This window comes from Plectrocnemia conspersa, unplaced genomic scaffold (genome assembly GCF_051122295.1).
Source record: "Plectrocnemia conspersa isolate PC_06_02 unplaced genomic scaffold, ASM5112229v1 ptg000004l, whole genome shotgun sequence".
NCBI classification, from domain to species: Eukaryota; Metazoa; Arthropoda; class Insecta; order Trichoptera; family Polycentropodidae; genus Plectrocnemia; species Plectrocnemia conspersa.
Genome location: NW_028277168.1, coordinates 1,392,562 through 1,606,403, shown reverse-complemented (window position 1 = coordinate 1,606,403; position 213,842 = coordinate 1,392,562). Strand labels below are relative to the sequence as shown.

Here is a 213,842-nt window from a genome sequence, read left to right as displayed (position 1 = left end):
AATACATACCTAATACAAGTGGTTCATTCACGATCTTCTTCGATATATTTGTGATTTATGCAACAAAATCTTGTTACATGGTAAATGATTAAAAGGTTACGCATCAAAATGACCGATATTATATTATGAAAATGTATATTATGATTACTGACATACATGACATTGACTGTTCATATTATGTTTATTATATAGACACAAATGAAATATGCTCGAAATGAAAAACACATAGTAATTAGATATATAATAGGTGCGGTGGAATAACAACGCATCGTTACAATTATAAATATTATTTATTTAATGTTACACGAGCTTTTTTTCATATTTTATTATAATGTTGCTAGTAGACAATGAATCCCTTATTAAAATTCCAATTACGTTACAATATCACACTCATTCCACCTACTATGTAAAAATGCGACAATGAAAATTTTTTCATCCAGCTAAATTGTGATCAATAATAATAATAATAATAATAATAAATAGCACAGAGTACAAATTTTGAATTTGCAAACTGTTTTTATATAATTCATACAATCAATAATCCAACATAGAATTATTACGCAGTTTTCTTTGTTGTATTAACCATTTTTTTATTTCATTCAAATTTTATATACTTAGACCTTAACGTTAATTCATAATGTAGTTTTTTTAATATTTTTAATAATAATTAGTATATTTACACAATGCCATTATACATTGCTATTATTATCAGATAAACTGTAATGTTTTTACAAGTTACACATATGAAAATTCATCATGTCGTTCTCGTCGAGGATAGATCGGTAGTATAAAGCTAACGGACACGTGTTTTTTGCAAGTGAACATAAATATATATATAAAAAGGTTTAAAATCGTTCGCACGCCAGCACCATACATTTTTAGATACTCTCCAATATGTGCTGATACAATATCTAGATAAAATAAAATATTCAGACAACATGTAGTACAATATCTATCGTGAGACGTAGCGTCCCATCGCATACATACACAATATCAAGATATATATTCGTTATATATATATATGTATTAAGACGCCCGTTTATTATTACTTTCGACAATTCAAAGGCCGGTGCTAAAGCGAGAGCTTTGCGACAATGAAAACACGGGAGCACGTCATGACGCTGATAAAATGAAACGATAAAAAAGTGACTTTTCTGCTATATCATATCGTTTAACGTTATTTTTTTTTAATTACTTATATTCCAATTATTAATCGTACACATCCTAACATTTTGTAATAAACAGTATAAAACATGATATTAAATTTAATTCATATTTTTACTTTATAATGCAAACACACATACGCATACACTCACTAAACCATCGGAGCAGTTAAATATATTAATAATAATAATCGCGAGCGTTCGATATCGTCGCGATGAAATCAAACGCGATACAAAGAACACCCTCGATGTATTTTTTTAGAATTGAATTAAAACTTTCCTTCTCATCTTAAATACATATTATATATATATATAATAATAAAATAGATTGCGTTCCGAGATTAGAAGGTCTCGTCGTGGAAATTAAATCAATCAAAACCAACGATAAAAAAGAGTACAAATTTGGTCCGACTGTGAGGGGTATATATAAAAAATGTATACAAAAGATTCGTCAAAGAACACGCTTGGCCCGACGTGCGCATCGCACACTGGTTAATTTTTTTAAATATTTAATTTAATTTAAGTTATACACATCATATCTACCGTATATAAGTTAGCAGCGTAATATAAAATAAAAATGTGCCGAGAACGAAAAACATCAGATATGTAAAGAAGAGTAACACTACAGCGCCTTTGCCGTGTATATAAATACATATACGTATATATATTAAACTAACACGGTCAAGAGTGATGCTTTCGTTCAACATTTAAACTAGCTCAAAAGTGTATATATATATATATATATATATATATGTATATTCATTAAAAACATTGAATCTACCTGCATATATATATTTTACAATCACGCGCCGTCCTACATTGCAAATAAAATAGAATAAAAAAGGATACAACGACAAATAAATAAAACAAAACTTAAAATACAGTTATAGTTTTATTTTTGAAAATAACTGTTGCGTACATGATAATTTAAAAGAGACTGATACACGGAAGCGATTCGAGTGACTTTTTTTGGGAATCGTTTTTAAAAAACACTTTTTTTAATTAAAAATAAAACAATCCGTCTTAAATCATCACATACCATCCATTAACGCTACTATGCAACTTAAAATATACAAATTAAAATAAAATAATAAATTTCATATATATAATATACAGTGCTATTTCATAATAATAATAATAATAATAATACCTCACCTCTTGAAATATAGAGAATGAGACTAACTTAATAAAAAGTAAAAATTATAAACTATATTTTTATGCATGTTGTGTGCGCATATTTACGATGGCGAACAATGACTATTTTTTATATATAAATATACATGTACATACGATTGTGCGAAATGAAAATAAAAAAAGATATAGACACACACAGACATACATACATACGCACGCACACATACACAGAAAGCCCAAGTAAGTAAATGCACGGTGGATGCGACTCAACGCGACCCGTTGAATGTTTCATATAAAACGAATAAATTATTAAATAAATAGTGACGGACAAAGATACAGACACACGACGACAAATAATTGCAGTGTATATACACGTTATAATGTAGCGTCAATAAATTCAGAGGCGATCCGTAACGTGCTCAAGATGAAAAGTATATAGATATGAAGTTATCCCCACATAAACTTATATAAACCTAATTATATATATATAATTTACACAAAAAGACTAGTCAAAAAGAAAATAAATTACACTTTTGCTCTATTTAATTATATACCCACCGTTGTTACATTGTCGACGTTATAAATTTCAATAACGAAGCTAAGCCGCTCAAAATTGATCATTCACAAAAACGACAGTCGACGCATAATCATATCTAGTCAGATTCGGTAGTGAAGGCCGGTTTTGTGCAGTCAAATCATATCGAGTAGGTATTCAGACGAAAATATTTATCGATCTATCCGGCCAGTTTTATTGAATCCGACTTTAAATGCATTGAATTTTTAATTTAATAACATCACAAATCTATTGTAAATTTTAATAAGAATAAATAACAAAATTTAATACAACAAAACAAAAAAAAGCATACATTCATGGCCGCTAGAAAAAAGTACAAAGGCTCAAGTCAAACTCGACACATCTTCGATCCGTTTGGTCTCACAATTTTAAACATCGTAAAAAGTAAAATTATTTACCCTTAACGCTTTATATATTTAATATAATAATGAAAACTAATGACCTCTAACAATTTGGCATTATCTTCCGTTTTTTGTATCGATCGCGATTGAGTGTATGTTTTACATATACATATAATTAATACGTATCATACATATAAATAACCAAGCGAATATATATTTAACCACGTCTGAACTCCGCCTGAGAAACCTTAATTAATAATATTCATAAGAAAAGATCAAAGTTTTCGAACCAGACAAACGCGTTTCAGTCAGACGTGTCCGTCACCGGTTTTAATGTGTAACATATTTTCCTCGATACGCTTCAAAAAAAAAAAAAAGGAATGCAAGTTGCTCTCATGAAAGCGATAAGTAACAAATGTTCGAATAGAAATATGTATAAAATAAAAAAATACAACAGTTGTGACTGTATTAATTAATAATAATAACCTACGTCCAAGCAGACTCGCGTGACTTCACACGTTCACGCGTCCAGACACACACAAGGATAAGCGAATACCATACAAATTTGAAATTTTTACTCTCAACACGATACAATGATCAAAGCCGGTACTAAAGTCATGAAATCGTTCAATTCGGTGTTGTTTTTTTTATATATTAATGACGACGATGACACGGCGGATGAAACCGGAGAAACACAAAATCGGAAACGGCTTACACACACACACGCGCGCGCGCAGCTAAAGAAGATTTTTTCGGGCAGACGTTCCGCATTTACACTGTTACGATCCCGATTACGTTGCGGCGTAGCGACTTGCGAGGAATGCGAGACGAACCCCCATAGTCGTTTAAATATTAAACAGTGTTGACTTTTTTTAATCATCATGTAAATAGTTGTATCCTTCCTTGCACGTTTTTTACTTATAAAAACACTCGCCGCCTCGCGATGACGGACCCACTTTTTACTAAACGTTACATGATATGATAAAGTTAACTACCGCTTTCTCTGTGAATATAACATTATCGAGATCCGTGCATTTTTTTTTTGAAACACTTATGAACAATTCGGGATAGATAGATTTATATATATATATTATATAGACATACAGCGAGACATCGTAATCCGGGTGTGTGTGGGTCAAAATTTTGGGGGCAACGAGTGGCAACAGAAATTGTAAAGACTTAATTCCAAATACGAAGGAAGGAATCCCAGGATCCCGTCGCGACAGCCATACCGTTCTCCGTGACGCCGAGACATGACACTCGATTATCGTGGCCGGCCAGAATGCCTGTAAATAACAATGATATTATTACAAAAGATCATAATCAATTCGACGAGATTGAAACGACGATACGTACCGGCTCTTTCAGTTTTCATTGAATCCCATACATTGCAATTAAAGTCATCATAACCCGCAAGCAACAATCTGCCGCTTCGAGAGAACGCTACGGATGTAATTCCGCAAATGATGTTATCGTGAGAATACATAGCCAACTCCTACAATTTGACATTATACGATTAGTACAAATATATAAATCGCAATCGAGTACATAAAGACCGATATGATTTACCTGATCAGATCGAATGTCGAACACACGACATGTGGCATCATCGGAGCCCGTTGCAAATGCAAATCCAGATGGGAAGAACTGAAAATATACATTAAGTGTTTAACCGTCCCGTCGCTATAACAATGCAAATAAATGGGATAGAATATTACCGTAACAGCGTTGATGTCGCTCTCGTGTCCCGGGAACGTTTGACGACACATACCATCGCGGACGTCCCACAGTTTAGCGGAAGCGTCACATGCACCAGATACAAAAGTGCGCATGTCCGGAGCCAAAGACAGTGACATGACGTCGCCGGTGTGTCCGACGAAAGATCCGCATTGTTGTCCGGTTTCAATGTCCCACAAAGCGCTGAAAAGCATTATTACGATTATTGATAAGCGTATATAACACCATAATTTTGCCTATTTATTTAAATATTAAAGAAAAACAATAATCTTCATAAACAGAACTATCAATGACTTTTATTAAATGATATGCGTATTTAATCTAATAATTCCAATAGGGCAAAGAGAACCAAAAAAGCAGTGAGTCACTGAAACAAAGTAAGAGGTCCAATGCGAATTTGCAATGCAAATTATATTGCAAGCCAAAATGAGAAGCTCTGTACAAAGTACAATAGAATAAAATATGGCAATGGCTACATTTAAACATACAAAAATGGTTTAAAAAACTCTTAAAACTGATGAGAGTCCAACTTCGGTAAAAAAAATATATATAAGAAAAGCAGCTAGTGCTATTATACCATTTATACGTATAAATCCTAATCATTGTGAGTCACTCATATTGTGTCCGATTGGAATGTGTAACAATAAATGGATCGCTCAAATCACACAAGACAATGAGTCGTGTGGTACTGTTACACTTTTATGAGTTCAAATAATCAATCAATGCAACTTTAAACCAAGCTTATCTGAACATGACTAAAACAACATTAGTTCACTCGAGTACGATTTGAATTGATATGGCCTAAGTTCAATTGGCAATGCCATTTATTTGAGTTGAACCGTTTATTACTCACCAAGACATATCTCCAGAGCTAGTCAAGATCTGGTTATCGTCCAAAAACCGGCAACAAGATAGATAACCGGTATGGCCAGGTAACTCGCGGCTAACTCGCACGTTTCCTTCTCGGGTTTTCAAGCTGAAATTAAACACATAATGAGTAATTTGATTGTTTACACATTATATAACAAACAAACAAACAAACAAGAATGATACCTATAAATGGAGCAGATGTTATCGAGGCCGCCGCATGCCACGTAAGATCCGGATGGAGCGTAAGCGCAAGTCATCACCCAAGACGAACGCAGGGGAATCGCATGAACTTTGTTGGTAGTGTGGCTATCCCACACTATCAACTTACCGTCCTGACTGGCGGATACTAAATTCCTGCATAATTAAAACGCATTTAATAAATCACAATTAAAAAATATATATAGCACATCGATTGCTGATTACACACCTGGAGTCACTGCCCCAGTGCATGGCATAGATTTTAGCGAGATGGCCGCGCAGAGTGCGCCGCGTACGCATTTGTATACGTCCGATCGGTTCCAGGGTGACCGTGGCCTGGACCAAAGACGTATCGCATGCTGACTTACGAGCGTCCTGTAGTAGATAAAAACATAAATTAAACACTCGAATGCATTATATATATATAGAAATAGATATCGAAGTATACTAACCCGGATGGCATTTTTGAGGGTTTCGGCTTCTTGCCGAAGGCTATCTAGCTCGCTCATCTCGGCGTCGTTTCAATTGAACCGATAGCCTGAATCGAATGAGCGCCCCGCAAATTTATTTGATTTTGATTAACAATATCTAATTTTCACTTATTCCAAATGAACACTGATATTTAGGAAATAAATTGTCTCCGAAACACTAAAGTCACACTCTCTCTCACAGTATTGAACGTTCAAGCTTTCTTGCCTCTCGACACTAAACCCTATTAGTATCTGAAACAAACAAAAAAGTACAATATTAGTATGGTCATGTAAGAGTAATTTTCAATTGCAGATTACATTAACATACAATACACGTTTGTACGACGATTGTAAAAACACAAATATTCAGTTTTAACGTCATAACATAACAACTGACCCTCATCGTGTTCAACATAAACAATTTTATCAATTCTATAAATCACACGTGATTCATTGTAAACGTATTTCTAAGTAAAATTGTATGCAATCAGATAACAGGTATTCACACTACTGCTGTGATACAGGTCATAAAATGAACTAGCGCTAAAATGTTATGTCAACAGACAAATTAAAAACACTGCTAACAATATTTACAAGGCCTGGCGATGAAAGTGTGCAAGTCAATTACTTTCACGAAACTTTCACTGAAAGATACAAGTTGTGATTTTTTTCTTTCATTACTATAAAAATAGATTGAAAGACATAAGTGTAATTATTTTGTGATCATTGTAACATTTTTATTGCACGAGTGTTTCCAAAAGCAACGTTTTCTAAACATTAGCAACATTTTACGCTAACGTCAAAACAAAAGATTAAAATGTCACACTTCATCGTTTAAATCAGCATAATTTTACGTACAAACGTATTAAATATGTGTTAGCATAACGGTGGGAAAAAAAATTGACAACCTTAAAAAACAAGGACATTCTAGTTATCTCTATACATATTGTAAACAATATATTGGATTATTTCAAACCGTGCATAATGCATAATGTGAGTCAATATTATATCAATAAATTTCAGTTGGTAATGGAGAGGATAGCCAAGAAATTAAGTCAAAGGTGTCTATTTATCACTGCTTAAAAATTAGATCAAAATCGCTCTCGTATATATCTGAAAGAAATAGGATCTGCCACAATTTTAATGTCTCACAAACCAAATCAAAAATGCTCTTCATTTAATACTGGACATATAATAGTATATTCAGAACAATGCTAATGAATACATAAACAGTCAAGTCTGAAGAATTCAACAAGTCTACTATATTACAAAACCTCAGAACAATAGGCACAATCATTTAGAGGAAAATAGAGCTGCCGATTAAGCCAACAGAATTACAAGCAAGAAACTGATGACTGCTAATAGGCTGGCTGAGCTAGTAGAACCAATCTAGGTTATTAAAGCCATAGATGATTCCGGACACGGTGCATTTAAACAAAGGACAAATCGTCAATAATCATTCTGAATAAATACCAATATACGAACAATTAGATGAATATGGCATTAATACAATTTAATTAACATAAAATATGTTTCATGTGACAGCAGCGTTATCTTATATCTTTTCTTACTTTCTTTCAATCAAAAACTATTAATGAAAAATATATTTGTGGCGTAAAAACTCAACAGGTCACAGCCAGGCACAGGATTATGTTAAAACTGATACCATAGGATGGAACATTTCTTATAAATATATATATATACAAAAAAAATGCATTATAGACAGTTCACTATTTTGGTATATAATAAGAAATATATGTAGATAAAATTAAGCAGCTTGTGAAGCTAAAAATATTTGTATTAGTATTACTATTATACAAGTTACATTACACAATGCAACTGATATCAAAAACCAGCACAAAATCAATGGTTTATTGAGATCCCTAAGCTTTCGCTATAAAAAAGGTTGGCACTCACACCCTACAATTTGCATGATATTGAGATTTGTACGTATATAATAAATATATATTATTATTTACTTACTTTCATCTTCAAGATCACTTTGACAGAAACATATTGGTTGTATTTAAAGGCAAGAAAATCCGATTTTATATAACATGTAGTGACGTTTTAGAAACATTATCTATAAATCTTGGGATTTCGCTATGGTAAATTAGAAGTGGTGTAAGTAATAAACTTTAAAACATAACATGGATTAATCCAGTTTGATTAAATTTCTAGTAAAATCGATGAAAGCCAAAGCTAGTTACTTGATGCTGTGTCAGAAATTACTGTATAACTAATAAATTACCATAAGGGACATTCAGTTTTTCGGTACCGATTCCTGTTTCGGGACACCAAAATGTGCCGTTTTCAGTTTTCGCTCAAATGATTAATTAAGCCAGTCATGTTTTGAATAAAAATTAATATATCCAAAGGCAAACTGAGTGCGTTATTTTTTATCATCCAAAGACAAAGCTATAATATTATGATATATGACAGGTTAATGTTATACTTTATAGAGAGCCCAACAATTATACACGAGTTGTTTTAAAGATGCAGCAATCAATTTACACAAGGTACTAAAAAATACTCGAGGCCATAAATATCAGAATTTATAAAATTGTATGATAGATGTCTTTGATAAATTAGTCTCGCAGTGGGGCAGAAAAATTTTCGTAGATAAGTAACGATAGTACATGCCCTGCAATCGAAACAGCTGTTACAAATACCAATGAAGCACTTTGAAATGTTATCAACACGTATGAATTGGTGATTGCTAAGGAGTACCAATCAAACTATTTTTAAGCTCAGAAAACAATTCCTAGTTAATATTTAAGTATTGACTGTAACGATCCAGATGTTGAATAACTACCTGAGAAAATCCACTCCAAATAAAACTTCAGATTTCTCAAAGCACTAATGGTGTTAAAAACAATTTCAATATGTAAAATAAAAATATAATTAATAGTTATACCATTTTCCATGAAGTTTGAAGCGAAATCATGTTTAAATGAAATATCATACATCGTAGAAAGTGAAAAAATAGATATATTTTTACAGTAAGAGGTAAATAGTCGAGGCCACAATGGCAATCTTGTCATTAGCGTCTAATGATCCATTGTAAATGCTAATTTATCAGATTTCATCCAACATGCTGATATTTCTGTCTTGTTAACTAAATATATTGAACAAATACAGTAGTATGCAGTAAAGAAATATGTGTTACAACCTATTAGACGTTTCTTATAATATAATTCAACATTTTATTTTATTTAAGATAAAATGGTGAAAAAATATATTTAGTAACATATGCACACATTAGTGGTAATAATTTTTCTTTCCATATTCTAAATGGAATATTGATGTTTTTATTTTTGTAATATCCAGTTATATCTATTCCCAATCTATAGAAATAGAATTGGTGCTTCATCATCTTTTAAAAAAGGAAACATTCCTGAAATTGTTTTTATCGAGATAAATTCAGAGTATTTTCAAAAATATACAGTATCAGAACGTTGTCTCAGTTAAAAATCTCGCAAAAAAAATTGTTTAACATGAGGCACCCGCTTGAAAATTTCTATATACTCAATATAGCAAATTTATAATTGTTCAACTTGAAAGTATTGAAAGTAATAAAAAGTACTCGAATCATACGCACATTTAATTATCACATAATTTTTCATGAAAGCCGAACATTTTTAGTTATGTTACTGGTATTAGGCCATAAATGCATACCTAGAATGCAAACAATGGAAATTCTTTTTCGTGTTAACAGGGAATTATTTTGAAAAATATGTGCATTTAAATAAATACTTTGTTCCATAAAACGAATTGTTTGTGCATTTATGTAAGGTATCTCGTCAATTTTTTTCTACGGAAAAGGATTCATTGCAGTTATTTATAAGGTGTTCACTGTTCTGACCAATGCTCGCTCGCTACCGATTGCTCGCATCTAATCTGTCCAACATTAATGCACAATTTGTTTTATGGAACAATTATTTTATATATTGCTCATTTAAATTGACCTCAATTTTTTGTACTAATTTATTATAAAAAGCTAAATATTTCAAATGTCCATGACAGGGATATGTTTTCAATGTGGTGACCAAGTTTTGTACCGATTGGTAACGTGAGACGTATTTTATTACATAAGTCTCGGAACGATATATCAATTATATATTAAATTATTGTTAAAATTATATTTTTCGTGTTACAGTGGGGCACAATCAATCTATCGGTTTTGATATATTTTTTATGGCTTTAAATTCGCATGTGTGTGATTCACGTATGTTTTGAAGGCTTGACAAGGTTAAAATGTAATTTATTATCCAATGTAAAAAATAAATCCTTTTGGTCAAAAATGTTTGAAACGAGCTCATGAAATAGGACTCGTGACGAGTTTTATAACTTGACGACGCAATACAATATACAGTTGTGAATCGGTCGTGATTTGCCACCGAAATACTTGTCAACCCTTTCACCCCAGATGGCATTCATGTATGCTAATATGCAGTGGACAGTTATAAGTGTTATCAACTTCTGAGTCTTATATTATAAGAGGCTTGAAGTTTGTGACACCTATGGTTGCCCACTGCGCACTGGCGATTTTTGATAACCCTTAGAAGTCTAAAGGCAAGTCTTTTAATTACAACTGACTGTGCTAATAATTTTTTTTATAAAATCAATATTAGTGATGATGAAAAGTTATTTTTTTACAATTATTATATGGCTGGTAATGATCTTATTACATTTGCGTTATTATGAAAATAATATTTTTATGTTATTGAATATAATCAATAAACTATGGCAAATATTTCCGATAGTGAAAGTGAATGAATTTTAATCGTAAACATTTATTTATTGATAATGACGATAATTATTGATTATTTTAATGCTATTGGGTAAATGTAAATAGTAACAATGACATTGTGAGATAACTACTATTTTTTTTAAGCAATGAGTCAGACCAAAATTTTTAGAAGGTTTTCAGGAGCATATAGACTTCTTTCAATTTTTTTAAGGATAAATTAATTAACAATACATGTAGAAAAACAAAGAACTACTTAATTGCTTTTTTACTTATACAAAAATTATATTTAACTAGTATAATAATGAAGGCTTTCATGAGCAATAAAAAAATAAGCTAGAATTTTGTAACATATAGATGAACGAACACTAATATTATATTTGCATGGAAGGGTAAAAATAATGTCACAATGTGCACTAAGCGTGGCTTATTGAATAGGTATTATTCCTATTATGTAAATAAAAACAAGGAGATATTTTTAAAATGTGATTGAAAAACATATAATCATACGGAAGATTGCTTCGAAAAATATCATACGATGGACAAATTATACCAAACATCAAGTATGTAAATATGTGAGTAATTGATAGGTAAATACATAAATATATTTAGTGGTTTATATATTAAAGTAATAATAAAAACAAAAAAATTCGTGCAATTAAAAATATGTTGAGAATCATTGGCGTTGTGTGAATTACATTAGTGAACAATTAACTTAATACTATTTACAAGGATAGAGCGAAACATTCTTTGTCATTGCATTCTTGGGTGTTTTTTTTTTTTCAGGTAGTGGTCCCAACATCTGGAACGGGTGCAGGTTATATCCTAATTAAGTGATATATAAATAATAGGTAAGAAGCTTAATTCTCGTGATTAAATAAATTTGACTGCAGTGGATTAATTAAGAAGAAAATATTGGACTGCAGAAGGTTCAATTATATATTTTTATGTTACAGGAGTAATCAATCCATGGGTTTTGGTATTATATCTTTTTTTATAGCTTTAAAATCGCATATATGATTCTAGTATGTTATGAATAAAAACTTGACAAGGTTAAATATAATTTATAATCCAATGTAAAAAATAAATGCTTTTATATTTAGGAAACTAAGTCATCAAGGATGTCATTTCAGCTTTTTCAGCGTGAGTACAAAAGTTGGCTAGTCAGTGGTCGCTTTTTAATTTTATTTCATTAAATGACATGCATTTTTCTGGCTAGATTCAAGGGGTATCAGTTTAGAATCCATATCAAAGGTAATAAAACTGTGCCGTCGCTGTTGCAGTGGAAACGCTCTAATGTTCATATTAATACTTGAATGGAGCCTGTCTAAACCAAATTTTGACCAATAGGAGAGCGCAAAAAACAAATATATCTTCTCAGAAGTAAAAAATCTACGTCAAAAGCAATAAAATCATGCGTTCCCACTGCGCAATAATTGTTTTTGCGCCCTCCTATTGACCAAAATTAGGTTTGAATATACTTTGACCTACGCTTATATATCAGAAGTCCAAGGATAGCTATCATATTTTTAAAACATAGCATTATATCAAAGTGCAGAAAAACTACTTGTCTGTACTTCTTTAGCTTATTTTCTCCTCAGAGACGAGTTGGCTTAGTTTGCATTTTGGACTTCTAAAACTATAAACTAGGTTTGGTTTTGAAATGAAATGAACGCTTCGTAACTATTAAACTGAGCTTCATAGACATTTTAGAGCAATATATAATTTCACTAGAGTCTATCAGTTGAATTATAAGTTCACTAGTAGAAATATATATGAATGTAACATTTATACATCACATGTAAATAAATATAAAGTATGTAAATTTATATATTAATAGGAAATGGCAGATAAATTATATTTTCACTGGTAAAAATATATATCTACCGGTGAAAATGTATTTCGATATGATTTCTTTGAGGGACAACCTGAGAATTTCTGGTTTAGAATCAAGAATCTCATTTCAGCTTTTTCTAGTGGGGGCAAAAGTTGGCCAGTCAGTAATTATTTTTTTAAATATTTTATTTATAGACTTTTTATATTTAATGACACCCGTTGAATCGACAGGTTTATGCCCGTAAACCTGGTGTTAAATGACATGCATTTTTCTGTATAATTCAAGGAGGCAATTCCCTAAATGACGTCCCTGTAAGCCACAAGTTTTAACAAGCTAATGAAACAACATAATATAAGCGATCATGATCAGCCACTTAAACACTCATTAACCCTTTTACCCCAGATGGCATTTAGGTATGGTAATATGCATTATGTTTTATAGTTGGACAATTTCAAACGAATTAACCATACTATGCGCCACAGTAGTGTCATTTGTTAGTTGTTGAAAATTTTTGGCGCTAGCTTTTCTGGTTCGCTTAGAATACCCAGCTCAAGACAATTGGTCACTGTTGCATGATAATAATTGTTGAACAATAACGGTTTGTAGTAATTAGCTAAATTGGCATTGAAGAGAAAGCAAAAAGGTCGGACTGGACAAACTCGCGGATTTGGGACAAGACAGTGTATAAAAGGCACTACACAAGGGGTTTTTATAAATATGAATCTTCAGAACTGGAAACAATATTCAACGATGAGAAAAGTGTGACTACAATTTGTAATAATGTTAAATCGATCGCCAAGGGACCGAACGATTAATTATTAAATTTGACGACCGGCGAGCCCCCCCACCGTAGGCGTATCTAGCAGGTGCGTTCGAATCGTTCGAATCGTTCGAATCGTCCGGGGCCTAAAGCGACAGCCGTCGCTCGACGGGAAGCAGGAGTTCGAAAGACGGGGGCGCGGCGGCCGGTCGGCGGCGGAAGAGGGAAGAGCCGGCGGGTCGGTCGGTCGGTCGGTCGGTCGGTCGGTCGGTCGGTCGGTCGGTCGGTCGATCGATGCGCGGCCGGCGCGCAGGGACAGGCGGAAGGGACAACTCGGAAGGTAGACAAGGACGCGGCAGCGAGAAGGACCGAGGGCGGGTCCCCCGGGCGCGTCGGCCTTCGGAGGTCGCGGGCGAGGCCGCCGATCGATAGCGGCAGCTCGCGGGGCGGCGGCTCACCTGGGCGACTCCTCGGCGGCATGTCTCGGGCTGTCTCGGCGGGGGGCGGAGGCCGGAGCGGGCGCGGGGCGCGGGGCGCGGGCTCTGCTCACCGGGATCGGCTCGCCGCGGCCATTTGCACTCGAGTGCGCCCGCACGGACTGCGATTGGTCGGCGCCGCGAGTCGGCACACCCTGTTCGCAAACGCTCTGACGCGCGCCTGAGGACGAACGCTTCGTTAAATAATCCATAAACGGACGAGCGCCCGGCCACGCGCGCCGGCCCGCGATTTCAACATTTTCAGATGATAATAATTATTACACAATGTATGATACTTTCCTCTTTATTCTACAAAAATATTTTATACCTTCAAATTTTCAAATTTAAACTCTAAAATTTATTATTCTACAGCAAATCAGACAGCTGTCAATACTCACGCATGTTCAAAGTGTTAAATGTTAGTTTAAATTATTCAATTGTTCTACAGAAATAACAACTATGTACGAACTGAGTATCGAAAATTACGGTAAGATTAAAATAAACTTCATTGTCCTATTGAGCACCCGTTTTACACCCGTATAAAATTCAGATAATACAACAACTGAAACTCGGAGACCGTGGACATTATAAATAATTTACGCAGATTGGACGTTAGAGCAGTAGAAAGTTGATGCTGATTTTTTAAAGAAAATATTCTTCTCTGATGAGGCACATTTATACATTTCTGGATATGTTAAGTAAAATTGCCGCATAGAATCTTGCCTTCAGCGATTATCAACTTTTCACTAAGCTTAAGGAGTTTTTAGCTGGAAAACATTTTTCTGACGATGAAGAGATAAAAGTGGCTAAAGGAGGTGAAGCGTGAGTTCTTCGATATTGGTATACAACAGCTAATGCCACGCCTACAAAAATGCATCAATCTGAATGGCGATTATGTTAAAAAAATCACTATATAACTGTATTACAATTTCATGAAAATATATGCACTTTTCGATTTTTAGGAAATGTTGTAGCCTATTTTCTGAACGACTCTCGTATTATTAGCATTTATTCACTATACGTTAGCTCAAACATGTATATATTATACATAACCAAACCTTATCACACTTATTTTGATTAAAAATACAAAATGTCTAGTAAAATATCATCTTTACAGCGATTTATGCAATTTCTTTCAGGTCATCAGCATATAATTAATATTCTCAATTGCCGTATGAACATAATTAGAAAGAAAATAATGTGCAGATGAATCAAAATCCCTGCACTACTTTAAAACGAGAGAAATACTTTTACTTTTAACAAATTATTTAAAATTAAAATGTATATAAAGGTATAAGGATTTATGTGTCACATTAAATTCTAAAGTTTCGTGAAATTTCATATAGATAATTCAAAGAATTAAAGCTTCTATTGCTAATTTATTCTCTTTAGCCGTAAAAAATGATTTGTTATAAATCCACAATAACACTTGAAATTTTGTATTGTTTAGGAATTCTCGTAAGTACAGAATATTTCATTTAAAATCGCGTTAAATACGTCATGGTTTGTCCACAATTTCATGTTTTATTGTAATTTACTAGCTCTACCGAGCATTTTGAATTATTAAATAATATAAAATATGTTGTTATTAAATTTCTATATCGAGAATAAAATTAAATAAATAAACATTTAATTTATTATACAAGTAATTTACACCGAAACTATTTAAGCAAGTAAGATACCATTGGGTTAAAAAAGCGAAAAACATTACTATTCTACAAATTGAATTTAATTCAATAATAATCATCTCATCATGATTAACTTAATTTGTATATAACCTCAAATATATTTTACAATTTTGCTATTAATTATGATCGGAATTTCGCTGAAGCCTTTGATATAATATAAACGACACACAATAAAAAAACATGATTCGCAATAATTAAAAATGCTCTGTCTATGATTAAACTTTGTTTATACCATATTTGGTTTCTTTTGATTTTTATTACAAAAAATGTTTTTTCTTAATTTAGACACCACCTTTAGTTTGTAATAGAAGAAAAATAAAATATTTATAATAATTAATTAGGAAAGAAAATGAGTTTTAAATGTAAATTATATATTTAAAGACTTAAACGTAATTAAAAGAAAAACTTCGCATACGTGAAAACGATATTTAAATTTATTTTTCTGTATAAAGCAAACGATAGCAATTTTCGCGCGAATGATGGCGTTCGCGTCGCGTCAAATACTCCGAGAACACCCGGTAGCGCAACTTCGAAAAGGGCGTAAGCGCCGCGCGCATGTCTAGGAAAACGGCTCGTATCGTAGATGGGCGTAGGGAGAGCGGGCGGCGACGACCTCGGCGCCGGAAAGTGGAGCGAACGAAGCCGCCAGGGTGCGGTGGCTTCCGGCGGGGCCGCGCGTGACGTCAGCCGAGGAGGGGGACCTCTTCCCGCATCTCCCAGAGCGCCAACTTCGAATCGACACGTAATCGCTTTTATCGTTCTGCATCTGTGGATATTTTATCCAAATGACGCATCACGATTCTCGCCGACTCAAAATGGTCGTCGATCTGAAATTGTGAAAGATTATTTCTCTACATCAGTCTTCCAAGCTTTTCATTTTGTTTGAGTGTAGGTATACGTATTATGCGTATTATTTTAGTAACATTAAACTTTTAGTGCTGAAGAAAAAACACGTTTTCATAAGAATTATAGTATGCCAACGATAGACTGAATATTTTAATGCCATTACAAAGATAGCAGATTTTTTTTAAATTATCGTGCTAATTTATCACCATATTATTTTAATATCATTACAGAGATGGAAATAATATTTATAGGTTTTATTATATTTTTTATAGTAAACTGTAAAATCAATATCGAATTTAACGCCAAATGTTTATAAACATTTTCATTTAAAAACTAATCCGTCTAAATTAATGATAATTTTCAAACTTTGCAATTATTTGTAATTTTAAAACAAGATGGTGCAAGTAGTATCTAAACAAGTTTGTTTTTGAAAAGTACCATTTGTCAATAGACTGCTGTCAAATTGTCAGCCATTTCCATTCCTTTCATTTTTATAATCGATTGAAGCAAACGATCTTTGTTATTTTTGAATAATGAAGAAAAAACGAGTTTCTTATACTTTCATTTGAAAAACAAAACACCGAAAGTAATCAAAGCCGAGTTGGATGAAGTTTATGCCACATCTGCACCAGCGTTTAAAACTCTTTACAATTGGCTAAATGAGTTTAAACGTTGTTGAACATACGTACACAAGTAATTAACATCATTTGGGACGTCCACTTGAGGTGACTACGCCAAAAATGATCGACAAAATCCACGATATGGTCTTGAGTGACCGACGAGTCAAAGTACGTGAATTTTTTGAGGCCATAGCAAGTAATTTGAAGAAATGTATAACTTTTTACAAGAACACAGCGAATTGTAACACAAAGCTCATAATATAAATAAGCTGGGATACAGAAAATACTATGTTGTGTATCGCGGGATACATATACTGTTTAGTACTGAGATATGAATTCAAAATACTTGTACTTATGTTCAAGTATTTATTGCGCTCAACGCTTTTCGACCGTTTCGTCGGTTAAGTCGGCTCCGACGAAACGGTCGAAAAGCGTTGAGCGCAATAAATACTTGAACATCCGACTTACTGTCAAACGTTGAAATTTACGAACGCTATAAGATGGCGTTTGTGAACGCATACATTACATGAAACGGGCGCTAACAAAATAATAACCAAATTCTCTCATATCTTATGGATCTCACATTTTTTCTCAATTATACAAGAATATGGTATCGCAAGGATTCCATATTAAGAAACCTGTCTCAAAACTGCTACGGACTCAAGTGTTATAAAAAAATTGAAGCACTGATAGATTATATAGTGCAATACGTTTCGTATAACAAAGTCGAGCATTCTATAAGGCTTGGCATAAATATGATTGCAATGTAGAAAGAATTTAGCTTTTTCTCGAACTTAATCTTTATATTCAGCTCATTTTCACACAGGTAATGAGAAAACTCCACTGGAAAAATTAAAATCTAGAAGACGATACCACATAGCATTTTCCAATTTTTTAAAATACATATAAGATATTCTCAATGAGCTGAAATAGCGCATTATTGGAGAATTTTAAATACCTAATATATACGACCTAGCTCGATTATAATTAATCATCAGGATATTCATCCGAGAAATTATGAAAACCTAGGTAAGCATAATCTCTAATGACTGATTGGAATTATAATAATTCTGATCTCACGATAGAAATTTGTCCTCCTTCAGCAAAAAAAATTTGGTTAAAAACTTCTGACACGCAATGCACAATTATATCCAATTTTAAAGCATTTAAAAATGTATTATAAAAATATATTTGACTACGTTACTCTCTAAAGCAGTGGTTCTTAACCGGTGCACCAGTGCACCGCTAAAAATTGGTAAAAACGAAAAAATCCGTAAAATAGTAAAAACCGAAAAAGTCTTTGGCGAAATTATGAAAGTCGATGAAAGAGCTAATGTGATTTCGATTTAGCCAAATCGAAACTCTTAATTCTGGTGCACCGCCACTTTTTCTCATGATCAAAAGTACACCGTGACTTCGAAAAGGTTAAGAACCACTGCTCTAAATTGTAAGGGGCATATTAGATCTATTCCTAATATGATCCATTGCGCTACTAAATAATAAAATCTTATATGGTATGGGGAATTTAGTTAACATTCGCTATATTGAAAATTAGATTGCCCGTTACTAAACATAGTGCGAGTTTTAGAAATACTTTTATATTTAAATCTAACGATTCTCGAATAAATATATACAATATATACATATATTTGCTCGTTAATTTGCTTTACGAGTCTAGTTTTAAATTACAAATATTAGCTTAGGTCAGTTTTAAAAAAGTAATAAATTATTCATACATATTCCAATTATCTGTAATTAATATACAAATTACAAAGAGTAGCTTAGTTTTTTTACAAGGTGTTTAATTTAAAAGTCTTAAGCGGGCGGACGTTGATAGATGGCAATTACACACAGATTTAGCCGCTGCAGTATTATTTATTGAAATTTAGTTGAGTTTCATGTTGGAATATTAAATATATGCGCGTGAACGGTGGAAGAGGCACTATATTCCTATCGAGGTCCACCAAAATAATATGGCGTCCTCCACTGCCGTCACGTCAGTGTTACCAGAGTGCCGTCAAGTTTTGCCCATAATGAATAAATAAATAAATATATAAACAGGCCCCTACAAGTCTACATATATTTATCGTTAAATTTAATTTAGGAGTTGAAACGGAACATTTTTAATATTTGAAATGATTGAAAAATATTGCCTTTTTCCTAGTATATTATTGAAATAAATAAGTGATGCATTATTTATAAATTTAATGTTTGAGTATTTTTTATAAGTCAAAATTACGAATATTTAACTCTAAATGTTATTATTTATATAATTTACTATTCCTGCAAAATAGGGAAAGGGGGGTGGACTTATGATAATATAAATTATAGCTTATATCATATTTTTAAATAAAAATGAGTTGAACGTTCATGTATGGTTCTTCGACCAAATAAAAAAACAACGCTTTTGACACTTGACAGCGAAAATATCAATAAATAAATATAATGGAATTTCCACATTTTATGAAAATAGGTATAATGTGAAAAATCACTATAATAATTTAAATATTTGCTTTGTCAATATAATATTAGTTATGTATATTTTGTAGAACCTGGGATTGTTAACAACGAGCGAACATTTGTATCAATCAACACAGATCAATGTATTATTAAGGTAAATTAATAAACTGCGTTGGTTTGTTAAAACAATATTTACGTACAACTTAATCTTACGTTTTTTTAAGAACGAATCTAACACAAGATCCACTAGATGACAGGATTGAAATAGGTTAGAAAGATATTTGTGTATTATTCCATATGAACAGTGGTGATATGCAAAAACATATATAGGAATGGCAGATTTATTGAAAATATATAAATATTTTATTTAACTCTTTATATTAAATAGTTGAAATCTCACCATTCACTTTAATTTTTTTTTAACTTGGGTCAGTTTTTCACTTTATGACATTAAAAAGATTCTTGAAGTAAATATCGGTATCGTAGATCATACATTTGAAGAGCTAATATACTTTTTTCTATGATTTTCAGGTCATGGAAAGGCAATTATAAAAAAGGAGTTTTCAGCTTCAATTGAAATCGAAGATCCTCCTTCAATCGTTACATTTAATGGCAATAATTATCATAAATTGTTCACTCAAAATTCTAATGACCTTAAATGTGGCAGATGTGATATGATATTCAAAACAAAAATATACCTTATGCGACATTTGATTAATCATATCGACTCTGATTTTGAATGTAGAAAATGTGGTAAAACATTCAAAACTAGATTTTTATTATCAAGACATATAAAAACTCATATTAGCTCTATCGACTATCCATGTTATAAATGTGATAAAATATTTAAAACTAGAAGCAGACTTTTACAACATATTAGTGTTCATAGCGATTCCTGTGAACAAAAATGTATCGAATGTTACAAATCATTTAAAACTAGTTGTAATCTAATAAATCATATGAAAACTCATACTAATTCTTGTGAGTTTAAATGTGATAAATGTGGCAGGCAGTTCAAAACTAAATGTTACCTCACAGGACATATGATTACTCACAATGAGTCTTACGACTTTGAATGTAACAAATGCGGTAGAAAGTTTAAAAATAAACACTACCTATCGAGGCATGTGAAAAAAAATCATAGTGATTACTTTGAACACAAATGCGATAGATCATTTAAATCTAAAAGTAGTCTTTCGTATCATCAAATCCATAAACATAATGATTTTAAATTCGAATGCGATAAATGCGGTAGAGTATTTAACGCAAAATCTAACCTCACTAAGCATTTGGACATTCATACTGATACGTATGATTTTGTTTGTGATAGATGCGGTAGAGCCTTTAAAACTAAACATTACCTTTTCCAGCATAAGATTATTCATAGCGATTCTTATGACTTTAAATGTAACATTTGCAGTAAATCATTTAAAACTGAAAATATGTGTATATTTCATATTAATAAACATAACGCTGCGTTGAATACTATATTTGAATGTAATAAATGTGGTAATGTTTTCAAAGGGAAAAAAAATCTTTTCAATCATATGAAAATTCATATAGATTCTTTCGATCATAAATGTGCTAAATGTGGTAAAGCATTCAAAAATAAAACTAATCTCATACAGCATATGACAATCCATAGCGACTCTTTTGCTCACAAGTGTAATGAATGTGGTAAGTCATATAAATCTGAAAAGTCTCGAAATTCATATGAAAAATCATATTGATGCGAACTTAACTTGTGACAAATGCGGTAAAGTATACAAACATAAAAAAAGCTTTCTCCGACATATGGAGATTCATAGTGATGCTTGTTTCAAGTGTGATAAATGCAACAGGGAGTTCAAAAGGAAAGTTTTTATTATAAGGCATATGGTGATTCATAATGATTCTTATGACTTAGAATGTGACGCATGCGGTAAAGTGTTTAAAGCAAAAGGAAATCTATGGCAACATAAGAAATTTCATTGTACTTTTTCCAATTTTGAATATAATAAAGGAGTTAAAACTTCATAAAATATATTATAACTTTTTCCTAAAAAAATCAAGTTTAATCTATTTGGCATAAAGAAAATGTATTTTCAGATAAGTTATTGTATGTAGTTGTTTGCCTTATAATTCACAAATGAGATAATAATCCTTATGTTTATATCGTATCATAAAGATACATAAAAAAACAATATATTGTTATTTTGAAAGTATATATGTATAATATATACAAGAATTATGGGCCAATTTATTGTGATAAATATTTGATCAAAATTTAGTGCTTTAAAAAAATGTTTAACCAAATAATACGTGCAATTATTCAAATTATTAATCTTATATATAATTGTTCTAAGCTTATAAATAAATAGTTTAAATCATTTTACAATCTTTCATTAACCGAGTTAGAGAAAAAAACATTTTATTAGTCAGACCTAACACTTACACCCGTTATTATTAAAAAAATAAAGAATACAAGCACTTGATACAAAAACCTTTTAATTAGTATCGATTTATTAAAAAATAAGTACACTTTACTTATACACAAAAATTATGTGGTATACATAAAACACATTAGCTGAATTAATTTTAGGTCAACATTTGAAAATGAATGTTACTTTTTCTAGTCTCGACCTGATGAATTTCATCCTCACGAGTCTAGTTTGGAAAGAGTTGACGCAAATTGTCAAAATCTGACAACTATTTTCTGTAGTTCTTAAAAAAACCAACTTACATCTGTACATGGGTTTAAAGTTATATACAACATCTTTTTTATGGAAATTAGTACTTAAGAGGTTGAGTCAAATGAAAATCTTAAATGTACCATACAAATTTCAAACATTACTGTTACATATGTACATAGTTTGAAAAACGGCAAGTGATAGTTCAAATCAGATATGCACAAAAGTAGCTCAGCTTAATAAAATGGTCGCCGCACTAGTAACATGGATTGTTTTATCATTAGAATTTTTAATAGTAAAGGTGTAAATTCTATTGAAATTCATAAGACAGATTTAAGTTTATAATAATACGTCTGTCACCAGATGGTTACCATCCAGGGCCGGCCCGGGGGGCAGGCAGTACAGGCGATCGCCTGGGGCGCTAGATCTTGTGGGGCGCCGTGATACCAAATAAAGGCGCAATATTCACTTAAAATTGTCAAACAATATTGTTAAAGAATATAATCTGATATTATTTTTTTGTATACACTACTGTGCACTCTTTAGATTATTTCACATGTAAAAAATCGCGACGAAAATAAAACTACAAATTCGTAAATACCCACAATCGCAAAAAAGAGTATGTTGTCAAATATAATATTAAATTAGTTTAATTTGAATTATATTTTTGCGCTCATGTAATGAGTTATTAAATTATTAATAGGTGGGGGAAGTCGCAAATTTAGTTTTTGCCTGGGGCGCCAAATAACCTAGGGCCGGCCCTGTTACCATCGATATTTTTAATTGACTCACCCTCGTATTACAAAATGAAAATGAGATCACATTTACAATATAATCCTAGTACATTTTAGAATTGCTTAGTAATAATGAAGTAATAAACATAACTAAATATTTTGATATCACATATCAATTTTTTAGCTAAAAAATAGTTATTTTTTCTTTGGTGTGCTGAACCAGGTCATTGATCTAAAAACAAAAGGTTTTTTAGTACAATGACAGTAAAGATAAAGATATTATTACATACCGATTAGAATTGTCATGGGTTTTAAGATGCTCTTTATAAATAATGCTGTAAACTTTGCCGCTGCAGAAATCGCACTGTGTCTTTTTGGTGGTTTCACTGACGTGCTGCTGCAAGATATGCCTTTCTAAAAATTTTTCAACTGAAAATGTGACATTGCAAATATCACAATTGAAAACATTTTTTTCGGATGCATTTTCAACTCTGTCGATTAAATTAATTTATCATGAATATTCAAGTGTTTATTAAAATATTAAAATAGAGAAAAAACATACATAATAACTTCATCATCTGAAGACAGCAAATTATTTGTACTTCCTTGTCGATTTTTTTCAGTTAAGTCTATTTTTTCAATAGATGTACTTCTTTTGTTCTGTAATATTATTTAATATATGCATATGAATCATGGAAATGTAGAAATAAAACTAATATCGGAGACAAACACAACTTAAAAAATAACTATGAATAATAACTGACAGCGTTGCAAGAGTAAAACAAGATAATAAAATAGTAAGTAGTCTATGAAAAATGTGTCACAAATTCAAATTAATCAAAGATCACTCAGCATATTACAGCAAAGGTTTTAGTTTTGCACGTTGGATGAAAAGAAAGCTAAAACGTTTAATACAGGTACTCATTTAACGACTTCTCAGACTTTCGACCAGCTCTCCAGCGTGGCGATGCACGGAATTGATAAAATTTTCTGTAGCTATCTCTTCATAAGCCGTCCACGTTTAAGAATAAAACGAAAGTTTAAAAAATAATATTTAATAAATAAGGAGAAAGAAAAAAACTAAATAAATGCATACCATTGGGGCTTCCGTGTTTAATTTATGTTGAAAAAGCTTCGCATTGTCAGTGTTGTTAATATGGTTAAGAAGTCCGTGGCTTAACATATTTTCGGCATATAGAAAGCGTTCAGCTGAAAGTATATTATACATTTATTAGGAGCCTAATTTATATGTCATCATTCAGTTAATTACTAACGGCAAAGGCTACACCCCAACTTCATTAAATCCTCGTGTGCAGTCATTAAGTGCGACTGCGGTATTTCCGATAGGAAAATTTTGTAGCAGCTGCGACACTGAAAAGCTAGATTAAAAATTATACATCGAGAATTATTTTGAAACTGACACAATAGAAAAATCCTACCTAATGGCTCTGCAGTTCCTAAATTGTAAAACTGACGATTTTTAATTTTGGTTACGTGTTCTTTGTACTGAAAAAGAAGAGATTACATAAATGTATATATATCAGTGGGCGTGCGGTAACTTTGAAACAGGGCATGCAGTTAGGGGGGGGGGGGGGGATAAAAACTATATTTAAAAAAAAATATTTTTATTTTATAAACATATGTATTTATTTTTTGAAAATTAATTTTATTTGACGCTCCTTACAAAAGTCAGCAATAACCGCATCATATTGTCTTTCTTTAATTTGTCTAAAAGTTTTTTTCGATTGATGCAAAAGCCGACAATCTATTCTCACATTGACTATTTCTATTGGATGTTTTAATTCTTTTCACTGTCGAAAATTACCTTACTGCAGAAGCACTTGTCGCCAGTATGGTGAAAATTAATTTTATTAATATAAATACTTACACTTTTCAACCTCATAAAATTAAAAAAAGTTTCATACGAGCGTTGATATGAAAAGTGTTTCTGGAATTTTTTTTTCGTATTCCTTAAATTTAGTCACGTTCAAAAGTGCCATTAATTTTAAATTATCAATATCTTTAAAACGATCGGTAGTATTCGTAGAAATTGTTTCAAGTATTTCGGAATATCGAGCTTTATACCTCAATTTCAGACCTTCTATATTATCATTGTGATTATTTTCTCTATGTAACTCTTCAATCCTGACTTTGTCTCATAATGAGTCAAAATCTTCTTTTTTGTTATTCAATATTTCCACAATTTTTTTTATTTCACTTGAACAATAAGATATGTCGAACGTTTTTTTTTTGTTAAATTTCAAACAAAATATCGGCAGAATTAAATATGGGTGAAAATAGATTGAGATAGAAATTAAATTCTAAATCATGTAGACAGCGTCTAAGCAGTGGCGTAGCTATGGTGGGGCGGAAAGGGCGGGCCGCCCCGGGCGGCACTTGCTTGGGGGCGGCATATTCGCGATGGGATCGACTAGTGTGGTTCTTAACCCTGATTGCACTAAAACATATATAAATTCATGAATAAGAAGATCTTAATAATAACCAATTTATTATTTTAAGAAATGCTGATTTTATGACCCTGCAAAAAATGTATTGGGGGGGGGGGGCAATTTTAAAGATCGCCCTGGGCGACACATACCCTAGCTACGCCTCTGCGTCTAAGTGCTTCTGCATTAATCACAGCATTAGAATCCCATTGATCTTCATCATCGATTATTTGGTCAAATATTATTATTAATTCGTTTCTGAATTCATAAACCATCTTTAAAATTCTACTATTGTAATTCCATTGTGTAGGAGCAGCCGCAGGAAAACGTTTCTTTCTTTCACAATCGAGTAGAGATACTCTTCTTGAAGATTTACAAAAAATGATGAAAATGATATATATTTGAAAAAACGCTTGCACCCCATTATATCCTTATATATGTACATTAAAATAAATTACAGAAAAAGTTTGTCGATAACATTTCGTATCACGGTTAGATGTGTACCCATATTTTAATCAAGTTAGTAGCGATAAAAATATATTTGCACTGATGGAAGTAAATTAGATTTATTACTATAAGACCATTACTTCTTAATCTGAAGAAAAATTAGCTAATGATTCTACCTGATCTATGAAAACATAAAAATAGGGTCTATTCATTGAAACAAAGTATATCTTCTTTCAAATAGTACTTACTACTGACAAATGCTAGTTAAAGAGATAATATTTTTGTAAAAAAGGACGTTGATTTAGATAAGATGACAAACGAAAACTCCTCTAAATTATGTGTTCAAATATACATTAAAAAAACTTACGTGTTTTTCGTAGTGTAACAGTAAATGTTGTTTTGATGTTTTCGATTCAAAGCATATAACGCACCGCCAAATATCTTTGATAGGTTCAATTTTAATTTGTAATGTGTCTCTCGGTCCTGTGCAAATTTTTTTGGTATTATTGTTAACAGCTTCATTAAGGTCTTCGTTCTTCCTCTTGAATTTTCCATCTTCTCTCCTATTTGCAGTTTTTATTTGTTTGCTTTTACTTGTATTGAGTAAGGTAGTAGATTTATAACTTTTTGGTTCACTTATAAATTCTTCAATTTCAGTAGTAACGCTTTTACTTTTAGAATCATCAATTCCGGGGATTATGTTTTTACTCTTAAGATTTGAAGTTTCTATTATGTTTTCATTATTATTTTCTGCAACTTTACGTAAGCCTTCATTTCTACTATTCAATTCTTCGACATCTTTCGAATTTCTAATTTTCATTGGGCTTTTTATTTCTTTGCTTTTACTTGTATTGGGTAAGATAGTAGCAATGTCACTAGTAACGCTATTACTCTTCGGGTCTTCATTTCTGTGGATTATGTTTTTACTTTTGGATTCTGAAGTTTTCAATATATTTTCAGCAACTTTAGGTAAGTCATCATTTTTGCTCAACTCTCCAACTTCTTTCATATTTCTAATTTTCGACTTGGTTTTTATTTGTTTTTGAATTGTAAATAATAAAGAAAAAATATCCATTTTAGCTTTATCAAGTTTTTCGTTATTCCTTGAGTTTGATTCAATATTACTCTTAGGATATTCAATTTCTTGGTCTTTATCTTTAGTTTTGAGATTTAAGGTTTCAGATATGTCTTCAATATTATTTTCTGCATCTTTACATTCGTCTTCATTTTTTTTACTGCATTCTCCAACTTTTGTATTCCCATTTTTAATATGTTTTAATTTTTTACTTGTATTTAGTGATACGGCAGCAGTATTACATTTTGGGTTACTCCTTATAGGCTCTTCAACATTACTAATACAGTCTTTATAGTTCCCAATTTGTTTGCTGTTACTCATATTAAGTAAGGGAGTATCGACATTAATTTTTTCGTTACCTTTTAGATTTGATTCAATATCACTCTTAGGATATTCAATTTCTTGATTCTTGCTTTTAGTTATGAGATTTGAGGTTTCAGATATGCCTTCAATATTGTTTTCTGCAACTTTACGTTCTTTACTTTTTCTAGTGTATTCTCTAACTTTTGTATTCTCATTTTTCATCAATTTGATTTTACTTGTATTTAGTGATAATGCAGCACCGTTACATTTTTGGTTACTCCTTATAGGCTCTTCAACATTACTGATACAATCTTTATAGTTCCCAATTTGTATCGGATTCTTTATTTGTTTGCTGTTACTTGTATTAAGTAAGGGAGTATCGACATTAGTTTTTTCGTTACCTTTTAGATTTGATTCAATATCACTCTTAGGATATTCAATTTCTTGATCCTTGCTTTTAGTTGTGAGATTTGAGGTTTCAGATATGCCTTCAATATTGTTTTCTGCAACTTTACGTTCTTTACTTTTTCTAGTGTATTCTCTAACTTTTGTATTCTCATTTTTCATCAATTTGATTTTACTTGTATTTAGTGATAATGCCACACCGTTACATTTTTGGTTACTCCTTATAGGCTCTTCAACATTACTGATACAATCTTTATAGTTCCCAATTTGTATCGGATTCTTTATTTGTTTGCTGTTACTTGTATTAAGTAAGGGAGTATCGACATTAATTTTTTCGTTACCTTTTAGATTTGATTCAATATCACTCTTAGGATATTCAATTTCTTGATCCTTGCTTTTAGTTGTGAGATTTGAGGTTTCAGATATGCCTTCAATATTATTTCCTGGAACTTCACGTTTGTCTTCATTTTTTCTACTGGATTCTCCAACATTTACAATTTCCATTTGTTTATTAATAAGTAATGAAGCAGACATATCTATTTTAGTTTTTTCAATTCTACAAGTGACGTTTTTACTATTAGGGTCTTCAATTTCGTAGATTTCACTTTTACTCTTAGATTGTAAAGCAATAATATTTTTTATAACTTGGTTGCTTTCTTCAACTTTTTTTGGATTTTTGATTTTCAATGGGTTTTTGGCCATGGTGATTTTAACCGGGCGATAATTTTTTGTCTTAGGGACTGAATCGATAAAAAACATTCTATTTATATCGATGCTTTTATTGGGTGTTCTGATTTCACAAGCAGTGATTTTCTTATTAGGATCTTCAATTTCTAGGATTTTCTTTTTACTCTCGAGAGTTGAAGTTTCAAATATTTTATCAATATTATCTTCATTCTTCTCATTTAATTCTCCAACCTTTGTATTTCCATTTTTCGCTTGATCACTTTTACTCATATTGAGTAAGAGAGTAGAAGTATTACTCCTTTGGTTACAACTTATGGGTTCTTTAACAACACAAGCAACGTTTTTACTCTTGAGATTGGAAATTTCAAATATATTTTCTGGATGTTTGTCTTTATTCTTCTCGTTGTATTCTCCAATCGTTGTATCTACATTTTCCGTTTGATTACCATTACTTGTATCGAGTAAGAGAATAGAAGTACCACTTTTTTGGCTACTCTTTATTGGTTCTTCAATTACACAAGCATCGTTTTTACTCTTGGGATTGAAAGTTTCAAATATGTTTTTAATGTTATTTTCTGCTACATTATTTTTATTTAATTGTTCAACTTCTTTCGTATTTTCCATCTTTGATGAGACTTTTAGTTTATTATTTATATTGAGTAAAAAATTAAACACATCCTTTTTAGATTCTTCGATTCTGCGAATAGCTTTGTTACTTTTGGAATGTAAATATGTATTATTGTCTGTAACTTTTTTTATATTTCCAATTTTGATTGGATTTTGAATCAAGGTGTTTTCAATTGGGTGACAAGTTTTTGATTTAGTGACCGAATCAATTTGGTTACTCATTTTGGGTGTTTCAATTTCACAAGCAAAGCTTTGATTATTAAGATCTTCGATTTCGCAGATTTTCTTGGGAGTCGAAGTTGAAATGCCACGGTTCTTTTCGATGTCTTGTCCAACTTCTTTGATAACTTCAATTGTCTTTGTGTTTTCAATTATTGCGTCTTTTGATGTAGTAATATTATTTAGTATGTCTTCCTTTTGGGTTATGTTTATACCTTGGTTGTTGGCGGTTTGAATTACTTCTTGGCAAATGCGTTCGTTCTTCTTACTGCCTTCTTTGATATTTATAATATCCGTTGTGTTTTGTAATTTTGGGACAGAATCATTATTAGTGTTTTCAATCGTTTGATCGGTTGCACTTTGTAGTAATTTATTATTTGACCTTTTTTTGACAATTTTTTTTTTTTTAGCTTTCATATTAACAATTGTTTTACTTTTAGTCATTTTACACACATTGTCGCTATTTTTGCAGTTTTTAATTCCAAGCGCATTGATAATTATATTTTTAGCTTTCGCTTTACTTTTAGTAATTTTACATAAATTGTCATTGTCGCTCTGTTTGCAGTTTTCAATTCCGTGCGTATTATTACAATCGGTCTCTTGGATAATCTTATCGTTCACAATTTTCGGTGTAACTTTGATTTTAATATTTAACGAACTGGTGCCCGTATCATTGGCTGCGATTTCATACATATTGCCATCTTTACTAGATTCTTCGTTTTGGTAGGTGTATAAATTTTGACTGTCAGATATGTCAATATCGTTTTCTTCGACTTGATTACCGTAATCTGCAACTTGGCACAATGAATAATTATTAGTCAGTTCTTCAGCTTCATATTTAACGATTGCTATGCAATTATTGGCCTGGTCAATATTTATTTTCATTTTTGTAGAAGGAATTTTAGCGTTCTCGGCGACATTTTCTTCCAACTCGTTCTTGATTACGCCATGACTATAAATTTAATAAATAATCATTATTATACACCAGTTTGCCTAGATTCAAATCATACCAAAAATGAAATTTACTTTTCAAAGAACATTTCTTCTTGAGAGCTTTTAACATGCTCGACCGTCGAGTCATTTTCTATTTTACAATCCTGACTGTGAATTAATAAGTTTACAATAAAAGTTTAGAATAATTAACCCTATATTAATATAATTTGAAATATATCAAGGTCACCTTTTAGTCTCTTCTTCTATACAACAAAGTTCCTTCCATTCATCTCTACAGTTTTCGATGGTTTGAAAAAAGTGATAGATCATGTGCACCTTTTCATAACAAAACTGACACAAATGCTTCGGTAATTGGTCCTCTTCGTAAATCTGTAGATTGAATGTACACTTTAGTGAAATGAACGCAACATTACTTCTCGAGCGATATAACTTACGTTGAATGGAATTGCGGATTTAATTTTCTGTAAAAGCACTTCATCTTCGAAAATAGAGTGGTCGACCAAACGAGTCGTAAGGCAAAATCGACAAATTCTGACACTCGTGGACATCGTGGGAAACAACTACCGCTTCTGCGTAAAATAAAAGCAGTGTTGCCAGTGGAAATGCTATTTTATTCATCAACGGGGAAAGCAACAAAACATATTGGTTAAATGACGGTTGAACACAAACCGTAAAAATAGTTTCAAATTTTGAAAACTTTTAATTTTAAAATTGGATTGCAGGTCTTATTGTTCAGTCTCGCCAATGCGATTGTTATGTTCAGTTGCGTGATTTCGGCCATTATTTGTCATTATATTTTTTATTATTTAATAATTTATTTTAAATAATATATAAACATTTAAAAAATGTTAAAAAACGCGATTTAAGTGAAGCTAAATGAGCGAATATAATTTTATTGCATATTATTGACTGAATATATCGGAAATTAATTGTTGCTTTGATACTACTGCGGACTTATTATTGATATTACTACGGACTTCTGTATGAGGGTATTGGTAAAAGTATATTCAAACAGACTTTTGGTCAATGAGAGGGCGCAAAAACAATTATTTCTTCTTAAAAGACAAAAATTCACGTCAAAATCAATAAAATCGTGTCAACGCCGTTGCAGTGGGAATACTCGGTAACGAGCGTTAACAATGGCACAATTTTATTGTTTTTGACGTGGATTTTGGCCTTCTAAAAAGGGATAATTGTTTTTTGTGCTTTCCTATTGGTCATAATTCGGTTTAAATATGCTTCATCCGATGCTCAGTTATTGTAAGTTGTAATATTGTTATAAAAAGTTTTAAAATTAAGTGTTAGCTAACCAAGCAATTTTATTGCTTTTGTCGTGGATTTTAAGCAGAGACCTTTAAATTTGGCCAGCAAATACATGTCATTTAATGAAACACTATGAATCATAATGAAAACGAAACATTAAAAGGACTGTAAGGAGTCTATATATATATTTATATTTAGATTTTATTATGGATAAAATTTGGCAACACACTGGTAACACTGGCGTGACGGATTTATTTTCTTGGCAACTCTGGCGGGCTTGCACACTGGTGCGGGCCTCGCGCACCGCTCACTGTATATAAATAATAAGTAACATGTAACTTCAAATCAATAATAAAACACTACGGCAGCGGCTCAATTTGTGTCTAATTGCCACCCGTCATCTTACGTCCCTGTAAAGATGAAAGAGAAATATTCGTATTAAAGCATGGTTTTGAATGAAGATTATTACCACCAACGTCATTAAGACGTCGGTAATGTAATATTTCTGCTGAAAAATAAGTCAAAACTAATTAAAAATAATTTATATTAAGTTTTTTCTATTTATTATGTAATTTTGCTGTGTTGATTTATAGAATTTGTTGAATAAATATAATTTTAATTATATTTTTTGCATAAACATACTTTTCTTTTCGTAATTAATGTTAAAAAATATGATATGTTTTGTAATGACATAATGGCAATGACAGCGATTATACACGTCACGCGTGCGGGAGACGCCGCTCTTATCTCTCACTCGCTCCCGTCACTTAACACGCGAGTGAGTGAATCACCGACCGGGCCTGGTGCGGTTGTAGACCAGTAGCTTTCGGACCTCACTTTAAAGTTGTCTATTTGGCTATTTGTGCCGTTTAGCCGTTGATTTTTTCTATTTTCAACAATTAAATTTAAATTACTATTACATGTTGCCCTTTACTGTGACTATTAAAGTGAAATTTATGAATATTATAATTTGAAATCACTCAATTTTGCATGTGTATAAACTACACAGCACAGTAACAGTAAAGGAAATATAAGTTTTGTACTTTTGCTTTTTTAATACGAGTGCCAGTGAAGATAAGTATAATAGCATATTCAAATATTAGTTAGCTCCTAAATGCTATCATTAGCTGTTATTTTAGCGTTTTTTTTTAAATTTGAATTTGGCAACTTTCGATGACAACTGTGAATCGGTCCTAAGCATTGCGGTGTTTTGGCGAATTTTTGACAGAAATGTCGGCGAAACACATCTGGTCGTGTCTGTTCGGGCCGCGGCTCTTCAAGGTGTACCTGGACGGGGCGCACGATAAGCTGTACTCCCCTCACACGATGGAGCTGTTGGGAGAAAGGATAATCAGCTCCCTGAATTTCATCCTGAACGTCGGCGTTTACGCCACGCCCCTCGTGGGGATGTACCTCTACAAGAGGGACTACTCCAACCTGGCCTCCCTCGCTCCCCTGATCAAGTTCGTTACCAGCGTCGGTCTCGTCACGGTCGTGTCTCTCTGCATGAGAGGCTACGGACGGGTGACTAATCCACAGTACAACCAATTCATTGAGACGTTCACCGAGGCCGTCAGAGAACCGCGGGCCGGCAGCGTGGCGCTCAGGAAATACGACTTCGATTTTACGTTTTGGCCCGTCGACTTCGACGGTGCTAAAGTGAAGCGGACCGACAAACCCAAGTTTATGCCTTCTCCCAGCATGGAGTGGAACAGTTTGCACAGTATCATCATGAACATCGTCGGATTGGTGTCCGTTAACACTTTCGGTTTGAAACTGATATATCCCGGATCGACCACCATACTCAACATGTTCGTCGATGGCGCGCTCTTGGAAGGTCGAATCAAACTAGTAGAGGGTCATAACGGAAAGAGATATAAATTGAACACTAACAACATGGACAACATCGATTGTATGTTCGTAGACAGGCGGGGTATATCACCCAACGGCGACGTTCTCGTGGTAACATCGGAAGGTAATATTATCTAATCTAAATTTGACAATTATAAATTACATTTTTTAATTAGATTCGTTGTAGAGTTATTCATGGGGTGTTCATTATTCCGACCATAAATATATGAATATAAATTTAAGCGGACGAGCGTTGGTCAGAACAGTGAACACCCCATGAACACAACAAAACAGGTACTTGCAGGAATTGTACGGCACATTCATTTTCGATCAAAATATAATTGTACATACATATATAAAATGAATAAATATTTTTGTAGAATAAATTTGACCCCCAATAACAGGAAAGTACCAAATATTCATTATGATACATAATACTATTGGGTTTTAGGGAACGATTGTGTTCTGTCTTGGATATATTTTTATTACACAATTAATGAAAGAGTTCTTGCGAACTTTTTTTATATGCACCGTACGAAGGGTTATGATATACTCAAATAGGGAAATGCTTTTGTTAATTATCTGAGCGATTTTTTCGTTATTCTAATGTATTATGTCTACAAGTTTGTTGTTGTAATATCAAACGAAACAAATAAAATTACAAGATTTGCATAACTAAAGTCCCTGAAGTATCAAACAATTACTTTACAATTTCATTGCTCGGTATCAGTAAAAGTATTTGCTCACAAGCAGGTGATTCACATGATCACATAATTATGACGTCATAATTGTAATTTGCTTAGCATTGTGTTGTGCATATTTTATATAATTCACAAAGTTTAACGATTATAAAAATAATTAAAATAATTATTATTACTCAATAGTTATTTTTTAATTAAATATTATTTTACAGGTAATTAATTGTTTTTTTGCACTAATTGGTTAACTAAATTAATATTGGTAAAACTGAGATATATATTACAAATACATTAAAATACTTTTTTTATTCAATATTTGAATAGTTGAAAACTATGAATAATTGAGAACTCTAGTTTAGACCCAATATACAGGACACAGATGAACTGATTTTGTAAGATAATGAATGTTAAACAATTTTAAATTTAGTATATTTACGAACATCATCATAAAACCCATATTTTTTTTAAGTTACCACTTTTCTGGCTTTCATTATAGAAAAATCTGTAATTAGCCCTTCTATGTCCAATTCTTTTAAAACATTTCTTCCGATTGATAACTGAGTCCGCCTAATCTTTCCTGACTCATAGAAGATCTTAAATTAGTTTTTAACAACTTTTATTTGGAAATAAATTCGGGGCATCAGATGCAAACTTTAAAAAATGCTGATAGCAATAAACAAATTTGGTAATGAAGTCGATAATTTATTTTCGATTAAAAATTCTATTAAAAAAAATATATACATTTTTATCAATACAATACATTTGAATAAAGTTATTTTATCTTAATGGCAAAAATTTTGTAGTGTAATTTAACTTATATTTATTAACTGAATTATATTTACTAATTGTAGGTAATGCCGGTTTTTACGAAATCGGCATAATGACCACTCCGATCGATGCAGGCTATTCGGTATTGGGCTGGAATCACCCCGGCTTCGGCTGCAGCACTGGATATCCCCTTCCGCTTCGAGAACAACACGCGATGGACGCCGTCATGCAGTTCGCCATAAACGAATTAAACTTCAAGCCTAAATCTATCTTGCTCTTCGGTTGGAGCATAGGATGTTATACTACAGCTTGGGCTTCCATTCAATACCCGGACGTCAAAGGGATCATTTTGGACGCTACCTTCGACGATATACTACCTTTAGCGGAATCGAGAATGCCCACTTCATGTAAGTCGCTAGTCAGAGAAGTAATCAGAGGACATGTCAATTTGAACATTGCCGATATATTGAAGGAGTACTCCGGACCGGTTAAACTTATCCGTCGCACTCTAGACGAAATAATTTGCCTCGAAGAATCTAAATTGTCCACTAATCGCGGTAACGATTTATTGATAAAGATCTTGTCAGATCGTTATCCAAATCTGTTCGGAACCGATCAATACAATTTGATCAGGAAGTATCTGAGTCTGCAGGGCCCGGCTCTTACGGTCTTCATTCTGTCCGAACATCCGGGAGACATGGACAAGAATAAGAAAGTCCTCTTTCTGCTGAAGGAGTATCTCGTCGATTACCAATCGACGCATTGTACTCCGTTGCCCACCACCTGCTTTCAAGTCCCGCGAGAGATTGTTTTGGAGGAAGACTTTGTATATACATGATACTATAAACACCCGTTTATCGATGGTGTAATTGATTTACCTATGCATTTGTTGCTGTAATTTATTTATGATAATTTTGCTACGACTGTGAACAAAGCTAAAGAAAATATACAATGGATTGAGTCATACTAAATATTTACATACACACTACTTGGAATTAATATATTTTTTCACAACTATATAATGGAACTCGTCACGTTGCCTTATATTTTGTAAACGTATTATAAAGTATAGTATTTTATTGATTTAAGTTTATCAAAATATGGGTTTTGGAAATGGATTTTGTATTATATTAATATAACTGACAGTTCATTACAGGCACTTGCAAGATGGTATATTATTTAAATCTACATATATTTAGTATGCTCTTTAGTCATAGTTATAATCAGTTGTTTCTCTATTCTATACAAAAATTTAATATTTATTCTCGATCATACAATTCTTTATACTCGACTTATTACAAAGTGCTATTTTTATTAAAATTACATCTTCACTTATTATACTAAAGTTAATTCAGAACGAGCCAACCTGGTGAATGTTGATATTTTTTTACGAATTTTGGTAAAGGGTTACCATAAAAAAATGTGATTGTTGCGTTCCTTTCTTGTTTTATAGCAAAAAAATTTTTTTAATAGGTAATTTATAATAAAATATTTAAAATGTTTAATAAAACGAATATTTCATTATTAAATTGGAATTATCTATGTATTTATTCTGGGAAATAGTGAATTAATTAAGGAATAAAATATGCGTGTGGTAGGAAAAATAGCTAAATAGGTGTTAGGGTCCACTTGATTGAATTTGTTGCTGCTACAAATTTAATTAATTAAACAAATACTTAATCGTTGTAAAATGTTTGTGAAAGTTTATTGTCTGTAAATAAGCTAAGCAAAAGATAAAGAAAATAAATCGATATGTTTTGTTGGAATTTGTTTTTTTATTCTTTCGCATGCATAGAAAATAGTCGAACATTTTTCGATTTTGATTTTAAAATACATATTAATTTTGACTTGTAGTAGAAATACAGTTAATATATAAAGAAATATTGCCAATTTTTTTATGTTTTTAAAATCTTGGAATATGAATGCCGAGTTCAGGTTGAGAAATTCAAAAGTTTTACTAAGAAGATACGGGGGTCTTTTTATTTATTTAGAAGGTATAATATTTATTCTTGGATAAAATAAAATATATTAAATTAATTGGTATAGCGAAAGATTTATATTTCTTGGGTTCTATTTAATATATGACCACAGTGTAAATAAAATTGAAAATCTAACCAAGAATGGAAAAAATCGGATTAATTGGATAAGTCTCGTTGATTGAAGAATGGAATCCTGGTATTATCTGAGGGCAGAGTTGATAGGTTTATATAAAATAATGCAGGAGACATACAATAAAGGTAATCTGAAGAACATATGGGAGCCTATTTATTTATTTACTATGGCAAAAACAAGTAACACTGATGAGCCGGCAGTGGAGGACAGCACATTCTTTGGCGGACCGCAACGGGAGTTTCACAACCGGCAGTGCCTCGTTATAATGTAACTAAATTGTAAGCTTTCAATAAATAATACTGCAGCGGCCCAATTGCTGTGTAATTGGGATCCGTCGCCACCTATCCGCCAAAAACATAAAAAAAATAGTTCAGCGATTAATTATATGTAATAAATTAAAACATTGAACTAACGACCAAATATAAAAGAAAGAGTAAATTTGTAAAAATACCATAAATGTCGTCATCTGAGTAACTACATATAAACGTTGGCAACGGGAGGTGATGGGTGGTAATTAGACACAGATTGAGCAGCTGCAGTAGTGATATATTTAAATTTTAGAAGTTACGTGTTATTTATATAAATATGCAGTGAACGTAGTGCGGGTCCGCATCGGAGTGCGAGCCCGCCAAAGTTGACAAGAGAAGAGAGTTCGTCACGCCAGTGCTACCAGAGTGCCGCCAAGTTTTTCCCATAATAAACCTAAATAAATACATCTATAAATAGGCCCTTTGTAAACGTAATTAAATAATCTAAATACCTTGAATTTGATGAACAAATCCGCAAAACCTTATTTTCATAATATAAACTTCGTAACTGCAGCTGATTGGTTTTGCCAAGTTTTCAATAATCCTTCGAAACCTATTATACACTTAATTAATTCCGATAGGTTGAAAATAACCGCAAATGGTTACATCCTATTATCAAAACCATCACTCTGATGGGTTGCCAAAATGTAGCTTTTCGCGTGATGATGGTAGAATTTATATAGCAGATGACGGAAATCCATTGCAGAACGAAGGAAATTGCCGAAAGTATTTTTAAGTACAAATAGAAATTTAGATAGAAAGTTGATCAAATCTCTACTAATTTTGCTAGTAATGAAAAAAAAGAAAATATAAATTTAAGATATCAACTTAATTGTGAAATCTTGTAACTGAAACAGTATCCAATCTTAATTTTGTCAACTATCCACAACGTTGGAAAAAACATTTAGGAATCGACGAGGATATATATCCAACTATTTGTATGTTACTATCCATTTATTTTACATTACCAGTTAGTGTAGCTTCAGCGGAAAGAAGTTTCTCAAGTTAGGGCAGGTCCGAGGGTGGGCTATAAGGCAGTCGCCCGGGGCGCAAATTTAGACTGGCATATGCCTAAAGCCGATGCAGCTGTTTGCGTGAGAATACCGAATACTTTTTTTAATGATATTGTATTGATTTATTCTTAATTTCATATTTTTTAATATCATTAAAAAAAGGTTAGGTTTTTTGGTTGTACAGTAAAAGTCAGCACGAGTGGCAGCGAGGCGCCTCCAACACGCGCTAGAATGAAACAAGTGAATTCTAGAAAGAGACACTACACTCGGTTTTCGGTCGGTATTCGCACGCATTCAGTTGCATCGGCTTTAGGTATATGCCAGTCTAAATTTGCGCCCGGGGCGGCAATTACTCCAAATAGGGGTGCAATTTACTCCGAACGAGAGCGCTATGTAATTATATTTAACACTGTATCGATATCTCCCCGATTCCTCGAATATTTTTTTGGATATGGTTTTTAAACAAAATTTTTCGTGACGATTTTTCATCATCTCTCAGGAAAACTTACCAAATGACCTTTGTTTTTTTACTGGCACTGAGCACTGAGCACTTTTGGGCCGGCCCTGTCTCAAGTTTAAAAAGGCCGAAGACTTCATTAATAAATATCCATAGGAACACTAATGTAAATATTGACAAAGCGATGAATATATTTACAAATATTGGAAATAGAAGATTAGATGTTCTACTAAAGTAAGAATTAATTTAATTTTAGCTAAGTAGAATTCGTATTATCTTGGTTTTATTAGTACGTAAGCAATTTTATTATTTATTTGCGTAGCGTTTTTTAAAAATTGGCACGATTGCTCGACAAGATCATTTAGTTGAAAACATTTGCTTGAATTTTGATTGAACAAAAAAAAAACAATACATTTGCTCATTTTCAGCATTTATATTACAATAATTGTAACGTTTCAATGATGACTATTAAGGTAATGAACATTTAGTAGGTATTAGTGTTAATCCAATTGTATAAATATTATTTTTTTATAAATTAAGTTTTTAGTGGCAAGTTAAACATATCGTTAAATGGGCTCTTTCTATGTTCAAATGTAAGTGTGCTATAAAAAAAGGGCAAAAATAAAAAAAGTCGTAAAATAAAAATGGCCGTCTCGGCTCGCGTTTGGACCAAAAGCGTCGGTTTGTTGACGGAATGGATGTGGCCGTGCGGGTGGCGGCTCGTTTGGCCGCCGGCGACCCCGGCCTGCGCGCCGAGGGTCTCGGCGTTCGGTGTCCCGATGGCCGCCTGTTTCCGGTTGAGGCGGCTGTCTCGGCGTTCAGGGGAGACGAAGCCGCGGCTGCCAGGGACCTCTACATGGCGGTGGCGGCGCCACAGCTCGCCTGCTTCCTCGACGGCTGTGACACCTCGATAGTGCTCTTCGGACAGGCGGCCACGGGCAAGACGTACACTCTTTTGGGACCTGGTGAGTTTTTTCTGTTTCATTTCTTTCATTTCACTCCCTCGACTATTACCAAATGTATTATATAGTTGAGGAATATACAACTACCATAATGCACTCCAACTGATATCTTTCTTAGGAATGAAAATTACATTTGTTGCTGGACTCGAAAGTGTCTGTTAAATCAAATTATATGGTTAAGATAGAAATTTTGTCTTTTAAAATTGCACTTATTTCACTTTTGAAGCTGTAAAAACTGGTTTGGCGTGAACAAAACGAATTGTTTGTGCATTACTGTTGGACAGATTAGGTCAGAACAGTGAACACCCCATGAATAACTAGCTCTGCAGCGAATCCTTTTCCAAGGAAAAATATTTACCTTTATTAAACAAAGTATATATTTAAATGCACAGATCTCTTAAAATAATTCCGTGTTAAATAGTACCCGTTTTTTATTATATAAAAATAACTACTCGACATCTGAATTTGTTTCAATTTGTTCTTACGCTTGCAAGAGTCACTGGTAATTAATCAATAAGTAATCAATGTCTTGTTTTGAGTTTGTGCTTTGGAGGGCAGTACTTATTTATTTTAGTGTTTTTCTATGCGTTTCAGCAACTTCTATGGTTGTTGCTTGTATATGTTTGTGTATTATGCAATTCGTAGTGCTTGATTGATTTTTTATTTTTACTGCAGTTCCTCGGTGAGCAGTGTCGTATATGTAATCAGGCATCTTAAAGAAACTTTTATTTGTAAAATGAGTTTCACTTATAATAATAATAATGTATATTTTATTATTTTTTATAAAAAAATTTACTTCCAAAATGCTATTCACAAAAGTTGAGCAGATATTTCTTTAAGCTTAGATATGACCAGTCTTCAAGTTTATTCATCAGAGAAATGCATTACAACATTACAAATTCATAAAAACATGTGACACGCTTCATTTATATCATACTAAAGTTGAATTTTACTTTAGTTTATATTCAATGCGGATAATATAACTAATTTTTTCTTTTATTTTATTTTGAGTTTCAAGATATATAGTTTCTTTGTCAGCGTTTTGTAAACTAGAAATAAAACAAATTTCATGATTTTAATTTGGATCTTATGCGACCCACAGATTGAAAGCCACTGGTAACATAATTTTAACGTATGTACCAATACAATTCAGAACATTTGATATATTATTATATATTTTGTTAAAAACTGCCCGTTTTGTGTGTTAATACATCATTTTTACTGGATTGTCTTAAATTCTGAGAAATAAAACAAAGTATGCGTACTTATTCTTTCAACTTATTGTAAATTTTTTAATTTTTTTCAGGTCCAGACTCAATATACGACGACCAAAACTTTGGAATAATACCGAGATTCTTGCGTGACGCATTCGACACATTAGATAGAATGCCCGAAAGAAATCGTGTTGTGCATCTCACATGGATGAGATTGCTCAACGGTGGTGTTACTGATCTTTTAGGATGCGGGTTAGCTAAATGCAATAGTTTAATCGAAGCGTTACACTACCTGGCCAAAGGTTCAGCCGATGCGTGTTATGAACCTTGTCACACTGTTTTTACAATTAGCATCGAGCAAAAATGGATCGGTCCTGGAGGAATATTATTTCATAGATTATCTACTGCTAGTTTCTGCGAATTGTCTTCATATCCAGAACCTAGTCTTTTATCTTTAGAAGAACTTATAAGAGAGCTACTTCAAAATGCCAATCAAAAACCAGTCGATTATGAAAAATCGCTCTTGACGGCTATGCTGAGGGATTCGTTCGGAGGAAGAGCTTTCACTTGGATCGTGTGCTGTTTAGATTCAGATCCGATTAGAACGAGCGAGATGATTAAAGTATTAGAATTATGCTGGTGTTGTAGAGGTATTCGAAATTATGTTACGGTTAACGGATTCGCCGATAATAACACTCCATTGAACGTTGAAAAGAATACGAATAAAACCGAACAGTATTTCGGTCTACAGTTTGCTGCACAGCAATGGATCAAATTGGTTTCGAACGCCGAGGGTCTATTTCATAAGATTCTGCAATCTAATATGTTATCTAAGGCTGAAATAGCACAAATCAACGAATGGATGTTTTTAAAAGCAGAGTGCGACGAGTGTCTGAATCCGTCGGCGATTGGAAATGCGGAAGTGGAAGATTCCGATGTCTCAAAAACAAAGAACGCTCTTCCGAGAATTACGGAAGATACGGAGCCGAGCGAACCCAGCGATTCGGATGTCGATTCCGATGCTAGTCTTCAACATGACGATTTCTTGTTCTCGGATAAGCTGTGTAAATACATGGAGTACTTTAGAGAGAAGACTGACGAGTTAACGTACGATAGATGCGAAGAGTTCTTGCATTGCGGCGGTACTGGAGACTTAGAAACGACTGACACTTGCGTTTCCGAGTCGTCCGTGCAAATGGGACGACGAAAGACGATTCAGCCGGGTGAGAGTTTGACCGGCGACGAACTGGAATTGTTAAGAAAGGCGGCGGCAAACGCCGTGTCTCCGGAGTCGCAAAAAATTATAGTCGAATCGCATAAAGCTTCGGAAGATCCCGAGCCAAAGTTGGTTCAGAGAGAATTGATGAAGATGATCGATTCTCCTGTTCCGAGCGAGGCTTGCAAGAAATATAGATCGCTTCTTGAAAAATATACTATAAAGCAGAATCTTATATCGAAATTAATTAAAAATATACAGGATTCGGAAGTTCAATTGAAAGAATTGGTGAGCTTGTGTGTTGCCAAAGAGCAGCTGATTCAAGATTTGGCTAAGATCGTAAAGAGGCAGAATAACGTGAAACTGTGCATCGAGAAAGAATCAAATTTGAACGAAGAATTAAAGAAAGCTCGATTGGATTTAATTAATGCTCAGGCTAAGCTCAAGAGCGATAATAAAAATTCTAAATTGAATCAGCACGTACTTAGATGCAAGTCTTTGGTGGAGTATTATGAAAAGTGTTCGATGGATCGAGAGTTGGGCAAGCGATTGGATTGCGATAATAATAAAGAGATCAAGAAGCACGAGAATAAATTGAAGGCTTACAGGAAACAGATTGAGCAAGCTAAGAAGCAAATCAAACGAGACGAAAAAAGAAAGAATACTTTGGAATTGGAAATTATTAAGGATAAGAGTAAGTTGGACGATATACAAAAGCAAGAGTCTAGTTTGGTAGTTGTGCCGAAAGGCAAAGATAAGAAGCAGCATAGTTTGAAGCAAGTCAGCGTGAGGATATCTCATTTAGATCATATCTTGAAAGAGAAGACGTCAGATTTGCAAAAATGTGGTTTGTCTGAAGATAAAGAATCAATGTTGCGTAGAGAGATCAGGAATTTGAGAAAGACTAGGGAGTGTTTGGTCGATCAGCGGTGTATATTGGGACAGAAGAGGAAGATTCAGAGATCTCTGTCGGATACTGAGGTATAAATATTATCTATTTTTTAGTGTTATTATTTTTTTTAATGCTTTTGATTGTTGTAGGAAAGAAAATTATTAGAGTACGAAGAAGCGATTGAGGCTATTGATACTGCGATTGAATATAAGAATGAATTGATTTGCGGCAGAGGACAATTGTTGGTGAATTCTGGAGGGCAAAGAGGAGAGCGCGGTGAAGAGTTGCTGATGGCTCGTTTGAGCAAACTTTCGAACAACGAAATGAGGACTTTGTTGTATAAATATTTTCAGAAGGTGCGAGCTCTTTTTGTCAAGTTTTAATTTTTTAAATAAATATTTTCATTTGAAACAATTTTAAGGTTATTGATTTGCGGACGACTTGCGTCGCTTTGGAAGCGGCTACTGGGGCAGCTCAACAAGAAGCCGGCGGCTGGCGAAGGCGGTGCGGAGATGCTTGGGCTGCCCTACAGCATGCTCGTTTAGCGCACGCTCGCAGAACTACCACTCTAACCGCTAGGCATTACCATACATTGAATCAACTGATGAACGAGATCGCCGGAGACGTAGACAGCGATAGCTCGTCGATGCCCAACGGTTCGAATAATAGAATGCCACTGCAGTTGGAATATCCTCGGCAGTTGAACAATCGCATAGTTGAATCGGACATTGAAAACATTATGACTCACCACAGTCGCATTGCGTCCACGACTGCAAAGATTAAAGTCAGAGATAACGTAGTGCAAGGCGATGCAAGGATTCTAAATAAGATACAAGAAGTAGCGAGATATCATCAGGTATTGATCGTCACTTTTATGCATATTTATTACTGTTATTGAAATGTATTTAAATATTTTTTATTTTACAGAGCGGTATACCTAGTCAAAATTTGAAACAATTGCAAAACATAAACAGCGATCCCATGACCAAGGTTACGAGACAGAAGAACAAATTAGTCATACAAGTTAATCCTAATAAATAATTTTGGATGTGTATTCTCTTCGAATGTTGGCTGTGAATATTTGATTATTCAAAAAAAAAAAATTGAATTGTTCGTTGAAGTGCCAACTTTTTTCTAGCAATTATTGCATTAACAATTGACGAATCTATAGACTTTTAACGTATCTTTTTTATAGATATATTTGGTGCTGTGTCTAATGTTTGTTGTAAAAAATATTCGACTCGTATTTTGAGGGTCCACTTGTTCAATTTAACTCATATTTGAAGATCTCTATCTATTAGATAATAAGTAATTGTAGTTATGTTATTTACGGTGGATAAAATCTGATTGATCACAGCGGTTGCTGAAATAATTTTAATTCGTAGGGCCTGTCCTTATCTACTGGTACAAACCGACATTTTTTGTAGCAGCATATCGCTGTGAAGGATTTGAATGTATTGTAAAAACATATTCAAACCTATGCTCAAAAGCTTTGGCACGGTAGAGTGGGGTAAGAATATTTAGATAATTTATTTTTAACAGTTAATGCGTCAAAAACATCGTTCAATGCGTGATCTTCTGCACATGCGATTGGTCGGTAGCCCTGAGGAACGGTACCGGTATATGTAACTATACAGGGCAATATTGTTTTTTATCGTTGAGTCCTTTCACTATTGTTATTTATAATGTTTTATTAATTAAAATATATTTTTTTTAATTCAGCCATGTTCTCAGCGATCACGTAAATTCTGTGTGTATTTGTTTTTATGTACTGACTCTTGAGAAAAAATAGTGTAGATACAAACTTAAGTAAATCATTATGAGATGTTTTGATAAATATGTTTCTAATATGTGACTTTTTGACCATGAATTGAAGGTGAAATCCTGTTTAGATATATTTAAAAAATATATCTTGTTTCAACTATGATTTAATGTGTAACCTAGTGTAAAAAGTATATTTTTATACTTTGTATCTCTGGTTTATAATTAGTTAACGGAAACAATGTACTTTATTATGTTTAAGTCTTTTCACCTTCAAATTCATGCTGATTTACAATTATCATTTGACAAAGTTTCAGGATTTAATAATATTTTCATCATCGAATATCATTTAGAATAAAATTGGGACTTCGTTATAGGGGGGACTAGGCACCCATTCAATGTTTGAGGTTAGGTTCTTTCAACTGTATTTTGTGAATTTAACGGAATCAGCGAATTAAACTTTTCCCATTTTTATGTATTAAATGACTATTTAGTTTGCAAACAAGAGCACGTGCCCTATGTTCTTATGACATGCACGTGAAGAATGTCTTTGATTTTGCGAGTGCCAGGGGAGTCAAACGCAATAGTTTTTTAAGTTATTTTTTTAAAATGCGTAAGCCTACAATGAATGAATACTAAAAAGTGGGTGCCTAGTCCCCTATAGTGTAGTATTCCTATAACAAAGTCCCAATCTCTACGCTATAGGGGGTCAACTGTATTGTTTTTCTCGGTCACAGTACATGCCCACCCTTTTCTATGCAGTCATTGCAAAACATTTAAAAATATTCGTACAAATTAAATTTTTAACTTGCTAAAAATTTGGGTTTATTAGAGATGAGAATTTACAAAATACAAATTTCTGAGTTAACTCGGGCATGACCGGGAAGGGGTATATTTGCTCTAGAAGAATATATTTTTACTGGTCTTATATCTCAATATCTGAATATATCTCGCACTCATTTAATATTTTTTTAGTAATTCTATGATTCTTAAAAGTTAAGAAGTCAATCAATAATTATATATCATAATTCTATGTATTTATCTTTAAAGGAAATTTTTATCGTATATTATTATAAATATTATTAGCTTATAATAACCCTTTGGTTGCCGAGGTTCTTAGGACTACTATTTAAATCAGGGGTGGCCAAGCCAAATGATCTTGCGGGCCACTTTGGAAATGCATCATAACTCCGTGGGCCACATGTAAAATTATATATCCTCATATTAGATTTAGATACACTAGACATTTTTTGGAGTCAAAAATTGACACATAATGAGTTATTATTATTGTGTTAACAATTATTCTTACATGTAAACAGATAATATAATAATAATGATACTAAACGTACATTGTAAAGAATCTTGTGGGCCGGAAAAATATTCAAGGCGGGGCCGCATGCGGCCACCCCTGATAAATGTTAAAAAATGCTATTTGCTCCTTAAATTTATTAAAAATGTATTTGACTCTTTCTTCAATGCGAACTTCAGATTTGGCAATTCATGTCTAAAAAGCAAAAGCCGATGTATCAGATTTCGGCAACCAAAGAGTTAAATTTAAGATGTTATTTGAAGGCGGTTGTGATAAAATTTATTATACATAATTATTTTTAATGTGATTTTTGTAATTATTTATTTATATTTTGTAATTCAATTTGTATATTGGTGTATTATTTAAAAATATATAAATTTCTCTACAGGTTGTGTATTATACGAATTTAAAACAAAATATTTTAGATTCAATTGAAAAATATATTTTGCATTATTGACAGAAATTATGGAAAATTAAAATATCATATAAAAAATAATAAAATTTCATTTGCACTCGCACTTAAAAATTGAAGTCCCTTTCCAGCAAAAAGCAAAAAAATATCCATCTAATATTTATTCTATCGGTTAACTATCACAGCTTGAGTTTACCATTTCCAATCCCACGGAATGCACATAACGCCATCTGACAAAACTGAATAGTAGCTCGTAATCCATAAGCTTATACCTTTGAAATCCTATAAATTAATAAAAAGAAAAACAGTTATCATTACATTTTATATAATGTATGAAATACATACATTTTGCAATTCTGTAGTATGCTGTAACAGTTTCTGGCAACATTGTATCATCCGATCCGGAGTCACGCAATCGTCCTTCATGAGTTCTAAGAATCCAAGTCGTGCTAAGCATTCCTTGTGAAGCGATCGTTCCGTGTGTTTATTTCTGAAATTTTGATGATATATTTTTATCATGTTAAAATAAAATATATAATATAATTATTACATTTTATATCTAGTGAGGCCTTCCATTGCTTCGTCGAGGTTTTCGGTTATAAAGCCGACCAGTTGATCCCCGGGACAAGAAGACGGAGTGATGATCTGACCGGTAGGCGATACCATAAGTGGGCCGGCTTCTCTATTTAAAATTTATATTTATATTTGTGTTTTAGATTATAAATGCAACAATGATAACGTACGGTTCTACTACAATTTCATAAGCCGATAATGATTTTGGAACTGATATCGGAAAACCTCCACCTTTTGCATGGATATCTCCCAGGGATGTCATCAAATGTTTGAGTTGATTGCAATATTCAGCAGCTTGAATCTTCGGCATGAATTTCCTAAATTAACAATCGTTTATTTACACTTAGTACAGTCGAAATGTTTGAGAGAAATAGTAAATAGTAAATTTTTAAGTAGTTTCGTAGTAGCAAGCGATAATTGAACAAAGGTGATCTATCAAACAAAAATACGAGAGAAATTGTATCTCTGGAACATACAAGAATTTGGGTCATTATTAGCTATATCAATACAAATTTTAAGGAGAAACTAGCTAAATTAAATATGCGATTTTAATTGAAGAAAATGTGGATCGTTTGGCTGCATAGTAACATATTTAGGTCCCTAATTTGTTTTACCTACAAAATTACTATTTAATTTGAAGAAAATATCAGATTGTTTCAGTGCAATAATAATTTAATTTGTAAAATAAATATTTTATTTGTGGAAAACATGCAGTGGGTGTTTATAGTTATAATATATACCTGCGTTTGATGCGTATGTTCCTCAAGACGGTCGATAAAGTTTTTTCAAATGTCGGTATAGATTTTACTGCTTCGTCATGTTGGTGTACTTTTTTGATTAACTATAAAAGTATAGAATTATAATTTATTTATTAAAATAAGGTTACTATGATGCGGCACAATAGTTAAAATCTAAAGAACATGAAACATAAAATGTTAAATAAAACAAAATGAATCAGACCAACAGAAAGTTGCCTTGAGCACATTGCTTTAGGATTTCCGGAACTTAATGCTGGAAATCTTGAGAATAAAAGGATTTAACACAACATCTATTAGTAATTTGAAGAAATACTTGACAATATATAATTCTACGAGAAGACCGCGAATCATAACCCAAACCTTCTAATAAAAAACGCTGGAATAGAGGAAACCTAATAGGAAATGCTGGAATAGCTGGAATAGGATAATAACCGAACTTCCTCACATATAAATATCTCAGAAATTTTCTCAAACATGATAGAATATTTGGGTTCGCACGGGAATCAAATTAAGGGTCTTGTTTCAAGTTTGCTGTAGCAAATCTATGGCAAAATATATGCAAATCACTGATGGATCATCAAAGTAAAACGCGTTCTTTATAATAAAACCGAGCAGCATAGAAGACTTAGTACAAATATTATTGATATGCAGAGAAAATATAATAAATATAAAACTTTTGTGGAAATCTCTTTAGCTAATTAATTTTCATTTAGTAATAAGAAAACTACACTGGTAATAAGAGATCTGGAAAACGACACGACATTGCACTTTCCAACGCTGAAAGGTAAACGGTTGTCAACAGTCCTTTGACTCAGAAGTCGTCCGCCTTTGAACATTTTTAAGTCATTGGCATAAAACAAAAATTTAGAATCTCTAATGGCCAATTATATTTCGTTTATTAATAATAGAAACAGCAATGATCCCAGGTTGGAACCTTGCAGAACACCAAGGGTGTGAAATATACCTTCGACAAGTAGCCATTATGACTAACGAAATAACTTCCGAATAATCAAATAAGGTTATCAGAAAATCCAAAAATTATTTTTTCAGTTAGTTTTCACAGCGGAATGGCATAAAAAACCCTGTCAAAGACGTTTTCAAAATCCATGAGGATAGTATCCAAGGATATCAAAGGATTTAATTTCAAGTTGATGACCATGAATTGTGTAGGTCGAAAAATATCCTGTTGGTACACCAAGATTTAGCTAGTAGTTATCGTAAATATAATATATGTATCTGTGGAGAATTATTTAAAATAATTTAGCTGGCGCAGAGAGCACTGCAATCTATAATTTTTAATGTCTGAAATATCACTTTCTTATGAACCGGGATTAGATTAATATTAATACTTACGTCGAGCCAATTGTGTCTGACTTCTGTGCTGCCTAAATATACATCACCATCCAGACTGACTCCCGTAAACTGGCCAAGTACGAGTGTGCGACCTGTTATTTATTAAAGTTGATAATAAATTTTTTAGCTTACTTAAACAAACTCATTTGTGTATAAACTTTGACATAGAGGATCATTTTATATCCAGAAAACTAACAAATCAAATTAAATCAAAGCTAGAAACATTTTAGTTAAAATGATCACCTTTGAGATTCTTCATTTTATCTGAGTGTTGCGTAGCCAAACTGCTTAAGCTTTGTAAGCCGCCTCTTATATGACTTACGTTCCAGCCAATGTCCCATTTGATCTAAAACTCAAAACTTTTAATATAAAATTATATTAAAAACTACTTTAACATTAAAATTGTACCTCTTTCAATTGATACATTCCTGTGAGATTTTTTTTCAGTTCATTTATGTGGTCTCTAGTGGCCGTTGTTAAATTATGTTTTTCTCTAGCGCTAGAATGATTCTTTCTAACCCAAGATCTAAAATAAATTAATTAGCAATAAAAAAGTAATTTAATTAAAATAAATATATCATTATTATCACATACTTTAAAGAACTCATTTCTCTAACGGAACTGACTTGCTCTTTCATAACAAAGCTGGTGTAAAACGGGTCGTTTTCATCAAAGGGATTATTACTACCGCCAAACATTCTAAAAAGCAATATAATTAGTATAAATTACATTTTTTTATTTTAACATATCACATATTAGATATGATCTATGTAACAATTATGATTATAAGCTACGTAAAAAATATAAATAAAGTAACTAGAAAAAAATAAGTTCCTAAAATAATGCACATATGTGCTACATTCTAGTTTTTTGAGATTACATCTAAATATAAAAAAATGTTATTTACTCCTGAAGCAAATTTCATACAGCTCATTAAAAATGTATCTGATTATTTATTCAATGATAAAGTCGAGTTTAACAATTCTCGGCAAAGTAGTAAAAGTCAATATATCAGTTTAAAGCAAAAATCTGTTTGCTTGAGTAGTAAGCTCTGGTGTCATGAAATTTTCATGACTCATAACGTCTAGAAATTATGGTTCAATACAACTATTTTCAGTTTGCAATGTCATTTTAAATAGACAAATGTAAGATTATACTGAAATATAATATAATCAACATGGAAAATCATAGAGCCTCACAGTTGTGATGCTGTGACTAAGTATCAAGTCCTTTATACTGATCCTTTGATGAAGCTTGGAAAAATAAGAGAAAATATTAATTTAGGTCCAGTCCTATTATTGTTTAATTCCGCCTCCGTACATCCCCAAGTGAAAGTTTAACTTCCAGGTGGCTGTTTATGAGCGACCGTCCGATAATTACAAAGGTAAGCACAACAATAACAATATATTGTTTCTAGGCATGAAAAAAGTACATCGTAATTCCAAGTAGTAGTGGCAATTAATTTAATTAAAATATCTCAAAAGATGCACTTAATATATATTTTTAGTTAATATTATATTTAAATTACTATTTATTATCACAGAAAGTCACATGGATCATATGTAATACGCAGCGATAATATAAGAAATAATTGATACCTGTAAGTTTTATTTTCTTTCTCTGGCGGCTTAGATATTTTGTCAACGTATTCCGTTGACATATTGCAAGATTTTAAAATGTTTAAAACTGAATGTCGTACATTGTTACCAGCTAATGTTATTTTAACTAATTTAAAGTTGCCTGAAAGCAATATAACAATATTAAATTATTAAAATACATTGTAATAATATGTTATTTACCTTTAACTTCGGTCTTTTCTCTAAGGTAAAATAACAAGGAAACAGATGGCGATTGTCTTTTGGATTGTTGGACTTGTAATATGGCACTGAGTTGCTTTAGAGAGTTTTCGTTGACAGCCTAAATTGTTAGAACATTAAAGTATACTATGAATAAAATAAGTATGTGCAAATTTGGTTTACTCTTTGTTCTGGATATCGTCCGAATAAATCTGGATGAACGGAAAAATAGAAGGGTCTCAGAGCTGTTGATACTTCGGCGGTACTCAAATACCTTCTAATAACACTACCAAACCTCCAACAATATAAATATATTTTAATATTTATAAAAAAAGTTTTAATAATAAAAATATTTTTAGGTTATCTTTCCAAAATACTCACCAATAAGTTTTAAGGATAAACGTCATGACTAATTTGATTGTATATTGGATTTATTTACATTAAATTAATTTGCAGAACTGTCACCGCAACTCCATTTTTGACAGATGACATAACAATATAACTTTTAATTTTGGCCATAAGACGTCAGATTTTGATCATTGTACTTTTTTGTAATAAAACATGTTTCGAGAAATAAACAATTATTAACAGCATTTTAAATATAATTAATAATTTTTATATGTTTTAAATTATTTTTACAATAATCCATATCAATAAATAGGGGGATTTAAATTTATTATTGAACATATACATGATTAGTAAATTTTATAATTTTTAATAAAAACACAAATATTATTAAATTTTAGCCACACATTTTGTAAAATATAGCGTTTGGCCTGACGGTTTTGTAATCAATTACCGATACATATAGTATTATAAATCATGTTTGGTGTTAGCAAATCAACGGCGCAATCTATTTTTCATTGTTTGCCGAGGCCGAGTGTTCCAAGAAGCGTTTGTTTATGAGTTAAGAGTCCGTTCAGACGCCGGCAGGCAATTTTGGCAGATTTACAACTGTTTGTCTATCGCGTGTGTAATTTTCGATTATTGATCGTCTCTCGCCGCCAAACGTGTGATTATCGTTCAAAAACAGCGTCGTTATTAACGGCGAACTGACGAAGGATCAAAGTGGCTATTGACGGTTAGCTCTCTCCGATGGCTCACTTGTGTACACAGGCCATAAATAAAGGCCACTACCGGGAATCTGATGCGATTGAGTAACCATGTGTTTTGTTGCAATCGATAGATACATAATAAGGTGTGTTGTTATGAAAAAAGTTATTTCTCTTATACAACAGTGAGAGGGAAATTAAACTAATTAAAATTTGTAATGTGATATGTGAAAATATTTATTATTAGAATTGATTGCTTTAGTTCTTTGAGTAACTGTGTTAATGCATAGTAAACGTGTTAAGGATTATCTTCCTGTTTTTTTTACGTAAAGATTAATAGAATTATAGATTGGAGTAAATATATTACGAATTTTATAGATAAGGCGAAAGATTTATTCGTTTTGAAGGGAAACCAGAGTGATTTCATAGATAGTAACTGTCGCTATCTCTTGGTTCGCATGCTATTTTAGGGAACATATCTTAATCACTTCGGCTTCAGACTCCCCGGACTGCTCCTGCGACTATCAGAACTCCAAGATCGTATTGTGGGAGTGTGGAGCGAATTACTCTATTCGCACCACTTGAGATGGAAAATAAGAGGTCATATGCTGATCTTAAGGCAATTCATATCTAGATTTTTTTACAACTCTTTGCAGAGCTCCAATGCTATCTTTTCAGAGAAAGCTTACATTTGATGATAAATAAATAAAAAGCTACTTGTTTCAAGTTAGGTTTTAATCATTTCTCTCATATGAAGAAATCCGAGACAAAGTTAGTGCAACCGATCGCTGCTCTCCCATCCCATCCAATTCCCTTTTCAATCTCCGGCAAAAATAGTTTACAAAATAAATAATAAAAAAAATAAATACACATGTTAATTTATGTTTAATCCTTTGAGCGGTATTACCGTACACGTACGGCGGTCGATCTTTCACTGTTTTGAGGTAGCCCAGATAGTTATATATTTACATATATAACTGAAGAAATAATAAATAAAAAACATTATACTTATATAATATTTTTTTAAATTTTCAAAATACAAAAACTTATGGCCCACCCGTAGTTTAAGAATAAATGTTTTAACCAAAAATACTCGGGAGTGACGTTCGAATAAATATAGAAATTCAGTATGCATAATTGTAAAGTTTACGATAAAGCGTTGAAAATGCTCTGATTCGTTATGCGGAGCGCATCTCACTTCAATAATCTATTGGTGATTTGCGTTGTGTTACGTTAGTTAGTTTGTTAGTAGCGGTCTAAAATATAACTTTATGATCTTGAATCACAGCGAAGTATTTTTTATTGTTAGAGAGAATCATGAAGCGAAGTATTTTTTATTGTTAGAGAGAATTCTGAACAATTTTCGTAGATATCTTTACAAAAGTATTTGTATTTTCAAATCTTTTTTTCTAGGAGCGTTGGGATACAGTTCATTGTATTCTCGATGTAGCGTGTATTCCATAAAGCACTTCTTGAAATTGTTAAGGGATTTTGTATACAATCTGTTGATGATTATCGATTTTCAGCTGTGTACTGTAAAATGCCCCTAAGTGAGGTTACTAGATTTTGAAAATATCAAAGGAGAACCTCTGGACCGTGTGCAGCAGCCGATATTTTCGATGACTTTTTCGTTAATTTTGCGCAACTCAGCGGATGTTGGTTTTTAGGTGCTTCAACGTTTCGGGTTTGTTGGCGTAGACATGATTCTTAGCGTAGCCCCCACAAAAACACCCAGCGGCGTTAAATCGCATGGTTTTGGCGGCCAGTTGACGTTACCAAAAACGTGAAATAATGCGACCTGGGAACTTTTCACGTAAAACATCCAATGTTGCATCCGGTGTGTGCTAAGTTGCGCCGTCTTGTGAGAATCGCGTGTCTTCTATATCAATATCTTGGATTTTGTACCAATAATAATTGGTTATCATGCTCCTATAGCGCTCACCGATGACTGTTACAGCCCGACCTTCATCGTTTTCAAAAAAGTAAGGCGCAATGACGCCGCCTGATCACAATGCGCACCAAACAGTTAATTTGCAACAACACAAATGTGTTGTTGCAAATTAACATTTGATACTTTGAACATGCGTGATTATTAATAGTAGTCTGATTTACATTTTTCGCAAAATGCGCATTTAAAAACGCATTTTTACACAAAATAATAATAATAAAAACAATTTAATAGTCGCATACTTCTTGATGTAATGAATGATTTACTTGTAAATCAACAGTTAAAGACACAATAGTATTATTAATCTGTATTGTATAGTATGTCTTATATAAAAGGGGAATATGTTTAAAACAGGTAGTTGAGTTAAAAATACATATTTTTATTTGGAGTTAAAACATAAAATACTTTAACAAGAAAATAATGATGATAATTAATTCGTTAAATTTTTAATATATTTTTTTAATAAGAGTTTTCCGTATTACTGGGTTTTAGGTTTATATTATATTAAAGCCAGAAATTAGAAACTTGTCAATCAGACTTTAGCTTTGTGGCGGAATGATAGCGTAAATATAAATTTGAGGGTAATTCTACATTGATCTGTGGTTACTCAGATGATGAAATTTGGCCATAGATACTAAAAACATAAAAAGCAGTTAAGGTTGTTCGACAAGAATCAGAAAAACACTATGAAGATTAATATTATTTTTTTACAAATTTTATAATTAATTATAGTGTACATTTAAAATATTTAAATTTATTAATGTATTTAAAAAAAAACTTTAGTAGTCTTTTTAAACGCTATTTTTTTAATGTTTTTGGCAGACGGGGCGCAATTAAACACAGATTAGGCCGCTGCAGTATTATTTATTGAAAGTTTATAATTTACTTACACGTTATATCAATGTAAGTGATCGGTAGACGAGGCGCCGCCGGTTGTCAAAAACCGCCAAAGAATGTACTGCTACGTCATTGTTACCAGAGCGCCGCCTAGTTTTGGCCATAGTAAATAAATAAATAGCCTCCCACATGTTCTTCAGATAACCTTTATTGTATTTCCTCTACATTATTTTATATATTATAGTCTATTAACTGTGCCCTCAGCCGATCCCTAACACCTATTCATCTATTTTTCCTACCACATGCATATTTTATTCCTTAATTAATTCACTAATATTTCCCATAATATATACATTGACAACTTTAGTTTAATATTGAAATTATCGTTTTATTAACCAGAAATTATAAATATTTTATTAAAAATTATCTATTTAAAAAATATTTTTTTATAAAACAAGGAAGGAACAACAATCACATTTGTTTATGGTAACCGTTTACCAAAGTTCGTTAAAAATTTCAACACTCACCAGGTTGGCTCGTTCTGAATTATCTTTATTATAATAAGTGAAACTGTAATTTTAATAAAAATAGCACTTTTCAATAAGTCGTGCATAAAGAATTGTATGATCGATAATATATAATACATCTTTGTATAAAATATGGAAACAACTGAATATAATTATGACTAAAGTGCATACTAAATATGTGTATATTTTGAATAATATACCATCGAGCAAGTGCCTGTGATGAACTGTCATATTTTTATAAATTTAAATCAGTAAAATACTTTACTTTATAATATGTTTACAGTCTACGTGGTGGGTGATCATCGGAAAGATCAGCGAAGAGGTCATAGTTTATTCTATAAAAAGCAAGGAGAGCCTCAGTGCAATGCTAACGGAAAAGAACGCCGAGATGATCGCCGCTTTGGAATACTTTCAGGGTGGCTCTTTGTGCTTGAAGAATGAAAACTCTGAAGATGCTTCCGGGGGATGCATATCAGGTATTGTATTTATTTATTTTATATACATAAGGTCCGTAAATTACTTTGGCATTTTAAAATTAAACATAAAAATGTTTCGTTTGCTGCACCTTTGCATCGGACCTGAACCTCTTTCTTTCCAGCGCTACTTGAACTCAACGTGTGCTAAAGCATTTTTTTCTCTTTCGCTCGCACTAACGAACTATGTGCAATTTGCAATTATTTTTAAACAAAGTATCATAGGAAAGTCTTAAAAAATTATTTTCCTAATACTTTTACATTCTAAAGCGACTTATGAACCACCATGTATGTTTTCACATGTACATATTGTTTTGTATATATGTATATTTAAGTATATTATAATTTTTAACACCTTATACTTACATTTATTCAATTACACAGAAGACGTTGGAGAGAGAATATCCTGATATATCAATCTTACCATCCACGGCATCGTCAACTGGAGCTTCTCCGTCACCAGCACAAAGTCAAAACGCTAAGATGAATAAAAACTGTGGATCAAAGCAGTGCACAGTTTATTGCTTCAACAATATTTGGCGCAGGCTTCCGGAAAGCATTCAGTTCTGCAAGATCCGTTAAAATATCAACAACTTGGACTTTCTGGAATTCCAGGTATCACTCCTTCCCAATTGGCACAAATGGCGTTTCTGAGTCAAAGGTATATTGTAATTTTGTAACTGTCTTTAAGAAGCAGAAGGAGCTCAACAATAATATCTATATTTATTTGCAGATGGACTTTCACGCTGTATCCTGGAATGATGTATCCACCCGAATTGCTGATGGAGCAATCTGGAATGTTAGGAGCATCCTTCGTCGCTCTCTAAAAGAGATAAGGATGCGGATATCATAACTAAAATAAGTCACTATGTTAGAGGAGGACCAAGTATGAGTATGTTAAAAGACGAACCCAAACGAAAAGAAAATTTTTGTCTTTTGAGAAGTGATAATTGTTTTTGTGCTCTCCTATTGACCAAAATTCGGTTTGAATATACTTTGATAAGCCCTTTTATATTAGAAGTCTATAGTAATATTGGTGAGGATAGCTTTCATATTTTTAAAACAAAGCGTTATATCGAAATGCAGACAAACTATGGAGCAATATGTGAGATGTGATGTCTGTCTGTAGTTATTCTTCCGCTTATTTTCCCCTGAGAGATGAGTTGGCTTAGTTTGTATTTTGGACTTTACCTAATAAAAATTCTCAAACTATAATTAGTCTTAAAACTTTTCTTAGAACACATTCACTGTAACATTTATAAATCAGATGTAAATAAGTAATGATAAATATGTAAATATATATATTACTACATATATAAAAGTTGAGATAATTGATACTTTCACTGGTAAAAATATATATCTACTGATGAAAATGTATTCCGATATAATTTTACTGAAATTACATATTTTAAAAAATATTTTTAAGATAGGTTCGACAGTTTTTTATAGATTTTCTTTTAGGAATAACCACATGAAACTGAATGTATTATTTATTTATTTTGCTGCAGTTGTCAAATTATTGATGATACAATCTATAAAAACATTAAATTTATATAATTCAGTTGATGCTGTTATTGATTTTTTGGTATTTCTTTGCTTCTTCCTTAGGTATTTGATCTGAAAATTCAGATCGAACACCCAAATTTACTGCTATTAATTTACATTCGTTGAATATTTCCTCTCATGTCTAATATTTCTTAAACGTTCAAAAAGAAATAGAGTCAACAATAATTTGCAAACAAATTTTGACACAAATGGAGCCGCGTCAAAAACTACAATTTGTCGCTTTGAATAATATTGTTTATTGTGAATGTACTGTGAATATACCTAGATAGTGGGTGCTTTTGAAGGCAATGTTCCGCTCCTTATAAAAAGGACTGAAGGAACATATACTTGAAATACATCAGTACATAGGTTTTAACTTTTTTTGTACATATATTCTTGCTATGATTTTTTCAGAGTTGGGCCCCCGAAGGAGAACGGGCCCTGGGAATTTTTTCCCTCTCCCTCTCCACTCGGCAGATTCAACAAAGACTATACCTATCGGCAGTTTGGTTATAGGTATTTATAATATTTATTTAATAATAATTTATTATATGGCATTATCTGAATATTATATATATTTTTATAGAGAACATCAAGCATATTTTCATTGTACGAGATGCGGCTGTGGATATTTCTTCTGTGATAAGAAGAGATTCGTTTCATATACTGCCAGACACAAAATGTATGTTTTAATCATATATTAAAATCGTATACCATGACGCTTGGTTACATTCGGATTTTACTTCTAATTACAATGAGACACAGTGTTCATTGATAACATAGATTATTATCAATCAAAATATTTAGTTTGGTTGATATGGAATACGGATTTAGAAATCTGAAGTCCGGTTTTTCTTCAGAACCAGCTTTTACCCCAACTATATTTTGAAAGGATGCAAGTCTAATATTTTGGACCTTCTTCGGGTTATATTTAATTTAATTTTGAGGTCCTCCCGTTTTCCAAAGTTGTGGAAATGCTCACCCCGATTTATAAATGGGTGATAAGCTGCAAAGCTTTCTGACAAAGCACAACCATCCAGCCAATTGTTGCACTCGTTTCTTCAAACGACGAAATATGTATACCTCTCTAGAAAGAGACATTAGCTTTGTAGGTTTTTTATTAGCTACTTAATAGTACAAAGTTTCGTTATAAATTTACTATTAAGTTCGGCTTGCGTTCCAAAAGGGTCGGTATTGGCTCGTCTTCTGCTATGCTGGATGGTTCTCTTGGACGTGGACGCTTCTCGTGTACAGTGGAGTTCTGTAAAGTTGCTTGCTCCTATCTCGATGGCGAGAATGATGTGTTTTTGTATGGAAACTCTAACCCCTTATATAGTTTCTGACAAGCTTTCTGACAAAGCACAACCATCCAGCCAATTGTTGCACTCGTTTCTTCAAACGACGAAATATGTATACCTCTCTAGAAAGAGACATTAGCTTTGTAGGTTTTTTATTAGCTACTTAATAGTACAAAGTTTCGTTATAAATTTACTATTAAGTTCGGCTTGCGTTCCAAAAGGGTCGGTATTGGCTCGTCTTCTGCTATGCTGGATGGTTCTCTTGGACGTGGACGCTTCTCGTGTACAGTGGAGTTCTGTAAAGTTGCTTGCTCCTATCTCGATGGCGAGAATGATGTGTTTTTGTATGGAAACTCTAACCCCTTATATAGTGGACTTCCGTAAATATTATTGTGCAATATCGTCCTGCTTCCCGCGGTTTTTGGTTCTCATGCAGGTGTCATATTTATTTTACAAAACTTATGTTTTTTCACGATAACGTCTCCCTTGCAACGTGCAATATTCATCATCCCGGATTTTATTATGAAATAATCCGAGATATAATATTAAAAGTAAGATGTCGTTTACCTTTTTGCGTGGGATTATCGGTTTGAGACTAGTTTATTTATTTTCAATCCAGATAGACGTAAAATGTTATTGCTCTGTGTGTATACTCCCCTAAATCTTGATCGCGCTTGATTAGTACAACCGCGCGTTGGTGAGGGCTTGATTAGATATGATCTAAACGTGATTGTCAATCGGTGGTCTCGATCCTTTCCGAGGTCGAATTGTGCAACGGGAATATTGTGGCTGTACGGTGTTTTTTGTTTTCCGGTGATATATTCTTTCAATGGATCGGAAAATAATTGCGTGCTATTTATGTGGAACTCTTTTTTTCTATACGTAACGAGGGTTTTCGTGTGGTCTTATCTTTTACATTATGTTGTCTACTTTCTCCCTATTGATGAATGATCGTCCTTTGTAATTAAACGGTAATTAAAGCGCGAGTTTTAAAAATGAACCTCCACAAAATCCACGTCAAAAGCAATAAAATCGTGCCGTTGCCGTCACAGATATCCTTATCGATATTACTACGGATTTATGATGTAAGAGTATTGGTCAAAGGATATTCAAACCAAATTTTGGTCAACAGGAGAGCGTAAAAAACAACTATCACTTCTCAGAAGGCAAAAATTCACGTCAAAAGCAATAAAATCGTGTCGGCGCCGTCGCAGTGGGAACGCTCGGTAACGAGCGTTCCCACTGCGACGGCGACGGCACGATTTTATTGCTTTTGAAGTGGATTTTTAACTTCTGAGAAGGGATAGTTGTTTTTTGCGCTCTCCTATTGATCAAAATTCGGTTTAGATATGCTTCATTTGATTCTCACTAATTGTAATAAAAAGTCTTAATATGAACGCTAAATAACCGAGCCAATTTTGACGTGGATGATATTTAAAGGGAGAGGGTAATTTAGCCTGAAAAATGCATGTCATTTAATGAAATACTATGATTCTTAATGAAATGCTAATATTAAAAAAAAGCCAACTTTCACCCCCCCCCCGGAAAAATCTGAAATGACATCCCCGGTTAACAAGGCCTGAAACTGAAACGAAAAATGTCGGTCCTCCGACGTAACAAGTGCGAGCGCAACAAGTACCGTGCGCGGTGTGTATGTGTGTGCGAAAGCAGGGCCGGCTCGGTGGGGTGGGCAGGTGTGGTGGGGCAGGTGAGCGCGCGCCCAGTACAGGTCCGCCGCCCGCGCAGGCGGTCGCCAGCGCAGCCCTGGGTCGCGACCTGCGACCCCTCAGTAGCCAGTGCTATGGCCGGACACAGTTTCGATTAGGCCGACTAGTGAAAAAGTTTTTTTTTTGATTCTTCGACGATCGACAAAAATTGTGCTACCCCCGGATCGGCGGCGCCCGGGATCGTCGCACCGTAGGTACGTTCGATTCGGACGGCGAAACGACTAGAATGCTTTCACTGATCGCTTCTTTTTTAGAAAGCTCTCGCTCGTACGTAATTTATGGAGCCGAGTCCCGACCCGGAAATTGGGAACTTTTAACCCTTTGCGCTCGGTCGAGATCCGACTGCGCTCGTTCCATCAATTCGATGCAGTAATTACAATATGACTATGTAATTTCAACTAAATCGTAGAAATGGCACATTATTGTGATCAAACGATTCGGAAAAGGTTACACCAGAAGTAATAGTATACAAGTTTAAGCAATGTTAGTTTGACAGTAAATATAAAAAGTTACATTTTAAGGGTTAAACTTAAAAAACAAAATTGATTTTATTGAACTTAGCGATATTTTCGTAGCTAAGTGTATATCTGTGATGTGAAATTCAATTGTTCAAGACTTTCGTATTAAAAACATAATGAATCATATTGCATTTTTGTAATTATATTTTAGAGAACATGAAGCATAGTAAATTTGACTAATTAAGTATTATGCCATACCTTATATATTTTTTTTTAATAGAAAACATACTTTTTTGATGTTGTTTTGATATAATAATGTAATTATTTTTTGCAAGCAAATGCATTTTTTAAAGCTGTTTTTTTCAGCTAAGTGTGACACGTATTGTACTATATGTATCATTTCTCTAGGATTAATATATAATACAATTTTTTGCCACAAAGATTTATTTATAAAATTATGGTCTAAATCTGGCATTATTATTATTTGTATAGCTAAAATAATTGTTAATACAAAACTAAAATAATTAATTTTAAATTCGACCTCAATCGTTATAATTTCAGCATCTGATATATTTTTGGCAAAAATGTGATGATGTCAAAATACTACGAATCCAAATCTCATATTATCTGTAATCGAGAGGCAAAGATGCAATTATTGTATTTTAAAACTTAAAAAAGTATGTTACTGCCGAAAGAATGCGATCAAACAGGTTATAATTCGTGAACGCTTCTCTATGGAAAAGTTTTTCAAAAAACATCAATTACGCGTCGTTCTCAAATAAAATCAAAAGTTGATCTATTGAATATGCTAAAGATGAGATTAAGTTTTCGGCACGTGTTGCGCTAAATTATATTGAGAGTATTTCGATAGAAATTAAGTAACAGCATATTTTAGATTAGAGCGAATGTCAAGTTGTTTTTTATTATTATTGTTATTGAAGAAGATATCATTATTGCACAAGATAATATTTATGTCTACAAAAAATATTAATATTATAGAACAATAAATTGTAGCAATTGCACTCCTTGATTTATTTTTGGGCAAATCTTAAATTATTTTAAAACATTTTTTTATACAAAACTATTTAGTTGTCAAAACATTTTTTTTAAGCAATGTTATTTTAATACGAATGGATTTTTTTTTTCAAATAGTTAATAGTCCTCTACATATTATGGATCAGGATAATTTTTAATTTCTTATTTATTTGACATTATTTAGCTAATTTTAATTAAAATATGATTTAATTGATTGAATATTCATTACACAGTTTCGGTAAATTAAATAATACCTGAAACTGGAAATTTATAGGAAAAAATATGTTTATTTTATAAAGAGATGTAACAACAGTAAAGTTATATAAAATCAATTTACATATTTCGACAAAACTCTGTGATCACCCAAATTAACCCAAGGGCCAATACAATAATCTTGACAGTATTATTTGTATATAAAAATGTGTCAATTTGTTTTTTATATTTTTTTAATCTCCAAATTTTTCCATCGCCATTTATTCTCACCCAAAAACCTCGTTTTTCCCGGGGAATAAATATGTTTTTTTTTCTGTCGGCACATCCCTAAATTCAAGAGTTTAAAAAATATCTTATTAACACGTGGCTTCTTTTTGGTCCAGTATTTGGTCAATACATTTAACAATTGTCTGTGAAATTAGTTTATTGAAAATTTAGAATCCAATATAATAGATTTTAGAAGAAGTACATTCTCGCCTTTAGATGTGTCAGTCAAGATCGTTGCCTCAATCGCATGATTCACTTTTTTGTCCACTTGCGAGCAGGTAGCGCGAGATTATGAGCGCGAAGCGCGATAAAGACTGTAATGACCCACAGAGCCCTAAAGATTGAAAAATTGATTATGCAAATGCATGAGTGCGATAACGTGAATGCAACCCTTACCGCTCTCAATGATGAAATTTACGGTGTGTTCGATCAATGTTTCCATAGGAAACGAGACCGCACGAATGGTAGTTAATACATTATTGTAACACTCGAATTAAACATGTTTTACATAATTAAAGAAAGTATTCTGAATCTCACTTGCTTTATTAAGGCTCTTCCCGGTTATGCGCGAGATATCTCGAAAATACGTATTTTGTGAATTCTCATCTCAAAAATCAATTTTTTTGTTAAAAATTTGTACATATTGTATATTAGACTTTCAATATCCATAAATTTTATGTTGTACAAAAATATATCTTTTAAATAAGTTTTTTAGCTTAACATATTATAGACAAACCGAACTTTATTTAGATAATTAATTGCATATGCTACATTTTTTTTGTTATCGTCTCACACGAAAGACATACATATGAACACTGAAATTTTGCCCATAAGTATTCTACCAAAATATGAACTAATAATGGTAACCAAGAAATGCTAGAGAGAAAATCGATTATAAATACTTAAAACAGCTAGATAATTATGAAATTAGATCTGCCGATGATTTGCACATACTTCAAGCATTTCCTGTGTAGCATAGCACAAATTCCTTAATAAATTTATTGCATTTAAAACCTTTAATGATTTATCAAAATCAATTAGAAATAATTGCACAGAAATTAAAAAACATTTTTTACTAATTCATGCAATTTTAATTTTATAAGATAAAGGCAATAAATAATACATATATTGTATCATTATCTTTGTTTTCCTTTCACTATGCTTCAGATTTTTTTTATTTGTTATTTTAAAATTTAATCATACATAATTTTTAGTGTACTTATTATGTATACATTAATATTTGTAATTTTAATGTAGCAAATTGTAACCGCAGGAGTTATTTCTTACTCATGCGGAATCACGTGAATAAAATTATATAAAAAAATATTTTAGGAAATAGAGATTATTTAATTATATATATTTTTTTAGTTTATTTATTCCGTTACTAATCGAAGTTCTTCTTCATAATAAATTTATGTAAATTTTGTGTACAAAATATACAATTAACACAATTTTCTGAATGTGTTTTAAAATTTTGCTTTGTATGGTTTAACAATATATATATTTTGAGCTGTGAAGTACGCTAGAAAAAATAAAATAAGAACTCCGCCTCTTATTATAAACCGATTTTTTCAATACTTACTTGCTAGAGAGGGAGTACTGTGGAGGCTTATACGGTTGGCAAACTTGAAGCGTAGCGGTAGTGGGCAAGCGTCTTTTGACGACATGTATATAAAATATATGCAGCGACTAACATCTAATTCATTACCTTCCGGTACCATACATTTACCAAATAAAAATTTCGTTCAAATTAGGATGAAATCAAAAGTGAAATAAAAAATATAATATAATGAGTATTTTTTGCATCGGAGAAATACAGTTTTTTACCTGTGTAATGGATCATCTATGTATGTTAAAATAACTGAAAAATTTTGTCATTGTTCAAAAAATCCGTTTAAATGCTTCTCAAACTATGATCCCCAAAATTTAGCTGCATATAGATAGATATAACCCACAACGTAACAAATAAATGCTCATTATGACACTTGTACTAAAGTAATATTTTAACACTTACTTATAAGTGTTTCAGGATCCGATCGCAATCGGCTGTGCACTAGTTTCAAGTGTTTATTTTAATACGCTTCCTAACAAAACCTGTCACCAGAACGGTACAAAAAATTGTGTTTTTTCAGACAATTTTATTGCGTTGTCAAAATTTTCAGATGAAAAACTAACAAATTTTCAAAAATAATTAAAAAAAATAACAATGGTGTGTTATGTGTTAAAATTGTATTTACCTTTTGGTTACTGAGATTTTTGGGATCAGGATATAAATAATACATATTAAAACATTTTTTTCCTGAAACAGATACCCATTAAAAATTATCCGATTTTTTATTTAATAATGACGTTTGATCAGTCAATTCTAGCCGAAGTATCAGAAACCGATATATTAGATTTTGGCAAGCAAAGAGTTAAATATATTCAATTTATTGAAACATCGATGTATGGAATATGAAAGATATATATTTCTGTAGTTAGATTGATCTCGATAAAGGTAGTTCCAAAACAGTGAACGAGATGTAAACGCACAAGCGTTTACGTTTCGATAACGTTATTAAATTACATACACATATGTTAATGAAATCTAGTGATACTAAGAAATGCTTGTTAGAAAAATATCCATTTCCACATAAGTGCGAATATGCTTTATACTTTGATACTTTATCAGGACCAAAACTCATCCAGAGCATGTCGAAAATTGCGAATCATAAACAATATATTGTTGACGATTATCCATGTAGTAGTTATCGATAATACCGTAATTGATTTATTTGATAAAGATTAAATTAAAATCATTTTTTAAATCTGTAAATAACACCAATTTTTGAGTATTAATTTCGAAGGATAAAATTTGTTACAGTATCCGGTGATGGTGATGTGGGAGGAAGGGAGGGGGATGTATTTAGAATGTACCACTAGCCAACGCAACATAGATAGGTGTTAAAGTAAGGTTCATATTCATTAAAATTTCTCTCTGGTTTAACGGCTCCCCGGTATCTGTTTTAACGCATTTTTTTTATGGGACATGTGGATTTTGATTCGCAGTCTTTGAAAATGCTAACTAAATTGAATATTGTTATCGCTCAAGGTTTCTTTGAGTGCCGTGTCCCTTGTCCTTTCGGCGGAAAATCCGCCCTTCGGATCCGTCGGAGGGTTAAGCCGCCCACCGGTCGGATTTCGCTCGTCCGCTTTGACATTTTTCCACCGCAGCTCGAATCGGCCGAAGAATCCGACCAAACAGGTTGGCCGCAGCAGCTCACTCGGCACACACAGCAGAGCGGCCGCGTTTAGCCGGTGCGTGTGTCGCTCTGTTAACCCTTTCGCGTCTAGAAGTGTGACACGCCGCGCGCGCGTGCTCCTCGACGGTCTCGTCTCTCTCCGCACGTTCAAATACCCGCGACGAGTACGTACGAATTTACGTAAGATCGACCAGGTGGTTGGGCACTCAAACGGGTTCCGCGGGGGCAGGAGGGGTGCGGGGAGGGGCCCCCCAGGTGCGGAGCCTCTGCCTCAGGTGAGGTTCGTGCGCTACCAGACGATACGGCGTCGATGCGGAGACCGAACGTCTCGGAATGACGTCGCTCGTAAGAGTTGTCGTTGCGGGTAGATAGGGACAGATGTCATCAGTGGTGACAGTGGTGCGATATATACAGATTACGCCCTCACACTAGTTATAAAAAAACAATTATATTTACTAGATTGATACTTTGTGAGATTATTTACAATTATTAGATAGACAACAGAAGCATAACTAGAACGAGATTTCGCGTTTTTTTTTAATTTGAGAATTATTATACCATTGGCCAATAATGATTTTCCAGTTTAATTTGGAAAAAGTTTGTCATTCGCAATTATTTATACCAAAACAGTTCTAAGACATTTAAGTTTTAAGCCAAAAATCGTAATGTTTAAAGGCAAAAACTCATTTGCAGATATATTCGTTAATATAATATATGTAGTGAAATATTTTTTTTTAGTTTTAAAAACACAAAAACTATTTTTTATATTCAATATAACGCTGCATTATATGCAGCCCTTTTTGTTTTGTAAAATTTATGTTCTTAACTCCAATTAATAAGCAGTAAACCAAAAAAATTAAAATAAAACCACTTTGTATTTGCCGAAATTACCAAAATTACTCATATTTCAGAGTTTATATTGTGCATCTGCAGACTTTCCAAATAAATTGTTCATCTCTTTAGAGCAATATTAATAATATTTATTTTAAGTCTGTCTGCAAATATACATTTATTTTTTTCATCTTACTTTTTTTTTTTGTATTATTAATAATTTATATTGCTTCTTTTGACCATCGTAACGCATTAGGGTAGTCTAATATATCATTTTATTAATATTAAAAAAATGATATAATATTTCACTTAATATATAGATAGTTTTTTTTACAAATTAAAAACCAGTAAACCGGTTTTAACTATCCTCGGTAAATTAAATATTTGTATATTTTTTTTATTTTAAAATGTGATAAGTAAGATGTGAAAAATTAATACCATATCATATTTTGGAAGTAAAACTCTTCAAATTGAATCTTTTAAGTCAGTATGAATTCTGATTATATTTCTTTATAGTTGCTATGAGAAACTCAACCAAGTATAAAATTGTAGCTTCTTCTTAAAATATTATAAAATAGTATAGCCTATAGCAGATAGTATGTGCTATAAAATATCTTAAAGTCAAAGCTTGTTTTAATTTGATAAAGATTGCTAATTTTACTATTAGATATTGATTAGATAAAGAGGGATTCTATAATTAAAAATTAGGGATTGATTAAAAATTAGGGATTGAATAATTAAAAATTAGGTGAAAATAAATTGCAGCTTTTGATTGATGTTGAACATATTGAGTAATTTCGAGTTGTATCATAATTTGATTACATAGCCTTTATTATGATTTTAAGGAATATCTTACGTAACATTTTTAAATATTTGGGAGTATATAAAAAAAACAATAGTTTATATAAGAAGAAAGATTAAAGAACAAGTAATGATTCATATAAAAATAATATATAATGTAGCAATTTTAATAATTAGGATATTCCGATGATTGTTAATACAATAAATATGCTTTTTTATAAAAAAAAATATTAACCACAATTTTCCATAGGTCACAATTTTCTGAAAATAATGAATGAAATGACCGCAAATGATAAATAAATAAAGGTACTGACGTAAACAGAATATGTTATTAATTATATTTAGTATGATTTGTGTCCATTAATCAACTAGTAATCGTTTTATTATTATTTATAAGTAATTAAACAATTTATTAAATAATTAATTATTCATAAAATATGCAATAACATGATTCACTACATGATAATAATTCATTACGTGATTATGTAACTATAAATAGTACATACATGGAATGTTTGTGCAATGGAGTATATAATGATTGTTTTTGGTTTGTTAGAAATTAAAACTATTAGTATTTATTATATATTACTTTGCTAAAGTCACGTAATGATATTGGAAGTTCATGCAAGACATAGTTGCATTAAATTAATAGCATTAAATTTGCGACGCAGAACACATTCTGCGATGAAGGTCAATAAGCTTCTCTTTTTTTTTGTTTACTTCCATTTGATTCTAAAAAAATACGTGCGAGAAATATTAAGACAATACAACAAAGAATAAAATAAAATAAGTCGAATGCATTTTTCGTCGTTGATGAATTTTTACTCCTTTTAAATGCCAAAAGCGCAGATTCTTCTGAAGGTCGGAATTCACACTTGTCGTAATGTCAATTTTGCAATTTAACTCTTGCCGCATTCTATTTTTGTATTCTTGAGTCTTTTTTTATCGTTTTATCCAAGAGCATCAATAAAAGCTTATTTTAAAAGACAGATAAAATATTATTATAATATATGTATAGTAATATACCAATAGAAAGTACATAGAAGTCTTCTTTATTATCCATTTAAATATATTGGTATACATTGCTATACATAAAGCTATATTTAATTAATGAAAAAATCTAAAAAATATTCATAGTATCATTTTATAAGAACAGATAATAGATGATAATAATAATGACATATTTAACCCTTTGATTGCCGAAATTTCTTACGGTACTTTGAATTAATAAAATTAATAAAAAAATCAGATACATTTTTATGGGCCGTAGAGCATTTGCTTCAAAGGAAAACAACATTTTTTCGTACATATATTTATTATCATTATGTAGTACAGCGATATTTAGATTATATAATTCCAAAAAGCTTGTGCAAAATAGGGTTAATAAAATAAAATATAATATTTTATTTATATATATTTTTGTATACATACATATGTATGTACTAACACGATGTTCGAATCCCATAAGCGCCCCAGTGTTTTTATTTTTGCAACGTGTCTGGGAGAGCAAAATTATTGATTGTTATACAGTGAAATCTCTATGTAACAAATACCGAAATAATGAAATTCCCGGTATAACGAATTTTGCCGTTTGTTAATAAAAAAAAATTAAATGTCTTGAAATTTTTATTAATTTGTATATATTATTTCAATTCAATTTAAGGTTCTTATATGTATGTACAATAATATTATTTTATTCATAAATATTTTAAAGAATATTCTTCTTTGAATGACATTGTTTTAATGATAAGTAATGTTTCTTTTTTCTATAGCATAAACAATATCTGAAATATGCATGTTTAAAACGGCTATTGTGCCCATTAACTGCATTAAAATATTTTTCTTTGAGATCCACAAGAAGAAGTACGGGTCGTTTCCATGTTTCTATCCTAGTGATTTTTCTAGGAGCGTTGAGATACAATTCATTGCATTACCAAAACAATTTTTAAATTTGCTAAGGAGTGGTGTCAGAAACCCGTCAAGGCTCGTACCTGTAAATTTCGGCTGTGAGCTATAGAGTGCCATAGAGAGTCGCGATCGCGTCCCTTCTTCTTGTCCGTTAGCGCTTGAAAGCGCTTCTCTTGCATGAGCAATCCAATTTTTAACGAGCTTGCTAAATACAAGCTATAATTATTGTTTGTGTAATAGCCATCATGGCGTCTTATAAAAACCTGTCAAGATGTATAATAATTATAATAAAAATATTACTTTTGTGGGCTATGGTTTGGCATATTTTAAGAGAAGTTTTTGTATTAATATTAAGGATTTGTCGTGTTTTTACCATATTAAAATAAATTAATTTCAGATCATTTTTATAGGTTTTTAGCATAGCTTTAGTTAATCAATCCTTAAAAATGTTCAGATCGGAATTATGGTTAAAAAATAATTATTTTACGTTTAACCACAATAAAGTACTGAAATTTATTTGCAATTGCTTATATCATCGCTATATCATGCTGGTTACTTAACTTTACATTAATGCGAAGCCCATAAACAATCATAAAATAATGGGATTAATTTTCTTGGAATTGTTTTTCAACGTAAAACATGTCCAATCGATTTATATGGTAAGTGAGCTTTAAAATAGTTCACATAACTCACTCGGTGCACTATACATAAATAACCAATTTGATTAACATTAAAATCAAAAGGCATCGTTCTCTTTGATACCTTTGTGTCAGGATCAGCCTTGTAAACATACATGCCCTTGATTGACTCTCATCTGTATTATACCAGGATATTGTTTTATTCAAATGAGCACATTTAGTCGCCTTTTGTCATCTTCGGTGAGGCGGAAATTCCGCGTTGTCATCTTGAAAACGCGTAGTTACTGTTACGATGAGGTCGTGGGCGTTGGGCATTTTGCATCAGGATCCGGCTTTCACTTTTGGAAGTTTGGAAAAGTTTAGGTCCAAACGCGAGACGGGTTTGAGGCGAGGCACGTGAAGATCCACATTCTTTGATTAAAATAAATGGCTATTAAATATTTTTAATAACGTGACATACACGTAGACATACTTAATCACTTGAATGATAAATATCTAATACTCATGACGAGAGTAAAAACACATCAAAAATCATACTAAAATATTTTAAAAGTACTCATATATTATCGTTGATATTCATTGCCTTTCTTTTTTAGTTGCTATATACTTTATAGAAAGCTTAAAATGTATCTTGGCTAGTTTTTGTATAGGCTCTAAGTGTTATTTTGGCATTTATGTGATGGTATAAGTGTTAAAGTTGCAGTAAAACGTTGTTTGTCCGGACCTTCAGGTCAGAAGGCTTCTTGTAAGCACAAAGTTTATTATTATTTGATGGACAATGTATTCCGTGGGCGCTTCTGTAGGCTTTAGGCGTTTCTGCTTTGGATTTAAGACATTGAGTCGGACCAAGGGATACGAAGAGAGAAGCGGCAGCGTTGCGATATTCGATGGCAGGCCTTCTCTTGATTAAAGTTCAAGTTGGAGAGCTCTCAAAGTATGAATGCCTTAAGTATGAATGTCAATAGAAGAAGACTCTTGGAATATTTATTTGAGGAAGTGTTTGAGGGAGATGTGAAGCGAGAGTAAAGCGAGTTTGAGGCGATTCATGGTTGCACGCGCTCCCATATTTATATTAATGCGAGATGCATTTTTAATGGGACGACAAATTACAGAAGCTAGGGTAGCAACGGCCGTTTTGAAGGCAAATCCGAATGCACGCGTTGTATTTTCTCAAGGCGATGGATATTTTTGATACTTTCTGGGTTATTTCACGTACTTTATAACTAAAGCTGTTGAAAGGTTTATCACGGTAGTGTCCCATTTTAACGAAAAAGAAAAATTTAGATATCTTAGACAGTTAAAACGCTGTACTACGTATCGAATTAGCATTTTTATTATTATTAAATAGCATAATCTAAGCCCTTTAATGGTAAATATAAAAATGGTTCAAATGATGAACCTGAAGCGTTTAAAATTAATTTGTCCATTAAATTCGCGATCAACCGTTTATATTGGATGAAAACTTGAGCATTTCGCACTTGAACCTTTTAAAAAAGCTTATTTTTATTACTAAACATACATATATGTTTAATTACATCCTTAGATTTATTTTTCTCTATAAGTTCTCATATTTTATCTTGTATTATATGTATTTATAAAAAAGGTGAAATATTAAAAAATATTTTTTTTATTATTAATAATTTATTTAGCTAATATAACTAATTATTTAAAAATGCTACATTTTATATTTTTGATTAATTAGAGCTTTATTTTAGGGTCTTGATTATAATTTGCGATTTTTTTAATCATTTTTTTATCTTAGTGATTTGGTGCAATTAGCAAATATATAATTTGTGCAATATTTTATATAAATACTTGCTTATTTTTTCCGTACTTTCCGAATGTTATCGTTTAATTCATAGGTTATCAAAATGAGCAATAAAGACAAATGTCGCTGGGCAATGCCGGAGAATTTAATGGGCGATAGATGAGCCATGATGGTCGACGGAGAAGTGAGCAAAAAACTTTTTGTTCAAAAAAATATATTGTGCGGAAATGTTTTAGGCATTTTATATTTATAATATAGTATATATATATTTTGCATAAAATATGAACCATATGGGTAGTTAATTACTTACAAATTTTTTTTTTAATTACGAATAGTATAATTAAAATAGCAATTCTTATTTTTATAAGTAGCATTTATTATTTTATAAATAGCATTTTTAATATTATAAGTAGCAATGTAAAAATAGCAAAAAATAATCATTTAAATAAAAAAAAATATTCTCATTCTTTGATATTAGTCAATAATATTGGTTAAAATCTTATGTATTTTCTTAAATAATTTTGCACAAGCTACATTAATATTTTGGTGAAACTTAAAACATATATGCACTTTGCTTCTTTACAAATTATATTGGAAATAGTTTTCCATAAAAAAAGTGGGTGATGAAAATCTGTTTTTTTTTTATTTTCGGTCGATTCAGCTTAACTCCGCTTGGTGCGAGTTCAATTAAACTTTTGTTCATTATAAATCAGAAGTGATTTAGTGAAGTAGTTTTCTAGTCTATAATTTTTTTATTTCTTGAAAATTGCGGGAAGTCCAACATTCATTATAGTCATTAATCCTCTAATCAATATCAATGATTCGGGGCGGAAACAGAATTTTTGATATTTTCTTATACAGATTTTATTTAACTTTTTGGCAAATATAGGTGATAAATAAAATCTGTAATATTCATGATGTCATCCTTCTATGACATGCGTAATTCTGGGCTTATTTGATCACAAACCCTTGTCTTTGCTTTATGTTACATAAATTAATTAGTTTTATCGAGTGTTTAACGAATGATTTTGTCGAAACGATTATGGGTGATCGCGAAAAATATACTGCTGTCATTATATCATATAATTTATTTTCAAAATCAATTTTATAATACTCATCGTTGGTATTACACCTCATAATATTTTTATGCTACATTATCTGATTAAATTTATGTTATAATTAATGTATAAATTAAATTAATTTGCTTAGCTATTTTTTTCTCGCAAAAATGAGACAAAAACTAAGATAAACATAAATAAAATATTAATAAATGATCATTCGTTTGATTTTGAATATACAATAAATATCTTTGTGGCAAACATATTTCATATCCTTACTTAATAAAAGTATATGGTTCTTATTTTATTTCCAGTGCTATTTAAAAAAATTACAAAATGGCCGTTATATGATTAAATTAATTATAATTTTTAATTAATATTTTATAATCCAATATTTTTGTAGTTGTATAATGCAATATTTAAATCACATAACAATACAATCATTTATTATTTAATGTTTTTCCTATTGTATAATATCTTCATCTTCTTCAAAGATTAAACAGCGGTAAGAGAGCAAATTGCGCAAAGCGTAATTGAATACAGACCCGGAATATGTTTTTAACAAACGCGATTATTGTGATGTTGCAAAATATACGCTAGAAAACCAGGGATAGTTAACGTTTTTCAATAAGATATGTAAACATATTTTTCACGCTAATTAAATTTGTAACGAGTATACATCACAGCAGGTGCCTTTTATATATATTTTTAGTCCCAAATAGTATATGATACGTTGATTAAAATTGCTTTTTTCTTCATCAGCGCCGTTAAAATATTTTTATTCGTCTATTTATTTCTTTTCGACACATTGCTACGTAACACCGGTCGCAAAGCTGCTCGGATACGACATAATAAATATTTTATGTCTTTTTAAATAAGAATTTATATAAATTTCATTTACATTTAAATAGGAATTTGTGTTTAAATAGGAATGTATTAAGAAGAAAAAAATACGACAGCGGATTTTTTTCGTCGGAGAGAATTTATAATGCGCGCACGAATCACACCTATTTTTACATCTTTTAATATAGCTTTATATTATGTTGTGATTATTATAAAATATATAATTTTCAACCCCTGATATTCTTACACTAAAGAAAATTATTTAGCAATAGTTTTTCTAACATGATTTGTATTAGGAAAAACATATTTTTTAATTTTATAATTGAAAAAAAATGGAATTGCATGGACTGAATTTTATCTATTGATTACTGACCGTGATTTCTGAATATAGTTTAGCGTAAATGAACATATTATATAAATATTAAAAAAATCTTTAGTGGCAAACCTTACAAATATATCTTGTTTGTAAAAATCAGTAGTAGCTCATTTATATAAAAAATAAATTATTGATTTAATTTTTTTATTACTAAATAATTAATCTCCTGGATTTACATAAATTGCCTGCGATTTATAAATCTTTCCTAGACACACATATCCAGGGCCGCCGAGAGCGAATTTGAACCCTGGGAAATCAACGATTCGGCGCTGTCGCAGTGTGAACGCTCGTTACCGAGCGTTCACACTGCGACACTGCGTAATATCGAAATGCAGATAAATTATCGAGCAATATGTGAGATGCGATGTCTGTTTGTACATATTCTTGCTCTTTTTTCCCCTGAGAGATGAGTTGGCTTAGTTTGTATTTTGAACTGGACTTAACGAAAGTTCTAAACTACAATAGAATTAGTTTTGTTTTGGATGTCAAGAGATGCAAATGCTTTTAAAATAAAATAAAATAGACTGACGAGTTATTTCACTAATTAAAAACCATACAGGAATTAAATAGAAAATTGCTATAAATAAAAAAACGAATAGATTAAAGTTTTATTATGAATTGCTATAATTGATTTTTCATACTAATCAAAAGTGTATTATATTATTCTTAAAATAAATATGTTATATAACAATCTAAAAAATGTAGTATGTTTAAAAAAACTATAAGCATTTTTTAAATTAATAATAATTAATTATAACATAATTACAAAAATATAAATAATTATAAATAATCTACAGCATGTTATTTTCGAGCTTATAATGTCTGTTGAAAGTCACTTAAGGTAGTTGAAAATCATTTACATAAACATATAGTATTCATTAGATGGTTACTAAGATTATAATAACTACGATATTGAGAAATTATTCAGCGTAGATAAATTAATAAGACGATTAAATTAACACTGTAGTCTCGAAATCGAAAGCAAATCAATTAATCCGAAGAAGCAGTTTTATTTTTTGTTAGGAATGTGAGCGAAAATATTTATTAATTAGCTTAAAAATTGGAAAATATGGTAATAACTTTATCCAAATGTTTAAATAAATTTTTATACTATTTATCAAAATATTTTGTTAAGCCTTCTTATCATCTTTTAAATAAATTATTACTCTCATTTCAGTAAAATTATTTTATTTTTATTCAGACCCAGTTTTTCTTTCTTTTATGAATTGATTATTTTATTCTATAAAAAATATTGTTTCGATCGAAAAAATGGTAGTCGTAAATCTAGCGAATAAAGAGGGCGAATCAAAACTTTTTTTGAATTAATCTCGCGGGTGTTGTCGTGTTGCAAAATCATCTTGGATCATTTTACTATTAGATGTAGATGCTTCTCGATTAATACTCTGCGTAGCTTTACTATCTATTTGTACACTTTATACACTGTCAATTTTGTTACATTTTAATAACTCAAAATGTACAACCCTTTAAGAATCTAACTAATTTTTTGTGAATTCGTATGGATTTTGTTGCAGGAACTTCCTTTTAATCGATAATAGATAGACTTCCTTTTAATCGATAATAGATTGGTTTTGTCTTCTTACATTCGAATAAAGAAACATATTTTTCATATATAATTATTAAATGGTAGAACTTTAGTTCTTGTTTTTATTAAAGCAATCCGCATGTGTTGATGACCGTCCAATAAATCATGCAGAATCCATATATTTTCTGTAAAGTAAAGTATCTGTGGATATTAGAATTGAAAATTATTAGGCTTTAAAAAAATATAATAATTATAAGCTCTTTATTTTCTCTAATTCAGCCATGTTTCAGCGATAATGCGAATTTTGCGTGTATTTGTTTTAAAAGAATTAATAAGCTGTAGGGTTTTGAGCTATCACCCTTTCAGTATAAAAATACATATGTACTTAGATATATTTTACAATTTATTATGTATATAAATAATTCTAATATTTGATTGATTTTTTAGCATTAAGTAGATATATGTATAGTAGAAATACAATTTCTCTAACTAGTTCAGAGAAAATGTAGCAATTTATTGATTAATAATTTCACTGAACAATATCTGTGAAATTATTATTGCGCAAATTAATTTTCTTAAGTGAAATTATATTATAAATTATTGCGTACGATTGGAACATTTTGGCCTTAACAAATAATATGTCGCCCAAATGCAACTCTATTTTATAGTTGCGAAACGTTTATTTTCTGTTCAAACCCAAACCTAACCTAATGAAAGGTAAAAAAATATAGTTAGTTTCTAGTAACTTTCATTATGTCAAGATAAGTTTGGTTTAGGTCTGATAAGAGGTGATATTTTTCTTTAGGCTGTATTTATTTATTATTTCATATTTATTTGGAAAAATAAAAATATATTTTTATCGAAATCAAGCACTATTCTGATAATAAATTGACTTCAATAATTTGGACTAGGTACTTTAATTTATTACATAAAAGCACGCATATGGACGTTTTTAGCTTTTCAAATAAAAGTATATAATTTCACTAGCATCTGTCAGTGAAATTATATTTTCAGTAGTAGAAATATATATCTATCGGTGAAAATGTATTCCAGTATGATTTTATAGTAATGTCAGTAAAAATGTGTTTTTTTTTAATAATACATATTTACTGTAACATACACTCATTCCTCCAGATACGTCCAAGAAAATATCGCGTAAATAAAGACATAGAACGGAATTTACTCTCGTGAACTTTTTAACGTATTTTTAAAGTATGAAGTAAACGGGAAAATATCAAGACGAAAATGTCAGGACCCACTGCATGGGCAGTGGGAGAGGTATTAAAATAAATATGTTATATAACAATCTAAAAAAGAAGTATTTAAAAAAAATGTTTTTTCTTAACTCAATTCAATTATTTATGAGTATCGGGACTAAAATTTATTGCTTAAAAGCATTGTAAAATTACTTAGTATTATAACTATTTGCAACTTTAACACATTTATTATACAAGTGCATGTGCCAATTGTATCTTTAGATGGATTAGGACCATTTGAATTTTTATCTCTTAAATCGACCTAACAAAAGACAGTAGTTGTCTATACATCATTACAAATAAAATTGCTGACGGTCAGATTACTTGGTTTATAGCATTGCCAAATCTTCAGCTGTTTAAATTATGACAGCAATTTTTTTATTTATTTTTAAGTAACAATCAACATATAGTAGCATTTCTGTTTCCGCCCCAAGTCATGCCAAGTGCTGGGATGGTCAAAGTAGGTATGAGCGTATCGAAAAAATGTATATATGCAGAATACGCTTCTATCAAGGAAGTTGTTAAAATTGAACTTAAAAAACGACAAGTATACAGAATTTTAACGGGTTGTAAATGTTATTGTCCACTGTTTTCTAAAAATAAACAGACTATAAATATATGAGTATGTAGTGAACATAATGTGTGTTTATTTAACTATGCCTTTCACACGATATTGATCATTAAAAATATTTTATTTTGCAAATCTATTTTAATTAAAAAATGTCATTATTAATGTTTTTTTATTCACTTTTAATTAAATTAATATTATATATATACAGGTATTTTAAAAAATTATATTTTCACTCGATATTTTTTCCAGGCGTAAAATAAAAATGTTTACAACCACTGAATTAAATGGGAGGCGACCTTGCTGGGATACGCCCCTACGGGGGAAGCAGCTTTCCTATTGGGTTGTGTCGAGGGATTTTCTGTACTGTACGCATCGAATTTACACACGACCCATTGTCTGTGGGTATTCCATTATCATAAATTTAAATTGGACGCCATTTTATCCGCAAGGCACGTTCGCATATATACGAGCCAAGTTTGATAGCAATAAAAATATAAAGGACATAACTCTTCTTTAACCACCCTATACTTGTGTGGAGATGCAATATGATGCCGAGTTAATTCAAGAAGCTGCGAGAATTCCAGTCGGTTGGTACTGTCGAAACCACCGACACTAGTACTCTATACCAGCTTTTACCGCAAAACTGTACATATCAAGTACGTTAATGTCAGTGATTCTCAATTTTTTTGTACTGATGTTATTTAAAACTTAAATACATATGCTAATCCTATTACAACAATCCAATATTTCGTTATAATATGACATGCGTTATTCCATTAGCTACAACCATGTAAACACAGTCAACAACTATGTGTAGTGAGACGTTAGACTGTAATTTATTCGTTTCGTAATATAATATATGTAAGTTATTCGCATCATAAAAAGTATTTATAAAATTAGGATATATGTACATTAGTGTAGTTTTAATATATTTAGATTTTTAGGCAGGTATTATTTTTTTGTTCTGTTTGTCTGATCAATAGCAATAAATACTGTTAGATTTCATTAAGTAAAATATAAACTAACCCCAATTAAACAGTTTAAATTTATTTATGTTCGATGGACATTAACATGAATTTTAGATTAGGTTAGACTGAAACTAATAACACATTTCATTAGGTTTAATTTGAACTAACCTCACCTAAATACTGTAAATAGTACTCTATTTGTATAGTAGAAATTATGCATAGATAGATAAATATATATATTTTAATCTTAAATAAACAAAAGATAATTATAAAAATCTTCTCTGGACAAAGACCGCAAGAATCAGATAGATTTGTCTGTGAAAAAGGTGATGATATTTACATTTTTAAATTAATAAATATGTTTCAAAAGATTTTTTTTAATGAAATTACGATTATATTTATTTTTGAAATATCCGCCATTTTTAACCAAAATGGTGAATCATATAAAATGTAATTTATTAGCATATAAAAGTACAGATATCATTTTATTTTTTATTTTATACAAATATTATATTTTCTATGAGCTGAATTAACTCATTATTAAATATTTTTTATACATTATATGTACGATCTATATAGATTTTAATTATACATCACGATATTCATCCGTGAGATTAGGAAAATCTAAAAAAACATAATTTGTGATTTTCGATCAGAATTATACAATAATATTATAATTATCACTAATTTACATATCCTAGATACGATACAAATTTAAAAATACAATGGATCGTATTGGATTAAAACTGAATAGTTGTTGATACTGTGATTATTGCAATTGCGCAAAGCGAAAATTTTAAGCAACAAAAATTCTGATCATAGATAATCAATATAAACATATGTATGTATGTGTTAAAAATACGTTAATATATATAAAAAATATTGTCTATATATAACTTAAGATAGATCAAATTTAGAAAGCGAAAAAAATATGGCTTAGCTTTGTTTAAAATACCCCGCCACTAAATAGCTAACACTTTTAAAGCTAAAAGTTTTATTTTATGTCTCACAGGAGAAATACAAGCAATTAAAAATTAAATTAATTATATATAAATTAATAATGTATTATTGGGGGCATATCAGCGAAACATAATTTTATGCAATTCTTATTTTCCCAGTAAAATAAAAATTTGACAAAAAACAATTCTTACAATTATTTTAACCTATATGTCAGGGGTTTTCTTTTAATTTTTTTTAAATTGTCACGTACAGTTTGTATCATATACGATATGAAAGTTTCGGGCATCTACGAAACGGGTTTCCGAAAACTCTAAATTCTGGATGTCGAACTGTGATGCAAAGAGAGAAGCGGCGGCTTCCATGACTTGAATAGTCTGAAGCTCGGGTCGGCCTCCTCTTGTCAGATAGAGTCTATGAGAAAGTGTCTGGCGACTGGGACGTCATATGCGAGGGGCAGGTGATAGCATTTGCCAGATCTTGAATTTGGCTAGAAAACTGCATGTCATTTAATTAAATACTACGAATCATTACGAAATATAAACCAGAAACTCTTAGATTATCCTCCAAATAATATCTAAAAAAAAACAGTTTCGAATCTATCCCGAAAATATTTTTTAAATATTTTATTTCAGTGAAATTATATCAGAATACATGTTCACCGGTAAATATATTTTTTATCAGTGAAAATGTAGATTATAAATAATATATAATATATAAAATTGTTTAATATATATATTTACATACTTACATGCGATGCATAAATATTACAGTGAAGTTATATTTACACTGGTGAAGTTCAAATATATCTTCACCAGTTATTGTTTTTTGCGCTCTCCTATTGGTCAAAATTTGGTTTAGATGTTCTTCATTCAATTCTCATAATATGAGCGTTTCCCTTGCGATGGCATGATTTTATTGCTTTTGACGTGAACCTCATTGAATTTCTGCCAGAAAATGCATGTTATTTAATAACTTTGAATCTTAATAAAATGGAAATATTAAAAAAACGACTTTTATCTGGCCACCTTGTTTTTTGAAACAGATTTCAGTTGGTGGTTAGAGCAGATTACAAACGGGTGTTTAAGACGGATAACGAATGTGTATGTTATCCTTTCTTAAAGTTCTCAGATACTATTAAGCTTAATGATTTATGTCGGGTGCTTTGACTTAATTTAAAAAATGATTTCTCACGGTGGTGTCCCATTTTAACATAAAAAGTCACTTTTATTGTATTTGGTGTTTTAAGCTCGTCTTTCGAATCGGATTTTTCACCGATTTTTATGATTTAAGTTTCTATAGAAATCGTCAAAAAAATCGCCAGTACTCATTGGGCACCTAAAGGTGTCAAGCCTTTGCGCCTAATAATATGGTTATTTAGTATAGATTAAGGCTGTAAATCAATTGAATTTATTGAACCATAATATTTAAAAAAATATGGCACACATATTAACAAATTTCGAAACATCGCGCAAAAATATCAGCCGCGGTGATAGTGTTAATAGCATAAATATGTTCTTATCTACAGATTAAGGTAGTTCAGTTGTTAAATGAAAGGGTGGCTTACTTAATGAACCTGATTAATTAATATTTATTATCTATCGATAAAGCATACAGATACAGCGCTATTTTCATATTTAACGAAAGGGTTTTTTTACTGTATTCATCACTAAATATTAATAATAAATAGCATTTGCAAAAAAATAAAAATATATAAAAATCATAGATTTTTAAAATTTTCAGTTTTAATCAAACTTTAACCCTTTAAACGCCAGTGGATTATTAGTGAGTCGTCAGTTATTTTCTTCACGCGTCAATATATCTTTCAGAAAATAAATATAAAATACTTGGTTTACTGATAAACTATGCTAGTACAATTTTTTTACGAATTAAATTATAAAAACCATTTATTATTATTTAAATAATTTATTTTAAAAAAATAATTAGCAAGCGACTCACCGGTGAGTCACTGCTGTTTAAGTGGTTGAACGTTCAGCTTTATTTTTTATGATAAGTCAGAGTTTTTATTTGGTCTTCGACAGTTCAAGTAATTTTCTGCTAAGCGCCTCAATTGCTGACAACCCGAACTTTTAAAAAGTGTTACCAATTGACTGTTGCGGTACTGTACGCACATTCTCAGATCTATAAGACATTCCCATATTGATGAAAATAATCAGTAACATAATTAGTAAACGGGCACAATAAAATTAAACGGCGTCTATAAATATAGTTAATTATTTTAGTTTGGTGCTTTCACTTTTAATCTCGTTAAACAAGTTGCAGTTTTAACCGAGAAACACTACTGTAACGAGTTTACAAATATTGATACGTTTCTAAAATGCAAATTGTATAATGCAAAATTAATTTCGAATCAATTTGATTTATTTATTCGCATGACAACACCGAGCGTTTATTGAGCGCCGTTTAATAATAACCGTCGAGAATTAATAACAACGGAGCGCAGCATATAAATTAGACAAATTATTATGCAATTAAACATGATTGATTTTGGATTCGACGATCAATCTGCATCGGTTTTTAATTTTTTCTGATCTTATTTAGCTTCGGTTGTTATGAAACGCTGCGTCCGAAATGTTATTATTGTGAGGAGCGTGTGTGTGCAATTGCGCAAAAGGTCGCGGGCCCGCGTGCCACGCTTGAGGACGTCTGCATTACAGTACGGCCTGAGGAATGCCGTCTTGCAACTAGCACTATCTGCATACGGACAGCTTTTTATATATGCGCGTTGTATTTGACGCTATTTCTTTTCGAGACGTTCTCGATTTGCCAGCGCGTCGCCATCGCGACACAACTCTGTATTGTGCATCTCAGAATGCATTAAACTTCATCAAACTTAATCGGCTGTTATGATTGAGCAAACCATCGACGGATCTCTCGAAACTCCACTCATGTAAACAAGAAATCACTACATGTATCGATTCCTGGTAAAAATTAAATCGGGACTGGAGGCTTTCAAGGATGCATCTTATCACCTTTGCTGTTTTCAAGAAGCTCTAGATTAGTGGGTGATCTGGGGATACTATTAACGGCAAACTAATACATAACATTAGATTTTCGGATGATACAGTAATACTTGCAGAAAATGCTAGCGACCTTCAAACACTGATAAAAAAGATGAACGAGGCATGCATAATATACTGTATTAAGATGAACGTAAAACCAAATTATTAATCAACAGTAAATCAACAGAAACAGTCTCATATGAATCTCAAATGAGACTCATTTCAAAAAGTGAGAGCTCGAATAAAAATGGCAAGAAGTACATTTACATTATACTTTCGCTATTTTTCTATAAGGAATAGAGGTATAGACTTTAAATTAAGAATTAAGCAGAAAAGTAGAGACCTTTGGGATGTAACGAATGCTTGATAGAATTACGAACATTGAAGTATTTCAACGTATGGAAAAAAAACGAGAAGTGCCTTAGAATATTAAGATAAAAAAGCTTAAATGTCTTGGCCATATAATGAGAGGAGCAAAATACAAATTAAAGCAACTCATAATTAAAGGAAAAATAAGCAGATGAAGAAGTATATAAATAGTCAACTTATGTTAGAAGATAATACAAAATAGGAGTCTTTCTGAAGATTATTGTATACATTTCAATTCGTCATGAAATTTATGTCAGAAATGTTTATTTTTTACATAAGACAAAATTTATTTTTATTAACAATTAATATCGTGCATCAATTTAAATATTGAAGTTATGATATACGTGTCAGCTGGATCATTCCGGAACGAATTGACGTGAAGAGGGAAGCAGTTGTTTTTTTTCAATCTATTCCATCTGTCGTTAGTCGACGGCTCTTCTTGGTTTCGAGTTAAAGAGCTTTGATTGAAGTTCTTAATGATGTTTCAGACTAGTGTTTTAAGCAGAAGTTATTATTTGGGCTCTGTGTATTCACTTTTTATACACGCGGATTTTGTTCTTTTGCTACAACTTTTATTTTAATTGTATGTATGTTGTTTACATAAAATAATGGGACACAGTGAATTTTATGTATTTTAACTCATATACGATTTTTTAAAGTGTCATTATTTCAACAAATAATACACACGTTTATGAAAAAAATTAGGGTAAGCATATGCACCCCACAAATTACGTCCCTGTGTCGCAAAATTAATAAATAGGGAAATTCGTCATGTATTTATACAGTAACAAAATTTGAGAAAATATGATTCATACTGATAAAGAATGAACCGAAAATATCTATATAAAAATAATAGTCATATTGAATTTTCATAGTTTTTATTTCATAATATGAAAAAAAACATTTATTTTGCAAATAAATAAAATTAGTTAAATACATAATTTTATTAAATTTAAAAATAACTGTTATAGATGTAGGACGTTTCCACTAGCCGATTCGCTAATGACTGTCGCTATCCAGCTCCTTAATATTCTGGCAATGCACATTGATTTATTTAACGTTAGCTACTAGGAGCTAGTTTTTCCCTTTATTTATTTTATTATTTTTATTTCCTTGTATTATTTTTGTGTAATAATATTAGTATGTATTATTTATTTTTAATTTAAATGTGAATTAATAAATTTTATATAATACAACAGAGCTTGTCAATTAAAAGTAAGACGATTAGCTCTTGTGATGCATCCGTCTATTGTCACGTTCGGACTGCACCGATCGCTAATCCCTCGTTTTATAGTAGGCACTTTTGAACTAAATTTTTATGACTTAATCAATTACACTAAAAGCTTTTATAATTGCATTGTTTTGGATTTACCGATGTACAATGTGGATTTGCAGGTGGTCTAATTTATGAACCTAACAAACTTTTCATCTTTCTAGACAATGGTGATTAAATCCTTTGATATGGGAGTTTATGGATTTTTAAATAGTCTTTGACTAAATTTATTTTGCTTAGAAAGTCAACCAAAATAGTATACATGTCTTATTCTATATATATATGCCATTCAAAATATATAATTAGGTAGCACAAATCACAATACAAAACTTTCTTTAACACAATTAAAAACTCAATGTGTATGTTACGAAATAAAACGAGGCGGCTCGTTATGCTTACTTGCAATAAATAAATAAAAATAAGATGAGCTAAAAACTATAAAAAAACATCTGATTTGCAAATTAGAAAAAAACTTAGTATCTCTACAAAGCTGATTTTTAAGTTTGTAAAATATTATTCATTTAATATTTATAATATATACATAATTTTGCAAATGAAAATTCAGTCAAATCGTTTCACATCTAACCTCACTATACATATGAGTAACTCTATGTATTATGTTCACATTACCTCTATTTGTTTAACGTTTGTGGTTATTTCATTCATTTAAAAAAATACTTTGACGTATATAGGAAGTTGTGGTCAATAGTAGATTTTATAAAAAACATTTATTTTATTAACAATAATGATAGATGTTTTATAAAATGAAATTCAATATAGATCGGAAAATATTTTATCTTGATTATTGTTAAAATATTTTTTTTTAATTATTGCTGAATATAAAATAAGGTACTAATTATTTTGTCATTGAAAGATGCAACAACCTGATCACATTTGCAGCATCAATCAGATGCTTTAATTATTTTTTTCTTAATTTTAAATTTCTTCCGTTATGTTAACTTAAAATTACTAATATATATTAGCGATCTTTCCTTTATAAAAATAAGACTAGATATAAGATGTAAATAATTTTACATATTTATGATCTAATTTCTCTTTTAAAATATGGTTTAAGTTTATCATTGCAATTAGAAAAAAATATATATTATATACAAAAAGCGATAAATCAATATAAAATATACAATCTTTAAAATAGTAAGTTTCTTACAAAATATAAATTCTAAAAAAATCTATATAGATCTTTGTGGCAAAAATTGTATTTGGGTTTATAATTAGCGAAATTTTGTTTATATTTAACTATGTTTCTTGCTCAAAGTATTATTATAAAAACAACTCATATAATGACAAAAATGTTACTGCGAAAGTATACTGTATTTTTAGATTTAGGAATTTTCTTATTAAGCATCATTTTTAATAAAAAGTTTATTTTTATTTATGTTACATAATAAGTTAATTTTTAAATATAATCTAATAATAATATCGTAAAATGTACTGTCTGTCTGTACTTATTCTTCCGCTTATTTCCCCCTGATAGATTAGTTGGGTTAGTTTGTATTTTGGACTTGATCTATTGAAAGTTCATAAATATAATTTATTTTATAACTTTCATTAGGTTAGGTTTGGGTTTAAACAGCAAATGAACGTTTCACAACTGCCAAATTTCATAGACAGTTTTAGAGCAGCATATAATTTAACTGGCGCCGATCAGTTAAATTATATTTTCGCTAATAGAAAAATATATCTATTGATGAAAATATATTTGGACTTCACTATTGAAAATATAACTTTACCGAAAAATACACATTCACGTGTAACATTTATACATCACATATAAATAAATAATGATAAGTATGTAAATGTATATATTACTACCGGTAAAAATATATATCTATCGGCGAAAATGTATTCCAATAGGATTATTGAAATTACATGTTTTAAAAATAAGTATTCGGGATAGATTCGAGACTGTTTTTTATATTTTCTCTGAAGGGTAGTTCAAAAATTTCAGGTATAAAATTAGGGACGGCGTTTCAACGTTTTATAGAGGGGGGGGGGGGTATAATAACATAATATTTTAATTATATTAAGATTTAAATAATCACGATTCGAGAATCACGATTGCGTCCTTTATTGATAGCCGTTGGGGCTAGGAAGTCCGCACTTGTCGACTCGCATATGACTGTGGCTATCCGGCTTCTTAATACGCTGGAATTACACATTGATATTTTATGATTTTTTGTGTATTATTCTAATTATCTATATATTATATATACATTTTTTTGTATTAGATAATACAATTATTGTTTACGACTATCGTGACGCATTGGGGTAATCTGTTAGGTCACGATGGTCTTAATTTAATCTAAATAAATAAATATATATTATTAAGTATAGAAAAGTTGAGACGACATGATTTTACTAGCACCTGCCAGATAAATTATATTTTTATTGGTAAAATATATATCTAGCGGTGAAAATGTATTCTTATTATTATTTCACTAAAATGACTTATTCATTTTTTTTAAATACTATCTACAAACACAACATTTCGAGAATTTTTGTCTTAGTATCTGGGATGTGATTAGAGATTTTTAAGGCGGGAGGGGTGGTCATTTTATTAAATGATATGCATTTATCTGGCAAAAACTAAGGGGAGGGTTCAAATTTTCCTATTTATCTGCCGAAATAATGTCCCTGGTTCATAACAATGTGACACAAAAAGTACATATGCAACCAAACAATTACAGCCAATCGTATATGTATGGTTTTAAAAAAGTTAGACCTTAATTGATAATCATAAAGTGGGTAGTTTTTTTAATATGGCAATTCACAACCTCAACCTCAACAAGCTAAAATATTGAATTTGGATGTTATTGGGCATCCACCATACTCTTAAGACCTTGCTCCTTCTGATTATCATTTATCAAAAATGTTTAGATAATAAAAAAATGAAACAAGATCAAGTAAAAAAGCTTTCATTTTATTTTTTTAAATCAAAGTCACATAAATTAATATTTAATTGCCTAAATAAGCTTTAAAAAACAATTTAAAAGTGCTATAATCAGCAATAAGTATTATGTAATTGTTTAAATTAATAAAAAAAATATGATTTTAGTTAGTATCAAACTTTTGCATCAACCCTATAGTTCTTTATCATAATAATTTTATCGTGTTTAAATAGTGAAAACGTGTATTTTAATTATAATGAGTATTTTAAAAAAATGTTAGATTGCAAATACGTAGAAATAGTTTTCGCCTATGCGAAACATAGGGCAAAATTGAGTGCCGCGTGGAATGGGTTAAGGCTATGCTTGTCATTTCTCACGTTTGCTAAATTATAGATTATATTATAAAATAAAATACGTTGTTCTTACAAAAATTAATTGTGTTCAATTTCTCGCTTCTAATTTGAACTGACGTGTCTCTTAGTTATACAGTGAAAAATTAACTTTAGTAATGCATACTCATATCATTGATAAATTTAGTACAATTCACGACATTTACGACTCACTTTGTTTGCTTCACTTAACCGTCAATGAAAACTAATTAAAATACACTGGACATCGCTCTTAAATACGCTGTCTCGTAAAATCCAAGAGTGACAGTTTCTCCGGCTTATTTTAAACATACCGTTCATTACAAATGATTGCGCTTACAAATTGAAGGGGAGTCGAGCATAATATGTTTGTGTATGTAAAGTAGATACTTTCATCAAAGAAAATATTTTATGCGCATGGTAACCGACACTTGCCAATATGATATATTGCGGAAATGACGAATGCGAATGCATAAATTCGGGGTTCCGAGATGACCCAGATTCGGTCGGCCTTGGTGCGCACTCTGATTTGTTTCGTGAATACTTTCACGTCACTCGAACCGGAACAGTTATGCTCTGAGCGAGTCACACATACATATACTCAAGTATACACATACTCACGTGATAGTTACACGAGATGACTTGCCCACATGACCTAGGATTCTTTCCCGAGCAGGAAAACAAGAAGAAAAAGCTCGGAATGTCTGTGACGCGGTGTGCCAAATTATTCTTGACGCCTCGACAACCTGAAGAAGAAAAGAAATACATAAATGATAATAATAATAATAAAAAATGTTGGACAACAACAACTCGACCTACTGAAAGAGTTGTTTACATCGAAACTTTACATTATATTTCGAATGTGTAAATATGTCATTATCACAGTGTTAATACGTCGTTACCGCAGTGTGGACATGTCATTACCGCAATGTAAACACATTACACCACAGAGTAAATACGGTTTCGTTCGTAGTCCATTTTTACTTAAAAAAAGTTTAAAAAAAACAACAATATTTTAAATTTACAATTCGATTTTGAATGCGTCAGGGTTGTGTCTTATCTCCTTTGTTGTTTAATCATTTTTGTACCCGTTAAAAAACAATGAAGAGTACATAAAATTAGAACAAATAAATCAAGTGCTTTCTATATTTTTTTATCAGGATATTTAAAGAGATATTAAGTCCAGATTATATACATATTATAATATTTTCTTATACTTTCAGAACAGAGATTGGCAAACTACGACACACTGCCTAGTTTAATCTGGCCCGTGAGCTAAGATTTATGTATTAATATAGATTCATTTTCTTTAAAATAAAAAAAAAATTAAATGCGCTATAATAAAACGAGATATATCGTATGTGGTGCTCCTATTGCTTTGCATACAAATATGCGATTATTTTAATTATTTGCCAGATTTTTATTTATATTCGAATAATTGATCGAATACTCGTAAAATATACGTTTATTCTATCTCAAATAAAATTTGAAAATATTCTTAGAATAAAAAAATTTGTATATTTTTTCTCAACAATAAAAACATTGTATGTAAACAAGTGAGTGAATATTTATTCGCGGTATCTACTATGACCGAAATTCGCAGAATTCATTACTCGAACAAAATAAAATATCGAAAGGACTTATCCTTTATTATCGTTTAACGCTTATCTCAAAAACAGGTGTGCGTCTCAATTTTTTGTGAAGTTCGTGCTACGTTTTGTATTTATTGTTTCAAGACGCAAAGATTCATTTCAATCAGTTTGATAATTTGTTTCTTTTATCTATCTTTCCAAAGGCTTTATCAAAATCTGTACATACGATGTCTACTTGTATTCCCGCATTAAGAGATTTGTCACTGTTTTTGGTGAAAGACAGGTTAGTGATAATAGAACGGGCGCGACAAAGCCAAATCTTGTTTGAAATATTTTTCAACCTAGTTTTCAACACAACGTTCAGACTAGGGGTATCAATAAAATATTCTAATATTCGATTATTCAAAATAATCGCCCGATTTTCTACCACACGAATAATTGACCGAATAATTGTTTAATCCATTTGGAATGAAATTTGATTTTTTTTTAGAATGAAACAATTTGTATACTTGAGTAACACAGGTAGTCGTTTTGTCTCTCAATGTACCTAAGTAGCTAGTGCCGCTTTAAAATCCACGATCCTTTATTTTATTTCGAAATGCAAGAGAATGAGACAAAAATTAAATTCTTAACAAAATTAAAATTCTTTTAGTGTCTACTATGACCGAATTCTGCGAATTCTGCGAATTCGGTCATAGTAGACACTAAAATAAGACGAATAAAACTTTATAGCTTGTATATAAATAAATTCCAGCCGAGTTACTGTAAAATTTAAAGTTAAGAAATTTGAACAGCTTTCGAATTTGATTTAGAAGTTATCTCATAGCAAGTTTATGAAGGTGTCAAGACTTCTCAAAAAGAAAATGCCTATCTCCGCGTCAAATCGGACCTTAGAACATATCGGTCGCGTGTCGCAAACCAGCATCGGTTACTGCGGCTTCGTTGATGCGGAATCGCCTATTTTTCCCGTGAAACCGCACAAGTCAGACAGACATATTTATTTATATCCATTTATTGTGGATATCGTATTTCCGCGACCTTCGTGTCTTATCTCCGCCGCTTATACTCGTTCGAACCGTTCACCGTATCGAACATGCGTTCACACATTAGCATAAATAGCAGCTTGGTCTTAATCGCATTTCAATACGAATCTTTGTGACGGCTTTCACCGAAATACATTAGAGGGTTGTTGTTATGCAAAATAGTTTATATTTTATATAATTAACTATTGGATAGATTATTTAGAGTTATGTTTAAGCAACTCCAATTCGGTATGCGGAGCGCGTGTTACTTTAAAAAATATTTACGATTTGCGTTCAGTACGATACGTTAGCTTGTAGCGTCAGCAAGATGACGCCAATATCTGAAATCATAGTAAAGTGAAGTAGTTATTTTAATTGAAGATGATTCAGAGGAAATTCTTCAGACATCTCTACAATATAAAATACTGACCTTATCCATATTTGCTAGGAACGTTTGAATACAATTCATTGCATTCTCGACGTAGTGTGTATTTAATTAACCAATTTTAAAAGTCGATAAGAGGCGGTGTCAGCAATCCATCTATGATCAGCGATTTTCAGCTTCAAGCTGTAGCCAATCTTTTGGACCTCACGGATCACTGAACTCAAAATTTTGTATCCCGCAGACCACTACCATGATTTTTTTATATGTACATCATTCTAATTATGAAATGTTACTTGTTATTGCACCTTATGAAATGATACTTGTTTTTGAAAACATTAATGGATATATAGATAATGATAAAATGACTCTATTTTATTTAAAAAAATAAAATAAATAATTACAGATATATTTTTTTTAAGCGGTTGCTCTTTTGATCTCGTATGTTGATGATCGGTGGTTTGTTTCGTATTCATACTAACCCTCGTGTCTCAATTGGGAGCTTAAGTGAATGTTATTGATGTGTTGTCGAGAGGATAGATATTTGTTGATTTTGGTGCTGTGTATCCGATTTTATACACATGGCCAGTCTAAGAAAGGTGTAATGCGCATTCACTTTTTGTTGTTACGAGCAATAACGACGAGCTAGGAGTAAATTTAGATTAGCTTGATTTTTCTGGAATTTTGTGAACTTAAACATATTACTACTTGTCACCTAAGCCAGGTACGTCATTTATGATTTTTAAGGATGGGGATAAAGGGGGAGGGGAAAGTTGGTCAGTCAGTGGTAGTTTTTTAATATTTCCATTTCATTAAGGTTCATAGTATTTCATTATCTGATATAAATTTGTCTAGCCAAATTTCCTGTTTAGAATCCACGTCAAAAGCAATAAAATCATGCCGTCGACTTTAGAGTGACAACGCTCAGTTATCTAGCGTTAATATTAAGATATTTTATAATAATATTACGACTTGAGAGAATTAAATGAAGCATATCTAAACCGAATTTTACCCAATAGGAGGGCGCAAAAAGCAATCATCTATTCTCAGAAGTCAAAAGTTTACGTCAAAAGCAATAAAATCGTGCCGTCGCCGTTGCAGTGGGAACGCTCGTTACCGAGCGTTTTCTGCCTTTTTGACCTCTGAGAAGTGATAATTATTTTTGCGCCCTCCTATTGACAAAAATTCGGTTTGAATATACTTTGACCTATACTCTCATATCAGTAGTCCGTAGTAATATCAGTAAGGATAGCTATCATATTTTTAAAACATAGTGTAATATCCAAACGCAGATAAACTATGGAGCAATATATGAGCAGCATATAATTTCACTAGTGCTTATCAGTTAAATTATATTTTCGCTAGTAGAAATATATAAAAAAAATTGCAATCATATAATTTTACTAGCGCCTGCCAGATATTATTTTATATAATTTCACTGGTAAAAATATATAGTATATACATATATCTATCGGTGAAAATGTATTCCAATATTATTTCACTGATATGCTGCATTTAAAAAAATATTTTTTGCATAGATTCGAGAATGTTTCTTCAGATTTTCTTTGAACGATAACCCGAAAAATTTCAGCTTTTTTAATATTTATATTTCATTTAGATTCATTGTATTGAATTAAATGACATGTATTTTTAACCAAATTTAAAAGAGCTGTCAGGCTCTCAAAAGTCGTTCCTAGCCTGAACAGGGTTGGAATAGCCGTTAAATATTTTAGAAATAAAAAGCCATGAAATATGAACAACTTTGCCACCAATTGTTTTGTATCTCAAATTTGTTATATTATAATAACGTTTCGAATGGCTATTGTGATGCTTTTAGTTTACTCTGTCTATTGTCACGTACGGTCCGCACTGGCCAGCATGAAAAAATGAAGTTTTGGTCGTATAGCCACTGCGTCAATTTCAATAAAAGTTTTGCACTTACAGGTAGTCACTGTGGACCCTAAAATTTTATTTAAGAAATAAATAATAAAAAATATTTTAGAAACTTAAATTATTTTGCAGCTAAAATAATAAAATAGTCTGAGCCATCAATAATATGCTATTTATTATAGCGAAATTAAAAAAAAATTGAACAGGAATATAATTAAATATATTTTTATGCACAAAAATTGTATATATATATATATTGAAAAAATTCTCTCGTGGAATATCGGTGGTTCACGGATCACCGGTTGTTGACTACTATTCTAGGGAGTTGCGATTGCGTCCCTTATTCTTGCTGTGGCATTCAGGACTTCAGTGCTCAAGAACGCTATACCTACACGAGTATTCAAGGGGTTTGATATTTACTAAAATATTTTCGGCGATTGTTACGAGAAGCTGAAACAATTTATGTGGGATGTTACACATCTATTTTTAGTGAAAAATATTATTATTTAAATCTTTATTAGTATATAAATAAACAGTTTTTTATTTATAAAAATATACAATTAATACAGTATATGTATCGTATATGAATGATTTTATAAATTATATATTTTAAATTGGTTACTTACGAGTAACATGACTAACGAGCATTTTTATTATAATTTGACTCAATATACGAGTAAAAAAATATTAAGTGATTTAAAAATTAATTTTATCGTTAAATCAATTTATTTAAATTTTTCCCATTAAAATTAATTAATGGCATTTTAATTCATTCAATCGGGAAAATTGATTTGATATACGAGTAATTTGAGTTACGAGCCCCGTCAAGGAACAAATTTAACTGGTAATTCAAGGCACCACTGTATATATACTATACGTTTAGGAACATATTATTTAGTTATTTTCTGATAATATTACAAAAGCAATTGTTCTTTTTATTTCATGTCAGCATTGACATACAACAATATTTAATTAGGATTTTTCAATATATTTGATTAGGAATTTCTGGATAAATTTAATCAAGTAGATTCTCATAAATAGTATTATAGGATTAGGAAAAAAATGTTATAGATGTCAAGTAAATGGCTTTTATATAAAAAAAATTATAAGTGAAAAAGGTTCACATGTCATCTTGATTCTGTTAATTCCGTTTTGTATGTATAGGTGGTGTTAGTTGAATGAAATCATTTGTAATAAAATAATAAGTACCTTATACTCTCATTTCGATAAATATAATATTATTGTATCGCCACAGAAATTATCACATTAATTCAATTAACATTCACTGATTGATTAATCATGATATTGTAACTAAATAAGTGGTTAGAAGTATTTCCATGAATATTTAATTAATTTAAACATTACACTAAGTCTGAGATTGTGTAAGAATTTATATAGTTGTATTTATATAGTTGTTACACATTTTTGTTAATTTGCATCTTCCGGGTCGTTATTAATAGCTCGTACGTAGCCTTGTAGCTAAATGCAAAATGCAGAATCGTATATGGATGCAACGTGTTATTTAGGCATTTTTTTCTTTAGAAAAAAGTTAAATGACATTTGATTACGTAATAAGCATGCTGGTTGTAATTGTATAGTTTTGCTCAAATCGTGTTTCGGCTTAGATTGCGGGTTCAACGAAACGGTATATTGGCATTGCAAAATATTTGTTTATAATTCTGATTGTTTTTTTTGTATACTATTAACGTTTATTAAAAAAGGAACAGTTTTGTCGTTAATTTGTCATTAAAAGTATTCTAAATTTATTAAAAATATGGATGTGAAGCATAGAGCTGATGAGAATAAAATTTGAGACGGTTTCAAATACGAGTTTGGGTTCATAAGCATTAATATTATAGTTTTAGTTATATACAATTTGCATAATTGAGATACTAACGGTACAGATTGGGTCAAACACAGATCAATCTAAAACTTGTTAGGTTAGGTTATGCAGTCAAATATTTAATTATTTATTTACCATTTATATTAAATATTATATTTATAGAATACATAAAAGGTTTTAACTATATTTTAAGCAATAAACAGTACTTTACTTAGTAACCATAAAGCATGAAGAGTTGTATGAACAGTGTATAATATGACGGATAATAACAAAATATTTTCATATAAAGGTTTCTTATGAACCTTTTCTAACTTTTTTCGATTAAGAGTATTCAGGGATTCTAAATATTATATCCCGATTCAAATATAGTAATATTATATTGATGCATAAAAAAATGTAGTTCTTCTCTATGAGTTGTAATTTATATATAAAATCCTTAACCAATATTAGGTAGTATATTTAAGTCTTTATAAATGGGGTAATAGTAAAAGATACTATATGTATATTATCACTTTAACTTTTATTACTAGTTTAACACATTTTTGTTAATTATTTTTTCAGTAATCTAACATTACGCAATTGATCATAAAATAAAAAAAAACATAGATGACTTAAATATTATCATGGCGAAGACAAGGTGAATTAAGATTTTAAGCAACTTGAAGCAAAAAGTTAAATTGCTGGGGACCTCATATTTCAAAAGCAAATTTCCCAAAATTAAAGATTCATTAAAAATTTCTTCGTCTTTAATGTTTTTTAACTGAGTAAAATAAACGGGCTACAACTGATATCATTCATTTAATCAGGATTTTTTTTATTAATATTGTACCCTTTTTAGAAAATTAAAAAAAATATTCTAGGCACTTTTTGTAAATCTAGAAATCACGTGCTTAAGTCAGTATCTTTAACTTTTACTTTTAATTTTCGGCCGGCCAAAAATATTTTTATTACTATTTTATAACATCAGCAACTATTGTTTATTATTTTCAATTATTTAACTTAGCTCTCAGCTATTCGTGGATATATATTTTTAGCGCATTAAGTTTAAGAAGCACAATACACGAACGGTCCTTACATTGCGAAAATGCCGCCCCTAAGCAAGTTCCGCCCGGAGTGGTCCGCTCTTCTCTAGCTACGCCATTGACAGCAACATTTATATCGTCTTCGTCAGTGCAATTTTAAAAGCATTTGCATCTCTAGACATCCAAAACAAAACTAATTCTATTGTAGTTTTAAAAATGTCGTTGGGTCCAGTCTAAAATACAAACTAAGCCAACTCATCTATCAGGGGAAATAGAAGAAAAAATAAGTACAGCATCTCATATATTGCTCCATAGTTTGTCAGCATTTCGATAACACACTATGTTTTAAAAATATGATAGCTATTCTTGCCGATATTACTATAGTATTATTATATAAGAAGGCTGATCAAAGTATTTTCAAACCAAATTTTGGTCAATAGGAGAGCACAAAAACAATTATTTCTTCTCAGAAGGCAAAAATTCGCGTCAAAAGCAATAAAATCGTGACGGTGACGGAACAATTTTATTGCTTTTGACGTGGATTTTTTTGCGCTTTCCTATTGGGTAAAATTCGCTTTAGATGTGCTATATTCAATTCTCACTCGTAGTGTTGTTATAAAACGTCTTAATAAAAACGCTTGATAATCGAACGTTTTCATCGCGATAGCACGATTTTATTTCTTTTGACCTGAACTGGAAATTCACTATATGGCAACACTAAGCAGTATAAAAACACGACTAATTATCAAGTAAATATTATGAGAAAATATTTTTAATAATTTTTAACGCCTTATTAAAATATTTCGCATAAAATATGATTTCAGAAAATATATCGCAACGGTGGATAATTTTTATATTTATCTGTAGCATTAAAAGGGTTAACTCGTACTTATTACTATTTATTCGAAAAATTATATTATGATGTTAAAAAATATAACAAATATCATTTTTGTCATGAGGCCCGGAATCTTTGTTTTTACATGGTTACTGTTCGCTCCATTTTCTGTGTACGATGGTGAATTAAATTCAAGTCCTCCGCAATATTACGCCCCACAGCAGAAATAAATTCTTCGGTGCCACTGTACGACGTCTCTGCGGATGCGTATTATCATTTAGATTATACGTGTTGCAAAAACGATCCATGGTTATTCGAATTACTTGATCAGATGGACGTTTATGTTAACCGTAAAATGGACGTAGCGCACGGTAAGCTATGTGAACTTACAATGATTTTCGAAATTAATCTGCACAATTTGCAAGCGTTGTTTTGGCGTAAGTCTATTCATGGAAAAATGACAAACCAAACTGAGCAAAAATCAGCTATCAGCTGTTAAATTGGCTGTCGCTGAAAAAGTGTTGCCAATTCGAAAAACAAACCTCTTAAAAATTACCTTTTATATTCTAATTCCTTTGTATTTTATGTTTTGATGGACTATAAATAGATGTGATAGTTATGGATCTAGTGGTTTCGATGTGTTCACTATCACATTTATCTAGTTCGTAATGTTTTATTGTATTTTTAACTATGATACCGAACCTCCATGAGCAGTACCGTATGGATGATTAGTATGATATATAAACTAATTTGATATTCTTAAATAGTGGGTTTCAGAGATCAGTATAGTTTTTTATAAATATTTTTATTTCTTGCTTATTAGTAAGTAAGCCATTGGCGTTCCATATTTAAAGAAAAAAATCATGACAGTGTAAAACTTAAAATTTGTCTAGGCACGTAGCCTATGAAGAAACATTTCAGTATGAAAGCAAATCGACAGTTACAAGTTGCACTCTTATGGTTGTCATTGTTATTGTTATTGAAATGATTGAGGCGGCTTATAAAAATATTATTGACTGATAGATGGTATATTCTACGACACATACAGCAGATTAGAAGGTCCATTCAAAATATGCTTCAATCCAAATTTCCCATTGATCTATGGCTCTTCTTTCAACATTTCCTTTTTGGGTGCCCACCACAGCACAAGACCGACCCCTCGCCAATTTGTCACTCCTCGAGGGCCCGCGAAAGGGCCGCATCGATGAAAACATTAAATGGAAATCTGATACGGTCATTAGTGAGCACCTCGCCACGAGTGATCCACTCGGAGAGCTTTTTTGCTACGGTGTTACCGGCTGAATTGGTCGGAATGTGGCTGGGCCAGTTTTTATCCAATATTCGCCACACGCTGCCATGTGTGTGTACGTATCACACGCACACACATACAAACACGTGTGGGCATTCGACACACACACATCTCTGACTCTTCGCGAGCCTTAATTAATCAACCCGGCGAGCTCGACAGCCTTCGAGGCAGTACCGATACGCACCGTTTGAGGTGACACCACCACCGGCTTATCTCTCTTTCTCTCTCTCTCGGCAATGGAAATTTATGCTCACCTGCGACAACCTGTCTGCGCTGACTGACCTCGTGAGTGGTTTCCCGCCAATTTTGACGGCAGCAGCTCTAATCTGACATTGCTATGAAAATATCCTTAACGTAGATGAAGGTGCTAAAAAATATTTTAGAAGATCCACTTTATTGCAACCAAAATTCTTGTTATATTTACATACATACAAACATCTAACAGTTGTATTTTTTATCTATCTGTATTCTTTTCATGGTCCTTGAGTGCAACTGAGCAAAATTTGTAACGGATAAGCGTAGATCTATGTCATATATTCCCATGTATATTTCATGAAAATTGGTAGTAAAATTTTTTTTTAATATATATTAAATATATAAAGTAATACGGTTTACAATCGCAAAAATCAGAAAACATAGTAATCGCCTAATATCAACAACAATGAATCCATAAAACAGCCGCAAATGCATATACCCCCAATAAAACTAGATAATGGAAAATGAGCAAGAAATAATAAGGAAAAAGTTGCAGCTTTTGCTGCAACATTTAGGACTGAAATATCCAATGAAGCATGTCAAACCGAATTTTGACCAATAGTGCGCAAAAAACATCCCTTCTTAGAAGTCAAAAATCCACGCCAAAAGCAATGAAATCGTGTTGGCGCCGATGCAGTGGGAACGCTCGGTAACGAGCGTTCCCATTGCAATGTTATAAGCCGTATCTACTATGACCGAAATTCGTAGAATTCATACGTTGAACGAAACAAAATATTGGAAAGGCCCACCTTTTATTTACATTAAACGTTCATCTCAAAAAATCAATTTAAGAAGTTTGTTTTAGGTTTTTGTATGTGTTGCTTTAGATGCAAAGATTATAGTGGTTAATTTATTTTTTGCTATTTAATCTATATGCAAATCCACACAATATGGATCTGATCTTTATGTATATATATCAAATTTGTTCTAAAAATATTATCTATTGTATACAATAAATATTTTAAAATTATTTTCACAGCTGATCTTAATTTTGATGATTTAAAAATGCTAGAATACATCTTTGGTCAAAAGTATGCAAAATAATAAATTAAGGATTTTCCTTTTGACGTTCTCACTGATCAGTAATTCGTACATCATTGTGTTATGTATATTTTACATAATTTAAAAAAAATACTGATTATAAAAATAACGAATGATTTAATAAAATAATTATTACTAAGCAATAATTATTTATTAATTAAATAATATTTATAGGCAATTAATTGCTTTTTTGCACTAATTGGTTAAATAAATAAACGACGACCACAAATAATGTTTCTGCTTCTGACTTAAGATACCCAAATGGAGCTTTGCTAAATCAACAGATACGAACCTCAGATGCCAAGGAAAAACCGCTGTTTTTATTTTGACCATCACTCTGAATATCTAAGAGTTTAATTTGATTTTTGATACGACTTGGACACTACAACGAGAATAAATAGATACATGTAATTACCATGACGCTTCACAGTAACTTTTCAAGAAAAGACTCGATGCACATTTTCATGAAAAATAAATATATTATGGTATTTATATATTAAATCTCAGAAGGTTACCGTGATGGATAAGAATATGAAGAGCAAATTATTTCAAGGAAACCTGTACGGAACTTCTCGAACTCCAAGAATTCATAACTACAACACATTTCCAATAGCAGTTCACGCTAAAAACACTCGATTTATATCCCCGTTTTGTATTTGTAACGAGCTGGAGTCCACAATTGGAATACTGGAAACGCGCCAGATGTTGTCCAGCGTTGATTTAATTACTGGGAATTTTTCCAGTAAAAAAAGAGACGAGCCGCGACCGGATGTCGTCCCCCCACGTTCCTGCCACAATACTCGTATTGAGGTAAATGGCACTTAAACGACACACGAGCGTGCACTCAGTTTCTTCTGCAGAGAATCGCTCCAATTCGACGACGTTTGAGTTTTCACACATTGGCGCGATAATAATTCAGTCAATTCCCGGGAATTAATCGGACCAATGAGAGCGGTGAGTCATCCGCTCGTGCATATTCAGAAATTTGGTTTCGTTAAAATTTGAATACGCTAATTGGTCGCTTAATGGGTTCAGCGCGAACGGCGGACCTCGGCTGTGACCCTAACGATAGGTTCCTTGACCCAAAATAATTACAATCGTTACTGTCGTTAGACTCGGTTGTGGAGTTTTTTAGTTAATGGGAAACTTCGAGGATGGAATCGTTACTTGAGGGTCACCAATTTGAATTGACGTTACGTGGATAAATTATGTTCATAATCAAAATTAATAGAGCAAACGATAATGAAGGTTACTCATTCATTAGATATTGTATGATTGCATATATTCTTAAAAAACTGTATTTTGGCTTAAGGGTTTTGAAGTAAAAATATATACTGAATAATCTATTCCTTTTATATATATATGAAAATAAAATTATTTATGGAACTCGGTAACCAGGCAATTTCAAAAAAATATATACGATATGGGCCGGTTTTTTTAAATAAAAATTTGCGTGCCGCTGCCGAGACTCGAACCCGCAACCTCAGAGTTATTAGTCTGAGACGTTACGGACTACGCTGTTCCGTCATTCTGTTTTTGTTTATCACACCGTCGCAATACTTCGATTATTAGGATAATCTGTATTAAAAAAATTGTGTTAAAGTATGGTCCAACGGTTTTAATCGAATTGCTTTAGCAAACCATTTTCCGGTCATAGTACTATTTTAAAAATGACTCAATAACTTCTTGAACGGACTCACCCTTTCCTATGCAGTGGTATAAAAATTAACAACCGTTGTAAAATATTTAAAATTATTCGTACAAATAAGTTTATACCAAAAAAGCTTTGATAATTTTCTCGAAAAATTTGCTAATTTTTGAGATGAGAATTCACAAATTATAAATTTCCAAGTTACTTCGGTGATGACCAGGAAGGGGTTAATGGATATCGTTATTGGATGTTACGTCAACGAAGATAAGCTCTGTTTGCTTTAATAATACCATAGCAACTAATTTTAACGTAACATTTATATGTGGTCCTGATAGATTTACAACTATAAAAATATTAATAGTGCTAATGTTAAATGAACAAAAATAATATATATTTTAAATCTCAATTTTTTTAAATTCATATTGTTTCAATGTTTTAATAAAATATTTTGTTTGTTATATCAACAATGATTTTTGTTACTAAGAGAGATTATTAATACCATAGCAACTAATTTTAACGTAACGTTTATATTTGCTCTTGATAGATTAATAATTATTAAAATAAGAATAGTGCTAATGTTAAATAAACAAAATATTTTTAATCTCATTTTTTAAGTGTTCTGAAAAATACATATTGTTTCAATGGTTTGACAAAATATTTTTTTATAAAATATTGCTGAGTAATACGTTTGAAAAAAAATCACAGTTCAGTTTTGAGTTATATTAAAATTCTCTAAAAATGTTCTAAAAACGAAATATATTTTCAGAAAGAAAAATAAAATTCAGTTGCATCGATTTTATGGTGAAGAGACATACAAAATAATTACTAACAAAAGCAACAACAAATGACATAAGCAAGACTGAATGAAAAACCGTTATCCAGGAAAAAAGCTCATATGGTATATATTTTTTAATACTTAAAAATATTATCCATCAGCTGAAGTAGCTTATTAATAAATATTTTTAATTATCTAATATGTATGACATAGCTCCATATCAATTAATGATTCGATTTTCCTAACCTCACTCGTGATATTAGGAAAATCTATGAAAACCTAATCTGTGATGACCCGATCTCTGTGACACGTTAAAAATAAAAAATAAATATTGAATTGGAGGAATTAAGGGCATAACTTTTAGAGTTCTTGTTAGATTGTACATATAGGAAATTTCTTAACCAGTTAAGAACCTCAATAGTGTGTCATTCAGTTTTATAGTCTTATGGTAAAGTACAATATCATTTATTAATCTCAAATACTATAATATACATTTAGGCTCCAATATGTTGTGCAAATTTTGTCTGAAGGGCTTGTCGCTATTGCGAGTCTAAGACATATATTATACAGGAGAATATCATTCAAAAGTTTGCAAATGTAAAGTAAAACTTTAAGATACACAAACTAATATTTAATCCACTTTTTAATACAAATCTTCATAGTCGTTTTTTAAAACCATTTTTGCGACTTCTATTCTTGTTTGTTTAGCTGTTTATTGCATTTACCTATATAACTTAAGTTAAGTGAGTGTCAAATAAGATATTTACATTTTCTGTTTAAATTCTTTAAGGTTCATATTTAACTCATATCATGATATAAAGTTTAATCTGTCGAGAAATGCTACAAAATATTAACGTTCTATATACTGTCGATTTTTCAATTGAATTTTCCAAATTTTCCAGAGGTTTTTACAAATAAATCGATACTATTTCAAAAACAGTGCAGCTGAAATAATCGTCAAATAATTAATGTACATCTTTGTGGCAAAAAGTGCAAAATTATTGTACAATATAATGTCTTTGAAAATGATAATGGCCCATTTATATTCAACGTTGAGGCCAGCTCGACCGATGTTTACAATCCCACGTATAATCATCCATAGACAAACACGCGCATGCGCAGTCGGTAGCTCGCGTGCCGCCGCTTGGCCTCCGCTGGTCGTCGGCTTGCGCCGGGCTCGTCCGCCGCCAAGCAGTCTGCCCCCGGTGCACTTGCGCCACAACCACTCGATTACGCCGCGCCAAATAAAGGCACGACAATTCCAGCCGGACTAAACTGCGTTTTCACATCGCACGACAAGTTGACAAGATGGCATCGGTTAAGGAAAACGGCTCTAGCGCTCGCTGCGCCACCAATGCGCGCGACGAGCGGTCGCATTGGTGGTTTTTCACCACGCGCGCGTGAAAGGCGTCTCTATAGCGAGAGACGGGATATATTTCGTCCTTACCAATATAAATATATGCGAACATTCGGCAACAACATATGAAAAAAGTTGTTTGCGAACATTTTTTCACTATTACAATTCAATATTATTATTGGACTCACTGTCACGAAGTACCGCAGCTAGTCGGCGTACGAGTACTGGACACTCATTTTTTATATTTAAATTTTTTTTTTCAATAGTAAGTAATGCTGTGTTATAATATTAAACAACCTATTTTACTATCCAATAGATTAACTAAAACAACCTTAAAATATATACAATGGGTTGACTGTCACTAGGGTTCTCAATCGAATTTTCGAATTATCCGCTCGATTTTCAACTATATGAATATTCGAAAAAACAATAAAATATTCGTTTATACTCTCTCGAATGAAATTTGATTTCTATACTTGAGTAACACAGATATTATCAGTGTCCTGAATAGGCTTCTCAATAAAATATTTGTTTGATATCAATAAAATATTCATACGAAATTCATTTTTTCTCTCAATCCTGAGCGACTAGCGTTGCTCTAAATTCCATGGTCCTTTTTGCGCTTTTGTTTTGTTTAGAAATGCGAGATAATGAGACGTTACTTTTGAACAAAAAATGCTTTTACACCTTCGTAAAACATTTGTGAATAGAATGTTTATCGGCCGTACCTACTATGACCGAAATTCGCAGAATTCGTTCGTTAAACAAATCAAAATATTGGGAAGAGCTACCCGCTAATATCGTTTAACGCTTATCTCAAAAAAGGCGTGCGTCGCAAATTTTTCGTGAAGTTCGTGTTACGTTTTTGTATTTGTTGTTTTTAGACGCACAGATTTATTTCTAATTATTTCATTTATATGCAAATCCGCACAAAACAATCGCCAATACGGATACGATCTTTATGTACTGCAAATTTGTTCCAAACAATATTGCCTATTGTATATATACAATAAATTCGATAAAATTATATATTTAAAAATTTTCATAAACTTTGTTGAATTAATTTAATCAATAATATTCTGACTGTAGTCAACTAATTGATTTTTTGCACTAATTGATTTAGAGTCTTGACTGACCGTTTGGTACAAAATGTTATATTAATACGCTCGGAGAATAAAGTAAATTACAATTAGATATAACATTATGTTATATAAAATGTGTTATATTTATTTATTTATTTTATATAACATTATGTTATGTAAAATAAATAACAACCGTTTTGATCGCTATCTAAACTATGAGAAAACGAGTGACATTTGTTTTTATCTAAACTACGGTCGGTGAGCTGGGTATAGATTTTACATGTTCAAACTCTTTAAAATTTCAAAGTATGTGGTGCTCCTATTGCTTTACATTCCGCTGTGATGTTACGCAGTCATAATTTGACAGCGTTTTTTGTGACACCTGCAGCCTTTTTTGTGACACCTGTTGTCAAAGCCAGAAAATACTTTGATTATCGTTGTTTTAAAGCAGATTTTAATGTATTTTTTTTTAACAAATATGACGTTTATTGTATGTCACTTGACACGATATTTATTTATTTCATAATTTCTTTATTGTCGAAAAAATATTAAAGGTTAATTATTACTGATATATTAAAAAAATAATATATGTTAAAATTTATCTCAAACTATTACAATATGTTGCAGGTTAGGGTAATGTTTAAAACGGATTTTTAAATTAGGCTGTAATTATAGTCAGTTCGCGAGTAGCTCATTTATTAACTAATAAAAGAATGCCAATCACTGAAGATGAATTAAGAAAGTCGTGTATGTTTATTGCAGCTTTATTTCAATCTTTCAAGCATTTGATGGGAATAATTATTTCAATTGTTGAGGACATTGTGAGTAACATCAATAGGCAATTTAATAGCAAAGCAAATAATTTCAGAAGATTTTATTTGGCTTTACTCAGGGGTTTTTAAGCATTTTAAAACAACAGTAGAAGTATAGATAGATATATAAAAAAAGTCACTGCATCTTTCTGTTTGTTTATTCAACAAACATGGTGATCATTAGATTTTTTTTTGTAATTTTCAGTGAGATTAGATTGCGCAATGATTCCATTCGATTTCATCTCATTGAAAAAACCACACACACATAGATGACATCTCTAATTACAGGGCGTCCTTGACAGATGTCAGACATCAATTTGGCTATAACACGCTCGCTCTCGCGCCGTGTAAAAAATAATTAATTACACGTTTGACTATAAATAAACTAAAATATTCAAACAACTTTTAATTGCGCCACCATAAATGACGATGTGTGAAATACGCGTATAAAAAAATTAAACGTACAAAAAGGGGGGATTCGCTCGATTATCAAGTGCCATAAAAACACAGGCATTTTAAACTCGCGGGTTGAAAGATAATCAACGTATCATCAATATTCCCTCGTTCCAAATGGCCCGAGGACGTCGACGAGTTTAACAAGCCTGCTGTTAGCTATCAATTATTGATTTTATGAATACACGATTTCGATTTTAATGCTCGGCCGCATAGGCAATAAATCACCGCAACCATTATATACATATATATATATATTTGTGTGTATAAAAAATAATCGCTAATGTGTCCGCGTGTCAGCCATCGGCATGAGTGTACCAAATGGCCGTGTAGGATTTTCCTGTCTTCACGAAACAGTCGCCAGACAGTCTACTCGAGTTACCTTGATTACAATTTCAAAATGGAAGACTCGCACAACGCCTTCGCCTTTTGTAGAGAGACGAGACGTAATTGCCATTTTAACGACAACAAAAAAATTATAAAATTACACTCAACAAAAATAGCACGTTTTTCTACAAATAAGTCCATAATCTCAATCGCAACTAATTCCATATGCTATTTTTTAAAATTTAGTGTGGTCTTAATTCAAGTTTAGATTCAACTCTATTTGACTGCCATCTGTAATTAGCGATTGTTTTATACCATAAGATTCGATTAACTATCATATCTGGCAGTTTAATATCACCTGTAAAGTTGATAGTGATGTAACTATTCTTTTGAGAGCATCACTTTAAAACCCTTCTTTTTTTGTAAATTTCCTTATCAACAATGTTTTAGTCCTGGACGGATAATCTGCAAACCGGATAATCGAGAGTACACTCTAAATTTATTTTATAAGAAGATACGCTCAGGTAAAAGAGCAGGTAGAGTTTTTTTCGTCATTATATATAAATATAGATTTTGATACCGATTGTTTCAAAAGGTAAAAATAACAAAATCATGACGTCATCTGAGAGTTTAACGTCTTTGTTAGTCACTGTTTGATTCGCAGATTTGGTGAATCGTCGGTCATATGTAATGGCGATCGTGGAATTATTCCGTGTACATTAATGGCTTCCTCGTTTCTTCGACGTGCCTACAGCAACAGCTTAATTATGTCTTATTGGGAGATTTTATTGTTCCCTCTCTACCTCTGGACCCTCCTCATCATCATCATCATCTCCCGGGGGCTTTATTAATATAGTTCCTTATTAACACGAGAATGCCGAGGCAATAGAACGTAGGCAGAGAACAGTGGCTCTCAAGAGCGACGCCAGTAATTTACAATTTAAAGTGATTGAGGCCGAATTCCCCTTTTTTGGAAATAAGGCAATTCGTCACTAAACATGTCATTGAGTAATTAAATGCCGCGCAAGTGGCCTATATGCAGTCGGAATTGAACTCGAGTGCTTTTAATTGAGTGTCGTTTGAGAAGCGGCGTTCTAGATGAACTGGGATCGTTTTCCTGACAAGTGCAAATTTAACATCACCAATTGCGTTATCGCAATGTGAGTCAGATGTTGGATAATGAACGCGTGCCTTCTCGCCAGGAAGCAAAGTACCAACAGTAGCAGCGTTAGATATGCTCGTCCTTTATTCAATAATTAGAGAAGGACTTTATAGTACATACTTTTCAGTTAGCGAGATACTAGATGCTGTTTCTTATGTTTATTTTGAACTGTATGTTATTGATTTGAATATGAGCCGTTGATTTTGAAAGTGGAGCAAGTCTATTTTTTTCTAAAAAATTATCTTAAAATTTCTGATTTTAATCAATTTACAATCATATATATAAATAATAGTGTACATTTTTTACTAGTAATTTATTTTGGTCAATGATATTAATTAACTGTTGATTTTGAAAATGAGGCAAGTCCACTCAAAATAAAATAATTTTAATAAAAATTGAAAAGCGTGCTATGTTAATTAGTTTCCATAGTTACGAGGAAATACAATTTTTGGAGTCTTACAGACTAATGCTTTTACACAAAAGTGTGCTAAGGGCAGAGTGTGACAGAGAAATTACATGGGAACGTAAAGGAGCAAAGAAGCAATAAATTTAGTATGCAAAAGATTTTTTTTAACACATTTAATATATCTAAAGAAAGAGTGGACCGTGCTCTCTGTGTAACAAAATTTTGGAGAAGATTTTTGTGGTAGAATGAAAGGTTCCTCCAGGAAATCAAATGAGGAAGAAGTAAAACGCGTGAAGGAACACATTGAGAGTTTTCCTCAATCAGAAAGCCATTATAAAAGGTCTCAGAATCCAAATAGAAAGTATTTTAACTTTGAATTGAATATAATGTTTATGTATAATTAATACATTGATAAATGTAAGAAAAATAACACAAATAATGTTATGGAAAAAAATTATGGAAATATTTTTAACAAAGAATTTAATTTGCACTTTCATCATCCAGATAAAGACACGTACTAAAATTTCGATTCGCTCAATATGCAAATTAAAACGTCACGCAATATTAAAGAAAAAAATCTGATGAAACAACATGAACTTTATTTAAAAGATACCGAAGTAACTATAAAAGCCTTACAAAAAGATAAAGCGCTAGTCTCAAAGAACCCAGGAAACTATTTTGCTTTTACATTTGATTTGCAAAAAGCACTACCATACCATTAGCTGACAGTTTCTGTTTCATACAAAAAAATAAAATTTTGTCCTACTGTTGTCGATTAACCCTTTGGAGTCCTTTATCCACACGTATTAGAAATCTGTTTTTTACTGGCATGTTCATAACATCTGGATTTTTTTCTCAAGGGATTTGAAATTATATCTTAAAATTAATAACACTATAAATAAAATAAATAGATATTTAATTTACTATACTTTTATAATCTAATAAGATTAATATTAGTTCATCTCTTGAATTAATATCAATTAAATTCCATTTAATTATAAAAATTAACTTTCAATATAAAAACATCTAATTAAAAAATATATTAAATATTTTAGTTATTATTTATATAAATATCTGTATTTAATATAATAAAATAATAAATTAATAAAACAATTCTTATAAATACTAATATTTTATAATCTAATAAGATTATTATTTATTATTTATAAATTAATTTATTATTATTTATATCATAAATATATATAATATTTTAACTTCTAAAGTTATATCGGCGAAAATCAAATTTATTTCATATAATTTACATATAGAAAGATGTAATATAAGAGAAATACTATTTTTTTCTTTTTATTATATTTAATGATCATTAAATTATTTAATTAAATATACTTATTTAAAATGGATTAGCTAGGGGCAACACTTAATGATAATTAAAAACACTTTGGACTACAAACGGTTAATGCATAGCGAATACATGAATAATTAATAATTATTTTATTTCTCACTCTTATCCTTCTCACTACTTATTATGTACTTTATTTTTGCACAGAATTACCCCCACCACAGATTAATCCAATACCTTTATTATTGATTATATGTATTAGACTTTTTTTAATAAACAATAAAAAATGACTAGATTATATAATATCGATCATTTTTAGTTTATGATTCGCAACTACATAAAAAAATCATAGAATGCTCTGGAGTTCTCTAAGTATCGTATTTTGACCCATTGCTGTTTATTTCATTTAAAAACATTGTTGTCAATGCATAAAAAGTAACATACTAATATTTTTTATTATTATTTTATTGCCCATATGATTAATTATATGCTTTAGACTAATTTATTTTATTTTAAAATTTATTTATTGTAAATTTTTCAGGCGTGAACCCAATGCATTACAACGGAGTAAACACAACAACTACCAAGTAAGTAGTTTTAAAGACTTCAGATCTAAATTAAAGAGTATGAATCAGTGACATTTATATGCATTATAAACTATTAAAATAATTTATAATCAATAAATGTCACGATTAGCTCGATTTATTTATCCGTGAGATTAAGAAAATCTATGAAAACATAATCTGTGACGATTGATCAAAATTATAATTATATAATAATCACTAATTTTGAACTCCTATACACGATAGCAATTCAATAACATTTAGGTCCATATTGGATTTAAACTCAGATACATTCTGTTATTATTTACTACTTGTCTATCATGCTGGTTATTTAATAAGCATTCGAAAATGGTTAAAATACTTGTTTATGATTCGTTATATATACTTAAAAAATATTTTACATGCTATAGAATACCGTAAGGATCAAATCTTGCCCCTCTCGTCATTTTTGTTCATAAATAACAACAGTTATAGATACATTCTAGTATTTATTGTATATTGCCGATCTTATAATCTGCAAATGTTGTAACATTAAGAAAATTGGGTTTTATGAGATTTTTTCATGATTTCAAAGTATTTTTTCTTAAAAATATAATTTTTACAAGAATTCTTGATATTTTGTTTCATGGTAATTAAGACACTCTCACGTGTTCATTTTTCCATTATAAATAATTTATCTAAAAAGTATGTTTGTGATGCGATAATGATACATTGGTTCTTAAAATATAATAATATGGATCAGTAATGTGTATTTTTAAAACGATAAAATATTTCTTATTATTAGAAATGATCCAAAAAAATCATATGAAATTTGTTTTAAATGAATTTTTATGAGGGGCATCGCGTATTCTATTGCATCTCTTTTCCCCAAAACGCGTGCACGCAAATATTTTTTAAGGTGAAATTGAATAGGAATTCGTTCATTATATTATTTTTTATTTACTTTATTTAATAGGTATACGTAAATAAACTCACTTAGATTTAATATTTGATAATAAAATCAAGATGAATTGTATAATTAAATAAAATATTTTTACCAACATTAAAATATAATTTGCCATGTTTAAGATATCGGAATTAATGATCATTATATAGGATGAATTATGATCGTTTACTAAATTTTTCTAATCTCATAGATATATAATCGCAATAAAATCACGCACGTGTAATCTGTTAATAGCTTAAAATTATTAATTACTAGTTATTGATTGTGTCAACATCGTTGTTGCGCATTGCGCAATAACATATATAATATAAAATAAAAATTAATTATTGTTTTTACATTATATATAAATCCATATTTATAGTATTTTGAAGTAGTAGTATGTTGGTCAAATATTTAGGCTTAACCGCTATTCTGATGATCTGTCAACGTTACTCAACGTTATTCATATCATTATTTTTTTACAACAGAAAATAATAATAATCACTTGTTATGAAACAGATACCGGAAACCGCAAGTTTCTCTCGAAAAAACATAATAAGGAATGTGACGAATGTCAATAATTTTGTATGACTTGCTGAACTATGAGTTGTTTTGGTCATTTGTCATTATTAAAGTTTATTTGGTAATAAGGAGTATATTTTTTTTTAGTTTAAATGTCAAATCGGATTATACCTTATTTTTCCGCATACATATAATAATTTTATGTATGTTTTATTAAGTATATATTCCTAAGATTAATGACACTCAGATTTTTAAAATGCATTTATTTTAAAATATGCGTAATTAAATTTAACCTTCGCAAATAAAATAGGTTTTTATAGCATTTATTACAATTTTTTTCAATTTATTTATATTAAATCAATTACTTATAGTCTTGAGATCCACAATACTATTTTTTTTTTAATGTAATTCTTGAGTGAAATACTTCTAGTGAGTAAATTTGTTTAAGAAAATAATCTCTTTCGCTGTTCACAAAATAATGGCTTAAGCCTTCTTTTGGAATGTTCCTTTCCTTGATTATTTCTGGTTCTTAATGTATTTTATTGTAAACCTAAACTCTTGATGCATTAATTCTACACAACTAGCTGTAAATCAACAAATACTTAAAATCCAAACATGACGCACAATTCACGATAAACGATGTCAATTAAAAATAACATTTCATACCCAGTCTAATTATAGCCTTCCGAGAAATTGCGTTACTAATCCATCATCGTGTGTAACGTTAATCACGCACTTATTCACGCAAAACGAGAAAGTATCATTGTTTGTATTGTTCGGTGGTACACAGGGCCGCAGCTTCCATCTGTCTCTCACAAAGGGCGTCCTAGAAAAGTGGCCTCAAACGGGATATAGCGTGATGATATGTAATAAAATCGTTCTTCTCGCCGAGGCATTTTTTCACGTGTGTAAATCGATTCGCATTCGAATGAGACTCCTCTCGTGTCTCTCTCTCCTCTCAGGCGTAGTCTCAGCAACACTTCGCCGACGACCTTGTTCCGTTAAATTGTAGCATACCACAGATCAGAAAAAAAGAAGGTCCGAAATAGCTATAGGCTATTGAATCGTAACCCGCTATGTGTATCACTATACCATATTACGTATAACCAAGCGCTTTATTTACAAGATGAGTGACTTTGGCCAATGCCAAGCACTAATGGCTAACACGGTGCTTAAAATCTCACATCAAGCGGTCCAAAATAAAGCATGTAATATTTTATGCGAAAAATGGATATTTTTTGTTGAATAAAAGAGTTGGACTACTAACGCCTAATTTTTGTGCGTGGATTTGATTGGTGTTATTTCGGTTATTTTGGAGGCCTAACTATTGTGCAGACCACTTTCTGTTTTTGTAAGGGATGCACTTTTTATCACATTATTTTTGTTGAAAAAAAAAATTGTTACCAAATTTTTTGGGTTTCGTTTAATTTGTGCGGCACCCAATAGTTAAACTTATTATGATTCCATAACTTTTATGTAAGCTCTCCAAGATTTATGGGTGATTTAGATTCAACTAACGCCTTAATTTTTTTTATGTCACGAACACCATCCCCAGCATAAATTTTTAAAAATCACCATTGTGTCGTACTTCTTAAGTAAATTTTTACTTAATATATATAAACTGTTATTTTAAGTCAATGATAAATTATTAATCGCAAATATTTTGTGTATAAATATTGACAATTTATTTTATTCCTTAAAATCTGCAAAGATAAACATATTTATATAATTTTTATTTATAAATAAATATTCTAAAGCAACGTTATTCGATATTTAAAATATCGATTGATAAAAAATTTAGTGTATTGTAATTTTTTTTATCTAATATCTAGCTGTTTGTTAAGTTTTTCATGGTAGTAGACTGGTGTTAAAGATTTAATTAAAATTATGATTATTAAAGCCTATATTAAAACAAACATTATAAGTCTGAAAATTGAAAAAAAGTTCGAAAGCCATATTAATTTCTGATTATTTTAAATAAATTAAAGTAAAACTTGCCTTTTATTTACCAGACCACAGCGTAATAAAATAAACTAGATTCATGATCACGACTCAAGCTTTATCTGTCATAATTTTCAATTTATGTATTAGAAACTCTAAATTGTATATATCTTTGCATCTGGCTTATCTTTTTATTGATATAATAGCTAATAACTTTCCTATCGATTATAATCAATTTAAAATCGAAAGGAAATCAATTTATATTAAACTTTTACGTCAAAAATAGAGCTTAGTTTTATTTAATACATACTTAAATAGATTAATATGATAGATTATAAAACTACCTTTATATGTTCAACATTACATTTCTAAATATAATTGCACTTTGGGGTACACCTGCTTATAATTCGAATGATTCTGTAATTATAAATTTAATCAAAGTTACTGCAAAAGTCAGTTGATTTAATTTACATATAATGCTGACCAATACAATAATTTTTTTTATTACTGTTCAAGAATACTGTGGATCTCTGAAGATATGCTGCATATATTGATAGCATAATGAAAGCATCTACATTTTTATTCGGACAAGTATTCAAGCAGTTTATTTAGTAAACTTTCCAGTTTACGAACAACTGTTACGTTAGCTTCTTTCCACGTAATTTAACTGATATCATGGATTTATTTTAGCGAAGCAACATTCTTAATCATCATTCAATAAATAATATAATGCATGCATGCTAAACACAATTAAAAATAAATACTGTTCTTGTGGACATTTTTCAGTCATAGCCTCTAAAAATATGATCCAGAACAGTTCCTTTTTTTACGTCATTGAGTAGTTTATTTAGTTAATTAATAGAATAATATTCTAAGGTAAAAGTTTTAAAACTGACTTAAACGTTGTTTCAAGTAATTGCGATGTTTGCATTTTTTGAGATTTTATGTGGGATTTTTGAGGATATGATGACTGCTTTAGTTTAAATTATGACATTAAACTCCTTAAATTTGTTAGTTAGTCTAATGATGAAACAAAATGGCGACTGAGCAAAAATTAAAAATTCGAAGTTTCATTGAAAAGTAACGAGGTCAAAAATGTTATTTATTAGAAAATAAAATTAAACTGAAACACAAAAATTTAAAACTGTTAAAAATATAAATTAAAAGAAATAAAAATATTTTCTTGTTGATTATATAGGATATAAAAAAATTTGAGAGACATAATAACGTATTTTAAATTATATTTTAAATCATATCGACATGGACTTTTTCTATAAATATGTCTTTTAGAAAAATTCGTAGCTCCATTAAAAAATCTTTGAAAAAAATAGTAGCATGGTTAAAAATGTTTATTATTATAATTTTAAATTAAATTAAATTTAAAAAAGTTTTAAAAGTAGAGATAATAAATGTTTTCCATTTTTTTTCTATTTATGATGGAAATTGCAATATTTATTTATGTATACATACATTAAACTTATTTTAAAAATATCTTGAATAAATTTGTTAGTCAACTTAAACTGCCATTTTGTTTCAAAATGTTGGTTATAATTTTTTTTAAATCACATAATTGTTAAAAAACGTATAAAATAAAAATTTAAAAAATGGTGTTGACCAAATTAGGAATTCATAACTCTGTTTAAAACTCTTAGACACTTTATAATAAAATTACACACTTTTATCTTGCGGCTTTCGCCGGACGGAATTTTTGATAATTTTAAATGAAAATCTTTATCATTTTTAATTAAAAAAAACATTTAGCTGATATTAAGTAACTCAAATATTCATGTAATTTTTATGGTGAAACAAGATTTATTGTACAATAATTAATATATTATCTTATTATTTTACAGATTTATTAAAGCTGGGAAAACTCAGGCTCATTGTGTATTTTTCCACTTGTATTAAATTTCTTTAATACAAGTGAAAAGATAAATAATGAATTTATTAATGTTGCAACATAACTAAAGCTTAAAGAAAAACATAAGATCCTTATTCTATTGCATTGTAGTATGGCTGTTTTTGTTTCTCTTTTTGCACAAATTATTGCATTTTTTGGGTTAACAGCTTATTAAATTAAATTGTTAAATTTATCAAAATGGAAAATATTTCGATTAAGTCGTTAATACAAACGGGTATATCATGTTGGTTTTTACGCTGATAAGATGCATTGTCTATTGCATATTAATGCACAAAATGGTAGTTTTTTTATCATTACAAGCGTTTAAGAGGCCTAATAAAAAAATAGTCACAACGTAAAAATCATGAATAGAATGTTACAGTACTTTAATTTGGCACATTATGAAAGGAGCAAAGATATTACAGAATATGCCCAATCAGTTTTTAGTTTTCAAATAAAAATAATGCATTTTTAAAGAGTCAATAAAAAAAATTGAGCACCATTTTTTCTGATGCTGAAATAAATACGGTCAAAAAATTATCAACGTTAAAACCATATTTTTAATTTACAATGAATTTGTTTGTGGATGATGTAAATAAAAAATATTGTCCTGTTGTTGCACCTTTAAATGTGTATTTTGTTTAAATAAAGATAGAGCTTTTTGTGATGCAGGATTATGTGGATTTAGAGCTTATATATAAAAGCTCATTTCTTACAGACGTTTGGAAACAAATACCAGGAGCAAAATATCTCAATCTTTAGAAAACATTTTTTTGCTTTCTCTCAGTTTTTGAGACTTATAAATATAAAATTGTATGGGTTTAAGAATACAATATTTTAATGTTAGTTTGGCACAATAAAGATATAAAAGAATTATATAAAATTTAAATTACAAACTATAGTTTAAAGAAATTCCAAGTTCAATCCAATTCCTTGCGATTTTAAAGATACCCTGAGCCAAGTTTGTATCGCTCCAATGTATTATCATAAGCAATATATAAATTCATCGTTTATAAAATTATTTAATCTTCATATTATGACATAAAACACCATCAACGATTAAGCTCTTCGAGGGTTAAAAGCCCCACCGGGGTGAACGCTCAGCGTGTCGGTGTTTCGAGGCATGCGCGAGGTGTCTTCAAATGTGATGTAAAAAATCGTATTATTGAATAATCGACACACGGCAAATCCTTAAATGAGGCGCCATTAAGCCGACTCCACAATACGTAATAGCGAGTACCGTACGAAATTGCCCAATCGCTCGACTGCAAGAGCAAACATTACATACTGTAGTGTCTTGGAGAGCGATTCTCGGAGCGGGAGTAATTGCGCGGTCAGCACCACACACAAGGTTGAAAACCACATAAAATATTGCCTCTGAATCAAGTTCAAGAACCGACGAATTAATTCACTTTCGTGCTTCTGGCGGCCGCGCGCCAATGTTTGGAGAAAAAAGCTGAAAACAAAAAACATCACGCAGAAGAAGTACGCGAGTGTGCGAGGGTGTGGTACGTTTCGGGGATTTTGTGGGTGAATTGCACAATTATATATAATAACACTGTGCATCGAGATTTTTGCCACAATTGTAAGATAACTTGGTTTATGTGATTTTTATTTTTAAAGATTTTCTGCATGATTTTTTTATGTCAACACTTGCTGTGACGAATTACTCTAAAATATATTTTATTTATATTTTTTATTTGATTTTAATTGAAAATAATACGTTGTTCAATCTTTTACTATTCAAATTTGATTGTCTGTATTAAAAATGTGAATGTTTAAAGTTGAAAAACAAAAAAAATGCTATTTATATAAAAAAATACTTTAAAATTATAAACTTTTAAATATGATATAATGGTATAGAAATGGCCATAAAAACGTTGCTTAGTATTTTTTAGCAAATGATTATTTTTGTTATTTTAGTGATAATAGAAATAATAGCACTGTGCAATAAGATTTTTTCCACAATAATAACATTTTTTATTACAATTATGAACTTTTAAAGTTGAAATAGAAAAAAAATTATGGTACAAAAATTTTTACAAAAAGTTACTGTGTTTTTTTGCTATTTTAGTGCCGTATAAAGATAACAATACCGTACAATAAAATTTTTAGTAAAAAAATTAAGTCAGTAAAGTTAGTTTTATTTTAATAGGGTATATTTTTTATAATACATTAGATTTTATTTTTGCTAATTTTTTGATAAAATAATATTCTTATTTAACCCTTTATTCAAAAATATATTTAATTGTGCTTTAATATTTGATTACACTATACAACCTTTTTACAGCTGGAATTTCTGTATTGTAAAATTTTTTTTTTGAGAAAAAAAATCGAACGAAAATTACTTTGAAAGCATTTTTTAGCAAATGATTTGAGTGATGTATAGAGCTCATTATTATACTTAGTATTTTAGTGAGACGTGTATTTTTTTCTATATTATTATTTCTATCGTACACAGTTCTCTAATTACACTTGATTCAAGTATTTATCAGTATGATTTTTTAATTCATATGTATTTTTTTATTATTTTCACGGCGTGTGACACAATGTAACGCGTAGCTACTATACGTAAATGATCATTTTTTATATTCGTTAATACAACATTTTTAATAAATTGTAGAATCAAATACATTTTTCGACATCTAAATAAAAAATAATGTGTCCTTATTTTAACAATAGTATAAATATATATTGTTATAATTTTATAATTCTAATATTGAAAAAAATACGAGAAATACTGATTATAGTTTTAATAGTGTTGTTCTTACTGACGTATGTGGCCATAACACTAAAATAATTGGCCAGTTATAAAATTTATATATTATGTATAAAAACAACGTTATGATAAAATTATATAATGATGCTACTGGCAATTTTCTATAATGTTGCTTCATAAAACATTATAGAAAATTACCAGAGGAAACATCTTCATATAAGACCTTGGTTAAAATCATATTTATGTATATGTACATACGTATAGATAAAATTAAACCGCAAGCTTTAATTTAAGTTCATTAATCTTTCACGCGACACACGCGCATTTTTTTAAACGCAACATTTAATATATGTAAATATAGACTGCTTAGATATTTACTCGTTATCGGTAGCATGTTTGCGCACCGCAAGATTTGTTTGTTAATATACGAGGAAAACTTGGACGTGTTTGCGCAGCTGGCAACACTGCTCGCTCGCCATCTTGGAAAATGGCCGTTGTTTATGTTTTCGCAACTGTCTACGGTGTGTTGTTTTTTGCGAGTGCGGCGAAAGTGCTCGTCCGGAAGTGTTCCGGTCGAGCGTGACGCGGTCGACCTTGAGGCCATTCGGCCAATGACGCTCGGCAGAAGGCTGCGGTCGCCGTTGCTCAGTCACCGACGACAATGGCCGGAAAAGCGACGCACTTTGGACCGCGCGGACGCTTTTCTTTCAGAGCTTCCGGCGATGAATAACCGAGCGTTTTGGCCAAAACGACTACTTTAATAATTTTAATATTAATTATTATTCAAAATTTGTTTTAATGTTTAAAAAAAAAATACATTGTGTTGCCTCTGACACGATATTATTATCGCGCATTACTAAAGAAAAACATTAATTCAAGAACATATGTTTTAATATTAAAGTATATATCGTTGATAATCAACGGAGTGATATTTTGCTTATAAGCTTGCTAGGACGATATTTATAACTGAAACTAAATATGTATGTTCGATTGTGCTCAAAAGCATAATATAATAAATAATACGCAAAACTCAGTATTTTTAGAACTGCGTGTTTCTAGAATCGGTTTGGCAGTTGTTGCATCCACTTCTGGGAGCAACGGCTTATTATATACATTACATAATATTTTATTCATTTTAGAATTAAATCTAAATGAAGGTTTTGGTATTTGTATTTGGCTTGTAGGTATTTTTTTGCAACTGGTTTATAATCGTTTTTAAATTTATGGTACGCATGTGCGTTTGTATTATTCTAAAGAGTAACAAAATTTACTCTTAAAATATTAAATAAAGCTTTCGTTGTATTCATTTAAATGGTCACAATACTATAAAAGTACGTAGGGCCAAAAAAAAATTACATTCGATACGGACTCCCCATTTTTTAAATTTAATTTGAACGCGAATTTTCACAGTTGAATTTAATCGCCACACCAACAGATCTTCGTTGAAGATTAAGACAATTTCAGAACTTTTTTTAATCAAACATACCAGACCACCTCTCAGACTTTTTGATCCTTTAAAGTACGTTGATCTGTGCTTATTCAGCGAATGACATTCGTCTATGTACACTTAACAGTAAGGAGTCAATAAGATTTGTTGGACCAAAATTAGATAAAACTTTTAATTTTCTATGAACATTCGCCTCATTGAACATATATTAAGTTCGTTATATATAACGTCATTAAGAACGTACTTGGAAGCATCGACTATCATTCGTAAAACGTTGTTTTGGAATTTCTGGATAATGTCGATGATGGATTTTCCTGGTTCTGGTATGATTATTACATCTGATACTTTCCAAAACTAGGAAAAGTATTCTAGCCTTAATTTAGCATTAAATATTATTGTGATAATTTTCATTCCTTTTCCGATAATTCTTTTAGTAATTTTCCTAAATTAAGTTGAATCCCGGCGCTTTTTGTATTTGTGTCTCTTAGTATTATTTGTTATTTATTTCACTTTAAATCTTTTAATTATTGGACTCGCTTGAAAGGGTGCTTTTAGATAATCTGCTATTTCCTTTGAATCTATTGTAGTTTCTGTCGCAGGATTATATGGTGTGAATACCTTCTTCAAGAGAGCTGCAAAGGTATCGGCCTTTTCCTTATCACTTCTAGTCTACTTATTGTTTCCGTTTATAATTGGCGGCGAGTATTTTATGGGTTGCTTTAGTTTCTTCGTAGCTTTCTACAGCGTGCAATCGTTGCTTTTTAAGGTTGACAAGACTTAATTGAATCATTTTTTAAGTTGTCTAATAAAACTCTGAGTTCTTTAACGGCTTTATTAAATTTTGTTTTGTATGTAATGTTGAATATTATTGCTTTAAGTAAGCTTTTTCCGTAAAATGTGTTTCAGAGACCAGGAAGACCTTTATTTTGTTTTACTCGAAAAAAATATTTCCCGTGTCTTTTACGATAGACCGTTGGCGTTCCATATGACAATATGTAGTAAGACGTAAATAGTAAATTAGTTTCAGCAAATAAATTTGCATTCTTATATTTGGAGAGGCAGTTTGTAATAATATATTTGGAGAAGCATCATGGGATATTTTCTTTATATGCCAATATCATAATCCGAAAAAAAAGCTTATAGTTCAAAATTAAAATTACTTAAAGGCTCGTTACCGAGCGTTTGCACTACATCGTCGTTGACACGATTTTATTGCTTTTCACGTGAATTTTTAACTTCTGAGAAGTGATATTTATTTTTTTTAATTCAAATTGAATCTACTTTAACCAATACTCACGCGTTTCCACTGCAACGTTGCCCAAGGATAATTTCAGGTTAAATGGTTATGAATTACTAAATCTTTTTATCAAAATATATTGATAGTATCTTAGTAACTAATGAAATAAAAAACTAAAAACTTTATCATAAAGTCTGAATAAAATGGCTTCAAAAAATATAACATATATTGGACGTGACATACATATATGCCTTTGGACTTCTAAAGGTTAATCACACTTTTTAGTTATTTTATTAAAAAAAAATTCTAAATTTTTTGTAATATTTTCAAAATATTTATTTTAATTTTTGAAATTAAGAAAAAAAAAATTGCTTTATAATGGTTTAAACTGCGGCTATGCGCTCAGGCGCGACCAATGCGATGTTTGATTGCTATTATTTTTTAAATTTATATTTATAAGAATATAGCAGATGTAGAATTCTCGATAAAGAAACGCCAATATCTTATGACTCATTCTCAAGTGAACTTATTCACTTACAATGCAAACATAATAAAAATCGATTTAGTAAGTTGTGCGATAAGCCGGTGCCGGCCGCCCGGCGGGCCGTCCGTGATTTATTTGCACAAGGATCTTCCACGGTGGCCGGCCGGCGTTGGAAAAACGGGGGTGGGATAAAAAATTCCTAGAGATAAAGTCGTCCCCCCTCCCCGTGGCGAGTGATGCGCGCTGCTAGTGATGTTGTGTGTTTTCTTTTGCAGGAGGAGCCGCCGGTCACTCGCGCGTCGTCGTTCGCCAACGTCGGACGGCCAGTGACGAAGTGGTCGGTGAACATTGATCGGTTGGTCAGCGGAGGCCAGCGAGCAGTGACCAGTGTGACAGTGACAGTTCGCGTTTGTATTACGTTGCCATGGACGGGCCGCGGACGCGGGCCGAGCTTTCGTGAAATGTTAACGTTACTCTTTGTGCGCAGACAATTGAGGACTTTTCTAACGGATGACGAGTCACTTATGCGAGGTAATTATCGCCCGAGTCGTAGGTCAAGGATCTAAAGAGTGTTCAGTTAACTAAAAAATCGATTTTAAGCAATCTCCGCCAGTGCAATATGAACGATACCAATTAACGGTTGTTCAAATAGGACGAGGAACGAAACCAAAAGTAGTGTTTCAGAAAAAGCTATGCCACATATCAGTGTAGTTCAAATAACACAAAAATTGTATTCGTCTGATATCAAATTTTAAACTCCATTATTTTAAACAAATGAATTATACCAATGAACGGTTATTTATATAAGACGAAGAATGAAATCAAAAGTAACGTTTTTAAATAAACCATAATAGATATAAACGAATATTTTCCAGTGTAGTGAAATAATCTGAAGAGCGAAATAAGTTGTAATAGACTTCAACGAATGATAAAAATAATACACTACAATTTAATTAATTTTAAAACCAGATATAATAAATAATTTATTTAGCAGATTCTAAATATTTATAAGTGCGGTAAAAACTATTTATTAATATGGTTTATAATAAAATCGAAAGTGTAGTTAAAATAAATATATATTATATATATAAACTAATATTTTAAAATAAAAAATCAAACACATATTTTTATTGTAGTTTAAAATAATATTAATATAATTAGCGTTTTAATTAAATCTATATTTATTTAAATTATAATTTAGTTCATTAATAACACTTAATAACAGTACAATTATTTACATTGGATAAAAACAGAGTTAAAAATAGATTGTTCAAATAGGATGAAACATTAAATCAGATCTTCTATTAGAAGAATATGATAATATTAGAATTAAAATATATTAGATACAAAACTAAATTTGATTAGTAGCGATATCAAAAAATCATTTTGATAATACACTACTATTTAACTAATTTTAAAGCCAGATATAAATAAATAACGAATAATTGCTTAAGCAGGTTCTAAATATTTATTTTTGCATTATAAACTACTTAAAAGTTTAAAATATATTAACATAATTAGCGTTGTAATAATTTCTATATTTATTTAAATTATATATTTTTCATAAGATATTATCAATAAATCTTAAACAATATTTGTCAGTGCATTAATTTTGATTGGATAAAAACGAAATTAAAAAATATATTGTTTAAATTAGATGAAATTTGATATTATCAGATTAAAAATCTATTAGATAAAAAAACTAAATTGCATAAAGAACTATATTAAAAAATATTTTTATAATACACTACAATAAAATTAATTAATTAATTTTAAAACTAGATTTAAAAATAAAAATGAATTTCTAGTAAATAATAAAATGAAAAGTGTAGTGAAAATAATAATACATATAAATTAAAACAAACATAAAAATAAAAAAGCAAACATATAACTACTAAAATGTACATATATATTAATATAATTAGCCTTTTAATGATTTCTATATTTATTTAAATTATATATTTTTTCATAAGAATAAGTATAAATAAATATTAAACGATATTTGTCAGTGAAATTATTTAGATTAGATTAAAACGAAATTAAAAATTATGTTATTTAAATAAGAGGAAAAGTTAAATCGGATTAGGAAAGTTAATTTTAAAACCAGATATAAAAAAATAACGAATAATTGCATTAGCAGAATCTAAATATTTATTTGTGCGATACAAACTATTTGTTTTTAATTTGGTAAATAATAATAAATATGACTAATTATATGTATATATACATATATGTATATATTCATATAATTAGCGTTTTAATAATTTCTATATTTATTTAAATTATATTTTTTTTTCATAAGAATAAATATAAATAAATATTAAACAATATTTGTCATTGCAATTATTTAGGTTAGATTAAAACGAAATTAAAAATTATATTAAATCAGATCTTCTATTAGAAGAATATAAAAGCATCATAAATAAAATAATAAATTGGATTAGGAACGATAATAAAAAAAATTTAAATAAGGTGAAAAACTAAATCATATCTTTGATTATAAGAATATGAAAAAAACACAGTACGAAAACCTATAAAATCCATTAGTTTAATAAAAATAATTGCTTGATTGCTTGGGAAAAAAATCAATATAAAAATATTAGTATATTTAAAATAGCTACTACTGATTAAAAATATTTGAGAGTTCTAAAAACTAATTAAACTAATGCTATAAATATATATTTACTATATAAACACGCGATTATTTTAAACGCCGCTGTAATGAGATGTTTTATTAAAACATTAGTTAAATAAAAAGGGTTGAACAATCGGTTACAAAAATAAATCCAATATAAAAATATGAGCGTATTTAAAAAATAGTTACAATTGATTAAAAAGGTTTGTGAGTTCTAAAAAGCAATTCAAATATATCATATATAATCACGCGATTATTTCAAAAGCCGCTCTTACAAAATAAATTTACGTGATTAAATTTATATTTAAATAATGGCACGTAAATGATTTTATAAAAAATTATAATTACACAAAATACCTGATGATCATATCTTACTAAGAATACCATATAGTGCTTAAGAATTGATTCTAAAGTATGAAAGTTGGGTTTCAGTCGACAGTCAAAAACTGTGTGATCTCTCTGATTATTCACGTCTTGTGTAACTTCTTTCGTCAGGCCAATCTTCTCGAATCCGAGCATACTCATAGATCCTCCTCGTGTTCGTCACGTGGTCATAGTAGTATGTAGTTGTCATAGATCTTCTCGCCTCCAGGCGATCAGGAAGCTCCGGAAACCAGTTCTGTCGATCGCGGCAGCCAACCAGTCACCATAAGCCACGCTCGGATGCCAATTTTATCGAACAATACCAATTATTTATAGTCTCTGGTGAATTGGCGCAGTACAGAACAATAGTTTTGCTATCGGTTGCGGTCAGAGTGCTTGATTTTACGTAAACAGGCCTCATAAATTGCGCAAATGCGTATATCGCGAGTTATGCAACATTTGAGCTTTTGCAGGAAGTACTGTACTCAAGTTGTTTACAATTTATTAAATATCTCTTCCTTATATGGTTAACTTCATATTCTGTCTATATGTTGGATTTTAAACAGTTGCAACATTTTCAAGATGTTTCGAATCAGTCACGCAAGGATTCCATATCGAACGGACGTGTCGCAAATTTATAAATGTGTTATTATGATTGCCTTTTTACGAGATTATATGGGTATGTGCTATTTTTTAAGATGATTTTGAGAAGCATATATGATATGATTGAATACATATATAATAATTTTAGTTATTATTTTATTAAAAAAAATGATTATATATATATATATTAAAGTTATCTTAAATGTTGATTTAGTAATTATATGCATAATAAGATGAACGAAAATTATATATAATAATGCTAAAAAATAAATTAATAATAAATCATATTATTGTAAAATAGAAAATAATTAATAATAACGCTATAGATAAATTCAATAAAAATATTAACTAAAAGGAATCATCTTATCTATTTTTGATAGTAATCCTATAATAAAAAAAACAGTTAACTAATATCTTTAAGACTATTTAAGTGACTATTTTTTTACATTGAAAAAACGAAATCTTCGCATTTATCAAAGAAATTTTGTCACACTTACTCGCGCACCTGTATATAATACTTCCACATTTACACCTGTATATTCTTGAGATTTTTTTGCCTCTGGCGCCAGGATTTTTTCCGAAAGCCTATTATTCGGCTACATACAATACAATGCGTTAAAAGCGCACAGACGTCATAAAAGTTAAGTAGACGTCGATTTTAAGGTCAAAATGCGTAGAAAACACCGGCACTTAAGTGAAAATATGCCTACCTGTCGCGCGGTTTATGAATGGGCACTCGAAGGTAGATTTTATTGGCAGATAAGGCAGCAGGAAGGATTTGGGAAAAAAATCAAGGATTATTAATCCAAAGTATCCGCATCCTTCCTTCGCGAGAATCTGAGTTGCTTCTCGGTATCTGATATCGAAAGTTTGTTGCTTTCGCGGTTTTGCGGTTTCAGTTCTAGGGATAGATAGTTTGTTCCTAGAGTTTTCAAACTGCCGAGCTTGAAAAATGATCTTATTAAAATATATAGTTCTAAAAGACTGAATTTATAATATGATACTGAGAAGTCTGTCTAATATTTTATTTCTCAGTTGAGCCATTTAATTAATTTAATTATTCTCTTTTTTATTTATTGATTGAAAAAAACCCCACTTCTCAACCATTAACTAGCATTTTTTTTAAAAGTATTTTATGTTTATTTATTTATAGTTTTTAATTAAGTTTTTTAATTAATGGATTAGAATGATTTTGGCATATCTAAAATATTCGCGTTTCTACAATAAATACTTTTCTTTTCGTTTCTACTATAATATTTTATGTAAGTATTTAAATCTCAATCTATAATATATATTATATTAAATACACTGCCTAATGAATTGTTTTAGTTTAAAACAGTTTAGGAAACCTGTGTTTTTTGTCGTAAATGTTCTGTAAAGTGGTTAAGAATTGGCACAATTAGTTCTAAAGAATGGTCTGAGATTGCTTATCGTTCAAATTTTACCTGTACAAAATAACGGATCACTTAGCCTTATCTCATTTTCTTCAGTTGAGATTTCTTCTTCAAAATTTTGAACGGTTCGCTTCGCTTTCTGCATCTTAGCAAAATATGCATTATTATCATGTGTAATTTATTATGCTATGGTAGTATTTGATTCACTCAAAAAATATTTCCGAATAATTTTATAAATACAATATTTATAAAATTATAAATAAACAGTGAAAGGTTTTTCATGTATTTTTGGATTATTAAATATTAATAACTATAAAACTAAATGTTAAGTTTTTTTGATTAAGTAAATTATACTATAATGCATAGCATATTTTAAATCAAAGTAAAATAATCCAAATATATTTTTTATTATTATGTCCATTATTTTGTTACAGCCATAAAGTCTTAAAAATTAATTAAATATATACTATGTTTCAAATTCTATTATAGCAAAATAACTATAATTTAGAAATTCAATTTTTAAAGTTAATTTTATAGTGGAAATTTTTTTTATATGAACAAAATTATTTTATTTCTAAAATATACGTTTGCTTTAATAAAAAACAGATAATATTTTCTTTTATGGCTGATTAAAATATGCTATAATGCATAGTATATTAAAAATTAAATTATTGGTATATTGTATATTTTTTTAATGTAAAAAACATTTAAGTTGCAATTGTTGTAATATATACTTTATTTTGTATTTAATTATAATTGAACGACTATTATTCAGAAAGATTATTTTTTATTATTATTATAACCCATTGTGCAGACATTTATTTTTAAACAGACTATATTAACAATTAGTTTTATTGCCTCTTTTTTAAATTGATTTTAATATACTATGTATGCATATAATATTTTAAACCTACGTAAAGATAATTTTAATGGTTTTTTTTTATAGTAAAAAACGTTAAATTTCAGACCGTTATAAAAAAAATATTTTATATAACGGTTTTTGATAACATATTTATTTTTTGGTTAGAGTCATATACATTTTTAATACTACCTTTAATTTAATTTAATATACACTATTTTTATATGCTATTATAGTTTAGCGCCATGTATTAAGAAAATTTATTTAAAAATATATAATTATAATCCATAAGTTAAAGTGCAAAAATATTAAGTATGATATATACAAAATTATTTTATATATAAAAAAGACGTTTGATATAATAATTTATTTTTATTTTATTTGCTTTTATGATTGATCATAATCTATTTTAGTGCATAGCATTATTTAAATCTATTCAAAGGTATATTTCATTTTTTTAAGGTAAAAAACGTTCTAGTTTCAATACTTATAAAAAAATATTATCTGTTTACTCGTTTTTTGATAACATGCCTATTTTTTGCTTAAATTATAAAATCTTTGATTTATTTAAATTTAATATGTACTATGTTTTATATTTTATTGTTATTCAGAAACTTTATTTTTTTTATTTAAAAAAACTATAATTAAAACATAATCCATAGTGCAAACGTCTTAAATGTAATAAGGCAATTAAAATGCTTTATTAAAATAATTTTAATCGCTTTTTTATGATTTATTTTGAAGCAACATTATGCATTATAAATTTTGAATCAATTTAAAGCAAAAAAAAAGTTAAAAATTTTTTTTTTTCATTTTACTTTTTTGCTAACCTATGCATTTTTTTTATGTAAATTCGTAAAATACATTATTATAGATTAAAATTAATTTAAAATATGCTGTGTTCAATAAGCTATCATGATTCAAAAATTTATATACAGAAATTTTTATTATTTAATTTTAAAATTGCGTAATCATAATTTACAAAATAATCTATAGTGCATCTTACGTATGGATTAAATTAATATTTTTTTTAAAACACGTTCGCTGTGATATAAAATATTTTTAATTAATCTGGAAAATACATTTTAAATCCTATTATAACTAAATTTTAAAATTTTAAAATAAAAACCGTCATAATATTGCTTATTTTTTTTAAAGTCGTAATTTTTTTCAATATAGCTTTAAATTAATTATATATATATGTTTTATATTCTCATATCATAATCAAAAGTTTATTATAAAGAAAGTTTTTTAATTTTAAAAATATGTAATAATAATAATAATTGTGATTTGTTTAATAATGCACAATCAAAACAGCTATCGGAAAATACTACAAAAATAGTTTTTTTATTAAAAATATTTATAAAAAAGTGTATAAAAACGATTGTATTTATAAAATAAACCTTGCTAAAAATATAAATAAAGTGCATTATTTTTAAATATACACTTATTTAAATCATTTTAAAAATTAATTTTTAATATACAAACATGTTTTTTAAAGTAAGATAAAAACATTTTATTATGATTTTTTATTATGACTTTTTAACTATTATGAGCGTTTTTTGTTATAGGAACAAAATCCATGATTAAAGCTTTTAACTATTTAGTATGTTTCATAATCAAACGATTTTTATACATAATGTTTGGTTGATATATATTTATATATTTAAAAAACGTATAACTATAATCCATGTTCAATATTGAAAAACTCTTAAAACATATTAGGTATGTACTTTGTATCATATTTTTGCATTCATAACTAAATTATCTATTGTAAAATGTTTCTAAAATACATTTTTAATGCATTGTTAAAAGCATTCGGTTTAAAAATACGACCTCGAATCTCACGTATGACTAATTATTTTTTCTTTTGATAAAATGTGCAAAGTGTTGCACCTATTTGAATAAAAAATACAAAATGCAAAATTATAGTAATAACACTACAAATTTACTGAAGCAACAAATCTGGAATCTAAAGTATTTTATACATATCTTTTAAATTTAAAAAAATCAAAAACCCCTGATTCAAAAAATAATTTTGCTGTATATTTTAGATAAAATATTTAACTTTATGTTAATTTTATTTTATTCCATACAACTTTTTTTTTATTTTAAAATGATTAGAAAAATCCATGATTATAAAAACATATTTTTGCTTATTATTATTATATAAAAAAATACTAACTGAAAATTTAAATATAATTTTTAATATTAATATAAAAAATACTAACAAAAAGTTAAGGTGTTTTCAATTGATATTAATAATTACACACACACATTTGTATGTATGTATATTTTACTTTTGATTTTTACACGTACCTGTTTATTTTATTTGAAGAAGATATTTAACTTAATACCAATTATTTGCTACTTTAATTATACATTCATATATGTATGTATATTTTTCTCTTAATAACATAAAAAATATCTCACCTGTTGTTAAATTTATTTTTGTGTAAAATGTAAAAACAATTCTTAACATGTACAATAATTTAATTCAACGGTCAAAAGTTTTAGTGTCAGTTTTTATGAAATCATATTTTTTTATATTTTTACCACATCAGATATTATTGTTGCTAAAAGTAAAATGATGACTCGAATAATAAATAGTTTTATTCAAAAATCACCTATAATCTTGCGAATAGTAAACTTAAGACACAAAAGTTACTGACCATTAAAGGACAAATATATTAACATACTAATTTGTTATGAATTCAGTTAGTTAGTTTTGATCGATACATACATATAGTATGTATGTTGTGATTAATATATGCCACTGTTATATCCGGAAATTATTTTTTTCAAAATGGTGCACCGCGCAGCATCTTCGTGCAATAACGTACCTATCACTAAAATGTATTTTTGTTTTGTATTTGCAGAGTGGTGAGGAGCATGCAGTGGTGGCGCGCGGCGCTGGCGGCGTTGTCGCTGGCGGCGGCGGCGGCGCCCGCGTGCGGAGGCGGAGGGGGCGGAGGCCCCGGGGGCGCCGACTGGCAGCGCGGCCTGCTCAACGCGATGGGGCTCAAGCGGCGGCCGAGGTCCAACGGCCCCGTGACGGTGCCCGACGCAATGCGCAACCTTTACAACCAGCTCACCTCCGGAGCGCCCTTCCTGCCCGACCACCAGCGGGAGGCCAACACCGTCAGGAGCTTCACGCACCAAGGTTGGTATTTACTCTTCTGAAACCCCATGCAAATCGTGAACGTATACTCCTAGATATAATTTACCTCACCATATTATTAATTTCAACCACAAAACAGAATCTATTATATAAAATAACATAAACAAATCACCCTCAGCGGTTTGCACTGTTAAATTTTAATACACACATCTTTCGACAACAAATTATATGATAAACCGTGTAAAAAAGATACGGTACTCATACAAAATGTGTAAGGTTATAAAATAAGTATTATAATAAAATATGATATGGTTAACAAAGACTGCTTTTTGTATATGTATTTATTTTTAATTTTGAGATATTAGATTTAGATTGCTATTTATACCCTCGTTTTCTAATTTTTTAGCTAATTAAATAACATCGCTCATATACTAAATAAATCTTTGATGGATGTAAACCCAACTGTTTTAACTAGATTATCATAGTTTTTTAATTCTTTAAAACCATATTTCATAGAACCTGATATGCTTATATTATAAGCAGATTTTTCATCACTTGGTGGAACAAGATTGTTTGTTTCACGTAGACAAATTCTAATTATATATTTGCTAAATTTTTTTTTTACAGTTTATTGAAATTGTGGGAAAACTGAGGACGTACTATAAAATGCTATTGTTATCCTTTGTATATATTTAAAGACTAAAGTATTTTGGGCTCATGTGAAAGAATCAGCGATACGCGAAAACCGAACCGAAAGAAAATAAATGCTACTGAGAAAATTAAATACGTTCACTTAAAACTAAGCCAACTGTAAATGACGTCACATTACTTTGCTTGAAGTCGAGTTTAAATATTTATATTTGTTTTAGCCGTTTATATCTCACAAAGAATAATATTTTGTGTATGTTACAAAAAATATACATATTTAGCTATCAAAATAAAGCGCTTATGTTAAACGTTTTTTACATCATATTTTGTAATATAATACAATTTTTTCCTAACAATGTATGTGCTCATTTTGTTGCGGAATTTAGTAACTAAAATTTATTTATTTAAATTAAATTATGACCATCGTGACATAAAACAGGTTACTCCAATGTGTCACGATGAGCAAAATAGTATTATTTCCATACACAAAAAAATATAATACAAATTATACATAGTAAGAAATACATTAAACAATTCAATGTGCAATTCCAGTCAATTTAAAAATATTTTTGATTCACCGATTAAGTACGCACCGAGCTTCTTATTGATATGATACTATTAAAACAACAGTAAAGATAATAATTAAAAATCTATAATATATTACAATAAAAAGCAGAATATTTGGAATCAACTAAACTATTTCAAATTTTGTCATAGTTGAAGTGAATGTTTAAATTTTATCATATGCAGGAGAAGTATTATCTCTTTATGATTAATTATTGTGGGGCTAAAACATTTTTACAATGCAAGATAAAATAAAATCAATTAAAAGAGCGCTTATTGATTTTAATATCGTAAAAAACGAATTCCTTAAAATATAAATACTAAAATCAAAACATTTTTGACTAGATTTAATTTTATCTTGTTTTGTTAAACATTTTTACATTACAAGATAAAATAAAATCAAGTTAAAGGGCACTAATTAATTTAAATGTGATGTCAAAGTTTTGAGTGAAAATGCACTTAGTTTCTTATTGATATTTAAAATACATTAAATAAAAGCATTAAACGTGAAATAAATTAGTAAATAAAATAAATGTTGAACAGAATCTACGAAAGTCACTAAAATATTTATGATTGGGCTCAGAAAAAAGTACAGGGCTTCTAATTGATAGTAAAAGCATAATGAAAAAATAATATTAATCAAGAAATATATAAATATGTTTATAAAATAAACATTAAACAGAATATTTAAACGCGGAAAAAGTGCTTTTTCATTAGAATATTATATTAAAATAACGAATTTTATTAAAATCACATTAACAATAAAGTCAAAGCTTTAAATTAAAATTATAAAAATAAATACATATATTAATAAAATTAATTTATAACAGAATCTTTAAAAGAAATTAAAATATTGAACAGAATATTTTAAAGCAAATTAACTATTTCTAATTGTGGCAAAGATTAAACGAATGTACAATTTTTATTTTATGAATGAAAAGAATTGTCTCTTGAATGAGTAATTAATGTAAAGCCTCATATTTTTATAATATGAAATAAAATACAGTAAATTAAAAAGTACTAACTGAATTAAAATAGTAAAAAACGATTTGTTTAAAATCGATACAAAGATATATGTATGTAAAAATGAATAAAATATTTTTAATAACATTCTCTTTAAGATGAACTAATAGATAATTTTATTAACGACCAATTTTTTTATCGGTCAAGTTTTTATTTATAAATAATAAATGTAAGTATCTGATTTAAATAAGGATGGAATAAAACAGTCTGTAACGTTCGAGCCCCAACAGCGGCCCTCGAATTTTTATTTATTAAAAAATGTAATATTATTACAAACCGGCCCTAGATGCAGTGACATTTATTGATTTTAAGTTATATTACACAATAATTATATTTAATAATACATATTAATTATAATTAATAATATTGATCACCAATTATCAGATTACAAATTTATCCTGTTGTAACACAGTAGGCTTACGCATAAAAATAAAAATAAAATCAAAAAATAGTTTTATCATATTTATCTAAATGATATATTTGATGGATAAAATACATGTAATATGATACGATACGTCTGAAAATAATAAATTGCTAGTTTATTTAATATATGAAGGGAAAAAGTTTTAATTAGCCGAAGCTTTAAAGCTATTGAGAATCACGGAGTATAAAATTATATTGCTAAATTTTCCTCAACACTCTCGCAATTATAATTTTCCAACGCAAACCTTGTTCAACGAGTATTTATATTGAGCTATAAATACACCATCGTCACTATAAATATGTAAATTAAAATGACACTTATAGTATGATTACCGATAACTTAAAGATTCCGTTCCGACGGCACTGAAATTATTGCGATGATTAAAACGCGAAACGTTTTTGCTGATTTTATAGTACTCATTTCGAAACATTTCTTGGTTATAAGTGGGTTGCAAAAATATCACAGTGCTAATTGTATTTTTTATTTTCTTCCACAGAAAGCCCTGTCGACCGTCGGTTCAAAGGCCACGATAGCTTCCGGCTGGTCTTCAACGTGACGCTCCCGGACGAGGAGTGGCTGAAGGTGGCCGAGTTGGTCATCGCGAGAGACGCCGTCGGTTTCGACAGCGACTCTCCTGGGAAGCATCAAGTGTTAGTGTACGATATTTTAAAACCTGGTGTGAAGGGCGAGTCGAAGCCTACCCTTCGACTCTTAGACTCGAAGCGGTTGAGGGGAGAACGCTCCGGTGAAGTGACTTTGGACGTAACGGGGGCCACCGAACGGTGGATTTGGAGACCGCAGGAGAACCACGGACTTTTGGTGCAAGTGGTGTCTCCCCCTAGTGCGCGGAAGCCTCACGTGAGACTTAGAAGATCGGCGGACGACTCTCCCGGGAGATGGAGGGCCAGACAGCCGGTCTTGTTGGCCTACACGGACGACGGGAAGTCGAAGAAGCCCAAGACCAAAACGAAGAACGCGGAGGAGAGCAAGTCGAGAACGGAGAGGGCGGCTCCTCATCGGCGTCCTCACAGACGTAAAGACGGAAGGAACATCTGCCAGAGGCGAGCGCTCTACGTGGACTTCACGGACGTCGGGTGGAACGACTGGATCGTGGCGCCTCTGGGGTACGACGCTTACTTCTGCAACGGGGAGTGCCCCTATCCTCTGGCGGACCACATGAACGCCAGCAACCACGCCATAGTCCAAACGTTGGTCAACTCCGTGAACCCCAACGCAGTCCCCAAAGCGTGCTGTGTCCCCACAGACTTATCCTCGATCTCCATGCTATACTTGGACGAGAACAAATTGGTGCTCAAGAACTACCAGGACATGGCCGTGGTGAGCTGCGGGTGCCAGTGATCAGGGGCTCCCGGGGTCAGGTCGGGGGCACTTTCGACGCCCCTCCCGCCCCCTCCCTCCCCCCGCAAAAGTCACGGGAGGGCGCGGGACACTCGCGAAAGAGCCTCCCCCCTCGCCACGTGTTTTTTTATTGTAAAATATTGTAATTAGTACCTGCTAAGGATATTTATTTTTTTATTGTTATCGAATGTGCATATGTACAAAAAGTTTATAAGTCATAGATGATATTATCGGTTGCCGCGGATCTTGTAAATACTATCGTCTCTCTCACTTGTGTATATATACTTTTACTCAAAGCTGTATGAAATTTGACTATTAAAAAAAAAACATTCAACAAAATGTGCGCATTTTTCATTCCGTGTATATTGAAAAAGTTACAAGGGTCAGATCACATCACGATTATATGTATATATAGGGTGTTTTTTAGAGATTTGTTTTTCGAATTGCTAACACTTTTTTTAGCGACAGGCAATTTGATAGCTGACAGCTGATTTGTGCTCAGTTTGGTTCGCCATTTCACCATGTATAGACTTACGCCTGAACAACGCTTGCAAATCGTGCAGTTCGCGAAACATACTATGCGCTACGTCCATTTTATTATTGACATAAACATCCATTCGAGCAAGTAGTTCGAAAAACCATGGATCGTTTTCGTACCACGCATACTCTAATTAATAATACGTATCCGTAGAGACGTCGTACAGTGCGTACCGAAGAAGTTGTTTCTGCTGTGGAGCGTAGTATTAAGAAGAACACGAATGATACAATTCACCATTGTGCACAGCAATTGGAGCTGTGTCCCTCCACTTCGTACGTTCGATAAATGGACCGAAAACGAGATTGCTCTTTCCATAAAAAAAATTTCAGCGATGAAGCTCACTTTTGGTTAAATGGCCACGTCAACAAGCAAAATTGTCACATTTGGAGTGAAGAAAATTCACAAGCCATTGTGTGCTTTATGGGCTGCTGGAATCATTGGTCCATATTTCTTCAAAAATAATGCCGGTCAGAACTTTATCGTGTGATTTAACATCTTTAGATTATTTTCTGTAGAGACATGTGAAGTCGCTAGTCTACGCCGATAAACCATGATAGATGATGGATGACCTGGAAGCGAACATTCGCCGCGTTATTACCGATATGGACCCAAATGCTCGAACTTCCATAATGCGTTTTGTTCAAGCCAGCCACATATTTTAACAATAATGGCATATAGAGACAATAGCATGACCTATACTTCTATACCTCTAAAAAACACTATATTATATCAAGAAGAAGACGCTGATTGAAAAAAAGATAAGTATTGAATACATTTCTTACTTGTTATACCGCACCCGCATTTTGTATTGCTTTGTTATAAATATTCGTGTAAAAATATAGTCGTTTCTACAATTTAAATCAATACAATACCGTGTAAATAATCAGTAATATTAATCAAGTTATAAATGTTATGTTACAACATTAAAGTACGACGTAAAGACAATACGCACGCCGGACAAAAGCGCCCCGACATACGCGTACCGTCATAATCGCATAGAGTCATATGCTCGTCTAACATTTACGCGCCGACATAAACGCGCGGTGAAATATGCGCGAATTAAAAAAATAAAAACAGAATTTGTATAAAAATAAATATAAAATAGATTTTAACAATAGGAATAATCGAATAAGTAATAGACTAAATGTTTTTAACTTTTCCGTGTTTGTATTATCTTGAACTATTTTTAAATTTAGCATCATTATCATATTCATCTTAAAATTTATTTCCACTATTAGTTTTGCTTCTATAATCTAACCATATTTAGAAAAAACAAAAATTGAACATAATAATGTACTACCAAAAATAATGTTAAAAAAACAATTACAAACGCGTGCGTTTGACTGTATTGTGTGAAATAATGCCAGATTTTTTGACAGAATATTACATATACGTAAAAATACTTAAAATTAAAACACTTAATTCGACGTATGTACAGAGATATGCATGTTTAAAATGTCATGTACACTCGGTGTACATCACAGGAATATAAAAGTTTTACACTCGCCCTGCAGTTTTTTTTGTAATTTATTTTTAAATGTCATTAAACAAAAATATTGCAGTACAAATAAAATTTAATAGCAAAAATCGACCATAGGTTTGAGCGCCCCTTAAATATTTTAAGAGGCGCTTGAAACATGTGATTAATTCACGATACTTTTGATAGTTTTGTATAAAAATTAGAAGCAGTTAACACTGTGATCATGTCTTTTCGAACGTACAATATTATGTACAATTTTCATCACTATATTCATCCGTGAGATTAGATAATCTAGGAAAACATAATTTGTGACGATATAACAAAATTATATTTATATAATAATCACTGATTCTGATCCACCAGACACACGATAGAAATTGAAAAGCTAATGTATTTTAGATATTAGTCACTGATTTGTCGGGGATATATTATTAATATTAAACAGTCTTGCTAGACAGGGTCAAAAGCTTTATCGATATCAAAAATCGATATTCTTACGAATTATATTTAGCAGATAACCTGAAACATTAGTAGACTTTTTTAATAGCCTTATATAGAATGCAATTACTCTTTAATTTACTTTTTTTCTGTCAGTCATAGCCTTTATAAGTAAAAAATGTGTGTTTGTTTGCGACATAATATTTTGGACATATTCCAAATTCCATTTTTTATTTCACCCTGCATGCGTTTTTTGGATTTTTAAATATATTTTTTTTTGTAGTCAATATTTATTTAAGAGGCAAGATTTTAAGGAAAGTTTTCTTATTTTTTTTGTTAAATAGATTGTTTAATATGTAAGCAAATATTACACAGCAAGTAGAAAGCATTTCAATGTATATATATAGAATATATTTTTGAAAGTTATTGATGAAGTAATGGCTTGAGCTGGCTTAATATATGCTAAATTAAAAACACAATAAAAACTCCTACGTGTGTTTTATAACAATTGTAACATTGTGGTTTTAACAATAATTATGTAAATATGTTTCATAGTTTAATTTTTATTCTTGTTAAATCAGTATTTAGTGTGTCTTTTCCTGCATTTCCAAAAACTTATTTTTTTATATACAAAGTCAAGATTGTGGTGGGTGCATTTGTGGGCACCCAGCCAAACTTCGTGGAAGTATGTCAGATATGTTAGATTGTAAAAGATAATCGATTATGATTTATTAATTAAATATTGGTTTCCAAGTCATGAGTAACATTTAAAAAAAACACTTGTGTAAAATAAACTTTTTAAACAAATTTGGTTCGGAAAACTTTGTTCCGGTTTTTGGCAAGAGTTATAAAATGAATCAAATGCGTAGATAAGTCTATTTTTATTGAAACTTTATAGCTAGCTAAAAATATTATATTAGTACGTAGAAGATTTTTTTTGAGGCACACATCAATAAAACGCTAGAAACTGTATAATATATTAAGTAACATTAAGAGCATTATCATATTATATTATTTTGAAAAGTATTAGCCAATAAAATGCATTTCAAGTTAGTGATGAGGTTATGATTTTGCAACATCTGCAATAAAATATCAAGTTTTTTATAAAATAATAAACTTTAATTAGACCGATAACAGTCCATGGATGAGAAGTATGAACTAGAACTCTCAAGAGGTTTGTAAAAAGATAATGAAACGGATCTTTAGACCATATTGAAACTACGTTGATGTAATAAAACCGTATAAAGTCGGAAACATTTAATTAAAGACTTAGTTGTGTTAGAGATGAGATAATTTTTATTTTTAATTATAAATTATATTATATAAAATTAAATAACATTAAAATATTGCAGGAAGATTTACAGATTATTTTTTAAAATATTTTAGTTGGATAGAAATAATATCATCGCATCGTGGAACACAAAATTCATTAAAATTATATAAATAATAGTAAATGTCTGAGTAGAAAAATTCGACATTGTTATCAGCGATAACAGTGTAATTTCCCCCAGAAAAGATTCAGTGTAAAATAAATACTGAACTTCTAATGTATATTTAAAAAAATATATTTACTTTTAAGTAGCTAAAATGAAGAAGACGAAGATAGTTCTTAACAAATTCTGTTACATACGATAAAAAAATGTATTTTTAAGATCAGTTAAATTTTAAATATTTTTTTAATCTAGTGGTAATGAAAATTTACTGTTCTTAAGAGCTTTGATTAAACCTACATCCAAACAAAACTAACATAATATTTGGTTATCAATAAAAATCAAACATAAAAGAATAAACCAATATGATTATGATAAGTTTCATATATTTTTTTCAATAAATTATTAGTAAAATAATGCATGAAAATGTTAATTCAAAACTTGGCAAATAATTCATGAAAACGTTAAGTAAAACTGGACATTTCTTCATCATTCTTGCATAAGGCAATGAAACCAACTCGATTCATGACCATGGCTTCATTCGTCACAAATACCAATTTATGTATCAGAAATCCTGTTTTAATAATAAATATGTTAAAAGAAATATAAATTTGACTAATAAACGATACACTTGGGTTTGAATCCCATATGATTCCCATTGGTATTAAATTTGTATCATATCTGAAAGATTGCAATTAGTATTTTTTATATAATTAAATTCGATTGATTAAGCACAGATTAAGTTTTCCTGGATTTTTCTAACTTCACTGATTGTTATGAAATCGTTATAAATATTAAAAATAAAATCAAGCTTAATGACATCTATCGACTGTGACTAAATTTTTTAAAAAGATACTCAAAATATAAGTTCTTACGCGTATTCTAATAACTTAATCATTTCATTTATAGTTTTGAGTAGTGATTTGTAAGATAAGATAAATTGGTTTTATTATACGAAAGAAGATTAAATATTGATACAAAGAATAGTACTAGACTCAATTTTTTGTGATATTATGTAAACTGATGTCTTCGTTAATCCGTTAATTTGTGACCAAAGTAAAATGAAACAATTATAACATTGTGCAATGATTAAATAGCAGTACAAAAAAGCTTAACAAAAAACTTTACCATTTAAAAATCGGATAGTTTAACATAAATGCTATCACTAAAAAAAACATTGATATGTTAACGAAAGATCGGTGACTTTAAATATAGCAATACTTTAAGCGAAATGATAATTTGGATTCTGATTTTTATGCCAGTTCCGAATTCAGAAGAGTCCAGGTTAATTGAAAAAGTTTAAGCAGAGAGTCAAGTAAACTCCTGTTTAAATAAGCTAGTGTTAATCATTTTTATATATTCTCTTACAGAAGCTTAGAAAAATAGGAAAATAATAAATGAGATTAATTAGGCGGTATTGCTAAACTACAATACTTTAATAAACGCTTCTTAATGAAGTTTGAATAAGTTTTCCAGGTGTCCCTCTATAAACGAAACCATTAAAGATTCTCTTCGATGAAAACAGAAGTACGATAAAAGTCTAGAAATACGTATTGGCAATACAGATACTCCTAGTGCAATGTGTTTTATGTAATAATATATATACATACATTTAACTTACTAAGAAATTAAGTTTCAGATGATTACATTGTATCATGCAGATTAAACGAGCTACTAAAAGTAAATGCAGAAAAATATAATATTGATAATATTATAAAATAAACGACTAAAGATGCAAAATCGCACGCCACGCGAAGAGTAGTCTGAGCTAAACGATTTTATTTATTATGCCTCTGCCTGCTTGAAACCATATTTTATTAAAGAGTGATTTTATATACCATATATAATAATCGAAGTTTTTGGTAAAACTATTCATATAAGCCTGAGGTACATAAATATTTTATTGCGTATTTTAATATTACTAGCTGTCGGTACCTCACTATCGTGAGGTACCGATAGCTAGCGAGTGTGCGAATACCGGACCCTCAACTTTTTGGGTTTTAAATATAATTTTTGCTTCGTTCTGATTTTTTAAAATATTTTTTAAAATTTAATGGTTCAAATTGGACATTACTATTTAGGATTTTCAATGATAGACAAAATAGTTCAATCTATAAAAAACTACTTAACATTTTCAATTCATTTGAAAATAGGTTTACAACTTGACTAAATATTTCCAGAAGAAAACATTTTATATTATTTATTTGATTTACAACGTTAGATTTTATCGTTATATTGAAACTTAGATATTAAATGATAAATCTAAGACAAACAACCTAACCTTTTTTTAATGATATTGTATTGATTTGTTCTCATTTCGGTATATTTTGTAATTGTCCAGAATCATCCAATCTATGACTAACCGATCCCGCGATCGCAGCGGCGTATGAAGCGACGCCTGTGAGTATTTGTGGAACTGATTTTGACGCCGGCGTAAAACGTCATCGTGACGTCACTACGGCGCTCTAACGCGAGTGTTTTGAGAATTCGCGGCTCGTTTTAACGCTATATATAACACAATTTTATCATAAATTAAAATTTCAGTAATAAGAACGTTTTTTAGTTACACCATAAGCTACTTTATAATTAAAAAAAGATGTTTATATGTTTTATGTGTAAATATAAAAGCCAATTAGAAAGATATAAGAAACTGAAAATATCAAGCACCTAATATGTTACTTTAGACCAAAAATGCGCTTTAAAAATATTAATAATTTTGAGACCTTTGTCTATTTTTATTAAAAAATACTTTGACTTATTTTGATTTATATATTTTTTAAACTAAATGTTTTTTTTGCGCAGTATTATATATTTTAATAATTAATAAATGCAAAAAGTTTTGACATTATTTAAAATTAATAATAAATTAAAAAATTTAACAATCTATAAAAAATAAAGAATATTTAAAATCCATAATAAAATAAAAAATATTTTTAAAGTTGAAAAAAATATTTTGAATAAATCTTGAAATTTTATTCTGAAACTTTATAATTTAAAAAATATTTAAATTAGTGTTATACAATTTTGTGTAGTTTCCTTTCAAAGGTGTCAGTAAGAGGGATTTTTGCAACACTATGTGTTTAGTAGTTGGTTGTTAACGAATAGTACTTATTTTTAAACTTTGCCCCTTTTTGTTGAAAATGTTCTTACAAAGGAAATTTTAAAAATTCTCTAAAAACTATTAATTTAAATTGGCAACGTTCGCCAAAATTTAAGTACACATTTTTTCTGTTAAGAGAAGCTAATAAAAAATTTACATTATTTATATTATATTTTAAATACCGTATAAACTTAACATATTTTAAAAAAATATTTTTTTTAGAATTTGATGATTTTTATACATATATTGATAAGTGTTTTACAATTTAAATCGATAAAATCAATTTCGTAGTTCGTTCTCAAGCGCGCCGGGGAAATACCATTATCGGTATTCCCCGGAATTTCTTATATGTGACAGTTCATCTGTCATCGGTCAAGCGCGCGCCGGGATACAGCTTAGTGCGATTAAATAAACAGTGAAATATGTTATAATCACAGCATTTTTCTTAAAAAGTTACAATTGTAGATGATTCAAAGTGATTTACCATTGGAATTATAGACTTTATAATCGAAATTATCAATTATGATTGTGCCAGTAAGTGTTTGGTTATATGAATACTATATCACGGTTATTCTAACAAAATTACTATTGACTTTCTAGGATCTAATATTAAAAGACAAACAGCAGTGATTTGGCAATTGAAGATATACATGCCAAAGTTAATTAAACATATTACAATGGTAGTAATAATGAAAAATCTCATATTAGTGTAAACAAAAAGTTTCTTTTTACCCAATATATAGTATCGTTTACAGTCAATTTTCAGAATCAATGAGAGATCTAATAACATTTACGTATGGCAAACAATTAATGTATGACATATTGCGACTATTTTGAAGAAGATGAAGATATGTCAATCTACGTGTTTAATCCTCTACAGTAATTTCCGTTAATTTTGTTCTTCGTTTGTCGTTCAAATTTAATTTATGGATTATAATAGTAGTAATAATGTGTTCAATGTTTACTCTTATTATTTTTTAATTACTTTTCAGAAGCAATGATGGAACAATTTGATGACCTAAATGGCTACAACGTAGAATTGGTATATATAAACAAAGAGTTAATCTTCTCATGTTGAAGTCACTGTCAGCAAGTATTATCTTTTTATAAAGAACATACTACATAAGTTTGATGTAACTGAATATCTTAAATTTGGCTATTCAGAAAGAGGAATGATGGCACAGAACAAAAATTGTACATATTTTGCCACATCCGATTTAAAAACAACCCGCTCTTAGATATTTTGGCTATCGATTATTCCAGGTATGCAATCACATATTTATAATCATTATAAAATGTCGTTTATTAGATAACATCCAAGAAACTACACATTTATAAGCTGTCCGACAGCGCCGATTTGATCGACATTAACTTTCAATCCTCACATACTAAGGATATATTACACGTTCATGTTTAAAACATAACTGGTTAATTTAAAATTCTTAAAATCTAACGTATATGTGTATTAAATCGGAAAGCAATGATAATGTTTATGTAATATAAAAGAAAAATTCACTTGCCGGCCTCGGAGCCCGGCGACGGGATTTCAAAATTTGAAGATTTCATTACAAAGATTGTTTTATGATTGTTTATCTAATTTAATCAATGTATTCTTCTTATCCTAAACACATTATGTATATATTTAATTTTCATAGTTATAACACACCTAGTTAATTTGCAATCCGATTATTTATAAAAGCAAAAACTCACTTTTAGGCCTCGGAGCCCGTCGCCGAGAATTCAAAATTTGAAAATTTCATTACGAAGATTATTTTATGATTGTTTATATAGTTTAATCAATGTATTCTTCTAATCCTCAACACATTATGTATATATTTCATTTTTATTCAGTCAAATGACGAATTAATGAAAATTATTGTCGCGTAGCAAAATTTTATTATTAAATAATAATTATTTAAAAGTGTTGTCACGGTACTGTCTATTTGAATTTGAATGCTTATTTTTCATTGGTCGAAGCTATTTGAATATTTGAATGCTTATTTTTGATTGGTCGAAACAACAGAACGCATTACCGGCGGCTCGAAAATCAATCGGAACAAATTCAATTTTAATTTTTAATATTATTTATTATTATAATTAAATATATTTCCTTTGTTTACGTGTATTGTTACACACCGTTAATACAAAGCGATACGGTTTACAGAGTAGATAATTGAACGGAGAATGTTTCGTTTAAAGTTATGCGCGTCCGGAAGCGGAAGCGACGGCGGCGGCTTAGAACAATTATATATAAGATATTATTTTTAATACTAATTTGAATATCATTACTTGATAGGTTTTCTTAATATATAAATAATAATTATACAATTAAACATTAAAATTAACAGTTATAGTGCACACCTAACATAAGAGTCTAAAAAAATTTATCGCCAGCAATTCACCGCGAGCAATTTATCGCTATTAAATTAATCACGTCAATTGATCGCATAGACAATTTATGGCAAACAAATGATCTTTAGCATATTTTACTGTCTAGAAGCAATAATATGTTTGGTCAAATCATAAAAAAATTCTAGTTTTATTAGCATATTTTTGACAACACAAAAAAATAAAAAAAGGAAAGCATCAAAATCATCACAAACATTTACTTAACTCAGAAAATAAAGCTACAAAAATGAGCAATCAACAAAACAACCACTAACAATATTTGTGGAAAAAAATCATAAATCATAAAATTTTACAGATCAATTACAGATGACTATGGGAAAAGAAAACTATACCCTAAGATCACTCAATAACAATGCGGGAAAAATTAGCTGTTTGATTGAAAATAAATATAAAGAAGCCATACAGGCCCTTACAAATTATAACCACATGTATGATAACAAACAAAACAGGTCTATTCGAGCTATGGCTAAAGACCTACATCACTCATGGCCACAAGAGGACATATTAAAAGATCTGAACATAAGAGGATTCAAAGTTGAAAAATTAAAAAGGAGATGAAACCCTTTATATGTTTATCCAAATATTTAATTACACTGAAATGTTGAAAGCATTTACAAAATCAAAGATATTCTTAACACTAAAATTAAAATACACCCAATGAAGGGCTCTAAAATGATCTACCAAAATAAAAAAAGTTTTTTAGATACACCCAAGCTTCAAAATGCGTAAAATGCGCAGGAAATCATCTAACAGCCAACTGTACTTAATCGAAGGAAAGATAACCAACCTGTGCAAACTGTAAAGAAGATCACCCTACAAGATATCGCGGTTGTTAAGTTACAAAATAATTGCAAACAATTGTTCCTGAAACTCAGAAAGAGTTCGAACAACAAAAGAACTACTTGCATCAACAATATTATGTAAACGTAAAAATGGAAAGCATGTTTAAAGAAATCATAAACAAACTTGACAGACAACAACATGACGAAAGGACGAAAAAAATCAGTCATGAATATTCTAATAATAATGGCTTGGAACGCCAATGGACTCATGCGCAAACGCAATGAAGCAAAGATAATATAGATATATGTTTTATATCTGAAACACATGCCACACGAGAAACAATATGTAGACTAAATAGATACAAATTCTATCATTTATATCACTCCAGTAACCGTGCCGCGTACCTCAGGGAAGTGTATTGGGCCCACTTATCTGCCTTCTCTATACCAATGATCCACCAGAAGTTTCAACCAATACTACAGCAACATTTGACGATGACATGGCAATTTTAACAACTGGGGGAAACAATGGAGAAGTCCAATAATGGACCGCTAAATTTAGAATCAAACTAAAAACAGTATAAGAATTACACTTATCTTTCATTCTGGAGAAATAAAGTATACAATTAATTTTATCGAGAAACGAACACAGTGATAAGGATTCGATTTTTCTCTCTGGGCTCATATCTCGCCTTTGGTTGCGCAACCGCTTATCTAACTCGAAAGAGGTCGCGTTTTCCCCGGTTCGGAACCCGGACTCTGATGCAATTTGCAAGCGTTCTCTTCACCTCTGTCGGTCAGTTACGCAAATTTCGCGCGCGCAAGTTAATCGCCGCATATAAATATTTATATAAACGCAACTCGCTCTCGGGGCCGCCGAATATAAAGTGATGCGTTTCTAGAACGAGGAAGCGAAAATAAACGTAGCAGTCGCGCGTTGCGAAACCGAGAGGAGAGGAGACCCAAGGTCGGGGTCGAAGGTTCGGCGGTTTCAGATTTCGATCGATTCGCAATGTGACGGTCGACTGTTGCAGGTAAACAATTTATTGGGAAACGCACCTGTCCGATGACCATTATTTATATCGGACCGGTGGTACTCGGCGGGGGTTCGAAACCGGCGGTCGACGGGCCCGCATGACGACATCGACGTAGTTGCCAGATGTGAGGAGACGAAAGTCGTTTTATGACTTGAAGGAATTCAGATGCAGTTCTTCCTGATTTTCACAAATTTTCTGAAACAGTGTAAAATTTCATTTTTCCTATCTATCTTGCCCCCTATCTATGAAACAGAAATGTTACTTAAAATAAATTACTACAACTATATAAAAATGCTTTTTGCAAGGTTGCCAAAAATAGAAGCCACTTTTAAAATTTAAACTAGGAATGTTTTGATTGAAGCTAAACATTAACATTATTGCGTCTCAATTTGCCTTATCTCCCATCTGTCTTAGCTTCCTAGGAGACTGTTATATTAGATATGCTATTGTTATTTTGTGCTTGAAAGTCAAATATTGCTGACACATTTTGTCACGCTCTGCGATTTTTTTATTTGATTAGAAAACGAAACAAAGAATTTGCTTCAAACTTTGCATTATATATATAACAAATATAATGCAGTAAATTAATGTATTTGACAAGGTTGCCTAACCTAAAAGCCTATATAAAAATAATAACTTTCACTGTTGAGTGGAGCTAAACATTAGCATAATTGCCTCTCAATTTGCTTTATCTCTCATCTGTCCAAGCTTCCTTGAATGACCGTTGTAAAAGATATGCAAGTGTTAGCATTATTAGATGGGTAGTTCATGCTTGACAACCAAGTATTGTCAACACGTTTTGTCACGCACCGCAATTTTTTTATTTGCCAAAAAAAACGAAGCAAATTTTGCATTATAAATTAAATAAAATGTAGCTTATTAGTGCACTCATAAAATGTTGCTTTTGGCAAGGTTGCCTAACGTAAAAGCTTATTTAAAAATAATAACTTTCACTTAAGTGATATTGTTGAGTGGAGCTAAAAAGTTTATGAATTTTTATATTTAATTAATTTTAGTATCTACAACCATTTTTAACAACCCCATATTCTTAAATACATTCAGTGAAGTTCAAATAATTTGAAAAAATACTGGTTGCATTATATGAAAATGTTCAGCACGCCTGACACGAAGCACGTCTTGTGATGTTTGTATACTGGTTCGCCCATAATGGCCGCAAAGTGAATTGTTTATATGGGAAACATCTGGGCTCAGTTTTTGTCGGACACGGGATCAACATTTAACCTGTTGGGAGCGACGTGAATGAAGAACTCGATCGATCAACTTTTTACTTCAGCGAGAAATCACCGGACGAGCCAACGTCTTCTACACACTTGATACCTTCACAGCATGCACCCAAACCGAGTAGCTGCATTAGGCAGCCAACTTTTTTAGGACAGTTATTCTACGTCTTCGGGAACAATCGATTTCATTCAGAGGCAGCGAAAAAACCACAACGAGACAATAACCAGGGCATTTACTCAAAAGAAAACCGCAAAATATATGCCAATAAAGCTTTTCGTAAACCACATCCGAATTACGTTGTGTCTGTATATATATACAGTAATCGATATAAATATATTAACTCTCCGACTTGTTGATCATTAATAGAAGGGATGTATAAAAACAGTAACTAGTAGCCCAGGTGTATCTCCGAGACTGGCTGTCGTCGTAAAGCGTTCAACTCCTGATAAGGCCTCGAATTGTAATTGAGCTATAAATAAAACATGAGTTACTCTTGTGGCGCGAAAGTGACGCCTTTCCCTATTACTGTTTTACGGCCAAATGACTATAGCGAAGAAATTTTTGCAAAGTTGATATTTTTATAGTCAAAAATGCATTACAAGACCTTTATCCTTTTATAAAAAAATCTTTAATATTAAAACAGTATAAAATCCAATAGAGTACGATAGAGTTTATTAGTAAGTTTTCTGAACTGTTATTTTGCATAAAAAATCTATTGTAAATGTCAATAAAAATTTTAGTCAATAGTATAGTATTTTTTATGTACTTATATTAATTACGAGAAATTAGTAGCAGTTATTTTTGCTTCTTTCATAGGTATTCGATCTAAATTTTCATATTGAATACCTAAGGAAGAAGCAAAGAAGTAACGAAAAATTTGCTAAATTATATAAATTTAACATTTTTATAAATTGTACTATCAATAATTTGACAACTGGATTTAATGCAGCAAAATAAATAAATAATACATTCAGTTTTATGTGGTTATTCCTAAAAGAAAATCTACAAAAAAAACAGTCTCGAATCTATCCCAAAAATATTTTTTAAAATATGTCATATTTATTATTATTTATTTACATCTGATGTATAAATGTTACAGCGAATGTGTATTTTTTGCTAAATTTATATTTTCACTAGTTAAGTCCAAATACATTTTCACCAATAGATATATATTTTTACTAGCGACACTATAATTTAACTGATAGGCGCTAATATGCTGCTCTAAAATGTCTATGAAACTCAATTTGACAGTTGCGAAACGTCTATTTGCTGTTCAAACTCAAACCTAACCTAATGAAAGGGCTAAAACTAATAATAGTTTTAGAACTTCCATTTGGTCAAGTCAAAAATGCAAACTAAGCCAACTGATCTCTCAGAGGAAAATAAACAGATGAATAAGTACAGACAGACATTGCATCTTTACCTGCATTTCGATATTATACTATGTTTTAAAAATATGATACCTATTCTTACAGATATTACAATGGACTACTAATATAAGAAGGCTGATCAAAGTATTTTCAAGCCGAATTTTGACCAATAGGAGAGCGCAAAAAACAATTATCTCTTCTCAGAAGTAAAAAATCCACGTCAAAAGCAATACAATCGTGTCAGCGCCGTCGCAGTGGGAACGCTCGTTACCGAGCGTTCCCACTGCGACGGCGCTGACACGATTGCATGGCTTTTGACGTGGATTTTTGACTTCTGAGAAGAGATAATTGTTTTTTGCGCTCTTCTATTGGTCAAAATTTGGTTTAGATGTACTTTATTCGATTCTCACTCCTAATATTTTTACAAAAAGTCATAATATGAACGCTTAATAAGCAAGCGTTTTCACCGCGATGGCACGATTTTATTGCTTTTGACCTGGACTAGAAATTCACTATATGGCAGCACTAAACAGCGAAGAAAACAGGATTTATTATCAGGTAAATATTAAGAGTAGATATTTTTAATGCTTAATTAAAATATTTCGCATAAAATATGATTTTAGAAGATATGTTGCAACGATGGCTAATTTTTATATTTATTTGTAGCAGAGAAAGGGTTTACTTGTACCTATTATTATTTATTCAGGAATATATATTATGATGTTAAAAAATATATAAAATTACATTTTTGTCATGAGGCCCGGAAGCATTGTTTTCACAGGGACGGCCCTGGCCATGCTAAATTACTTCCATTAGACACTCTAATAAATAACTTCATCTAAAACTACTACTTAGTTTTAGAATAAATGTACTAAATTGATTGAGACGACTCTTAAAAGCTTGAGAAAGCAGCCGCTTTACACCATCCTTCTCACTCTAAGAGTTCAACTTGATATTCAATAAAATTTTGGAGACTTCATGACGTAATACTACGTCAAGAACGTAACATATATATTTTTTACATAAATAAATAAAAACTGCGTGCACAGCCAATTTAAATTATTCACTACATTTGATAAAAATAAATATTAGCATAATATTACATAATAAAAAAATGTATACAGGCGGCCCTCAATTTTCGAACATTCAATTTTCGCACAATTCGCTATTTCGCACATTTAAAAAAAAAAACATTTTTCTAAATTTAATTTTTTTTTTTTTTAATTATAAACATAAACGGAAAAACTTCAGTGTTGATACGAACCAAAAGAAATCAAGGACTCATAAACTTCACACGATTCGAGACAAAGATGGAACAAAGATCTTTTGCTTCAATCGGACGTTCGTATGATAAAAACAGATCTACGATGTGTTCAATTTTGCAAAATAAAAATATTATTAAGAAATACGTTCAAAATTGTGTAAATTAAAGATATATTACCACAATCTTTAAAGATATGTTTTCAAAAACACACGGCAAAAAAGACATGGATGAAATGGAAAAATCTTTATCATCATGGATCGATGACCAGCTCGGAGTATTTCAATTATTCAATCAAAAGCTCTTAGTTTGCACAAAGATTGAAAGTATAGATTAAAAAAAATTAACACGGTTTTTCAAGCAAGTAACGGTTGGTTTTACAATTTTAAAATTAAGTATTCTTTTCATAATATTAAATTTACTGGAGAATCAGCTGATGCGCATAAAGATGCTGCAAAAGAATTTATTTCCTAATTATCCAAAATTATTGAAGATGGAGAATATTCCTCTAGCCAAATATTTAATGTACATGAGACAGGTTTATTTTGGAAAACTCTTTGCAATGAAAAATATTAATGAAGCCTTCACGTATCTTGACAATTTTTTAAATATTATGGAAGATTGTGATCCCAATGGAGAACGCATATCTCAAGTGCGTAGGGCAATCAATAAAAACATAGCATGTTATAAAATACTATATGAAGAAAAGAAACAGAATAGTGGAAAAGAGATAACTTTTGATAACTTTTCAAAGGAAGCACCCGCAAACCCCACTTTAAAATCCTTTATTTACTTGATAAATAAATATTTTAAAATACACATAACATTTGCACACACTTTCAGGAACCAATTATGTGCGAAAGTCGAGGGCCGCCTGTAATATTATTTAATGTGGTGCTAAATGCTACACACTATCCCGTCTCGACTCGTGGTCACCCTCGCTGAAAGGAAAAAGTGCCTCTTTGTCTCGAGACGAATTGCCAAACCGGCGCGGTTGCATTGTTCGTTTAATTTCAATCGTCGATTTTTTGAAACTCGCTTTGATATGAACCAAAAATAAACAGGTTCAAACCAAATATTTACGTTGCGCTCGTTGCGACGATGAAACACACACGGCCGCGTGGAAATCGAATGCAGACAGGTAGATACTATTATACACAACAATATACATAGTAGGCATTATTTACTGACTTATGGACGCAATTTGCGTCGAACATGTGCAACGAAATCAAAATCAATTATATAAATTATCATAATTATACGGATTTATGTCGGATTTTAATTGATTAAACGAGTTTGATCGCTTCGCGTCGACTATTACGACTTCATTGCGTATATGTTTATTTTTATTTAATATTTTCTTTAGTAAATTACCGAGAATTCATAATAGAGATAATACATAAGATGTCACAAAAAACGATAATCTCTGAACCTATTTATAAAAAATCATTTTATATTGTGTCCTACCCCGAGTGTCATGGTGTTTATTTTTATAGAGGATAAAGTTTTTTCATTACAAATGCATATTTGTAATGAAAAAATGTCATTATAATTTTTTTATTTAATTATTCAATTAGAATATCATATAAACATTTAAAAAATGTCAAAAAGGCGATTTAAGTGAAGCTAAAAGAGCGAATATAATTTTATCTGACTGAATCAATCGTAAATTAGTAAACTCGTTAATTGTTCACGACACGCTATGCAAAATGCTTTGAAACGGCTTAACGAATATGGTTCTTATAAATCAAAGCTAAAAACTGGAAGAAAACGAAATACAACTGCCCAGCAAGATCGAATCTTGGTTCGTAAGTCCCATAAAAATCGTTTAAAAACGTCTTCAAAGCTGGACGCTATAGTCTTTACAATCCATTTCTTCGCGGATGATGAGAAGCAGTGGCGTAGCTATGGGGGGGGGGGGCCGTCCTGGGCGGCACTTGCTTGGGGGCGGCATATTCGCGATGCGATCGTCTAGTGTGGTTCTTAACCCTGAATGCACTAAAACATATATAAATCCACGAATAACAAGAACTTGATAATAACCAATTTATTATTTTATGAATCTGCAAAAAATGTATAAAGGGGCGGCAATTTTAAGGATCGCCTTATGGCAGCACATACTCTAGCTACGCCACTGATGAGAAGAAAGCTCAGATGTTGTAAAGCACGAAACAAACCGTGACTTTCAGAAATAAATAAAACTCTAAGATTAGAGTGTTGGGTGAAAGCCATTTGGTTCGATGAATATAACTATGAGTTAATTTAAACTAATATTGGTTAATATAAAAAAAATAATAATTCTTAAATTTCTAAAGCAATCATTTTTTTAAATAATCATACTTTTTTCAATATTTATTTTCGATTTTTGTGACCCCTGGTGTAGTACGTGCGTCAGTCAGAGAAGAATATTTATATGATTGCGTAGTACCCAAAGTCAAATATCGTGGCGGAAGCGTCTGAAGTTGCATGACAGCAGCAGGGGTAGGAAAGCAAGGGTAGTGTGAATAATGACATTTATATTCTAATGTTGGATTCCTACAGAAACATATTTCCAAGCATAGACCCCGCTACTATCCAATTCCAGCAAAACAACTCTCTGTGCCATAGATATAACACGTTTATTGAGGGCCCCATTATCATGGCCAAGCCTGTATATAGTTAGTGTGTCTGTAAAATTACTTATAATATTACAATAAATGTATTTAAAATTAAAAAAGAACGATTCTTAACACGAGAAAGGGTCGATATTTTATTTATAAATTTACAAACTTGCTAAATTTTGCTCTACACAGCATTATGTTATTTATATTTTATAAAAATCTATAAGTTTAACCATAATGAAAATAATTTATGATTAATTAAAATATTTAATATAAACCAATAATTATTTTATAATTAAATAATATTTTACAGGCACTTTTTGTACTAAATCGAGAAAAAAAATCGAATATTTTTTCATTTCTTACTTATATTTTAATACTATGAATTATAAGAACCCTAATTGAATGACTTATACATATCGCTAAAATAATCATGTTTATGCTGTTTAAGCCACAATTAAGATACACGTACGCAACAGCTCTTAAATATTTTTAGTATGTAAAATATTAAATGTTTTCATTTAACAAGGTCAAAGATAGAAAATACTTGGAACGTAACATAACATATATTATTTATTGTAATTAAAACTTTTATTTTAATTTAATTGTTCTATTAAATTGCTCAAAATCTAAATATCATCGCGGGCCGGATCCGGCCCGCGGGCCCGCTTTTGCCCACCACTGTTCTAAAATCTAAAGACAATATATCGATGGTTCCAGATTTTTATTCTTGTAAAAGGTTTTTTATTTTATATTATTTTTTATAATAAATTGTAAACATAAAAATGTTTATATACCAGTAACTTGTATATTAAATAAAATTATATATAATATTGAAATAAACGTATAAAAAATTGGATTAGGTATATTAAACTGTAATAATGACAATCTTACTACATAATATGTTGTAATATATCAATCTAGTATACTGTAGAACTGAAACCATAAAAATAAAAATAAATAATAACGGATCCAATTCAAATCCTTGAGGAGTTCCCTTATTGTTATTCCATTGAACCAACGCTACTTTTTTTCAATTAACTAAGTTACCCAACGTTCAAATAAAACTTGATCTGCCGGTCTGCATTATCTCATTACACACATCCGAGCATTCACAATTACATAGGCCCGGAGGTCCTCCGGAGTTCTCTGGAGGAACGACCGATCGGCCAGGTGTCCATGCCGCCGAGCATAAATAATGGATGATGCCACCGTAATCGCCATCCCTTCTCTCTACCTCCGCTCGACGAGTTTGCGGCCCTGGGATCGTGATCCGAATGGCGATCCGGCCAGGAATGCGACATTGTTGCTCATGTCGATGCTCATATCGCCCAAGGTGATTACGTGTCATCGTCTCGGTCCTGATCTGAAACCTGCTGGCTGTTTCAGGATTCATTCAAGTCCGTTCGAGTTCCGGCGGCAGGTCTTCGATCTCCGAAAAAGGAAACTGAGACTGACTGACAATTCCTGAATATGTTTTAATAAAATATTTTACCGTAGATTTTTTTTCCCCATATATACAAGTTTATTACAAAAATAAGTACAAGTTACTGGTTTATTACCATTTTATGGTTCACAAGAATAAAATAGAGTATAGTAATAACTAGATAAGATCAATTAAACATTTTATAAAATATAAGTAAATAAATCATTTTAATTTGGAAGCTTAAGATTATTTATAAATATTTACTTAGCTAAAAATCTGGAGCTACTGAAATTGAGTTTAGTTTAGAAAGGTGCATTTAATATTATTTTAATCGTTTTGAATTATTAAAAAAATCGTAGTTGTACCTATACCAAGCAAGTGTATATTATCACTGATCTAATTATCTGTTTATTTACTAAAAATATTTTTGTTATGAATGAGCTTTTTCTGTTTTATGCCGATTTTAGGGTCGCAATAGCAGCAAATCCTTTTTGATTTTTTGATCAGGTACGTCATTTAATTTCAAACATTTCATATGTTTTTTATTGCATAAATTATATATCCTTAGTGTTGCCACACTCGAATTTTTTTACAGTAAAATTAAATATGTTCTAATTTAACGTTAGATAATTGACAAATAATTCAATCACTTATTATTAAAAAATGTAGCTTACATAAAATAGTGAGACGCGGTGATTTTCATTTTAACTAAAATACAATTGTCTCATTATTTCGCATGCTAGCAAATGACACATATTTATGGTAAAATTTAGGGTAGCAAATTTAATTTTGGTTAATATTCTTAATTATATAATGAATTATATAATATATAACAAGAAAAAAAATAATGGTTAAAAAAAAAAGATTAAACTTGGAAAGCCAAATTATTATTTTTTCTAAAAATCTTAGAGATGGAAAATTTAATCACTCTTCTGATATAAAAAAATGTGACAGAAATATCAATACCACAGATTTTGAATGTTTTAGTTCAATTATTTAAGACTAATGCGGCATTTTACATCTAATTTCAAGATTTATAAAAAATTGAAAATGATTTCTTTTAAGTTAATTCACTATTTTCATTTGACGTAGAAAAAGCTTTACCACAAATTTGATAAGAATTAATTTAACTACAATGCGATAATATTCTTTAAAACAAATATAAAACAATGTCAATTTTAGACTTTTGCGATTTTAAATGATGAAATATTTAAAGAATTTTTTTTATCTGACGTACAAGTGCGAAAAATCTGTAATGAATTAAAAAAAATAAACTATCGCAATCAGTTCTTTGATGAAAATAAATATAAAAAAAAATAATGTTTTTTTTGCTGCCACTAAAAGGCATAGAGCGCAGTATCCGAGGTGCGGAGGCTCTCTGGGTAACGCTTCACATTGGAATTGCTCTTTAGCAGAGGTGAACAAATCTTTTAGCTGTCGGAATAAATTTACTAGCTAGCCACGCTAAAAATTATATATTTTAAAGTGTTTTTTTTTTATATTAGGGAAATTATTTTATAAATTTTTAAGCAAAACGTATATTTATTGTGCAAATAAATTGTAATGAATTTTTTTTAAATATCAGATATTTTAATAAAACGTACAATTCTAAATGTAATCAAAATGCATTTAAAAGATAGAAAAATTAATCGTTTAAAAAAATGTATTAAAAGTTTGTAATGTGTATTTATGTAATATAATATAATAAAAAAAATCTAAAAATATTTAATTTAATTTGGAAAAATCTTTAAGAATATTTTTTTTTATCAATGTACAAATCCTATATAAGACTAAATTTATATTTTCCCAGGCTTGCTCTAGAGCTTTCGGTGTTGAGAAAAGTGAAGGCGCTGTTTACTATACGTTTGGGCCTTAAGCTTTATCAACTTCTACGCGACTAAATTACGACTACACTGCTATTTGGATGATTCGTCAAAATTTCCATTGATGAGTTATCCCTTATCTCGCCCCTGGGGTCATTATAGGTTTGCCTGTGTGACAGTTTTTTAAAAAAAATTTCTGATATTTCAGAACGCCAAATAACTAAAAATAATTTTCTATACGATAAATTAAAAATTTTACTCTGCATAAAAAATACATTGTTTTGTATCTGATTTTTTTATTTATATAATAATAACAATTATAGATTTTATTTTTTTCAAATAATAATCTTAACTTTAAAATACTTATATTCAAGAAAATTTTGTATTAAAGATTTCTTTCAATATTACAATCTTATAATTTTATAGTAAAAATATAATTGTGAAATTTCTTTATCAAACTGAAAAAACGAGAATCAAAAACATTGAGATTACGAATATCTCATGATTTAAGCAAAATTATTTTAATTTTTTAATTAACCTTCCATATCCAGGTACATAATTAATTATTTGTATGTTTACATCATAAAATAGAACTAACTTTTTAAACTTAATAAAAAGCTAAGCAAGAGTATAAAAATCCTTATAGGTAATAATGCCATTTTAGAATTTATTTTTCAAACATACTTTTGACTTAACTACATATATACATATGTTTTAACTTTATTCATAACAACTACATAATTAAAAAAATAGCTTTAGGCAAAATAATTACTTTCATGAATCATTTTTATTTTTTGCAGAACACCTTAGATCTTTGTTTATTTAATTCAGCCATACATTAGACTATTTCAAAAAGAGCCTTATCTTAGATTCGATATTAAAATACTATGATTCTAAAAATGTAGCAAATGCAATTTTTCACGTTTCATGAGAAGGTAAATAAACATAATAAAGTCATGAAAAGTTTAAGAAACCAAACCAAACCAAGAACACCAATATATTCAGCCAAGTTATTGTACTTTATTACACTTAAAAGATTGTTAACAATTTATATATTATATTAATTTGAAGAAAGCTTATTGTTTATATATATATATATATATATTTAAAAAAATATTCCTTGTGAGATGGAAAACATTGCATACAACAAGTTTTTGACTTCTGGGGATGCCAAGAGGCTTTTCTCGACGTAACGTCAAGTGAAAAAAATCAACTTTTAACTTAGAAAAACGTTTATAAAACATTTTTTTAAATATACACATACATGTGTATGTTTGTGTAGGTATATGAGTATATTTTTGTACGTGCAGAGCTTTGCGAAGAAGAAGGTACGACCGAGACTATAATAGTACTAGACAAAAATAGTACTGATAAATGTTATGTTATATGCATATAAAAATAGGATAAGTACATATAGTATATGTTTTTTTTGTTATTAATAGTATTTATTTGCCACAAAAAATATATATATCTGCCACAAAATAATATAAGGGAAGATTTCTAAAATCCACGACAGGAAAAATAATATAGTATGATTATCACCAGGAACCGAAAAACTAACCTTCTCTACAATTTTCTTCAATTATATTTAGTCGGGAATGAATATTAAATATTTTTTTTAATTTAGCATTCCGCCTGTGACATTACATATATTTATTTTAAAACGTTATCTTTTTTACCTTCAGGGAGGCAAAACCGTATTTAATTACGTCTATATCTAAGAAATTGTCATAGTATGTTTTAAATCTAAACAAATACACAAATTACTCAGTTTATCCTGAGCCATTAAAAAATAAAAATAGTTAAAAATAGTATGTAACGCGTGAAGATAGTATTGTTAAAAAAATATTTGCAGTGATTCTTGGAAGTAAATCAAAGCTATGAGACTATTATTTTTTAACCTAATGATCATAATTGACAGTTTAACTAAAGTAGGCAATGATTCTACCCGATCTATGAAAACATATTGTCTACTCATTGAAACAAAGAATATATTTTTTCAAATAGTATCACTGACAAATGGTAGTTGAAGAGATAATATTTTTATAAAATTAGATGTAGTTGATTTATATAAGATTACAAATGATAACTGCTGTAAAGTATGTGTTAAAAAGACTTACATGTTCTTCGTAGTGTAGGAACACATGTTGTTCAATTTTAATTTGTAATATGTCGTTCTGTGAAGATGTGAAGCTTCCAAAACACCCTCCGAGAATCTTGAAGAAAAAAAAAAGAAAGCAAATTTAGAGTTAATCGCGTTATTTTTAGCATCGGGCGCCCGTCCGGTAATTACAAAAGATAGGTACAGCAATACTTATTCGATGCGTGGCCATTAATATTTTTCTAGACGTGCCTCGAGGCATATGAAGTGAAGAGATTTTATGTTGTAATTTATGATATTATGAGAGCTACCGTTTCACTATATTTATTCGTGTTGAAAACAAAAGTGTGTTATTTTATACAAATTCAACATTTGAATGTGTGTTATTGGGACTTGAGACAAACAATCGCCATGGCAACAGTTTCGTGACGTTTCTCGCGTGTCGAGAATTGACGGGCGAATGCAAATGGTGGCATCGCTGCGCCCAAGAATTTATATGACCGGTGCATATATAAATATTTACTAGCCACATAGCCGGTACTCGCTTATTACTGCGCGACGAGTACTCTTCAGTAAAAATCATGCAACCGGTACCGCCCGCGCGCACGACGTGGCTTTAGCGATGCGCAGGATCCTTAACTTGAAGGTAGACGATGGATGTGTTTTTGAAAACATTTATCATTTTTTTTTAAATATCTATGTATTCATAAATTTTATTTAAATATACAATTATAAATGACATTTATAATTGATTCTTTGCAGAGAGTTATTCATGGGGTGTTTATGTTCTGAACAACGCTCACTCGCTGCCGCTCGTTCACACTTAACCTGATTATATTTCAAAACGTATGTAAAAAAATGAATTTATTTTTTTTATTTATGCGTCTAAATACGTTTTAAAATTTAGTTAAATTATATAAATTTATATTTTTATAAATTGTTTTATCGGTAATTTGACAACTAGATTTAATGCATCAAAATAAATAAATAATATACTCAATTTCATGTGCTCATTCTTAAAAGAAAATCTTAAAAAACAGTATCGAATCTATCTATATGTAATTTTAATAAAATCATATGGGAATACATTTACATCAGTAGATATATATTTTTTCCAGTGAAAATATAAATTATCTGGCAGGTGCTAGTATAATTATATGATATACAACTTCCCTATATGTAGTAATATATATATTTACATACATATCGTAGGTGGATTTGTTTTTTATTGATACTGCATTTTGATGTCATCAAACAATCGGTTGAGAAAGAAGATAAGAGACTTTTTTTTAAATATGTCATTTCAGTGAAATCATATTGGAATACATTTTTACCGTAAATATATATTTTTACCAGTGAAAATATAATTTATTTGGCAAAAGTACATTTTCACTAGTAAAGTCCAGATACATTTTCACCAGTAAATATATTTCTACTAGCGAAAATATCATTTAACTGATAGACACTAATATTTATGGTAAAATGGCAAACCAAACTGAGCACAAATCATATCAGCTGTTAAATTGACTGTCGCTAAAAAAGTGTTGCCAGTTCGAAAAACAAACATCTTATAAAACAACTGTATATATTGATTCATTTGTATTTTATGTTTTGGTGGACTATAAATAGCTGTGATAGTAAGGGTCCTGATCAATTCTCTATTTTTATACTAGTGGCTTAGATGTGTTTACAATTACATACAATATTTTTAATTATGATAGCCGAACCTCCATGAGCAGTACCGTCTGGATGATTAGTATGATATATAAAAAAATGGTATTCTTAAATAGCTTTTTTTATAAATATTTGTATTTCCTGCCTATTATTAAGCTAACCATTGGCGTTCCATATTTAAAAAAAAACATTATATTTTAGTATAAAAGCAAATCGATAGTTACACGTTGTATTTGTTGTTGATATGACTGAAGTGGCTTGTAAAAATATTATTGGCTGATAGATGGTATATTCTATAATCTATAACCTATACAGTCCAGATTTTCCATTAAATAAAATAATTTAAATCTTCATGAAATCGATATTTTAAATTTGTCTGCTACGTCTGGTCGGTGCTTTTATATGGATGCAAGACCTGGACTTTAAAAATTATTGCGATAAATAGATGTGATTTTATATGCGTATGCTAAAAGTTTCATAGACTAAAAGTCTTTAATGATTGGACGAATCAAACGGAGGAAAATAAATTACCTCGGACACATAATCCACAATCTAAAATATGAGCTACTTCATACCCTAAAATATTTTTTTTATTATACGGTTGTATATACAGTTTTTTATATTATTAATTATATTTTTATGTCTTATTTTCAATTTATATTATACCATTTATGTAAGAAATAAATCAATGTCTCATATCAATTATCACACAGTTTTTTTATGAAGCCAAAGAGAACAACGCAATTCGCTTGCTGCGTAGTATTCATCCCGACTTTTGTAAACATGGAACAGTTTCAACAGGATTTACCAGATCTCGATGATTTATCTTGAAGCATCAACATTTTTTTTACGAGAGAAGAACGATCACTTAATATGCATTGTGTTTCTCGTTCCAAAAAAGGATTAAGTGCCATTACTATAATAATTTATTTTACGACCGATGAATTCTATGAGATTTGAGTCATGAAAATGGGTCATGAATATTAAATAGTTACTCGGCGACCGAAAAACACCTGTTTTGTGTTTTATTACCTATTTAAATTTACAATAGAGAATAATTGCGTGTTAGCTGTCATTAGCTCCTAAATGTTTACATACACGCGCGCGCGCTCGAGCGCTAAAAAAGACGCTAATTTATTGCCCCCCTCGTCGTTATTGTTATGGCGATTATTTATCCCCCGAGCTACACTAATAGAGTTGAATAATTTTCCTGTTTCGGACTTTTACTGTTAAAATATTCCGATTTTGTGTCGCGCGGTCCTAATGGAAAATTAATATGAGGCCGAACGGTTGGTTGATTTAATATATTGCCGGATTGAATTTCATGAAGTTTTTTTATTGTAATTCCAGATTCCTAACAATCAAAATGTTTCTAGAAATATTTACACTAGCAAATAACGTTCATTACAATATTTTCAAAATATTGACTAAGCTGTTTATCAACATATTGTATATCAGAATGCGAATATTAATACATCGGCAATATAATATCTATAAAATTTTGATACGCGCAAATAAATAAATATTTAATATGAATCTCAGGTGTGTCATAGTCATAAAGAATTCGAATTATTTTCAACAACAGGTGTATGCAAATTTTATACGAGCGAACTTTGTATTCTACATCATGATTTTAATGTGTCTAAATATAGACATTCTCGTTAACTTTCGATTTAACATTAAATCATTGCTAAATTAGCAATACAACAATCAATTTAATAAGCATATTTTACAAAGTTTTGTTTATTTTAATGTGATTAAAGAATTCGTTCATCTGCGTCATATAACTCTATTAGGTCTAAATCTTTGTATGTATTATGATTGTAATTAAATTTTATTTGCATTTACTAAGTTTACTAATGTTTTCATTTAATAACCATTTAATTGTTCTACTTTATTAGAAGCAAAAATAATAAATATTTTTTTTGAAACGTGTTTCAGATCTATATTGTTGTCTAGTAGGAATTTCTTAAGTTCTTTGGTTCTCTGTCTCAGTCCGTTAGCGTTCCAAATTGCTAGTTTCACATTTTATGTTATTAATCCAAGTTTTTATTTGAATTATTCGTATTATTCATATCAATTTTTATTTTATCGTTCCATTTATTCTTTGAATTAAGAGGAGGGACAGATAAAATACTTAGCAAAAATTCTCACAACTACAATGTTACAGTACAAATTTATATTTCTTCATGAGAGTAAAAAATCAATTGATTAAGTATTTATCACGAGTTTCGACGTCGAGGTCGAAAAACGAAAAAGCCGGCCGTTGGAAGGTCGAGGCGGAGTTGCCAGACCCTGGGCGTGGTCGACGTTCACCTGGAAATCCTGGGGTCCTGGCAGACAGCCAGGCTGCAGCCGCAGATGTTATCTGGTGGCACGCCGCCCGCAGTCTTCTCCGCGTATGTTAATCACCGGCCGAAACATCTTGATTCTATTGAAATATAATATCAAAAAACACACACCTGGAGCACACACAATCTCTGGATGAACAATCCAAAATGACGATGATGCGAGCATAGACATTAAATGAATTTGTAAAAAGGAAGACGTCATTGAAAACAAAATCTGGAATTTATTGTAATGTTTTAAATATAAAAAATGTTTTTTTAAAATATCGTTATATTTACTATTTTTTAGTAACATTTCATGTAGTGCATGCAATATGATTTTAGGATAAACTTAACTTTATCCCTGAATCATTAATAAGTATCTAAACACGTGGGTCTAATCAGCGCGGAGGTCTGGTAATGCATGCATGTGAACATGCAAAATAACGATCTATAAATATATTTCACAGTATATTTAATGCCATGCCAGCATTAGCAGCTAAGCTTTTAATCCATTACTTCACTTAAAAAAATACCTAATACAACATTACACTATTGCACTCCTACCTATCTTGTTTTTAAAATAGTACATCGTGAAACAATATTTCCTGAAGTACAAAAGTTTGTCACATAAATTATTTTATAAAATATTAAATTACATTATTTGTTCAATAGTGTATAATTATATATTATTGAATTGAGGTATTGATTTATTTATACAATAGTATTTTTTACATTTAAACTTGTATGTATGATTAACAATTAAATTTCCTTTTTAATAATTCATGTTATTTTTAGATATTATCTACACTCATTGGCATCCAAAAAATTTTAGTTACACTACACAATTACTAAATTAGATTTCACTAGATTAGTACAAAGAACGTTGTCCACTTCAGTCGTCTTTTCAAATTTTCCATATTGAGGACATTGCTGACTCGGTATTGACGTGCTGTCAGAGTTTATCTGCAAAACGTATTATAATTACAAGGCAAAAATGAAAAAGTAGTAGATATGATAAGCTCAATAAAAGTTTTTCAACGACTTATAATAATTTGTACGGCAAATTGTAAGTAAAGTATATTAAAGCGTAACCCGTGTATTAATACATATTTAAGTAAAAATCTTGATATTACTCAATTAAACCAAAAAAAAATGATTTTCCAAATTGAAAATGTTTTAAAACAATTTTAGGCGAGAATGAAAGATTTTGGAAAGATGTCAACATAAAAGAGATCGCAAGTCAAATTTCCACAATTTTAAAATCAAACATCAAAATGATTAACATTTTGGTATATCGCAATTAATAGAAAGAAGAATATCGCAACCACAAAAAGATTAGGTTGCCCTATTATGTATATTGAATTAAGGTATTGACTCAATGCTTATTTATACAATAGTATTTTTTTGCAAATATTTTTTTTTACATTTCTTACTAATTTATATGATAAAATAGTAATTTAGAAATCTTCTTTTAGTAATTTAGAAATCTGTAAAATTTGCTTCTATACGAGTGAGCTAGCGAATTTTTTTAATTAGCCTAAATTAAATTTGTGGATTCACTACATAAAAATATCATAAATAAAAAGAAAAATGAGCAAGAATGTAAATGAAAGCCAAATGATATATTAATCAATCTATTTTTTTTCTTACAGTTGGATGAATCAACGGATGTCAGTAATATTGTTTTTATTATAATGATCTTTGAAAATTTTTTTCTAAATAATGAATTTTGGGGACGATTTCATTGTGTGGAAGAATTTGAGGTATCGATTTTTTTACTGGATTCAATAAATACGTAACTAAGATACGGTTGCTATTATTAAAACTAGTCTCAATAAAGCCTTATGTCAGAATGACGAAGATTTTTCATATATGTTGAACAAACCATTGCATTATTCATCAATTAGTTTAATATTACAAGAGATTAAACACAAACAGTGTGAGTGATATTGCATTTAAAATTACTAAAACGATTAGAGGAAAATGTCTTCAACGGTGACTTTTTCAAACACAATGCAAAGATGAAAAACTACACACAGATGTGAGGTGGAAATCATTCATTTTCTTAAAAGAATATCAGATGATCATCAAAAAATAAGAGATGCTTGACCACAATTGGCTGTCTGACTGACTTTGAAAAGTAAGTTTGTTGAATTTATTATGATTTGATTAGTAACATTTCTGCGTTCAAAAAACAAGCTGTAGTTATAATCTAAAATCTCAGGGATAAACGATGTGACATATTTCTAAACAAGGGGAACATTTACAAATAAATACTTGCTATCATTTCAACTCAGAAAAATACATTTCCGAAATACAAAATGTCATGTAATGATGACGTGATTTTTTTTATTATTATATACATTTTCAAATCTGTTTAATTGCATCACTTATATATTCGACTAATGAAATATGTTCACGCACACAGTCACAATGGTGGTTTTTATGTCGCAAGACGCATTGTTTATTACATATTTATGGTCAAATGGTAGTTTTTGGTGGATATGAGCGATTATTGAGCGTACCAATAGGATGTCTGTTAATTTACGCAATTTTGTTATTATTATATTATCTACTTGTTAGCTGGGCCTTTTGTCTAAACGAGTTGTTATTTCCTTTTTTTAAGTTCTAAAGCAGGGATGGGAAACCTACGCCCCGCGAGCTCATTTGGGCTAGATCACTGCAGAAAGCACTCAAAATAATGTTTCATAATATTTTTTTTATGTTAAAAAATTTAATTTATTTATTAATTGATGTTTTTTTAATATCCTTGATTATAAACACTTCTTTTAATTAAAAATACATGTTACGCTCAGTTGGCGTATTTTTATTGTGTTTTCAGAATATTTGGTGTTTATGCATGAACTGATGAAAAATGAGGGTTTTTAATGGCATGCTCCAAACAGCCCTTGGCATAAAAAAGGTTCTCTGGTCTAAAGTGCCGTTTTAGTGACATTGGCGTTAACTACACAACGGAACAGATCCTCCACAAAAGTAATTAAATAATATATTAAGATTAAAATACATGTTTTATTTTCACTTGTATTGCAAATTTATTCTTAATTTTAAAATATATAATATAAGACCCTAACATTTTTTTTAACTAGATAGCATAAGCAATGTTTATTTGATTACAATAAATGTTAAATACTATAGATTCAAGTTACTTTTTCAACGCCTACAATAAAAGATTACATTTTCATTACAACATTGCGAATTTGTATAACAAACACTACACAAGCTTTTATACAATTACACAGAGCAATAATAAATCACTTCGTGTGTATAATTTATATAAAACAAATATTTACACTTGTGTGTGTTCGAGAATAAACTAATTTAAAATGTTAGCTGTCATTTACCTGCCCGTTTTTCATTGTTATTAATACGGAGTCCCATTATACATTCTATGTGTGAGGCAATTTATGTGATGTTCATAATTTATTAACAACTTCGGTGGGACCAAACGGACGTTTGTTTGTTTTTTACCCATACTCACACACTTACATACATTATATATATATATAGTTAATTTTATATACCCTCGTATATGTCTCGAGGCGACTTGTGAGGTGCACATAATCCTTAAAACAGGTAGTTTTCCCATGTTCCTTTTGTAATATGATAGACCCAATGGCAGTTCCATTGTTTCGACACACACAGGTGATATAAAATAAATAGGCGAAATACCCATAGAGGTGCTCTTTTTTTTAAAACATATTATCTATATAGCATCGCACGAATGGCAAATAGTTTCTAAATGTAGATGTGTGTGTTAAATAAACATTTTAGCATTCGATGTATCATTGATGTTTTTTTTTAATAATATTTATTTAATGTAAAATTTGATTTATGGCATATATTGAACAGGAAAGGTCACATCCTGTATAATAATATATTTATTTACCCTTTTATATTATACATATATAATATAATAATAAATAAATATATTTAGTTATATAGCTTAATTTTTTTATTGACAGCATGATATTTTATAAAAATAAATCTATGGTCAATCAACTCCTGCTAGAATTTTACGCGGTATTGAGTGCTCATTATTTAGCGAAACAACACAGCTTCTACTTTTCAGATATAAGCGTATTGAATGTTTTGTATTTGTTTAGTTTATGAATCATACTAAATATGAGTATGCTAAAATATTCGCTTATGTTAAGCTTATAAGACTTTGTTAACCATAATTCGATATTATAAAAATACCTAATGGAGGTGTTAGAATTTGATTACTTTTTGGAATCACGCGAAAGTAATCCAATAGCTTCTCACACCTTCCTCATGCATCAACCATCGGTGAAATAACAGGATCGTTTCGCGTTTATGGGTCGTCCATCACGATTTCAACACCATGGCTTTAAACATGCAACACAATTTGAAGTGAAGAGCGACGATAGAGGTAACTCTCGCAACGAGGAGCGGCCATGAACACCAACAGGTTTCAGTCGGTGTATAACGATACGGCAATCGTACGTAATAAAATGTAGGGTCTAAAATGCAACTTTGGCCACACAACACCCACACACACTCGCAACATGCATGCACACGTGTGGGGAAAAGGGGATCGTTCCGAGGCGAAAGGGCACCGTCGTGTATGGCCGGCATGTTATTGTGATCAAATTAAGCTATTGAAAATGAATTATAGGGGGTGTATACCAGCCCGGAGCAGCCCGGAGACTCGCGTGGGGTCTATAGAGTCATTACGGACTGCCAGGCGTCGACAACATTTCGAGAGGATGGGAGGCGAAAGGTGGGCTAATTAATAACAAAAATGTTTGAGATGCCTGTCGAGATAGACCAGAAACTTTAGAGCACATAATATATTCATAGAGATGTATGTATATATACCAAAAAGTCAAGTGTTAAAATGGTTCAAAGGTTATTTCAATATGTATCATACTTTACTTTAAACATCAGAAAGCTTTCATGAATAATTTATGTAATGCGACATCTCGAAGAGTATGACATTTTTTATCCAGGATAAAATTACATGTATGTTTTATTCTGACAGTAAGAGATAAAATTACATATATGTTTGAAAAAATATTTAGTAACATGAAAAATTATATAAAAACCCAATCCTTCACCGTATTTAAAGAGTTATAGATAATGATAGAGAAGAATAATAATGTACTACGAATTGTTTGATGGCGTTTTATCTACATATGTTTAAAATATTTAGATTAACAAATCTAATTACGTATCATTGATTGTGTCGTAATATAATTTGAAACATTGACAACAACTTCACCGTGACAATGCACCGGCTTACACCACAGCATGTACTATAGATATGAACATTTCGTAAGCCTGAACATACTCAGTTCAAAAACAAACATTTTAATTGTTACATTACAATTGTTGTTAAATCAATATTTAAAAGATCGTGTAGCAAAACTTACAAAACAAAACTAATATTCCGAAAAGCTTTATTTAATGTTAATAATACTTTTGTCAAACAAAAATAATGAAAGAAACACTCAATATAAAATATGTGTATATATGATCCATTTAATCAGTGCTCTCTTAAAAACACAACATAAAACACTATTTTTACATTAAATTTCTTTTGAAAAGGATCTTTGGAAAGTTTTGTTAGTTTCGTCTCTCCGTTCCATTTTCAAATAATGGATACATAATTAGTCTACTCGGATTATATAACACTTCTAAGTACATATTATTTTTTAAAGAAAATAACGTACAGTATTCTTAGAATCATAAGCAAAAATAAATTTCATTGGTTGTTAATATTAAAGGAATTCCGCCAGAGACTAAATATACAATTTTTGAGTTAATTGTAACGTTACTTTATTTACGCAAAACTAATACGAAATCAACCTAAATTGAGTTTATGTAATAAGTATTTGATCAGTGCTTTCTTAGAAAAAACATCTTTAATAAAATAAAATACTACTAGAAAAAAATTAAGGATATATTTGCCAATATTTGCATGTTTCATAAAGATCTTAATTTAAATTTAAATATTTATTTTTTATTTTATCATATATATAATCTGAATGGCTATTGTGATGTATCCATCTATTGTCACGTATGGTCTGCAACAAGCGCTAATAGCTCATTTTATAGTAAGCGCTTTAACGCTTTTTTATCAATATGAGTTGCCGATGTTTATGACTTAAAACGTAAGAGATTTTGTTTCTCACGCTTAGTGTGCCAATTTCGCTATTAGAATAGCATTGTTTTAGATTTGCTGCTGTATGCTAGTGATTCCTAGGTGGCTTAATTGTTGAAATTGGAATTTAACGAGCAAATATCACTCCTAATCTAAAATAGTTTTTGAGATACTTTTGTATGGGGATATTTAGGAGCTTTATGATATAATTTTCTGATGTGTCACTAAACATGCTTTCGACAATTTAGTTTTATCATAGATTCCGAAACGACTAAGATTCACGATCGCATCCTCTTCTGATGCTTAGCTGTCATTGCATATTTATCTATTAAATGTCAGCTATAAGGAGCTGGTCCGGTTCGTATTATTTAATTTAATTTTTTTTCTGTGAATTATTTTACTTGAATTAATAATACTATTAATGATTTTTTATAGTCACGATGGTTTTAATTTAATTAAATAAAATATAAATATGAACAAACATATATTTTTTTAATTATTTTAATTAATTTAACTCGTATTACGCTCCATCCTGTGTACGATCATGTGGATGGACCTCAATCCAGCTTCCCACGGATGAAATTCCGAGGTGAAAAAAATCGCAAAAGAGCAAAAATAAAATTCATTTAAGTCGACGCGAGCGTTGGAGGGCACGGTCGTTCTCTTAGCTGTTTGGTTATACGAAACAAGAGTAACGAAAAGGAAAGATAAGACAAAAAAGAGAGAGAAAAACAACAGCCATTCCCTTATAATTGGGCTTACATCCACGATCAACAAAAGCGCGAAAATCCATTGAAAGTAAATGAAAAATAACATTTTGTTAAATAGTACATATATATTAGTATCGACTAAAGGTTATTTATATAGTTATTTATTTAACCATGTCCCAAATCGAAGAAAATTCCCATCGGGTCGTCTCGGTAACGACCTCCTAACCACTATCCGAGTAGGAACGCGATCAAAGTAAACATAATTCAATCATTATATGATAATGCCCGTATCGGTTTACAAAGGCCCCATTTTGGTTCCTTGTGGGTCCGACGATCACGCCGAGTCTATTACAATATTGCCCTTTAATCATTATTCGGTACCAATAAAAACGATGGGCGGCCCATACACGTGCATTGTTTTAAATAAACGTTGCTACACATACACCGATAAAATCAGATCAAAGTCGATAAAAATCATGTATGATTAAATAAAATATATATTTTAAAATCGAATAAAATTTGGAATGTCATAAACTGGCAATTACAGAAAAGCGAACAAGTCGTAACGATTAATAGAGTTAGGAGAGTATATATTTTGTAATTTACGATATCGTAAATAATCCATAGAACTTCGTGTTTTGAACGTAAATTTTTTATTGACCGACGATTTTTATGTCGTTAAGTTATAGGCGATGGTTAATAAACTAAACTTACAAGTAACGAACAGTGAATATAATTAATACTTTTTATATCATTTAAATGTATTATATTGCTTGAAACTATATGTAGAAATGTCTGGGTAAGATAAAATATCGAAATGCACTTTCGACAGCAGCTTAGGAATTAGGATTAAATTTGCTGAGTAAAAACTAATACCATTATTTTTCGAAAAACATTTAATCTTTAAAAGTCCAAAGGCATGTATATATTGCCTATAATGGTTTTACCATTACAATCCAAAGGGATCTATGAAATACTATACATATTAATGAAATAAAAACATTAAAAAAAACGACCAATGCCTGACCAAATTTTTCACCCCCCCCCCCCTCCTCTCCCTTGAAAAAGCTGAAATGACGTTCCTGGTTTTAAACCAGAAATTCTTAAGTTATCCCTCAAAAAATTAATTAAATAAAGTCTATCCTAATTTTTTTTTAAATCAGTGAAATCATATCGAAATACATTTTTACTAGTAAAAATATAATTTATCTGGCAGACACTTGTAAAATAATTGGATTTTAGCTTTTTTATACGTAGTAATACATACGTTTATATTATGTATAAATGTTATAGTGAATGTGTAGTTTTTGGTAAAGTTATATTTTCACTAGTCCAAAGTCCAAATACATCACCAGTAGATATATATTTATAATAGCGAAAATATAATTTAATTGATAGGCGCTAATACGCTGCGCTAAGATGTCTATGAAACTCAATTTGCCAGTTGTGAAACGTCCATTTGCTGTTCAAACCCAAACCTAACCTAATGAAAGTTTTAAAACTAATTATAGTTTTAGATATTTGATATTACACTATGTTTTAAAAATATGATAGATATCCTTATCGATATTACTATGGACTTCAAATTATATTCAAACCGAATTTTGGCCAATAGGAGAGCACAAAAAACAATTATCACTTCTCCGAAGTAAAAAATCTACATCAAAAGCAATAAAATCGTGTCGGTGCCGTCGCAGTGGGAACGCTCGGTAACGAGCGTTCCCACTGCGACGGCGACGGCACGATTTTATTGCTTTTGATGTGGATTTTTTACTTCTGAGAAGTGATAATTGTTTTTTGCGCTCTCCTATTGGTCAAAATTTGGTTTAGATATGCTTCATTCGATTCTCAATTATTGTAAGTCATAATATGTTTACGGTAGATGACCGAGATTGCAATTTTCCCAGAAAAATTCAAGTGATTTAATGAAATACTATGAATCTTAATGAAATCGAAGTAATAAAAAAAAACGACAATTGACTAACAAACATTTGCCCCCACCCCTGGAAAAAGTTGAAACGACGTCCCTGCATTTGACACTTTATACACGCATGACTATTGACAGCTGTCTGATTTACAGTGCTGTAATATAAGAAACTTGAATTGGATTACTATGTTTAATGCCAAATTTACTTTGTTTAAGTAGTTCAATTAGACCTAGTATAAGCAATAAAATATACGCAAGCGAAAAGTTGTAACATATTAGAGGACGATTTAATAGTGAATTACATTGTTGTTGTAATTTTGTTTTGTCATTGCATTTTTGGGTGATTATTTTTTCAGGTAGTGGTCTCAACATCTGGAATAGATACAGGGTATACCTTGAATAAATTATATATAAATAATAAGTGACCACCTTTTGTGATTAAATAAATTGAAACGCAGTAGATTCAATAGAAAAAATAAAAATAAAAAAATATTCTATATATATGGCCTATTGTTGGACGTCTTGTTGACAGCTAGGCTGCTGCAAGGAGCTCGAATGCCAGTACAGGTCCATGATGCTGGTACGAACTTTATAATGTAGCACAGTTTCCGTTCTTGAGGCTTCTGATCGCCTTCGATGTGAGGTGGATATGTTTGAGGCGTTCAGATGCCTCTGCCTGCAATACAATAAATAAATAAAAAATAGGTTGTAGCTAAAAATATTTACAGAAAATATTTTTGCTCATGACTGAGCATTTGAACATTCACTGTTCTTCCAAAACAACGATTGATCATTGACAAAAATATTAGTGGTATTTGATGTAGATGCTTCAGATTTTTCAGCGTATTTTTTGTTGCAGCATCTATCTCGGGTCGCACGCACCGGTCGTCCCATAAGAATCGTATAATTGGTTCGATGTACGATGGCGAGGAATGCAAGATGGAAGGTGGCCTCCAACATGTAGCAGAGAGGCGTCTGGCCGTCTGCCGCGGCTGCGGCCAGCTGCTCTCTCGCCGGTCAAATCAAACATTCATCTCAGACTCGGGCACGCCATATCGGGACGCAGAGAGAGCTTTTTACGCACGTTGCCTAATTGAGAAAAATCAATGCGAGTAAAACGGTCAATGTTTCATATCTAATTAGTTGTTAGAGCGACGTTAGTGTGCGTACATTTTATGGATATTGCGCGATTGTCACAGGAGTAAGATACCGTTAGATAATTACAATCAGAGAAGCTCCTCTCTCGATCCTATGTAACTTTGAGAGGCATCACCAAAAATAAAAGTGCTTAACATTAAAATTCCTTTAGCACCTAACACAAACAATGAATTTTTAATTTAAAATACATAAATATTATATACCAGTAACCAAGACGTGGAGAGTCAATCGTGCGATATGTGATCGCACATCGTCGTGCAAGAGAATTGAATCTATTCAATTGAAGGGCGGAGACCGGACGTTGCAGTTTTTTTTAATTCTTCATAATAATTTCCACCGACAGATATTACCTTATTTCATCGATCAGGCAAGTTTTTAATCCCACATTTGTAAAAAGTGACTGTGAGTTAAAATATTCAGAAATAATTGTTTTAACTTTACTAACACTATTATTCTTTTTACCATTTAAATTATGTTGTAGAAACTGATGGTGGTTTATTGGGAGAATATAGAGGGTGAGCAACAGTTTTCAATCGCAGTATGAGGCAGGCGCGTCGCCTTGTTCTCGTCGCTTAGTGAGCGCAGAACCCACACGCATTGTTTCAAACTCTCCTGAATCGACATCTCATAAATTTAATTAAATTTATGCATCTATGCAGTCAATGATTTTTGGTGTCCTACTTTTAGGCTTGTCTTCCAGACAAAAAATTCCAGATTTAAATCTTTTGAACCATTTTTTAAATTGACAAAACAATAAAACTTAAGCAAAGATAGCACAAATATTTTTGGTTGCTGTGGTTGCCGATTTTTTTGTGAAATTCACACAGCATACAAATGGGTAAAACACCTTACTCGGAACGAAATATTTCATTGAAACTTAGGGTGTTTTTTTATTCTTATGCTCGTAACGCACTTTCCAGATAGATGGTAATCCAAACACTACCAAAAATAAAGACATGCGATCCGAACAAAAAATAAGTCACAACTGACCGTCAAAGTTTTTCAGTATTAAAACGTCCTTTGTTTTGGGTATCCCTAATATGTTACAACTTCTTCATTGCGTATTTTTTATTACGAGCTATATATAATTAAAAAAAAGTAAAATGGCCATTATACAGAATAATCCAATTCAAGTTTCCTATAATAACAGCACTGTAAATCAGAGTGTATAAAGTGTCAAAGTGGCAAACTTTTCCCAGTACAGAAGCAAAAATTGGAAAGTCAATTGTTAAATTATACCTTTTTTTTAATTTAACTCAAACTCGCTTTATTTTTGCTTAAGTAATAAGAGAAGATACTCAGATAAAAACTTTTTTACATGTGCACGTGTCACATGTTTGAAGATATGCATACTTTCTAGGTAGATCGAAAGTATTTAAACAACCAACATTTTTGCGATTTTCTATTACTTTAACCGGCCGGCGGTTTTATCTTCTCTTTGGTGATCTATGAACCCACTCCTGATTTATTGCAATTTTTTTTTTCAATATTTAAAAAAGGTTGTTTTATAATGCTTTTGTAAATTACTACCAACTGTTATTGACAATTATTTTTCGATTTTTATTGACAGCCGAAGGGGTCTTACTTTTTTTTTAAAGCAATTTGAATTAGCTCAAAATTTCAACGGGCAATTAAAGAGAAATTATATAATCGAAAAAAAACAGGCATTAATGTCATTAATTAAATATTTAAGAATCATTTCATAAGAATCTATTAAAGAAATTCAATTTTTTATTAGCACATTTAATTGGAATTTCTGAAGAATTAAAATATGATCAACTAAAAAAGTGTATAATGAAACAAAACACATGTGTAGAAGAAAACAAATGTTATTTAGAAGTAAAACATATTAAAAAAAACAAATTTAATAAGTATGATGCTATTATTGAAGTAGATGTTACGACATTTAAAAATATAATGGATGTAGGCAAATTAAATATTGAATGGGATAGGTGTAAAGTATATGAAGACATATTCATATACCGTTGTTATAACTGTTATGGTTATAATCACAAAGCCAGTGAATGTAAAAATAAAAAAAATTGTATAAAATGTGGTTCGGAAGAACATTTAATAAATCAATGCAACAAAAAAGAAAACTGTGTGAATTGCTGTAGAGCAAATAAATTACTAAATCTTAATTTGAATGTGGAACACAACTCCATGAATAGAAATTGTTCAATTTATAAAAGATACGAGCAAAATTACTATAATAAAATACAATATAATATAGTATAGCAATTAAAAAAATCAAGTTCATATGGGAAACAAGAATCAGTAACTGGGATATTAATCAATGCACAAGGTTATTTAAAACATAAAGAGGAAATAGAATTAATTACTGAAAAGGAATATCCAATATTTTTAGGGTTAACTGAAACCCATATCACAAATGACATTGAAGAATTTGAACTAAATATTGGCAATTATAATATAATTAGATGTGATTCTAATTCCAGACATACAGGAGGTGTTATACTGTATATTAGAAATGATATAAAATTCAATACTATATTTAAAAATAATCAAGATAAGACATACTGGTCTATCACAGTTAAGATTTTTATTGAAAAAATTCCCATAATATTATGTATAGCATACAGATATCCAAATAGTAATCCGAATATATTCATAGAATTTATAAATAATATTGCAGAATGGAGTTTTGATCAAATTTTGGATACTGTTTTAATTGGAGATTGGAATTTTAATTGGAACAAATGTGAAGATTTTTACACAGCAAAATTAGAAAAAATATCAAATATATTTGGTTTAAGACAATGTGTCAAAGAAAATACAAGGACTAATAATAGATCGAGCACATTAATAGATTTAGTATTTACCAACAACAAAAAAATTTATTGTGAAGTAAAATCAACTCCAAGAATAACTGACCATTCAATTGTATATATTTATATAGAAAAACATAATGAACTTAAGTTTAAAAAAACAAAAAAAATTGATATAATTAAAAAAATTAATTTTAATAAATTAAGATTAGAATTACAAAAATGTGACTGGAATGTAGATAATATGGATGTTAATAGGATATGGAACAAAATTTATAAGAATATAGTAGATTGTAAAACAAAAAGTCAATATAATTTTAAAAAGGAATATCGTTACAACCCAAAACCGTGGTTTAATGATGATGTTAAAAATGCTATAAAGAAAAGAGATGAGTCATACAAAACAAATAGAATATAAAGTCTTTAATGAAAAATGGAAAACATACACACAATGTAGAAATATGGCAGTCAAAGTATTAAGAATGGCTAAAAAGAAATGGTATGAAAAATTGATAGATGAAATACAAAATGATCCAAATAAGATGTGGAAATCAATAAAACAATTAATTAATCCAACTCAGAAAAACGACATAATAAAAATGGAAATTAATGGAAATATATATCAAGATCCTTATATAATGGCAGAAAAGATGAATACATATTACATTGAGAGCATAGAAGAAATTGTAAATTCAATACCAAGGATTAGTAATTTAGTACAATATAATAATAAAACATTAATTGTAAAATTTAGTAAATTTAAATCAGTATCATTAGATGAAATTCATAACATAATATGTAAATTTAAAAAAGGAACTAGTACTGATGAACTAGATATAAATATAATTAAAGAAACATGGGAAATAATAGGAACTAAATTAAATTATTTAATAAATAAAGCACTCTCATTAGGAGAAATGCCTGAAAATTTAAAGATTGCTACTATTGTACCTATACCTAAAATAAAAAATAGTAAAAAAGTTGAAGAAATGAGACCAATCAACATGCTACCGTGTATAGAAAAAATAATAGAAGAAGTAGTAATCAAACAATTAAAGGAATTTATTACTTCTCAAAACATAATATGTGAACAACAATCGGGATTCAGAGAAAAGCATTCCACTGAAACTGCATTACAAGTAGTGATAAATGATTGGCTGTTGGCTAAGGATACAAACAAAATCATTGGAGCAGTTTTCTTGGATTTCAAGAGAGCCTTCGAAACAATAGACAGAGAAATAATGTTGAAGAAATTGGAGAGTATAGGTATAAGTGATATAGTTTTGAGATGGTTTAATAATTACTTATATAAAAGAAAACAAAAAGTTAAGATAAATAATGTATGTTCTGAAGAGAGGTTAGTGTATTATGGAGTACCACAAGGGTCTAAATTGGGACCATTGTTGTTTGTTTTATATATAAATGATATAGTTAATAACGTAAGAAAATGTAAAGTTCATCTATTTGCGGATGACACATTGATCTATTGCATGGGTGATAACATTGAAGAAGTTGTGAGTAATTTGAATGATGAATTAGGTGTGTTAGAGATATGGTTAAAGAATAATGTACTTAAATTAAATGAGAATAAAACTAAATGTATGTTTATTAATTATAAAAATGTGTTAGATGATAGTACCAAAATAGTAATAAATAACTCTAATATAGAAATAGTGGATAATATAAAATATTTAGGAGTAATTGTTGATACAAAATTAAACTTTAAAGAACATTGTAATTACATATTAAAAAAAATTAGTAGAAAAATAGGTTTATTATCTAGATTAAGAAATATATTAAGTATAAATACAAAAAAATTAATTTACAATAGTATAATATTGCCCCATTTTAATTATTGTGCAACACTATTAAATATGTTGAATAAATTAGATAAACAAATGTTGCAAAAATTACAAAATAGGGCAATGAGAGTAATCTTAAATAAAAATAGATTAACTAATTGTAAAAGTATGATTGATAGATTAGAATGGTTGAATGTTCAAGAAATATTGAGTATGAATGTTTTAGTATTTATATATAAGTTAGAAAATAATATGTTACCACACTATTTTAATAAGTATTTAATAAGAAATAAAGATGTACATAAATATAATACTAGAAATAGAGAAAATTTAAAGATAATTAAGTATAAGAAAACGAGTACGGCTAGGGGAATTATGTACGGAGGTTTTAATTTATATAATAGTCTTCCAAGAGAAATCCGAAACAGCAAAAATATAACGGGTTTTATAAATGGAATAAAAAAACACCTTCGTACATATAGAAATAAAATATTATAATATTAAGTCTTTATTATTGTATATTTTTTCTTTCTGTTATGTATTTTTTATATATTTTTATATATGTTTACTAAATTTGTTAGATGTAAAGATTAGCTATTAAGCTAAATAAATTAATAAAATAAAATAAATAAATAAAACAACCATTAGAAAAATAAATTTCTTTCGGCCTTACAGAGAATAGTTTAAAAAAAAACAACATCTTGCAGATCAATGGAGAGAGAATTCAAAATATTTTAATATCTGGTTAAGAGAACAAATATTTTACAGTGCGTATTGAAGCCTTGTTGTCGATTAAACCAACATCAACAAAAAACGAGAGGAATTTTTCCAAGGTTTTTTTTTAAGAAGGATGTTTGATTCTGCTATAGATAGTATGTATTATTAGCAATTTAAATTAATAAAATAAAAATAAAAATTTATAAGTGATATTTTAGTTTCATTAAATATACGACATTTTTTATGTTATATTTATTTAACATCAAAAATGTCGTAAAAACGCGTGAAACGGTTCACCCGTCCCAATATATTTTTGACAGCAAAAATGTGTTTCTACTATGAGTCAAAGGATCAACAGAAAGTTTATGAAGTGGCGATCATTTTCAAACTGAAAGCATCATAATTTAATCTCCTATCTATAAACCAGCTAATTGTACAAGCAGAATTTGCTCTTTTAATATTTGCAAAAGTAAGGAATAAATGTATTTAAGTACTTCTAAATCAAATAATTTATTCTGTGTAATTTATATCAAAATTGTATTTGAGTGTTAAAAAAAATCAGTTCACACCTCTTGCTAACCATCAACCGGTGGATAACAAGCGAGCAAAACGATCATAAATCATTGACGGTAAATAATAAAAATAGACTTAATTTTTTGTGTACAACCGTCCTCCGAGTATGCCTTGTGTATTTTAAGCAAATACTCGAATTTTTATTTCTTTTTTGTTAAACGGCAAATGTGTCATAAAACTTATATTTTTAAGCAATACTTTGATTGTTAAATAGGGATATCCTGTCCTTTTTTGACACACCACTCTAAATGAGTTTTGTAAAATAGAAAAATACATCTTGAAAATTGTGTGAGATATACATATATTTCATATGGAAAAATTAAATATTATATTGAACTTTTTCTCTACACTATGGAGTATTTAAGTGGATCCAATCCTAAAATAGCATATTTATAGAGTCTCGCCTCGATCAGAAGAGATCCGTCGTAGGTTTCAGAGGCTCTTTAGGCAGCAGGGTCACCGCACGTCCGCCACGAGCGTTGTGTGCGTGTCCATAAAGCACGAGGCCCACGCAGTCTGGCGCGTTGGTGTGTGCGTTCGTGAAAGCGGCCGCTAAAAACCTGAATCCGGAGTCATTTCATAGGAAAGGCGTTCAAAGGTGGCCAACACACGTGAGACCCTCGGGCGGTGTCGGCCAGCCGGCGCACCAACACGTGGCACCTCGTTTTCGAGCAACACTATATTCCGATTCCGAGAGATACTCCAAATCAAGTCAAAATTGTTATGAAAACTGAAAGTATTCTAAAAGAAAAGATTACATACTCAAATGTAATCTTATCTATATTGCGCAACACCATTTATCAAAACATGTATCTAAAGACAGCGACAAATCAAATACAGCAGTAAAAAAATAAATCAAACGTGCTTAATGTAAATATTGGTGAATAGCTTAAAAATAGCATGCGAATGTATTTAAGTATTCAATACGATAGGAATTGCTATAATTTAACTTTGTTGTGCATTGCTTTAATAAAAATTCAAAAATGTGGCAGCAAAATGACTTTATGACTGCATTAGCTTTAATGCTAACAAAAAGCTAATTAAAAATCAAAATAATGAACCAAAATAGATGTTGTGTAAAAAGAATATTACAAAAAACAAATAAATATGAGCAAAGAGCATATTGTTACGAGGCGTATTATTGGGGGGTGCAGACCTTCGGTGACGCGCCTGTTGGGTCAATGGTCGGCGAAGCACTAAGGTGCAATCCTCTATATGATAAAGTAGCGCTGACTCTAAGTTTCTGTCTGTGGAAACAGTTTCTATGGAGGCTTTAAATGTGAACCTAATAAAAGGTCTTTAATTGAGGACCAACAAGTCAAGATAAAAGCCATGAGCCCGAGTGCTTGAGTACTTGTTCTAAAAATGGTGTGATTCAATTTATTTGACGAGTTCAAATCCACTGTCTTGGGCATCATGACACCTAGCAGAGGGGTGGGTTTTTAAGAAGCAACATATTACATTATGAATATTTTTTTGTCTAGTCACGCTTATTACCATTCTTGGAAAGTTATTTTAGTTTGATTCCAAGAAACGGCGTTATCACAGTTGGTGTAGCAACGGTCGCCGGTGTCATTTATACGTAATATGAATAATGTTGCTCCTGCTTTAAAAGTACACAATATAAATAATCGCTACGTGACTTTTAAGAATAAATAAAAATCAAGCAATCAAATATCAATAAAAAAAAATTCTTTAAAAATAATAATAATTAAGTAGCAAAACAATATTTATGATGCTATTTTGTTAATTTTGATTGGAGTATGAATCTTGGTATTTATTTTATTATCAATCATTTATATATCAATGAATAAAAATTTCCGCATAATTCTACAATTAGCAATATTTAAAGACAGTTATATTTACTAAGTTTGTATTATCTGCTATTGATATTTATAATCAACTGTTATTTTTATCAATTATATTATAATATTAAAATATTATACCAAAGTGAATCAAGTATATGAATGAAAATATGGATTATTGATTTTGCTTAAGAATTACCTGAACTAAACTTTCATAAACACGTATCCACTTATGCACATTACTTTAGACGTTGATAAAAGCACAAATGGGTCGCCGTTTGGTTGTTTTGATTTCGCAAGTGCGTCGCGCAGATTTCAAGTGTCGAGACCTCAAGCGGCAGGTGTTTGCTTGGGCCGATGGACCTCTTCGGGGCCCCTGCCCATATGCAAGGTGACCATCCGCCTAGCGATGAAAAGCGGGACACTGCACCTCATTCAATCCTCGCATATTGCACTTGAATAAATAAATACGCTTTAAAGAGCTATGATTTATTATGTACTAAGTAAAGATAACTTACCTTAAATTCCATATAGCTGTGCAAATTTCATGACATCAGAGCTCACCGTACGAGAGTTTTTTTTTTATTTCATTAAATATATTTTCTCTTTGTTTGTAAAATACAGTTTAAATATATTTTTATAATTATTTACATAATAAAAAATAGTTATGATGATCTAAAAAATGGTACAATTATTAAAATCACTACCTCCCCTTTTAAGAATTTCGCACGAATTAAATGTAAATACGTATACCTATAGGCATTTATTTTTATTAGTATTATATTATAAATAGCCTTAGAAGTAAGTCAACGGCTACGATTAAAAGTTCAATTGCTCGTTAATATTTATATGCTCAACCGCATATTATTATCGCATGCGCTCAATATGCACACACTAGCTCAGGCATGCGACGCGAGTTAATTAATTAATTAATTAATTTACGATCCGTTGACATCGATTGCGGCAATTCAATGGACTGATTTTCATACAAATGGAAGGTCGTTTAAGAAAAAATCTGACTCAATCCAATTGAGACATCAATCACTGCGGCGATATTAATTAACGATCTATTCTGATTTTCCTAAACGGACTTTTCAATGGTGGTTTGACTTAGTTAGGTACTAAAACGCAGGGTTCCTCAAGCTTTATATAGTCTGATGTGTTTCAATCAGAAATGTGCAGTGGAATTTAAATTTTTATATAAATCACATCCCAATGACTCAAGAGCGTTTCTAGACGTATAAATTTAAAAATAAGCTGACTCGTCTAGTTAACTCACTGTGACTCGAAAGTGACGACTGAGTTGAGTTAAACCCTACGATTAAAATGTAAATTCTTGTACTGGATTCTAAGACGCAGGGCTACTATATAAAATATTGCAAAAAAATAACATTTTTTTACCATGCAAAAGGCAGAAAAATACACGCGTTTTGAAAAGGATAAGAGCTATATACTAAATCAGACATTAGCAACCTAATTTGGCTGCGGGTCAAATCAACCAAAATGTGACTATTGAGAAGTTGTTTCGGGTCAGTAGGTATTTTCAGTTTTAATCAATAAGATCAATTTTAAAAATAATTATAACATGCTTTTAAAAATAATTTTAAATCTAATTATTATAAAAATAAATAGTGTTGTTTAGTCTTAGTTAATTAATTTATAAACTTTATTGACAAACGTTCTCTTCGTTATCAATGGCTCCCCTGATGCTGAATTTAGTCAAGTCTTGTTTATAATTAGACACCTTAAGACGAGTACAAATATCTGAATTTTTGGTAGTTAAGCTGTTAATATTTGATCACATCTATAAGTAGAACTAAACGCAGATCACTTTGCAAAACAATTTGTTTTCAAAGATTGCGGAACTCAAGTGGGTCACTTGAAATTATCAAATGGGTCACTTAGGGACCCGCGGGTTATATATTGCTGACGCTTGTTCTAAATTAACATCCTTTTTGACAGTCACATGTAATGATAAAACCTTGTATGTAATAATATAATTATAATACTCGGCATTTTATTACATTTTAATATACTAACGTACTAATTTTTTGTGTCATATTTTAAAATATACACAAAAATGCAATAAAAAAATTATCTGTAATAAATAAATATTTTTCATATATAGCCAGTATCAATTAAAAACCATTTCACATGTGCATTACCTTTTAATAAGAATGAAATAATATATAAATTACATAGTATAAGTAAAATGTAAATTAGTAATTAAATTAATATGACAAAACCAATTGAAAATAAGTAGTCTAAGTTAGGTTAAAATATGTTGGGTTACTTTTTAAAATAATTATTTAATTATCTACTGTAAAATATTTATAACATCTTAAATTTTTTTGCTTGCAATTTCTATTTTAAAATAATTTTTGACGAAGCTACAGTTTTTTAGCTGCCATTTTAAGCTATCAAAACTTTATCGAAATATTTTATTTGGCTATTTTTAGCACATGTTTCATATAGATATGATTAAAATTAAAGGACAAATAATAAAAAGATCTTAAACAAAATGGCGGTTATTCAAAAAAATTAAGAAAATAGTTAAAGAAGTTTTTATAAAAAAATGAATAAAAAAAATTAAAACATTTATTTCAAATTATATAAAATTTCACATTTTTGTGAATAGATAACAGCCGTAAATTTAATGATATCGTAAAAAAACTTATTTTTAAAATATATATCGTCTTTGTTGTTTAAAATATATATCGCAAAAATCATAGCACCAATTAAAAAAATTGTAGAGAAAAAAAGTAAACACATTGAAGATACAAAGCGATTTAAATATAAATTTATATAAAATTAAAATATTTTCTTACATTTGTTAGCGATTTGCTTAAGATGTAACGAAATTTAAAGACACGACTACCGCCGCAGTTTTACCTATTTAGGAAAGAAAACTAGTTTTTAAATATTTCAGTCTAGTTCGTAAGTATTCCTAATCCTTTTTCAAAATACCAGCTATTAAAAAACGTTAAATAATAACTAAAAAATTAAAACAATCAAACTACAGGAGAAAAATATAAAATCATCAAAAATATTCTATAATAGATGTAAAATATATATACATATAAAATATTATATATACAAAAATCTACCTAATTCTTGTAGCTTTTGCCTGACGGAATTATTTTATAATCCAGTTAACTTTAATCAATCTTCGATAGTTCTTATAAATGAATCTCAAATTTCAGTAGCTTATAAAATTAGTTTTTTGTGTCTGATTAAAGTGTTATGTAGATTATAATATTTTTTTAATTTATATTATTTAGTCTAAAAAAAAAAAATATATATATATATATTTTTATTTAATAAAATACGACAAAAACTGTTATATTTACTTGACGATTCTATTTTAACGACAGCCAAAATAGAATCGTCAAGTAAATATTGTAGTAAATATAAATATAAATATAGTAGTAAATATAGTGGACGACAGTTTTACTTTCCATATTTATAATGTAATCTGAATTGGATTAAATTCATTCATAGATTATTAGTCATGTAAAAATATAAAAATTAAATTATAACATTTGTAATACTAATATGATATATACGTAGAAGTCATTCAATATTAACGAAGCTTGACAAATTATTAAAATCTCGTTTATTTTTCTTAGAACATAGCATTTCCAGACAAGAGTCAAGAGGGTTGTCTAAATTCGTTAGTGATTCCATAGTGATGGCATTCGGCTCATACCTGACCAGGACAGGTTCGTTAATTGGATGGCTTCGAAGCAGGCCAATTAGTTAATTATTAATGTATTTTCACTATGTCATAGCGACGATTATGTCCATATAATACAAATAAATAAATTTTTTCACCGCCAAAAACGTGACTCATCTTATGGTAGCCTTAAAATAAACATTCCGCAAACCGTGACACGATATCAAACTGACCGTTAAATATTCCACTAATAATATTTAATTACTTATACAGATTTTTTATATCTAATTTGTTTATTTATCGTGCTGTGTGTGCGTGTGTTTTTTCCTTTAATTTTTGTTAATTATATAAGATTTTTAATTTTGGCGGTGAGGTAGTCGTCTGAAATAACTTAATAATGTCATAGGCGAATGAGTATGATGTAATTTTTTGAGAAAAAATATTAAATAGTTTTTACATACTACGTATTTAAAATGTCAGATACAAATTATATTATGTTGTATATTAATTAAGAAAAGATTCTTATAAACATTATTATGAATAAATATAATAAAAGATTAATAAAGTAATTGTTTTGAATTGTCACGTGAATAAAAAAATTAATTCGGCACATAGTTTTTTTATTAATTTATTAAACTTATTACAGCTAATATTTATACTAAACAAATTTTAACTAACAATATATATAATAAATAACATAAACAAAAAACAGTAAAAAATTGATTACTGTAATTTTGTACAAAAGAGACTAAATAATTTTTTGATTGATTTTACTATAAAATACTTCAGAGATAAAAATAATGGTTAAACCACACTTTAGTTGATCTAAAAATCTTTTACTAGTCGCGCATGGTAATTTTTTTACTTCATTCTGTCCAATATAGCTAATTCTTATTTAGTCAATTAGGCACTAGAAGAGCTGTTTGAAACATTGAGTCGAGATTTAATTTAGAATTTTTTATGGAAAAAATAAAGAATTCAAGTCCAACGTTTAATTTAAGCTGAACTTTTGATTGTTTCAAGTCGAAAGCGAAGTGGTAGTTCTAGATAAATTAACGAAATTTAGCAACGCAACAACTGCCGTAGTTTTATTCTATGAACATGAAACTTTTTACAAAAAAATATCTCTTAAAAATCTCTAAATTATTTACTCAGCCTGATCAAAAAGATTAAAAAGAAGTTTTAAAATGATAATTAAAAAAAATGTTTTGCGTCATTTATGTGGATTATTAGGGATACAAAAACTGCTTATTTTTTTAATATATTACCATATTATTATATCGGCTAAGATTTTTAAATCATCTTGTTTCAAAATGACAGATATTCAAATAATATTAAATATATAATAAAGAAAATAGTTAAAACCATTTGGAATTTTGAATAAAAAAAAATGTTGAACCGCCATCTTCTTTCGACAAAAAATATGAGGTTTTTATGCAGTGAAATCTCTTGGTAACGAATACCGAAATAACGAAATTTCCAGTATATCTGAAATTCGTACCCGAAAAACTTTTGTTACGAATACTGATCTCAGTATAACGAAATATTTTGATCCGAATTTAAGCTATTCAAAAACTTTGAAACTGTTAAACTAATTGTAAAGAAATAAAATCAAACACGTTTTATAATATATTTTTAAATAAAATTACATTTTTTTGCCATATGGGATATATAAATATAAATATTATATAATATAGTCTTGTTCTCAAATTTTTACATATGAGATATATAAATATTTGAGAACACAGTAACTACCATAATTTTAATAATATTGACTTATTTAAAAATTATAATATCTTGTAAATATCTCGGAATATTTTAAAATAACTACTAAAAGTTCGTTCGAAAAAATCCTATAAAAAGGAGAAAGGAGTTGAAATTAAAGCTAAAAATTATTTTATATACAAAAACGTACCTATTTCTTTACCAGACGAAATTTTTATAGGTAGCGGAAATGTTACGTAAATTATTTTATTTTTTGTCCCCCCCCCCTCCTCCCCATTTTGCTAAAATTTTTGTCGCGTTTTTTATTTGTCAACGTAGTTAAAGCGAAATTTTCCTAGGACTTACACTTATGCTTCTGGTATTTTAGAGGCCTTAAAAAACATATAATTTTATGAAACAATATTTTTATTTATGCGTGTGAATATAAATATTTTTTTTAATTGCAATACTTTAATTATACGAATTCAATGTTAGGTATACGCTTGCAGAGATGTAAATCGTCACATATCATCCCAAGAGACTGAGAGAGTGCGCGATCTGCGCTGCGTCGCTTGGCACTTTATCTAGTGGCTATTGATCTCCTGATGCCGTCACAAAAGTTTAATATAATTTTCGTTACTTTACTGGTACTTCATTATTGTTGAATGAAAACCTCATTTTTTTGTCCAATTTTGTTGAATTTTACAACCCCAAAAAAAATTTGCGCATCACTAGTTTAGGTGATGCTATGAGTTGGGCAGAAGCTAATAAGAATTTCTTTTGCACAATAGCAATCAATAAAAAAATGGCAGATTTAATAATGATGTAATTTATATTCATATGCCTGTCGGCACATTTCACCGACCGCATCTTTAATTCAAGTCTAATACACAAAAATATTGGATCGGCACGCACGCTGATATTTAAGAAGAAAACTTATTTCTCTTATAAAAGACTTTGGCACGCCCTTGTGACTATTTTTGTCGCAAATGTATGAAAAGTCCCGACAAATATTATGCAATTTTAATAAGAAAAAATAAAATGAAAATGTAACAAAATTTTGTGTATTTAAGTGTATTTCTTTATAAGTTTACTGATATTAGTAAATTCATTTTGTATAAATATTCGCTACCGTTCAAAATAACCCTGTTTCACTGTACAATACACTCATACCTTCATTATGTATTTTTTTTCCTCTCAACATCGTCATTACATTATATCTGGCGATTTCACGATCGCAAACCTGCAATGTTTACCGTTTTTTCTCCATCGGTTATTACCGCAATTCGAATTAATGAATATTTCAACACTCCTAAGAAAAGATGTCACATTACCGAGAACTCGAGTCGTTTTTTCGTTATATTAAAAAAATATTCTCCCTCGGTGGATATACTTTCTGAACAGATCGAAATCGCGGAATGCGCTCCCGTGAGCCGATAGGATCTCGGTACTTATGCAAAGGAGGCTGCTGTTGAATTTCAGCCAATGCGATAAACATAAATAACCGATAAGGATCTGGTCGTTAAATTGACTTTGGTAATCGCATTGTCTGCGAGCCGTGACCCCAGATGGCAACCACCACGTGACATTTCGCCAAAAAAGCAGCAACCTCTCAAACTGGTATTTCACCGGTAGCTGCCAGTGTTGGATTTCGCGCGACACTTTGTAATGCCGTAAAATTGGTTAAAAAAAATCTGACGTGTTTAACGCGATGCTAACTATTCACCTATATTTTGTACTTTTTATTTATTTTTTTCTCATATACTTGTATTGGCGTGGGGTTAAGTTATCTTAGTATTTCGTATCATAATAATTTTTAACACACAAAATATAATTATTTTGTGTGTTAGAAATTCTCTCAATTAATATTATTTATCATTAGCAAAATCTTGTGTCTTGAAACTCTTCATGACACTTTGGATATTTTTTCATTTACTTATGAGTGTTATTTAATTTGATTATGATTTTTAATTGGTGAAAGAAAAAGCTTCCATGATTATAGAGATAATCAGGTCTTTTTTTTAACAAAAACTTTTGTCAAGCTTTTTACTTAAGAAAACTCTATTAAAATATCATTTAAACGAAATTTGTATGGCCGAATGAAATCTGAGAAGCCACAGATCAACGAATTTTGAAGGATCAAAAAGTGGCAGAGGTGGGCCTACGAGTTTGATGATCAAAAGTGCCGAAACTGTATTGGTCTTGAACAAAGTTCTTATTGGGGTAATAATTAGAATAATTTGCGAAAACGCGCATTCATTGTTACTTGAAAAAATAGGAATAGAATTCAACGTACATACCAAACGCAATATTTTTTCAGGAGGTCTTTTCTAGAATGTATTCGCAAAATTTCTCTTTCGTTTATGGTAGTCTGATTGGCATGTTCCTAAAATCCATCTCTCCAAATGTCAACTGAACATCAATATCTTCAGGCCAATGTTTTTAGTCAAATACGCGAGCCCTTTGAATTTAACTCTTTCAAAGTGGAATAAAATATTTTCGAGTCAACATGGGAATCATTTTTTGAATTTTTTTAGTGTGAAATGTACAGCAGCTGCAGCACATTTATAATTGGATCCAAATTCAAGTACATAATTCCCTCCCCTCCTTTTGAATTTGGCCAGAAAAATGCATGTCATTTAATTTGCTCCCCTCTCCCTGAAAAATCATAAATGACCGAAATGTAAAACAAAATAATTTCGAAAAAATATGTCATTTCAGTAAAATCATATCGGAATACATTTTCACCAGTAGATACATATTTTTACCAGTAAAAATATAAATTATATGGCAGGTGCTAGTAAAATAAATAAAACTATAAACATACATTTACATACCTATCAATATTTATCTACATGCATTTATAAATGTTACAGTGAATGTATATTTTTTGGTTATATTAAGTGCCATTTTCAATAGGAAAATCCAAATACATTTTCACCAGTAGATATAGCGAAATATAATTTAACTGATAGGCGCTAATATGTTGCTCTAAAATGTCTATGAAGCTCAACTTCACAGTTACGAAACGTCCATTTGCTGTTCAAACCCAAACCAAACGTAATAAAATTTCTAAAACTAATTGCAGTTTTAGAACTTTTATTAATACAAGTCCAAAATATAAACTAAGTCAACTCATCCCACAGGAAAAATAAGCAGAAGAATAATTACAGACAACCATCGCATTTCACATATTGCTCCATAGTTTGTCTGCATTTCGATATTACACTATGTTTTAAAAATACGATATCTATCCTTACCGATATTACTATCTACTTACAATATAAGAGGGCTGATCAATATATATTCAAACCGAATTTTGGTCAATATGAGAGCGCAAAAACAATTATCACTTCTCAGAAGGCAAAAATTCACGTCAAAAGCAATAAAATCGTGTCGGCGTCGTCGCAGTGGGAACGCTCGGCAACGAGCGTTCCCACTGTGACGACGACGGCACGATTTTATTGCTTTTGACGTGGATTTTTGACTTCTGAGAAGGGATAATTGTTTTTTGCGCTCTCATATTGGGCAAAATTCGGTTTAGATATGCCTCATTTGATTCTTACTTAATGTAAGTTGTAATTTTGTTATAAAAAACATATTAAAATGAACGCTAGATGACCGAGCGTTTAAGCTGCGACGACGACTGCACGATTTTATTGCTTTTGACGTGAATTTTTGACTTTTGAGAATGGGTAATTGTTTTTTTTGCGCTCTCCTATTGGTAAAAATTCGGTTTAGATGTACTTTTTTATATTCTTTTTACTTAAAAATTGTAATAATAATATAAAAAGTCACAGAAATGAACTTAAACAAGCAAGCATTTCTATGGCAATGGCTTTTGAATGCTGAGAAAGGATAATTGTTGTTTGCACGTTTCTGCAAGATGTGAAACCAATTTTTATTTTGTGTCATTTTTTTTGAGCAAAAATCGTTTATTTGATCTAATGATCAAACAAATCCAGACAATCATTTTAAGATTGGCTCCTCAATATAATACCAATTCAGATTAATCAACTTGCACCAATATTTTTTCTATCGCGCTTATATTATTGTTTTGGACATTTTTTTAGTGAGACTGGCGGTTGAGGAGTAACTGGAAGTTTCTTTCATTTTTAAACTTTGGTTCAAACGTTTACATCTATAAAGGAAATGAAAGTAATGCGTTATATTTACGTAAAAATAAAGAAAAAATGTTCTGCTGATTGTCAATGTATTCAGTAACAATTGGTTTTGAAACAATAAATATACCATAAAAATAGTACCGGAACGCGATAAGAAAAGCCTTGGAGATAATAATCTACTGACCTATATTATATATACATAAAAAAAGTAAAACATGATATTAATATTAGTACAATCAAAGCATATTGCTATGATAATATCACTGGATAAATTTCTAATCGCTATTCGCGAAAATTAAAACTATTGTCGCGTCTTTTCTAAGGATAAAAAGGTTGACGATCTCTGGTCGAGCACTCCCGTTGATGAGAGCAAGCTTGCGCACCTGGCAGGAATGTGTATGGTAAACATTTTTAATGTACATAAATACTCTCCATCGGACACATCTCTAGATACTGCCTCACTGTTTACAAGCCAAAGAAAAAGCGGTACCGCCTGGCTACTGGAAACGGGAAACGCTTTATATTTGTATGAGTATAAGACTATATATGTACACTTGCATACATATATGCGTAATAAAAGATGTACGAATCCATGTATCAAGAAAAAATATATAGTTTTATTGAAAATATAGACAGATTAAATAGTCCATGTATAGACCTTATAAATAAAGACAAGTTTCAGAAATTTCTATATGCTCTTAAAAAAACTGAATCATTCTTGTTTACAATATTATATGGAATATATGATATACAATTTAATTTTCTCACTAATGATATTCCAAAATAATGCCCTTGCTTATTTAGTCAATATTAGCTTTGCTCGCGTTAAAATATCAGCCTTTTTGGTGAGCGAACATTCTATCCGCATTATCACTCGAAACGTCAATTAATTCTAATCGTCCGTTTCAATAATGAATTATGCAAGCAAATTTTGTTGATTCCACATTTATATGTATATATACATAGCAGTGGCGTCCATAGAAGCTGTAGAAGCGCCGCTTAATTAATTTATCAGTGATTATTTAAATATAGTCTCGCGAAAATCGCGTAAATTACTGTTACTAAAAGTGATTATTTAACAATAGTGCAATAAATAATACGCAAGGATTATCCGGTGCATTAAATGAATATTTCTTTGTTACGAAACGGTCACGCGAAACAATATATCATCGGAAGACAAATAGCACCGTAAGACCACAAATGCCCGTTACGCAATTCAACCTCGGAGATATCTATCAAGCAAGTTTTTAAAGGCGTATATTTATTTCGTTTTTCTAAGAAGCGAGTGCAGCGATTGGCTGAATGATCGCTGCACACTGATGTATTAAGTCTACCGATATAATATATATATATATATATATATATATATATATATATATATATATATATATATATATATATATATATATATATATATATATATATATATATATATAAATTATTTTTTTATATCTAAAATAAAAATTTTAATGTAGAAAAATGAAAACTTTTGTTATTATAGTGTGATATTAAGTCTACATATATGATTCTGTATTTACTAAAATATGTACAGTTTTATTTTTTATAGTACCTAGTACTTTTATAACATTTTTCTTAATCATATTTAAAAGTTCTTTGTTATTATAATTACTGCTGTTCTAATGAATACTTTTAATACTACTATATATTTTAAATAATATATATGTTTAATAAAATAATTAGATATATCATTAGTTTTTTCCTACATTTATTTAATTTTTAAATTTTCTCTAAATTGCAAAACATTTTTACGTAGTTTAATTATGAATTTTTAAAATAAGAAAAGCGTTTATATTATAAACATTTCTATTTTTACAACGAATAAATAATTATGAATTAATTTAAAAAAGAAATAATTAATTAATAATTTCATTAAACGGTTAGTAATTATTTGTTATTAATTAATATATGATTTATTAGAAAAACACTATAAAAATAGCGGTTTATAAGTTCTATATAGCAAATTTATTTATTTGATTAAAGTAAACTTTTTCAACTGTAAAGTTATTATTTTATATATAAATATATATATATATATATATATATATATATATATATATATATATATATATATATATATATATATATATATATATATATATATATATATATATATATGTGGTTGATTTGACGCATTCAACCACATATATATATATATATATATATATATATATATATATATATATATATATATATATATATATATATATATATATATATATATATATATGTGGTTGAATGCGTTTTCGCGGAGAAATATTTGGTTAATATTTCTAGGAGTCGGATTACTCCGCGTACTTTTTTGATTCCGTGTGGAATCATGGTCCCTACGTTTCGGCCAGATTCGCCCAGCCATCCTCAGGGGAAAATTGGGATCTGAACAACCACATGCTGGGCTTTGCCCACACCGGATGTTCATATTCTCAATTTTCCCCTGAGGATGGCTGGGCGAATCTGGCCGAAACGTAGGGACCATGATTCCACACGGAATCAAAAAAGTACGCGGAGTAATCCGACTCCTAGAAATATTAACCATATATATATATATATATATATATATATATATATATATATATATATATATATATATATATATATATATATATATTTATATATATAAAATAAATCTATAATTACAAAATAATGTAAGTTTGTTTAAAAAATAAGACTACGTAATCAAAAGTTTTTATGGGTAAACTAAATTATATTGTCACATTGCTCGGTTCAAATAAGAAAAAAAAAACATAAAAATATCAGATTAATAAAAGATAGAAAAAATGTGATTAATAAAAGATAGAAAAAATGTATAAAGGGATATTTCAGAATAATAATTTTAAGAAAAAACTCATCCCGTCTTTCTAGTTTAAAACCAATGAATTCCTTCGAATCCAGGACTTTCAACTAAATAAGCATGACATTACAAATATTAAGTTGAAATCTCTGTATAATTCACACAACTAATATTCTTAAATTACTCAATGAAAATTTGGACTATTTGCAATTATTATCCATGAAAATACCGTAAAATTCACTACTATAAATTAAAAATTAATATTAGGAACTGTAAAATTGCGTCCTATATATTTTTTAAACAAGTAAATTTAATAAATATGTATACTTTTAGATACTAAAGCAAACGATTCATACATAAGAAACCCAATTTTAAAAGGATTAAAAGCTCAGTATTGACCGATGGTTAAACTACAGAAGTCACAAAATAAGATATCAAAAAATATCTGTAACTCTTTCATATATACAAAATATAAAAGAAAAGCTACTAAAAAGTAATATCAAGTTAATGATTCAATCATAAATCGCTTCAATTTAAATTTAATATAAAGATATATTGCGAAAACAGAAAATAAGATGCATTAATAAATGTATATATACTGTATCTTATTTAGTTCTTAATTATAAGTTGAAGTAAAGGTAAATAAAAATGACATTATTTATATTATATTACAATTGTTTATGACAACTGTATATTTTATTATATATATATATATATATATATATATATATATATATATATATATATATATATATATATATATATATATATATATATATATATATATATATATATATATATATATTGCCATAATTTAAATTAAATTACAATCGTTTATGACAAATGTAATTTTATCGTATATATATTATTATCATTATTATGTACATATTTTCTACTGCCGTTGAATTCAAGCAATAAAATTATTTATAAGCTGAGTTTTTTCAATTTAATGGATTACTTAGGATTATTACTTTGCACTATGATTTTTTCCTCAGCTTCTCTCTAGTCATAACCCACGCACCGCCACTGATATGTAAATCCTTTCTTTATAAATCGAATCAAATATTGAATATCGTTGACAACCGACACGAGTTTTGATGTTTCGATCAAACGATGAATATTCCAATTTATGCAAAGCTAGAAATTTTCAAGAGACCAGTCGATTTATAATTTTTTATCTATTAAAAACACATAAATATTGATACTTGATAATAAAATATATAGTAATATAAAAATGTAAAAAATGCTATCATCTTTATGCAGCGATGAAGTGAAATATGTACTATACAAAGAGATTTTTCTTGGGTGATATAGTAGAATGATCATTTATTTTGTATTGTAAATACCAGAAGATAACCCAATATGTTACATCGGGGTAAATTTACATCTACTAAGACATTAAGTACGGTTTTGAGAAGCTCAAATCGCGTTCATTCTTTCATTCTTGACTCACACCTCGCATGTTCATCAGATACATTCCTTTCTGTTATATAATTCCTTACTTTGTAAAGTTTTGCGAAAGCTTTCAAAAGTCACTTGGTAATCCTACTTGAAAATTAAGCGAAGTAAATATTTTTTCCGCAACATTCTTCCTCGGACCAACGGCGGCAAGGTCGCTAGCCACTCCGGACTCTCTTGAACTTGAGTAAATATTACTATACAATATAAACATCGCTCTGTACTGTCTACATATGTACGTGTTTGTGCAGAAATTACTGTTTAACCGGGAAAATGCTGCCGTGCCGTGTAAACACAGATACGAAACTCTTCCGAGAAGAAATTTATGCCGCCGCGCTAATGCCAAAACGGATTTGTTTGCCCACTTCAAAAATAACCTTTTCGAGAGATTCAATGCGATGTATGTGTGCTTGCTTTCACGCAAAAAGCAAATCAAATAAACCTTATTATCGTTATGTCATCCTTGTCCTACATGTGTCGGCGATTTCGAATCCAAGATTGACTAATCGGTCCTACATAGGCTAGGTTAATATATCTTATTTATATACAGTATTTAATATTAAATGGAACATTAAGTAATATATTGAATTAAGTATGTTTTAAAATAATTATGTTGAAGTGTATTTGATTTAATCAATAAATTTAAAAAAATACAGTCGGGCTTTAATAAATTATTTACATAAATTATTAAACTTTGCTCGCTCTCAAAAGTGATTCAGAGATATTGATTGGAAACTTCTCTAAACGTTCCTACTGAGATCGTAGGAATATTAAAATCATAAAAATCACATAATTAGACATGTTTAATGGTTGAAGGAATCCCATCTCCACAGATAATCACAACAAATCGAATGCAACTAAACAATTTTTAATCATACAAAATAAAATTGAATATTGTACCTGCCATATTTACGTAAATAATAAGTATCAAAAGAAACAGAGCTCATAGATTATTATATAAGAAAGCGGCGTCAGTATCGGACGGCGATATCGAATGCGAAAGCTACAAGATGAATGAATAAGTCTATGAAGAGCTGGCGTTAGTGCTACCTTCGTTGCGGTCCGAAATTAAAAAAAAATTTTACTAATTTTTTATATTTATCTTGTTGCAATGTAAGCGTATAGAAAAGAAGAGAACAAAAAAAGTACGTTAAGTTCGATCCAATGTCGCCTTTACTAGGTGATGGTACCATCCAATCGTCTCAATGGAAGCGCTCAGAAAAAAAAAACAAGAAAAAAAAATACGTCGAGTTTTCTAACTAAGTACTGGTAACGTCCAATCGTCCTAATAAAAGCGCCCAAAAAAGACAAAAGCAAAAAATGTACGTCAAGTTTGATTTAATATTAAGGTTATCCTTATTCAATAATGGTAACGTTTAATCGTCTCAATAAAAGCGCTTAAAAAAATAAGAGCAAAAAAGTACGTCAAGTTTGATCAAATGTCAAGGTTATCCTAATCGGTAATGGCAACGTCCAATCATCGCAATAAAAGTGTCCAGAAAAAAAAACAATAGCAAAAAAATACGTCAAGTTTGATCGAATATATAGGTTATTCTTCTTCAGTGATAATAACATCCAATCGTCATAATAAAAGCGCCCAGAAAAAACAAGATGCATAAAAATCAAAGTTATTCTTATTCAATAATGGTAATGTACACTCGTCTTCATAAAAGCGAACAGAAAAAATAAGATGCATAAAAAGTACGCTAAGTTCAATCGAATATCAAAGTTTTCTCAACTACGTATAGGTAACAATTAATCGTCTCAATGAAAGTACCCATAAAAATAGAAGACCAAAAATGTATGGAAAGCTTAATCCACAGTAAAGAGTAATGGTTACGTCCAATTTTCGCAATAAAAGCGCTCAGAAAAATCAAAATGCATAAAAAGTACGCCAAGTTTGATTTAATGTCAATGTTATTTTTACTACATAATGGTAACGTTCATTTGAATGAAAGCGCTCAAAAAAGACAGCACACTAAATAAGGTCAAGTTCGATCGAATGCCAAAAAACTCCTAAATAGATAATGGTAACGTACAATCGTCCCAAAAATACAAGAAAAAAGTTCGTTAAGTTTGTTCGAATGTTAAGGTTTTTTTACTATATAACAGTAACGACCAATCATTATAATGAAAGTTACCAGAAAAGACAAGGGCGAAAAATTAACTTCAAGTTCGATCAAATGTCAATGTATTAATGGAAGTGTTCAGAAAAGACGAGCGTAAAAAGTAAATTTTACGCACTTTTTTTGGATCAATATATTAGTACATATCAACATAAATAGATATTAATGTGTAGAATGAAAATATTATTTAATGGTAACATAGGAACAAAGTTTATAATAAAATTATAATACGTTTTGGTGGATGGATGGTGTTGCGCGGCAATTATACACAAATTAAGCATGAAATAATATTTATTGAAATCGTCAAATAATATATATAAAATTAATAAATGGTATTCTCGTCACTGTCCCGTCGTTATCAAGCAAAAAAGTTGATGCTCTCACTGCCTCTACGTCCGTGTTGCCAGTGAACCGCCTAACTTGTGGTAAATAAATCGGCCCCCACATCTTCATTATTCTGAATAAATCAGGTGTTAAAATAATATTCAACAAGGATTACTAATATTTTTAACGTTTAATGAACAAATTGTTAGATGCCACAGTAATGTTTAATTTAATTAATCAATATTCTCGAATTTTTATTTAAGTTATAAAATAATATCTAGCTCAAAAAATAAGGAAGTAAAAAATAATGTTATTTTAGAATTAAATAAAGGAACATTTTATACATATATAAAAAAATTAAATACTTCTTTTAGTATATATAAACATTAAAATACTTATTGAACTAATATATTAAACATACCCACATCTTGCCCATTTTTTTTTTAAGATATCTCGTGAACTAAATAATTTACTTATTAACCAATTATCTATTCCATTGGTCGCGCACGTATACAAAATATCTTGAAATCCAATTTGTATAGAAATATTTTTTATCATCCTTTTTTGTATTATTTGGTTGTACACTAATGGTTCGCGTGGCGTTGTCAATCAATCAAACCCGCGGTAATTGTCGTGTTCTTGGAACCGCACACCGGAAACAAAATCGTATGTAAATACATATTTCACGCCGGGCAATTTTCTTCTTCTTATTTTTACTTCTTCTCCTTCGAAGAACACCTGTTCGTGAGTGCGTCGTTAAACCCAGTGTCAGAAGTTCACAACGAAACGTTCGGTCGGCCAACTCGTTTTTCGTATATATCTATACACATCACTGCTCAACTCCTGAGAGAATATCACTTTTAAAAAGAACAAACATTTTTTTTATATATTTATACATTTTCTCCCCGACGTTACACTTATAAAGGCCCAATTTGAATACATTACAATATATAAACGCATACGCGTCGGGCGCTCCTCGGCGAAAAGTCGTAAACAAATGTCAGGATTCAATTACGACGACATTTTTCATACTCGTGTGATTATATGCACATATTTATATAAGAATTCCTCGGGGAAAAACAACACACATTAAATAAATTGCATAAAGATTACATCATTTTTCTCGTTTACACTTCGACCGTTTGTCCAATAACAATAATAACATCATTACGCTCTCGTCCTTCGAGTTTTGTTTTAATTATGACATTATATTAACATCTATATGTATTATATATTTTAAGTAGATATAAGGAAATGATATAGTGTATATATTATTATCAAAAAAGGCGAACCTCTACTTGAACTTCACTGGCTTAAATATAAAGTCAATCTGATTGCTAATTTGACATTTCAAATATTACAATAAACATAAAATATGCTTATAAAATAAATAAATAAATAATGATTGAAATTTTATACTATGATTTTTAAGGCAAATAATCAAATCATACAGTTATCAAAAGCAAAAGTAATCGCCATAATTATTTGATAAACAATTGCAATCTTTGCCCTTTCTATTTATTATCAGATCTTTAATTGTATTATTTATAAAAAGTGAACTAAATAGTTTCACACTACTTTTAAATATAACAATAGATATTCGTTTAGGTTAAGTTTGGGTTCAAACTCATACCTAGCCTGGAAGTTATACAGCTAACTTTTATTATTTAATTAAATTATTAGGAACAATGTATATTTGGTTAATTCATTTAAGCCAAAATGTTCCGATACAATACAGTTTTACTGTTTTTTATCAGTAAAATTAAAATTTTCATTTGCCTAATTAGTGAAATTATATTTCTACTGAAGAAAATATAATTGCGCTAAAAAATACATATTCAATGTAATATATAAATAAAACAAACATTTCACGTCTAATTGAAGAATATTTTAGGTACATAGCACCATGTAAATAGACAACCGTTTATTACATATTCACTTGCCTAATTAGTGATTTTATATTTCTACTGGAAAAAATATAATTTCTCTTAAAAATACACATTTACTGTAATATTTAAATACAATAAACATTTTACTCCTAATTCAAGAATACTTTAGATACTTTTTATTACTATGGACTTATGAAATATATTCAAACCGAATCTTGGTCAAAAACTATAAATCAGTCGCAGTGATGTCACCTCCTACTAAATTGTTTAAAATAATTATTCATATATATGTCTTTAATCACTTTCAGCAAGTTTTGTTAGATCAACAGCATGAGTTTCTGAGTTTGAACATCAATGATGCGGGTGCGATATAACAAATAAGAACCGTATGCAATAATCCTCTATGAAACATATTTCAATCAGTGCTTTCTGCCTGATGTAATATATCTAAAATTTATTAAATTTAATTTTCGAGTACATACTTGTATAAAGTGTGTTTGCTATATAAAATTAAAATAAATCAAATTCTAATTATCGAGATTCGTCTGTATATCGTGGCGGTGTCGTACGTGCCTCGTTTAAAATATTCCGCATATTTTATTAGCGCGCGTGAGTGATAGCGCGCCGTGACGAAGGTCAAAAGCGGCTATCACTCACTGTTAAATATTTAAGATTTTTTTTCATCAGAAAATAATTGTCAAGTTTTCAACTCGACAACAATAATGTATTCTTCGGCCGCGTCGAAGGCCGAGCGCTCGAAATTTTAAATAATAATTACAAAAAATAAAATAAAAATATTCCACAGAGTCAAGGATGGACACTTTGAACTGTTGAAATTCCTAAAGCGAGACCCTAGACGCGGCGTCGGTGTGTGTCGAAGATGTTTGCCGTAGAGACGCCACGCAGGCTCTGGTGCTCATCAGCAGCAGACGGTGGGGCAGAGGTCGTCGTCGCAGACTCTTCGCCGCCCGACACACCTGCTACGACTCGCCACAAATTAATTTCGTATTACGTAAGACATAACACACACTCGCTCACACGCCACGCAACCTCACGTGGACCGACAGGTGTCGGGGTGGGTTCTGCCATCTGCCCTTTAATACCAAAAATAAATATTTATTTATATCTATGTCAGGCAGAAAAATTAATGAGTACAAAAAATAACTATATTGATATAAACCTGTTTTTCTTATTTATTACCTACATTGTCATTGTACAATATAAAATATCTAAGTGTTTTAATAAATTATTAAAACATACTAATACAAAAAATAGTAAGATAAAACAAATCAATTAAATGTTGGGAATCACTGATTTTTTCGATAATTTAGTATAAATGCAATATAAAATAATAATAAAAAATAACAAGAGAAATAATTTTGTAAAAAAACTTATCTATATACTAACAAATTAAAAATGTGTGTATATTAACTTTTTAACACAAAACACTTGATTTACATCAATTAAAATTTTCTTTATACATATAGAGAGCACGCGTGAAATGAAGCCAAAGATAAAAGTTAGGCGTCAAGCCATTTGCTGTGAAGTATTCAACAGTAGCTTGAAAAAAATACGTAATCTATCTACTCTACTCTGATCAACGACCCAAGATCAACCGTAAGGCATGGCTCAAAACTATTGCTATTCCTGTCGTCTGGTGAAGAGAAGGTTTTTTCAAAACTTTTATGTGTGATAAATCATCGATTACAATATCGCGATTAAATAGTATTATAGGATTAAAAATCGCGATTAGATCTTTATAAAAAGATCTAATCGCGATTTTTATCTTTAAAGTGGTTCTGAAAATCATTTTTACTACCTTTGGGTATAAGCAAACGCTCGCCACATATGTATTAAAAAATGAAATATGATATACCAAAGGTTTTAATAAATATAAATTTATAAAAATACGAAATAAATATTTATTTCTGTATAATTTTATAATTTTTTTTTAAAAAATAAATAATATTTTTTTTGTGGCATCAAAAAATATTAAATATCACAAAATATATAGAAAATATATCAATAAAAACAATAATTACAATATTTCTTAGATAAATTAAATTACAATTTTTAATTTTAAAGTGACTCCGAAAAACATTTTTATCCTCTTTTGGTGAAAAATAATGTGGTAGATAGTTGCCATAGATGTATTAAAAAAATGAAAACCAATATACTAGTGGCTAATAAAAATAAAATATGGAAGATATATTTTTTAATATGATCTTAAAGGAAATATATCTTTATTTTATTATATCGAAATCCTTGCTTTTTTATTTTTTTTATAGCATAAACGTATTAAATGCTACACAATATATATTCCGATTTTTATTTTTAAAGTGATTCCAAAAAACATTGTTATCCCTTTTAGTTTAAAAAAAATAAGCATTAAAAATGTAACATTTTTATTTTGATAAAATTAATTTAACCCTAAATATGCGATAATTAAAATATTTCTTATTTATATTAAAAATAGAAAAGTTTGAATAATAAAATTAGTATCCATAAATGCAATAAATAAATCTACTTTTTTATGTGTAATAAAATGTTTAAAAAACATTGGTTGTTAGATATATGTTATACCAATAATTTGAACAAATTATTAGTATAATATATACCCAAGTAAAGTTTAAGAATCACCTAAAAATCAATTGTGAAATATTATGTAAAAATTATACTATTTTGCTTATAGGGATATCTGATTATTTATTTTTTCTAAACTAAAAAGATATAAATTTTTTTGAAGCACTTGTATATTTTAACTTTGTAGGATTGAATTACATTATTGTTTTAATATATTATATTTTACTATTAATATGTTTTTTGCAAAATCGCAGGTAAACAAATGTAACATACAGTCACACCTTCTATTGTGTGATATATAAAACAAAAAAGATTATCTAAATTAAAACAAGCATTAAAAATAAAATAGTAATCTTTTCATATTTGAGGGTCATAGAATTGTAAAGGTTAACAGCTCTAATGTTGTATTTATACAACCTTTGAACCTTCGTTATAAAATATAATGTGCATGTGTACGTCATTGCAAATTTTATTTAATCGTTCAAGAACTACTTCTTAACCATTTTATTAGATTACGGTGTCGTTTCGAATAATTCCATGTGTATTCGTTTAAAAAAGAAAAGTACTATACGTCCTCTTGTTTTAATGAAAAAAGGCTTTAAACACGACCCGTTGATTAAAGTTTCTCAAGCATCGAACATGTAACGCGCATCGTTATAAGTGCCAGCGCAGCGTAACTCTCTAAAACAACTTTTCAAACAACTGCTCAAAGGTTACAAAAGTGCTTCTCAAATTATGTGACGCTAATTCTGACCGTGTACGCGTCGAAATCGGTGAACAAACGCTTACATAACACCAGCGTTCGATCGGTGATAACGAAAATGCGAAAAAAAATTGAATCTGCGGGTTTTCCGCTTGACTGCGCGTCGAAGTCTATTGAATATTTCTTAGCAATGGACGTTTGCTTTGATAAAACACTCAAAAACCGTTTCTAATGATATTTTTATGATTGATTATGATAAACTATACTATTGTAAATATATCTAAGATCTTTAAGTTATGTTTTAAATTTTGATTAAAAATCAATTTTTGCTGCACTTCAAAAACATTATTATAAAATTAATCCAAGACTGACTTTTACTAATTCTAATGTTATTCTAATACAAAAAATATAAAACTAATAATTGAAGTTAAATAAACGCTTTCTAAATTATATTTAAACTTCCTACAAATTAACACTCAAGCGTTTACTAACGATATATATGTTATAATGTGTCATTCTAATACATTCGATCCATGTAGACTGAATGCGTGTTTCTTTGTCCAAAAAAATAAAGTTTCACCATAGGAACGCCGGTTGATACAAATGTCTCCGTTGTCTAGATCAAGATCGCGATAACGTTCAAAACGTCTCAATTCGAACCCACTGTTTGGAAAGACAAAAAAAATCCTCGGAACCGAATAAGGACAAAAACAAAGGATAACGGCTCATTTGATGCACGGCGAATGGGAAACGAGAACAAATAAAAACAACGTTGAATACAATCATTAGAAATCTATGTATGGCGTTATCATGAGATATAATCTGACGCGGCCGAACGATCTACCCTAATTAACATTGTGTAATTTGTTTAGTTTTTCTTTATTCTTTAGGTTCGTTTGATCGTCTTGTAAGTGTTGTTGTGATGTGTAAAAGATATCTATAAAATCAATCGAGCGCATTTTTAATTTAAAATGCAATTTTTATATATATATATATGTATACAAAAAAAATCATAAATAAATTTACATAACATTCTTTGAAATATTGTATCATATTGCTTTCTTAGATTCGATTTATATTTAAATTTTAAAGAATAAATGTATTTATCTATAATAACACGTAACTAATAATTTAACTTCTATACCTAGTTTCTAAGGAAAAATAATTATAACAAATTTTTCGTTCCTAAGTCGTTACTATAATATATTTTATAAAATTCATAAAAGATCGAGTAGAGTAAAAAAATCATTTGGAATCATAAAATTCTGATAGTTTTAAACTTATATTAAACCGTAAACTATGTTTGATAATAAATTTGTTTTTTTCAATAATTATCGTTACATTATAAAAATATTAATTTTTCATTATATGTACATATGTATATATATATATAAATTGAGATATGTTTGATCTACTTTGAATATCCTTTCATTAATAATTTAATATCCTTTAATTTATGTATCATAATTCATCTTCGACAGAATCAAAAATATGTTTAGCAACTTCTAAAGATTTTTTAAGCAATTCCTGTTGCTTAAACAAAAATAATTGATAATATAGTTTTTCTTAAAATAATATAGTAAAGCATAGTTTATATACAAAGTGTTAAGATATATTTATCTACTATTTTTAAATAGGAAAGAATAGCATTAAAATATAATATTTATTAATTTAAATAATCAATTAAAATAACGCTTTAAAAACATTTTATTTTTAATAATAAATATAATATAGTTAAACATAAATATATCATAATTTTTTATTCCTTAATTATGCAATAACTTCAAGAATATATGATTTCAAATTTAAAAAAATAATCTTTTAAATTTTCAAGACCTTTAAAGTAAATAACCATTTTACAACACTAATGACCGTTTGATGAATAATTGTCCAAAATTAAATAAAAATAAATAGGGCTTTTTAAATCAGTGCAAAGATATTAAATATTTGTGCTATTATTTTTATAAAAAATAATAAATAACTACTACAAAAAAAAAATTTTTTCAAATATATGCGTAGTACATTTTCAAATCTTTTGAAAATGTACTACGCATATATTTTAATTATAAGAAAGAATACAATATAACTTGCTAATTAAAGAATTCCAAAATGTAATGATTAGACTAAAATGGCAATATTAAAATAAAACTATTTAAAATATAACAAAAAGCAGATTTTTAAAATATAAAGACTAATCGTTCAGTTAAATTATTAGGCAAAATAAATACAGGCTTTTTTTACTTTGTGGTAAAAAAAAATAAATCGATTATTTTAGCATAAAAATTTGACTTATATTAATTTTAGCAATTTATATAAATATTCAAGATTATAAAAATCAGCTCTAAATGTATGACGCATTTATTATAATTATTAATAAAAAAACACAATCAAAATATTTTAAAGCTTATTTTCAGATTTTTTATAACATAATTATTTATACTAAAATTCTGAAATGCAATAAATTAAGTATGTTTATTAAAACTAAAATTTGACAAATAAAATTCAGCGTTTTTTTTCTTAATAAATCATAAATATTTAAAATATTTTTAAATTAATTAAAAATGTATTACTCATTTAATATTAACGGAATAAAATAATTATGAGTATATTTTTAAATTATCATATTCTAAAATGAATTCTCAAATGCAATATATTTTATTAAAATTTGTATATAAAATAATATAAAAAAACCGCATCAGATTGTTTCAATTAAAATAATATTATTCATTGAAAATTTAACTAATTTTAAATAAAAAAACACATAAATCAGACTTTTGAAATAATAACAATTTATAATAAAATTTTAAAAACTGCATATAAATTAAAACTTGATAATAAAAAGTAATTTTGATAAAAAAATAACTATAAAAATTAAGCTTTTATATTTTAAAAATCATTTGAAAATGTATGACGCGTTTATTGACAAAATTATTGACAAAAACGCAATAAAAATATTTGCGAGTTTTTTCAGATCATAACATGTTATTATTATTTATAGAGAAATTCTGGAATGAAATTAAATATAAAATAAATCTTTAATATTATTGCAATTTATAATTTTTTTAAACTGCAGTATTTATACAAAATATAACTAACCATTGAATTAAAATATATAGCATAAAGCAGACCTACGAAATAATAACCTTTTAATAAAATTGAAGTAAATAAATCTTTGTGATAAAAAAAATCGTTTAAATTATTTTTATAAAAAAAAATAAGAACACAAATTATACATTTTCATTTTAAAAATTCATTGATAAAATCAAGATTGAATAAAATTGTTGACAATGTAATATAATTTTGAGCAAAAACGAAAGAAAAATATTTCAGAGTTTATTTTAAGATTTAAATATATAATATTTATTTTCCCTGAAATTTTAAATCAAAATATACTTCAAAAAGTTATGAAAAATAAATCTTTACATTCCAGTAAAAACAGAATCATATAAATGAACTATGAAATTGGGATATTTTTGTAATTATTTTGTACACCAAAAAGGTTGATATTTTACTTCAAAGAGTTCTGAAAATAATTTTTATCACATAAAAATTAGTAAAAAAGAATAAAAATAAATTAATCGAAAAATCTCGACACTAGTGACTTATAGTTATTTACAGAAACTATTATACAAATAATAAATTCTAGAAAACTGAGATTTTCCAGTTGGTGTCAATTTAGTATATTTCTTATTTTTTACAAAAATCGTGCTGCAAAATATTTAAAACAAAAAGTTTCTAAAACATTTAGTAATTTAAATATATACTTAAGATGAGGATAAATATTATATTGATTACTAAGCATCAACAGTTTCTTGGTTTCACTTCAAACAAATAAAACTATATAAGTTTGTATTTTCAAATAAAATTTGATATTATTTTTTTGTATATGTATATTTTTCCCAAGAGTAAAAAAATATTTTATTAAGTAATTAAATATTCAGAATATATTTAAATGAGCCACTAATGATTACTTTAAATATAAAACCAAAATAGCTAATAATTTATTGTTTTATATAAACAAATTTATAATCTAATGTCCTTTACATACCTAAAAAATATCATCAAAATAAAACAAACATTATCCGTAATGGATACTCTCTCCCACGTTTCACTAAGATATTGTAGATAGATAGCCACGAACAAAAATATATTTAAGAATCTGGTTAATGTGGCCGGGTGACAAGGCATCTACTAAAACCGACCCATCCTAAAGATAAAATCTCATTCTTTTGTAATTATCAACAAATTAGCGTTTTGGTTGTGTGAACTCCCCTGGCTTTTACAAACACACATATATACATATAGTATATAAGTTGCATTCCTTTTTATACCACCACGCCTTAATTGATCAATCTAAAGTCCCGGCTTATCTGCTTTGTCCTAGCGGTCATGGATGGTCTCTTTTTGTAGTGTCACTTTTACGGTCTCTTCGGAGGGTCCGTGTGTTTGTGGAGACTACCGAAGGGGTCAAAGGGTTGTAGGCGTGTGGAGGTGGCCTCAACCGAGGGTACAAATAGAAGACAATAAAAATTCATTAGTATCGCGGACCGGCGGGCCTAATGGCATTCCAGGCAAGGAATGGCCGCACTCGCTCCGAAACACACTCATAATCGTAAAACCTTATCTTCTTGTTCCAACAAATAAAATAGCCATAACCTACCTGGGTGTATGTGTGTGACACATCTCTGCCTACATGGCCCGTCACCGTTACCTTGCACAGGAACTCAAACACGTAAATTATGCACTTTCATATATTTGTACATAATCACATACGTACACACGTGAACACTGAAAGTAAAGTAAGCACTAAGTGCCATGAAATTGTTTTTTATCGATCATAAAACTTTAGGACGAATGATTAGAAATAGATGTATTTTTTCTATTTTAGAAAAACTGCATTAATAGTTCACAATCAGTGTGCAAAATTATTTCTCTAGAACTTCGGTTGGATATATATTGAAAAAGCAATATCTAAATAATCTAGCTTTGTAACAAATTGGGTTTATGTCTTTTTGTACAAAGTTTGTACTTAGCTATATAAATATATTACTATATGATTTTTTTGCTAAGAATTGCTTAATTTGCGTCAATAAGTATTTTAAATAAGTATGATTGTTAGGTATTTACTATATTACAAATTTAATTTCTAATATTCAATTAATAATAAGTGCAAGCGACGATATGAAATTAATAATATAGTTTAATTAAGCGTTTTTTTTTATGACGCACTAACATTATTTTTACGATATGATATTAAAAAAATTAATATCGGTAATTCAGTGAAAATTTTTGATAATTAAAAAAACAATTAACGTCCTTTCGATACATTGTTAATTTATTGGTTGATTATTAGAATTTACCATAAAAAACTTGTATCGTTTAACACTCTAAGAATATCTTACGTTAATTCCATAGCGTAACCAAAAGTTGCTATCTTTAAGCGCGCAATTATGCAAATTTCATCTATACATAATATGTAAATTATGGCATTGATTAATAGTCATAATCGTTCGTATAGGTATTAATTACTATTTTACAACGTTTTAATGAACTTTGGACTAAAAATATGCTGATATAAAAAATACACATCATATAGATCTTGAAAAAAAAACATTTTTTTATGGATCATTGTTGTAAACTTAAAAAATTGTAATAAATAATTTCATAGCTTTTTTATTGCTAAAGAACAACTCACAATTTTTTTACTATAGTGCCTAAAAACTTTTTTAAACTGTAGGTCTTAAATTAGGATTATCATATATTTGCTATATTTGTTTATAAAAATATTTATAATATAAAAGAAAGTAAAATTATATTGTTTATAAGGTATCTATATTATATACCTACTAATTAATATAAAAAAAACTTGAAGTCTCGTTACGCGATCACAAAATTTCATTTTGAATATGTAATAATATTACGAATTATGCACTTTTTTCATAATTAATGAGAAAACACTATATCAAGCAGATTCGATAAACTAAACATTAATTACCATAAAATAAATCTAGTAATTAAAAAACTTTATAATAACAATAAACAAATAAACATTAAATAACGTAAAGTAACTTAGTTAATGATTGAAACGCGGGTTTTTTTTATGCCCTCAAAAATAAATATAATTAAATAAATTAAATAGTTACCCAGGTTAATTGCTTATGCCAAGGAACTTTTAAATAACACTATATTTATCATATACTGATTATACCAACTTCCAAGTATAGCAAATAAGACTAAGACTATAAAATAATTAATTAATATATTACATGTTTTTGTATTAATTCCATTGAAGAAAATTGCATTAATGTAAGAAAAATAAATATATGTATTTAAGTGGCTATTTATCTCTGAAAAACTTCGTCTAACCTCCGTATCAAAAAACCTATCTTAACTAAACCTAATTATCTATAAAAAAAATATATCAGAAATCACAGTCTATTTATAAGTAAGACAAATATAATAATATTTAAATTAAACAATCTATTATATTATATATGATCTAATTATTATTTTTATTATATTTTTACAACTTTTAATACAATATATACAGTTATCATTACTGGAATCAATTCGAATAGTGAAAATACTTTTTAAAAAAATATTTATACCTTATAATTATGAAAGTGTAAGTTGTATAAAATATTTTATTATCAGAGCTATACATATAATCAAGTACATTAATTATCAAATATTCACCTTTTTAGAGCTTCAAATCAGAAAACATAGCATTTATAGTTTTTAATAAATTTAAAATCTAGTCTATTTCAATACAGTTTCTTAAAAAAATGTATGTGGTGAAAACGGCTAAACAAGGGTGGAGCCCCGGCGTCAGGCCTGAAGCCGTAAGCTTTCTATATTTTTTAGTTTTTAGCTAGATTGTTCAAAATGGCAAAATAAAAATATGTATTCAAATATATTTTTTTATGATATTTAATAACTAATTTAAAAACTACCATTCTTTACATTTATGTAGTTTTAACGTATTTTGAGGACACGATAAATGCTGTACTTTATTATGTAATATATTAACGATAATTGTATCATTTAAACTTGAAACTTGTTCTAAAAATGTAATCAACCTAATCCATTAATTTGTTTAATATTTGCAGCAATATTAAAATAAAATAAAAATACATAGCTAATAAAATACGATTGAAAATATAAATTTAAATAAAATATATAATTTTAATAAAATTTAAATTTTAAAATATTTTTTAATTTATAATTTTAGTTTTGCTTAAAAAATCCTAAATAAAAATATAAAGGGGTTGAAAATATGAGAATAGATATTAAAATAAAACACAAATTTCTTAACATAAGAAACATATATTCAGAACTGCACATTCTAAAGAATAACCAGCGTTATCAAATATACACAATTTTGAATATGCTGTTACGTTATAACACACCCCAAAAATCTGATGATGTTTAATGCACTGACTATCAAAAATAAATATTTTATAGAATCGTTGGAATTTACTTCAACCAATTGCACATTATAGAGAATAACTAGTATTGCTATAAATATACGACATAAATATACGCCATAAATATTCAAAGTAAATACTTCGTAGAACCGTTGGACCTAATTTTAACCAAACATATAATTTTATAATTGTACACTTCAAAAATATCAAGCATTAGCAATGTACAAAATTTTGAATATGCTATTATGGCAATATACACCTCAAACAATTTGCTGATGTTGTTTTTATGCAATGACTGTTACAAAATAAATTCTTTGTAAAACCGTTGGACGTTACTTTAACCACACATATTATTCTAGAATTGCAAATTATATAGAATAACCTGGGTTGTCATATGTACACAATTTTGAATACGTTGTTATGCCAACAAACACCTCAAAGAATCTAATGACGGTGTTTTTATGCACTGACTGTAAAAAATAAATATTTCATAGAACCGTTGGACCTTATTTTAACCAAATATTTAATTTTAGAATAGCACATTATAGAGAATAACTAGCATTGCTGGAGGTACACAGTTTTGAATACGAATATTTATGACAATATACATCTCAAAGAATCTGATGTCGGTGTCTTTATGCACTGATTTGCAAACATAAATATTTTTAAAACCGTTGGACCTCACTTTAACCAAACATATTATTTTATAATTTAACAATATATCAAATAAACAGGGTTCTTTTATATCTACACAGTTTTTAATATACTGTGTCAAAGATAAATACTTTGTAAAACCGGTAGACCTTACTTTAATCAAACATATCGTTATAAAATTGCAAACTCCATAGAATATCCAGCATTGCCAAATGTATGAAATTTTGAATATGGTATTAAAGCAATATACACGTTGTGTATATTATAAATACATCATATAACCGTTGAACCATACTTTAACCAAACATATTATTCTAAAATTGCACATTCTGAAGAATAAATAGCGTTGCCAAATGTACACAATTTGAATCTACTATTACACCGTTATACACCCAAAAGTATAAGACAAATATATTTAGTATAAGACAAAGTATAATATAAGATAAATGTATAAAAAATCTAGTTCTGCTCCCATGCATCTATATTTGCTTTTAACTTGGAATAGCTTAGAATCGACATAATTGATTAAAGCAACCCTTAAAAGTCTGAGAAAATCAGACACTTCCACTTTCTTTTGAATATTGAAGAGTTGAATTCGATCTTCAGAACGACATTGGGAGTACTGTAGCGATTATACAGTATTTGCAATTATCATTATAAATGTAAATGCTCTTATTTTACTACCAAATTGTGAAACATTATTACTACGCCATACATATATCGCCACAATAATATAGTCATAAGATCTTCTGTAAATATTTCACCCATATTTTGTAAATATTTTGAAGGATGATTTAACATCACACCTAAAATCAAGTTATAAACATAAATAAGAAATATGTTGTTGTACAAACAAATTATAGTTTAATTACACAGATATTTTTCCTTATTGACAGATTATTTTCGTACAGAAAAAATAGGAATGATATTTAAAAAAAACGTTTAAAAAATCTACATAATTATATTCAACTTCCCAAACCAGCTGAACTATTTCAAGCCACTTTTATTGAACTATCGTTTTTTTCAATCGTACAAAAAATCATTAATGACATCTGGTGATAGATTACATCTATCCGAGAACCAAACCACACATACACGACCGTAGCGCACGCATTCGGAAAAAGAAGACAATTCATCAAACGCGCACAGAACCGATTAAGCCCTTCGTGTGGCATCGTTCGGTCTGGTGGTTGGCAAAAGGCCTTCGATAAGGGCCTTCCCAAAAAATAAGAGATATTGGTAATAGTGAATGCTTGTAGCTGTCCGCGCAGATAAATTGCCCTTCAAGGGAGCTGGAATTCCACCGTTTGACAGAAGGTGCCCCACGCGACCGCCCGAATGTACACAAATCACACACGGAATTCATTAAATCAACGCACACACGTGTACATGTAATAATAAATACATAGTGTAAGACTTAAAAGTTTGTCGAGTATGCAAAAAAATATTTTCTGTGTATGGGTGTATAACACTAAAGCTTAACAATAATATATTCATACCATATATTACATCTATTATTTATTATTTATCAATATTTTTCAAGAATTCTGGATAACATCGAAAGGTGAAAATCAAAATCCTTTTTTCTCAAAAATAAAAAAAACATCGAGAAATTAGAATGTCTAGTTTTTTCCTAAGATCAATAAGTATATTTTATCTAATTTATTTAATGCAAAAAAAAATTGTGGATCCGTGGTTTAACTTGGATCATATCAAGAGAAACATAATATTTAAATGTACAGAGAATTTCCACATCCTTTTTAAAAAAAAAAATATTAAAACAAATAAGAGAACGCCACCATTTTTATAGATAATAAAAAAATGCTTTAAAGAAGCAGCCATATAAATATATTATAAGCTGTTTAAGAATCCATTTTAGGGTTCATACATTATTTTAAGAAAAAATTTTTCTTCTTCTAAAAAGCATTTATGGAAAAAGATTTGAACTAAAACCGCACGTAAAAACATACATATTATATCCTGCTTCATAATAGATTGCAATGCTTTCAACAGTGTTTTTATAAAACACAACAAAATATTTTTTAAGCAGTTTCATAAATATTAAAAATAAGATGAATAGCTCCTTGAATCGAACTATATAAAAACATGTAAATTATAATATATGAAACTTTATGTTTGAAATGTTTAGATTGATCAGCAATCTTTTTCGGCATACCACTCTCATGAGCGGCCTTGCCGTGGAAGAAAATTGTACATTCCTCGAGTGAGTCACGTGACTCAGTTTTCTCGGGTGCTTCATCGCCGTGACTCATGCGTAGATTATGCCAAAAACGCCCGAGATAATGGCCCTTATCTGACGATGTGTCTTCATCGACAACTTTTGTTATTCGCTGAACGTGAGAATACATTAGTAGTGACGTGTAAACGTGTTTCATCCTGTATTATTTTGACTTCATTACAAAAGATTTTCCTGTGAGAATAAAATTAAGATCCTTCGAGTAGCCGATTTCACGAGAATTGCATCATTTTATTATCTAAATTTAAAAATAATTTCAGTAAGCTTATTAGTGTTAAATCTGAAAAGACTAATGGAGTTTCGGTCCCACGGTCCTGGGTGAGATTTGTGCTCGGTCATCGTCAAGAATTAATCAAAGAAAGGACGATTTGTTTGATGAAACAGCGGCGAGCAGCAATCAGTGTCGGTAATTGTAGACAGATCGCCTTTGAAAGTTCGTCCTTCGACAGGAATAAAAAAAAATTAGAAAACAAGAAGGATTTAAGGAACAGAAAGATTTTATTACAAATATAACGTTTAAGCTTTTATTCATTCTAAATGTTTTCTTATATGTAAAAACATATACAATGATATAGTTAACATATTTATGTTATATTATAATAAGTTATATTTTAACTAGCGTTTCAGTGAAATCATATTCAAATACATTTTCACCGATAGATATATATTTCTGCTAGCAACTGATAAGCGCTTGTAAAATAGTATGCTCTTATAAAATTATATTTTTACTAGTAAAGTCAAAGTACATTTTCACCAGTAGTTACATATTTCTACTAGCGAAAATATAGTTTAACTGATAAATGTATATGAAGCTCAATTTGACGGTTGCGAAACGTCCATTTGCTGTTCAAACCCAAACCTAACCAAATGAAGGTCAAGTCCAAAATAGAAACAAAGCCATCACATCTCTCAGGGGGAAAAAAATGGAAAAATAAGTACAGACAGACAACGCATCTCACATATTGCTCCATAGTTAGTCTGCACTTTGATAATACACCTTGTCTTAAAAATATGGCATCACTGAGGAGCAAAGAAAACACGACTAATTATCAGGTAAATATTATAAGTAGATATTTTTAACTATTTTTAATGCCTAATTAAAATATTTCGCATAAAATATGATTTCAGAAAATATGTCGCAACGGTAGCTAATTTTTATATTTATTTGTAGCATAGAAAGGGCTAACACGTACCTATTATTATTTATTCAAGAATTTATATTACGATGTTAAAAAATATTCATATCATAAGGCCCGGAATCATTGTTTTCCCAAGGTCCAAGTTAGATCTCGGTTGTGCTGCTTTTAATATAAATCTTTTCTATAACATAACAAATTATTCAAGATTTATAAAAGCACTAATAAATAATAAATAATAAAATAGCTTTTATGTATAAAAAATTACCAAGATTGCTTAACTATAATATAATGAATTTAATAATTAAAAAAAGAGAAAGACATAGTGCAAGCTAATAAAAATCAGAAAACTTAATGGCAATGGAGTTAAAAATAATGATCCAGTAGCTCGTACTTAAGGACTTAATTATGATATAAATATAAGATTTTTATAGCTTTTTACAGTCGGTAATTTAATGGTTATTCTAAAATACTTTTTTTTATAATACCTTTTATGGTATAAAATCTTAAAAGATAATTCAGATTTTTTATAATGTTAAGAAGCAATAAAATGTGTCATATGCTATGTACAATAATTAGTAAGTAAATTAAAATTTGCCTTGATAAAATATTTATTAATTAAAAAGGTATCATCAAGAAAGAGCAAGCTTTTAAAAATAAGGAAACTTAAGAGAAGTAAATACTAGGAATTATTTATGCAAAGTACTTAATACATAGAAAGGGATAAAAATAGTGCAAGCTATCAAAAAATAGAAAAAATAGTATTTTAATGAATTTTATATCATTGTATCTGAAAACATAAATTGGTTTTGAAATATGTTAAATAGCTTTTAAATACATGTAGAACTTAGTCTTAAATCAGTATAGATCAGTAGATACAATGATTTTTTTATACAAATATTGATCAAAGAGGAACTAAATAACATGTGGAAAGATACAGAATTGTTGTGTTTAAAGTAACAACTTAGGATAGTCATTTAATATTTTTAAATAATAAGATCTATTGCAAAAAGTATATGTAAAAAAAAAAAATTTAAAGAAATTTAAATATTTAAAAAAATATTATTTTATAACAATTGTGAGCCTTAAAATATAAAAAATGATTTAATAAGAAGCAGTTCATTTTTAATAGGCAAAAAAAAATACTTCGGTAATTTTTTTTTACTATAATAGTACAAATTTACTCTGTAAAATACACATTATTCTATGCTATATACTTTCTATTGCATTTTATTCTGAACAAGAATAAAAAATGTATTTCTTTTAAAAGTAAAAATATAAATGTGATATAATTTATGAGTAGATACTAAGATTATTCAAGTATAAAATATAAATCTTAAAGAGATTTTATATAAGACAAAAAAAAGAAAAGCTAGAAAATATATAAAAAAATCGCTATGCAAGGTTATAATCGCTATATTTTTTTTTTTCAATCGTGTTATTTGGGAAAATATAGTTTTTTCAACATGTTAAATTTTCAAAAACATTTTTAACATATCATAAAATGTAGTGATAAAGTATTGATTAGTTACTACTAAGATAATTTGAGTATAAATATATATCTTAGAGAGATTTTATATAAGACAAAAATATTAATTGTAAAATATATAATACATCGAATACCTTACTGCATAAAAATCAAAAATAAAATAATATATTGATTTAAAATATCGATCTTATGTATTTAAAAAAATTATATTGTGGTATCTAGGAAAAAAAGCAATTTTTTTAATATATTAGGAGCTTTTAAAATGTATGATAAAACTGAGTAGTAAAGATACTGAGTTCGAAAAATACAGAATTACTATGTTTAAGATAGGTTAAGTACTTATTAATATAAAATTAAGCTGTTATTAAAGCTTTATAAAGACAATGTTATTTTTTTAAATATAATTTTAAATAACTTTGATCTTTAAAAATTAAAAAAACTTTAAGACAAATCAGTTTATATATAAAAGTAAAAAAACAGCACTTACTTAAAATTTACTTTTTTTTCCCAATAAGCTGTATAAGTTTTCTCGTAAAAATACAAATTATTCGATTTAATTTTCAACTATAATAAGAAATGTAATATTTTTAGAAGCATTTACAGCGTCATATTTAATATAGTAATATAGTTTAGATCAGTAAATACTAAGATTGTTTGAGTATTAAACATACATCAAAGATGTAATGAATAAAACGAAAAAATAAATATAAATAATATTTCAAGCTATCAAATGCATAAAGTCAACTTAGAAAAGAAGAGAAAAATATTAACATATAAAAAAATAAAAATTCTATGTATATTTTTTGTAATATGTTAAGAAGCAAGATTTATTATATATATAGTTACGTATTAAAGAGTGAATAATAAATTAGCTATATAATTAAGAGGTATCATGGATACATTAATACTGCAAGCTATCGAAAATAAGAGAAACTTGGACTCTTTTTGCATTTAAAGATTATATTACTTTTCTATAAAATAGTTCATAATTATTTATAATGTTAATAATTTCCTGCCTGCCAACGGATCATCCCTACGATCTCATTGGAAACATTTTAACTAGAAAAGCTTCCGCTAAAGATCTCGACATTACTTTTAAGAGAAAGTGGATATTCTCTCTACAAATAAATGACGTCTGCGATAAATCTTCAAAGATGCTTAGCTTTGCAATTAGGAACGCATTTCACTTATACGATCCGTCAGTTATTCGTGTCCTCTATAACACTTTAGTTTACAGCATTATTGAATCTAGATCTATGCTTTAATTTGTAATACCTGAATAATCAAATACTCCCTCAGTAATTAAAAAATTCTAAAATGAGTAACTTCTTATTTTAAAATACTTTTATCATAAGAGATTCTACGAATGAAACAGCGATTTTAGAGGAAATGCTTTTTTGACATTAGTGGTCACTAGGAATCAAATCATTCAGTAATATTAATTTCAGACCTGTGAGATTACTCTTTAATGACTTTATATTAAAAATACAAAATTAATAAATCTGTGCTCTTAATTTTAACACGTAAAAAGTTACAGCCTCTACGAACTGGGTGATAACTTTAGACACACCCTATATGTATTCAACTCATTGTAGAGAATTCACGGTATTTGTATGTGTGCGATTCCAAAAACTGTGGGTCTCAAGAGGGCGGCGCCCTGGCCACCAACATTGCTAAAATAAGGAACCCCCGGGGTGGTCACCGGTGCCCGCGGTATTCGTTTGTATTCGTTTCGATTTATGCTCTCGGACTATTTTTCTTTTATCGTTTGGCCGCAGAGATAAAAGCGTATTTCTCCTACACGAACCTTATCCATGAAATTCTAACTCTCGCCTGTATGCGAAAAGCTCATGTATTGGAAACTTCAATGAATGAGAAGATCGAGATTGGTGAAAATGAGTGTTTTAATTTGTAGTGAAGAAGGGACCATATAATTTCTACGGATATGTAAGAAAATTACATATTTATATACTTGTATAAATGTATTAAATATATTTAATTTGCTAAAAAGTGCTGCTAACACTGTTTAACATTTAACGCAAAAAAATGGATTGGTTCAGGTTGTGAATTTTTACCGTATCAGAGCAGAGTATGATAACTTCAATAATAATTGTAGTACTTGTCCCTTTTTTCATAATAAAAAAACATATCTTAACATGTATATTTTTTACTATTAATGAATAATATTTTTTTCTACAAATAATAAATAAATATTTTTTGAACTAAAATGAGGACTTATAGTACAATTTAAAGTCAAATCAGCAACTTTTTAATTGATAT

At 29.9% G+C, this 213,842-nt stretch overlaps 6 protein-coding genes and 2 long non-coding RNA genes across 22 annotated transcripts; 4 read left to right on the top strand and 4 right to left on the bottom strand.

Moving 5' to 3' along the window:
* Positions 1 to 3,098: 3,098 nt before the first annotated feature.
* Gbeta13F (guanine nucleotide-binding protein subunit beta-1) lies at positions 3,099 to 14,436 on the bottom strand. The gene is made up of 9 exons (XM_088184636.1): positions 14,293 to 14,436; positions 6,470 to 6,739; positions 6,247 to 6,392; positions 6,003 to 6,173; positions 5,803 to 5,925; positions 4,931 to 5,132; positions 4,782 to 4,859; positions 4,569 to 4,707; positions 3,099 to 4,498 (listed from the first exon to the last, which is right to left on the bottom strand). The coding sequence occupies exons 2-9, from the start codon at positions 6,524 to 6,526 to the stop codon at positions 4,392 to 4,394; spliced, it is 1,023 nt and encodes a 340-aa protein (XP_088040762.1). The 5' UTR covers positions 6,527 to 6,739; positions 14,293 to 14,436; the 3' UTR covers positions 3,099 to 4,391.
* A 5,398-nt stretch (positions 14,437 to 19,834) lies between these two features.
* On the top strand, positions 19,835 to 22,294 carry LOC148235598 (uncharacterized). 2 transcript variants are annotated; one of them, XR_015809367.1, is made up of 4 exons: positions 19,835 to 19,937; positions 20,014 to 20,078; positions 20,149 to 20,192; positions 20,456 to 22,294. It is a non-coding gene; the product is annotated as an uncharacterized LOC148235598 (long non-coding RNA). The 2 variants fall into 2 exon arrangements; XR_015809366.1 differs by lacking the exon at positions 20,149 to 20,192 and having other exon boundaries at positions 19,837 to 19,937.
* Positions 22,295 to 22,394: 100 nt separating this feature from the next.
* LOC148235597 (uncharacterized) lies at positions 22,395 to 31,064 on the bottom strand. 9 transcript variants are annotated; one of them, XR_015809363.1, is made up of 11 exons: positions 30,926 to 31,064; positions 30,718 to 30,860; positions 30,564 to 30,638; positions 28,346 to 30,489; positions 26,589 to 28,000; positions 24,767 to 24,833; positions 24,602 to 24,698; positions 24,424 to 24,536; positions 23,890 to 23,987; positions 23,618 to 23,818; positions 22,395 to 23,559 (listed from the first exon to the last, which is right to left on the bottom strand). XR_015809363.1 is itself a non-coding variant. In XM_088184628.1 (11 exons), the coding sequence occupies exons 1-11, from the start codon at positions 31,037 to 31,039 to the stop codon at positions 23,523 to 23,525; spliced, it is 4,509 nt and encodes a 1,502-aa protein (XP_088040754.1). In that variant the 5' UTR covers positions 31,040 to 31,064; the 3' UTR covers positions 22,395 to 23,522. The 9 variants fall into 9 exon arrangements, 3 of the variants coding, with proteins under 3 accessions (XP_088040754.1, XP_088040755.1, XP_088040753.1); XR_015809364.1 differs by having other exon boundaries at positions 23,890 to 24,329; positions 24,602 to 24,706; positions 26,589 to 27,409; positions 28,433 to 30,489; XR_015809365.1 differs by having other exon boundaries at positions 23,890 to 24,329; positions 26,589 to 27,409; positions 28,433 to 30,489.
* Positions 31,065 to 32,929: 1,865 nt separating this feature from the next.
* On the top strand, positions 32,930 to 36,837 carry LOC148235596 (phosphatidylserine lipase ABHD16A). The gene is made up of 2 exons (XM_088184630.1): positions 32,930 to 33,729; positions 35,155 to 36,837. The coding sequence occupies exons 1-2, from the start codon at positions 32,985 to 32,987 to the stop codon at positions 35,907 to 35,909; spliced, it is 1,500 nt and encodes a 499-aa protein (XP_088040756.1). The 5' UTR covers positions 32,930 to 32,984; the 3' UTR covers positions 35,910 to 36,837.
* On the bottom strand, positions 36,827 to 37,830 carry LOC148235595 (uncharacterized). Its single transcript, XR_015809368.1, has 2 exons — positions 37,635 to 37,830; positions 36,827 to 37,524 (listed from the first exon to the last, which is right to left on the bottom strand). It is a non-coding gene; the product is annotated as an uncharacterized LOC148235595 (long non-coding RNA).
* A 1,802-nt stretch (positions 37,831 to 39,632) lies between these two features.
* On the top strand, positions 39,633 to 46,638 carry cos (kinesin-like protein costa). The gene is made up of 5 exons (XM_088183963.1): positions 39,633 to 39,926; positions 41,230 to 43,334; positions 43,395 to 43,601; positions 43,667 to 44,101; positions 44,173 to 46,638. Exons 1-5 carry the CDS (start codon positions 39,656 to 39,658, stop codon positions 44,284 to 44,286), a joined length of 3,132 nt encoding a protein of 1,043 aa, XP_088040089.1. The 5' UTR covers positions 39,633 to 39,655; the 3' UTR covers positions 44,287 to 46,638.
* A 96-nt stretch (positions 46,639 to 46,734) lies between these two features.
* Positions 46,735 to 51,702, bottom strand: LOC148235593 (T-cell activation inhibitor, mitochondrial). 3 transcript variants are annotated; one of them, XM_088183967.1, is made up of 13 exons: positions 51,589 to 51,702; positions 51,391 to 51,502; positions 51,211 to 51,328; positions 51,010 to 51,151; positions 50,006 to 50,110; positions 49,820 to 49,937; positions 49,655 to 49,757; positions 49,412 to 49,503; positions 48,041 to 48,141; positions 47,471 to 47,617; positions 47,278 to 47,409; positions 47,073 to 47,217; positions 46,735 to 47,009 (listed from the first exon to the last, which is right to left on the bottom strand). In XM_088183967.1, the coding sequence occupies exons 1-13, from the start codon at positions 51,612 to 51,614 to the stop codon at positions 46,920 to 46,922; spliced, it is 1,431 nt and encodes a 476-aa protein (XP_088040093.1). In that variant the 5' UTR covers positions 51,615 to 51,702; the 3' UTR covers positions 46,735 to 46,919. The 3 variants fall into 3 exon arrangements, with proteins under 3 accessions (XP_088040093.1, XP_088040091.1, XP_088040090.1); XM_088183965.1 differs by having other exon boundaries at positions 51,391 to 51,508; positions 51,592 to 51,702; XM_088183964.1 differs by having other exon boundaries at positions 51,391 to 51,513; positions 51,594 to 51,702.
* Positions 51,703 to 60,609: 8,907 nt separating this feature from the next.
* On the top strand, positions 60,610 to 132,875 carry dpp (decapentaplegic morphogen). 4 transcript variants are annotated; one of them, XM_088184634.1, is made up of 5 exons: positions 60,610 to 60,808; positions 108,347 to 108,392; positions 119,819 to 120,074; positions 128,277 to 128,560; positions 131,674 to 132,875. In XM_088184634.1, the coding sequence occupies exons 4-5, from the start codon at positions 128,290 to 128,292 to the stop codon at positions 132,534 to 132,536; spliced, it is 1,134 nt and encodes a 377-aa protein (XP_088040760.1). In that variant the 5' UTR covers positions 60,610 to 60,808; positions 108,347 to 108,392; positions 119,819 to 120,074; positions 128,277 to 128,289; the 3' UTR covers positions 132,537 to 132,875. The 4 variants fall into 4 exon arrangements, with proteins under 4 accessions (XP_088040760.1, XP_088040761.1, XP_088040758.1 ...); XM_088184635.1 differs by lacking the exon at positions 108,347 to 108,392; XM_088184632.1 differs by lacking the exon at positions 119,819 to 120,074.
* The last annotated feature ends 80,967 nt before the right edge of the window (positions 132,876 to 213,842 follow it).

Excerpts from the sequence above, each read along its gene's own strand:
- Gbeta13F (XM_088184636.1), bottom strand. The coding sequence starts at position 6,526 with ATGAGCGAGCTAGATAGCCTTCGGCAAGAAGCCGAAACCCTCAAAAAT. Across the intron at positions 6,393-6,469 it reads CCCTCAAAAATGCCATCCGG|GACGCTCGTAAGTCAGCATG; the intron begins GTTAGTATACTT and ends TATCTACTACAG. Across the intron at positions 6,174-6,246 it reads CACTGGGGCAGTGACTCCAG|GAATTTAGTATCCGCCAGTC; the intron begins GTGTGTAATCAG and ends TTAATTATGCAG.
- LOC148235597 (XM_088184627.1), bottom strand. The coding sequence starts at position 31,039 with ATGTCCACGAGTGTCAGAATTTGTCGATTTTGCCTTACGACTCGTTTG. Across the intron at positions 24,707-24,766 it reads AGGAACTGCAGAGCCATTAG|CTTTTCAGTGTCGCAGCTGC; the intron begins GTAGGATTTTTC and ends TTTTTAATCTAG. Across the intron at positions 23,819-23,889 it reads TCAGATGATGAAGTTATTAT|AGTTGAAAATGCATCCGAAA; the intron begins GTATGTTTTTTC and ends TTTAATCGACAG.
- LOC148235596 (XM_088184630.1), top strand. The coding sequence starts at position 32,985 with ATGTCGGCGAAACACATCTGGTCGTGTCTGTTCGGGCCGCGGCTCTTC. Across the intron at positions 33,730-35,154 it reads TCTCGTGGTAACATCGGAAG|GTAATGCCGGTTTTTACGAA; the intron begins GTAATATTATCT and ends TACTAATTGTAG.
- cos (XM_088183963.1), top strand. The coding sequence starts at position 39,656 with ATGGATGTGGCCGTGCGGGTGGCGGCTCGTTTGGCCGCCGGCGACCCC. Across the intron at positions 39,927-41,229 it reads GTACACTCTTTTGGGACCTG|GTCCAGACTCAATATACGAC; the intron begins GTGAGTTTTTTC and ends AATTTTTTTCAG. Across the intron at positions 43,335-43,394 it reads GATCTCTGTCGGATACTGAG|GAAAGAAAATTATTAGAGTA; the intron begins GTATAAATATTA and ends TGATTGTTGTAG.
- LOC148235593 (XM_088183964.1), bottom strand. The coding sequence starts at position 51,614 with ATGACGTTTATCCTTAAAACT. Across the intron at positions 49,938-50,005 it reads AGAGAAATGAGTTCTTTAAA|ATCTTGGGTTAGAAAGAATC; the intron begins GTATGTGATAAT and ends AATTTATTTTAG. Across the intron at positions 47,410-47,470 it reads TATGAAATTGTAGTAGAACC|AGAAGCCGGCCCACTTATGG; the intron begins GTACGTTATCAT and ends AATTTTAAATAG.
- dpp (XM_088184632.1), top strand. The coding sequence starts at position 108,358 with ATGCATTACAACGGAGTAAACACAACAACTACCAA. Across the intron at positions 108,393-128,276 it reads GTAAACACAACAACTACCAA|AGTGGTGAGGAGCATGCAGT; the intron begins GTAAGTAGTTTT and ends TTGTATTTGCAG. Across the intron at positions 128,561-131,673 it reads CAGGAGCTTCACGCACCAAG|AAAGCCCTGTCGACCGTCGG; the intron begins GTTGGTATTTAC and ends TTTCTTCCACAG.